The sequence below is a fragment of the Lissotriton vulgaris genome, chromosome 2_1 (genome assembly GCF_964263255.1).
Source record: "Lissotriton vulgaris chromosome 2_1, aLisVul1.2, whole genome shotgun sequence".
Classification (NCBI taxonomy): domain Eukaryota; kingdom Metazoa; phylum Chordata; class Amphibia; order Caudata; family Salamandridae; genus Lissotriton; species Lissotriton vulgaris.
The window spans coordinates 891,724,482-892,012,839 of record NC_141687.1 but is presented as its reverse complement, the minus strand read 5'-3'; the positions used below and the strand labels follow the sequence as shown (position 1 = coordinate 892,012,839).

Sequence of the window (288,358 nt, the reverse complement as noted above, 5' to 3'; positions counted from 1 at the left end):
TTATGGGTTGGTAAGTAAAATCTGCCAAGAAAATGTTAACTGTTCAAATTCATAGAAACCGAGTGCAGAAGAACACCAGCTAGTTTTAGCTGCCTGTATATTACTCTACGAGGTGAGTTAAGCAATTTATTTTTTACACGGTTCCTGAAGATGTGTCCTGATATTAGATTAGTCTTTATTTGACCACCAAATATTGCACTTTGTCTTGGAGCTAGAATTAGAAATGGAGGGCCACATCTACAAGAAAATGACGCGGTGCAGCACTGCAAGCCATTTAGCCGCTCCGTGCTGCGTCATTTTCAAAGCACAGGGATGCATCGTATTAACAACAATATGAAGCATTCCTGTGCTTTCGCCTAGTACTGGCGATAATTGGCTGCCATGTGCCAGTGCAGTCACCCAAGTGTCATTTTGCAAGGGTGCCTGTGCTGCGGGGATAATTGGTTTTGTTCAGGGAGGGAAACCTTCCTGCATAAAAACAATAAGTAATGGCATTTTCCTGGAAAAAACTAGGAGAAATAAAAGTATTTCTCCTCAGTGCGCCATTCCTACGCTGGGGAGGCGTAGGATTCTGACACATTCCCAGTTTTACAAAATGTTGTAAATATGGAAATACATCAAGGTCCATGGACGTTGCTTCGGAACACCCTCAGCAACACCCATGGAGCGCCCCTTTGAGGCAAAGTAATGCATGAAAGGGTCCCATATTTACAAGGTCATGAAAAGTCAAGCAGGGAGGCTTTACGTTACCTTGTAAATATGGGCAGGCACACTGCGCAGCCGAAGCGTCGAACAAAGTGATGTACTGCCTGCGCAATGGCTTGTAAATAAGTCCCTTTATTCTTAGGGCCTGTCCGTGGGAATGTGGCACAGTGGAATGTTGCATTAGACAAACTGAGACTTAACACCCATACAAGTACCTGCTTTGCTGGATGTACTGGGGTAGGAAGAGGTGACGCAGCATGTTGCATTTTCAGAGCGTGACTCCGCCCCTCCAGGCCAGATGAGAATGAAGGCATTGAATATTGAAACCGCGTTTTCAGCGGTGGCACATCATGTCACCAGTCAATAGGCGAGCTATCGAACAACGAACGGGAATCGGACGACGAGGGACACTTCCGAGAACTGCAGATCATGTCTAAGCCCTAGAGCTAATTATGCAACCCGTACGGGGCCGTTAAACAAGTAATACAACAATGCAGGATACCGTATATTGAGAAGTAAAAGGACTCGTTGGAATTGCGATGAGTTATTGGGCTGGCAGGGCTGCATGCATTTTCCAGACAATGCAAGGCTTAGCTAATAATTTACTAAGCCTGGAGATTCAAATTGGGCATACTGCCTTAATAAGGGCATTGTAATAGATAGGATAAAAGAATCCAGAAAAAATGTGAAATATCATATTTTTGAATAGCACTTGCTACAGCTGTATTTGTAGCTTGCCCACCAGCTGCACTATAACAATTTAGAAAACAATACCAGTGTTGCCGTGTGTGCTGTGTATTGTTGTTCACGTGGAGATATGTGATGATAAACATAAATTCGACTTACAGTTTGCATTTTGGCTTAAGCGAAAACCTCGGCCACGTGAACATTTTACTGACGTTAACCCGTGTCTCGCCTGTTTTATTTAAATGGACACACACAGAAGACATGTTCTAATGTGGTATTGCACCAGACTCTAATGAGATGAACTCATGTTCGTGCACCTTCATTGTTCACCAAGAGAACCATGCAAGATAAGCTACCCACCGAGGCTTCACCAGACCAATCAGAACTCTGCTTTGTAGATGAGGCCAAGCGTGTCTTTTTAGGTCTCGCCTTCCGACAGCTTGTTGTCAGACTTATTGTCTCTAATACATTTAAATCTATACATATAGTGAGCTTTGAGACAGCCCCTCGCTCTTGATTGGATAGCTTTCTTGTTTATCCTCTATTCCTGCTTCTTATTTGATGGCTTTCCTCCCTGTTCTTCGTTTGTCCTGCCTCTAGAGCATTTTTTCTTTACTATGTTCTGAGTGGATGGCTTGTGTTCTTGTCCTACTTGCATTAAGGGAATTACTTTTTCTTATAGCCCTCCATAGGCGTGCAAGTGTGGTCATGCACTCTCTCTCTCTTGTGTGTTGCTTCCCCTCAAACCTCCGGCACTATTTGTATTGCCCTTTCCTCCTTCAACAACCAGTCCATTCCGTTCCCGACCCCCCTACGATTATTATTTTTTTTATCCCTCCACTTCTCCACTAGCTGCTGCTGCACCACTGCTTCATCAGTTTGAAATCTAGTGTGAAAGTCCTATCGGCTGCAATTTGCTATCAAGCTGCTTTCTTTTTCATGCTCTTTTGTGGATTAATTCTAGTTTATCAAACCAATCTTTGTAGCTGCCAACTTGGAATAGTAGATTTAAAAATGGCCACCACAACACGACTATTATCTTTTCTCTTTTGGCTGAGGCAAAACAGCATTAGCTAAAAACAAGGCCAAAAGCAATAGGGCTGCATTGGCGAAGCCAAAAGGCAAAACCGATTAGCATTGCCATGCTTGCTTTATTCAGTCTTTTCTGTGCTGGATCTGGTTCTACCTCCAGCGATCTCCCAAGTTCCAGACTTACAACAACGTAACGCAGCGCGGTGCTGCAAGCCATTTGGATGCACTGCGCTGCGTTACTTTCGGAGCAAAGGGATACGTCATTTTTACAATAATATGCCGCATCCCTGAGCTCTCCCTTGCGCTGGCGCACAATTGGATGCCATGCACCAATGCAGGCACCCTTACCCCATGGTGCAAGGGTGCCTGCATTGCGGGTATGATTGTTTTTGTGCAGGGAGGTCTCCTTTCCTGCACAAAAACAATAAGGAGAGGTGTTTTCCTCTTTCTATGTGTGCTTTAGAATGCAGCACACATAGAAATAAGAAAAAAGAGAAATAATAGTATTTCTCCTCTTTGCGCCTCCTTATGCCTCCCCTGGGAGGTGTAGGATTCTAACCTATTCCCAGGTTTACGAAACAAAGTAAAGCTGGGAATGCTGCAGAATCCATGGATGTTGCGTGGGCACATCCACAGCAACATCCATGGAACGTCCCTTTCTCGCAAAGTGCTGCATGAAAAGGGACTGGATTTACAAGCCAGGCAGGGTGGCTTTATGTGTCCTTGTAAATATGGAGCACCACACTGCGCCACCAGTGCATCATTCAAAGTGACTCACTGGTGGCACAAGGGGCTTGTAAATATGCTCCTTAGTTTTTAGTGGCAGCAGAAGTTGCTAGAATAGGAATATATCTAGTAGGATGCTGTTCCAAGAGGTGGCAAATGCATCACATTAAAAAAATACATTGTTTGGTAAACATCTCCCTTAATTTATATATATATTTAGTTTCTGGAATGCCTTGGGCTCTGCTGTAGGCAGGATGGCGGAGTTTTCTACCAGAACCTTTTCAGGGAGTATAGTACAGCCAGCCTAACCCTTTTCACAATTATTTTCCAAGCCAGGGCAATGTTACACACTGGATTTGGATGTTTGGTAGAGTATCAATATCAAAAATATTGTGTGGACAGAATATTGTGTCAAAAATATCAAAGACAAAATATCGAAAATGTAAGTGAAAATAGGTATATATAGATTTACTATTTTTAACTCCACATCTACAAACATTGATGATATATGTATTGTCAAGGTAGATACATGCAGAGTTAAGTATGGTAAAACTTTGCTTTCCCAGAGAAACTTACCTTCACAATATTTTTGTCCTCGATATTCTTGACATGATATTTTGTCCACATAGATTTTTTTCTCTACATTGTGTTCCAACACCCTAGATTTATAGCTTTATAGCCATTAATGGTTGTAGTTTTTAATTGTGTTTGAAGATGTATGGGTAATGCAATGTCCATTTCCAGTGCCGCATGCGGGACTAGGAGTAGTAGGTAAAAGTAATGGGCAAAGTATACCTAAGTGTTTGTCTAATGTACCTCAAGGCCGGGCACCTACAGCCCTCCATTCTTCATAGGTTCTTGTCAATGTCTTCCATTTTATTTTAGGTTGCTTACCGCCTCAAACTAGCTTGGTTAATGTTGATTATATTGCAGCAAAAAAAAGGTTGCATGGGATAAATTGGTGCATTTAGAAATAGGTATAGAAATTTGGGCAGAACTACCATTTTGATCAGTGCAACCTGCTAATCATTGTTAGAGGTAGTTTTATCCAGGGGTCTACTTGTTATGTTAGGGTTGCCATTGCTGTGCCATAGTTCTCTGATAATTGCATCAGTTTCTCGTGAATGGTATTCATAGGTAGAGTAATGATGAGGTCTGCCAATTTAATGGCCATTTAATGTAGCATACTTATGTAGTAGGTGGTGAGGGAACAGTACATATTTATCATAGTTTTTTGTTAGTCCTGAGATTTCACAAAATTTAAAAAGAAATCTAATGATAGAGATAAATTCATATTGGGATCTCCATTAAACTGTCTGCATATTGTGAAGTGAGGATGCATCGTGCCCTTAAGCCACTATGTGAGTGGTGTCAGTGCAGGCATGCCAGCGGTTCCATCCCCATGGCAAAAGTACGTGTTGCATGAGGACTTCCCTGCCTCATATGCTATGATATATTTATTGGTTGAGATTAAGCATGGGCAAATTTTGCGAATCTGGCGTTCGCGAATTTAGCGAATTTGCGAACTCGCAATCCGCAAAATCCGCGAATTCCCGCGAATTTGCGGATTTTTTTTTTTGTGTTCTCGCAAGTGTTTCTGCCAGTTCGCGAGGATTTGGTAGTAGTTCGCAATTGCGAACTTACTTGTCGGCTCGCAACGGTCGCGACTATGTTGTTTCTACGTCTGGTTCATCATCACAGCCTCCCAGCACCCTCTGTTTCACCACTGCCACCCTCTCTTTGACCCATGCCACCCTCTGTTACATCAATGCCACCCTCTGGTTCATGATTCATCACTGTAGAAGATGGGGGGGAAAAGCAAGCACACCTGCCCTGCTTCAACTGACATGAATTAATTTGGGGTTAGTTTATTAACAACACCTGCCCTGCCCCAACTGACAATAATGAATTAGGGGCTAATTAACGTGTCACTGAATTTGAAGTTCCAGCCTGGCACCGGCTTGTCTGCTCCCTTAGCTGTAAATCAGGACCTTTGTGGCATACAGTTAAGGCCAGAGCAGGGTCACACAATAGTTGCAAGCAGGCAACCGAATTCTGGAGGGCCCCCTCAGGAAGCACAACAGGGAATTGTTACAAATCATGAGATTGACCTTTTGCACCTGCTCATTTGTTTTGCTTTTGCAAAAATCGTTTTTCGGTAATTTCGCGCTATTTGCGAGGCTCGGCGTCATGCGAAACCGACCACGGAAGCCGCCAATTCGTGCGAATGAGTTTTATATTTTTTTGCAGCGTGTTATTTCGCGAGTTTTTTTGCAGTATTCGTGAGCCGCTTGCAGCGCAACACGCAAATTTACCCCAAGGTCGAGTACGGGCGCGGCCATTTTGTTTGCGTGACGTATTTCCGTTTCCGCCCGCTATGTATAATCTCGCGAGGTAAGCGCATTGCGAGTACAAGTTCGCACGAGATCGCGAGGAAAACTGCGTGCGAACCTACTTTCGCGCTCGTGAACGGGCGGCCATCTTGTTTTTCATTCATTTCCTGTGTCTGGGCATGGTGTTTATCCTCTTGCTATCTTTGCCATCCTTTGCTTGTTTTGAGTTTTTTTCGAACGATTTTGCTTCTTATCTATCCCTCTCTTTTCCTAGCTGTATATTTTTGTCTTTTCTGCTATTTTTGTTTACTTTTAAACTACTTTTTAAACTCTTTTCTTTTCTTCTTCCCTATCCTATTCCTTCTTAATTTTCTACTTCCCACTTTACCTGCCCAGACCATGGTGAAGCCAGGCGCCGTGAAGCTGCCCAGGCACTTGAGGGATGCAGCGGCGGCGGGGAGGAGGAGTCCTGGACCCCGTGCCAGGACAGCATGCGGGCGATTGAGGGGGGAGCAGGTGACACGACGGGAGATCCTCAGCCCGGAGGAAGTGGGCGCGCTGGTCTACTTCGTCCAGCGCCGCCTGCCCAGGACCATCGCAGGAGGCGGCAGGATCGCGGCCGGCTACAACATCCTGGAGCGCCGGAAGCGGTGGCAGAAGGTGTGCTGGGTTATGTCCCAACTCTCCGGGGTCCAGCGCACCTACAGCCAGGTCACCCACCGCTGGACGGACGTCCTGGACAGGGAGCTCGACCTGCTGGACCAGCTCGGCTTGGAGATCCCCGGGCTTGGTGAGTAGTAGTAGCTATTTCATCACTCACTACTATGTTTTCTCCTGCTCTGTGTTGTTGTATTGCAAATATTTGTTTTTTACATGAAGCAAGCCAATAATGCTGCTGACGATTACATTGTAGTTAAATTATATTTCAAAATCTTCTGTGCATTTCAGGTGCACTGCTCTCCTTCTCAGTGGCGTTGCTACTATGCTTATTTGTTTTCTATTTCGTGGTCTCATTGGCCTGAGTAACAATTATGTATGAGTGTACTTTACAAAACTGCGTAATGCTAGACACTAGGGGGCAGATTACATTTACAAGCCCCTTGCGCCACGTTTACGTTGCCTTGCATGACGCAACAGCGGCGTAAACGTGGTGCATCCCTGCGAGTCATTTACAGCGTGACGCATCTAGGGAGATGCATCACGTTATAAAGCCATGGGCCTGTGCCACAATGGGTGCGTTCCTAGTACGCAGGGTGGGCGGTCCTGCGGCTGTGCGCCTCGCAAAAGTGCCTGCGTGAAATCTACAAGATTTAACGCAGGCACTTCTGCGACGCTGCTACGTCAATATAATTCCTTATGCCTGCTTGAAGCAGGCGTAAGGACTGACACAGCATGTTAAGTATTGGGTGGCCCTGAGCATTACTGGAGTTGCATTGCGTTGGTGACGTGACTCCAGCGATGCGCCGCTCTTACGTGACGAGATGCATCACGCAAGTGCCTACCCTTGCGCCAGGGCGCACCGCATTGTAAATGAGGCGCATCTGCCGTGTCGCAAGGGTAGTTTTGCGTGACGCATTTGATCTGGCGCATCTCTGGAGATGCGCCAGAACCCGTAAGTAAGTATGCCCCTAAGGGGCAGAATTGCAATTACCGTCGCATCCCTGCAAAGTAGCAGGGATGCGCCAGTAATTGTGCGGCCCGCTACCACCACCAAACATGGTGCGCCGTATTTGCAATGCGGCGCACCATGGGCCCAAAACGTCACCGAAGCTTTACTGCTGGAGTTGCGTCGCAACGATGGCGCAGCTCCAGCAATGCTCTTGGGTACCCTATCTCCCCAATGCTGGGTCAAGCCGTACGTCTGCTTCAAGCAGGTGCAGGGTTTGTGTGACGCATCATTGTCCTAAAGGTGACTGATTGAAATTTTGTAGATTTCCCTCAGCCACTTTTAGGATGTGTTCCAGCGCAGGAATGCCCTCCCTTGCGCCGGAACGCCCCCTGATGACGCAGGGCTTTATAACGGGATGCATCTCCCAAATGCGTCACGTTGTTATAATATTATACGCCGCACCATGGCGCCTCTTTTGTTTAGCTGCTGCGTCACAAATGTCACGCAAGAACGGAGCAAAAGAGCCGCAAGGGGCTTAAATCTGCCCCTTCCTTTGTACCCCTGAAAATAAGAAAAATAGTGGCGGTGGATTGATAGTTGGTTGACATTGACAAGCAACAATCATCCATGTTTTCTGTTCTTTCTTTCATGTTGTACGTCAGCTCCCCCCAGGGGCGAGGGGACACAGGTGCAGTAGGCGGCGGATGCTGTTGAACAGGGCCAGGATCGGGCAGGCGAGGGCTCCTTTGCTGGCCCCAGTAAGTTTTCATTTTAGACTAGTACCTATTTTTCCTAGCGTTCCTCATTTGATTTTTTCAAAATCGTCTTTGATCTTCTTGTAGACTGTATCTAAATTCTTATCCTGCCTCTACTATGACTCCCTGTGGTATTACTAGATTATTCTTATTAGTCTGTCTGTGTAGCTAACTAAGATTGCACGGTTGGCGAAACTCCCATTCTAGTCAGCAATAGCTCTATCAACTTAGTGCAGTCCTCTGGGATTGTCCATAATGTCTTTTGAAGTGTTCTATCTGCTTTGAAAATTCCCAACTATAAAATGTGAATGACCACCAAGAAAGAATAAGATACTACCTTTTGGTTTGGATAGGAGGGCAATCCATACCACTACTGTTGAGGGGACAATTCTTCTGCAGAAACAGAACTATGGACAATAAATAGTGCATCGCTTATCAATTATAATAGGCGCTGTTAGAGTTTCCACATACCTCTGTGATAACAGACTTTGAACCCCCAATGTCCTTACTGACTGACTACATAGTGTGGCACAGTCATTTACCTACCGAATTCATCGATGATTGATCCCCAATCATGATTATCCAACGAGCTCAAGAGTACGGACTCGGAGTCAGAGTCAAGAAGTGTCAGAGGCACGGACTCATGCTTGCAAAAATTGCAAAACCTTTCGCTCAGTCACTCTAGTCTGGACCAAAAAACACGGAGTCTATTTAAGTTTAAAAGCTTTATTAAAAGTAAACACATTTATTAAAATGAAGTCATAATAAAAAAACTAAACGTTTAACTGAGAATAGAAAAGTGGTTAGTGCTGACGATTAATTGGAGACATTTCTTGTGGTCGGGCCGAGCTCTCACCTGGTTTCAACTTGATCTTGTTGTTAGAAGTCCATCTTCTGTCTGTGTGGAGAAAAATGGTGCGTGTTAAAAAGCCAGCCTTCATCAGTTGTGCCAAAAAGTGCAGCAAGACAACACCCTTCCCTGGAAAAAGGGACATTTTTTTTTACTTTCGAGTACACAGTCACAAATTACATTGTTTTCACATGTCTTCATTCCTAGACCAAATACTAGTGAGTGGTTTATTCTAACATTCTTAAATGTACTTTGTAGGTGGAACATCTGGTGGCGGGGCCAGCGTGGAGGTGGTGGTGCTCGACACGGTGGCGGAGGGCAATTCTTCAAGGGAGGAGGCGGCGGTTCCAGTGCCGGCTGTGAGAGTTGAGACGGTGGTGGTGGCGGGCAGAGGTAAGCTCTTATATATTCCTTACTTATTGAGATTGAAGACGTGGCTGGGAAGGAAAGAATATGAGATGCATGGCTGGGTGAATGATGAAGCAATGATTGGTGGAAGGACAACAGCCTGGGTGGGTGACACAGAAACTGTATGTGTCCATAATATACCTGGATCATGCTACTATCTGACTCTTAGATAGCATATGTGTATCTAGAGCAGGGGTACTCATAGTACGGCCCGCGGGCCGGTGGCGGCCCGGCAAGCCTTCCTTGGCGGTGCGCAGACCTTGCAGACAATCACTGCTCCCCCGGCCCCCACAGAGCAGAGGCTTTGTTGTATTTCACCTGTTAGCGCCCCTGCATCTCCACTCTGACAATCACTGCTCCCCCGGCCCCCACAGAGCAGAGTGGAGATGCAGGGCCACAAAGAGGTGAAATAGAACAAAGCCTCTGCTCTGTGGGGCCGGGCAAGCAGTGATTGTCAGGGTGGAGATGCAGGGGCGCTACAACAAACAAAGCCTCAATAATATGTTAATGGTCTTTTAAAGACCTGTTAAGTACTTTGGTGTGGCTGTCTGTGTGTGCGCGTTGAGGAAGCTGTCTCAGCCCGGGCTGAAGGCTGACACAGACAGACACACACACAGTGAGATGACAGAGGGGGAGGGAGAGGGAGGGCAGGAGGGAGAGAGAGATGGAGAGGGAGGGCAGGAGGGAGAGCAGGAGGGAGAGAGATGTATGTAAATGCTGGGTCTGGTGGCTCAGTGGATGAAGGCATCTGCTGCAGGGACCTGTGTGCAACCTCATGGTCACAAGTTTTCGTTTTGCTTTAGCCCCACCCCCTCTGACTCCGCCCCCACCAGTGCGGCCCTCGGCCACAAACTACACTGTAAATTTAGCCCCTGAGAGAAAGTTTGTGAGTACCCATGATCTAGAGAGAGTAGACGGTCAGTGGATGAACCAAGTGTAACTTTGAAGAGCATGTAACACTGCACCCGCACGTCCATTCCAGTGTAGGAAAGGCAAGGAAAAGAAGTTGTAATTTTGTCCAAATACTACCATCAATAGTAGCAGTAGTTTGTATTGCAAGCACAGCATAGATCCGGTTATTACGGTGGCCACTCCCTACCTCTCTTAATAAGTTTAGTAGTACTCAGTCATTCATGTGTGGATGTATCACTGGTCACTCAATAAAAAGCAAAGCACCTAAAGTCATCCCATATGTAAGCAAAAACATCCCATGTGAAGTGATAGATAATCAGATTATTTATCTTCTTCATTTTTCCATTTCTAGTACTCATTTGCACTGTAGGGTGAAAGTTAAATTAATTAAGCAGTAGCCCTTGTAACAGAGTATTCTCAGTGCCACCCGTAATAGAAAAGTAAGAGCTTCACCAACTGCATGTACTGGACCGGTACAGTAACGCAAGTCTAGGTCACTCATCATGGCGTGCGTCTCTTTTTCTCGGGTGCAAGTTCACTGCGCTGGCATTATGCCGGCTTGCAGAAGATAACGTACCAATTTTCCTAAACAAGAGACAAGAAGAAGAATAAGACTGGTGTACTTTCATAGTCGACTCCAATGGAAGTCCATAGTGCTCGTAGAATTTGTTCCTTAAACTCCCACTAATGTTAGAGCAAGGATGAAGAAGTGGGAGGTTAGATAGATACTGGCCTCAATAGTTATGTAATGCGCTTGCAAGTTGCTAGTTGTACTGCAACACAAATTTCTGCTGAATGATTGAGTTCATCTTAAAGAGCATTGATTACAGACTATGTCTTTCTTTCTTCATATAGATGCTCCTTCCAAACAAACAAGGAGGAAGGAGCTGGCTAGAGCGGCCCGGCAACGGAGGATTGCTGCCACTGTTGCAGAATATCGGCGGCTGGTGGCCCTGGAGGACGACGAAAGTGTGCAGTCGACCACAACAACAACGTCTGCATCGGCCTCCGTGCCCCCACCGGCTGCCACACAGCACAGTGCTCCAGCCAGACTGAGCCGGGCTGCCAAAGCCAAACGCCAAAGCCGAGCAGCAAGGACAACAGCTGCCTCCCACAGCCATTGTAACTGCAAGGCACGCCTGCGCCCTGAGGGTGTCCCGCCTTCAGCAGGAGCTCCACCACTTTACAAACGTGTCGGAGGGGCTCCGCGTAGAGCACGCCTTGCTCCGCCAGGAGTATGATGCCCTGGCCCAAAAAGTAAACAGCATCCACCCATAGTGTCCCTTGCCCCTTTTTTTAGAGACTTTTGGGGGGTGGGAATCGGGAGTTGGGTTTGGGACTTTTAAAGGACAACCGTTGGGGTTAGGGAGGGTCTTGCGGGAGATTATTTTGTTAGGGATATAAATATACTTTTTCAAACTTTATCTGAGCATACCTGTTTTTTACTGCTTGCCTGGTGGGTGGGGGTTTAACAGTAACTTTGTTTTCCTGAAAGTTTAGTTCCATTTTCTTCCTTTAAGTGTAAATGCCTAAATGTTTTCAACACTAAGTGCCTCTCACAGAGTAAGTGAAGTGAATTCAAGAGTCCTAGGACTTTAGTAGTACTACCGTCAGTCTCTCGTCTCTCCTAATACTCCATTATACTCCCTCCCACCAAACGCTTATCTTACCTGTAATTTGTGTTTGAAAGTAGGGCTAGACCCAGGGCTGGCTCCACGGGAAACAGCGAATAAGGTTGGCAATCCTGGGCGGATAAAATTTCCTCATAGCGGTGGTACTAGTGGTGTGACACAGTGGCAGTTGCATGCCTATGAAAAAAAGAAAATGAAATCTGGTTTGTCCTCCTGAGCAATACAACGGTACAATAGAGAATATAGCAGGTGACAGTACACTAGAACAGTGCCACATTGTAGCCTAACAAATGGTAAAGTATAACTACTAATTCGGTTGAAGTTCTTTGACATTAGCCATGGGTCTTTGTCAAGCAGAGTAAGAATATATCCTCGGATTTCTTCACCAGCCTGTTGCTATCACCTTATCCTCCCCAGCAAGTGTGTGGATTTATTGCTGTAATTTAGTCACACATCAATCAAAACCACACAGCCCGGGGGAAGAGGGTTAGGGTTTGAAAAATTGATGGGTACGGGGATTTTTGGGAAAGGTTTTGGGAGACAAGAAAAAATAGCACAGCATGGACAAACAATTGTGAACATAAACAAATCTTTGGGTACAAACCTATCCATCAATCTTTAAAAGTGCATGCACTACTGCATGCATGTCAGTGAAAAGTAAGTAGTACTTTCGACAACTGTGGAAGAAAGAATGCGACAGTACAGGGCGTGTGTGGAAATATTGATAACTATATTCAACTTAAGGTCTCTGTTGCCAGATACCTGAGAGCCTTGCTGGTCACTATAAATCCATTCACAACACTCAATGGGGTTGGTCTGGAAGGTATAGTAGATAGAAAAGGAGAAATTGTTCTTTTTCTAGGTGTCCCCTCACTCACCAGGGTTGTCCCTTGGTGACATGCTTCATCATTGGGGCCATCCCAGTCCTCTACGGGCTGGGGCGTGCTGCGACTTGTGAATTACGTAGGAGCACTTACAAATGACTATGTGTGGTGCAGATGTGATAGTGGAGTGGACTAAGTGATGTGTTAAGGGATCAATTTAGAAGCAGAGAGAGATCCAAGAAATGCAGTCACAGTCATAGAAAGAAACAATGGATACTGTATCGGTATGTTGTTGTAGTTGTCCTGTTGAAATTGGTAAGTAAGTTGCATGCAGAAAAAAATTCCTCTTATTAGCGGCACTCCTCCATTCCATCTGACGCTTCGTCCATCAATGTTGGTCACCAGAAGACAGACTGTAAAAAAAACACAGCATGTACTAACAATTTTGAACATAAACAAATCTTTGGGTACAAACCTATCCATCAATCTTTGAAAGTGCATGCACTACTGCATGCATGTCAGTGAAAAGTAAGTAGTACTTTCGACAACTGTGGAAGAAAGAATGCGACAGTACAGGGCGTGTGTGGAAATATTGATAACTATATTCAACATAAGGTCTCTGTTGCCAGATACCTGAGAGCCTTGCTGTTCACTATAAATCCATTCACAACACTCAATGGGGTTGGTCTGGAAGGTATAGTAGATAGAAAAGGAGAAATTGCTCTTTTTCTAGGTGTCCCCTCACTCACCAGGGTTGCCCCTTGGTGACATGCTTCATCATTGGGGCCATCCCAGTCCTCTACGGGCTGGGGCGTGCTGCGACTTGCGAATTACGTAGGAGCACTTACAAATGACTATGTGTGGTGCAGATGTGATAGTGGAGTGGACTAAGTGATGTGTTAAGGGATCAATTTAGAAGCAGAGAGAGATCCAAGAAATGCAGTCACAGTCATAGAAAGAAACAATGGATACTGTATCTGTATGTTGTTGTAGTTGTCCTGTTGAAATTGGTAAGTAAGTTGCATGCAGAAAAAAATTCCTCTTATTAGCGGCACTCCTCCATTCCATCTGACGCTTCGTCCATCAATGTTGGTCACCAGAAGACACCCTGTCCACTGCCTGCCTGGCGGATGCTGAATTGCGGCTCGCTAAGGTGAAGCCTGACTCCATCCTTTTTTCCCCATTGCACAGACTGAAACCCGGCCTGTAATTATTCAACGAAAAACAGGAAGTGATATAATATTACAACACCACTGATAAATAAATATAAGGTATGTAGGCTGTGGAGTGCAAAAAGTCACACTTTGATTTTCCTAGTAGACAGTACAATATTTTTGAAAGTGCGTACTCTGTCTGAGTCACCTTTTGAAGGCTAACTAAGTATGGGCAAATTAATGTAGCGGATCTTTCCCCTCAAGCTAGGTGTACTGTAAACTGTGTTTTAGAACAAAATTAGATCTTCCCAGCAGTGCTCCCACCCAGACCCTTACTAAAGCCAGTCGCAAAAATTTAGAAGACCCCCAATCAAATCTCAAAAAACGAGGCCTAGCAGAAAACTGGTGACAAAACGTACTTTGAAAGTAAAAGTAGGCCCAAATACCCCCTTATCCACCGTGGATTGTATTCAAACCACTTGCAAGCAACCAAGCAAAAGTATCCATAGCCAGCATCTCTCCAAGACTCTAAAACCCCCCCACCCAAACACATGCAATAGAAATACTGCTAACCCTAACGAACCCTAAGTTAAGAATAGTGGCAAAGGCTTTCTTTAACTATGCCAAATCCCCCCTTTCCCACCATGGATTTTCTTCAAATGACTTGCAACCAAAATTACACATTCTCACGAGTGCTCTAAGACCCCAGAACTCAGTTGCAAAAATCTAGAACACCCCGAAACACATGCAATCCTGCTGCTAGGGCTAACCCTAAGTTACAAAAAGTGCCAAAAGGCTTTTCCGCGTGGATTTTGTCCCAACCACTTCTATCCGGTATTAGACCTTCCCAGGAATGCCCCAAGACCCGCCAACCCACCCGCCAAAAAGCATAACACCCCCAAACAGGCCAAAAGCAAAATCTCATACTTGCAATATTTCTCGGCCTTCGGTCCAAACGCGCTGTGTAGCTAGGCCATAAGTCCGGTTTACCACCACGGATTTCCTGAAAAGCAAATGCAATCAAGATTAGAGTGTCCCAGCAGTGCTCCCAGACCCCGAAACTCACCCACAAACAGCCGGAACCCCCCCAAAGAGCACCTCAAAGGCAAGCAAGTCAGCAAAAACACCAAACAATTTCCGCCTCGGATTTGGGCCAAACCACTTTTATCCGGTATTAGAGCTTCCCAGCAATGGCCCCAGAGCCGTCAACCCACGAGAAAACGAGTAGAAGACCCCCAAACAGCCAAAGAGCAAAAGCACAAAAATGGGGACTTAGTCATTTTTTGGCAAATTTCCCAAATCACTCAGCGCGCGCTCTGCAGCTAGGCCCTAACTCCCCTCTGCCACCATGGATTTGCTTCAAACCTCTTGCAAAGTAAAGTATCCATAGCCAGCAGTGCTCCCAGACCCCGAAACCCACCCACAAACACCAGGAAGCCCCCCAAGCAGGCCCCCGAAAACGCTACATTGAGCAAAATGTCAGAAATAGCAAAAAAATAATTGGCGTGGATTTTGTCCCAACCACTTCTATCCGGTATTAGACCTTCCCAGGAATGCCTTAAGACCCGCCAACCCACCCGCCAAAAAGCATAACACCCCCAAACAGGCCAAAAGCAAAATCTCATACTTGCAATATTTCTCGGCCTTCGGTCCAAACGCGCTGTGTAGCTAGGCCATAAGTCTGGTTTACCACCACGGATTTCCTGAAAAGCAAATGCAATCAAGATTAGAGTGTCCCAGCAGTGCTCCCAGACCCTGAAACTCACCCACAAACAGCCGGAACCCCCCCAAAGAGCACCTCAAAGGCAAGCAAGTCAGCAAAAACACCAAAAAATTTCCGCCTCGGATTTGGGCCAAACCACTTTTATCCGGTATTAGAGCTTCCCAGCAATGGCCCCAGAGCCGTCAACCCACGAGAAAACGAGTAGAAGACCCCCAAACAGCCAAAGAGCAAAAGTACAAAAATGGGGACTTAGTCATTTTTTGGCAAATTTCCCAAATCACTCCGCGCGCGCTCTGCAGCTAGGCCCTAACTCCCCTATGCCACCATGGATTTGCTTCAAACCTCTTGCAAAGTAAAGTATCCATACCCAGCAGTGCTCCCAGACCCCAAAACCCACCCACAAACACCAGGAAGCCCCCCAAACAGGCCCCCGAAAACGCTACATTGAGCAAAATGTCAGAAATAGCGGAAAAAAAATCGGCGTGGATTTTGTCCCTACCGCTTCTATCCGTTATTAGACCTTCCCAGGAATGCCCCAAGACCCGACAACCCACCCGCCAAAAAGCATAACACCCCCAAACAGGCCAAAAGCAAAATCTCATACTTGCAATATTTCTCTGCCTTCTGTCTAAACGCGCTGTGTAGCTAGGCCATAAGTCCGGTTTACCACCACGGATTTCCTGAAAAGCAAATGCAATCAAGATTAGAGTGTCCCAGCAGTGCTCCCAGACCCTGAAACTCACCCACAAACAGCCGGAACCCCCCCAAAGAGCACCTCAAAGGCAAGCAAGTCAGCAAAAACACCAAAAAATTTCCGCCTCGGATTTGGGCCAAACCACTTTTATCCGGTATTAGAGCTTCCCAGCAATGGCCCCAGAGCCGTCAACCCAGGAGAAAACGAGTAGAAGACCCCCAAACAGCCAAAGAGCAAAAGTAAAAAAATGGGGAGTCATTTTTTGGCAAATTTCCGAAGTCACTCCGCGCGCGCTCTGCAGCTAGGCCCTAACTCCCCTCTGCCACCATGGATTTGCTTCAAACCTTTTGCAAAGTAAAGTATCCATAGCCAGCAGTGCTCCCAGACCCCGAAACCCACCCACAAACACCAGGAAGCCCCCCAAACAGCCCCCCGAAAACGCTACATTGAGCAAAATGTCAGAAATAGCAAAAAAAAATCGGCGTGGATTTTGTCCCAACCACTTCTATCCGGTATTAGACCTTCCCAGGAATGCCCCAAGACCCGCCAACCCACCCGCCAAAAAGCATAACACCCCCAAACAGGTCAAAAGCAAAATCTCATACTTGCAATATTTCTCGGCCTTCGGTCCAAACGCGCTGTGTAGCTAGGCCATAAGTCCGGTTTACCACCACGGATTTCCTGAAAAGCAAATGCAATCAAGATTAGAGTGTCCCAGCAGTGCTCCCAGACCCCGAAACTCACCCACAAACAGCCGGAACCCCCCCAAAGAGCACCTCAAATGCAAGCAAGTCAGCAAAAACACCAAACAATTTCCGCCTCGGATTTGGGCCAAACCACTTTTATCCGGTATTAGAGCTTCCCAGCAATGGCCCCAGAGCCGTCAACCCACGAGTAAACGAGTAGAAGACCCCCAAACAGCCAAAGAGCAAAAGTACAAAAATGGGGACGTAGTCATTTTTTGGCAAATTTCCCAAATCACTCCGCGCGCGCTCTGCAGCTAGGCCCTAACTCCCCTATGCCACCATGGATTTGCTTCAAACCTCTTGCAAAGTAAAGTATCCATACCCAGCAGTGCTCCCAGACCCCGAAACCCACCCACAAACACCAGGAAGCCCCCCAAACAGGCCCCCGAAAACGCTACATTGAGCAAAATGTCAGAAATAGCAACAACAAAAAAATCGGCGTGGATTTTGTCCCTACCACTTCTATCCGGTATTAGACCTTCCCAGGAATGCCCCAAGACCCGCCAACCCACCCGCCAAAAAGCATAACACCCCCAAACAGGCCAAAAGCAAAATCTCATACTTGCAATATTTCTCGGCCTTCTGTCCAAACGCGCTGTGTAGCTAGGCCATAAGTCCGGTTTACCACCACGGATTTCCTGAAAAGCAAATGCAATCAAGATTAGAGTGTCCCAGCAGTGCTCCCAGACCCTGAAACTCACCCACAAACAGCCGGAACCCCCCCAAAGAGCACCTCAAAGGCAAGCAAATCAGCAAAAACACCAAAAAATTTCCGCCTCAGATTTGGGCCAAACCACTTTTGTCCAGTATTAGAGCTTCCCAATAATGGCCCCAGAGCCGTCAACCCAGGAGAAAACGAGTAGAAGACCCCCAAACAGCCAAAGAGCAAAAGTAAAAAAATGGGGAGTCATTTTTTGGCAAATTTCCGAAGTCACTCCGCGCGCGCTCTGCAGCTAGGCCCTAACTCCCCTCTGCCACCATGGATTTGCTTCAAACCTTTTGCAAAGTAAAGTATCCATAGCCAGCAGTGCTCCCAGACCCCGAAACCCACCCACAAACACCAGGAAGCCCCCCAAACAGCCCCCCGAAAACGCTACATTGAGCAAAATGTCAGAAATAGCAAAAAAAAATCGGCGTGGATTTTGTCCCAACCACTTCTATCCGGTATTAGACCTTCCCAGGAATGCCCCAAGACCCGCCAACCCACCCGCCAAAAAGCATAACACCCCCAAACAGGTCAAAAGCAAAATCTCATACTTGCAATATTTCTCGGCCTTCGGTCCAAACGCGCTGTGTAGCTAGGCCATAAGTCCGGTTTACCACCACGGATTTCCTGAAAAGCAAATGCAATCAAGATTAGAGTGTCCCAGCAGTGCTCCCAGACCCCGAAACTCACCCACAAACAGCCGGAACCCCCCCAAAGAGCACCTCAAATGCAAGCAAGTCAGCAAAAACACCAAACAATTTCCGCCTCGGATTTGGGCCAAACCACTTTTATCCGGTATTAGAGCTTCCCAGCAATGGCCCCAGAGCCGTCAACCCACGAGTAAACGAGTAGAAGACCCCCAAACAGCCAAAGAGCAAAAGTACAAAAATGGGGACGTAGTCATTTTTTGGCAAATTTCCCAAATCACTCCGCGCGCGCTCTGCAGCTAGGCCCTAACTCCCCTATGCCACCATGGATTTGCTTCAAACCTCTTGCAAAGTAAAGTATCCATACCCAGCAGTGCTCCCAGACCCCGAAACCCACCCACAAACACCAGGAAGCCCCCCAAACAGGCCCCCGAAAACGCTACATTGAGCAAAATGTCAGAAATAGCAACAACAAAAAAATCGGCGTGGATTTTGTCCCTACCACTTCTATCCGGTATTAGACCTTCCCAGGAATGCCCCAAGACCCGCCAACCCACCCGCCAAAAAGCATAACACCCCCAAACAGGCCAAAAGCAAAATCTCATACTTGCAATTTTTCTCGGCCTTCTGTCCAAACGCGCTGTGTAGCTAGGCCATAAGTCCGGTTTACCACCACGGATTTCCTGAAAAGCAAATGCAATCAAGATTAGAGTGTCCCAGCAGTGCTCCCAGACCCTGAAACTCACCCACAAACAGCCGGAACCCCCCCAAAGAGCACCTCAAAGGCAAGCAAGTCAGCAAAAACACCAAAAAATTTCCGCCTCAGATTTGGGCCAAACCACTTTTGTCCGGTATTAGAGCTTCCCAATAATGGCCCCAGAGCCGTCAACCCAGGAGAAAACGAGTAGAAGACCCCCAAACAGCCAAAGAGCAAAAGTACAAAAATGGGGACTTAGTCATTTTTTGGCAAATTTCCGAAATCACTCCGCGCGCGCTCTGCAGCTAGGCCCTAACTCCCCTCTGCCACCATGGATTTGCTTCAAACCTCTTGCAAAGTAAAGTATCCATAGCCAGCAGTGCTCCCAGACCCCGAAACCCACCCACAAACACCAGGAAGCCCCCCAAACAGCCCCCCGAAAACGCTACATTGAGCAAAATGTCAGAAATAGCAAAAAAAAATCGGCGTGGATTTTGTCCCAACCACTTCTATCCGGTATTAGACCTTCCCAAGAATGCCCCAAGACCCGCCAACCCACCCGCCAAAAAGCATAACACCCCCAAACAGGCCAAAAGCAAAATCTCATACTTGCAATATTTCTCGGCCTTCGGTCGAAACGCGCTGTGTAGCTAGGCCATAAGTCCGGTTTACCACCACGGATTTCCTGAAAAGCAAATGCAATCAAGATTAGAGTGTCCCAGCAGTGCTCCCAGACCACGAAACTCACCCACAAACAGCCGGAACCCCCCCAAAGAGCACCTCAAATGCAAGCAAGTCAGCAAAAACACCAAACAATTTCCGCCTCGGATTTGGGCCAAACCACTTTTATCCGGTATTAGAGCTTCCCAGCAATGGCCCCAGAGCCGTCAACCCACGAGTAAACGAGTAGAAGACCCCCAAACAGCCAAAGAGCAAAAGTACAAAAATGGGGACGTAGTCATTTTTTGGCAAATTTCCCAAATCACTCCGCGCGCGCTCTGCAGCTAGGCCCTAACTCCCCTATGCCACCATGGATTTGCTTCAAACCTCTTGCAAAGTAAAGTATCCATACCCAGCAGTGCTCCCAGACCCCGAAACCCACCCACAAACACCAGGAAGCCCCCCAAACAGGCCCCCGAAAATGCTACATTGAGCAAAATGTCAGAAATAGCAAAAAAAAAATCGGCGTGGATTTTGTCCCTACCACTTCTATCCGGTATTAGACCTTCCCAGGAATGCCCCAAGACCCGCCAACCCACCCGCCAAAAAGCATAACACCCCCAAACAGGCCAAAAGCAAAATCTCATACTTGCAATATTTCTCGGCCTTCTGTCCAAACGCGCTGTGTAGCTAGGCCATAAGTCCGGTTTACCACCACGGATTTCCTGAAAAGCAAATGCAATCAAGATTAGAGTGTCCCAGCAGTGCTCCCAGACCCTGAAACTCACCCACAAACAGCCGGAACCCCCCCAAAGAGCACCTCAAAGGCAAGCAAGTCAGCAAAAACACCAAAAAATTTCCGCCTCGGATTTGGGCCAAACCACTTTTATCCGGTATTAGTGCTTCCCAGCAATGGCCCCAGAGCCGTCAACCCAGGAGAAAACGAGTAGAAGACCCCCAAACAGCCAAAGAGCAAAAGTACAAAAATGGGGACTTAGTCATTTTTTGGCAAATTTCCCAAATCACTCCGCGCGCGCTCTGCAGCTAGGCCCTAACTCCCCTCTGCCACCATGGATTTGCTTCAAACCTCTTGCAAAGTAAAGTATCCATAGCCAGCAGTGCTCCCAGACCCCGAAACCCACCCACAAACACCAGGAAGCCCCCCAAACAGGCCCCCGAAAACGCTACATTGAGCAAAATGTCAGAAATAGCAAATAAAAAATCGGCGTGGATTTTGTCCCAACCACTTCTATCCGGTATTAGACCTTCCCAGGAATGCCCCAAGACCCGCCAACCCACCCGCCAAAAAGCATAACACCCCCAAACAGGCCAAATGCAAAATCTCATACTTGCAATATTTCTCTGCCTTCGGTCCAAACGCGCTGTGTAGCTAGGCCATAAGTCCGGTTTACCACCACGGATTTCCTGAAAAGCAAATGCAATCAAGATTAGAGTGTCCCAGCAGTGCTCCCAGACCCCGAAACTCACCCACAAACAGCCGAAACCCCCGCAAAGAGCACCTCAAAGGCAAGCAAGTCAGCAAAAACACCAAAAAATTTCCGCCTCGGATTTGGGCCAAACCACTTTTATCCGGTATTAGAGCTTCCCAGCAATGGCCCCAGAGCCGTCAACCCAGGAGAAAACGAGTAGAAGACCCCCAAACAGCCAAAGAGCAAAAGTACAAAAATGGGGACGTAGTCATTTTTTGGCAAATTTCCCAAATCACTCCGCGCGCGCTCTGCAGCTAGGCCCTAACTCCCCTATGCCACCATGGATTTGCTTCAAACCTCTTGCAAAGTAATGTATCCATACCCAGCAGTGCTCCCAGACCCCGAAACCCACCCACAAACACCAGGAAGCCCCCCAAACAGGCCCCCGAAAACGCTACATTGAGCAAAATGTCAGAAATAGCAACAACAAAAAATCGGCGTGGATTTTGTCCCTACCACTTCTATCCGGTATTAGACCTTCCCAGGAATGCCCCAAGACCCGCCAACCCACCCGCCAAAAAGCATAACACCCCCAAACAGGCCAAAAGCAAAATCTCATACTTGCAATATTTCTCGGCCTTCTGTCCAAACGCGCTGTGTTGCTAGGCCATAAGTCCGGTTTACCACCACGGATTTCCTGAAAAGCAAATGCAATCAAGATTAGAGTGTCCCAGCAGTGCTCCCAGACCCTGAAACTCACCCACAAACAGCCGGAACCCCCCCAAAGAGCACCTCAAAGGCAAGCAAGTCAGCAAAAACACCAAAAAATTTCCGCCTCGGATTTGGGCCAAACCACTTTTATCCGGTATTAGAGCTTCCCAGCAATGGCCCCAGAGCCGTCAACCCAGGAGAAAACGAGTAGAAGACCCCCAAACAGCCAAAGAGCAAAAGTACAAAAATGGGGAGTCATTTTTTGGCAAATTTCCGAAGTCACTCCGCGCGCGCTCTGCAGCTAGGCCCTAACTCCCCTCTGCCACCATGGATTTGCTTCAAACCTTTTGCAAAGTAAAGTATCCATAGCCAGCAGTGCTCCCAGACCCCGAAACCCACCCACAAACACCAGGAAGCCCCCCAAACAGCCCCCCGAAAACGCTACATTGAGCAAAATGTCAGAAATAGCAAAAAAAAATCGGCGTGGATTTTGTCCCAACCACTTCTATCCGGTATTAGACCTTCCCAGGAATGCCCCAAGACCCGCCAACCCACCCGCCAAAAAGCATAACACCCCCAAACAGGTCAAAAGCAAAATCTCATACTTGGAATATTTCTCTGCCTTCTGTCTAAACGCGCTGTGTAGCTAGGCCATAAGTCCGGTTTACCACCACGGATTTCCTGAAAAGCAAATGCAATCAAGATTAGAGTGTCCCAGCAGTGCTCCCAGACCCTGAAACTCACCCACAAACAGCCGGAACCCCCCCAAAGAGCACCTCAAAGGCAAGCAAGTCAGCAAAAACACCAAAAAATTTCCGCCTCGGATTTGGGCCAAACCACTTTTATCCGGTATTAGAGCTTCCCAGCAATGGCCCCAGAGCTGTCAACCCAGGAGAAAACGAGTAGAAGACCCCCAAACAGCCAAAGAGCAAAAGTAAAAAAATGGGGAGTCATTTTTTGGCAAATTTCCGAAGTCACTCCGCGCGCGCTCTGCAGCTAGGCCCTAACTCCCCTCTGCCACCATGGATTTGCTTCAAACCTTTTGCAAAGTAAAGTATCCATAGCCAGCAGTGCTCCCAGACCCCGAAACCCACCCACAAACACCAGGAAGCCCCCCAAACAGCCCCCCGAAAACGCTACATTGAGCAAAATGTCAGAAATAGCAAAAAAAAATCGGCGTGGATTTTGTCCCAACCACTTCTATCCGGTATTAGACCTTCCCAGGAATGCCCCAAGACCCGCCAACCCACCCGCCAAAAAGCATAACACCCCCAAACAGGTCAAAAGCAAAATCTCATACTTGCAATATTTCTCGGCCTTCGGTCCAAACGCGCTGTGTAGCTAGGCCATAAGTCCGGTTTACCACCACGGATTTCCTGAAAAGCAAATGCAATCAAGATTAGAGTGTCCCAGCAGTGCTCCCAGACCCCGAAACTCACCCACAAACAGCCGGAACCCCCCCAAAGAGCACCTCAAATGCAAGCAAGTCAGCAAAAACACCAAACAATTTCCGCCTCGGATTTGGGCCAAACCACTTTTATCCGGTATTAGAGCTTCCCAGCAATGGCCCCAGAGCCGTCAACCCACGAGTAAACGAGTAGAAGACCCCCAAACAGCCAAAGAGCAAAAGTACAAAAATGGGGACGTAGTCATTTTTTGGCAAATTTCCCAAATCACTCCGCGCGCGCTCTGCAGCTAGGCCCTAACTCCCCTATGCCACCATGGATTTGCTTCAAACCTCTTGCAAAGTAAAGTATCCATACCCAGCAGTGCTCCCAGACCCTGAAACCCACCCACAAACACCAGGAAGCCCCCCAAACAGGCCCCCGAAAACGCTACATTGAGCAAAATGTCAGAAATAGCAACAACAAAAAAATCGGCGTGGATTTTGTCCCTACCACTTCTATCCGGTATTAGACCTTCCCAGGAATGCCCCAAGACCCGCCAACCCACCCGCCAAAAAGCATAACACCCCCAAAGAGGCCAAAAGCAAAATCTCATACTTGCAATATTTCTCGGCCTTCTGTCCAAACGCGCTGTGTAGCTAGGCCATAAGTCCGGTTTACCACCACGGATTTCCTGAAAAGCAAATGCAATCAAGATTAGAGTGTCCCAGCAGTGCTCCCAGACCCTGAAACTCACCCACAAACAGCCGGAACCCCCCCAAAGAGCACCTCAAAGGCAAGCAAGTCAGCAAAAACACCAAAAAATTTCCGCCTCAGATTTGGGCCAAACCACTTTTGTCCGGTATTAGAGCTTCCCAATAATGGCCCCAGAGCCGTCAACCCAGGAGAAAACGAGTAGAAGACCCCCAAACAGCCAAAGAGCAAAAGTAAAAAAATGGGGAGTCATTTTTTGGCAAATTTCCGAAGTCACTCCGCGCGCGCTCTGCAGCTAGGCCCTAACTCCCCTCTGCCACCATGGATTTGCTTCAAACCTTTTGCAAAGTAAAGTATCCATAGCCAGCAGTGCTCCCAGACCCCGAAACCCACCCACAAACACCAGGAAGCCCCCCAAACAGCCCCCCGAAAACGCTACATTGAGCAAAATGTCAGAAATAGCAAAAAAAAATCGGCGTGGATTTTGTCCCAACCACTTCTATCCGGTATTAGACCTTCCCAGGAATGCCCCAAGACCCGCCAACCAACCCGCCAAAAAGCATAACACCCCCAAACAGGTCAAAAGCAAAATCTCATACTTGCAATATTTCTCGGCCTTCGGTCCAAACGCGCTGTGTAGCTAGGCCATAAGTCCGGTTTACCACCACGGATTTCCTGAAAAGCAAATGCAATCAAGATTAGAGTGTCCCAGCAGTGCTCCCAGACCCCGAAACTCACCCACAAACAGCCGGAACCCCCCCAAAGAGCACCTCAAATGCAAGCAAGTCAGCAAAAACACCAAACAATTTCCGCCTCGGATTTGGGCCAAACCACTTTTATCCGGTATTAGAGCTTCCCAGCAATGGCCCCAGAGCCGTCAACCCACGAGTAAACGAGTAGAAGACCCCCAAACAGCCAAAGAGCAAAAGTACAAAAATGGGGACGTAGTCATTTTTTGGCAAATTTCCCAAATCACTCCGCGCGCGCTCTGCAGCTAGGCCCTAACTCCCCTATGCCACCATGGATTTGCTTCAAACCTCTTGCAAAGTAAAGTATCCATACCCAGCAGTGCTCCCAGACCCCGAAACCCACCCACAAACACCAGGAAGCCCCCCAAACAGGCCCCCGAAAATGCTACATTGAGCAAAATGTCAGAAATAGCAAAAAAAAAATCGGCGTGGATTTTGTCCCTACCACTTCTATCCGGTATTAGACCTTCCCAGGAATGCCTCAAGACCCGCCAACCCACCCGCCAAAAAGCATAACACCCCCAAACAGGCCAAAAGCAAAATCTCATACTTGCAATATTTCTCGGCCTTCTGTCCAAACGCGCTGTGTAGCTAGGCCATAAGTCCGGTTTACCACCACGGATTTCCTGAAAAGCAAATGCACTCAAGATTAGAGTGTCCCAGCAGTGCTCCCAGACCCTGAAACTCACCCACAAACAGCCGGAACCCCCCCAAAGAGCACCTCAAAGGCAAGCAAGTCAGCAAAAACACCAAAAAATTTCCGCCTCGGATTTGGGCCAAACCACTTTTATCCGGTATTAGAGCTTCGCAGCAATGGCCCCAGAGCCGTCAACCCAGGAGAAAACGAGTAGAAGACCCCCAAACAGCCAAAGAGCAAAAGTACAAAAATGGGGACTTAGTCATTTTTTGGCAAATTTCCCAAATCACTCCGCGCGCGCTCTGCAGCTAGGCCCTAACTCCCCTCTGCCACCATGGATTTGCTTCAAACCTCTTGCAAAGTAAAGTATCCATAGCCAGCAGTGCTCCCAGACCCCGAAACCCACCCACAAACACCAGGAAGCCCCCCAAACAGGCCCCCGAAAACGCTACATTGAGCAAAATGTCAGAAATAGCAAATAAAAAATCGGCGTGGATTTTGTCCCAACCACTTCTATCCGGTATTAGACCTTCCCAGGAATGCCCCAAGACCCGCCAACCCACCCGCCAAAAAGCATAACACCCCCAAACAGGCCAAATGCAAAATCTCATACTTGCAATATTTCTCTGCCTTCGGTCCAAACGCGCTGTATAGCTAGGCCATAAGTCCGGTTTACCACCACGGATTTCCTGAAAAGCAAATGCAATCAAGATTAGAGTGTCCCAGCAGTGCTCCCAGACCCCGAAACTCACCCACAAACAGCCGAAACCCCCGCAAAGAGCACCTCAAAGGCAAGCAAGTCAGCAAAAACACCAAAAAATTTCCGCCTCGGATTTGGGCCAAACCACTTTTATCCGGTATTAGAGCTTCCCAGCAATGGCCCCAGAGCCGTCAACCCAGGAGAAAACGAGTAGAAGACCCCCAAACAGCCAAAGAGCAAAAGTACAAAAATGGGGACGTAGTCATTTTTTGGCAAATTTCCCAAATCACTCCGCGCGCGCTCTGCAGCTAGGCCCTAACTCCCCTATGCCACCATGGATTTGCTTCAAACCTCTTGCAAAGTAATGTATCCATACCCAGCAGTGCTCCCAGACCCCGAAACCCACCCACAAACACCAGGAAGCCCCCCAAACAGGCCCCCGAAAACGCTACATTGAGCAAAATGTCAGAAATAGCAACAACAAAAAATCGGCGTGGATTTTGTCCCTACCACTTCTATCCGGTATTAGACCTTCCCAGGAATGCCCCAAGACCCGCCAACCCACCCGCCAAAAAGCATAACACCCCCAAACAGGCCAAAAGCAAAATCTCATACTTGCAATATTTCTCGGCCTTCTGTCCAAACGCGCTGTGTAGCTAGGCCATAAGTCCGGTTTACCACCACGGATTTCCTGAAAAGCAAATGCAATCAAGATTAGAGTGTCCCAGCAGTGCTCCCAGACCCTGAAACTCACCCACAAACAGCCGGAACCCCCCCAAAGAGCACCTCAAAGGCAAGCAAGTCAGCAAAAACACCAAAAAATTTCCGCCTCGGATTTGGGCCAAACCACTTTTATCCGGTATTAGAGCTTCCCAGCAATGGCCCCAGAGCCGTCAACCCAGGAGAAAACGAGTAGAAGACCCCCAAACAGCCAAAGAGCAAAAGTACAAAAATGGGGAGTCATTTTTTGGCAAATTTCCGAAGTCACTCCGCGCGCGCTCTGCAGCTAGGCCCTAACTCCCCTCTGCCACCATGGATTTGCTTCAAACCTTTTGCAAAGTAAAGTATCCATAGCCAGCAGTGCTCCCAGACCCCGAAACCCACCCACAAACACCAGGAAGCCCCCCAAACAGCCCCCCGAAAACGCTACATTGAGCAAAATGTCAGAAATAGCAAAAAAAAATCGGCGTGGATTTTGTCCCAACCACTTCTATCCGGTATTAGACCTTCCCAGGAATGCCCCAAGACCCGCCAACCCACCCGCCAAAAAGCATAACACCCCCAAACAGGTCAAAAGCAAAATCTCATACTTGCAATATTTCTCGGCCTTCGGTCCAAACGCGCTGTGTAGCTAGGCCATAAGTCCGGTTTACCACCACGGATTTCCTGAAAAGCAAATGCAATCAAGATTAGAGTGTCCCAGCAGTGCTCCCAGACCCAGAAACTCACCCACAAACAGCCGGAACCCCCCCAAAGAGCACCTCAAACGCAAGCAAGTCAGCAAAAACACCAAACAATTTCCGCCTCGGATTTGGGCCAAACCACTTTTATCCGGTATTAGAGCTTCCCAGCAATGGCCCCAGAGCCGTCAACCCACGAGTAAACGAGTAGAAGACCCCCAAACAGCGAAAGAGCAAAAGTACAAAAATGGGGACGTAGTCATTTTTTGGCAAATTTCCCAAATCACTCCGCGCGCGCTCTGCAGCTAGGCCCTAACTCCCCTATGCCACCATGGATTTGCTTCAAACCTCTTGCAAAGTAAAGTATCCATACCCAGCAGTGCTCCCAGACCCCGAAACCCACCCACAAACACCAGGAAGCCCCCCAAACAGGCCCCCGAAAACGCTACATTGAGCAAAATGTCAGAAATAGCAACAACAAAAAAATCGGCGTGGATTTTGTCCCTACCACTTCTATCCGGTATTAGACCTTCCCAGGAATGCCCCACGACCCGCCAACCCACCCGCCAAAAAGCATAACACCCCCAAACAGGCCAAAAGCAAAATCTCATACTTGCAATATTTCTCGGCCTTCTGTCCAAACGCGCTGTGTAGCTAGGCCATAAGTCCGGTTTACCACCACGGATTTCCTGAAAAGCAAATGCAATCAAGATTAGAGTGTCCCAGCAGTGCTCCCAGACCCTGAAACTCACCCACAAACAGCCGGAACCCCCCCAAAGAGCACCTCAAAGGCAAGCAAGTCAGCAAAAACACCCAAAAATTTCCGCCTCAGATTTGGGCCAAACCAGTTTTGTCCGGTATTAGAGCTTCCCAGCAATGGCCCCAGAGCCGTCAACCCAGGAGAAAACGAGTAGAAGACCCCCAAACAGCCAAAGAGCAAAAGTACAAAAATGGGGACTTAGTCATTTTTTGGCAAATTTCCGAAATCACTCCGCGCGCGCTCTGCAGCTAGGCCCTAACTCCCCTCTGCCACCATGGATTTGCTTCAAACCTCTTGCAAAGTAAAGTATCCATAGCCAGCAGTGCTCCCAGACCCCGAAACCCACCCACAAACACCAGGAAGCCCCCCAAACAGCCCCCCGAAAACGCTACATTGAGCAAAATGTCAGAAATAGCAAAAAAAATCGGCGTGGATTTTGTCCCAACCACTTCTATCCGGTATTAGACCTTCCCAGGAATGCCCCAAAACCCGCCAACCCACCGCCAAAAAGCATAACACCCCCAAACAGGCCAAAAGCAAAATCTCATACTTGCAATATTTCTCGGCCTTCTGTCCAAACGCGCTGTGTAGCTAGGCCATAAGTCCGGTTTACCACCACGGATTTCCTGAAAAGCAAATGCAATCAAGATTAGAGTGTCCCAGCAGTGCTCCCAGACCCTGAAACTCACCCACAAACAGCCGGAACCCCCCCAAAGAGCACCTCAAAGCAAGCAAGTCAGCAAAAACACCAAAAGATTTCCGCCTCGGATTTGGGCCAAACCACTTTTATCCGGTATTAGAGCTTCCCAGCAATGGCCCCAGAGCCGTCAACCCAGGAGAAAACGAGTAGAAGACCCCCAAACAGCCAAAGAGCAAAAGTACAAAAATGGGGACTTAGTCATTTTTTGGCAAATTTCCCAAATCACTCCGCGCGCGCTCTGCAGCTAGGCCCTAACTCCCCTCTGCCACCATGGATTTGCTTCAAACCTCTTGCAAAGTAAAGTATCCATAGCCAGCAGTGCTCCCAGACCCCGAAACCGACCCACAAACACCAGGAAGCCCCCCAAACAGGCCCCCGAAAACGCTACATTGAGCAAAATGTCAGAAATAGCAAATAAAAAATCGGCGTGGATTTTGTCCCAACCACTTCTATCCGGTATTAGACCTTCCCAGGAATGCCCCAAGACCCGCCAACCCACCCGCCAAAAAGCATAACACCCCCAAACAGGCCAAATGCAAAATCTCATACTTGCAATATTTCTCGGCCTTCGGTCCTAACGCGCTGTGTAGCTAGGCCATAAGTCCGGTTTACCACCACGGATTTCCTGAAAAGCAAATGCAATCAAGATTAGAGTGTCCCAGCAGTGCTCCCAGACCCCGAAACTCACCCACAAACAGCCGAAACCCCCCCAAAGAGCACCTCAAAGGCAAGCAAGTCAGCAAAAACACCAAAAAAATTCCGCCTCGGATTTGGGCCAAACCACTTTTATCCGGTATTAGAGCTTCCCAGCAATGGCCCCAGAGCTGTCAACCCAGGAGAAAACGAGTAGAAGACCCCCAAACAGCCAAAGAGCAAAAGTACAAAAATGGGGACGTAGTCATTTTTTGGCAAATTTCCCAAATCACTCCGCGCGCGCTCTGCAGCTAGGCCCTAACTCCCCTATGCCACCATGGATTTGCTTCAAACCTCTTGCAAAGTAAAGTATCCATACCCAGCAGTGCTCCCAGACCCCGAAACCCACCCACAAACACCAGGAAGCCCCCCAAACAGGCCCCCGAAAACGCTACATTGAGCAAAATGTCAGAAATAGCAACAAAAACAATCGGCGTGGATTTTGTCCCTACCACTTCTATCCGGTATTAGACCTTCCCAGGAATGCCCCAAGACCCGCCAACCCACCCGCCAAAAAGCATAACACCCCCAAACAGGCCAAAAGCAAAATCTCATACTTGCAATATTTCTCGGCCTTCTGTCCAAACGCGCTGTGTAGCTAGGCCATAAGTCCGGTTTACCACCACGGATTTCCTGAAAAGCAAATGCAATCAAGATTAGAGTGTCCCAGCAGTGCTCCCAGACCCTGAAACTCACCCACAAACAGCTGGAACCCCCCCAAAGAGCACCTCATAGGCAAGCAAGTCAGCAAAAACACCAAAAAATTTCCGCCTCGGATTTGGGCCAAACCACTTTTATCCGGTATTAGAGCTTCCCAGCAATGGCCCCAGAGCCGTCAACCCAGGAGAAAACGAGTAGAAGACCCCCAAACAGCCAAAGAGCAAAAGTACAAAAATGGGGACTTAGTCATTTTTTGGCAAATTTCCCAAATCACTCCGCGCGCGCTCTGCAGCTAGGCCCTAACTCCCCTCTGCCACCATGGATTTGCTTCAAACCTCTTGCAAAGTAAAGTATCCATAGCCAGCAGTGCTCCCAGACCCCGAAACCCACCCACAAGCACCAGGAAGCCCCCCAAACAGGCCCCCGAAAACGCTACATTTAGCAAAATGTCAGAAATAGCAAATAAAAAATCGGCGTGGATTTTGTCCCAACCACTTCTATCCGGTATTAGACCTTCCCATGAATGCCCCAAGACCCGCCAACCCACCCGCCAAAAAGCATAACACCCCCAAACAGGCCAAATGCAAAATCTCATACTTGCAAAATTTCTCGGCCTTCGGTCCAAATGCGCTGTGTAGCTAGGCCATAAGTCCGGTTTACCACCACGGATTTCCTGAAAAGCAAATGCAATCAAGATTAGAGTGTCCCAGCAGTGCTCCCAGACCCCGAAACTCACCCACAAACAGCCGAAACCCCCCCAAAGAGCACCTCAAAGGCAAGCAAGTCAGCAAAAACACCAAAAAATTTCCGCCTCGGATTTGGGCCAAACCACTTTTATCCGGTATTAGAGCTTCCCAGCAATGGCCCCAGAGCCGTCAACCCACGAGAAAACGAGTAGAAGACCCCCAAACAGCCAAAGAGCAAAAGTACAAAAATGGGGACTTAGTCATTTTTTGGCAAATTTCCCAAATCACTCCGCGCGCGCTCTGCAGCTAGGCCCTAACTCCCCTCTGCCACCATGGATTTGCTTCAAACCTCCTGCAAAGTAAAGTATCCATAGCCAGCAGTGCTCCCAGACCCCGAAACCCACCCACAAACACCAGGAAGCCCCCCAAGCAGGCCCCCGAAAACGCTACATTGAGCAAAATGTCAGAAATAGCAACAAAAAAAATTGGCGTGGATTTTGTCCCAACCACTTCTATCCGGTATTAGACCTTCCCAGGAATGCCCCAAGACCCGCCAACCCACCCGCCAAAAAGCATAACACCCCCAAACAGGCCAAAAGCAAAATCTCATACTTGCAATATTTCTCGGCCTTCGGTCAAAACGCGCTGTGTAGCTAGGCCATAAGTCCGGTTTACCACCACGGATTTCCTGAAAAGCAAATGCAATCAAGATTAGAGTGTCCCAGCAGTGCTCCCAGACCCTGAAACTCACCCACAAACAGCCGGAACCCCCCCCAAAGAGCACCTCAAAGGCAAGCAAGTCAGCAAAAACACCAAAAAATTTCCGCCTCGGATTTGGGCCAAACCACTTTTATCCGGTATTAGAGCTTCCCAGCAATGGCCCCAGAGCCGTCAACCCACGAGAAAACGAGTAGAAGACCCCCAAACAGCCAAAGAGCAAAAGTACAAAAATGGGGACTTAGTCATTTTTTGGCAAATTTCCCAAATCACTCCGCGCGCGCTCTGCAGCTAGGTCCTAACTCCCCTATTCCACCATGGATTTGCTTCAAACCTCTTGCAAAGTAAAGTATCCATACCCAGCAGTGCTCCCAGACCCCAAAACCTACCCACAAACACCAGGAAGCCCCCCAAACAGGCCCCCGAAAACGCTACATTGAGCAAAATGTCAGAAATAGCAACAAAAAAAATCGGCGTGGATTTTGTCCCTACCGCTTCTATCCGGTATTAGACCTTCCCAGGAATGCCCCAAGACCCGACAACCCACCCGCCAAAAAGCATAACACCCCCAAACAGGCCAAAAGCAAAATCTCATACTTGCAATATTTCTCGGCCTTCTGTCTAAACGCGCTGTGTAGCTAGGCCATAAGTCCGGTTTACCACCACGGATTTCCTGAAAAGCAAATGCAATCAAGATTAGAGTGTCCCAGCAGTGCTCCCAGACCCCGAAACTCACCCACAAACAGCCGGAACCCCCCCAAAGAGCACCTCAAAGGCAAGCAAGTCAGCAAAAACACCAAAAAATTTCCGCCTCAGATTTAGGCCAAACCACTTTTATCCGGTATTAGAGCTTCCCAGCAATGGCCCCAGAGCCGTCAACCCAGGAGAAAACGAGTAGAAGACCCCCAAACAGCCAAAGAGCAAAAGTACAAAAATGGGGACTTAGTCATTTTTTGGCAAATTTCCGAAATCACTCCGCGCGCGCTCTGCAGCTAGGCCCTAACTCCCCTCTGCCACCATGGATTTTCTTCAAACCTCTTGCAAAGTAAAGTATCCATAGCCAGCAGTGCTCCCAGACCCCGAAACCCACCCACAAACACCAGGAAGCCCCCCAAACAGCCCCCGAAAACGCTACATTGAGCAAAATGTCAGAAATAGCAAAAAAAAATCGGCGTGGATTTTGTCCCAACCACTTCTATCCGGTATTAGACCTTCCCAGGAATGCCCCAAGACCCGCCAACCCACCCGCCAAAAAGCATAACACCCCCAAACAGGCCAAAAGCAAAATCTCATACTTGCAATATTTCTCGGCCTTCGGTCGAAACGCGCTGTGTAGCTAGGCCATAAGTCCGGTTTACCACCACGGATTTCCTGAAAAGCAAATGCAATCAAGATTAGAGTGTCCCAGCAGTGCTCCCAGACCACGAAACTCACCCACAAACAGCCGGAACCCCCCCAAAGAGCACCTCAAATGCAAGCAAGTCAGCAAAAACACCAAACAATTTCCGCCTCGGATTTGGGCCAAACCACTTTTATCCGGTATTAGAGCTTCCCAGCAATGGCCCCAGAGCCGTCAACCCACGAGTAAACGAGTAGAAGACCCCCAAACAGCCAAAGAGCAAAAGTACAAAAATGGGGACGTAGTCATTTTTTGGCAAATTTCCCAAATCACTCCGCGCACGCTCTGCAGCTAGGCCCTAACTCCCCTATGCCACCATGGATTTGCTTCAAACCTCTTGCAAAGTAAAGTATCCATACCCAGCAGTGCTCCCAGACCCCGAAACCCACCCACAAACACCAGGAAGCCCCCCAAACAGGCCCCCGAAAACGCTACATTGAGCAAAATGTCAGAAATAGCAAAAAAAAATCGGCGTGGATTTTGTCCCTACCACTTCTATCCGGTATTAGACCTTCCCAGGAATGCCCCAAGACCCGCCAACCCACCCGCCAAAAAGCATAACACCCCCAAACAGGCCAAAAGCAAAATCTCATACTTGCAATATTTCTCGGCCTTCTGTCCAAACGCGCTGTGTAGCTAGGCCATAAGTCCGGTTTACCACCACGGATTTCCTGAAAAGCAAATGCAATCAAGATTAGAGTGTCCCAGCAGTGCTCCCAGACCCTGAAACTCACCCACAAACAGCCGGAACCCCGCCAAAGAGCACCTCAAAGGCAAGCAAGTCAGCAAAAACACCAAAAAATTTCCGCCTCGGATTTGGGCCAAACCACTTTTATCCGGTATTAGAGCTTCCCAGCAATGGCCCCAGAGCCGTCAACCCAGGAGAAAACGAGTAGAAGACCCTCAAACAGCCAAAGAGCAAAAGTACAAAAATGGGGACGTAGTCATTTTTTGGCAAATTTCCCAAATCACTCCGCGCGCGCTCTGCAGCTAGGCCCTAACTCCCCTATGCCACCATGGATTTGCTTCAAACCTCTTGCAAAGTAAAGTATCCATACCCAGCAGTGCTCCCAGACCCCGAAACCCACCCACAAACACCAGGAAGCCCCCCAAACAGGCCCCCGAAAACGCTACATTGAGCAAAATGTCAGAAATAGCAACAACAAAAAATCGGCGTGGATTTTGTCCCTACCACTTCTATCCGGTATTAGACCTTCCCAGGAATGCCCCAAGACCCGCCAACCCACCCGCCAAAAAGCATAACACCCCCAAACAGGCCAAAAGCAAAATCTCATACTTGCAATATTTCTCGGCCTTCTGTCCAAACGCGCTGTGTAGCTAGGCCATAAGTCCGGTTTACCACCACGGATTTCCTGAAAAGCAAATGCAATCAAGATTAGAGTGTCCCAGCAGTGCTCCCAGACCCTGAAACTCACCCACAAACAGCCGGAACCCCCCCAAAGAGCACCTCAAAGGCAAGCAAGTCAGCAAAAACACCAAAAAATTTCCGCCTCAGATTTGGGCCAAACCACTTTTGTCCGGTATTAGAGCTTCCCAATAATGGCCCCAGAGCCGTCAACCCAGGAGAAAACGAGTAGAAGACCCCCAAACAGCCAAAGAGCAAAAGTAAAAAAATGGGGAGTCATTTTTTGGCAAATTTCCGAAGTCACTCCGCGCGCGCTCTGCAGCTAGGCCCTAACTCCCCTCTGCCACCATGGATTTGCTTCAAACCTTTTGCAAAGTAAAGTATCCATAGCCAGCAGTGCTCCCAGACCCCGAAACCCACCCACAAACACCAGGAAGCCCCCCAAACAGCCCCCCGAAAACGCTACATTGAGCAAAATGTCAGAAATAGCAAAAAAAAATCGGCGTGGATTTTGTCCCAACCACTTCTATCCGGTATTAGACCTTCCCAGGAATGCCCCAAGACCCGCCAACCAACCCGCCAAAAAGCATAACACCCCCAAACAGGTCAAAAGCAAAATCTCATACTTGCAATATTTCTCGGCCTTCGGTCCAAACGCGCTGTGTAGCTAGGCCATAAGTCCGGTTTACCACCACGGATTTCCTGAAAAGCAAATGCAATCAAGATTAGAGTGTCCCAGCAGTGCTCCCAGACCCCGAAACTCACCCACAAACAGCCGGAACCCCCCCAAAGAGCACCTCAAATGCAAGCAAGTCAGCAAAAACACCAAACAATTTCCGCCTCGGATTTGGGCCAAACCACTTTTATCCGGTATTAGAGCTTCCCAGCAATGGCCCCAGAGCCGTCAACCCACGAGTAAACGAGTAGAAGACCCCCAAACAGCCAAAGAGCAAAAGTACAAAAATGGGGACGTAGTCATTTTTTGGCAAATTTCCCAAATCACTCCGCGCGCGCTCTGCAGCTAGGCCCTAACTCCCCTATGCCACCATGGATTTGCTTCAAACCTCTTGCAAAGTAAAGTATCCATACCCAGCAGTGCTCCCAGACCCCGAAACCCACCCACAAACACCAGGAAGCCCCCCAAACAGGCCCCCGAAAATGCTACATTGAGCAAAATGTCAGAAATAGCAAAAAAAAAATCGGCGTGGATTTTGTCCCTACCACTTCTATCCGGTATTAGACCTTCCCAGGAATGCCTCAAGACCCGCCAACCCACCCGCCAAAAAGCATAACACCCCCAAACAGGCCAAAAGCAAAATCTCATACTTGCAATATTTCTCGGCCTTCTGTCCAAACGCGCTGTGTAGCTAGGCCATAAGTCCGGTTTACCACCACGGATTTCCTGAAAAGCAAATGCACTCAAGATTAGAGTGTCCCAGCAGTGCTCCCAGACCCTGAAACTCACCCACAAACAGCCGGAACCCCCCCAAAGAGCACCTCAAAGGCAAGCAAGTCAGCAAAAACACCAAAAAATTTCCGCCTCGGATTTGGGCCAAACCACTTTTATCCGGTATTAGAGCTTCCCAGCAATGGCCCCAGAGCCGTCAACCCAGGAGAAAACGAGTAGAAGACCCCCAAACAGCCAAAGAGCAAAAGTACAAAAATGGGGACTTAGTCATTTTTTGGCAAATTTCCCAAATCACTCCGCGCGCGCTCTGCAGCTAGGCCCTAACTCCCCTCTGCCACCATGGATTTGCTTCAAACCTCTTGCAAAGTAAAGTATCCATAGCCAGCAGTGCTCCCAGACCCCGAAACCCACCCACAAACACCAGGAAGCCCCCCAAACAGGCCCCCGAAAACGCTACATTGAGCAAAATGTCAGAAATAGCAAATAAAAAATCGGCGTGGATTTTGTCCCAACCACTTCTATCCGGTATTAGACCTTCCCAGGAATGCCCCAAGACCCGCCAACCCACCCGCCAAAAAGCATAACACCCCCAAACAGGCCAAATGCAAAATCTCATACTTGCAATATTTCTCTGCCTTCGGTCCAAACGCGCTGTATAGCTAGGCCATAAGTCCGGTTTACCACCACGGATTTCCTGAAAAGCAAATGCAATCAAGATTAGAGTGTCCCAGCAGTGCTCCCAGACCCCGAAACTCACCCACAAACAGCCGAAACCCCCGCAAAGAGCACCTCAAAGGCAAGCAAGTCAGCAAAAACACCAAAAAATTTCCGCCTCGGATTTGGGCCAAACCACTTTTATCCGGTATTAGAGCTTCCCAGCAATGGCCCCAGAGCCGTCAACCCAGGAGAAAACGAGTAGAAGACCCCCAAACAGCCAAAGAGCAAAAGTACAAAAATGGGGACGTAGTCATTTTTTGGCAAATTTCCCAAATCACTCCGCGCGCGCTCTGCAGCTAGGCCCTAACTCCCCTATGCCACCATGGATTTGCTTCAAACCTCTTGCAAAGTAATGTATCCATACCCAGCAGTGCTCCCAGACCCCGAAACCCACCCACAAACACCAGGAAGCCCCCCAAACAGGCCCCCGAAAACGCTACATTGAGCAAAATGTCAGAAATAGCAACAACAAAAAATCGGCGTGGATTTTGTCCCTACCACTTCTATCCGGTATTAGACCTTCCCAGGAATGCCCCAAGACCCGCCAACCCACCCGCCAAAAAGCATAACACCCCCAAACAGGCCAAAAGCAAAATCTCATACTTGCAATATTTCTCGGCCTTCTGTCCAAACGCGCTGTGTAGCTAGGCCATAAGTCCGGTTTACCACCACGGATTTCCTGAAAAGCAAATGCAATCAAGATTAGAGTGTCCCAGCAGTGCTCCCAGACCCTGAAACTCACCCACAAACAGCCGGAACCCCCCCAAAGAGCACCTCAAAGGCAAGCAAGTCAGCAAAAACACCAAAAAATTTCCGCCTCGGATTTGGGCCAAACCACTTTTATCCGGTATTAGAGCTTCCCAGCAATGGCCCCAGAGCCGTCAACCCAGGAGAAAACGAGTAGAAGACCCCCAAACAGCCAAAGAGCAAAAGTACAAAAATGGGGAGTCATTTTTTGGCAAATTTCCGAAGTCACTCCGCGCGCGCTCTGCAGCTAGGCCCTAACTCCCCTCTGCCACCATGGATTTGCTTCAAACCTTTTGCAAAGTAAAGTATCCATAGCCAGCAGTGCTCCCAGACCCCGAAACCCACCCACAAACACCAGGAAGCCCCCCAAACAGCCCCCCGAAAACGCTACATTGAGCAAAATGTCAGAAATAGCAAAAAAAAATCGGCGTGGATTTTGTCCCAACCACTTCTATCCGGTATTAGACCTTCCCAGGAATGCCCCAAGACCCGCCAACCCACCCGCCAAAAAGCATAACACCCCCAAACAGGTCAAAAGCAAAATCTCATACTTGCAATATTTCTCGGCCTTCGGTCCAAACGCGCTGTGTAGCTAGGCCATAAGTCCGGTTTACCACCACGGATTTCCTGAAAAGCAAATGCAATCAAGATTAGAGTGTCCCAGCAGTGCTCCCAGACCCAGAAACTCACCCACAAACAGCCGGAACCCCCCCAAAGAGCACCTCAAACGCAAGCAAGTCAGCAAAATCACCAAACAATTTCCGCCTCGGATTTGGGCCAAACCACTTTTATCCGGTATTAGAGCTTCCCAGCAATGGCCCCAGAGCCGTCAACCCACGAGTAAACGAGTAGAAGACCCCCAAACAGCGAAAGAGCAAAAGTACAAAAATGGGGACGTAGTCATTTTTTGGCAAATTTCCCAAATCACTCCGCGCGCGCTCTGCAGCTAGGCCCTAACTCCCCTATGCCACCATGGATTTGCTTCAAACCTCTTGCAAAGTAAAGTATCCATACCCAGCAGTGCTCCCAGACCCCGAAACCCACCCACAAACACCAGGAAGCCCCCCAAACAGGCCCCCGAAAACGCTACATTGAGCAAAATGTCAGAAATAGCAACAACAAAAAAATCGGCGTGGATTTTGTCCCTACCACTTCTATCCGGTATTAGACCTTCCCAGGAATGCCCCACGACCCGCCAACCCACCCGCCAAAAAGCATAACACCCCCAAACAGGCCAAAAGCAAAATCTCATACTTGCAATATTTCTCGGCCTTCTGTCCAAACGCGCTGTGTAGCTAGGCCATAAGTCCGGTTTACCACCACGGATTTCCTGAAAAGCAAATGCAATCAAGATTAGAGTGTCCCAGCAGTGCTCCCAGACCCTGAAACTCACCCACAAACAGCCGGAACCCCCCCAAAGAGCACCTCAAAGGCAAGCAAGTCAGCAAAAACACCCAAAAATTTCCGCCTCAGATTTGGGCCAAACCAGTTTTGTCCGGTATTAGAGCTTCCCAGCAATGGCCCCAGAGCCGTCAACCCAGGAGAAAACGAGTAGAAGACCCCCAAACAGCCAAAGAGCAAAAGTACAAAAATGGGGACTTAGTCATTTTTTGGCAAATTTCCGAAATCACTCCGCGCGCGCTCTGCAGCTAGGCCCTAACTCCCCTCTGCCACCATGGATTTGCTTCAAACCTCTTGCAAAGTAAAGTATCCATAGCCAGCAGTGCTCCCAGACCCCGAAACCCACCCACAAACACCAGGAAGCCCCCCAAACAGCCCCCCGAAAACGCTACATTGAGCAAAATGTCAGAAATAGCAAAAAAAATCGGCGTGGATTTTGTCCCAACCACTTCTATCCGGTATTAGACCTTCCCAGGAATGCCCCAAGACCCGCCAACCCACCCGCCAAAAAGCATAACACCCCCAAACAGGCCAAAAGCAAAATCTCATACTTGCAATATTTCTCGGCCTTCGGTCGAAACGCGCTGTGTAGCTAGGCCATAAGTCCGGTTTACCACCACGGATTTCCTGAAAAGGAAATGCAATCAAGATTAGAGTGTCCCAGCAGTGCTCCCAGACCACGAAACTCACCCACAAACAGCCGGAACCCCCCCAAAGAGCACCTCAAATGCAAGCAAGTCAGCAAAAACACCAAACAATTTCCGCCTCGGATTTGGGCCAAACCACTTTTATCCGGTATTAGAGCTTCCCAGCAATGGCCCCAGAGCCATCAACCCACGAGTAAACGAGTAGAAGACCCCTAAACAGCCAAAGAGCAAAAGTACAAAAATGGGGACGTAGTCATTTTTTGGCAAATTTCCCAAATCACTCCGCGCGCGCTCTGCAGCTAGGCCCTAACTCCCCTATGCCACCATGGATTTGCTTCAAACCTCTTGCAAAGTAAAGTATCCATACCCAGCAGTGCTCCCAGACCCCGAAACCCACCCACAAACACCAGGAAGCCCCCCAAACAGGCCCCCGAAAATGCTACATTGAGCAAAATGTCAGAAATAGCAACAAAAAAAATCGGCGTGGATTTTGTCCCAACCACTTCTATCCGGTATTAGACCTTCCCAGGAATGCCCCAAAACCCGCCAACCCACCGCCAAAAAGCATAACACCCCCAAACAGGCCAAAAGCAAAATCTCATACTTGCAATATTTCTCGGCCTTCTGTCCAAACGCGCTGTGTAGCTAGGCCATAAGTCCGGTTTACCACCACGGATTTCCTGAAAAGCAAATGCAATCAAGATTAGAGTGTCCCAGCAGTGCTCCCAGACCCTGAAACTCACCCACAAACAGCCGGAACCCCCCCAAAGAGCACCTCAAAGCAAGCAAGTCAGCAAAAACACCAAAAGATTTCCGCCTCGGATTTGGGCCAAACCACTTTTATCCGGTATTAGAGCTTCCCAGCAATGGCCCCAGAGCCGTCAACCCAGGAGAAAACGAGTAGAAGACCCCCAAACAGCCAAAGAGCAAAAGTACAAAAATGGGGACTTAGTCATTTTTTGGCAAATTTCCCAAATCACTCAGCGCGCGCTCTGCAGCTAGGCCCTAACTCCCCTCTGCCACCATGGATTTGCTTCAAACCTCTTGCAAAGTAAAGTATCCATAGCCAGCAGTGCTCCCAGACCCCGAAACCGACCCACAAACACCAGGAAGCCCCCCAAACAGGCCCCCGAAAACGCTACATTGAGCAAAATGTCAGAAATAGCAAATAAAAAATCGGCGTGGATTTTGTCCCAACCACTTCTATCCGGTATTAGACCTTCCCAGGAATGCCCCAAGACCCGCCAACCCACCCGCCAAAAAGCATAACACCCCCAAACAGGCCAAATGCAAAATCTCATACTTGCAATATTTCTCGGCCTTCGGTCCTAACGCGCTGTGTAGCTAGGCCATAAGTCCGGTTTACCACCACGGATTTCCTGAAAAGCAAATGCAATCAAGATTAGAGTGTCCCAGCAGTGCTCCCAGACCCCGAAACTCACCCACAAACAGCCGAAACCCCCCCAAAGAGCACCTCAAAGGCAAGCAAGTCAGCAAAAACACCAAAAAAATTCCGCCTCGGATTTGGGCCAAACCACTTTTATCCGGTATTAGAGCTTCCCAGCAATGGCCCCAGAGCTGTCAACCCAGGAGAAAACGAGTAGAAGACCCCCAAACAGCCAAAGAGCAAAAGTACAAAAATGGGGACGTAGTCATTTTTTGGCAAATTTCCCAAATCACTCCGCGCGCGCTCTGCAGCTAGGCCCTAACTCCCCTATGCCACCATGGATTTGCTTCAAACCTCTTGCAAAGTAAAGTATCCATACCCAGCAGTGCTCCCAGACCCCGAAACCCACCCACAAACACCAGGAAGCCCCCCAAACAGGCCCCCGAAAACGCTACATTGAGCAAAATGTCAGAAATAGCAACAAAAACAATCGGCGTGGATTTTGTCCCTACCACTTCTATCCGGTATTAGACCTTCCCACAAATGCCCCAAGACCCGCCAACCCACCCGCCAAAAAGCATAACACCCCCAAACAGGCCAAAAGCAAAATCTCATACTTGCAATATTTTTCGGCCTTCTGTCCAAACGCGCTGTGTAGCTAGGCCATAAGTCCGGTTTACCACCACGGATTTCCTGAAAAGCAAATGCAATCAAGATTAGAGTGTCCCAGCAGTGCTCCCAGACCCTGAAACTCACCCACAAACAGCTGGAACCCCCCCAAAGAGCACCTCATAGGCAAGCAAGTCAGCAAAAACACCAAAAAATTTCCGCCTCGGATTTGGGCCAAACCACTTTTATCCGGTATTAGAGCTTCCCAGCAATGGCCCCAGAGCCGTCAACCCAGGAGAAAACGAGTAGAAGACCCCCAAACAGCCAAAGAGCAAAAGTACAAAAATGGGGACTTAGTCATTTTTTGGCAAATTTCCCAAATCACTCCGCGCGCGCTCTGCAGCTAGGCCCTAACTCCCCTCTGCCACCATGGATTTGCTTCAAACCTCTTGCAAAGTAAAGTATCCATAGCCAGCAGTGCTCCCAGACCCCGAAACCCACCCACAAGCACCAGGAAGCCCCCCAAACAGGCCCCCGAAAACGCTACATTTAGCAAAATGTCAGAAATAGCAAATAAAAAATCGGCGTGGATTTTGTCCCAACCACTTCTATCCGGTATTAGACCTTCCCAGGAATGCCCCAAGACCCGCCAACCCACCCGCCAAAAAGCATAACACCCCCAAACAGGCCAAAAGCAAAATCTCATACTTGCAATATTTCTCGGCCTTCGGTCAAAACGCGCTGTGTAGCTAGGCCATAAGTCCGGTTTACCACCACGGATTTCCTGAAAAGCAAATGCAATCAAGATTAGAGTGTCCCAGCAGTGCTCCCAGACCCTGAAACTCACCCACAAACAGCCGGAACCCCCCCCAAAGAGCACCTCAAAGGCAAGCAAGTCAGCAAAAACACCAAAAAATTTCCGCCTCGGATTTGGGCCAAACCACTTTTATCCGGTATTAGAGCTTCCCAGCAATGGCCCCAGAGCCGTCAACCCACGAGAAAACGAGTAGAAGACCCCCAAACAGCCAAAGAGCAAAAGTACAAAAATGGGGACTTAGTCATTTTTTGGCAAATTTCCCAAATCACTCCGCGCGCGCTCTGCAGCTAGGTCCTAACTCCCCTATGCCACCATGGATTTGCTTCAAACCTCTTGCAAAGTAAAGTATCCATACCCAGCAGTGCTCCCAGACCCCAAAACCTACCCACAAACACCAGGAAGCCCCCCAAACAGGCCCCCGAAAACGCTACATTGAGCAAAATGTCAGAAATAGCAAAAAAAAAATCGGCGTGGATTTTGTCCCTACCGCTTCTATCCGGTATTAGACCTTCCCAGGAATGCCCCAAGACCCGACAACCCACCCGCCAAAAAGCATAACACCCCCAAACAGGCCAAAAGCAAAATCTCATACTTGCAATATTTCTCGGCCTTCTGTCTAAACGCGCTGTGTAGCTAGGCCATAAGTCCGGTTTACCACCACGGATTTCCTGAAAAGCAAATGCAATCAAGATTAGAGTGTCCCAGCAGTGCTCCCAGACCCCGAAACTCACCCACAAACAGCCGGAACCCCCCCAAAGAGCACCTCAAAGGCAAGCAAGTCAGCAAAAACACCAAAAAATTTCCGCCTCAGATTTAGGCCAAACCACTTTTATCCGGTATTAGAGCTTCCCAGCAATGGCCCCAGAGCCGTCAACCCAGGAGAAAACGAGTAGAAGACCCCCAAACAGCCAAAGAGCAAAAGTACAAAAATGGGGACTTAGTCATTTTTTGGCAAATTTCCGAAATCACTCCGCGCGCGCTCTGCAGCTAGGCCCTAACTCCCCTCTGCCACCATGGATTTTCTTCAAACCTCTTGCAAAGTAAAGTATCCATAGCCAGCAGTGCTCCCAGACCCCGAAACCCACCCACAAACACCAGGAAGCCCCCCAAACAGCCCCCCGAAAACGCTACATTGAGCAAAATGTCAGAAATAGCAAAATACAATTGGCGTGGATTTTGTCCCAACCACTTCTATCCGGTATTAGACCTTCCCAGGAATGCCCCAAGACCCGCCAACCCACCCGCCAAAAAGCATAACACCCCCAAACAGGCCAAAAGCAAAATCTCATACTTGCAATATTTCTCGGCCTTCGGTCGAAACGCGCTGTGTAGCTAGGCCATAAGTCCGGTTTACCACCACGGATTTCCTGAAAAGCAAATGCAATCAAGATTAGAGTGTCCCAGCAGTGCTCCCAGACCACGAAACTCACCCACAAACAGCCGGAACCCCCCCAAAGAGCACCTCAAATGCAAGCAAGTCAGCAAAAACACCAAACAATTTCCGCCTCGGATTTGGGCCAAACCACTTTTATCCGGTATTAGAGCTTCCCAGCAATGGCCCCAGAGCCGTCAACCCACGAGTAAACGAGTAGAAGACCCCCAAACAGCCAAAGAGCAAAAGTACAAAAATGGGGACGTAGTCATTTTTTGGCAAATTTCCCAAATCACTCCGCGCACGCTCTGCAGCTAGGCCCTAACTCCCCTATGCCACCATGGATTTGCTTCAAACCTCTTGCAAAGTAAAGTATCCATACCCAGCAGTGCTCCCAGACCCCGAAACCCACCCACAAACACCAGGAAGCCCCCCAAACAGGCCCCCGAAAACGCTACATTGAGCAAAATGTCAGAAATAGCAAAAAAAAATCGGCGTGGATTTTGTCCCTACCACTTCTATCCGGTATTAGACCTTCCCAGGAATGCCCCAAGACCCGCCAACCCACCCGCCAAAAAGCATAACACCCCCAAACAGGCCAAAAGCAAAATCTCATACTTGCAATATTTCTCGGCCTTCTGTCCAAACGCGCTGTGTAGCTAGGCCATAAGTCCGGTTTACCACCACGGATTTCCTGAAAAGCAAATGCAATCAAGATTAGAGTGTCCCAGCAGTGCTCCCAGACCCTGAAACTCACCCACAAACAGCCGGAACCCCGCCAAAGAGCACCTCAAAGGCAAGCAAGTCAGCAAAAACACCAAAAAATTTCCGCCTCGGATTTGGGCCAAACCACTTTTATCCGGTATTAGAGCTTCCCAGGAATGGCCCCAGAGCCGTCAACCCAGGAGAAAACGAGTAGAAGACCCTCAAACAGCCAAAGAGCAAAAGTACAAAAATGGGGACGTAGTCATTTTTTGGCAAATTTCCCAAATCACTCCGCGCGCGCTCTGCAGCTAGGCCCTAACTCCCCTATGCCACCATGGATTTGCTTCAAACCTCTTGCAAAGTAAAGTATCCATACCCAGCAGTGCTCCCAGACCCCGAAACCCACCCACAAACACCAGGAAGCCCCCCAAACAGGCCCCCGAAAACGCTACATTGAGCAAAATGTCAGAAATAGCAACAACAAAAAATCGGCGTGGATTTTGTCCCTACCACTTGTATCCGGTATTAGACCTTCCCAGGAATGCCCCAAGACCCGCCAACCCACCCGCCAAAAAGCATAACACCCCCAAACAGGCCAAAAGCAAAATCTCATACTTGCAATATTTCTCGGCCTTCTGTCCAAACGCGCTGTGTAGCTAGGCCATAAGTCCGGTTTACCACCACGGATTTCCTGAAAAGCAAATGCAATCAAGATTAGAGTGTCCCAGCAGTGCTCCCAGACCCTGAAACTCACCCACAAACAGCCGGAACCCGCCCAAAGAGCACCTCAAAGGCAAGCAAGTCAGCAAAAACACCAAAAAATTTCCGCCTCGGATTTGGGCCAAACCACTTTTATCCGGTATTAGAGCTTCCCAGCAATGGCCCCAGAGCCGTCAACCCAGGAGAAAACGAGTAGAAGACCCCCAAACAGCCAAAGAGCAAAAGTACAAAAATGGGGACTTAGTCATTTTTTGGCAAATTTCCCAAATCACTCCGCGCGCGCTCTGCAGCTAGGCCCTAACTCCCCTCTGCCACCATGGATTTGCTTCAAACCTCTTGCAAAGTAAAGTATCCATAGCCAGCAGTGCTCCCAGACCCCAAAACCCACCCACAAGCACCAGGAAGCCCCCCAAACAGGCCCCCGAAAACGCTACATTGAGCAAAATGTCAGAAATAGCAAATAAAAAATCGGCGTGGATTTTGTCCCAACCACTTCTATCCGGTATTAGACCTTCCCAGGAATGCCCCAAGACCCGCCAACCCACCCGCCCAAAAGCATAACACCCCCAAACAGGCCAAATGCAAAATCTCATACTCTGCAATATTTCGCGGCCTTCGGTCCAAACGCGCTGTGTAGCTAGGCCATAAGTCCGGTTTACCACCACGGATTTCCTGAAAAGCAAATGCAATCAAGATTAGAGTGTCCCAGCAGTGCTCCCAGACCCCGAAACTCACCCACAAACAGCCGGAACCCCCCCAAAGAGCACCTCAAAGGCAAGCAAGTCAGCAAAAACACCAAAAAATTTCCGCCTCGGATTTGGGCCAAACCACTTTTATCCGGTATTAGAGCTTTCCAGCAATGGCCCCAGAGCCGTCAACTCACCTGCAAAGAGGTAGAACAACACCCCCACAAGTGCTGAGTCTTTCTTCATTGGGCGTAAACCAGCCCTCTGCTTTGATAGAAATAGGAGTCTGGAGGAGGAGGATAGAGGAGCATGTTCTTCTGAACTCGGTATCACGGTCCATGAATAAGAATAAGGCTTCGTCATCATACTCTGCGAATTCAGGCAGGGTGAGCTCAGTGTCACCTGACAGAGAAGAAATTCCCTCATCTATGTTGCTGTCCACCTCGTCTTCATCCGGCGCACTTTCTCGTACTCTGAAATCTGGTGGTATGAGGTGCTGATTCATTTTGATCATTGTTAACCTCTCCACATTTTTGGGCGAGAGCCGGCTCCGTTTGGAAGTTACAATGCCACCAGCAGCACTGAAAACACGTTCAGAAGACACGCTTGCGAGTGGGCAAGACAAGTAGTTTAAAGCCAGGTTGGAGAGCTGTGGCCACAATTCTTTTTTCCCATGCCAATACGCCAATGGGTCAGCATTAACATAGACCTCTGTTGAGTCATTCAGATAGTCCTTCACCATCGACTCAAGGTTCTCCTCCAAGGTTCCTCCACTTTGCTTAGCTGTTGCTGTGACCTTTTGAGAACCAAACCCAAGCCGAGCTAGCCAATCCTCTTCAGCCTCCAATGTTACTGTTGTGTCTGGTGGTGCAGATGATCCGGTTGCCGGTCTCTTTAACGGCTGAGAGGTCACTTGTGCCGCAGCCACAGGTGCAGAAGTGGATTGTTCTGACTGGGGATGGCCTGCTGATGCTGATGTACTGCCTTTTCCTTCAATTTGCTGCCGTTCTCTTTCAAACCTCTTGGCTGAGGAGGCTAGCCACTGTTTTTACTTTGTAACATCTTCATCAGCAAAAGGAAAGAATGCTTGGCCTGCCAGCGCCTTTTTGTAGCGTGGATCCAGAATAGTAGCACAAATGTAATGCTGGTTTGAGTGGATCATTTTAAGACGTTCATCACCTTGTAGGTGCTCTAATAATTTCTCAGCCAGAACAAAAGGGTCTTGGTTTTCTTCATCTTTTTCAAACACAGAACACACCTCTTTCAGTTGGTGCTCCAGCATGTACAACAATGGGATAGCTTTTCCCAAATTACAGTCCTCCTTGCTGACTGCACGCGTGAAGAACTCAAAAGGACGAAGCATGCGTGTCAGGCTTTTAACTATGTTCCATTGCGCCGCACCCATCCTCAGGTCCTCCTTCTGAGCTGTACCCTGTGTTAAGAAATAGTGATCGAGTACCGTATACTGCTCATAGAGCCGCTCAAGCATGTAGAAGGTTGAGTTCCAACGTGTTACCACCTCCTGGATGAGTGCTTTCACTGGCATTTGACGTTCATATAGCAGGCTCCTCATATGCTTCCGGGCCTTAAAAGAATGGCTGAAATGGTTGCACATTTTTCGGCAGGTGTCCACTACTCTGTACGCTGCACTGTCTTTATCACTCAAGAATTTTTTAACAACCAGGTTTATACAGTGCGCCAAACACGGCACTCTGAATTAGTCACCCAGCTGCATGGCCTTAACTATATTGGCGCCATTGTCCGTGGAAACATAACCAACCTGGCGTTTTTTTGGGGACAGCCAGTCAAGGACCTTTGTGTTAAACACATCCAAAATGTTTTGTGCTGTGTGACGTTTCTCCAAACCAAACATGGCTAGTGTTGCATGTTTCCGAGCAGCTTTAAAAACAATGTCCGGGGCAACACCTGCGTTTAGCTTTGCTTTAACCCCTGAAAAAGAGACCCAGTGTGCAGTGATGCACATGTAATCAGCGCCTGCGCCACTGGTCCACATGTCTGTTGTCGGATGTATAGTGTGAACAGCACTCTTCTGCAAAGCTGCCCCAATCACCTGCAGAACATCTTCATGTAGTGCTGGAACCGCAACTCGGGCAAAATAGAACCGGCTAGGAACCTTCCATTTAGGGCAGAGCGCTGCCACTAATTCTAGAAAACCAACCCCTTCTACAAAAGAAAAAGGGAGAAGGTCCAGAGCTAGCATTTTAGCCAGCTTAGTGTTATACAGACGCGTCAGTGGGTGGTTGCGTTCATATTGCGCTTCTGTAAACAACATCTTTTTAATGTTGCCCTGGACCAAGGATTTACGGGATGATGATGATGATTTCTTCGACCCAGTTACGCTCGCTGATGAACTTTTTCGCATTGGTGTCTCACTCTCTCCCACACTCTTAGTGTGGCTCACATGGGGTGTGCTGCTGACAGGGGTACTGGGTGTAAGTGAAGTGTTTGAATCGTCTTCTTCCTCCTCGTCATCATCAGATGAAAAATCAACGTTTTCATTACGTGCCATTCGGGCTTCCTTGATCGCCTCTAGGTGCGCAAACCATTGGACAGCGTGCGTTCTCCTAAGATGACCTCTCTGGCCTCCGGTACCATAGTTGGTACCAAACTTACCACGACTAACTCGAAGCTTACAAATGCTACAAATGGCTACGTTTTCCTTTTTTGGGCAAACACTAAAGAAGTCCCAAACTGGAGACTTGAAATGTCTTTGGGGGCTTGAGGAGGCGGCGATACTGGTGGTGGTGGTCCTGCTGCTAATGCCAGATGAAGTGGAGGATGTGGATTGCCGAACTTCAGTACGTTTTGCACTTTCACCACCACTAATTGAGGTCGAGGTGGATGGAGGTCCCTTCTTGCGAGGAAGAAATATGGAAGCGGTAGGTGTTGGTGTACTAGTTAACTCCAAATCCAATGATTGTTGTGTTTCCATTGCCTCCTCGTCGACATCATCATCACGCTCAGCAGCTTCTCGGGATAGGGTCAAAATTTCTCTTTGCTGCATGCCAGCTGGGGCTGCAGTGACCTTTATGATGACTGGCTCGTCATCATCGTGAGAGGCTTCATCAGCAGCAGTATCCGTCACTTCTTGTTGAGCCTCATCACACTCCATAGCTATGAGTTTTTCGACGACCTTCCTTTTACGCTTAGGTATCTTTGTCAGATCATAGTGTGCCTCACTCTCAGACTGCCGTGATGATGGTTCCCAATCTTCATCCAGATTAAGATCATCAGAAGGAGGTGGGCTTGAAGAAGATGTAGACACCCCCCTTGATCTTTTCCTTGCTAGGGATGTGTTAGACAATGAATGATCATCAGGAGGAGTGGCTTCCTCAGATGATACCTCGGTTTGATTTTCAATTTCCTGATGTGCCCCTACTTCGGGAGGAACAACTATTGTGGGCACGTGTGACCCTCCATGCACCTCTGCTTGCGCATCTCCTTGCGCTGCCTCTCCTTCCACATGTACTTGGGCTTGTACTTGCACATGGTGTTGTTGTTGCGGCTGTGGTTGTTCAACACTTGTCAGATGAGTTACAACAACCTGTGTTGATTCAGGGACATTGCTGCTACTTTCTTGCGATGAGCCAACATCACTGGTCGATGGTGATTGAAGAAGTACACTGACTGCCTCTGAAGCACTCAAGGGCTTTGACTTAAGTTGGCGTGGTGGTGGAGGCACTGAACCCAATGGAGCGGGGGTGCTGCTCCCAGCTTGGTCCCCAGCAGATCCTGCTGCTGCTGCAGGCGTACTTTTTTTTTTTGCTCCCAAAAAACGCGGCGGCCGGCACACCAACCTCCTTGGTAACTTGCTTCTTCTGCTACTTACTAGCAACTTTCTTGCTAGAGGAGCTACGGAGACCTTTTTTTGGGGCCATCTTCTTCAGAGCAGGTCAGACAGCAGGCCGCAGTTGCACGAATTGTAGAGTTGTCTGAGGCCAGACGTGACGTCGCGTGACGTTATGCTACACACACACACCGCTGCAGGACTTCTTCCTGGCACTGGTGGTTCTCTTGAGTCTTGTGCACCTAAAAGCAATGGAAGACAGAGGAACATCAGTTCAGTTATACACCCCAAAAAAATCGAAAAAAAACAGAAAAATCACCACAATCCCATGCCCTCCATGATGCTTAAATTCAAGACACCCCACAGAAAGACTAGGCTCATGCAACACTCACTAGTCACTACCCCTGGTGAAAAGGCCACAACAACAGGCCAAAAAAACGAAAATCACAGAAAAATCAGCACAATCCCAAGCCATCCAGCCCCTCCATGATGTTTAAATTCAAGACAACCCACAGAAAGACTAGGCACATGCACCACTCACTACCCCTGGGCATAATGGATGAAAGCTAGGCAAAATGGGTGCAGGCCTGAGAACACTGCCTGCATTCAAAATGGCCCCCTCCATCACAGCACATGGCCAAGGCCTGTAGCAGCACTCAAAATGGCCCCCAACCACATGGCCTGTCCACAATAGGCCAAAAAAACGAAAATCACAGAAAAATCAGCACAATCCCATGCCATCCACCCCCTCCATGATGTTTAAAATCAAGACAATCCACAGAAAGACTAGGCACATTCACCACTCACTACCCCTGGGCATAATGGATGAAAGCTAGGCAGAATGGGTGCAGGCCTGAGAACACTGCCTGCATTCAAAATGGCCCCCTCCATCACAGCACATGGCCAGGGCCTGTAGCAACACTCAAAATGGCCCCCAACCACATGGCCTGTCCACAACAGGCCAAAAAAACGAAAATCACAGAAAAATCAGCACAATCCCATGCCATCCAGCCCCTCCATGATGTTTAAATTCAAGACAACCCACAGAAATACTAGGCACATGCACCACTCACTACCCCTGGGCATAATGGATGAAAGCTAAGCAAAATGGGTGCAGGCCTGGGAACACTGCCTGCATTCAAAATGGCCCCCTCCATCACAGCACATGGCCAGGGCCTGTAGCAGCACTCAAAATGGCCCCCAACCACATGGCCTGTCCACAACAGGCCAAAAAAACGAAAATCACAGAAAAATCAGCACAATCCCATGCCATCCAGCCCCTCCATGAAGTTTAAATTCAAGACAACCCACAGAAATACTAGGCACATGCACCACTCACTACCCCTGGGCATAATGGATGAAAGCTAGGCAAAATGGGTGCAGGCCTGAGAACACTGCCTGCATTCAAAATGGCCCCCTCCATCACAGCACATGGCCAGGGCCTGTAGCAGCACTCAAAATGGCCCCCAACCACATGGCCTGTCCACAACAGGCCAAAAAAACGAAAATCACAGAAAAATCAGCACAATCCCATGCCATCCAGCCCCTCCATGATGTTTAAATTCAAGACAACCCACAGAAATACTAGGCACATGCACCACTCACTACCCCTGGGCATAATGGATGAAAGCTAGGCAAAATGGGTGCAGGCCTGAGAACACTGCCTGCATTCAAAATGGCCCCCTCCATCACAGCACATGGCCAGGGCCTGTAGCAGCACTCAAAATGGCCCCCAACCACATGGCCTGTCCACAACAGGCCAAAAAAACGAAAATCACAGAAAAATCAGCACAATCCCATGCCATCCAGCCCCTCCATGATGTTTAAATTCAAGACAACCCACAGAAAGACTAGGCACATGCACCACTCACTACCCCTGGGCAAAATGGATGAAAGCTAGGCAAAATGGGTGCAGGCCTGAGAACACTGCCTGCTTTCAAAATGGCCCCCTCCATCACAGCACATGGCCAGGGGCTGTAGCAGCACTCAAAATGGCCCCCAACCACATGGCCTGTCCACAACAGGCCAAAAAAACGAAAATCACAGAAAAATCAGCACAATCCCATGCCATCCAGGCCCTCCATGATGTTTAAATTCAAGACAACCCACAGAAAGACTAGGCACATGCACCACTCACTACCCCTGGGCATAATGGATGAAAGCTAGGCAAAATGGGTGCAGGCCTGAGAACTTACCGAAAATCCGCAAAATCCGCGAGCGTAACGGATTTTCCGCCCATACTTAGTTGAGATAGTGTGTTATTAATTCTAGGTGAAGAACCGGGTTTAAGAACCCAGCAGCGCCAGGGAAAACGCCCGATGTCTTCGAGTTCCCCTGCCTTTGCAAACAGAGGCACGGGACACTTCTCGGTGACGTCAAAGACCAAATTTATTGGCTGCAACCAGGAACAGAGGTCTACGAAGCACAATACGGGTGGTTCGCTAGAGACTGCACAATTTCATAGAGCGAGACATCATCTTTTATGCCACAAATCACATTCCTGACTAGCATCAATTATTTACAAACGGACCAATCACATGGTGACATTTCAAACGTATCGCATAACGACAAACCCACTTTCGGTTGTCCAGCCCACCAGAAATGACATGGCAAAATCCAACATTCTTGCTCGGACAGGCCGGACAAACCCATAATAAAAGGACCTCAACCCAAACCATAATTAAGCCATAAAAAGGAAGGAACAGAAACAGATGAGAAGCAAGATAGAAGGGTGTGTGCTTGTACCATAAACTCTATATGTACACAACAGTGGTCCCTTGCAGGGAGAGGATTAAAATGAGAATGAATATAGACTCAGTCAGTTCTATATTAGAGAAGATTCTTCACGTTTGGGCGCTAGAAGGAAATATTTATAAACACGCATTTTAGCGTATTTCTGGGGACTGTGATAGAAATCTAATCTTGTATCCCTGCTGGTAGTAGACTTACTTTCTACCAAACGACTCCCTGCTGGAACACCTGAAAGCGACCACATCCGCCGCCCGTATCAGTCAACGTGGTAATGGCGCCGTGTTCAAAATATACGCTTAGGACGTGCAAAGCGTCCGGAGCGCTAGCGTCAGTCACGTGACCCTGTAGGATCGCGTAATTTTTAAAGGAGCCACTTTATTTATATACAAGAAAAAGAGGCGATCTATACAATGAAGGGAACTATGAGGGAGACCTTTTGGGAATCTCGTAATTTAAGTAAAAACCGCTTTGTTAGTCAACAAAAAGCGATTGTTATGTGAAAGATAGCAATTGGACGCCTCCAGAAGCTGGGTAAAAAACGTGTCACTGAGGTACAGTAATACGCCTTCATCCCCATTTGTCTTTCACGTTAGAGGCAAAAAATAAATGTGTCATAATGTTATTGTTTTTGTAGGTGAAACAAAAATCCAAAGGTCTACTGTGTATAACGTGTGAATAGAACTTACATAGTTTAGTTATACTAACTGGGTAGACAAGTACCTTGTATTGACAAAGCTAAAAGGCAGATAAACTGGACTAGAATATTAATTCTAGAGGTGGACCGTTTATCGACGCATTACCGATCCCCAAGGGATGTCGTCATTGAGGCCATGTTTGTTCGTGGACAAACGGTATATCCAGCGCTGTTCCTTTATGAACAGTGTATTCTCATCGGTGTCATTCAGCTGTTCAATTACTACCCACTTGACGTCATTGGCACAGTGGCCCTGCTCCAAAAAATGGGTAGTCATTTTAGTAGTTGTTCTGCCACATCGGATATTACTTCGATGCTCTCCTATTCTTGTTTTAATTCTTCTTGTGGTCATTCCTATATACCTAAGGCTACAGGGACATGTAATCATGTAGATGACGTTACACGAATTACAGTTTGTATGGCTCCTTAGGTGCCAAGTTTTGCCTTCCTCTAGCTGTAATGTTTTTTGACATGATGTTAAATGGCAAACACTACATCCCCCACAGGGGAAGTGGCCAGTTACCGAGGGCAAACCCCAAGCATTCAGAACAGTTGCAGCTTGTTTTGGTTGGGTGGTTCTTGGGCGAGTATGCACCAAGGCATCTTGCAAACTCCTTTCTTTTTTGTAGGAAAATAATGGTTTCTGCCAATTTCTGCCATTACTTGTCAGGATTTGCCAGTGCTTTCCAATGCTCCGACTTACAGCGTTGGAAATGTTGCTGTAAGTGGTTACGCAGGTCAAAGGGACCTCAGATTCACTTTCCCTATTGTTATCCTCCAAGAGCGCTTCCCTGTTGTTATTCCTTGCTCTTTTTCTACTTTTTTGTAGGATTTTTCTTGGGTAACCTCTCTGTTGTAATTTTATTGTGAGATCATCCGCTTGTTTGTTAAAGTCAGCAAGGCTGCTACAATTCCTACGTACACGTAGGTATTGGCCAAAGGGGAGGTTCTCGCGTAAGGATCGAGGGTGGAAACTGGAGAAATGGAGCAGATTATTCTTACTTGTTGGTTTATAGTATGTCTTACTCGTTATTCGATTCCCAGTTTTAGTAAGTGTGACATCAAGAAAGGTGATAGATCTAGAGTCATACTGATGTGTGAATCTTAAATGGGGGTCACAGGTATTGACCCAGTCAAAAAAGGATAGTAGGCTTTCCTCAGTCCCCTTCCAAATTAAAAGCACATCATCAATGTACCTCTGCCACAGGATAACATTGAGAGCATAGGGATTGGTGTTTGCCAGGATGTGCGTTTTTTCGAAGTTGTAGACATACAACCCCGCTATGCTGGGGGCAAAAGTACTGCCCATCGAGGTGCCAGTCTTCTGTAGGTAGAGGGTGTCTCGGTATTGGAAAAAATTCAGTTTTAAAGCCAAGGTGGCACAGTCAATCACAAAAGTCTTGGAGGTGTTATAAGACCAAGTGGTTTGGTCTAGGATGTCTGCCAAAACCTTAAGGGTTGCGTCTTGTGGAATACACGTGTATAAACTTTCTATGTCTAAGGACACTAGATAGCAGGGTTCTTCAGGGAGTTCTACATTTAATAGCATTGAGAGGAGACTTTTCGTATCCTTAATGTAAGTACTTGTTGATTGGATCAGGGGTTTAAAGAAAAAATCACAGTACTTGGAGAGAGGTTCCAACTGGGAACCAATCCTGGACACAATCGGTCTTCCCGGTGGTGGTGTACGGTTTTTGTGTGTTTTGGGAAGGGTATAAAAGTAAGGGATTTTCTCTTCCGAAGTTGTGAGAAAGTCTGCCTCACTTTTAGTAATATACCCGTCTCTTTCTGCAGTAGAGACCAGCTCAAGAATTTCATCTTTCAGGAAGGGTGAAGGATCTAGATGTAGCACGGTGTAGCTGTTAGAATCACCTAAAAGCCTTTCCATTCAGCATCGTAGGCTGTGGCATCCTGGACCACTATACCACCCCCCTTATCGGCGCTTTTAATTACAATTTCCTGATTCTCTTGTAGGGACTTGATGGCCTTGTATTCACCTGCTGTCAGATTTTTAAAAGTAGTAGGTTCAATCAAATTGTCCACCTCCCGTGATACCGCTTGCTCAAAAGTTATAATGTCAGCAGGTACTAAGTGGGTTGGTGGATTGAAATTGGATTTCCTTTTGAAATTAGTGTCACTAGAAGAGGTTTGGGCTGATGTATTTTGTAGTTCAAAGAAAGATTTTAGTCTGAGTTTTCTGAAAAATTCCCCTAGTTCGCATTTCAATTTGAAACGGTCCAACCTGGGGCTGGGTATAAACCCAAGGCCTTTTTCTAACACTGCGATTTCCTCAGCAGATAGATTGGCCTTTGATAAGTTTGTTATCAGACTTGTTGATTGCTCGGTCCCGCTCTCTGCTCCTGGGCCTTGCTCCTTGTATTGTCCCCTACGGTCTCTGTGGGGCCCCAATGTACCTGGTTGCCTGTTCTTCTCTTCCCCCTGCCTCTCCGGCCAAAACCTAAAAAAGGCTGCGGATATATGTTTTGTGGGAATTGTTGTGGTGTGGGGCCTGAGGGTCCTTTTAGCTAGTTCTTTAAACACGTGCACTCTATTTTTCCAACTGACAATAACAAATCTGTCTACTATACCTAGTGGTATATATAACTAATTCTGGCTAGTAGAGTTTACCTCTTGTGGATACTAACACTCTCTTGTTGTTTGAATCATGAATACATAGGGGTATGAGAGTGGTTTTCTTATAACCCTTACTCTCTTGTTGATTATATTATTTTTTTAAATTCAAGACAACCCACAGAAAGACTAGGCACATGCACCACTCACTACCCCTGGGCATAATGGATGAAAGCTAGGCAAAATGGGTGCAGGCCTGAGAACACTGCCTGCATTCAAAATGGCCCCCTCCATCACAGCACATGGCCAGGGCCTGTAGCAGCACTCAAAATGGCCCCCAACCACATGGCCTGTCCACAACAGGCCAAAAAAACGAAAATCACAGAAAAATCAGCACAATCCCATGCCATCCAGCCCCTCCATGATGTTTAAATTCAAGACAACCCACAGAAAGACTAGGCACATGCACCACTCACTACCCCTGGGCATAATGGATGAAAGCTAGGCAAAATGGGTGCAGGCCTGAGAACACTGCCTGGTATCTGAAACCAGGAACTCCACTCGTGCCGACTGATCCGGCAATCCTGGTCCAGGACCCCAGCGCGATACGGCGCTTCCGGCATTATCCGGCATCCAAGGTTCACGCGTAATCGGAATACTCTCCCTCCCCGCCCCTGGACTTTCATAACAAATCAATTCCTGGAAATCCATATGACCGGATTTCTAATTCGCCCCCTACCTAACTTCATGCCTACGCGCTCTTATATGAGCCCCCTCCAATTGCCCCCTGGCTAAAGAGGCTAGTAACAAAAAAGGCAACCATTGTTTTGTCCTGATGATGGACCCCATCATTTAGTAAGGGGGTCCGAAACGTCGTCGACCTACTGTGTACCATATACCTGTGTAATTTTCTATACATAATTATGTAATGGTACCCATGAGTAATTCTCTGCTAACAATTTGGAAATTTACAGAGACTGCTGACTTTGCCTTATAAGCCCTTTTGTGTATGTTTTTGTCTTTTGTATTGTCGTGGGTTGGTACAGGCTTGTGCCCCACGCAAGTGAATTGTTGAAGGTGTTATTGTGTTTTGTAAATCTATATTTAAATATAAATTTTGAGGACCTCTGCCCGGCTGGGCACGTCTTCTCTAATATAGAACTGACTGAGTCTATATTCATTCTCATTTTAATCCTCTCCCTGCAGGGGACCACTGTTGTGTACATATAATTAGGCTCCCCGAGGTCCCTCGCCGATACTTATTGGGGTCCCCTTGTTGTTTAAAATATGTACCATAAACTCAGCAATGTCCTGCTCTTTGATCTCTATCTGACCAGCTGCCTAACAAGGAACTGGCTCAACAAGGTCAGCTTCGGGCAAGGGAGTCAGTTCGTTCAGGTCACACAGAAGTCAGCTAAAGATGTACGTGTCCCAAAGACTCGTTCAGCCGTAGTCATCGGCCTAAGTGAGGGCAACCACAAAATGGCTGCCGTACACAAAATGGAACCCGAAGGTTCGAACGAAATCCCTGAAATACGTAGTGTTTCCATTAATCGATTATGACGAAAACACTTGTACATACCGCTCTCGTCATTTGCGGTCCGCTGATACCAAAATCGTCTAGATACCTTTATTGAACGGGTTCAGAATCACAGAACCTCAGACCCTCCTTTTGCAATTACATAGGCAATAAACCCAAACCCACGTCAGTCTGAATCCAGGTCTATATTCATCAGATCATCAAGATGTTGCTGTAGCATCATCCTAGTACTTAGCAACTCTCTCTGGACAGGTTTCTTTGCACACAAAGTAGCACAAAGGCCACATATAGCAGGAGCACACTGTACACAAAGACAGAACAGGAAAAGGATAGCTAAGATCATTCCAATGACCATCAGAATCTTCCATCCCCACGTGGATAACAATCCCCAAAACCATCCCATTAACGACCAATCTCCTTCGTCCACATGTACAGACTCGGAGATCTTATGTAGCTTGGAAATGGCTTGGAAAACTGTCGGAGCGTTGTCTGGAATGAAAACGCAGCAGCTCGATTGAATCAATTTGCATACCCCTTCTCTATCTGCAAGTATGACATCTAACGCAACTCTGTTCTGAAGAGTCATAAGGCGATCCGACTGGAGCTCAGCAGTGAAGTTACTAAGGGTACCAGCAGTTTCGACTATGGTGGACTCAACCACTCTCGTCAACTGTCGAATGTTCCTGCTGTTAGCCATAGGTCCCCAAAACGGCAAAAACCCCTTCAGAAAATCTCCCAATTCTTGTCCTGCAGTATCTTCCTTACTGAAGACACCTCTAACAACTCTTGTCTTGTGGTAATCTGCCGCAGCGGTATACGTGGGAGGCAACAGGAACGAGACAAAACATGTCCCCGAGAAATCAGGGGGCAACCATGTATACGCTCTATCGTAACAGATGAAATAGGTACCCCTAGCTGCTAGAAACGCTGGAGAAGACTGGGACGCAAAAACATACGTCTCAGTGCAAACACTCTTCCTAAACTGAGCCCTCGGATTCTTGCCATTGCCTTGCAGACAATAATGACCCTGATGGGGCACTATCCAAATCGGAGGGGATCTTTTCGCTCGCTGGTTAACACTCAGACTAACTCCATATCCAGTCACGTTCCATCCAATGTATGCTTGTGTCTCATCTCTTGGGATAGTCTCATAGGAACTAATTCCTCTAATCATGTCGACTATACCCTTGACTAGAGCACTTGTCTTCGGACTATCTTTCACGGAACGTAGGGGATAGACTTCACGAGCATAGATGAACATCGTTCTGTATGCCCATACGGAACCATTGTAGCTAAAAGGCAAAACCAGGTAAGGAATACCTTTATCGGTAGTATGGGGCATAAGGCTCACACCCAACACTTAGTCGTGTTCTCTACTAGCTGGTGTTGGTGCAGAAGCTGAACAAAGGAATTATTAGTGAATTCAATTCTCCTGGCAGATTCATGTTCGGGCAGAGGGTGAAAAGAATGTGAAGAAACAGTAGGAGGAGGCATAGGTTGTGTAGTGGGCATGAACGTCACTTGAAAAGAGAATGTCACGGTATACACCTGTTACAACGCATTTGTTACAACACAATACTGTTACAACGCGACCATTACAACGCATACCATTACAACGCATTGCGCTGGGGGGCGCTCTAGGATAGGGAATAAGTATAATTTACTATCCAACACCTTCCCTAGGGTCCACTGGGACTGGAGTTAGAATAGTAAATTATACTTACCACTATCCAGCACCTCAAAGCGCTATGCGTTGTAATGGTATGCGTTGTAATGGTCGCGTTGTAACAGTAGGTAGTTGTAATGGTATGCGTTGTAACATGGTACATCCGAATGTCACATATCCAATTAAAAACATCATTAAACTAAACAACATAAACAAACACAATATTAAAAAACGTTTTCTGCTCATTACTTTACAGATTTTGCTCTTAAAGCTTATTCTTTCAACAGGTCTCTCCATCTCGAAAAACTCCATCCTCTAATCGTGCTGTTCGCGGCGGTAGGGTGTTCCGTGCTAGGAAATGCGTCAGTCAGTCCAGGGAACGCCCTTAGACCAACCAGAACCGTCGACCTAACGTCTTCGGCTTGCACTCCAAAGACTTGACACCGCGACCCTACAACTGAACCTGGATGGTGGTTCGAAAAACAAAAATCAAAACAGTTCCTCAGAGGAGAGCTTAACCCTAAAAAATCACCAAAGAAAGAATGTATTTCTTTATTTGTCCAGCGACTCTCGGTCGCAAATTATAACGCTCTTTGCCAGGCAATGTCTGTTCTCGAAACAAAAGCTCAGGTTCAGAAGTGTTCAATCGATTCGACGGAGGCACAGCTTCTTGAAGAAGCTTGTCGCTTTCTCGTTCAGTGTTGGTTCCAATCAAACAGGCATCGCTAAAAGGCAGAAAACGAGGCACGGTTTCAATCTCAGAGTCAGGAAGTCCTTTCTGGACCCACCAGTCATACGGCAGAGGCAAAGGGGCCCTCTTACAATGTACGCCGTGGATCCAGTTCTTTTTACAGCGCACTCGCACTGCAGACCGTGTAGATAAGAGCACCAAGTAGGGACCAGTCCAGAGGGGCTGCTCGTTCTTGGTCCGCTGGAAATTCTTGATCAGGACCCAGGAGCCAGGTTCGATAGCATGTCCTGGATCTTCAGATGCTTGTGGCAAGGTATCATGAACCTGTTGATGCAAAACACGCAATTTAGCCGTCAATTCATAAAGGTAATCAAGCAACACAGGGTGCTCTATCTCACTGAATTTTGTCGGCCGCAACACTCCCCATATATTTGCCGGGTGACCAAACACGACCTCATATGGACTAAGTCCCATTCGTGAATGCACAGTCATTCTTGTGGACAGGAGTGCTAACAGCAAGGCATCAGGCCATTGAAGACCAGAGCTCGCTTGAATTTTGGCCAGTTTTAGCTTAAGGGTGCCGTTATAGCATTCTACCAGACCAGCTGATTGGGGGTGATTTGCAGCGTGGAATTTTTGCCTTATTCCTTACCCATCACACACTCTCTTCATCACTTGACCCACAAATTCACTCCCATTGTCACTCCAGACCATTCTCGGCAAACCATACCTAGGGAAAAATTCCCTAATAAGGGCTTTCGCTGTGGACAAGGCAGTGTTATCTTTCAAAGGGTATGCTTCCACCCATCTCGAAAAAGTGCAAACAACCACAAGCACGTACTTCAGGTTGTTGCACCTCTCCATGTGGATGAAATCTAGCTGCAAAGCCGGATACGTTGGAGGAGCAAAATGACCAGCTGGAGTTGGAGTTCCCTTACCAGGATTGTACATCAAACACACCATGCAATTCTTAACCAAATTCTCTGCACACTTAGGAATTCCAGCATTTTGCCATACTGGAGCTAACAACTTACAAATCCCTTTCACACTAATATGAGCCATTCCTTGAGCCATCGTAACCACTGGAAGTACATACGCATCGGGTAACAACCATCGTTGATGCTCTGACAACTCAATCCAACAACCATTCGAATCCAATTTACCCTTGCTTTCTCTCCATTCATTCAACTCTTTCTCTGTAGCTTCAGCTTGGATGGATTTTACGCTCTCAATCGTATCTTCACACATACTTCTATCCAGAACCCATCTCGCCGGACCCGCAACATATATTCGACTCATTACATCTCTCGCAGTTTCTTTCGCAACTTCATCTGCAAACGCATTACCACGACCAACATCATCAGTAACTTTCTTATGCACACTGCATTTCACGATCGCAACTTGCAACGGCAAAGTAAGTGACTCAAGGAGTTCATTCACCAACTGACCATGCTGAATCTTAGTTCCATGCGAAGTCAGGAACCCACTTTCTTTCCACAAACGTCCAAAACAATGAGCCACACCAAACGCGTACTGGCTATCGGTAAACTCACTCGTTTTCCTTTCGACAACACACACGCTCTTGTCAATGCAATCAACTCTGCTGCTTGTGCTGAATTCTGTGGGATACGTGTAGCTTCAACAATCGTATGCAAAGTCGTAACAGCATATGCCGCAGTCGTATCACCATTCGGAAGCTTAAAGCACAAACCATCAACCCATAAGGTACCATCACACTCTGGAAGAGGAGTATCCCTAAGATCTATTCTCCCTTTCGTTTCTTCCTCTGTCCTAAGGAAGCAATCCTCCTGGTCAATAACATCTGTCTCAACTGAAATCGGCAACAACGTAGCTGGATTCAACGTATTGCATCTCTTTATATGCACATGACTCGCTAAGAGTGTCAATTCGTAACCTGACAACCGAGCACTAGTTAAGTGCTGTGTATTGTTGCGATTCAACAAGGTATCCACTGCATGTGGAACCATCACCACCAACGTATTGTCCATCACCAAACCAGCAGACTGTCGAATCGAGCCGCTGCTGCTGTAGCTCTCAAACAACTCGGCAACGCTCTAGCTACGGGATCCAAAGTCGACGAAAAATAAGCACATGGACGCTGCCTATTGCCGAACTGCTGAGTCAAAACTGACAATGCACATCCCTCTCTCTCGTGGACATAGAGTGTAAAAGGCTTACTGTAGTCGGGAGTACCCAACACAGGAGCCGAACACAACGCATCGCGCTATTCTGAAAAGCTCTTCTGACATTCGTCAGTCCAAGGAATAGGTTTTGGAGTATCCTTAACAGTAAGAGCTATCAAAGGCTTCGCAAGCAACGAAAAATTAGGGATACACTGTCTACAGTACGATGTAATACCCAGAAAAGCACGCACTTCTCTCTGTGTCGTAGGCACACTCATTTTCGCAATCGCTTGAATTCTTTCTGGGGTCAATCTTCTTCCCTCCTTCGGTAAGAGGTGACCTAAATAGCTAACTTCTTGTCGACAATATTGTAACTTCGAAAGAGACACCTTATAATGGAAATCAGACAAATGACGTAACAACGACAAAGTAGCCTCTTTACAAATCTCTTCACTGTCAGCCGCAACCAACAGATCGTCAACATACTGAATAAGGGCAGCACCATCAGGTAAAACAATCGAATCAAGTTGTGTCTTGAAAGCCTGACTATAGATCGATGGACTCTCACAATAGCCTTGAGGAGCGCGCTTAAACCGGAAACTTCGGCCTCCTAAAGAGAGGCCAAAAATATCTCTACTTTCCACGGCAATCGGGATGCTGAAGAAAGCATTCTTCAAGTCAATCACCGAAAACCACGTGGCTGAAGCCGGAATCAAAGTCAATAAAGCGGTGATATCAGGTACAACTGGAAATTGCGGAACAACAATCTTATTCACCTCGCAAAGATCGATCACAAACCTATATACAGGAGGCTGTGAAGAATCAGTACGTTTCAGAACAGGCAAAACAGGACTATTGCACACGTTACCTCTCGTTTCTTCAATCACACCTTTCTCAATCAGATCATAGATGATCGCTAAAAGTGCTTTTTCACCATCACTAGAAATTCGATATTGGGGAATACATGGCAATCTAGCATTCACTTTCAGCGTCACAACATATGGCGGAATCTCCAAAAGACCCACATCGCTCGGACCAGTAGCCCAAAGAGAATCAGGGAGAGAAGACTATTCAGCTGGAAGTTTATCTTTAGATAAATACATCGGAGAGATCACTCTCTTACCTAATGTAAGCTGTACTCCTGAAGGAGAACAATGTAGCATTGCATACAATCTGTTCAACAAGTCTAATCCCAACAAGTTCTCACCACAACCTGTCGTCAGAATAAGGGGTGCTTCGAATTCACAAGGTCCAACAGAAATAGACAACGGACTAGAAATCGGATTAGTAACCGGGGCGCCAGAAAAACCTACTGAAACATTCGTTAAGCCAGACAAAGGTGCACCAGGGAGTTTAGAGTGCATAATAGAACTCTTCGCAGCACCAGCATCCAACAGAAAAGGCTCGGACACACCTGATGCAATAACTTTAACATAGAGTCCATTCTGATCTACTGGAACTGAAACAACTCCCTCTCTTTGTCTATGCCTGTCCTAGCAAACATTACCATCCACATTCTCACCTTCGACGTAGTAATCGTCCGCATAGTACTGAGCCGTCCTACCAGACGCACTATTCTGCTGATCAAAGCGATTCATAGAAATCTGTGGAGGCAAGGAACGCGCATTCTGAGGAAACACACCACGTCCTCTACCTCTAGGAGCTTGTTGAAGACCTCGACCTCTCACACCAGAAGCACCATTTGTGCGCTGTAACAGAACAGAACCAGACAACTATTCTTGAAATGACCCTCTTCTTTGCAATACGCACACTGATTAGGACCTATAGGAAAACGCTGTTGAGAAGACTCGAACCTTTGCGAGTTTCTCTGATATTGCTGAGGGCTGCTGATAATCGCGCTGATTATTACGAGGTGGATACGCTTGCTGTAAAAGAACCTTCGTCTTTAATTCTTTAGTCTTCTTGTCGGCTCTATCTTTCTCGTCCTTATCTCTATTCTCGTAGTACTGTGCAGTAGCCAAAATCTGCACTGACAATGAAACAGCCCAAGCACTCTCAGAATCCTTCAACTTATTGCACAACTCTGGAAGCAAATTATGCACAAACTTGTCAACGAACAACCGTTGACCACCTTCCGTACTCATATCCTGACCACTATGGTCGACAAACGTCACTTTGAACCTGGTGAAAAAGTCGGACACACTTTCGTCTTTCTTCTGCTTACATGCAGACAACTTGTCCCAATTAACACTCACGGCGGGCATCAAAGTCTTCATGTAATTAACAATCCTACCAGGGAGTTTTGCAACTAAATCCTCTGGTTTAGCACCACCAACTTGTCTAGCATCTGCGGCACCAATATTAACCCATGTATCACCTAATTCTTGTGCATGATCCGTATGACGAATCATTCCCCATATAGGCTGTGGAACAACATTCCCAAACAACATGTCTATGTCGGCCAGATTCATAATACATGAATCCGCAGTCTGTGATAATTATTATAGTACGCTGCAGGATTTTTACGTGGATCAGGCAAAGACTGCTTAAGGGCCAAAACTTCAACTCGCTTCCATGGAATATGCACCCAAACACGCTGCAAATGGGGCGGAACAGGTGGAACATCATTTGGATTTCCCTCTCTCTAAACTGGGGGAACCTCTCTCATCGGATATTGTTGCGCCTTTCTCCTAACTGAAGAATCAGGCTCAAACAATGGCCTAGAAGGAGACTCACTCCTAAACGACAACAATGTCGCAACTGCTTTCTCAACATCAATACCCACTATAGTTCCCTTTGCAAACTCAGATTGTAGACGGAACAACTCAGGCAGAGCTCGTCCCAATTCACCATCTTCCCATTCTTCACGAAGGAAAGCACACATTGTCCCAAAAACATATCTCTGCGTCGGTGCTTCCCATTGACGGAAAACATCCATAACACACTCAAAACTATACGGCAAAGGGTAGGTAACCCATTTACGCGCTAAATGATCCAATACTGAACGTTCATCAGGACCAGGCAATTGACTACGCAATTGTTTACGCTCTGCAACAGGGGTCATACCTAATGACGCAAAAAGAGGAGAAAAGAGACCAGCAACAGTATCAGTCATTCTCTGTCGAACAGAAGGAGAAGTTGACAGAAGAACAGGAGACAAAGCAGAATGAGAGAAAACCAAGGTCGGAACAGTAGCAGAAGGAGCAGACAATACAGGCGTAGGAGTTGGGGACGAAACAGGTAGCAAAATCAGCGGCCCTTGAGAAGGCTGCGCCAAAGGAGTAGGAGCCAACGGAAGAGGAGCTGGCTGTTGTAGAACCAAAGGAGGCAAAGCAACCGGAGGTTGCGCAGGGAAAGGTTGCGGAGCTGCTGTAGCACTCTGCACATAAGGGGGTGGCAAACTCAACAAATGTGCCATCAAAGGATCTTTCTCAAGGTCTTTCTTTTCATCTTGCTGCTAAAGTGGCAAAGCTGGATAGCACTTATCTATCGCCATTTTACGTTGCCTAAGCAACTGCTCACTTTCTTGCTCTTCTTCGTTATCCCTAAACTGTATAGCAGCCTGGACCATCAAAATACCTCGTTCTCTTTTATTTCTCTTCGCTAACTTCTTTCTGTTTGGCTTCCTTTCGCCAAAGGCGGAAAGAGTCAAACATCGCCGGCCGGGCTTTCTTCTTGAACAGTTTGACTTCTAGATTATCTAAAATCTCAGTTTCAAAGCTACCATATTGGGGCCACTTTAGGACACCATCTTTCCTAGTATACCTAATCCATACTTCATTATACGTGATGGGGCCCACGCCATGTTTTAAATTGAGCTCATAGGTCGGAGTTCCAATCGGAGGCACCGGACACGAGTCCTCCATTCGGGAATCCCTATTACAACCACAACAAAATATCTTTCCAAGTCTGCTAAGACCAGGCATCTTCGCTCACTAGTCTAGCTTCAAACTTCAAGGGAATATTGAATACGATAATCTCGTGAATACACGAGTCCCTCGGCTTTGGTCTTGCAAGTCCCAAATCAAAGATCCCAAGGGGATACCCAAAACAAAGCTAAGGACTGGGAGACGCTCCACTCATACTTAACTGAAATGTCGATGGCGTTGCCAGAAGACCCGTTTATTGTCTCGCACTACAAATCGTCTAATGGCTCCAAGACAGGGCGACAGTCAGGGCAGAAGTCCTTCGTAGCCGTCGGAAAGCGGGGAACCTCGCAGCAAAGACTTTCGGACCACGACGACATACAGGGGTCGATGAAGTGGCAGGCCTTCCTCCAGAATTTTCACACGAAGCTCCTCACGATCTTCAGGCTTGGACCGAACCGCTGAAGTCGCCCCACGCTGGGCGCCAACTGAAGAACCGGGTTTAAGAACCCAGCAGCGCCAGGGAAAACGCCCAATGTCTTCGAGTTCCCCTGCCTTGGCAAACAGAGACACGGGACACTTCTAGGTGACATCAAAGACCAAATCTATTGGCTACAACCAGGAACAGAGGTCTACGAAGCACAACACGGGTGGTTCGCTGGAGATTGCACAATTTCATAGAGCGAGACATCATCTTTTATGCCAAAAATCACATTCCTGACTAGCATCAATTATTTAGAAACGGACCAATCACATGGTGACATTTCAAACGTATCGTATAACGACAAACCCACTTTCGGTTGTCCAGCCCACCAGAAATGACAAGGCAAAATCCAACATTCTTGCTCGGACAGGCCAGACAAACCCATAGTAAAAGGACCTCAACCCAAACCATAATTAAGCCATAAAAAGGAAGGAACAGAAACAGATGAGAAGCAAGATAGAAGGGTGTGTGCATGTACCATAAACTCAGCAATGTCCTGCTCTTTGATCTCTATCTGACCAGCTGCCTAACAAGTAACTTGCTCAACAAGGTCAGCTTCGGGCAAGGGAGTCAGTTCGTTCAGGTCACACAGAAGTCAGCTAAAGGTGTACGTGTCCCAAAGACTTGTTCGGCCGTAGTCATCGGCCTATGTGAGGGCAACCACAAAATGGCTGCCGTACACAAAATGGAACCCGAAGGTTCGAACGAAATCCCTGAAATACGTAGTGTTTCCATTAATCGATTATGACGAAAACACTCGTACATACCACACTCGTCATTTGCGGTCCGCTGATACCAAAATCGCCTAGATACGACGACCTTTATTGAACGGGTTCAGAATCACGGAACCTCATAGGGCGTGCTTTAGATATTGAGTACAGCCAGTTGTATCAATTTCAAGAATTCCCTGCTTAATTCTACTCCCTCTAGGAATCTAGGAATTATGTCAATTCAATAGAGTTGAAGGCCTTGACTGCATCTAGAAAGGTAGTCATGGTATCCTGCTTTGAGTTTAGTTTGTGTAGCATTGCAAATATTGTGCGTATAGTGTGTGCTGTCAACTTACCTAGAATGAATTCCATCTGCTCTGGAAATATTATGCTAGGAATATATGGTGACATGCAATCTGCTAAGTTTTTGGCAGCATTTTATTTGACAATGAATGTTACAAACTGCATTTGAGGGATATTTAATAAGTGTAAGTAGAGTCATTAAAAGTGCTTCATGGATTGTCAGTGGCCATGTGCCCTTGTCCTTTGATTTTTCGTATACCTGAAGTAAGTTAAGGGGGGTATAATGACAGCTAATTCTTTGTAGAATTCTGTGGTAAGTCATAACTTCCTAGAGCTTTGCCAGATTTCATTCCTTGCATTAGCTCCTTAATCTCTTCCGAAGTGATGATATTCCTGTGTAGATCTGCGAGGCACAGCAGGGCAATCTCATTGAGATATTTTTTGTCCCCTCTGTATATGTGTTTATATTTGTTGTGTATAGACCTGAATAATACTATGTGGGTCATAGAAGATTTTTATGGTGTTGTATGTTTTATTCCCTGCTGCTGTGCATATGTCTGTCATGCTGCCAGACGCCTCAGGACAATGTATCATTACTGCAAGCCTTTTCCCCGTCTATCTCTCTATTGTTTCGCAGTCATGCATTTGCGTAAATAGTGTACTTCCATATCTGCTCTCCCTGGTCTTCATATACTTTTATCCAGTCTAGTGTTTGTTTTTTGTGTGCACCCAGATTCTCCCTGCTTTGCTTTGAATTCTCTTAGGGTGTCTTCAATGTTGGACAATCTGATTTTAATAGGTTTGAAAGTGGATGTGTGTTTCACAATGCACATCCCTCTAAAACCACCTCATAAAGTGTTCAAAGACCTCTCATCCTACGCCTGGGGTTGGCCCTGATTCTGTGTTCAACACGAAATGAAGAAATATTCTCTGATTGCATTTCTTACTTCTGGGTTCAGTAGTGCTTCACTATAATCTGGGATGTGTGCTCGGAAATTTAGAGTGAACTGTACATGCACGTGATTTGACAATACATGCGCTAAATGTACAATTGCAGTAGCCCAATTACTAATATCTTTTGATAACTGGGTATTTGCATTTGAATTTCCTTGGGCTTGAGCTACAGTCTCACCATACATCTAACAGTTCATTATTTGTTGCAGCATTTCTGCAGAAGCACGAGCATGCAGGCTTAGATATGTGCAGATCTAGGTGTGGCTCCATAGTCAGATTGAAGTCACCCCCCATATTATAGGACTGAGAGAAGCCAATGATAGTTCTGTAGCAAGTTTTTGGAAAAAAGGTGGAAGTGTCTTTATTGTGGTGATATATGTTTATTAAGATGAGGAGTTTTTACCTTGTAACATGCTGTATTAGCAACGAACGGCCCTCTGTTTTTTTTCTGACTGACATTAGTCAGGATGGCTATGCCCCTCGTATATGTTGAGTACAAGGCAAACATCTGATGGGCACTCCATTTGTATGAACATTTGTGTTCTGTATGTTAAACCTCTTCGCCGAGGCGGATATTTTGCTGCAGTGCTGAAAAGAATTATGCATGCGCCCACTGTGACGTTGGACGGCCGGGCCATCTGACGCATCGAAGAGGTTAGGAAGTTGCGTTTCCTGCAACATTGCTATGTTTATATTATCCATCACACGTAGAACCAAGTGACGAGAGGATAAAGCTTTCCCTAGTCCTCACTATGTCACATATCTAGGGCCAGATGTAGGTAAGTTAATTTTACCGATTCATAAATACCGAATTTTACCGATTCGGTACATATGAATCGGTAAAATTGAAGGGGGGAGATGTAGAAAGAATCGGTAATTGAAATACCGATTCTGTAACAATCGGTATTTACCGAATCGGTAAATACCCATTCGGTAATACCCATTGATTCCTATGGGCATTGAAGGCCATAGGAATCAATGGGCATTACCAAATCGGTATTTACCGATTCTGTAAATACCGAATTTTGCAAGGGTGCAGGGGGTGTCACTTTGACACCCTCTAGCACCCCGAATTAAGGCATGTGTGACATGTGGCACACAGACATGCCCTAAGGGCATGTCCGTCTGTCACATGCCATAGGTGTGCATGCACAAATGTGCATGCACACCTGTAATCGGTATTTTACCACCCAATTGGATTGGGTGGTAAAATACCGATTCGGTAAGGCCTGTGGGACTCAGAAGAGTCCCACCTACATTTCAAAATTACCGATTCGGTAAAAATACCGATTCAATATTTTACCGATTCGGTAAATTTACCGATTCGGTAAATTTACCAACTCGGTAAAATAGGCCACCTACATATGGAATGACCATTTACCGGTCGGTAACGGCCGAAATCAGCCGTTACCGGTCGGTAAATGGCCACCTACATCTGGCCCCCAGTCACAAAAAAGGGGAAGCTTCTATATATTTAGTTTATCGCAGTCTGAGAGTGGGAAACCCTACGGGTTTGTTGATACTGCCCTCAAACACTAGGTAGTGGGATGCTTCATCATTGGGCTGCTACTACTATATCCTGCTGCAGGACAACATACTAGGTGGAGAGCAAAAATATTTTTGGGAAAAAACACTAGGGATTCACTTTTCAGAGGCAGTAATAACATAAAGCTATCAAGGATGGTACCGTCTCTCTTTTTTATTTCTGGGGCCTTCCCGACAGGGCTAAAAAAACAAATTTAGGTGTATTTAGGGAAATAATGTCTAAACTCATATTCCCTCAGGAGGGTGAAGAGAGAACCAAATGGTCGACGATCGTACCTTGCAGTAAGTGTGACTACTGGATGACGTCCCAGTCTCACTCTGAGTTTAGAGCAGGATATATGAAACTCAGGAATTTGCTGGAGTGTTACTACAACGGACTGTTGTGCGTCAATTTAGATACCGTATATAGATTTCCCGATTCATGCCCTTACATAGGTACAATTCACATTGCCCTTATTTAGGCATAGGAATCCAGCCCTTATTTAGGCATTGCTCATGCTAACCAAATACAGGCATGGTCACCTACATTCGATCCTCTTCATCACAACGAGTTCTTGGAAAGCCAGACTCAAGCCTTTAGGACTTCCCCTTGCCTGGATATTGATTTCTCCAAGAATCTAGGTATGTAATGTTATATATGTCATAACTACAGACCATGCTAGTACACAATATTACTGCTAACGCTGTACGCATTATACTTCGCATTCTGTCTTACGTTTGTAGCAGTTCATATCTCTTGCATGAGAAATAAGACTGTTCAATAAACCCTTTTATTGAAACGCCTGTCTCTCTATTTCTGTGCAACTCTGTAGAAACGAAGCATGCATGATTGACTGAGTGAAACTGTAATCTATTGTTTCCACGACTCTGAAGATATTGTTCCGACTCTAAGGGAAACAAAGTTTATGCGGTTGTCAGAAACTAATCCCTTATTGTTGATTCAAGAAAGTTTCTAGCGACCTCTGAGTTAGCTGGCACACACAAGTAATTAAGTTTAATGTACTCAACAGAGACATACTGACCTCAGTCCTGTGTCAAATCTATATTGTATATTATTACAATGCGCAGAGCCTATCAGGGATATAGGAACTACACTACATGGCGCCCAATGGTTTGGTAAGGCATTAATTCAATGCTAGATAATGAAGTAACTCAGTCGTGCTTTGCTCAGAGAACCCTTTACTCGTAATACTCCATAAGACGTCTGGAGTGGGTAAGGGATAATATCCGCCATAGCTGAGTAAGATGAAAAATCCTATGTATTAGCTTTTTGGTTTGTTCAACGTTGAAGGATACAGTGTTCCAAAAATATTGTGCACCTTATCTTTGTTTCCGTGAAACTTGCTCTGCAACTTTCAGTAAACAATGGCCGACTAAGCCAATAACATCGAAACCAGTGGAACTGCAGGCGACAACACTGTACCAGCTTTTAACTTAACATGTTTTGCTGAAACCGATGAGAATGCTATACTCATTCCTCCAAATTTAAGGAGAGTCATCACTCTAAAACTTATAAAACATGGCCTAACATCAAGAGGTGGTAGAGCAGTTTTTGTGATAGAGGCACATGAATATCACCAGACAGATGTATTCTATTCATGGATAATATTCCCAGAATCAAATCCAGTAACACATATGTTTCACTTCTATAAAGAAGATGATCCACCAGAGGAATATATTCCTTTCAAGGATATTGCAATTCCACTCACATACCAGGAGCATGAGCTCTGGTTTAAGGGGCCATAAAACATTTAAATCACATTACCAGGCTCTGTCCACTAGGTAGACGAGGAGACACATGGTCAGCCTTTGCCGGCTACACACCTGACCCTGACATTGAATCAATGTCAGACGAGCAATTACTTTGTACCATACAACAATTTATAGAATTATTCAGTGAAACAACAATTGTCTGAAAGTCGTGAAAAGGTATTTTACTAAAAAACCTGACAGGTATCAAGATGCTGATATACGTTCCTCTTGTACCTTTCAGATATCGTCACAGACATCCAAAAGAAGAGGACGGTCAGACAACAAGGAAGAACACATGAAGTCCAAAGACGATCAACACGTTCAGAAAAGCAAACCAAAACCTCAATACACCAAAAAGAAGGTAGCAGGTCTGAAGATCAGACGTGCGGAGGATCTTGAGGACACAACTCAAAAACAGAGAATGGGCTCAGACAATGTTGGACAGCGCAGCAGAAGTAACAATAGCTCGCCAGAACCTGAAGGGACATTCTGTAGAGAGTGTACACTTGAATGAAGGCATTGAAGTTGAAACAGCAGACACTAGGGTTAGTGCTCCACATAGGTTATATGAAATAACACTCCGTCCGGATGGAGGGAGACATAACAAGAAAAGTGAAATCACTCTTTTGAGAGCGACTTTCAAAAGGTTATGATATTCTTCTAGCTGAACAAGACTGGCAACCAGAGTTTGTCAGGCAGCGCCCACATGGCAAAGACATCATTATGCCAGCCTTCTCCAACCATATTCCAGTACAGTTAAAATATACTTATGCCAGGAAATGGGCAGTGGCCCAAGCCCCAGCAATATACAAAAATCATGGAGGATGGGATGAGGATTCACCTCACCACATAAACCAGTTAAAAAAATCAACCAACTGCACAAAGGCAGTATCCAGCTAAGCAAAAAGTTAAAAAACAGGTACGGGAGATCTTAGATCAACTTAAATATCAAGGGGTGATTGAAACATGCACCTCATCAATGAACAATCCTTTGTTTACTGTCTCCAAACCAGACAATAGATATCGTCTAGTTTTGGATTACAGACATCTAAAGTCTTGTTGCAAAACGTTTTCAGTGCAAAATGCACATAGTACAGCATTAATGAATAACATTTTGCGTAAAAATATAAAACCACATTAGATATTTTCAAATGGTTTCTTTTGTCTAAACATTGCAACTAAGAGTAGGTATTTGACCGCTCTCTCAAAAATAGGGACACAGCGTCACTTCTGTTGTCTCCCTCAAGGATTCAAGAATAGTCCGGAGTTATTCTCAGCAAGGGTAACAGAGTTACTACAAACTCATGATGAGGAGGCATTGTCAGATGTCGATGATATTTATCTGAGAGATGATGACCTGGACATGCACTTGAACAGGGTGAACACCATTATTCTGTGCTTCGCCTCTGAAGGGTACAAATTCAACTTTAAGAAATCAAGAATTGCCCATCTCACCGTCTTTTTTCTAGGATATGAACTATCAAGTGAAGGCAAAAGCCTGGCAGCCAACTTTTTAGAAAAGTGCGCGCTGCTTCAACCTCCAGAAACACTGAAAAACTTACAGTCGATTCTAGGTTTCCTGAATTTTGGAAGAACATACATTCTAAATTACGCAGAAAGGGTTAAACCTCTCTACGAATTACTCAAGTTCTTGGAAAACCAGACTCTTAAGGACTTCCTGTTGCCTGGATATTGATTTCTCCAAAAACTCATTTATTATGCATGAACATCTATTCCTTAGGGGTTCATTCATGACGTTCATATGCTCGACTTGTACGTCAATACTGGCATTCCTAAACACCTTCAAGGTATAAATATACCTTCACTTGCTATGGCAAGGCACGGTGTGGTTCGACTACCTGTTTGCTCGCCACAGCAAGTCCCAAAGGAAGTCAAGTCCCCAAGTGACACACGGACCAGATGATGTCATCCTCCTCGCCGAGAATCCAGCTCCAATGTTTCTGGCTCCCCTTGCGGGGGTGTTAGAGATCGAGTTCTGGGAAAGACATACCAACCTCTCTCATTCTAAGGTATGGAGCTGATTAGAACCTTGAGAAACTTTTGGCAATTCTTGGCACAGCAAAACTAAACTAAACTATAGTTAAAACCGCACCTTCTTCTTCCCTTGTACTACACTTAGGTTATGTACACTGGGGTAGGATTATTTTTGAAGCACCAGTAGAGTATTTTAGCCTGTGTTACTTATGTATGTATTTTTATATATGTCATAGCTGAAGACCATGCTAGTGCAGTATTACTTTATATTACTGCTAACGCTGTACGCATTATACTTCACATTCTGTCTTACGATTGTAGCAGTTCATATCTCTTGCATGAGAAATAAGACTGTTCAATAAACCCTTTTATTGAAAAGCCTGTCTCTCTATTTCTGTGCAGCTCTGTAGAAACTAAGCATGCACGATTGACTGAGTCAAACTGTAATCTAATGTTTCCACAAATCTGAAGATATTATTCTGACTCTAAGGGAAACAAAGTTGTCATGTGTATGCGGTTGTCAGAAACTAATCCCTTCTTGTTCATTTGAGAAAGTTTCTAGTCGCCACTGAGTTAGCTGGCACACACAAGTAATTAAGTTTAATGTACTCGATTGAGACATACTGACCTCAGTCCTATGTTAAATCTATAGTGTATATTATTACAATGCGCAGAGCCTATCAGGGATATAGGAACTACACTACAGGGCAAGTATAGTAAACTAAAAAATCCTCCACCTAGAGAATATTTTGCGGAGGCTAGACAATGGGATCTATATCCTGAGGAATGCCAATGACCCCTAGGTTGCAGATGAATTTGGCTGAAACAGGTCGATCAAAACAGAGAGGGTGATAGGGACGTTAGTTTCCAAAGCACACCCAAAACATCTTTTTAACCCTGTCAGGAAGGTGCCAGGAATAGAAAATAGAGAGGGTACCCTCCTAGATAGTTTCATCTTATTACTGCCTCTGCAAAGCGGATCCCTCGTTTTTTTTCAAATCAATATTTTTGCGCACCATCCTGTATGTTGGCTTGCAGCAGGGTGTAGTAGCGGCCCTATGATGAAGCATGCCACTGTCTAGTGAGTTAGTGCGGTATTAACAAACCCTTAGGGTTTCCCAATCTCCGACTGCGATAAACAAAATATATGGAAGCTTCCCCTTTTTTGTGTGAATATATATTTATATAATGTCTGTCAGAGAAAGCGATTGCATGGCATGCTTCCCATAAGATTATTAGAATCCGTAAAATTCTATGTTTGCATTTTAAGTTGTAGCCTATTACTTTGGATGACTTTACTCATCTGTTACTGTATGTGGTTTTGGTTTATGTGTTTTCCAGGATAGGCTGTTGTATGACATCAGGTCTATTCCCACAATAGATGCTTAATTTAAACACAGATTGATCACATTTTAAGCTTTTTTTGTAACCTTAGTCACCCCCACCAAAATAGATCTGTAATAAATTTGTGAACATTGCTCTCTCTTAGGAAAATCCCTACATTTTGTGTCCACTTCCTTAGTAGACATTTCACTGGCCACATTCTGTTTCACTGCTCCCTTTGGCTTGTCATCAGAGCTTTGGTAAAATGTTTAGGTTCCCATGCTATGATGCTACACATTTGTGTTAATAGTACTTGTAACTGATATTTCCATTCTCATTTATGTTCTGTTCCCTGTAACTTTATAGTGTTCCTAGAATCTACATATTGCCCACCTGCTGTTGCTTTCTTGTACATGCCTGTATCTCACATTGTGTTTTATTTAATAGTCCCTTGGATTTTCCCCTGTTGTGGGTATTACATAGTTGGGATGTGGCATTATACATTGTGACTTCAGTTTCTGCTTGTTGAGAAATGTGTCAGCTCGCTGCTCATCAGCTAATATGCTTGGTTTTATCTTGCAGTGGGATTTTCACATATGCATGGTACAGCATGGCTCAAGGGATAAAATGATGCTGTATGGATTTTTTTTTACTAGGAGCATGGTGGCCTTGTTTCTGTACTGCCAGAGTAAAATCCAGACATAATGAGAAATTCACTGCCTGGTATGTTAGTGCTTGGCTTTCTCTTGCCAGTCGAAGAGCGATACAAAATCTCTATGCCGATTATTCAACAAGTGTGCTATTATGGGTCCTGCCGGTAGCCAAGGCAGGACCCATGGTGTGGGAGGCAGTTTGTGTCATTATCATTGCCGAAAATTGACATTGCCTAAACATTTCAGATAGCAGAGTTCCTACTAATTGCTCCATGTGGCCTGTAGCTGTTGGCTCAGAGATATTCACAATTCTCATGTTATACCTTCTTGATCATACCTCTATGTCTTCACTATTTCCTTTTATATCTTCTATTTCTTTTTCCAGTCTCTGCAGTTTTCCTGTTTTGGCTGTATTAGATGCGATCTGTTGTCATTTTCTGAAATATGGCATTACGATGTGTTGATTCTCGAACACTGTTTTCTAGTATGTCCCTTAGTTGATCAACTATTATTGCTAGGGGATCTTGTTTTGCATCAATAGACTGTAGGCTTTTTTGCACACTGATTAGTAGCGTTTTGATGCTACTTTCACTATTCTGGTCCAATGAGTCTTGGTCTTCCTGCTACTTCATTAATGAATTCATACGTTTAAGATGCTTTCATGTGGCTAAACACCAGGGTTTGGGTTTATTAATCTTTTACACACAGTGCATTAAGGCAACTTGCTGCAGTGTGTTGCATGAAAGAGAGAGAGCAGAAATGCATATCTGCTAAGAAATGCACTCTCATAGTGCTGGCGCAGTTCAGGCAGCCGAGCACCAGTGCGGCACCCTTGCACCATGGTGCATGGATGCCTGAGTTACAAGCAGAATTGTTTTTGTACAGAAAGGGATACCTTCACAAAAAATTCCTCGAGACATTTTCTTATTTCTATGTGGCTATGAAATGTAGCACACATAGAAAGAGGAAATAACGAGGAGAAAAAAAGATGGTTGTCCTCGTTATGCCATCTTCAGGGAAGTGTAGAGACCTCACACAATCCCCGGTTTACAAACCTTTGTAAATCTTGTATTACGTGAAATCCTTAGGTGGATGCATGGGAGAGCCCATGCACAACCCATGGAATGCCTCCCCCAATGAACTGTAACACAATGCCGTGCATAAAGTTGAGTTACTTTATATTTTTTTTACAAAGCGACTCAAGGCGGCGCAAATCGCCGGTTGTGTGGCCTTGTAAATATCTACTAGCATTGCATTGTAGCTGTACCACAAATGTGGTGCAGCCACCACCCAAATGTTACTAAATATGGCCCTTCTTTGGTAGCCTATTATCTGTTTTACCCATAATGGAGTAATCCAGTGCCCAGATGAATGTATTTAGGACCAGGCATGGAATGTAGTGTTTGCCAGCCATGAGATTAAGTTTTGTGTGCTCTTCTGTGGGCCCACAGAACAGGTTCTGAATCTCACCTAACCAAGGACAGATCTAGGCCTTGGCCTTGGCACACATGTTAAATTAGCATGAGGGCAGGGTCAAATAAAAAGTCAAGATACTAGTTTCACAGGTAACCTTACACTCAGTCCAGGGGCACATGGCGGTTCCCCATGCAGGGGACATTCCTGTCCCAACAATATGAAATAAGAACAATGACCCACGTGTAAGCAGCTACTAAACCACAGCAACTTGCTGATCAGCAAAACTAGCAAAATGTGGTTCTTAAACAGACTATAGACATCCATCAAAAAATGTAACAGTTTATTCAGCTTACAAAAAAATATACATTGCATAAGTTTCCGACGATCTCGAATCAGTAAACAAATTGCTACAAAATGCCTAATAAAAAATAAAACACAGTTTGAATCTCACTTCGGAGTTTATGACATATGTGCTTCTAAGATTCATAAGTGCGTGTGTTCTGTAACTCAAGGAATGAAAATAAATGTCCATGGTCTGTTGAGGATGCCGTTGCTCATGAGGCAAGAAGGCTATTTTCTAATCACACAGATGGCTGTTCCAGTGGCGTAACAAAACCTCAGCGTCCCGCTGCAATGTGAAGGTGAGGAGGCCCCCAATACACATCCCCTAACTGCCTTGCTGCTTCTGAGTGTTTTATGTGTTTTTAACTGGCCAGCCCAAGGGGGCCCCCTTTAAGGTGAACGGTGCGGGCCCCCCGGACTCTGGGGCTGTGGGTGCCTGAGTAACGCCCCTGGTAGGGTGACCAGGCGTCCTGGATTTGCCAGGACAGTCCTGGTGTTTCACCAGCTGTCCTGGCAGATTTCAGTTAATTTAGCTCATGTCCTGGTCTTTAAAAAGGGTCGACTGAAAACGGCGGGTTTTACTTTTTTATGTTTTACAAAGTAGGGATAGTTAACAGTTGCTCCAAGAAAGCAATTTAATTAAAAGCAAGCTCCTGGGTTTAAATATTGCATTTTATGTATGTTCTTACTGTCTGTTCTGTAATTCTCTGCCGAGGAGCGCTGTCATTCTGTGCGGTCGCTTGAGGTATAATTGTAGTCCTTCTTCTATTTTTGTGAAATGTCCCGGTTTTTGACTTTCAAATTCTGGTCAACCGAGCCCGGGGGTTGTTCTGGAACTGCGTTTGTAAACATGGTTATTGTTGCTTATGCACATATTTTGTGCTTTTAGGTCTTTTGTTGGTTGTCTGTCCTTTAGGCAGCTGGCGAGAGGAAGATGTTGAAAAATACAGCAAATATGACGCAGACAGTGTACGCCGCTATACAAATCCAGAAACGGGGGTCCCGAATCAAATTCTTGTCAAAGCTGCTAAAGACCACGTAACCGATTGTCATTCCTGCCAGTCCTCCTCCTATGTGAGCCACAAAGGACACCTAGAGGGACGGAAAGTATTAATTAAAACCCATGTAAGCATAATACTGTGCAAGGCAATATTAGAGCAAAAACACATGCAAAATATTTGTTTCTGGCATATTAGGACTGTAGAAAAACAATATGTCCTAACTTTCAGACAGAATGGTTGTACAGTTTGAGTATTTTGTGTCTCCTCCACAGCTTGGGCCGTGAAGTTTGCATTCAGATTTCCCAGCAGCTTGGGTGCATGAGGGGGAGCAAATACAGGAAGGTGAGTGTGTGGTATAGGAAAGAGTTATATTTGAAAGAAGGGTGAGGGATGGAGGTGAGGCTAGAAGATATGTGAAAAGAAGAAGTGATAAAGGAATGTATGAGCTATGATAGTAAGATAACTGTCAGGAGGAATAGTAAATGTGTGTGTGTGTTGCATTGAGAGAGGTGAGGACAATGGAGAGAAAGGACAGGAATAAGTTTGCCAATGAAACATGTGAAGCTTGTGATAGAGGATTGTAAGTGAGATAGAGAAAGTGAGGTACGTGTTAGGGTAATGTGTTTAAGAAGAGGAAGTAAGATGAATGATAAAAAAAAATCAAGAGAGTAGCTGTGAGAAGCAAGGTGGTGTGAGGCACAGGAGAGAGTGAGGATAATATTTGGGGAAGATAATATTAGGAGGATTTCTAGGCTGCCACCAGCATGGGGTGTCAAATTAACAGTGCAAGCAGCAAATGTGGCACCATTGCTAAAGAGGGTGTACAGTGAGGTACTTTGATCTAGGATGTCAACAATCCTTGTGCTGATGGGCAGGGAAGGTAAGAGGACATAGTGAGAGACAGGGGTGAGACTAAGAAAAATGCGAACAGAGTGAGAAAAGGTAGCCATAATAGATTAAACTGGGGTGGGAGAGAAACAGGTGTGAATAACGTTTGAGGGAGTTCAGGGTAAGTTCAGGGTAAGACAAAAGATGAAAAAAACAAATGAAGGTGGAGAGAGGGAAAGAGAGAAAAGGTGGCAGGTAGTGAATGGACAGAGCTACAGACTTTTTAGAGAGAAAGTGAGAGAGAGAAGAATTATGTTACTTACCCTTTAACCCTTTCGATGCTGATGACGAGCTCAGCTCGTCATGATGCACGGTTGAGCTGTGCTGATGACGAGCTGAGCTCGTCATGAACAATGGGAATAAGCATCCTGCAGCACAGGAGGGGAAAACACCTAGCAGCCAAGGTGTTAAGCATCTGTTCGTGGCATGTAGTGCTGTAGATTCACATGCTCTGCATACTCCTGCCATCTAGTGTTGGGTCAGAGTTGTGCAACTTGTTTTTCTTTGAAGAAGTCTTTAGAGTCACGAGGTAGAGTGACTCCTTCTCTCAGTAATAATGCGCATGGGCATCAACTTCTATGTTAAATTGCTTTCCCACAGGAGGGTGAGAGACTAGTGTAAGGAAAGTGACAGAATAACGATGTACATGCTAATAGAAGTGTGTAAAACGTAACTGCCATGGCCACAAGCATCTGGGGAGGAGGGAGGGTACATGTGAATCTAGAGCACTACATGTCACAAACAGATGCTTACAGGGTAATTAACTAAATCCGTTCAATGGCATGTGTGGCTGTAGATACACATGCCTCTGCATAGACTGTAAAGTAGTGCCTCCTTAGAAGCAGTGGCTAGCATTTGGGAGTTGCAATAGTTTGAAAAGGGGTACGTAGCACTGCTTGACCTACATTGGCTTGTTGGCGTGTTAACATTTTAACACAGTAGTGTTTAGTAAATGTATGTGGTGTAGACCATGTAGCTGCTATACAAATTTCAGCTATGCCGATATCTCCTAAAAAGGCTATAGTTGCTCCCTTTTGATGAGTAGGGTGTGCGCTAGGAGCTAAAGGTAAAGGTCTTTTGGCTTTAATGTAGCTAGTTTTAATGCATTTTACTAGCCATCTGGTTATGCCTGCCTTGGATATTGGGTTGCCTTTATGAGGTGGAGAGAAGGCTACAAAGAGTTGCTTTGTACTTCTGAATGTTTTAGGTCTATCTATGTAGAAAATGAGTACTCTTTACGTCTAAGGTTCGGCTAGCTCTTTCTACCACTGAATCATAGTTAAGGAAAAAGACAGGCAGCTCAATGGATTGATTGAGATGAAACTGAAAAACTACCTTTGGTAGGAATTTAGTATTAGTCCGAAGTACCAGTTTGTCATTATGTATTTGAAAGAAGGGTTCTTGTAAGGTTAATGCTTTGAGCTCACTAATTCTCCTGAGTGAGATAATGGCAACCAGAAATGCCACTTTCAATGATAGAAATTGAAGTGGGCACAAGTGTAAAGGCTCAAAAGGTGGACTCATGAGCATTTCATTAATGTTTTAATGACAGGAGTTCAGAAGAGTGATTGATGCTGTCTATTTTGGAGATAGGCAGCTATTGCAGCAAGATGCAATTGAATAGAAGTGTATGCTAAACTGGACTTCTGCAAATAATGCAAGTAGCAAATAAAGTCCTGTACAGTGGCTGTGATAGAACTGATTCGCTTATGTTGGCAGTAGCAAACAAAAGGTTTTTATTTTGCAACATGCTGTGCTCTGGTTGTGGATCTAAGTGCCTGTTTAGGAATATCCATACATTCTGATGACAAGTTTGAATAACCAAACTCTAAGATCTCAGGAGCCAAGTTGCTAAGTTGAGCATCTTGGGGTCTGGGTCTCTTATTTGAGCTTGATCCTCAGTGAGAAGGCCCAGCCTGTTGTGGAGCGTCTCATGTGGGACTACAGAGACATCTAGCAGTGTTGGGAACCACGGCTGGCGTGTCCAGGTAGGAGCTATAAGCTACATGTTGAGTGATGTTTATCTGAGCCTCCGAACCAGAAATGGAATGAGAGGGAAAGGTGGGAAAGCATAGGCAAATATCCCTGACCAACTCATTCATAGAGAATTGCCCTTGGATAGTGGTTGTGGGAACCTGAGTTTGAAGTTTGGGCATTTTGGGCATTTTGCATTTTCAGCTGTGGTGAACAGGTCTACGTGAAAACATCACTTTTGAAAGTTGGGAAGGAGGACTTGTGGGTGGAGTTACCATTCATGAGTGGTTTGGTGTATCCTTCTGAGTAGGTCCACAAAATCGTTGTCTGTCCCCTGCAGATATTCTGCCTACAAATGAATGTGATAGTGAAAAGCCCAGTTCCATATAGTCCGAGAGAGGTGTGACAACTGAGAATACTGCCCCCCCCCCCATGTTTTGTAGATAGTACATGGCTGTCATATTGGCCATCCGGACTAGAATAACCTTGTGAGATAGATAGGGAAGGAATGCTTTAAATGCAAGGAATACTGCTTGAAGTTACAAGTAATTAATGTGTAGAGACTGATGCTTGGCATGCCATAGACTTTGCATTGTGAGGTTTTGTAGCTGTGCACCCCAACCCATCTCTTAAGCGTCTGTCGTTAGAGTGATTTGAGGTACAGAGTCCAAGAAAGACCGCCCTTTCAAAAGATTGTTAGGATTCCACCATTGCAGAGAACAGTGAGTTTGGTGGTCTATCAACACTAGATCCTGGAGCTGGAGCTGACCATTTCCCTGAGACCCCTGATGAGAGAGACATTGCTGAAGTGGACACATGTGTAGTCTTGCGTTGGGAACCATGGCAATACAATATGCCATCATGCTGAGTAGACTCTTAACAATTCGAACTGTGAGAGTTTTGTTTGGCTGGAATTGAGGTCGAAGTGTCTTAAAATTCTGTATCCAAGTGGGATTGGGGTAAGCTAACCCGAACTGTGTATTGAGAATTGCTCCTAAGTATGGTTGAAGTTGAAGAGGTTGAAGGACAGATTTGGGAACATTGATGATGAACCACAACTTGTGGAGCAGGTCTAATGTCAGTTGTATGTGTTGCTGACATTGCTGATGGATGCTGGCTTTGATTAGCCAATCATCCAAGTATGGGAATACATGAACCTTTTGTTGTTGTATATGTACTGCTATTACTGCTAGACACTGTGTGAAGACCTTTGGTGCAGTAGTGACCCTAAATGGGAGAACTTTGAATTGGTAGCGTTTCCCTGCTATGACAAACCTGAGGTATTTTGCGGTGAGCAGGATGATTGGATATATGAAAGTAAGCGTCCTTTAGGTCTAGAGTGTCCATAAAGTCGCACATCTGTAGAAGTGGAATGACATCCAGTAGAGTGACCATATGAAAGTGTTCTGCTAGGATGTAGTAGTTGAGAGGTCTGAGGTCTAGTATTGATCTTAGTGACCCATCCTTCTTTGGATTTAGAAAGTACAGGGAATACAGTCCTGTGCCTGGATGTTCAAGCGGGACAGGTTCTATAGCCCCTTTGAGAAGACGGGCTTGGAACTCACTTTTTAGCAGTATTAGGTGATCCTGTGATAACCTGGGATTGCGTGGTGGGATGCTGGGTGGGGTGGTAATAAGCTTCAGACAGTAGCCATGTTGGAGAATGGCTAGTACCCATTGGTCTGTTGTGATAGATTTCTAGCCTGGGTGAAAAAAACTATAGTCTTCCGCCAACATATGTTATGTGGTCGGGGGAAGGAAAGGCAAGTCACTGTTTGGGAGTGGAGGCTGCACCACCCGTTGAAGTACCCCTGACTCTTCCTTTGTGGTTATTACCCCTAAAGGAGCCTTTGTAAAACACTTACATGTAGATGGATTGGCCCTGCTTCTTCTGAGAAGTGGAGGCATCTGTGGCAATGGATTTGTATTCGCTCTTGTAGCCAGAGTGCCAGAGTGCAAAAGCGGGCACAAAGTGTAGGAGTTTGCAAGGCTCTTATAGCTTTCGCCGTATCAGTATCTTTTTTCCTTTTATCTAAATTGGAGTCAACTTGAGGGCCAAATAAATGTTATTTGTTAAAAAGTATGTTTAAAACTACCTGCTGAACATCGGGTCTAAAGCCTCCGCTGTTAAACCAGGCATGTCTCCTGAGAAATATGCTGGTATTAATGCTCCTAGCGAGCTGTGTCTGCTGCATCTAAGGCACATCTAATGGAATTATTAGTGATGGCCTGACCCTCTGAAAAATGTGTTGACCCCTTTGTTATGTTCCTCTGGTAGATGGTACATCAGTTCTTTAATTTTATCCCAGTGGGCCCTATCATAACATATGAGTAAGGCTTGGGAATTGACAATGCGCCAATGATTTGCTGAATGTGCTGTGACTTGTTCTCCAGCAGCATCAATATGTTTACTCTCCTTTTCAGGAGGTGGTCTCTGTTGCCTGACTATTTGCTCGTTTATGAGCTGTGGTAGCAACAATGGAGTTCTGTGACACCTGAGTAAATATAAAAAGGTGGTCTGGTGGAGCCGCTTTATATTTGTTATCTACCCATGGCATTATTACGTGGGCATGTACTGGCTCTTTAAATATGCCATCTGAGTGATGCAACATGCCATGGAGAATGGGCAGAAACTGTGTGTCTTTTTGAGTGGATGACAGTGTATCAAAGAGAAAGTCCTGTTCTAATGACTCTGTAGGAAGCTCAAATTCATGATAAGTAGCTGCTCTAGTGATCACCGGCTGGTAGCCAGTAGCATTTTCAGGAGGGGAGGGGCAAACTGGGTAAAGATCTGGGTTATTGGGGGTTATGGGGTCTGTGTCACAAGGGTCCCAAGGATCAGGGTCTCCTAATGGTTCTCCTATAACCCCTGTGGGTGAACCTGGAGGTGTATTTTCCAGAGGGTCCTGATGTTGAGAAGAAGGAGGGGATGTGGTGGTGATGCTGAAAGAGGTGGAGGAGGGATTGGTTGTGGCAGGCGATGATGTGTAGGGCTGGTAGCCTTGTCCTTTGTCCTCTTTTTAGAGGTATAGTAATGTCCAATCCCTCCTTAAAAGTTAATTGCCTCTTTGGTGGAGGAGAGACTATAATTCACTATGTGCCTTCTTGAATGTGGATTTTTCTCTCTAATGTCCATTTTTTCAAGTATAGGTTTGACCCGGGAGACTGAAACGGAGGATTGCTTTGAGGGTTTCGGTGCAGTCAATTTCATAATAGAGGCTATCGAAGTTTTTTTTCTGTTACCGAAGGAGATGGGGAGGCTGTTGCCATGATGGTCCAGAAGGCTTAGTGGATACCGTAGAATGTGACCGATCCAAGGAGGCTGAGCCTGAGAACTTAGCCTAGGTTGAAGTTTTCGTTGGTGGCCCGAAGGCGGGGCCTCCAAATTATCTTTTTAGATCTGACCATGGCCAGATGCAATCCGGCGACCTCTAAAAGTTGTAAGGGTGAGTGTTTGGAAGTCTTTTGGTTGGGGCAGGGTCTAGGGCAACAGTACTCACGTGTTTTCTGAGTGGCAGGGGGTATTCCAGTTCCTCCTGAACATCGGAGGCAGAAATCTCTTCGACTGAGAATGTCCCTTCTTCTTCGGCAGCAGGCTCTTCCTGGGTGGGCTCCCCACCAAAGATGTCAGGAGTTTCGTCTTCGCTGTGGAGAGACATCTCCAATCGATGCGCCTGTCAATCACATAGGGGCAGATTTACAATAACTTGCGCATCCCCAGGGATGCGCCAGTTATTGTGCGCCACAGCTCCGCCACCCATGGTGCGCCGCATTTACAATGCGGCGCACCATGGTGTAAGGAAGGGCAGATGCGTGACGCATCTTTTGGCGTACGGGCGGCGCATTGCTGGAGTCACATCGCAAGCTTGCGACGCAACTCCTGCAATGCACAGGGGCCACCCATACATTACATGGTGCGTCACTCCTTACGCCTGCTTCAAGAAGGCGTAAGGAATTGACGTAGCAGCTTTGGGAAAGTGACTCAGTGAAATCTTGTAGATTTCACTGAGTCACTTTCCAGGGGCGTTCCTGCGACGGAACGCCCCCCCCTGCACCGGAACGCCTACATGAAACCTGACGCAGGTTTCATGTGGCCCAGGGCCTTACACTGTGACGCATCTCCATAGATGCGTCACGTTGTAAATGCCTCGTAGGGATGCGCCACGTTTACGCCGCCTTGCGTGACGCAACAGCGACATAAATGTGGCACAAGGGGCTCGTAAATATGCCCCCAAGTCTTCTGGGGGCAGATTTATGTTAACTGGCGCATCCCCAGGGATGCGCCAATTAACGTGCGCCACAGTGCACACAGCTCCGCCACCCATGGTGCGCCGCATTTATAATGCGGCGCACCATGGTGCAAAAACGGCACAGATGCGTGACGCATCTGTGCCGGAAATGTGGCGGATTGCTGGAGTTGCGTCGCAAGCGCGACGCAGCTCCAGCAAGGCTCGAGGATGCCGCATCTACACAATGCTGCATCAAGACCTACGCCTGCTTCAAGCAGGCGCAGGGTTTTGACGCAGCATTGGACTGAAAGTGACTGAGTGAAATCTCATAGATTTCACTCAGCCACTTTCAGGAGGCGTTCCTGCGCTGGAACGCCCCCCCCCTGCGCAGGAACGCCTCCATATGGCGCAGGGCTTTACAACGTGACACATCCCCTAGATGCGTCACGTTGTAAATAGGGTGCATTGTTTGCGCCGCAGTTGAGTCAAATAAAGTGACGCAATTGCGGCGCAAGGGCCTCATAAATCTGCCCCTTAGTTTTTCTGAGCTGAAAGATTTGCAAGCATCGCTGTCGGCCTCGCGGTGATTGGGCGAGATGCGAATGTTACATACCTGGTGCTGATTCGTGTGTGGATATTTGGCTTGAGACTGCGGGCAAAATTGAAAAGTTATTTGTTCCATCAGAAACACATCTTCTGTACCGACGGTGCACGAGGAAGGGTAGGCCTGAGACGGGCGGCACCCAGCAGGGCGATCGGTCGAAGCCAGAACTGACAAAGGTTTTCGAGTGGAGCAGGAATGGAAAACGTGCGCTTGAGGAACAAGTTGCACAACTCCGACCCAACACTAGATGGCAGGAGTCTGCAGTACATGTGTATCTACAGCCACACATGCCATCGAACAATGGGAATTTTTAATAGCAAGATGGGGAACATTGAGGCAAAAGGAGCAATAGAGGTGTAAAACGAAATAAAAACATAGAGGTGTGTATTTTTTGTTTTTACCATTTTCATTTTACATGGTCACACCAGGCATATGCCTCTACCTACATCCTCTTTTTCACCATGAGCAGGGAAGGTCTTGTTTTAGCACAAGCTCAACTTTTGGGATTTAAGTTTCATTGGCAAATATGCCTGCGAATGACAGCAGTAGGATGCACAAGAAGTGACAGCAACAAGCCCTCTAGAGATGACAAGGGTTACAGAAGCAGTGGTGGCTGGCATGTTCCGAGTGTGGGAGGGCACAACAATAAACTTACCTTCCTCTCTTCACCATGCGACGTCCTACTACCTCCGGCGTGTTCTGTATTCCTCGGAAGCAGAAAAATGGCACTACTCAAACCTGATGCTGCTTTCACAGGATGAAAGCAGCACCCAGATTGGATAGAGCCGCCTCTCTCAGTCCTCTTAGGAGCACTGGAGGCATACACTTTCTCAAGTCCAGCTGCTGTATAAGACAGCTGGGTTAGAGAACTTTAAAATGCCATGTCTGGCTGGCCCGCCCTACACGGCTGGCCAAAGAAACATGCACATTTTAAAGTGCATAGCTCTCTGCAGCTGGCACTCAGCAGTGCTGGCCCCACTCCCTCCTGATACTTAGTTCAGGACGGATTGCTGAAAAAGAAAACGGTAATAAATAATATTTCTTACCATTTTTCATTTCTGGGGCTTGTCCGGTGACGGTCCTCCGTTCAAGTGGAGGAGCCGGTATACACCTGTTACAACGCATTTGTTACAACGCACTACTGTTACAACGCGACTTTTACAACGCATACCATTACAACGCATTGCGCTGGGGGGTGCTCTAGGATAGGGAATAAGTATAATTTACTATCCAACACCTTCCCTAGGGTCCACGGGGACTGGAGTTAGAATAGTAAATTATACTTACCACTATCCAGCACCTCAAAGCGCTATGCGTTGTAATGGTATGCGTTGTAATGGTCGCGTTGTAACAGTAGGTAGTTGTAATAGTATGCATTGTAACATGGTACATCCGGAGGAGCCGCACCTGTGCAGCAGTGATGACAGGGTTCTGAGTGACAGCAGAAGATCTTTTCAGGATTCTGATGTAGAGTATCACGTAAGCGGGAATGGTGTCATAACTTGTATATGTACTGATTCATCCACCTATACATTCCTCACAGTATGCTGAGCACCTGCTCCAGAGATATATTTGTAACCTATATGTCACTCACGCCTTAACTGTACATGTTCTGTGAGCAGTGTAAGCTGGTACTACTCTGCCTAGCTTAAACTGTACAGTGATGATTGGAATATTGCATTTGCCTTCTTCTGTGAGAGAGGGAAACTTTTTAGGGTAAGGACATTCAGTAAGAGGTTTGGCTCTTACAAGAGTTTTGTACTTCTTGTATGTTTAAGTCTATGTAGGGAAAGAAAGTACAACAGTAACTTCCCTTCTCTTGTGTCATCTTTAGTGTGTTAGCTACTTGCATTGTACCTGTTCTGTATGTGTTGGAGAACTGTATGATATTGATTTTATTAGTGTTATCTGTCCTTTACTTACACTTTGTGTTAGAGAAGGTTGAGCTGCTGCTGCCCAGTTTGTACCTTTGCTGTGTTATGAAGCTTAGTAGACAGCTTTCCACTATATGAAGGAAACACTTTTTGCATTGCCAATGTTTGTTTTAATGAATGTAATGAATGAAAGTGTAACCCTCACAAAATTGGGAGAAGATTTTACTTTTGGTTTTATGTGTGAAACAAGCATTTTTGTACATAGAAAAGATGAGATCCGAAAGAACTAAACAGCTGACAAGTGACTTCATGACACGTATAACACCTGAAGTTAATTCTGGCATTTTATCCAACAATGCTTTGCATGCTAGGATTTACAGTCCCTAATAGCACTGTTAGAAGCAAAACTACAACCCCGACAATAGAGTATGCTGTTTGATGAAAAGCCGAAGATTGCTGAAGGTATCTTCAATCATAGTGCCACTTGCAGACTTGTGAAATGAAAAAAAATGTCGTTCCTGACTTTCTACCTTTTTAGGTCGAGCTTAATAGACTGAACATGCACTGTCTGTAGCTAGACATATTGTTGCTTACCAATAACACAGATTGGACTTTGAGCCATTGCGTATCATTGGTTAACTTTCCTGTCACTCTCATTTGCCTGCTTCTTCTCCATGTCTCGAATTATTAATACTGTGTTTGCATCTCCCATGGAGCACTACTTCTTTACCATCTCATAGCCCTTTGCATGCTGATGACGGAACCGCTCCGTCATCAGCTGCGGGTGCGCTGTGCTGATGACGGAGCGGTTCCGTCATGGCCCAGCCGCCGCGCCTGCGCGGCGCTGATTTCGCGCCTGCGCGGGCGTTCTAAAGAGCGGGGCGGGTCATGACGGAACCGCTCCGTCACCAGCATAGCTCAACCGCGGCTGGTGACGGAGCGGTTCTGTCACCAGCATGCGGCCGCCGCGCGGCCGCCCCGCCCCTTTAGCGCTGCGGCGGAATAGCCGCCGCAGCAAAGGGGTTAATAGGCTAGCATCTCTGCTTCCTTTTGTAGCACTATTTTTCATTTAATGCTAAGCACTCCATGAGAGCGCATGTGTTTTGGATCTGTATCCCTCGTGTTTTTCTCTCCTCCCCTGCCCTCCGTGATGCTTAGGATCACCAGTGTGCTTCTCCTCACCCCCTTCCTGTTGCGCTTGCCCATGTGCTAAAGTTCGCATGAGGTATAACAATGTGTTCCGCCTTACACATTAAGAGGTATATTTGTAGAGTTCACACAATGCAGTGCACCAAGTGAAGTTGCTGCGCTCCCTTGTATGAACAGAAGAGAGCAGAACTGCACAATTCCTTCAAAGAAATGGGTCCGTTCTGCTTTTTCCATGCGCTAGCGCATGTGTGGCTGACTACTGCCAATGCAGGTACCCTTACGCCATTGTGCAAGCTTTAAGGCTATTTCCTCTTTAAAGCACAAATGCAAAGAGGAAATAACGAGGAGAAATAACAATATTTCTCATTGTTATATCAGCTTCAGGCAGGCGCACCCTTTTGGTGTAAACCCATGTCACCAAGTCTTTGTAGATAAAGGTGTGCGTCAAAATCCATGGGTGGATGCACTGCACATAAAACCCATGCCCCACCCATATAATGCTTACCTGACGCAGAATAACGCAAGGCAGCACAATGCGCTGATAAGTTTTTTTTAACAAGCATTCAAATTACCATTTGTGTTGCTTTGCAACTAACACAAAGGAGTTTGCATCTGGTCTGCATCAAAAAAAGTGATGCAAACCTGACACAATATCTTTGAAAATATGGCCCTGAATGTTATGTTATGTTATGTTATATGTGGTTTTGTAGCGCGCTCCGATAGTCAAGACTGTCCTGGCGCGGGAGTGAAACTGAAACAGAGTGGGAAGTAGGTATGCTAATCATGAGTTTGAAAGAGGTGAGTTTTGAGCAGTTTTTTAAAATTGGTCAGATTGGGAGCGTGTCTAAGAGCGTCTGGCAGGGCGTTCCACATTTGAGCTCCCTTTACCATGAGGGATTGTCCGCCCAGGCGGACTCTTCTAAATCTGGGGATGATCACCTGCTTTTTGGAGGTGGAGCGCAGCTGACGGGATGGGAGGTAGGGTGTGAACCTTTTGGCTAGGTAAGAGGGGCATGGTCCATTGAGGGCTTTGTAAACGATGACCAAAGTTTTAAAGCGCACTCGTTGAGCCACAGGGAGCCAGTGAAGATCCTTCATCTGTTTGCGCACGCTGAGTCTCCTGGGGATGTTAAAAATGAGTCTCACCGTGGCATTATGGACAACCTGTAGCTTCTTGATCATATAGTCAGGAGCCCCTAAATAGAGGGCGTTTGAGTAGTCCAGCCGGGAGAGTACCAGAGCCCTGGCAACCGTTTCTCGAATGTGACAAATATTTATGTAAAGTGAGTTTTGACTTAAAGAGTGGAAAGCAATTTTCAGTTCATGTGCCCAACTAGTTGGGTTTGATTGAAACATCACTAATATGCCTGTTGCTAGGACAAAGGAAGAGGTGATTTATTGGAGATTCGATAAATAGATAAATGTGGGTGTAGGGAGCTCCATCTTAGGGCTACCACTCCCCCTTCAGACAGCCCACCCACACATACCAGTGCACAGAGTAGGTGGCCCACTCACCTTAACATACAACCAAGAATTGTTTTACCACAAAATGGTGACTTCAGTGTCCTCGTGAATCTCTCGGTAACCATTTACACTTGAAATACATTTTATTACAGAATATTAATCACCAACATGTTTCTGAACAGTAAAAGTTAAATGAGCTTACTGGAGGGCCAGTGGCATGAGATATAAATCTTCTGTATAGTGCAAACCCCACATCTGTTCCAACTAAAAAAAAAAAAAGAGATAGCTTTGAGAAAACATCTTAGAGTAAACAAAATCAGTACTCAGTTCTTACAGAAGTAGCAATCAATAGCAACTAGGTTTATACAGGCCTCTTGATTGATAAATACATTCAAAATTATAACATTTTGCAATTGAAAATAGGGTATATTTATAAGAGTTTTTCCACAAAAGGAAAGTTAAGTGTGATTTCTAAGATGCTGAGTAGAAGCTTTCTTCTCCCCTTCCTTCAGCTCCCCAATTTTAGCCTGGGGAAGGAGGAATAACCAACTCTACCTGATTTCAGGGACAATCCAAAGTGGCGAATACTAGCTTGACTACCCCAGGCTGCTGAAACTCCGTTTTGATCAATTTGAAAGATATTTAACAAAAAGCTACAGAGAAAGGGTAAAGGGGACAAGAAAATTGCACAAGACAACAGGTAGGGACTTTAATGCAAAAGCAAAGGGTAGAAACAAGGGTATAGATAGGAGTCAAAGTATCCAGTCATATGTATGGGTAGAGGTACAAGGGCAGAGGTAGTAGATGGTGGAAAATTGGCATAAGCAGTGGTAAAGGTATTAGGATAGCTGTACGAGAATACAGCTAGGCAGAGACGTAGTATGGTGTAGGTTGCAAGGTATATGTAGGGGTAGCGGTACTAGAATTAAAAACAGGGCTGGAGGTGCGAGGGTAGGAATAGAGGTACAGAGGTATAATAAGGTTACAGGCAGTAGGTTATACTTACAGAATAAAGAGGTTAAGGTACATATATGAGTTAAGGGCTCTATTGTAAATGTCTTTTATATATGTAAAGGTAAAAAAGCATAAATAGAGTCTGAAGTACTAGGACAGATGCAGGGGTAGAGGTCCTAGAGTAAAGGAGTAGAGTGTAGTATCGAAAGAAGACACATTTGAGAAGGAAGTGGGGGCATCAGTAGTATAGGAAAAGCATTAAGATGAGGACAAAATGAAAGAGAATGGACATTACCTAACCATTGGTTTAGATGTAAGTTATTAAGGTTACTGATTGGAATCAATCCAAGTTACTCGAATGAAAAACTTAAAACGTTAAAGATAGATTAAGTGGGTAATTGTACTTGTGGCCTGAACACTTTATGCGATAGTTTGCACATTGTTATAGACTATTTAAAATTCTTGCCCCTGCAGAAGAGTATTTTACGCCCTTTGGGCTTCATCTACAAGAAAATGATGCAGCGCGACGCCACAAGCCATTTACCTGCGCCGGGCTGCGTAATTTTCAAAGCAAAGGCATGCGAAGTATTAACACCAATATGACGCATCCTTGTGCTGGCGCACAATTGGCTGCCATGCACTAGTGCAGGCAACCTCGCGTCATTTTGCAAGGGTGCCTGCGATGTGGGGATTATTGTTTTGTGGAGGAAGGGACAGCTTCCTCCACAAAAACTATAATTAATGGCATTTTCCTCTTTCTATGTGTGCAGAATTCTGCAGCACGTAAAAAGAGGAAAAACAAGGAGAAATAAAGGTATTTCTCCTCGCCGCACCATTCCTATGCCTCCCCTGGGGAGGCGTAGGATTCTGACGCATTCTCAGTTTTACAAAATGTTGTAAAACTGGGAATGCGTCAAGTTCCATGGATGTTGCGTGGGAACAACCACAGCAACTTCATGGAATGCTCCTTTTAGCAGAGTAATGCGTGAAAGGGGCCCATATTTACAAGGCCCTTAAAAGTCACGCAGGGTGACTTACGTTACCTTATAAATATAAGCAAGCCCATTGCGCCACTGATGCTTAAAAAAAAGGTGGTGCACCGGCAGCGCAATGGGCTTGTTAATAAGTCCCATTGTTTTTAAACTATGGCATCAGTAATCGTGTGCAGCAGTAGCATTGTTAAATGGCATGCCCTTTTTGGACATAGAATGGGTTATTGGGAAATTCATGTCTGCTATAAAAAAGTTTTTAGGGGATTTTGAGCAGGTCAAGTAGATTGTAAAATATATTGTAAGTCGATTTGTGGTATTAATCTCATAATGCTTTGTCTAAGACCCTCTAGCCCTTGCTGTTTTACATAATTGCAACATGATGTTGAGAATGAAGGTTGGCCTGCTGGCTTCTCGTACCAAAACTTACCATTTCTCTAAATCAGCTGTCCACCATGTACATCTGCAAAGAGAGGTGAGGCGCTCCTTCACCTCTTTCCAAAAGGCGTGCTAGTCAAGTACAGCAAGACCCTGTGTAGCAGGCTTAAAACACTTTCAAAATCCAGAGTCCAGAACCAAGTCATCTGACTCTTTACCGGGTTGACATTTAATGACACATCCCATCAGTAGAGACGTCCCTCCACTGGCTCCCATCAAAAGAAAGACTGCTTTCCAAAACTGCTAAGTTGTTTGTTCCTTAAGTTCCAACGAGAAGTCCAAGGTCTGCCATCCGAAATCTCTCAAAGTTCAGCTGACAAGAGTTATGAAACGTCTAGGCATGCCTCTTTCTGTGCAGGGATCCTCTTTGTGAACACTCTAAAAATACATCCTAAACTAGAAATTGACTTTCCGAATACAGAAGGTGTCAAACCAACCTGGCATATGGTTAGTTTGTATCCCACAGACTAATTCTCAAAATCGGACACCTTTTGCTCAGTTCTTCTGCCTTGCCCTGTAAATGCCTAGGAGCTGCCATTGCCATTACCACTATAGGGCACACCAGGCCTTTCCCTTGTTGGCTTCTTTGACTGAGTACTTTTGCATACATGCAGCCTGCTCCTGCCTGGTATCGTTGCTCAGTGCCGCATTGCTGTGTGATTTGCCTTTGCCATTTAATAATTATTTAACTCACTACTCTGGCTAACGCTGCAGCGCGAGGGATATTTACTGGTTCTGGGAAATTTCTAAAGCCTCTGGGGGACTGCTGACACGGCGCTCACTGTTACACAGAAAGGAAAACTTTGAGGGCATTGTTTGCACGGCGCTCGATTTTCTGAAGCTAATTGACATAGCGCGACCCTACTGCTAGCACAGACAGTCACCTGAGCCCCAGCCTACCTCCAGTTGCGTTTCTCCCCACGCTGCCGCCATCTTACGTGTGTTGTTGTTTGTTGTTGGTGCCTCAGAGCCTGACCCCCACAGCCCGCCCCGCCTCCCTGATGACCCTCCCTCGCCCCTCCCCCTCCTCCAGCCATATATGAAAGATGCATTCTCGCGCAGCGTTCACACGCAGCGGTCGCGCCCCAGTTGCGCCAAAGGTAAGCCCGTCTACGCCCGTCCGCGCCAAGCCCGCGCCCAGCGCCAGACCCCCTGGTTCCCTTATGTCCCAGCCCACCCGCATTACATACGGTTCCTCCTCCCTCCTCGCACTAAACCCCGGCCGACTCCCCAACTGCGCCCAAGCCGCACCTGGACACACCCATGGACCCTTCACATGCAACTCCTGCAAGTTTGACGGCACAAAAACCAATTCCACACCCACTAACACAAAACATAGATCTGTCACCAACCACCTAAAATGCATCCTACTCAACACCTGATCGGTCCACAGCCACGCCATCGACCTCTGGAATCTACTAGACACCATCTCTCCAGACGTCGCCTTCCTAACAGAAACTTGGATGAACGCCTCTTCAGCCCCAGACATCACCATAGCCATCCCGGAAGGCTACAAGATCATCCAAAAAGATCGCACCATCCAAACAGGAGGAGGCATCACCATCGTTCATAAGAAGTCCATCCGCATCTCAACCAGCTCGGACGTCTACCTCTCTAGCGCCGAACACCTTCACTTCCAGATCCACACCGACCCCAAGACCACACTCAGAGACACCCTCCTCTACAGGCCACCAGGACCCCGTGCACAATTCACTGAAGACATCACTGATTTTATCACCCAACACGCCCTCTCCTCCGAGGACTACATCCTATTGGGAGACCTCAATTTTCACCTGGAAAAGAGCAAGGACAACAACACCACCACCCTTCTGGACAATTTCGCCAACCTCGGACTCAAACAACTTGTTAATACCCCCACACACCATGCAGGACACACTCTCGACCCTATCTTCACCTCCAGCAAACATATTTCCTTCAGTCACACCACAGTTCTCCAATGGACGGACCACAGCTGCGTTCACTTCGTTTACAATAAGACCACAACCCACAACCATCCTCAACCTACCCTGCGAAGAAACTGGAACAAAATCACCATCGACCAGATCTCCACATCGCTTCTTCAAAACCCCCCTGCCTACTCATCGAACCCCAACCAAGCAGCCATTAACCTCACTCAATGGCTAAGCAACACTGCCGACAACCTAGCACCTCTGAAAAAACATCAAATCAAGCTAGGCAGCAAAAACGCCCCGTGGTTCAACGAGGATCTTAAGAAATCCAAGAAACTCTGTTGCTCCCTTGAGAAGGCCTGGAAAAAAGACCCAAACACCAACACCAGGGACGCCTTCAAAAACGCCACCCGCATACACCACCAATTGATCCGGACTGCCAGGAAAACCGCATTCAAAGACCGACTAGACTAAAACGCCCACAACAGCAAGGAATTATTCAACATCGTCAAAGAGTTTACCAATCCCACTGCCAATTCCAACAACATCACCCCCTCTCAAACCCTTTGCGACTCACTAGCTTCATTCTTCCACGACAAAATCGCAGACATCCACAACAGCTTCGACAACCAACCCGAAGACCAACCCACCCAACCCCCTGCCGTACCTTCACCCCCCTTGAATATCCTTAATGACTGGAATCCAATCACCACTGAGGACACCATCCGCCTAATGAACTCCATCCACTCAGGATCCCCCACAGACCCATGTCCTCACCACATCTTCAACAAAGCAGACTCCATCATAGCACCACACCTCCGAGACGTCATCAACTGCTCCCTCAACTCCGGCACCTTCCCAGAAAGCTGGAAACACGCCGAACTCAGCGCCCTTCTGAAAAAACCCACAGCTGACCCCACCGAACTCAAAAACTACCGCCCCATCTCGCTCCTTCCATTCCCGGCCAAAGTCATCGAGAAAGCTGTCAACAACCAGCTCGCCGCCTTCCTCGAAGCCAACATTTCCCTCGACTCCTCACAGTCCGGCTTCCGAGCCAAACACAGTACTGAGACCGCACTCATCGCAGCAACAGACGACATCCGAACTCTACTGGACAATGGAGACACAGTCGCCCTCATCCTCCTCGACCTCTCCGCAGCCTTCGACACAGTCTGTCATAACACCCTGTTACAACGACTCAGAAACATCGGAATCCAAGGAAAAGCACTGGAATGGATCACCTCATTCCTTGCCGGAAGAACTCAGAGAGATGGCCTCCCACCATTCAAGTCAGAGGCCACTGAAGTCATTTGTGGCGTGCCACAAGGATCTTCTCTCAGCCCCACCCTCTTCAACGTATACATGAGCCCCCTCGCGACCATCGCACGCCAACACAACCTCAACATCATCTCCTACGCTGATGACACTCAACTGATCCTCTCACTCACCAAAGACCCAAACATCGCCAAAACCAACCTACATGAAGGAATGAAAGAGGTAGCCGAATGGATGAAGCATAGCCGTCTGAAACTGAATTCAGACAAAACAGAAGTCCTTATCTTAGGTACCTCCCCCTCCGCCTGGGACGACACTTGGTGGCCAGAGGCCCTTGGAAAAGCACCCATCCCGACGGATCACGCACGGAATCTAGGCGTCATCCTGGATTCTTCACTCTCGATGACCAGACAAGTCAACGCCGTCTCTTCATCTTGCTTGAACACTCTTCGCATGCTCCAAAACACATTTCGCTGGATCCCCACCGAAACTAGAAAAACGGTCACCCACGCACCGGTTACAAGCCGCCTGGACTACGGAAACACCCTCTACGCCGGTACCACCGCAAAACTTCAGAAAAAACTCCAACGCATCCAGAACGCATCAGCCAGACTCATTTTAGACATCCCGCGTAAAGAACACATTTCTGGTCACCTGAAAAACCTCCACTGGCTCCCCGTCAATAAGAGGATAACTTTCCGCCTCCTCACCCACGCACACAAAGCTCTTTACGAACTTGGACCCGAATGCCTCAATACACGTCTTTCCTTCTACGCCCCCCCCCCCGCCAGCTGCGCTCTTCCAACCAAGCCCTCGCTGCTGTTCCCCGCGTCAACAAAACCACCATGGGAGGAAGATCATTCTCCTACCTAGCGGCCAAAACCTGGAACTCACTTCCCTTGCACCTTCGCCTCACTCAAAACCACCTAGCATTCAGAAAGCAGCTTAAAACCTGGATATTCGAGAAGTAATTCCCCACCCCTCTTCAAGCGCCTTGAGACCCTCTGGGTATGTAGCGCGCTATATAAATATATTGACTTGACTTGACTTGACTACATGACTCCCTATTGCAAAGTGCTCAGGGTTTTACACAAGGAGCTATGCAGTTCTTTAAAAACCTCTCAAGCACACTTTCCTTGCATGGTGCCCACAGGAGCAGAGGGTGTTAACTCATGTTAATGCACTGTGCAGAGAGGGCAGCAATGTCTACCTATATTTGGAAGGTTGAGATGACTTTGCATCTCTAATGGGCCATATAGGGAACTAAATAAAAGAAAAGTATAAAAATAAACAAAATGGGGAAGGGATTGGTGGATTGTAAAGAGATGTGCTTTAGGAAGAACAATGCCGGTAGTAATTGTAAAATAAAATACATATGAATATTGCTGTGGAACAAGACATTTGCATATGCTACACAGATGGTCACCCATCACTGGCAAATGTTGGTGTGGCAGTTTTGTGATTCATAGAGTTTACAATAAACTTACCAACAAGTATAATGGACACCAGTCTGAAAATTCCAAACGCAGGGATCATTTGTCTAAAGTTCTTGCACATGGAAAGAAAATTTGAAAAGACTGTTACAATAAATAACACATTTCTTGTGAAGGACAAGTCATAAGTAGTCTTGAAATTCTGCGGTTCAAGAACACTAACACAGTTTAAATTAAATAGAAAAGTCGAGAGCTCCAGCACTCCACAACTATGTACTCTCCTAGTCCCAATTACCTGCTGCACTATGCAATATTCTTGCCAACTTATGCATTAAAGTAACATACCCTTCCCGTGAGTAGTGAACAAGAAAACATGTCTACCCTCAAAAATGTCTATTCGCCTTAAGTTAATTTCTTTGATGTTTTCTGGGCTGTAAAGCCTGGCTGTATTCACACAGGATTTGTGCAGAATGATCTTATTGGTGATTCAATAAAAAACGTCTGGGGTGCTCTGTTGGAACTGCACATACACAAATGTGCCCCCATGTGAGCATTTACACTAAATAATGGCTGTGAGGGTAATCCGCCCCTATAGGAGCACATTCATTACTCCCAGGTGTTCTTTTGAGCAACCTCTAGGCTTGCACACAACACATTACAAAGCACTGAGAGCCCTCCTTTTCTGTATTAAATGTTGCTCCTTTCACAGTGTCGAAAATAAGTGTCCACAAGTTGGGTTCAGCTGTTAGCATTTGAAGAATGCGCAACCACCCTATGTAAATTGGGTTCGCCATCATTCAATGCATTGAGCACATGTGAATAATGCATGCCTTTTTTGTGCACAATTTATCAACATTTTTTGAACAACATCCGTTGAAAGCAAGGGTGGCTCCTCCACTAAGGCGGAGGAGCATCGCCCCATTGCTCTTCGAGCAGGAAAAATAAAATTATATTGTTGTTATTATTATTTTATTTTTCGTAGGTTCTGGGCTGCGTTAGGGCGGGGAGGGCTGGAGGCACAGGGGGAGGAGTGGTTTGCACACTCGAAATGCACCTGTGTGCTTGGCCCATCTTGGCCCAGTGAAAGTGTCATGTGCACTTTGCTTGTTCCCCACCAGGCAGCATTACACAGCCTGGTGGGGAACATGCCCAGGCACCCTGTCCCCATTTGAGCACCGAACCACAGCACTCAGACCAATCACAACGCTGCATTGCAGAATTGTGATTGGCTATGGGTAGCCTGGTTCTTCTTGGTTCCGGGACTCGCCGGGGGAACTGGAGGATAGACGTCGCCTGCCGAAGAGGTAAGTGGTATTTTTTTTGTCACCCCTTCCCTTCAACCTTGATTCCCAGCCATCTGCTACTGGTAGAAAGGCTTAGTAATGAACTAAGGGAATATTTTGAATCAAACTGACATCCCCCCAAAATTTGAAGGTATAAGCGTAGATGTTCCCAGAACTGCAATTACTCACTCCTCCACCCTACACACATACCATTAGGCTTTCTTTTATCCAGTAATGGACTCTGTATGTTTGGACACCTCTGCTGGTACCAACCCTCATTGATGTGGACATCCCTACTTACCCCCTACAATTCTAGAATAAAGGACTGGAAAGTCACATGACCAAATTTTGCTCATTTTATAGTATTTCATCTTAATCATCAGACAATGTTTAGTCAAGGAGGAAACCTGGGGTGGACATCGGTAAGGGGATTGTGCAGCATTTGGTGAAGGATGATTCCTGAATATCAATAATACTGTGAATGGCCTCATCGACAGGGCACTGACTCACCTGAGCTCCACTGTATGATCTCCCTCCATGGCAGGTAACGGGCATTTTGAAGAGTTAGAATTGCAGGTAGATACCTATGGCTGGCCTCTAACAATCAGACTTCTCCGAGTCTCCTGCACCCTTGCCCGTTTTTGCTCCTTTCCTGACTGACGGGAGTCTTGGTGATCTGCAGCGTGGTAACAAAGATGGCAGTCGCATGCATGCCTTGAACCACAGAGACCTATGAGAGGGTATAGAGCCCCTACACACTGCAGTTGTCACCCCCTATCACCGACAAAGTGGACAGTAGTGAGTACACACCTGAGTTGGCTAAATTGCATCCTGATTAGCACACGAGGTGACTGGCAACAGTCAAGACAAAATGGCATCCCCCAAGAACCATCACTTGCCTAAAAGCTCCAGCATGTGTTTGGGTTGCTCCATCGAGCTGCCTCCTCCTTCGCAAATACCAAGGTCAACTTTCCTCTCCTGAAGGACCTATCAGTGGAGAACCACTGATTCCACAGTACTGGAGAGGGCTGAGGTTGCCAGCAGACAATCTGCAGTAATCTCTGTGGTGCTCTGACCAGACTCACCGCCCCACTCCTGAGCATCGCTGCACTCTGTCAAACTCCACTCTTCACCTGGCGAGTTCCTAGCTCACCTGCTCTTCCACATCTTTGGGATGGCATTTTCAAATAGCGATGTGGCACTTCTCACCATACTTGACTGCTTTAGGAGGTATTTACAACACCTTAAATCAATTTGATCTCCAGACTCACTAATAGCTTTTTGGCATCGTACATTTTAGCCAACAGGGTGTTCACCATGGCTACAGTAAAATGCAAGGCAGGTAAGACTTCCTCACTTAAAGATATGCTACACTCGCAAAATTCAGACAAGCCCCAGACTCATGGCACACCAGCGGAGTCCATTCAGAATGACCCACCGACTGTTTCAAACACCGGTATGCAAACTCAGTGACGGAAGTGGTTCTCGAAGAACTTCAGCAAGAATTCTGCAAAGACATGGTGTTAGCATATGAATAAAGCTATCATAAAGCATGACTGCTCAAAATAAAAAGCTGATACCCTCCTCAACCAGGTTGAAAATGATGTCACCACTATGGCACATGACCAGGATGGCCACGCTTGGTAGTTGGCCACATTGGATACACATCATATGGAAATCACAGACCTGGAGGTCCTGGAAAATCATGTACATTTGCATCAGAGGTGTCCTCAAAAACCTCCAAGTCAAAGATTTTGAGAAATATATGCAAGCCGTATTTCTCGAAAAAATGCAAACCGTATGCCAATCTACCTACATAACACTCATAGGGTCTTCTACATTTCAGCAAAGAAAGAACCAGATGCCAGATGTCCTTAAAGAAGCTATTCTGTCAGTGGCTCTGAGCCATGACCTGATTACCTTCATCAGGGCTGGACTGGGAGCCCAAAGCAGCCCTGGCAATTTGGTAGGACTAGCCCCAGAGGAGGGGGCTGGTGATGGACGTGCGCATGTGTGCACTGCTGCTTTTGTTACTGGGGACCGATATTGCAGCACCGAGCAAAATCGCCCCCAGTAACAAAAGCAGCCCCACCACTAAATAAATGGCCTCTACCCTTCAAGCCTACCGGGGAAACGCCCGATGCCCCTATGGCCAGTCCGGCCCTGACCTTCCGAGACTCTGCCAAGGTTGCCCGGAGGGCCCCGTAGGGGACCCTCCAACAGGACGGCCACCTTAGTGCCACAGGAAGGCACAGAGGTTAGCGGCCCAGGCGCTCTTGGCGATAGCCCACAAGGGTCTGTCGGCCGCGTCACTTCCGGTCCCAATGTGGGCATGGGAGGACGAGGGGTCTTCTCTGGACCTCAGAGTGCAAAAGTTCATCCTGTGGGCCAAGGATGGTGGGAAATCACACCCTTGGATCTTGGGCCATCTGTCGGCCATCAGCCACCACGCAAGGACAGGAAGACCCTACCAAATCCTCTGTAATTAGGGCTGCTCTCAAGGGCGGGGCTAGGAGTGAGCCTCGATCCCTGGACAAAGAGCCCCCATCAGTTACACAATCCTTCAAGGGATGCTGGACAACATGCCCAGGGCCACCCACTCAGCGTATGAGGCAACACTATTCTCCGCTAGTTTCGCGCGGGCATTTTTTGGGGCCCTTAGGATTAGGGAGCTAGTGGCGCGATCTAAACAGGACACCACTGGGGTAGCTTTGAATTTTAAGGACATTACCATCAGCACGTCCTGCCTCACGATAGTGGTTAGACAGTCAAAAACAGATCAGGCAGGGAAAGGCAGAGTGGTCCTGCTACAGGGGCTGGGAGACGTCAGGTATTGTCCTAAGCTATTGGTATAGACTTATTTGGGCCTTTGCCCTGCTACGGCGGGGTTCCTCCTGGTGCACGAGGACAAGTCTCCAGTCACAAAGTTCCAAGTTGAGCACATCATGCAGGCGTGTTTAAAATTGTCCGGACAGACAGGGGTGGGAAAGAGATTCAGCAGTCATTCATTCAGGATTGGGGCAGCAACCACAACCTTCCTATCAGGAATGCCGCCAGAGCGAATAAAGCAGGTGGGGCGCTGGGAGTCACAGTGCTATAAGCGATATATCAGGCCTTGATCAGAAAGGTGTTGCGAGCACATGGGTCCAACAGTCAATTTTGTACATAAGAGAGCACAGTTCTGGCCGGTTGGCCATATAAGGTTGCAGTGATGTGGTGTGTTGTGCAAATGTGGACTTATAGTGTGTATACGTTGCAATAAATATGGTTATCAAAAACAACATCTCTTTATTTACCAGGAACCAAGGTCTGGGTGATAGGCCATTCAAGCATCGTCAGAGTGGCACGGTGGGCAGAGATCAGAGAGTGGCGGCATGGCTTCTCCGCCCCCGAGATAACGTGGCTAGGTTACCCGGGGTTGCGCTGGAACGAGCTGATGAGGAAACTACATCAAAGAGGACAAGGGGAACCCATTTAATTACTCGGGACCATGGGTAGCAAGTATTTATCAAAACAACAAGTGGTCCTGAGCATACAAGAATAAGGAAAAAATGATATATATAGATCACAATGGAATTCTATATAGTCTAAGATTCCTTGACCAGCCGGCCAAGGAATATTTATTGGTTCAATTGTTTATGATGTCAAAGATACAGCAATTAACCCAAGCGGTAAGGGTTAAATTGGGGCACAGTCCTGTGCCATACAGAGAAAAGGAGGGCAAGAGGGTAAAGGTAAGTGAGGAAAGTTATCAGGCAAACAAAGTGAGCTAGCAGGTCACTGGCATTAAGTATACATTAGCAGTGTATCCTGGAGTCATTCATACACACAATAGTATTATATAAGTACATGTATGAATTACTTTAAGGTCGACGTTTCGCTAGGGATCGAAACGTCGACCTTAAAGTAATTCATACCCTCTTGCCCTTTGTGATCTATATATATCATTTTTTCCTTATTCTTGTATGCTCAGGACCACTTGTTGTTTTGATAGATGAGGAAACTACAGCAGGGACTTGGGAGGGGAGTGTGCCACCTCATATTCTGGTCATACACCTGGGAGGGAATTACCTGACTACACTGGGGAGGAGAGGACTGCTGCAAGTGCTGAGGGACACAATGTGTCATTTGAGCACTCAGCTGGGGGCATGCAAACTGTGGTGGTCAGAAATTTTACCTCGCTCAGTTTGGCATGGGGCCCAATCAGGAGACGACACGGAGATCTCGCGTAGAAGAGTGAACAGCGCCATGCGTAAATTCACAGTGCAAAGGGGATTTGGCTTCATCAGACATGGTTTACTTCATGGCAAGTCTACTGGATGCCGGGAGGCGGATGGGGTTCACCTCTCAGGGGTAGGCATGGACTTATTTCTGCTGGACCTTGGGAAGGCCTTGCGAACGACAGGCTGTAGATAGGAATTTCGGCTGGGGTGGGGGGCCCTGGGTGTGACGGTGGCCACCCACAGAGATGTGAAGGTGTTACAGGGCGATCCTGCAAGGTACAGAAGGGTACTATACTGCAGCAGCACAACAAGGGTGCAAAGCCAAGGATACCCAGGGATGTCTTAGCGTGTCCCCAGGAAGAACTACGGTGCCCCGTTAACCCTACGGGCGGTTGTGGGCCTGAGCAACCGGGGGCTGCCTGGAAAGCTCTGCCCACCTTGGGGGGCGTGAGCAAGGGAGTGGACTGGCGGTCCACTGATTGGTAATCACCGCGTGGTGACGGCCTCGGTGCAATTTGGCTCATCAGGCGGCATAGGGGCGGGCCTGCCCCGGGGATCGCAAGTAAGATAACCCACCATGTTGGCATATTGGTTATGCAAATAAACCTGCAGCAAATTTCTCCACTAAAAAGGTGTTGTGTGGTTTATTTATGTATGTTGCCTTACAACAGTCACAGAAGTTTCCCGGCATGAACCATCTGCTCAGAACGCCACAAGAGACCCCTGACATACAACCACGACAAGCTGGTCTCGTAAAGAAAAGAGATGCTTGAAGCGAAAGAAGGACAGTTTAGGTCCTTTTGCTACCTCTGAAGATAATTTGGCGGCAGCAATACTCCACCCTTATCATTGGACGTCCAGAGCTGCTGAGGGGAATGCTGCCTCCTTCTACAGAACCACACCCACACTCGTCAGAGCTCCCCTTAATGTCCTACAATGAAGGTCCCTCATTTTGCGCTGCACCACAGTCAAACTGCATATACAACAGCACCACCATAACTCTCAGTTCGCATCTTCTGACACACCAGCCTGGGCTCCCTCATAACCACCCAGAGCTAGACCCCACAATGATTCAGGATGGACTGTACCCACAATCCGGACAATTGTACCGTGAGAGGATCTGTTCTCTTTTTGCTACGTTATACTTGTTTTGGGTTTATACACTGTTAGTTTTGTTATTGTTGACATTAGTTTACCAAGTATACTCATGTCACTTTATTACCACAATGTCGATCACACCATCCTATTCACTCCCCAGTTTTTGCAACTCATAGTCGTGCCACACAGTAAGCAAAAGAGGAGGAGCATTTTGCTCTCCAACTTTGTTTTGCACAATCTCACTTGCAACCCACCCCACTTGACGATGACAAACATCATAATAGTGGCACTCAAAACCCAAGGCCTCAACTCCCCAGTGGCTTCACCGCAAAGACGTGGACATAGCTCTCCTACAGGAGACCCGCCTGATATCACAGGAAAATTCACAAATTGCAATTTTACTAGTTCCCATCTCAATACCATGCAAACAACACCTTAAAAACGAAGGGCACAGCCATATTACTATTCAGAGGCCTATCCTTTGAACTAGACAAAATTAGGCTGACACGAGAGGCCGCTGGGTGGGAATCAGGAGCACACTAGGTAAACACCTCCTGATGCTGAACTTTATATACGCCCCCACCACAATAAGGAAACGTGGCACATTTCACCAAAGATCATTTAATTATAGCCAGAGACTTCAATGTGACCCTCCACTCCATAGAAGATAGGCATCCCTTCCACCCCACGGGTCACAGGGACACTGGGTCTTTGCGCCACAGCATGATAGACCTCAATGCAGATGTCATATGGAGAACACAACATCCAGGAGAGAGGGACTACACCTGTTACTCAAAGGTGCACAGATCCTACACACATCAACTCCTCTCTCACCTCCAGAGCCTTACAACCACAAATTAACCACACTGATATTCACCAGAAACTCCTAGTCTACTATACCTTGATGTGGCTACACTTAGATATCATAGAACCCTAGTGCCAGACATGCAGCCGTGGCTTATGAGCGAGGTGGCTTTGAGGGACATTGTTAGAGCTGGGGGTCTCTAGCTGGCAGAGGTAGGTACCTTTGTCCAGATAGGGACCCTTGCTTCTAGTTAGGGTAAGAGGGATACACACGTGTGCTCACCCCCTTTGTAGTTTGGCACGAGCAGACAGGCTTATCCCAAAGGCAATGTGTAAAGTATTTGTACCAGCACTCACAGTAACACAGTGAAAACACCACAAATGGACACCACATCAGATTAGAAAAATTAAATATCTTGATCTAAACTAAACAAGACCAAAACAATAAAAATCCAACATACATATACTCAGTAGAATGTCTTTAAAAAGGGTTGTTGCAAAAAGAAACTTGTAAATGGTAAATGTGACACTTTTCTCTCAAAGTACCTTAGATGTGTAACGCAGAACAAGCAAAAGGGTTGCAGAGAAGGCAATGCCTCAACTCTTTCTGCGCTGCGGTTGCGATGCAACAAGATGCCACCTCAATGCTTTGCGACAAGATAAAATGGCAACTCTGATGCGATGCGACAACGTGGATGCGATGCATATACGCCTGACGGGCGTGCAACGAAATCGGTGGTTTCTTGAGCCGCGACAGGCTCTGCAACACACTTTTCCGGTGATGCGATGGCGATCAGCGGCAGCGGCGACACGCTTCCATAGCGATGTGATGGCTCGGCGACATGCTTCTCCGGTGATGAGACAGCGACAGCGGCGACACTCTTCCTTGGCGATGCGACGGCGGCTGCTGAGGCAGTGCCATGCTTCTCCCTCGTTACATTGCGCTTGCAGCTCCCAGCAGCAAGAGATTCACACACATTTACAGGCACCTCAGGGCAGGTCAAAACTTCCAGTAAGGAAGTCAGGGAAGCTGGGGGTGAAGTCCTTTTGTGCCTGGGACTTCAGAAACAAGAGGCCAGCTCTTCTCAGGCTCTTGGAGACTTTTCTTCAGATGGACACAGCACACAGCAAAGTCCTTCTTGAAGCAGGGGACACAGCACACAGCAAAGTCCCTTGATCCTCTCCTCAGCAGAAACAGCAAACTGCAGGCCAGTCCCAGACACACAGCAAGGGCAGTATTTCTCCTCGGTCTCTTCAGCTGTCCTCTTTGGCAACAGGTTCCTCTTGATCAGAAAGTAGTCCAAAATTCAGTTCACAACTTCTTCCTTTGTCAGTGTGGGGCAGGGTCATCAGACGCACCACATGTAAAAGGTGGGAAGCAACCAATAAACAAAGATCCTTAAGTATTGCCCGGCAGTGTCGCCTCTTTAACCCACAAAATATTAATCAATGAAGAGGCAGGCGCTGGAGACTGGAAGGCAGGAAACAAGGGTTTATTCTTCTCCGGAGGAGAACACATCAGTTCGGACAGCAAGTATCGTCACGAGGTGCTCTAACCGCATCTCTGAGGCCTGGCCTCTTATACACAGGTTTATTGCTTTATTATGTCAAACACATCTCTGTCATTACTTTGATGTAAGGAAAGACATCCTCGGAATCCCCGCTTCAGGCCTGTTCCCACACACATTTACAGTTGAAGTCCCCACCCCGGTCACAACAGGTGATGATTATCGCACAGCTGGACATTCCGCCGATTCACGGAATGTATGTGGTCGATCGGATCTCATGGGGTGGGGGTTTTGATCAACTCATGGATCCTTTGATGGGGGAAGCTTCCTACTGTACAGGCGGGGGGGGGGCAATAACAGTATCCACAGGGCCAGGTGGCGGCCTGGGAACGAGTAAGACAAACGGGCACAAAGGAAAGGGGGTTCTATCAAAGGATCCGGGACCATGAAAGGAATTGGAGGGAGGTGTCGCGCTGGGAACAGGATGGGGTTCCGAGGCAGAGCTGCGCTGAAGAGGGGTTTATGACCCAAGGCACGTGAGAGCGGGGGCTGTCAGCGTGTGGGGGATGCTTTGCGAGGTCAGGAGAGAGAGAGAGAGACGCGCTGGCTATCAACGATGGGCAGAGAGGTCATGGTACTCAAAATGGCTGCCGCTTACGCGCATGAATGGGCTCAAAAAGGGCAAGATGGCGCCGATAATGTTGACGTTTGCGGCCTAACTTTTAACAGTCCTCCCTTTTCAACATATCTAGCCAACTTGCCTACTCAATGTCAATCTTCATCAAATTTCTAACCTCGGCATCATATAATGCTCCCATGCGTTCGTTTCCAAAGTCCACAGTCTTAGGGCAAATACAATTTGTACATAATGAACATAGAGGTGGCAGGCATTGAATTCCTAAGCATAGACCACATATTGCTACTACAGGAATCAAGATAATGGTAAACAGTCTCCAGCCCCAGTTCTTAACAGTGCTCCAGAACCATCCACCAAGTGACCATTCTTCCTGCTCCTGGTGGACTTCTGACGAGAGTCTGTGGAGATGCTCGATGGCTTTATATACTGAGGGTGAATTGTCCGGTATGTATGTACAGCAGCTGGACCCAATAATGCGGCATGCTCCACCACGGTCCGCAAGAACCACATCTAGCACAAGGCGGTTCTGGAGTGCCACCAAGCGGACCGCTTGAAGCTCGGCAGTGTTGTTAGCAAGGATACCAGCTGTGATGTTCATTGTTGTCTCAACTGCCTGAGTCAGATGTCGGATGGCACGGCTGTTTGCCATCGGGCCCCAGAGTGGAACAAGTCCCTTCATAGCATTGAGGAACTGTGCTCCTGTTGAGTCGGCTTGTTCAATGTCCTTGGCTCGTTTTTGTCTGTGATGATTCGCTGGAGCCACATACGTCGGAGGAAGGATGAAGGAGATGAAACAAGTGCCCCCCCAGCCTTTGGGGAGCCAGGTGTAAGCCTTTGTGCCACAAACGAAATACATATTTGGAGAGGATACAAAGGAAGGTGGATCGGTGGAGTCCAAAGTTCTGGTGAAACGGCAGGCGCTGCGGCCTACCAGCTGTGTCCCAAGCCCTTCTATGCACATGTGGCCGGTGACGTTGATGACTGACAGGGCCACAGTCAGAGTGGCAGCCGTTCGTTTCCGCAGGTAAGAGAAGGTGGGTCTGGTTGGATTGTTGAACACCTGCATTTCAATTCGTTCTTTAGCAGGGATGTCCATGTGGATTGAGTCGTTGGAGGTCTGTGGGCAGAAGTGTGTCTTTGTTTGGTTTCGCCAGACCCCATGAAAGAAGTGTGTCATGGTTTTGCCGGAGGTGGCATTGTCTTTATAGCTTTCGTGCAGGAGCATCAGCCAAGCAAGGCAGGAGCCGTGAACTGAGAAGGGTGAAGGGATGAAAGGTATCGAGTGTCCAGTGGCGTGGGGTAGCATCCCACAGATCCAACAGTTGGTGGCGTTGGTGGCAAGATTGTGCTGGTGCAGCAACTGCACAAATGAGTTATTCCAAAACTCCTTTCGCCTCTCTCTGAGTTGAGGAGAGAGCGAAATCAGATAATGTTCCTTCATGGTGGTAGGCTGAGCAGTGGTCAGGAATGTTTCATGAGCAGGTCATTTTCTTCCACAATCCAGAGTGTGGTCATGAGGAGAAAGCGGAAAAGGATTGTGACGAAAAGTGCAATTGTCTTTGAGCTGTGGAGTCTGTCTGTTTTTGGGTTTCTGTGGTGGGTATTTCCTGTTGCTTCCATCATCTTCTTATTTGGCGCTTCCATCATCTTCTTATTTGGCGCTTCCATCATCCTCAAGGTGCTCGGTAGCGGGCAGAACCACAGACTTCGTTTAGCTTCTCTCCAGGTGACCCTTGGTGGTGTTTAGGTCACCGTTCTGAGATTTAACTTAGTCCGTGGTCTACTTAGCCGAAGCTCCCTCCTTTCGGCGCAGGAAATACCCTTCTCTGGATGGCACAGTGGGATCAGAGAATTTTGAAAGTTCAAGTGCTTCGGTGTCAGGATAGCAGGTTAGCGACGGTCGGTCCTTGTTCAGGAGCTCTTCTTGGTTGTCGATGCTTTCTGTTATGGCCAAAGTCGAGGAGACCCTCTTGCAGTGGTGTGCGTGCAGCCAGTGCCGTTTCCCCTCCACACGAAGAGCCGTCCGGGTGGTGAGCAATACTTGCCAGGGGCCCGTCCACCGGGGTTCCAGACTCTTCGCCCGCTGAAAATTACGGATCAAAACATATTCCCCCGGTTGGATGTCGTGACCCGGACCCCTGGAAGCATCGGGGATGGCCTGCTGCACCTGCTGATGAATGACAGACAGAGTTTCAGTCAATTTATACAGATAATCAGACATTAGGACGTCTGGGACGTCATGAATGGAAGTCGGTTTTGGTGCAGACCAGACGCTCATGGGTCGGCCGAAAACGACCTCATAAGGTGTCAAGTGGTGCTTGGTGGGGGTGGAACGCATCGATAGCAATGCCAGGGGGAGAGCGTCTGGCCATTTCAGTCCTGTGGTAGCTACTATCTTGGGTAGTTTAAGCTTTAGTGTGGCATTGTGTCGCTCGACAAGTCCAGCAGACTGGGGGTGGAAAACTGCGTGGAACTTCTGCTTGATGCCCAGCCCCTTTATGATGAGCTGGATGACTTCGGCTATGAAGTGGGGGCCATTGTCGCTCCATAAAATTCGACAAAGGCCGTAGCGAGGGAAGAATTCCTTTAATAGTACTTTTGCAGTGTCCATGGCGGTGTTGTCACGGGTTGGGTATGCCTCCACCCACTTGCTAAATGCACACACTACAACAAGTACATATTTCAGGCCTTGGCATCTGTCTAGCTGAATATAGTCCATCTGCAGGACCTCAAACGGGTGATTTGGGACCCCAAACCCTCCCCGGGGTACTACAGTTCCTTTCCCGGGGTTGTGTTGCAGGCATATCAAGCATTGTTGGACCAGACGTTTGGCGGCGTCTGTGATTTTATCATTGTGCCAAACTCTGGAGACAAGTTCAATCATGGGGGCTGATCCTATGTGGGCGGGGGAGTGTGCCATAGTCAGTATGGGCATGTACAGGGGGCACATTGGGATCGTTCTCTGGTAAGGGTAACAGAGTTGCCGGGTTCAGTGTGGTGCATCTTTTCAGGGTGATATGGGGTGCAAGCAAAGTCAGCTCGTATCCAGTCAGTCGTGCACTCGTCAGGTGTTGCGTCTTGGTTTGGTTCAGGAGGGTGTCAACTGCATGGGGTACCAGTACTGTGAGGGGATTCGAGAGTACGATCCCCTCACTCTGTCGGATAGAGATAGCAGCGGCAGCTACAGCTCGAAGGCAGGCAGGCAAGGCTCTGGCTACAGGGTCAAGAGTGGCAGAGAAGTAAGCGCACGGTCGTTGCTTTGGGCCAATGGACTGGGTCAGGACAGATAAAGCGCACCCCTCCCTTTCGTGAGTGTAAAGGGAGAAGGGCTTTGTGTAATCAGGGGTACCTAGGACAGGGGCCGAACAGAGGGCATCCCGTAGTTCCGTGAAGGAGGTTTGGCACTCAGGGGTCCAAGGGAGTGGGAAGGGGACATCTTTAGCTAGCAGAGAAAGCAGCGGTTTCACAATGAGGCTAAAGTTTGGCAACCACTGTCGGCAGAAGGAGGTGAGGCCTAGTAGGGAGCGAACCTGTTTCTGAGTCTTAGGGACAGGGATTTCTAGGATGGTCTGAATCCGATTGGGGGTGAGCTTCCTCCCGTCTTTGGACAGGAGATGGCCTAAGTATGTCACTTGGGGTTGGCAGAATTGCAACTTCTTCTTGGAGACCTTGTGGCCATTTTCTGCAAGGAAGTGTAGGAGTTGAATGGTGGCTGTGACTGCTAGCGGAGTGGTGTCGGCCGCCAAAAGGATATCATCGACGTATTGCACCAACACCACTCCATCGGGTAACTGGACTTGATCCAGTTGTCTCTTGAGGGCCTGACTGTAGATGCTAGGGCTTTCTGTGTAGCCCTGGGGTGCTCGGCAGAACCTATATGAGCGGGCTTTTAGGGTGAAGCCGAAGAGATATCGGCTGTCCGGGTGGATGGGGATGGAAAAGAAGGCGTTTTTGAGGTCAATGACAGTGAAGGTGGTGGCAGTAGAAGGAATCAAAGTCAGGATGGTGGTGATATCTGAGACCACGGGGTACTGGGGTACAACCACTTTGTTGATCTCTCGAAGGTCAATGATAAAGCGGTATGCTTTCTCATCTCCCTCTCCTTGTTTCTTGATGATGGGCAAGATAGGGCTGTTGAAAACGTTGCTAACCACTTCCTCTACCACTCCTGCGTCTATCAGTGACTGAATAATCTTTACCAATGCCTTCTCGCCCTCGGGCGATATCCGATATTGTGGAAGTTTTGGGAGTGTTGCGTCTGGTCGGACAGTAATGTGTACTGGGTCAATCATCATGCGCCCTACATCCGAATCTGTCTTGGCCCACAGATACGGAGGCAGGGTGTCAAGCAGGGATGTGTCAGCGTCAGTGATGGAAAATATGCGTCGGGGAGGGCAATGTCTAAGCAGAACGGGGTTGTCGTAAAGGAAAACTCGAACTCCGTCTTGAGAACATCTAATTGTCGCTCGGAAGTGTTTCAATAAGTCAAGTCCCATAATGGCGTCAGGGCTATTGGAGGAAAGTAAGAACGTGGTGTCAGTGGTGTTGTTTTCTAAGTCGAAGAGGATCGGAGCGGACAAAGGGTTGGTGGAGGGCGTTCCATCGAAACCTGTCGATGTTATAAGTGAGCCAGACAAGGGTGCCCTTGGAATCAGTTGTTTAGATAACGCACTACGTGTCGCCCAGGTGTCCACCAAAAATGGGGATTTCATGCCCAGGACCTTAGCAGTGACGTAAGGACCTTGCTGGTCAACACAAAGCTCGACTGGATCCCTCCCTTGTCCCGGGCTGTCCTATGCGAAGTCGTGGGCGTTCTCGTAATCGGACTGCTGATACTGATTTTGTCGGGGTCGATCAAATGTGTTGGGTCGGCCTGATCTGTCCTGGCTAAGGTCGTTGGTGGGTCCCCGTCTCTGGTCCCTCCCCCTTTGTTTATTCGTCTCGTCTCTAGCTTCTCGGTTTTTGTTCATTTCGTAAAGGACCGGGCACTGTGATTTCCAGTGACCGTATCCTTTACAGAATGCGCATTGGTTTTCATCTAAGTCCCTCCGACCTGCATAGGGCGCAGACGTACGTTCTCTGGAGGGCGTATCTTTAGGAGCTGTCGACTGGTAGTTTCCTTTGGGGGGTTCCTTACTTATCGCTACTCCCTGCAGCTGAGCTATCATGACCCTCTCTTTCAACTCTTTCTTCTTTTTCTCTGTTGCTCTATCGTGTTCATTTTTCTGATGTTCATAATATTGGGCCATCTGGAGGATAGCCGCAGGTTTGGAGGCTGCCCAACTACTCTCGCTGGCCTGCAGTTTCTGGGAGACATCTGGTGTCAAACCCTTAACGTAATTCTGGACAAACAGATGGTGTCCGGTTGCAGTGGTCATGTCCTGCCCGCTGTAATCGGAGAACACCGTTTCAAACCGGGAGAAGTAATCCGATACATCCTCCTGGGGTTTCTGGCGACAGGCCGTTACTATCGACCAGTCCACTTTCTTTTCTGGAATCAGGGTTTTTAATTTCTGTACGATTTTGTCTGGGAGGTCTAAAATGGATTTCAAAGGCTTTTGTCCAGGTTCTCGTTGTTTATCAATGCCATCGAGTTGTGACCAGGTATGTCCAAACAGCTCAAGGTGGTCGACTTTCCGGATTTGCTTCCACACATCAGCCGGTAGACATAACCCGAAGAACAAGTCGATGTCAGCCAGGGTCATAATCGTTGAACCTAGGGCTGTACCTAATTCAGTGTAGAAGGCAGTGGGGTTTTTACGTAGGTCAGGCAGAGATTTCCGGAATGTCAGAATCTCTTGCCGGTCCCACGGCTGGTAGACCCAGTTGTACACTACCCTTCCTTTTGCATCTTTGTGGTTTGCATCATCGTTAGTCCCTTCACCTCGTGGAGGAACCCAGTAAGGGGCAGCTTCTCGTATCGACATCATGGCGTTAGATCGCTCAGTTTGTGGTTCGGTTGCTACGGATGTCGTGGGTTTAGCTCCCGATCCTTGTTCAGTGAGGTGGCGGAAAACCTGAAGCGTTCGCATAAGGAGGTCCGTCACATCACACTCGCCCTCATCCCCGATATCGACCTTCCGATATAGAGTCGTTAGGCTCTCGGGACCTTTGTCTCGATACCGGTCCTCGTATGCGTTCAAGGCATGATAACACAGTCGAACGGTAAAATGTCGTCTGTGACTTCCTGTATACGAGTTAAACATATCCGTGATATACTCTTCATCTTACTTTCTTTCTACCAATGTCCTTGCTATCTTGTCAATCCCTGCTCGCTCATCTTTGCTTAATCTGTTTGTTCTTGCAGAACCAGCCCTTCGGGTCTCATGGTCGCCTAACGTTGTCGTTTGTGTAGTATCTAATACAAGGAGTTCGGCCGGCACAGAGGCCATGGGGGCCGAAGCGGTGGCGCTACTCTCGCTTGTGCCTGGGGATGGTGGGTGCCATGCTAAGGGTTGGGAAGGGGCATATGGAGGGGGCATGTAGATGATCGGAGGACCTAACAACAGATCATCATTGGCTCGCTGTTTCGAGGGTAATTCAGGGTAGAGCGTGGAGGGTGTTCTAACCGGACACTGGTTTGATGTTTCTATCTCTGGTTTCTGATTGGCTTCCTCTCTTTCCTTGATCTCTTCTTCTAGTTTCTTAGCAGCTAGGTGGGCTGCCTTTCGCAGCTCTTTTCCCAACCTACTCTCATTTCTCTTCTTACGTTGTTCGGTTTCTTTGCGCCACATGCCGAAACTATCAAGCATAGTGGGCGTTGTCTTGTTTTTACCAAGGGCTGTTTCTAGTGCGCTCATTTTATCATCATCGAAGGATCCTATCAGTGGCCACTGACTCTGGGGGTCCTTCCTCGTATATTTATGCCATAGTTTGCTGTAAGCTATAGCGACTAATCCATGCTTCATGAACATGTCCTTATTAGGGGTGCCTTCCAGTGGAGCCGGATGGTTCATCTCTAATAAGCGGTCCGGGCTAAACAGGCTACCAATCAGTGGGGAGAAGATAGGCATGACAGATTTCAGCGGGGGACAAAGGTCCGCACTACCTATCCTTCACTATCTGCAAAGACTAGACAGAATATTTCTATTCTGTGTTATTTGCAAATAATGAATGCTTCGAGAGAACTAGATCCGGACAGACGATCAGTGGGGAGAAGACAGGCACGACAGATTACATCGGGGACAAAGGTCCGCGTTACCTATCCTTCACTACCTGCAAAGACTAGACAGAATATTGCTATTCTACGTTGTTTGCAAATAGTGAATATCTCAAAAGCAAAATCTTATTCTAACAATAAAACAGGGAGCTACCCTTACAATCAATCAATCAGTCAATCAGTCAAACAATCAGTGGGGAGAAAAGATAGGCACGACAGATTACATCGGGGACAAAAGTCCGCGTTACCCACCCCTTCACTGTCCACAAAGGAAGATAGAGTATTTCTACTCTTCCTCGTTTGTAAGCAGCGAATATCTCAAAGAGCGACAATCATTTCGCAATTTTGTCGTTTTTACACGACCTTACCCGGACCACATGGGCTGTTTCTCGTCTTCCGCGTCCAGCGCCCGATCGTCCTCCAATCTCTGATATTGCCACGGCACTCCTGATGGTTCCCAGTCAGGACCGTAGATCACTCGAGAGAGGTCGATTCGGAACCAGTGAAGTTCGGATGATCGGCTGCCAGACGAGGGTCTATTGGGCAGGAGCTCTCCCGATCGTTGCAGTCGTTCACTCTGTCGTCGGGACCTCTCCCACTGGATCCACGTGTCGCTGATGGGCCCCACGCTTGGGACGCCAATTGTAAAAGGTGGGAAGCAACCAATAAACAAAGATCCTTAAGTATTGCCCGGCGGTGTCGCCTCTTTAACCCACAAAATATTAATCAATGAAGAGGCAGGCGCTGGAGACTGGAAGGCAGGAAACAAGGGTTTATTCTTCTCCGGAGGAGAACACATCAGTTTGGACAGCAAGTATCGTCACGAGGTGCTCTAACCGCATCTCTGAGGCCTGGCCTCTTATACACAGGTTTATTGCTTTATTACGTCAAACACATCTCTGTCATTACTTTGATGTAAGGAAAGACATCCTCGGAATCCCCGCTTCAGGCCTGTTCCCACACACATTTACAGTTGAAGTCCCCACCCCGGTCACAACAGGTGATGATTATCGCACAGCTGGACATTCCGCCGATTCACGGAATGTATGTGGTCGATCGGATCTCATGGCGTGGGGGCTTTGATCAACTCATGGATCCTTTGATGGGGGAAGCTTCCTACTGTACAGGCGGGGGGGCAATAACAGTATCCGCAGGGCCAGGTGGCGGCCTGGGAACGAGTAAGACAAACGGGCACAAAGGAAAGGGGGTTCTATCAAAGGATCCGGGACCATGAAAGGAATTGGAGGGAGGTGTCGCGCTGGGAACAGGATGGGGTTCCGAGGCAGAGCTGCGCTGAAGAGGGGTTTATGACCCAAGGCACGTGAGAGCGGGGGCTGTCAGCGTGTGGGGGATGCTTTGCGAGGTCAGGAGAGAGAGAGAGAGACGCGCTGGCTATCAACGATGGGCAGAGAGGCCATGGTACTCAAAATGGCTGCCGCTTACGCGCATGAATGGGCTCAAAAAGGGCAAGATGGCGCCGATAATGTTGACGTTTGCGGCCTAACTTTTAACACACAGGAGGTGGAACCAGCATTGTGGAAGGCAGGCACTGCCCTATTCAGGCCCAAGGGCTACTCCTCCCACCACTCTAAATGCAGATCGGCCTATTCAGCCTAGCGCTGACTCACCCGACTCCTGGAGCCACCCCAGCCCCTGTCACTCTCAAACCAGACAGTCAATCCACAAACAGGCAGAGGCATGCAGAAAGGTTGAACAAGAAAATAGCCACTTTCTAAAAGTGCTATTTTCAAACACAGGATTTAAAAACCATCCTTCCAAAAAGATGTGTTATTAAATTTTGAGTTCAGGGATACCAGACTCCAAGTTTCCATCTCGCTCCTATGGGAAGATATGCAGGTAAACATGTTACACAGCATTACCCATTTTGGCCTATGGGCAAGATAGCCTTTCAATAGTGCAAAACGAAATTGGCAGTAGTTCACTATCAGGACAGGTTACACACACTAGTACATGCCCTACCTTTTACATACACTGCACCCTGCCCAGGGGGGAACCTTGGGCCTACCATAGGGGTGAGCTAGGTATAAGAAAAGGGAAGGGTAAGGCCTGGCAAGTGGATACACTGGCCAGGTCAACATGGCAGTTAGCAAACTGCGCACAGGCACTGCGGTGGCAGGCCTGAGACATCTCTTCGGGACCACTCATGTGGATGGCACAATCAGTGCTTCAGGCCCACTAGTAGCATTTGAATTACCAGCCCTGGCACAATCAGTGCACTTTACTAGAGACCTACTGGTAAAACAAATATACCAATCATGGATAACCAATCACAATCACAATTTACACAGAGAGCATATGCACTTTAGCATTGATCAGCAGTTGTAAAGTGCCCAGAGTCCAATAGCCAACAACCACAGGTCAGGAAAAACAAAGGAGGAAGAAGCTAAAGGTTTGGGGACAACCCTGCAAAAAGGACCATTCCCAACAGACATGGTGGTCAAGGAATGTATACGAGAAGCCCTGGACCAATCACTCTTGGAAAAGGATAATGGAGAGGTTAGCCACGGCAAAAAGTGCTGACTTCCCCTTATACATTGTTCAGGGCTTTTGTCAATACTTTTTTCCCTGGTGTGTCCTTTCTTGCAGACTGCTGACAGATTCTTGACAGGAATGCAGTTCATCCACTACAGAGGGGTTAAAAACTGAGCAACTAATGCCAGTTTTTGAGTCTCTCTTGCTACTCCCTTCTACGCACGCCATCTTTTTGGTTACATCTGTAAAAATGCTGCACCTCCTACACAGTCAATGGTCACTTTGATCATACTATGGAAGGTGGAACTTAGGCATCATATATTCAGAATAAAAAAAAACAGTCTGATCACTTCATTTATCGATTTATCCACCAATAGCAAGAGCAGCAAAAAAAAAAAGATTAGACCATATGATCCGCACACACCACCGACTCAACCTCCATCCACCTCGTCTACTTTTGTACATAATCTTAAAGCATTCCCTACTCCAGATACAGTGTACAGCACTATGTTGATTTTAACATGAGATCAAATACATACATTGGACTCTATTTACAAAGCTGTTTTATGAGTAATCATGGCAAACCCTTGACCTACGAGCTACCTTTTCCTGTTATAAAGAACTGAGACTCAACTAGGGTCTGATTCACAAAGAGCCTCTGCATTCGTGATGGACGCCCCGCAGTCATGGGGGGTCTCCATAGATTACAAACCATTCTCCCGTGAATGATCCCATTACTAAGAGTTAGAATCTCTTCTCTGTCAGGGTTCCTAGGGCCAGATGTAGGAGCTCGGCCATTTCCGACCGGTATTAGAGTTTTCAGATGTAGGGGCATGTTATTTTAAGAAGCGGTAATTTTGCCGATTCGGTAAATATACCGATTCTGTAAAATATCGAATCGGTATATTTACCGAATCGGTAAATCCATATGTAGGTGACACTCCTAAGAGTGCCACAGGCCCTTAAGAGTCGATATTTTACCACACAATCCTATTGTGTGGTAAAATACCTAATTACCTGTGCAATGTGACACACAGACATGCCCTTAGGGCATGTCTGTGTGCCACATGGCACACATACCTGTATTTGGGGTGCTAGAGGGTGTCAAAGTGGCACCCTCTGCACCCTTGCTGGAATCGGTATTTACCGAATCGGTAAATACTGATTCGGTAATGCCCATTGATTCGGTATTTACCGTTTCTGTAAGACCTACATCCCCCCCCTCTATTTTACCAATTCTTAAATACCGAATCGGTAAAATTCGGTGTTTAAGAAGTGGTAAAATAAAAATACCTACATCTAGGCCCTAGTCTCTAGAGCATTTTCACTCAAAGAGTAAAATGGCACGGCTCACTGCTGGAGTCCAGAAAGATGATTACATCTTATTTGGGTAGGTATCTGTTTTAAACCAGAAACAAGAAACACTCAAGTAGCGGTGATGTACAAGTGTAACCCCTCAGTCACTCATTTGTCAGTCAAACACCACCCAGCTAAGAGTTAGAGGTGTTGCAGGGATTCTGCTCAGGAACAGAACTATACTTGGGACCATAGAACATCAGTATCTATGCACCAGAGGTGACTAGCTATGATGCCTCACTTGTCCTCCTATCCTTACCAGAGAGACAAGTGATTTGGCACCCCAGAACACAACACTCCTGACCCTCTCAGGGATTGTGGTAAGAGAATACACCCTTTTGTTCTCTCTGTTGTACTTGTCCACAATAAAATAGAAAAGAGACATGAAGGAAGTTTACAATGTTTATTTAAACTATTGTGCTCTAAAATGCAATCATTGTGCCACAGTTAGTAAACAAATACATTTCAATAATGTCATCAGCACAGTTAATAAACCATAAACAATAAAGAGCCCTGTCATTTTAACTGACAGATCTGCCTAAACACTCCCCCACTACTTAAGCTAAGTGGTTATAAAGTATAGATCTCTGGGTTTAGAGGCGGACCCTGTACTTTAGCATACATAGTAGAATGTTCTACATCTCAGCTGACACAGTGCTCTTGTCATAGGATAGGACCTTCGCTCTGTGAGAGTGTGCTTCCAGAACCCCTGTCCTCAGTTATATGACAAGATATGTGTATTCAAAACAGCAGATGCATTCTTTTATTATGTCTAGGTGCGAGTGTCTAACCAGAATTAATAACAAGGGGGAATGTTGTTTGACTTTGCCTATGCTGTTCAGGCTAAATCACAGGAAAATAATAAAATGTGAAATGTGCTGGTTCTGTGTTAAAATACAATGTGGCAAAAAAAACAAGCGTGATATTTAGTAATGTGTGCAAAATAAAAGTGGCCTCCAATATGGATAATTAGGCTAACATAGGGAAAATGAAAATGGGCCATACGAGAAACACATGTCAGAGGAATTACCACATATGCATTCAGCTCACATCCAAGGACTCTTGAGCACAACACCTCAGCTACCAACAATACAATCTAACACATAAAGGAGGTGGCAATGTCTTGTATCAGGGGACCTCTTTAATATAGGGGGGAGTACTCCCCCAACAACGCACTGTATGTGGTTTGATCAATAAAATGAAGGTTTATTACCACTAATACGTTCATGAAGTATCCTCCCATGAGGGCATAGACTCCTCCTGAAGCGCCAACGAGTGCATAGAGGGGATCAAAGATGGAACTGGCCAAGGAACCTAGGAAAAACACACATACATTTTAATGTTAATACAATGTGCCAGACGGAAAAGGGAGTGTTCAGCTTTGCAGGCTCCATGAATATTCATCAACTCCCCCTCTAACGTAAGGCACCCAAGGGTACAAAATAATTAATATTGTGTGTGTATTTCAGTCATGGCCATGTAGTGCTGAGGGACCAAAGAGCCTTTTTGATGGCTGAGAAGCAAATAAAATTGAGAGGAAAGTAACAGTTGTCTGTTTATTATTAGGGGTGGGCGGAACTCGCAGAGTTTCACTCTCTGGAATTCTGCAGAGTTACATGAAAACTTAGTGAGATTCTGCAGAGTTCTACGAATGGATGGAATTAGGCAATTGGCGCGTCTCACTCTGATTTTTAGTGCTGGGAGCTTATTCTGTGCTTAAAAATCAGTGCTGATGGCACCAAGTGGCACGCCAGAGGGTGCTGCTTCTTGAGTAGATTTTGCTGCTGCTCGAGTAGATTTTCTATTTGAGTGGCAGCATTCTAACCACGAACAGTTGCAGCTGTCTGTGACCGCCTGTCTCAGGGAAATCTCACCAGGTGCCCTCCTTGTGACTGAAAATATTTACCATTGGCAAGGCTTGCGTGAGAAAAAAACTCTGCCCCCCGGAGGTTCGTGGAATTTGGGCGGAACTACGCATTACACAAGCTGCCAACTGCACCTGTGGAGCAGAATTTATCACCCACCCTTATTAAGTATAGTCTTTTTTAACCTTAGTTTTCTTAACTATGGTGAAATACCAGGAACCTGGCTAAATAAAAATAAAGATACAATCTAATGCTGCAATCTCAGACTTTTTCTTTGCTGTACCCCATCTGATACACAGCCTACTTATTGAAAACAAAATCTGCATACTTCCTCCTGAGTTCCTCTACCATTTTTTCTCATTTGCTTTCTAGAGTAAACATAAATAGTCCTAGTAACTGTATTAATTTCTGGCCTCTTTATGTTCCCTTACAGTATTTCACTAAATCGGTGACTGTTGAGCCCATGACAGTTGTATGTCACCCTTTCAAGGTCGAAAATACTGATCAAACCACTGGTGAACGGCAACCCTCAACACTGGAGGAGCATCAGATTGACTGAGAGACAAACCCAAGGGGGTCAAAAAGTTCAATAACAAAATAAAAACATACGTACCCGTGTTTCGCTTCCCTTTCTTCTTTCATCTGGCATCAGCGCAATGGCAGGCACCTCAAGGAGCCTCAGGCAACCCCCTTCTGCAAATCCTGATGCTGCACTCATGCCGCAGATGAACAGCCTGAGAGCAGCACCAGGATTGGCTGGAGCGGGCTGCCTTGATTTTTCAGCAGGCACAGTAGGCCTGTGCCTGCTCTCCAACCAGCTATCTGAGACAGCCAGGTGGAAAGGTTTACACTGCACATATCAGGCTGGCCGTCGCAAGACAGCTGGCCAAAGAGACGTGTACAGTGTAAACTGGTGGAGTGAACACTATTCCCCTGCTCCCAGTCAGCAACAATGCCCCACCCCTAAACACTGCTCCGGCTGGGAGCAGTGAAAAATAAAAAGGTAATTCATTTTATTACAGTTTTTTTCTCACTTTTACTGCATTGGCAGCAGGGGGTGACGCTCCTCAGCCCTAATGGGTGTGCTGCTGCTGAACCTACCAGATTATAGCATCAATCAATCAATCAATTAATCAGTCGATTTGTAGAGCGCTACTTGTCACCAGTGAGAGTATCCAGGCACTGGTAGGGTCCAGTTTATTAGCCGAATAGCCAGGTCCTTAGGGACTTTTAGAACTTTGGAAGAGGTGGGGAAATCTGTAAGTGAAAGGGTAGCTCATTCCATGTCTTCGCTGCTAGGTAGGTGAAGGAGCCACCCCGCATCTGCTATGGCGGATGGTGGGGGGGGGTTTAAGGGCTAGAGAAAGGGATGCGGAGCAGAGATGTTCTGGTGGGCTGATGGAAGGTTAGGCGATAGTTCAAGTAGGCGAGTGCCTATTGTGTAGGGCTTTGTATGAATGGGTCTGGAGCTTGAACTGGCATCTTTTCTGTACAGGGAGGCAGTGGAGTTACCTGAAGTAGGAGGTGATGTAGGTTCATATAGGAAGAGCCAGGATGAGTGTGGCTGGGGCGTTTTGTATGGTCTGTGGTAATCAGAGGAGGTGAGCTGTGATCCCTGAGAAGAGAGTGTTGCCGTAGTCCAGTTGGCTGGAGATGAAGGCCTGGGTGATGTTGCCTCTTGAGCTTTGGGGTAGCCATTTGAATATCTTAAGAAGCATGTGGAGGATAAAGAAGCAGGAGGAGTAGCCTGAGCAGACCTGAGCCGTCATCGTTAGCTTGTTGTCCAGAATGATACCTAGGTTCCTTGCTTAAGGGTAGGAATAAGTCTGAGTTCTGGGGGCCACCAGGTAGTGTTCCATGGGGAGCTTTTGTTTTCTGAAAATCAGTACCTCTGTCCTGTCCGTATTGCTCTTCAGGCAATTGTCCTTCATCCAGTTGGCGACGTGTATCATGCAGTTGTGGAAGTTGGTCTTGGTGTTGGTTTGGCTATGCTAGCCAGAGTTGTCATATAAGTATTGAAGAGGAAGGGGCTGAGCGAGGATCCTTGGGGCACTCGACAGATGATTTCCTTGAGTTCCAAGGTGAAGGGGGAAAGATGGACTTTTTGAGTTCTTCCAGTGAGGAAAGGGGTGATCCATCTGAGAGCAGCTCCTTGAATGCCTATCTTGTGCAGCCTTGTTATGAGTTAGTGGTGGGAGAGCATATAGAAGGCTGCCAATAGGTCTAGGAGGATCAGAGCCGCAGTCTCTCCTCTGTCAAGTAGGGCTCAGATGTTGTGCGTAGCAACAATGAGGGCTATCTCGGTGCTGTGATTGGTGGGGAATCCAGATTGGGAGGAGTTGAGTAGGAGGGTTCATTCCAGATGTGAAGAGAGTTGTTGGTTGATGACGTTTTCTAATACTTTGGCCGGAAACTGGAGCTGTGAGATCAGTCAGTAACTTTTGAGTTCAATGGGGTCTGCAATGGTTTCTTTAGTAGGTTGTTGACTTCTGCATGTTTCCATTCTTCTGGAAAGGTGGCCTTGGCAATTGGGGTGTTGAACAAGGTGATGAGTGCATGGCTCATTCTAGCTTTACCTAGGTTGAAGGTGCGGGCTTGGGTCAGTTACGGTCCTTGAGTAGATTGAGTTCATGACGGAGGCGCTGTCCTGTGGGGTGAGCTGGCTCCATTCAATTAGTCGGATGTCTGTGGTGGTAGAAGCTTTGTTGTGTTGTTTGAAGAAGTCAGTAGCCTTGGGCTGGGGTTTGAAGTGTCTGTAGCTGTTGGTGATCTTGTGTCGAAGAAGTTTGCAAGGTTGTTGCAGAGTTGCTGTGTGGGGGTAACATTACTTGTTGTGGCTGAAGGGTTGGAGAATTTGTTGTAAATGAAAGATGTCAGGTAGCCAGTTCACGTAGATTATGAGATATAGATTTATTGTAGAAGTAATATCTTAGTTACAGGTTATATCAATAGCCCCGCCAGGTTCAGGATCCTAGCTGCTCAGCTCACTCTCTCCAACTGACCATCATAACAACCAGGCACTCATCAACATTCCGTTACATCACACTTACACTGGCTGAGCAGCTGGGACCTGGGAACTATGGAGAGGATACATAGCAACAGCTACAGGTTAAAACAGGATTCTTTGGTGATGTTGAATAGTACTTTGCTGTTATTGGAGCTTGATTCGATGTGTGTGGCTAAGGCATTTTTCTTCAATTTCTTACCTGTCTGTGATAGAGGTTGAGGGCTGTCTTAAAGGCTGTCTTAAATGCGGTCTTAGCGGTCATGTCCTTGCTGGTACACCATCTCCTTTCCAGTTGTTTTCAGTATCGTTTAGCGGTTCTGAGGTCTTCAGTGTACCAGCTAGTCTGCTTGGTATACCTGTGGGTGTTGTTGAAAATGGGAGCAACGCTGTCGTTTGAGTTGCTGATCCAATTGTTGAAGTTTCTGATGTTCTGGGCTAGGTAGTTGGAGGAGATGGGGTGGGTAGTGTTGAGAGCATTAATCCATGTGTCCTTGGGGACTTTGCTCTAACTGCACTGGGGGGTGTTAGGCAGACTGGGGCCAGAGGTCCGTGAGCATGGTGATGTTGAAGTGAACAATTGAGTGGTCAGTCCAGGTGACTTCCGTGGTGTGGCTGTAGCTGCAGGGGCGTAACACAGGCCCCCGCATCTACCGCAGTGCGGGGGGGCCCGAGCTGCAGGGTGCCCCCCACAGCACAGAACTCAGGCCCAAGCGCTCCGGAGTAAGTCCGGAGCGGGGCCCTCCCTGTACATTGCAGGGAGGGTCCTTTAAACTTTCGTTCCACCCTGAGATGCCCTAAGCGCCTGCCGTCACAGGATTCAGGCTGAGGACTGACATGGACATGCTGCCTGCTTTGAAGGCCCTTGGGCGCGTTGAGGACTGGACTCGAGGAGTTTGGGCAGGTACATGCGAGTGTGCAGTGCCTTTGGACATTGGAATCAGTGCACAAGGGTCTACAATGCACCTTGTAGCTGAGGCACGGGCGTTCCTGCAACACACGTGTTTTTTAAGGCTAGTGTATCCTGTCTCCCAGTTCATATTGCAGCCGAAAGTGGTGTTCCTTCTGCCCCCATTACAGTTGGGAGCTGGTGTGGGTGAAACATGCTTCCCCAGTACATTGAGTAACTGTCCCTGGATCACTTGAAGCAGGTGCGTCCCAGTGGGATCACTGGATCCCTTGAAGAGGTTTGACAGATGCGCAACTGGATCACGTGAAGCAGGTGCACTACCTCGTTTGGGGTACGAGTCACACACACAAACATCCTTCCTGCATTTGGGGGCTCTACGAGATGGCATTGCACCAATTGCATTTGCGTGTTACAACAGGTAATATTACTTGTTGTAGGTTGTTCCCCACACCTCACTACTGCTGCGTTTAAACAGTGTAGGGAACTCGTCTCGCCAGTGCCACATTTAATCACACCCAACTCGCTGACCTCGGAAGTCAGCAGAACACATTGGCTGGCAGGGATTCAAACTCATGACTTGCAGACCCCCTCATATGTCATCAACGAGTGTTCAACTCACTGAGCCTTCCTACCACTTTACGTGCCTCGATATCCACAATACGCATCTAGAGGCTGCACCACAAATGCCTGTGGCTGTATGCATGGCAACTCGAGAAGACGATTCCTCGTCGCCATTGCAAGGAAAGTAACACTTGCACAGTTGTTAGTTTTCTAAAAATTATTCACATAGCTTGAATGAATCCTTGCTACAGCTGTGATGCCATTGAAGCAATCGACTTAAACAACAGGACCTTCTAGTTTGCCAGTGATATATGTATTTATTTATTTGTAGTAGTTATATAGCGCCGACCTAGCCCTCGGGGCATCCAAGCACTGTACATAAAACTGGAAAAGGAAATGTGAAACTTACATTGTTGAGAGAGTGGAAACGAGGATATAGGAAAACAGTCAGGGGGATAGATTAATATAGTTATAGAGCATCACCTAGCACAAAACAACCGTATGAGTGCAGCCACACAACTTCTCATGACAAGACCACAGTTTGCATGCAGTGAGCCCCAGCAGCATCCCGTGGCGCCCAGAGCCCACATGGCCTTTCAATACTGAATTCTGTGATGGGCACATAAACAGATCCGAGATGTGTGAACGCTGCTTGCTGTGCGGGTGCATTTCGTGGAGCCAAGAAAGCTCGGAAGGGTGTGCTCATTACAATGTGAGATCAATAGTTCATATTAATATGGGGAGCCATTAAAAAATGTTTACTCTGTGGGGGCATTGATGTGGGCTTTAATTCTCTTTACTGAGTGAGATTATTAATGCTACTTACTCTGTGAGACCATTACAGCTCGTTACACCGTGGGCCTATAACGCTAGTTACATAGTGAGGCCTTTAAAAGGTGAGGTATTCATTTTAGTTACTGTGCAAGAACATTAAATTGGGTTATTGAGTGGGTCATTAAATACCATTAGTGAATGGGACAGTTAATGCTAGATCATGTGAGTGAATATTAATGTACACTTTTTGCCTGTGGACACTGATGAATTTGCCATGTGCCATTGAGACATATACAACTTGAGATGAGTGATGCAAGTACAGCCTAGAACATGGTTATCTAGTTAGGTCGTAGAGGGACGGATCCATTCCTAATAATTCTCATAGATTTGCATGATCTAATTCAGTGAAACTTATTTGCCTGAAAAAGAAATTGGCATAGATGAGACCTCCTGGACCTATGTTGTATACACCTGATCAAAGACCACTCATTCACTTGCTGGTTATGAACATGAATGTTACTGCCTTCGCCATTGACGCATGTTGGAATCAGGGGAGAAGACAGTTTAGGAAAATTGATTCCTTATACTACCTGGTGTAACGGATACATGCAGTGTATGCACAGCATCTTTCCTTTTGAGTTCATCTGAGAGTAAGTGTCACAGGCGGGCAATGCTTTGTCTACTGAGATGTAAGGAAGATGCAAGATCATGCTTATACATCCAAAGTGTTTTAGTTGGGTCAATATTTTTTTCAATTGGCTGTTAGACCTGGCATCCTTGGCCTGATTTCCCCTGACTTTTTGCCTCTCCCTTCTGTATTTTTGACTGGCACTGGATTTCAGGTTTGCTGGTTTAGGTACTCTGGGCTCTTTACCACTGCTGATCAGTGCCAAAGTGCAAGTGCTCCCTGTGTAAACTGTAATTCTGATTGGTTATCCATGATTGGCATGTATGATTTACTGGTAAGTCCATAGCAAAGTGCACTGTATGTGCTCAGGGCCTGTAAATCAAATGCTATGAGTGGGCCTGCAGCACCGATTGTATCCCCCCACACCAGTAGACCAGCTCGCATAAGGGCCTCAGCCCCTAGACAGCACAAACGTCATCCATACAGTGGCGGTTGGCATCTACGGGGCGGTGCAATCGGAAAAGTACTTTTAAAAAAACAAGCACTTCCTGAACACGACATCCTCCGCTCCAGGCCTCTTCTTTTGCCCATGGAGGAACTGGATGATGCAATTCCCTTGACTAATCTTTGCATTCTCACATGCTGTTAACCAGCACGTGTGCAGCGCCCTGATTGGAGGGAGTGGCATTACTCGGCGCTCCCCAGTTTGCTGGTGGCCTGCACTTGCTCTCACCCCAGCTGTCTTAAAACAGCTGGGTTTAGAGTTTTTAAGGTGCGCATGTCTGGCTGGCCATCGCAAAACGTCTTGCCAAAGAGAGACGGGCAATTTAAACATTACAAAAGCAGCCCTCTGCCCACCACTCCTCCCTGCTGCCACTCAGCAGGACCCACCCCGTCCTGACACTGGTGGTTCAGGATGAGAATATGAAAAATAATAAATTACCATTTTATTTTTCATCTCTGGGGCCTTGGGGGCATTTAAGTGGGGTAACGCACCTCCACTCCAAGGGAGGACCTCCCCTGCTTCCTTGTATACAATTTCAAAATATAATTGTAATTGCATTTATATAACGCTTAGTACCCATGACAAGGCATTGAAGCGCTTTACGCCGGCTGCATTCCGTGCTAGAAACCAGAGTTAGTGGGTAGTCTAGCCCGTTACACCGGGATCATACCAGAGGAAAGGCTAACACACAGAGTGTAAAAACAGCATACGAAATCTGCAAATACTTGCGAACTGAGAGATTGTTTTGTGAAGTAAATTTCAGATGAATTATAAAGTTAAAGCAGCAACACAAAGGAAATTCTCAGTCTGATATATCACCAGCAGAACAAAACTGCAGCCCGGCCTGAAGCCATCTCTGGACAGTGCTTAATTTGCAAAGGAATGAGTGCCGGTGCCCAAAGCTCTACCCAGAAGCCAGCTCTATTAAATGTCTGCGCAGTCTTCCAGCCCCCTCACCCCTCTTCAATCCACCACCAGACACCCTCTGCTACTTTATCTCACTCTTACAGGTTTCTCCATTCTCTTTTTGTAGCGGTTTTCTGTCTTTCTCTCTCTTGCCTTTGGAAATATTTGATGAGGAAAAATAAGTGCTGGTCCCAAAAATGAGCGTTAGTGGCCCCCACTGCAATCACCGGCTCAAATTAAGCACTGTCTAGGCACAATGTTGGACTAGGGCTACGGGGCAAGAGGAAAGCAGTTCTATGTTATAATTAGCATTTTAACTTTCAAATATATTGTATTTGTGAATGAGATCTCATATAGACAAAGTGATGTACAAACTAATGTCAATCTCCTGACATTGGCAGATTGTTTAACATTAGTTGCTTCGAAAGGGCATTAAGAGCGTTGTGGCAAAGTACGCCTGCTGTCTGAATATCAGCAATAATGAGAACATCTTTAGGCACTGCACACTATATACCACTAGGTGGCACTGTAAGTCCGGAAACTGAAAATTACTTGCACTACCCGTAGAAAAAATAATCCACACTAACTGCAGTGAGCGAATTTAAAGAAATATTTTGCTTAGCCTCATTATTCCTAAACTTCCTTTCATGTTTTGTTCCGAAATGTACACAATTCAGTTCTGTGTATATTGCATCACCAAGTGTCCTCAAAATAACTAAAAGTGTAAAGCCAAGACGCATAGCTGCCAAGGTTTCAGATTGCTTATGTGTGTGTGATATTTTCATAATTTCAGTGAAATTATGAGTGACATTTAACAACTGTAGTGTCCTGCAAGGACACAGTCTAGTTGTTTTCTTGTGACCTTACACTAAACACCCACCCACCACTGATGTCACTGGTCAGGTGACACAGGTCTAATAAAAGAGGCCGAGCGCACGTGCTCTGGGCCAGTTGTACCGAGTAACTGCCTGTGTCTGCGTCAGTCCTTTTAGCAATGAGGGCCCAGGGCCCCCAACACCACATTGGCGACGAGGCGGTAACGCATTGCCACGCGTGCCGCAGCTGAACAATCCCCGGAAAGAAGAAGGGAAGTGCCCATGTGCAGGGCACCCCCTGGGGACGCGGCGCCGGCCGCCGAGAGGCCCGCGGGGCGTGTGCTGTGCCCCGGGCCTGAAGATCCATGGTGAGGTGTCCGGGAGTCCACCCCGCACCTCTGTGCCCAGTGTGAGCCTCCCTGCGCGAGGCGAAAGAAGAGCGGTCCGACCGGAGCCCACCCGCGTCGGCCGCGACTGAGCCCCTGCCTGGGGTAAAGAGAGAGAGCCGTGCAGAGCCCACCTGCATCGGCCGCCACCGCTCGGTGAAACCTCCGCGGAGCCCACCCGCGTAGAGGAGGAAGGCCCGTCGGCCGAAGGTGAGCCTGCAGCACTGACCGATATCGAAAGCGGGGCCCACCCGCAACGGTCAGAACTACGCAATGGCGGCCGCCAGCCGGCGCCGCCGAAAAACACACCACGAAGCGGAGCCTACCCGCTATGAACAGTGACCGTGCCCCAGCAGTGGTAAGCGGCGCCAGCATCGCCCGTAGTTAAGCAGGACTCGCGGAGCCCATCCGCGGCCTGCCTGCAGCGACGCGGCGTCGGCCGCAACTGTCCGTAGTAAAGCGAGGCCAACGGAGCCCACCCGTGGCCTGCCTTTGGTGCCTCCTGTCCCCCGCCGCGAGGGTGAATGAACATGAAGACAGGACCAGCGGAGCCCACCCGCCGCCTGCCTGCAGCGCCCCCTCCCCCGCCGCGTGTGTGAAGTGCGGCGGAGGGGTGAAAGACTGTGCCGAAGAGTGCCCGCAGCGTGAGGGGAGCTGCCAGGCGCTTAATAGCCGAAGCGGAGCCCACCCGCAATTAACTTAGTATTCAGCGGAGCCCACCCGCAGTATAGTGCTGCCACCCCAACCCCGCACCCCGAGTGAAGTGTGGCTGCAGCGGTGGGGTGAGGGAAAGGAGAGACCCAGCGCCGGACAGCAGCCGGGAAAATGAAGCGTCAAGCCCCCCTGTGCGGTAAAACTCCCAAATAGACTCACCGGAAAGGGAAAGTCGTCAACTGTGGCCGCCTGCCTCGCCGCACCGCTGATCCCTGGGTGCGAGACGGAGGCAGAGAACGGCCCGGAGACCAGTGGACATCGACTCCCCTCCCCCGCCGCACCGTGTGAGGAAAGTGAGGCTGCGGCGGTGGGGAGCACAGAGACCGCATCCAGCCTACAGCGTGGCTGACACTGACCCAGAGTGTCCACAGGAGCGGCGCCAGCAACACCCACACGCAGCCTGTGAAAAAGGGAAGAGGCTGAAGGCAGAGAGCAGCCCGGGGAAAAACAGAGCAGACAAGCCACAGAAATAGCGCCTACGTTGTGGCCCCCAGCGCTGCGTGTGGACAAGGAAGCTGCTGTGACTGAGAAAAGCGCTGCAGTGCCTTAGAGTCACTTGCAGCAAAGTGCCGATCGGGAGTGCACTTGCCCACAAAGCACACCAAAGTGTAATGCCCAGCATAAGTCAGCAGTCTAGTGCTGAAGCCTGTAACTACACTGAACACCCACCCACCACTGATGTCACAGGTCATGTGACACAGTACCAATAAAAGAGGCCGAGCCCACGTGCTCTGGGCCAGTTGCACCAGATCTCCAGTGTGTCCTGTGTCAGTGTTTGTGTGCTTGCAGCATGAGGGCCTAGGGCCCACCACAGCCCTTTACAATGGCGACGAGGGTTTAGCTGTGCCCATGCGTGCCAGCTAAATGAAAAACAAGAAGGAAAATGGGAAGAGAATGCTGCTCGCCTGAGAGCACCCCTGCGACGAACAGATCCGGCTGCCGAGAGGCCCGTGGGGCGTGTGTCGAGCCCCGGGCCTGGAGAAGAAGGAGGAGGTGACCGGAGCCCACCCGCTATAATACATGAACACTTGAAGTGCCCCCTGAAATGGGAGCTGTGATGAACATTGGCCCCCGTAATTAAGACAAGGCTCGCGGATCCCACCAGCGGCCTGCCTGCTGCGACGCGGCGTCGGCCGCAATTGCGCCCGATGATAAAGCAAGGCCCGCGGAGCCCACCCACGGCCTGCCTGCAGTGACGCGGCGTCGGCCGCTATTGCCCGTAATTAAGACAAGACCAGCGGAGCCCACCCGCGGCCTGCCTACAGCGACGCAGCGTCAGCCACAACTGCCTCAGTAATGGTGCAAGGCTCGCGGAGCCCACCCGCGGCCTGCCTGCAACTTCCCCTGCAGCGTGTATGAAGAGCAGTGGCGGGGGGATTAACTGAAGAGGAGAGCAACCGCAGCGTGAGGCGAGCTGTCGGGCGCTGTCAGGTCCAGGGGGGCTTGCGGTCTAGGGCCCGCCCCATTCAGCAACTGTGGCTGGAGAGATCTTCGGCCGTGTCCGAAACACCTATGTGGGATGGTACATAGGTCTCCCTCAGTTGGTCATAGGTGGCTGCTTTGTTGTAGGACCTAGACAGGTTAAACACCTAAACTGTGATTTTGCCATTAATTCCCTTTAGTTTCCCTATGATCCGCGAGATGCGTGAGGTTTGGCAGGGTACGTGAGATGCGTGCACTTTGGCAACCGCGTCCGCGAGTTGCGTGCAATTCGGCATGCTGTCGCATCCGCGAGATGCGTAGGGCTTCCCGGTGACGCCGCAAAAGGGAAAATACACGGGTGTGGTTACGTTGATGTACGTGACCACACCCAAGGTTCCAGGCTCACTATTCTTAGGATTTTGAGGGGAGAGGTTGATTCCTGGTAGGCTCTGTATTTTTGGATGCCAATTTAACCCCTTCTGCAGGTCGAGTTGCCCGCGCTGGAGCTGACCTTCAAGAAGAGAGTCCTGAGGTGGCTGCATTATCGGCAGCAGATGAGAAGGTTGTTTTTGGATAGAATTTCGTCGTGAAATTCTTTCTTTGGAGTCCAGAGGTTCATTTCTCCAAAAGCTTGAGAGTAGGTCGTACTCTTAAGGTATGAAGGCCATTGTATTCAAACTTTAAGGTTTTATCTTTTGAATTTAAAGTATTCTTGAGACAAAAAAGAAGATTTTAATTCTGTTTTCAATTTGAGAGTTAACTCAACAATATCTTTGAGTAGAGATTCATTGTTTCAATACAAAAGTAGATCCAAAACTTTATTCATTTTTTTTTAATGAATGCAAATTGTTTGAGATAATGTATAAGAATATGATGCGAGTGTTAAAAAGACAAAATACACACTCACAGTTTTGATTTTGCAAGTAATGCTTATAATTTTTGATGCTATTTAGTAGAGAATAATTTACAGGAGTATAATGTGAATTGTATCTCTTCTGAGTGAGAACTTTCAGAGAAGTAAGGAAAGTTTATTTTCAAAAAGGTTGTCTAGCATTAGCAGTTTAATTAGTGAAGTGCTTCAATAGCAAGAGATTTAATTGCGCAATATTATATTAATGATTGTAGGATTACAAGATTCCATGTTTAAGTTGCTGCTTGAATTCAGAACAGTCTGCTGACTTATAAGTAGCTTAGTATTAGTGTGTGTTTAACTTTTCCTTTACAGATCTCCCTCCCAGCTGTTCCCTTCCTAACTCCCTTTTCCCCCCGCTTGATCACTTCAACATTCTGTGTAGTTATTACAATCAGAATTGAAGGTATCGAGAGGTGGGCCTTTATATCATCACATCAGATTCCGAGGAAGACTTCGTGTGACAGGCGCCCAAACATTCAAAGTGGAGCCCACTCGAGAAGCATAAATTACCATTTTATTTTTCATCTTTGGGGCTTTGGGGGCATTTGAGTGGGGTAACGCACCTCCACTCCAAGGGAGGACCACCCCTGCTTCCTTGTACACAATTTCAAAATATAATTGTAATTGCATTTATATAACGCTTAGTACCCATGACAAGGTATTGAAGCGCTTTACGCCGTCAGCATTCCGTGCTAGAAACCAGAGTTAGTGGGTAGTCTAGCCTGTTACACCGGGATTATACCACAGGAAAGGCTAACACACAGAGTGTAAAAACAGCATCCGAAATCTGCAAATACTTGCGAACTGAGAGATTGTTTTGTGAAGTAAATTTCAGATGAATTATAAAGTTAAACCAGCAACACAAAGGAAATTCTCAGTCTGATATATCACCAGCAGAACAAATCTGCATCCCGGGGTGAAGCCATCTCTGGACAGTGCTTAATTTGCAAAGGAATGAGTGCCGGTGCCCAAAGCTATACCCAGAAGCCAGCTCTATTAAATGTCTGTGCAGTCTTCAAGCCACCTCACCCCTCTTTAATCCACCATCAGACACCCTTTGCTACTTTATCTCACTCTTACAGGTTTCTCCATTCTCTTTTTGTAGCGGTTTTCCGTCTTTCTCTCTCTTGCCTTTGGAAATATTTGATGAGCAAAAATAAGTGCTGGTCCCAAAAATGAGCGTTAGTGGCCCCCACTGCAATCACTGGCTCAAATTAAGCACTGTCTAGGCACAATGTTTGACTAGGGCTATGGGGCAAGAGGTTATGATTTGCATTTTAACTTTCAAATATATTGTATTTGTGAATGAGATCTCATATAGACAAAGTGATGTACAAACTAATGTCAATCTCCTGACATTGGCAGATTGTTTAACATTAGTTGCTTCGAAAGGGCATTAAGAGCGTTGTGGCAAAGTACGCCTGCTGTCTGAATATCAGCAATAATGAGAACATCTTTAGGCACTGCACACTATATACCACTAGGTGGCACTGTAAGTCCGGAAACTGAAAATTACTTGCACTACCCGTAGAAAAAATAATCCACACTAACTGCAGTGAGCGAATTTAAAGAAATATTTTGCTTAGCCTCATTATTCCTAAACTTCCTTTCATGTTTTGTTCCGAAATGTACACAATTCAGTTCTGTGTATATTGCATCACCAAGTGTCCTCAAAATAACTAAAAGTGTAAAGCCAAGACGCATAGCTGCCAAGGTTTCAGATTGCTTATGTGTGTGTGATATTTTCATAATTTCAGTGAAATTATGAGTGACATTTAACAACTGTAGTGTCCTGCAAGGACACAGTCTAGTTGTTTTCTTGTGACCTTACACTAAACACCCACCCACCACTGATGTCACTGGTCAGGTGACACAGGTCTAATAAAAGAGGCCGAGCGCACGTGCTCTGGGCCAGTTGTACCGAGTAACTGCCTGTGTCTGCGTCAGTCCTTTTAGCAATGAGGGCCCAGGGCCCCCAACACCACATTGGCGACGAGGCGGTAACGCATTGCCACGCGTGCCGCAGCTGAACAATCCCCGGAAAGAAGAAGGGAAGTGCCCATGTGCAGGGCACCCCCTGGGGACGCGGCGCCGGCCGCCGAGAGGCCCGCGGGGCGTGTGCTGTGCCCCGGGCCTGAAGATCCATGGTGAGGTGTCCGGGAGTCCACCCCGCACCTCTGTGCCCAGTGTGAGCCTCCCTGCACGAGGCGAAAGAAGAGCGGTCCGACCGGAGCCCACCCGCGTCGGCCGCGACTGAGCCCCTGCCTGGGGTAAAGAGAGAGAGCCGTGCAGAGCCCACCTGCATCGGCCGCCACCGCTCGGTGAAACCTCCGCGGAGCCCACCCGCGTAGAGGAGGAAGGCCCGTCGGCCGAAGGTGAGCCTGCAGCACTGACCGATATCGAAAGCGGAGCCCACCCGCAACGGTCAGAACTACGCAATGGCGGCCGCCAGCCGGCGCCGCCGAAAAACACACCACGAAGCGGAGCCTACCCGCTATGAACAGTGACCGTGCCCCAGCAGTGGTAAGCGGCGCCAGCATCGCCCGTAGTTAAGCAGGACTCGCGGAGCCCATCCGCGGCCTGCCTGCAGCGACGCGGCGTCGGCCGCAACTGTCCGTAGTAAAGCGAGGCCAACGGAGCCCACCCGTGGCCTGCCTTTGGTGCCTCCTGTCCCCCGCCGCGAGGGTGAATGAACATGAAGACAGGACCTGCGGAGCCCACCCGCCGCCTGCCTGCAGCGCCCCCTCCCCCGCCGCGTGTGTGAAGTGCGGCGGAGGGGTGAAAGACTGTGCCGAAGAGCGCCCGCAGCGTGAGGGGAGCTGCCAGGCGCTTAATAGCCGAAGCGGAGCCCACCCGCAATTAACTTAGTATTCAGCGGAGCCCACCCGCAGTATAGTGCTGCCACCCCAACCCCGCACCCCGAGTGAAGTGTGGCTGCAGCGGTGGGGTGAGGGAAAGGAGAGACCCAGCGCCGGACAGCAGCCGGGAAAATGAAGCGTCAAGCCCCCCTGTGCGGTAAAACTCCCAAATAGACTCACCGGAAAGGGAAAGTCGTCAACTGTGGCCGCCTGCCTCGCCGCACCGCTGATCCCTGGGTGCGAGACGGAGGCAGAGAACGGCCCGGAGACCAGTGGACATCGACTCCCCTCCCCCGCCGCACCGTGTGAGGAAAGTGAGGCTGCGGCGGTGGGGAGCACAGAGACCGCATCCAGCCTACAGCGTGGCTGACACTGACCCAGAGTGTCCACAGGAGCGGCGCCAGCAACACCCACACGCAGCCTGTGAAAAAGGGAAGAGGCTGAAGGCAGAGAGCAGCCCGGGGAAAAACAGAGCAGACAAGCCACAGAAATAGCGCCTACGTTGTGGCCCCCAGCGCTGCGTGTGGACAAGGAAGCTGCTGTGACTGAGAAAAGCGCTGCAGTGCCTTAGAGTCACTTGCAGCAAAGTGCCGATCGGGAGTGCACTTGCCCACAAAGCACACCAAAGTGTAATGCCCAGCATAAGTCAGCAGTCTAGTGCTGAAGCCTGTAACTACACTGAACACCCACCCACCACTGATGTCACAGGTCATGTGACACAGTACCAATAAAAGAGGCCGAGCCCACGTGCTCTGGGCCAGTTGCACCAGATCTCCAGTGTGTCCTGTGTCAGTGTTTGTGTGCTTGCAGCATGAGGGCCTAGGGCCCACCACAGCCCTTTACAATGGCGACGAGGGTTTAGCTGTGCCCATGCGTGCCAGCTAAATGAAAAACAAGAAGGAAAATGGGAAGAGAATGCTGCTCGCCTGAGAGCACCCCTGCGACGAACAGATCCGGCTGCCGAGAGGCCCGTGGGGCGTGTGTCGAGCCCCGGGCCTGGAGAAGAAGGAGGAGGTGACCGGAGCCCACCCGCTATAATACATGAACACTTGAAGTGCCCCCTGAAATGGGAGCGGTGATGAACATTGGCCCCCGTAATTAAGACAAGGCTCGCGGATCCCACCAGCGGCCTGCCTGCTGCGACGCGGCGTCGGCCGCAATTGCGCCCGATGATAAAGCAAGGCCCGCGGAGCCCACCCACGGCCTGCCTGCAGTGACGCGGCGTCGGCCGCTATTGCCCGTAATTAAGACAAGACCAGCGGAGCCCACCCGCGGCCTGCCTACAGCGACGCAGCGTCAGCCACAACTGCCTCAGTAATGGTGCAAGGCTCGCGGAGCCCACCCGCGGCCTGCCTGCAACTTCCCCTGCAGCGTGTATGAAGAGCAGTGGCGGGGGGATTAACTGAAGAGGAGAGCAACCGCAGCGTGAGGCGAGCTGTCGGGCGCTGTCAGGTCCAGGGGGGCTTGCGGTCTAGGGCCCGCCCCATTCAGCAACTGTGGCTGGAGAGATCTTCGGCCGTGTCCGAAACACCTATGTGGGATGGTACATAGGTCTCCCTCAGTTGGTCATAGGTGGCTGCTTTGTTGTAGGACCTAGACAGGTTAAACACCTAAACTGTGATTTTGCCATTAATTCCCTTTAGTTTCCCTATGATCCGCGAGATGCGTGAGGTTTGGCAGGGTACGTGAGATGCGTGCACTTTGGCAACCGCGTCCGCGAGTTGCGTGCAATTCGGCATGCTGTCGCATCCGCGAGATGCGTAGGGCTTCCCGGTGACGCCGCAAAAGGGAAAATACACGGGTGTGGTTACGTTGATGTACGTGACCACACCCAAGGTTCCAGGCTCACTATTCTTAGGATTTTGAGGGGAGAGGTTGATTCCTGGTAGGCTCTGTATTTTTGGATGCCAATTTAACCCCTTCTGCAGGTCGAGTTGCCCGCGCTGGAGCTGACCTTCAAGAAGAGAGTCCTGAGGTGGCTGCATTATCGGCAGCAGATGAGAAGGTTGTTTTTGGATAGAATTTCGTCGTGAAATTCTTTCTTTGGAGTCCAGAGGTTCATTTCTCCAAAAGCTTGAGAGTAGGTCGTACTCTTAAGGTATGAAGGCCATTGTATTCAAACTTTAAGGTTTTATCTTTTGAATTTAAAGTATTCTTGAGACAAAAAAGAAGATTTTAATTCTGTTTTCAATTTGAGAGTTAACTCAACAATATCTTTGAGTAGAGATTCATTGTTTCAATACAAAAGTAGATCCAAAACTTTATTCATTTTTTTTTAATGAATGCAAATTGTTTGAGATAATGTATAAGAATATGATGCGAGTGTTAAAAAGACAAAATACACACTCACAGTTTTGATTTTGCAAGTAATGCTTATAATTTTTGATGCTATTTAGTAGAGAATAATTTACAGGAGTATAATGTGAATTGTATCTCTTCTGAGTGAGAACTTTCAGAGAAGTAAGGAAAGTTTATTTTCAAAAAGGTTGTCTAGCATTAGCAGTTTAATTAGTGAAGTGCTTCAATAGCAAGAGATTTAATTGCGCAATATTATATTAATGATTGTAGGATTACAAGATTCCATGTTTAAGTTGCTGCTTGAATTCAGAACAGTCTGCTGACTTATAAGTAGCTTAGTATTAGTGTGTGTTTAACTTTTCCTTTACAGATCTCCCTCCCAGCTGTTCCCTTCCTAACTCCCTTTTCCCCCCGCTTGATCACTTCAACATTCTGTGTAGTTATTACAATCAGAATTGAAGGTATCGAGAGGTGGGCCTTTATATCATCACATCAGATTCCGAGGAAGACTTCGTGTGACAGGCGCCCAAACATTCAAAGTGGAGCCCACTCGAGAAGCATAAATTACCATTTTATTTTTCATCTTTGGGGCTTTGGGGGCATTTGAGTGGGGTAACGCACCTCCACTCCAAGGGAGGACCACCCCTGCTTCCTTGTACACAATTTCAAAATATAATTGTAATTGCATTTATATAACGCTTAGTACCCATGACAAGGTATTGAAGCGCTTTACGCCGTCAGCATTCCGTGCTAGAAACCAGAGTTAGTGGGTAGTCTAGCCTGTTACACCGGGATTATACCACAGGAAAGGCTAACACACAGAGTGTAAAAACAGCATCCGAAATCTGCAAATACTTGCGAACTGAGAGATTGTTTTGTGAAGTAAATTTCAGATGAATTATAAAGTTAAACCAGCAACACAAAGGAAATTCTCAGTCTGATATATCACCAGCAGAACAAATCTGCATCCCGGGGTGAAGCCATCTCTGGACAGTGCTTAATTTGCAAAGGAATGAGTGCCGGTGCCCAAAGCTATACCCAGAAGCCAGCTCTATTAAATGTCTGTGCAGTCTTCAAGCCACCTCACCCCTCTTTAATCCACCATCAGACACCCTTTGCTACTTTATCTCACTCTTACAGGTTTCTCCATTCTCTTTTTGTAGCGGTTTTCCGTCTTTCTCTCTCTTGCCTTTGGAAATATTTGATGAGCAAAAATAAGTGCTGGTCCCAAAAATGAGCGTTAGTGGCCCCCACTGCAATCACTGGCTCAAATTAAGCACTGTCTAGGCACAATGTTTGACTAGGGCTACGGGGCAAGAGGTTATGATTTGCATTTTAACTTTCAAATATATTGTATTTGTGAATGAGATCTCATATAGACAAAGTGATGTACAAACTAATGTCAATCTCCTGACATTGGCAGATTGTTTAAAATTAGTTGCTGCGAAAGGGCATTAAGAGCGTTGTGGCAAAGTACGCCTGCTGTATGTATATCAGCAATAATGAGAAAATCTTTAGACACTGCACACTATATACCACTAGGTGGCACTGCAAGTCCGGAAACTGAAAATTACTTTCAGTACCCGTAGAAAAGATAATCCATTCTAACTGCAGTGAGCGAATTTAAAGAAATATTTTGCTTAGCCTCATTTTTCCTAAGCTTCCTCTCATATTTTGTTCCGAAATGTACACAATTCAGTTCTGTGAATATTGCATCACCAAGTGTCCTCAAAATAACTGAAAGTGTAAAGCCAAGACGCATAGCTGCCAAGGTTTCAGATTGCTTATGTGTGTGTGATATTTTCATAATTTCAGTGAAATTATGAGTGACATTTAACGACTATGAGTGACACTTTCTCCCGAGCAAAATCAGGCAATTAAGACGAGGGACACGTATAAATATCAGAAATTACCGGACTGAGAACCAAAACCGGCCCTGGCAAAGTGCTCGGCCGGCCCCCTGGGGGTGCGACCGAGCTCTTTGCCAGGGCCGGTTTTCGGCCGATTTTGTTACAGGGCCGATTAAAAACGACCCTGTAACAAAAACCGGCCCCCACCCTTGCGGCGCACCGGGGGATTGCCTGGTGCCCGCAACGGCCAGTCCGGCATTTGAGCAACAAGAAACTCTAGGGGCCTCATTTATGAAAAGTAACGCATCGCTGCGTGAAAACAGCGATGCGTCACTTTTCACTGCGCACTCCTTGCGACATTCCTGATGCGTCATATTTAATGTATGACGCATCATGTCGCAAGGAGTTACAGATACGTCAGTGTGGTATTGGGCCCTAGGCCCACATGGTAGAAGGAATCATGACACCGGACAACAGTTAGGGGATAGCAGATCTGGCCTCGAGCACGTGCGCTCAGGGTCTTTTATTAACAGCGTCACCTGACCCAGTGACGTCTGTGGTGGGTGGGTGTTTAGTGTAAGGTTACACTGCAAACAACGAGACTGTGTCCTAGCAGGACACTACATTCCTCCCCAACTTTAATGAAAGGAAAAAGCGAAAGTCCAACCTGCAAGAAAACAGAACAATGACATTTGATAGCCCCAACAGATCTTCTTCAGGCGATCAGCTGGGAGAATGTTGAAAGTTCCAAAACTATAAAATCAGTCAGATGAGCTTCACCTCGGCGGTGTACTTCAGATCATCTGTGTCTTGCTGTGTTGACGCTTATATACCATGTTCATCACTTGGAGCATTGGGAGCAGGATGGGTGTGACCCTAGAGGGGTCTCGCAGGTGTTCCTAGTCCAGTGGATGACAACGCTTGTTGGTTGTAGGAGACGACTATGTCACGAGGGGTCTTTCTTTGGATTTGCTGATCTTGATGCCTTCACATCTCCGTCCGGCCAAGTAACTTCCGACTTGCCTTCCTTGCCAGACTCCTCTCTCACTGGAGCCTCGAAGACTGGCCTCTCCTGCTTGGACTCTTCTCTCACTAGAGACGCTGGGAGGACCCTCTTGCCGGACACGATGGGACCGGGTGGACCGTGCGGGCTTCGCATGAGCCGCGCAAAGGCGTCGCTGCCGAACTGCCAACGGACTCACCGCCAAGTCTCTCATGATGTCCTCGGGGGCATTGATGTCATCCGCCAGGATGGTCTTGCCGTTAGGACATGGGTTCAGTGTCTTCAACAGACCGTTTCTCGGTGCCAGGTGATTACCTGGGGCCTTCATGCTTCCTGTTGCCTGTCGTGGAGCTGCCGCTGCTGCACCTCTCCCATCCGGATTCCTCTCTCACAGGATATGCGGCCGAGGCCCTTGTCCCCTGGACCGCCACTTGATCGCGTGGGCTGTACGGGTCGCTGCCGAACTTCGGACATGGCCACAGTCGAGTCTTGTGTAGTCCACAAGGGTGGATTGTCTAGTGCTCGGGTATGCTCTGCTTCGGCAAGCTTCAGGTTCACGGGGCACCCATGCAGTTCTTCAGTGGTTGGTCTCCTCGAATGCAGGTTGTAGGGATTACTGGGATCCACACGGATGTTGCGATGCTCCTTGGACAGCACCGATGTTCCTGTGTGCTGTGGTTCTCTCTCCTCCTCTGTGGAGTGATGTTGTGTTACTCTATTCTTCCTCTCCGTTCACTTTCTCGACGCGGTCCAGTCTTCTTTCTTGCTTTCTCATGCTAACCAGGATTCTCCATGTAGCGGGCCCTCTACATGTCGTCCCCGTGGTCTTGTCCATGTGGTAGGACACTGTCTTCACTTGGCTTGGAGACTAGACCTGTCGTCGTATCTTCTCTGTTGCTGCTTTTCTTTCCTTGGTGACCAGACTGGGTGGTCGGTTTTCATCTTGGGCATGAGTTGTCATGCTGTGCTATTTTCTTTGTGGTCGCTATTCACCGTCACGGTGTTTTGGCGTTGGCGCGCTTTGTCTGCGCGGAGGGTTGCGTCACCGCTCCTGGTGCAACTCTGGTGCATGCTGCCATGCATACTGATGGTGGCGCTCCGGTTGCTGCGAGACATCGCTGTCTCTGTTGGGGACCTTTGTGTGCTGTCCCGTGACGTTGGCGTGTCGCTGTGCAGCGTCACTTTGGTGCTCCTGATTCCTGGCACGTTCCGGCGCAGTGCTGCGCAGTCCTGTCGTGCGGGTGTGGAATTCTTGGACGCCTGTTGCGAGTCGTTGGGTACTTGCTGCTTTGGCTGTTGTCAGGGACTTGCTGCTTTGGACCGTTGGCGGGAGTGGTTGATGCAGCGGTGAACACCTGTGGCCACAAGGTGTCGCTGCTCTCTCCGTCGTTTGATCTCGGCGCTCGTTTTCCCTGGACGTTCTTCTAGTGCTTGGCAGGCGTTTCCTCCAGACGTTCTGTCAGTGCTTGGATGCTTGGTGAGGCGTTCGTGCCTTTGTCCCACGTCGCGCTGGAAGTGGCATTTGCAGACCCTTTGCCGGTGTGTGTGGGTGTCTTCTGCGTGGTTGCGCACTTACTTGCTGCGTGAGATTGGATGCGTTCCTTGGGGCGTTACTCAGTCTGTTGCCCCTTACTGCTGCTGATTGATCTTGTGTTGTGCAGTGCTTGTTTTTTTCTTCTCCTTATTGATGCAGGTGTGCTCCTGCTTTTGGCCACTGGGTGGCAGTGTTGCTGGATTGATCGGTTAGCAGTCCACCTCTGTGTGCTTTTATGGAGCTTTCCTTGGTGCTCTTAAATGGAGCTGTGCTGGGCTCCGTGGGTGCAGGTGGTGCTGTAGCCACTCCGGCTTCCTTGGTATGCTGGAGGACAGTGGACGATCTGCGGGAGGTGCAGGCTTCGTGGATGGCAGGTAGGTGCTTTTATTATTTTGCCGGGGCTTTGTGTGGGTGAGGAGGAGGGGGGGGAAACGCTTGTTCCCTTCGTGCCCCTCGCAGCTGGCCTCAGTCATCACGGGCTGCGCAGGAGTGGTTCTGGTGCCGCGGTCTCTCCCTCAGTTCCTGTGGTGCCAGGGCAAAGTCTTTGCAACCGGTTTACCGCGTGGGAGGGTTTCTGCGTTGTGCATCGACGCCCGGCAGCTTACCCCACGCTGCGGGCGCTTCTTCGTGGCTTTACATTTCACCCCGCCGCCGCAGTTTACTTCCTTCCCCGAGGGCGGGGGAGGGTCGCGCTACTCCCGAGGCTGCCAGCCTTCGTTCGGGACACACTTGCTGTTCCTCCCTGGGGCGGGTGAGACGCACGGTAGTGTCTCCTGGCAACTGCGGGTGGGCTCCGCTGTCAGTGTGTGTTCCCGCCCACTGTAGTGCACAGCGCCCGGCAGCTCTTTCATGCGCTGCGGGCGCTTCACTACCAAGTCTCTTCCGACGCTGGTGGCAGGCCGCGGGTGGGCTCCGCTGGCCCTGCTTTAGGTTTAACGCTGCGGGGCTATGACTGCATTATAGCGGGTAGGCTCCGCTTTCGGTTATTAAGCGCCTGGCAGCTCCCCTCACGCTGCGGGCGCTCTTAGGCACAGTCTTCCACCCCTCCGCCGCACTTCACACACGCGGCGGGGGAGGGGGCGCTGCAGGCAGGCCGCGGGTGGGCTCCGTGAGTCTTTCCGTATTTTGAGGTTATTTTCGGCCGCGTTGCACGCAGGCCATGCGGGTGGGCACCGCAGTTGTGCAGTATAAGAGGGGGTCGCTCCTGGCATTCGTGGCCCCCTTCGCTCACCTTCGGCCGGCGGGCCTGATGCTCTGTCGCGGTCGTGGCGGGTGGGCTCCGCCCGGCCGGTACACCTCTCCCGTGGGGTCACTGCTTCGCGGCCGTCGCAGGTGGGCACTGGGCGGTCCGCTCGGCACCGGTGGTGTTGGATGGTGGCGGCCGACGCGGGTAGGCTCCGGTCGGCTCGTCCTTGAAGGCTGGTGCGGTGGGCCTCACGGTCGCTGCAGGCTGTGGGGCTCCGACGTGCCCACCGGCTTTCCGGCGCTTTGCGCCCTGCTACAGGGGGTGCCCTGCAGGCGGGCAGCTCTCTCCCCCTTTTACCAGGATGTATGGCAGTGGCACGCGTGGCTTCACTACCGGCCTCGTCGCCAATGTGGTATTGGGCCCTAGGCCCACATGGTAGAAGGAATCATGACACCGGACACCAGTTAGGGGATAGCAGATCTGGCCTCGAGCACGTGCGCTCAGGGTCTTTTATTAACAGCGTCACCTGACCCAGTGACGTCTGTGGTGGGTGGGTGTTTAGTGTAAGGTTACACTGCAAACAACGAGACTGTGTCCTAGCAGGACACTACAGTCAGTATTTCTGACGTAACTGTAAGCGCAAAAGTGACGCATTGCTGGAGTGTGTCACAAAAGTGACGCAACTCCAGCAATGCGTCCTTTCACATGGGGAAAGCCCCATGTGAAAGGGCTTGCGTCAATCTTATGCCTGCTGTGAGGCAGGCGCAAGATTTTGACGCAACAGCGTCCTAAAAGTGACGCAGTGAAATCTCATAGATTTCACTGCGTCACTATTACGAGGCTTTTTGCGGGGGATACCTGACGCAGGTATAATGTGGCGCAGGGGTTTAAAAAGTGACGCATCTACCTAGATGCGTCACTTTTTAAATATGGCGCAACAGGGCGCATTTTTTACACCGCTGGTGCGTCACAAAAAGTGACGCACCGGCGGCGCAAAACTGACGCAAGGCCTTCATAAATAAGGCCCTAGGAACTTAAAACTGCTGCAAAGCGCCAGTGCATAACACAGTTTTCTGGAAGTTTGTGGTTCTTATTTATGCAACAGCACACATTCCTTTCTGAGGCACTGCACAATGTGCAGTCTGTTCATTTCTTATGCACGCAGTCTGTCATAGCTGCCACATTTTGAGATTGCTCACGTGTAACCTTTCAATGGTTTCAATGTACTTATGAGTCACATTCAGCTGATAAATGTGTGACACTTACGGTGGCTCTTTCTGCATTTATAAAAATCATAGAATGAAGTGCATCAGAAGAAATAAATATCAGAAAATGACTATATATTGAACGAGAAGCTCTAAACATATCTTGAATACGAAAAAACCTGAAATGAAGGGTCACTAACCTACAACCTCTTTCCAATAAGACCACATTGTAAAACAATTGCGGCAAAGCCTTTCACGGCAAAGAAGACACACTAGAAGGAAGTTTGCAGGGACTGTGGGACACTTGCTTAGCTTGACAAGACCTCACTCGTGGATCAACACTGTGCAATGGTGGAACAGTGGGTTAATGTAGGTTGAAGAGCTGCAGAAGGTCTAGTCCTGAGCTGTCAGAGCTCACTTGTGTCTGCCAGCCAGACATGAAAAGAAACACCCCCCACTCCAGGGCAGGACTGGGACAGAAAATAAACTCGGGCAGCAGACAATAAGTGCCCCTCATTTAGCTAATCAGACAATAAAAATTGGCCCACATTTCAAATGAGAACAGTTTTGAACTTGTCAAGGCACACCCTAAATGTTTTGCAATGTATATAAGACTGCATGCATCTAGGCTTGCTGAAGTTAATCTTGGTTATATTATCAGATACATTAACAATAAAACCTGGGACACTACTTAAAAAAACAGCCAAAAGTAATCAACCCACACACTATTGACTATTCACATGATGATCTAACCTTCGTGGCTGGCGAATGGAGCCTTGGGCAAGGTTTGGTAATTATATGAGGGAAATGGGGGCTGAGCTTGCTCGCGACCAAGATGGCCGCTTGAGCCCCGAGCTCCGTCCCGTCGTGCGACATCCTGTAATTATCCTGCTTCATTGGCTAGAATATTGCCTCAGGAGACATCGCCCCCGCTGTCGGGGGAGCTGAGCAGCGTGCGGGGACAACTCCGGTCCGCGTTGGTGGTGGGTGCCCGGAGAAATCAGGGTGAGAAGTGGATGCAGCTGCCCGGGCTGATAAGCAGCGGCCTGTTGTGAGTGGCCCGTCAGGACGTGCGGCACTTCCCCCAGCGCAAAGGTGTGGTGGGAGCAGGCGATCAACCCCCCCCCCTCTTTCCACCCCAATGGGCGAGGAACTGCATTGGAGCCTAGAAGAGACGCCCGCGATGGGGGGCGCGACGTGTGGCGGGGGACTCGGTTTGCGAGGCCCCACAGGATAACAGTGCACAGCTGCGGAATGCCCCCCCAACAAGTGAAGGCGGCGGTGGGGGAATGAGCAGCCCGCATGGTGGTCGGGCCCCAAACCCCCAGATTGGCATTGGGGAACTGAGCAACCACTGCACAGAGCTTGGCTGGTCTTTGATTACTGCAGGCCTGAGGGGTGTGTAGCCCGCGGGGGGAGCGAGGAGAACATAGGGGCACAGGAGCCGTGGAAGAGCAAAGCCACTAGATAGACCTAGCTGCCTAACATTCACGGAGCACGTGTGAGGGGCATGTGGCCAACATGGTGCTCTTCCTGTGTCTGCGGTGCCCTACAGACACGGCGAAGCCCCTATACCAGTCCGGGGGTTGCAGCCCATTCTACAACAAGGCAGCAAGAGCGCAAGGATGGCGTTGGGGGCGCTCCCCTCCCGCGTGCACGCCTTGAAAGCTCCCCCTTCGGCGGGCCCACACTGGCACCAGAGTCTGGGCTGAAGTTTTTGGGGTAGTCCGTGCGGGATCCGCTGGGCTGAACCTGCAGCGTGTCGGGTGAGGGGGAAGGATCCTGCCACCTGAGAGCCTGAGAGGAGGAGTGGAGGATTAGTTTCCCTCCCCTGCTTGCTGGGGACCACGGCCTGCGGAGATCAGGAGGGACCTTGGGGAGCGGCTAAGCAACAACACAGGAATAACTGCAGCGAGTGGGGGCGGCCGGGCGGGGCAGACTGGAGGATTTGGTTCTGACTGAGCCTGGCCGACGTCAGCTAATCGTGGGCCTCAGAGTTCTGCCGGTGAGGTCTCCGGGTTGGTGTTCCCCTCCCCCCCTCCTGGAATGGTGTAACCTGTCTGCACCCAAGGTTGTATCTGGATCTGCGGGTGCGGCCCCCTTCGCCCCCCCCCTCCACAAGGTGCCATGGGACAAGGAGACAAGACCCAGTCTAAGCTGCCGTTCAAGCAGAAACTTTCAAAAAAACCAACGACGCTGGCGAAGCTTCATCCGTGAGGTTGCCGGTAATTGAGAGTGAGCACGAGGGTACAGATATCCGGTGCTTACTCTTATCGAAGTGGGATAACGACGTTAGGTACGAAAATGGATGCATTGACTTACAGGATGGATAGAATGGCGGAAAACATGCTGAGAGACTGGACATGTCGGAGAGGAGGATCACAGAGGTGGAAGAAGCAAAGACCACTCTCGACACTGACCACAGAAAACTGGGGAAACTCATGCAGAACCTGCAGGACAAGACTGAGGACCTGGTGGCCCGCTCACAATGCAGCAACCTCAGAATCACGGGCCAGCCGGAGACCACCCCTACAGGAAATATGAAGCTGTTCATAGAGAAGCTGCTGCTCAAGCTGCTAAGGGAAGGAGTTTTCTCAACAGAGTTTGTAGTGGAATGAGCGCACCGCTCCCTTGGCCCCCGACCCAGGCCTGGTGCCCCCCCATGCCCCAGAATCCCAAAGTTGCTTAACTACAGAGTGAGAGATGCGGCGCTAGGAGCAATAGCTGAGGTTTGAGGGTTCGGATATTTCAATATTTCCTGACTTTACAGCACAGGTGCAGGAGGCACGTAAACACTTTGTTCCGCTAAAGAAACAACTGCGTGGACTGGGCATAGATTATGCCATGCTGTACCCTGCTAAACTTCGTGTAAACCATCAGGGGTGATCCCATATATTCACAGACCCAAAAGCATTTCAGCAGGCTTTAAAGGGATGGTCGAAGGAACATCGCGGAAGTCCGGAGAGTCAGTTACTGGACGAAGCAACTGGTGGCCCGATGGAGAAACAGGACTTATAAAGATGGACATTTGCAACAAATAAAAGTAAGGTGGGGGAGGGGCTGCGATACTGGGTAGTATAACTCTAGGAAGGAAACCGGATGTCGTTCGGAGCAGACAGTGCATTGCAACTGGTGGGACGAGGGGGAGTTTTAGCAAGGGGGCACACACAAGGCCTACATGCATGGTTTTAGAACTGTGCGATGCATAAGGCTTGACAAGGCGGGGCAAGAAGTGGGGCATCTAGTGTAGTAAGTTGCAGCTACACTCAGAGTGACCTCTGCCCACGCCTGTTGAGCACCATAGGACTCGTTATTGGGGTTTGTTAGGAGGGTGTTTTAAGGGGTGGACAGGGCGGGGCCCAGGGTACTGAGTGACCATGTTGGGGGCGGTCAACTGTGGGAGGGGGGAGGGGGGCATTGTGCTGATGTTTGATAGTTTGGGAGAATTGTTTTCGTTTCTGCATGCAAAGTACAGAGCGCGTACACACAGCAGATTAGGGTACACTATGCGCAGCGAATACACTGATGGCGGGACAGGCTACAGCTGATAACCCTGGGCGGGCTGACAGTATTAGAGCATTGTCGTGGAATGTCAGGGGCCTCAATGATCATAGGAAGTTACGTAGGGTTCTAAGCTACCTGCACCGACAGAATATCGATGTTGCCCTACTACAAGAGATCCACCTACCATTGACGAGCGCGATGCTGAGATGCAGGGGTCTCATTGGCAATATTACTGCGGCAGGATGCACCACACACACAAGGGGGGTTCTGACATGGGTGAATCCCAAATCTGAATGCAGGTTGGAACTATTGAGGGCGGACTCGGAGGGGCGCTTTGTAATATCCTGGTGTAGGGGTCGGGGAATTGATCTGGTAATAGTGAACGTGTACGGACCTAACTATGACTACCCAGAGTTTTTCACATCGTTGGCCACGACCACACGTAGATTTCACAATGCGCAGTTTTTGTGGGGAGGGGACTTTAACTTAGTAAGAGACCCAGTCCTGGACAGATCGGCGGGTCCCACCCGGAGACCTGCTGCGGCCGTGGTAGCACTGGGCAGCGTGATGGTTAATATGGATCTCAATGACATATGGCGGACGCGCAATCTGGGACAGGGAGGGTACAATCACTACTCAGCTTTTCACAATTTACATACTTGTATAGATTACTGGCTGGCCTCCACGTCACTATTAGGCCAAATCCGGGCATTTCAGGTCCTGCCGTGCACACTCTCAGACCATTCTCCCTTGCTTTTGGTCATGACTGCCCCTAAGAACACTATACAACCTTTTACATGGCGCTTCCCGCCCTACTCACTACTGGACCCCCTCTTCAAGGGGGAGCTAGCGGAGGCGATTGAAACGTATTTTGAGGCAAATATAGGAACAGTGGATAGCTTTCGAACAATATGGGAGGTGTTTAAGGTTTATATTAGGGGCATAGCGATGACTGAACACTCGGGGCTCCTTAAATCCATAAGACAGAGACTGCGGGATTTGGAATCGAAATTGAGGCAATAAGAGGAGCGACTAGTGTCAGGCAATGATAAAGACCTGGAGGAAGAGATTAAGGTATTGCTAAGCGAATATCATGAGGAGGCACACAGGGAGGTTAAACACATGGGGAAGTATGCATCGGCACGAAAGTACAGGGAGGGAGACCGGCCAGGATCAGTACTTGCTAGGGTAATGAGCGCAAAAAGGGGGAAGACGCAAATTCTGACAATAAGGTCGGCGGATGGAGAACTTTTAACTGATGAGGCGGATATAGCAGTGCGGTTCTGCCAATATTACGTAGATTTATACACGACAAAAGCAGGGGACCTGGATGGGGCGATACAGGACTACCTGGACCACTTTGAACTTCCATTTCTCACTAACACGCACAGGGAATTCCTAGCGCTCCCCATAGAAAAGGATGAGATTGTGGAGGCCGTGGTGAGCATGAAGACCGGAGGTGCCCCGGGGGCGGATGGCCTCACAGTGGGTTTTTATAAAGCTTTTTTGGACCTTCTACTACCATACCTGACAACACTCTTTGCCGATATGTGCGAGTCGAGTAGTATGCCTCCGTCGATGAGGGAGGCAATTTTTGTGGCAATTCCCAAACCGGGAAAGCCACTGGAGGAGTGCAGTTCGTATCGCCCGCTTTCACTCTTAAATGTGGACGCCAAGATATATGCGAAGATCTTGGCCAATTGTTTGGTGCTCCTGGCCCCACAATTGGTAGCCCCGGAACAGGCGGAATTCATTCCGAGCAGGAATCTGACATATATTATCCGCACCGTATTTGGAACAATGCAACATGTAAAGCAGGACACAAAGGCAGTGGCAGTATTCTTAGACATGAAGAAGGCTTTTGACTCCGTGGAGTGGCCCTTCATGAGGCAAGTTCTGAAGAAAATGGGATTAGGACAAGTGTTCCTGCAGATGATAGGTACCTTGTATAATAGCCCCATGGCAAGGATTCGTCTGGGAAATTTGGTCACGGACACCTTTGCCACCTCTAGGGGGACCAGACAGGGTTGCCCGCTATCTCCCTCATTATACGGCCTGGTTGCCGAACCGTTGGCATGTGCGCTCAGAGAATATCATGGAAACAAGGGCATTGGCTTCCCGATGTACAAGATTGTAGTCTCCACTTATGCGGACGATATGCTATTATACGTCCGCGATCCTGAGAATAACTTGTCCTCGGTGCTTAAAGAGGTGGTACACTTTGGTGCGCTCTCTGGCCTGAAAGTGAATTGGGCTAAGTCCATAGCTTTCCCCCTCACCCCATCCACGATGGAATTTGAGCTGGAGTTTCCGCTGCAGTGGACTACAGACTCTGTCAGGTACTTAGGGATCCAGTTACATACGGATTCGGAGATAGTATTCTGAGAAAATTATGGGGTGGCCTTCAGTAAATTGGAGGACGATGTAGAGGCCTGGTGCCGCCTCCCACTCTCACTTATGGGACGCATCTCCATCATGAAGATGGTGGTATTGCCTAGGCTGTTGTTTCTGTTCGCAAATATCCCATTGGTGCTACTGCGGGTGTTTTTTCAGAGACTGCAACAAACTATGATAAAGCTTGCATGGGCGGGTAAACAGGCCCGGGTCCGGTGACAAGTCCTTATGCTGCCATACAGTATGGGAGGCCTGGGTGCTCCAGATTTTGAGGTATATTATAGAGCCGCGCAGGGAGCCCACATGTATACCTGGATTCACGGCGACTCGAATATCCCATTTGTAAAGAAGGAAAACTCGTTCACAGACCCTCTCCCCTTATCGGCGATGATATTCAAGCCAGTTGACAGCCGAACCGGAATACTAGATTTAATTACTGCTACTAATCCTGCATGGTACTGCTTACTGCGGAATCAGGGGGGAGCACTTTTGTACTCGCCTAATATGCCGGTGGAATGGGCCCTCTGGTTGGCTCCCTGCAGAGACAAGGGGGTGGTAAGAGCACTGCACCAACTGAAGGTTCAGACGGCGGGGGACTTGTTTCTGGACATGAAAGTTATGACCTGGGACCAGGTGTCTGAGGTTGCGGGAGTTAGTACAGTACTACAGCGGTTCCAAGTCTACAGGGTGCACAGGGCCTTGCAGGAGCAGTTGGGAGACAACCTGGACGAGCCACCGGAGGTTCCTAAACTTACCCATGTGATTAAGGCTGAATCTCCGCGTAAGGTAGTCACGAATATCTATAGAACAGCAATTTCCCACAGGGAGAATAGGTACATTGCTGCGAGGCTGGCATGGCAAAGGGACTTGCAAATAACAATAGATGATGATATGTGGCGTTACTGTTGCACGAACACTAGAAGAGTCTCGCTACATGGTAAACACCGGCTTATTCACTTTAAATATATTAATAGGGTATATTACACACCAGAACGTTTGTGCCGCTATGGGCTGAGGGAGGAAGTGGCTTGCGAGAGGTGCCATGCACCGTCAGCTGGTTTCTTACATTTGGCATGGCTATGCCTGGGAATATATGAATATTGGGTAGACATCTTTGGTGAACTGAGTATCAGAAGTGTCGCTGGATCCAGACCCTGTGGTGGCCCTCCTGGGATACACCAAAAAGTGGCCTAGGGCGAAGCGTAGATTAGTGGATATTGGCATGCTTATACCATAACGGGTGGTGGCCTTGTGCTGGATGAGGGGGCCGACACCCACGGTGAGACGGTGGATGCATGATGTGCTGCACTGCTGTACACAATCAGAAAATTATAACAAGCTACTCCCACCACGTAGCAGACCTAATAATTTCTGGGGGTTATGCCTGACACAGTTGTCATGTGAGAGCGAGGAAATAGTGCCGGAGGGGCTGTCTACGCAGGAGGAGACCGCAGTGCAATAGGGCGTAGTTCACACTTTTTGACTGGGCTCACCTCTGAGGCGGAAAGCCGGAGGCTAGCGTGCCTTTTAAAAAGTGTGCATTTGTAATCTTGTTTTTGGCATTTTCATTTTAATTTTGGAAAGTTTTAATATTAGCAGCCTCATTGCAGCCTCATTGCCGATTACATCCCTTCTCCCAGCGCAGCAGACTACGTGCTGACGCTTAGGAGAGAGTGCTGACAGCCGCCATACTGGGCAGAGGAAAGGGCTGCGGTCCAGTTGCTGGCCGCATCCCGCCCTCCCAAGGTATTTAAATCTCATCTTAGCGCGAGCGCGCTGATTTTGACTGGGCTCACCTCTGAGGTGGAAAGCCGGAGGCTAGCGTGCCTTTTAAAAAGTGTGCATTTGTAATCTTGTTTTTGGCATTTTCATTAGAAATTTGGGAACGTTTTAATATTAGCAGCCTCATTGCAGCCTCATTGCCGATTACATCCCTTCTCCCAGCGCAGCAGACTACGTGCTGACGCTTAGGAGAGAGTGCTGACAGCCACCATACTGGGCGGAGTAAAGGGCTGCGGTCCAGTTGTTGGCCGCATCCCACCCTCCACAACATTGGATATAAGGATGGCATCATCTCGTCCGCGCAGCGGGCGGGCGCACCGGCGGCGCGCCGAAGGCACGCCAAAGGCAAGCCAGTCTGTGCCTGTCCGCGCCAAGGAAGTGCCCAGCGCCAGTTACGCTGCCTGTTTTGGCCCCTTAGAGACTGATCAACAGCTATCCGGCCCCCCTTACTCAAGAGAGATGCTCATACAGATTGGTAAGCTCCACGCAGACAAAGGAACATTCAGACTGTTGCACACGGCTTACCCACGAGCAGACTTTCTTGATGATAGTCTGTTGAAATGTGGGCTTCTGAATGTGAGGACCCTGCCAAAGCATAGTGTAGAGATCCAGTTGATGATTGAGACACACGAGTTGGATGTCCTGTTTATGACGGAAACGTAAACTCACTCTGACTGTCTGGTTGATCCTGGCTGCGCTTGCCCTCCTGGGTTTACATTTTTACATCTCCCTGGGCCTAATGGGAGGGGTGGGGGGGTAAGAGTTATCTTTAAAGCAACTTGCAGAATTAATATCATTGATCTGGACCCGGCTGTTGGAACGGAGCTGTTGGGTCTATCTATCCGACCCACTCCGGGATTATTTTAACTGGTGTGCTATGTTATAGACCACCAGGGGCTTTTAGCATTCAGCAGCAACAAGCGCTACTAGCTACCCTGACTAACATTGCAGCTTCACACCACAAGCTGGTTATTTTGGGGGATTTCAACCTTTGGCGCAATGGCTCCCTTGACTTGGGTCTTCTTAACCTACTTCAGTCTTGTGAAAGCTTTGGCCTTTCTCAGCAGGTCATGGGAGCTACCCATAAGGCGGGAAACCTCCTAGATTTGGTGTTCGTGGCCCCCGACCTGTTGGCTATGGGGGAAACCCTGCCCATGGATTGGACAGACCACTCCCTCGTCAAATTTTTTATAAATATTAAGGGTGCTCACACCAGGGCTCCACTGACAACCAAGGAATTTCTGTGCAGAGACTGGAGGGCTCTTGCACGCTCGAAATCCTCTGATGGGGTGTTTAATGTGAGAAAGTCCTTTGGCTTGGATAAGCAAGTTGAGGAAAATTATGCCTCACTCAGCTCGGGGATCACGGCTGTGTTGGATGCTCATGCTCCCCTAAAAACACGCAGTTGCAAAGGGAGTGTTTCTGCCCCCTGGTCTAATGACACGTTGAAACACATGAAGCAGGACTGTAAACAGGCAGAAAGAAGATGGAGGCGGGAATATGAGGAAGCATCTAGGGCGGTATGGAAAAGCAAAGTCTTGGAATATAAGAGTCTGATTAGGAAATCTAAGGCAGACTATTATTCATCCCTGATTTGTAATGCTACTAATAGCTCCAGGAGTATTTTTAATATATTAAATAGCCTTACTAATCCTGAATGTTCCAAGAACGCCATTGTCCCGTCTCAAGAACTTTGTGAGAAACTTGCCAAATTCTTTAAAGAGAAAATTGAGCAAATTATTGAGGATTTGGAGGTTTCCCCTGAGACCGGCTTCCTTCATGATACCAGACCTGGGTCGCCGGTGGACAGGACTGACGAGTCAGCCTGGGCGCCGGGGGAACCTTTATTTGAGTTCCCACGTCTCACGGAAGACGCATTTAGTGGGCTGGCTAGGGGGATCTCCTCCGGGTCTCCTTTGGACCCCGTGCCACACAAAATTTGGAAGGAGTATGAGGAGGAACTATTTCCTACACTCCGCCTAATTTGCAACCAATCCCTTGCTACTGGTACTGTCCCAGCCCAGTGGAAACAGGCGGTGATATCTCCCCTGTTGAAAAAGCCCTCTTTAGACCCGGATTGCTCCAAAAATTATAGACCCATTTCCCTGCTGCCTTTCCCAGCCAAAGTTGTAGAGCATCTGGTCAGTGCTACCCTCTCTAAACATCTGGAACAGCATAATTTACAAGAGGATGATCAATTTGGCTTCCGGCCAGCTCACGGGACCAAAACGGCCTTGGTCACCGCCGGGGACGAGCTTCCGAGGCGTGCAGACAGGGGACAGGCAGCGTTTCTGATCCTGCTAGACATGTCTGCCGCCTTTGACACGGTAAACCATAAGATCTTGTTGAACCGGTTATCTGAGGCTGGGGTGAGAGGTAGCGTTTTGATGTGGTTTCGATCGTTTTTGAAGGATAGGTAGCAGGCTGTGTCCTTGCCCCCTTTCCAATCTGCTTTTACTCAGGTGCTTCATGGGGTCCTACAGGGCTCAGCAATCAGTCCCATACTCTTTCATCTGTATCTAAGACCTTTGATCTAGCTTATTAAAACTTATAACATCAAGACTGTAAACTATGCTGACGATACGCAGATGATTCTCTCCTTTGAGGGAGAGGAATCGACATCTGTGGAGGTCTTCCACAACTGTCTGCGGGATACGTTAAACTGAACTCCCTTCAGTTTAATGATGGTAAGACGGAGGTGCTCTTTAGCGCCGGGAATAAGATCTCCCGCCCGTTTCCAGAAAACCTTTGGCCTCCTGAAACAGCGACTAAAGTTCGGCCTGTGGATTCAGTCCGGAATTTAGGGGTCATGCTTGATCAAAAGCTCAGTATGGAGACTCATGTCAAAAAAACGACCGCCTGCTGCTTTGCCATCCTACGGTCCCTGAGGAAAGTCTTGCCACTTTTGCCATCTCAGGCACGTGCCCAAGTGGCAAGGTGCACAATCCTCAGTAGGCAAGATTATTGTAATGCCCTTCTGCTGGGGTCCCCTGAGTTTCTGTTGGATAGGCTCCAAATGGTGCAATCAGCGGCTGATAGGTTGGCCCTGGGGCTTCCTAGAAGATCACATGGGCCGACTGCCCTTGCTAAACTGCACTGGCTACCTATGCGACAGAGGATACAATACAAGGCCCTCTGCCTGGTTTTCATGCTCTCCATGGAATCGTGCCTGTGTCACTGCAATCGAAATTTGCTTTGTACACTCCAACCAGGCTGCTTCGATCTTCGACGGCTAGGTTGGTGAAGGTATCTAGATTTAGGAAGGCTAGAGCAGGGGGCAGAAACTTTGAGGTGGCTGCTGCTAAATTATGGAATCTGCTCCTGTTCGAGATTAGGCAAATCACAGAACTTCTCCCGTTTAGGAGAAAGATCAAAACCTGGCTGTTTCCCAAGTAACTTTCTGATAGGTCACGCCCTGCCCGACACTTGTCCGCCCTTTTTGAGCCAGTCAGCGCCAGGATGCCTGCAAGGTGACAGTGCACTTTATAAGTTAAATAAATAAATAATAAATAATATCCATGTTCACCAGATAGAGCCAATGCTGAGTGCAGGACTTGGGAACGGCTCAATATATACCGTGTTAAGGCAGTAAACGGGAGCACATGAAACGTTCTTGGATGGAAAGAGCGAGCATGAGTGGGAACCTTGACGATGGAGATGTAGGTGTAGGGGGCTAGATTAAGGATGTCCTGATATTTCAACAGATAGAGAGTGACAGGGACATTGCTGGGGTCTGTGCAGCAATACCCAAGGAGGACCCCCCCCTACTTGCGCTAATGGTTGAGGTCTGACTAAAATGCACTGCCTGCCCCACACTAGGTTGTTGGCATTATGGCTGTGTATTCTGTTTGCAGGGGATTCGTTACCTACAACTCTCAGGTGTCCTGCTCTGTATGACTGTATGCCTTTTACGTTGATATGTAACAAAACTTTAATATAAAAAAACCTGAAACACCCAAAGAAAAGACCTGTGACAGTGTCATCCATACTTTGGGAAAGCACTGCACTTGCAACAGGCACCGCAAAAAACCTACACTATAAAATCTTCCTAACAGAGAAAATCTCTCCTCCCCTCTTTTAGTCGTGTGTGGACTTGTGAGCATATGTGAATCAGTGTACTGGTTATAGACTGAAGGCCATATGTAGGTAAAAACTATTTACTGATTCTAAAATACCGAATTTTGCCAATTCGGTATTTCAGAATCGGTAAATGGTATGTACCTAAAAATTTGGTAAATATTACCGATTCGGTAATATTCGGTAATACTGAATCGGTATTTACCGATTCTGTGGAGGCCCATAGAAATGAATTGGAAGCCACTCACTATTACCGATTCGCTAAATACCGAATCGGTAATAGGGGGATCACATTTAAGGGTGGCAGGGTGTCACATTGACACCCTGTTACACCCCTGAATCGTGCATGTGTGCACATGTGGCACACATACATGCCCTAAGGGAATGTATGTCTGCCACATGGCACTGTTGAAAAAGCACAAAATTGCTTTTTCAAAGGTTTTTGATATTTACCACTAACTTGTAGTTGGTGGTAAATAACGAATTCTTAAAGCACATAAGCACTCTTAAATGTGCTTCCTACATACCCGAATCATCACCTACATTGGAAATGGCTCAATACCGGTCGGTAAGCCTGAAGTTTACCGAATTTCGGGTTTACCGACCGGTAATGAGCCACCTACATCGGGCCCTTAGTTCTGTGCACCCAACAGCCTGCCAGTTAGTCTGAATCCCTTTTGAAAATGTGTGCTATATACATTTACACAAATCTCAATCTCGGCTGCACAGAGAGTGTTATTATTGGTGCAGAAAAGAATGATGCTTCATTTTAACCACGCTATTTTAAAGCACAGACTGTTATTTCCTCTGCAAACTACGTAATAATTCCCTGCCCGTCAATTGTTATGTTATGTTATGTTAAAAAAGATTTGTAAAGCGCACGTACACCGGGTTGGATTCATGGCGCTGGTTTAGGGTTAGCCGTGTCCAGTGGAGAGATTGTTATGCGTAGGCCTGAACAAACAGCCAAGTTGTGAGGGTCTTCCTGAAGCTCAGTAGGTCAGTGCATTACCGGATCTCCAAGGGGAAGGAATTCCAAAGTCTTGGAGCAAGAGAGGCAAATCTGCAACCTCCCTGACGTTTTCGCTTGAAAGTGGGGGTAGTCAGTAGCAGAAGGTGAGCTGAGCGTAGGTTGCGTGATGGAGTGTGCCTTAGTAGCAGATCGTCTATAAACTTGGGGCTACGATGGTGAAGGGATTTGAAAATCAGGCACCCGGTTTTAAATGTGCAGCGTTGAGGAATGGGGAGCCAATGTAGTTTCCTTAAGAGAAGGGAGGCAGCTTGCCACCTAGGTTTCCGGAGGATCAGTCTGGCAGCTTGGTTCTGGACTATCTGCAGCAGCTCAGTGAGGAAGAGTGGCATGCCAAGGTAGACTGAGTTCACATAGTCCAAGTGCGACAACACCAGGGCTATTACGACCTGTGTCAGAGATTCCTGCGTGAGTTATCGGCTGATCTTCCTGATCTTTCGCAGCGGAAATAAGCATGTCCAGATCACCGATCCGACTTGTGTTCTTAGTGAGAGATCATTGTTTAAGGTGACACCAAGGGTTTTGGAAGAGGAGGAGGGGATGGGAGGAGGTCCAAGCTCTGTCGGCCAGTTGTGTGGGTCCCAGAACTTGTGGCTAACCCTGTCAAGACTACCTCTGTCTTGCTTGGATTGAGCTTTAAGTGATTACAGTCCATCCAGTGGCGGATGTGCAACATGGTGGCCTGAAATTCGATGACTGATTTTGGTTAATTGTCAACGGTAAACATCAGTTGTAGGTCGTCAGCGTAATTAAAAATCCTTTAGGGACTGAATCAAGGGGAGAAGGTAAAGGTTGAACAAATGGGGGGAAGTGAGGATCCTTGCGGAACCTCACAAGTTGTTCTGCGCCTAGGAGCCATGAACTGGGCTGAGCGGACTGCCTGGGAGCGATATTCAAGGAAGGAGCTGAGCCAGCTAAAGGCTGTGCCCTGGATGCCAGCCACCTGGCACAGTATACCAGTATATCATCGTTGACCGTGTCAAAGGCGGCAGAGAGATCCAATAGCACAAGGGCCAGAGGGGAGCTTCTGTCAGCTTTATCTGGTAGAGTATCCAAGATCGCTAATATCACTGTTTCCGTAGAGTGCGCGGGCGAAATCCCGCTTGATGGAAGTCAAGGTAATTAGATTCCTCCATGAAGTTGGGCAGGCACCTCGCCACATGGGCCTCCAGTACTTTATCCAGGTATGGGAGCAGGGAGATGGGACGGTAGTTTGACAGGCTTATAGGATCTGCCCCAGATTTTTTCAAGAAGGGCAAGTGCTGGGCTCAGGAAAGGAGGGAGGGTGTCTTTTAGGACATGTGGTGGGCAGCAGTCCGTGGGGGATCCGGATTTAACTTTGGACAAGAGGACCTGGAAGGCCTGAGTGCTAATGGCCGGAAAACAGTTGAGCGTACAGTTGTTGCAGTGCGTGACCAAAGGAGTCACATTGGGGAAGTGTTTAGGAATGCTGGCATTAATGGTGGAAATCTTTTCAATGAAGTAATCGTTCAAGGTGTCGCACAGTGCTTGAGTTGGCATGGCCTTGAGTAGAATTCTATCAGGTTTAGACCATTCATCGATGATTTAGAGGATTTCTTTAGAACTCTTTTTGGAGTTAAGGATAATGCCCCTAACATGTCAGGGGTGGAATCAAGTGTCAGCCAGGTTTCTGCCACTAGAATGATATCTGGTTTATCGGTCGCTAGGAGGAGAAAGATGTCAAGCTGGTGCTTGACTAAAGAGCGGGTGTTTAGGTAGTATATTAGTAGTGCAGGGGGAATATGTTTGTTAAGTCCCTGCAGTAGGTGATTGAGAGGGATAGATATCCAGACTTTGGGGAAAGATCTCCGCTTTTGGAGAATTTTCATGTGGCTCAGTTTTGCGTGTCGGGTGCCAGGGCATATTTTGCCGAGTGGTGTTGTCTAAGTGTCTCAGAGGACTATGTGATAAAACGAGCATGGTGGCTGGCCCCTGGGCCCAGATGGGCGTGGATGGGCGCAGACGGGCTTGCCTTTGACGCGCCTGCTGCGCGCGTCCGCTGTGCTCCCGTGCTGCAGCTGGCATATATGTCCGGTCCCCACCCACTGCTCCTCCCTCTCTCAGCGTGATTGGCAGATTCAGAGGGGTGTGATCGGATGCAGCTGGGGAGCTAATGCCGCCACCTAACGCGCAATGCAATCGTATTTTAAAAAGCACAGTAAACTTCATACAATACTGACAGGTTCCTTCTTGCTGTATCGGGGCGCTGGCCTGGTTGTCACCACATTCACCCATTCTGCTTTGACGGGTGTCTGTAACGCCACCTCCATATGGATCGCTGTGGATTTGGACAACTCATTGGTGCGCCCCAGTGTCAATATGACCATCAGCAATTTGCCCGACTCCTCAAGGATCCATTTTCTGAGCTTCCCCGACGCACAGCCCTGGAATATTTGCCCTCTGATCTCCTCTGTTTCATCACGGAACCCACATGTGCTCCCAAGGTTCTTGAGCTGGGCATGGAAAGTGTCGAGAGATTCGTCGGGTAGCTGTCACGCCTGACGAAAAACAAAGCGCTCATAGTCTTGGGTCGTCATTGGCTCGAAGTATCCTGTGAGGGCATTGATGAGTGTGTGGTATATCTTGGGTGTTGCCTCTGCCAGAGACTTGGTGATTCTAAGGATGTCCTTCCCCCCCAAATGTAGAAGCAGGGCCCTCTTCTGGTATTTGTGGACTTTTGTGGCCACGAAAAATATTAACAGGCGTTCCACCCATTCTTTCCATTTGGGTGCCTGTGCTGAAGGGGGTTCCTCCACCACGAATGGTTCGATAGGGGGAATGGAAGACATGACAGGCATATGGTGTGCTGCGCTCAGGGGCGGGAGCCAGACAGTTCGCTAATCCCCACCGGCAGGTCAGTCCACTGCACACGACAGGCCAGAAGAGCCGTCCGCCTCTTCCGGTCCCAGGAGGGAAGGGGGCACCAGGCAGCACGGACCGCTGAGAGGCTGGATTTGTGCCCGGAGCGACAGAGGCCTGACGCCCATCTGTGTTACTGCGGGCCTTGTGCTGATCCACAGGGTGCTGCACTGAGAAAGCCAGAAAAGGTCTCACCGTGTATGCTGGGAATGCTAGTCCCAAGGTCCCAGGCCAAACTGCCGCCACTGTTCTCCCACGTCACCGATAGTGCAGAGTGCACTGCTTGCATCTGTGGCACGAGCGTGGCGCAGATAGGGTGTCCAACCGTCCGTAAATTTCACGGACAGTCCGTAATTTCAGCCGTCTGTCCGTTGTCCGTGAAGGAATCTTTAACGGACGCCATTTGTCCGTCATTTTAACAGGGCACCGGTTGCTCCACCCTAAAGCCGGCACAGCTTGCACCCACCTCTTTTCCTCACTCCGATGCTGCACCAAAGCTCCTCAGATGCCCCGCAGCATTGGAGAGGCACAGCGGGATGGCTACCCTCACACCTCCAGCCCTTGATGACCTGTTAAGAGGTGCTTCGAAGGTGACTGAGAGGGAGGGGATGCCGGTTCAGGAGCAGCGACATCTATTCACATGCAAACAGCCCGGAATGTGTCATGTCTCTGCTATTTAGAGGGGGGCTCACACATTCCATTTCTACCCAGGGCCCCAAACATCCGAGACTCAGCCAGATTACACCCCTGATTACACCGAGGCAGCACCTGGTTCTCTTCACAGAGCTTAATTACTGTCACTAAATTGTAAGCAAACCTCGGTTCTTCAAACATGCAGTCTATAATGTAAGAAAATAAAGAAATGGCACAATCGCACCCACACTGATTAACAAAGTATGGAGGACAATCAGTTCAATCAGTTCTCTTAGAGTATCTCCTGTAAGTACTGTACATCACAGTGGGGGGTGGCATTTTGGACAGAGAGCCTGTCTTCTCGTTGTCTTGTTCAGGAGAGGAGCCCAAGATGATACTAGAATACTGCATGCCCACCCCTGTGTTCCCTCTCCTGTGATGGCTCCTGCCCTCCCCTCAGTGATGGCACCTGTCCCCCCATGTGGTGGCTCCAGTCCACCCCACGCCTGGGATGACTCCTGTCCCCCCATGTTGTGGCTCCAGTCCACCCCCACCTGTGGTGGCTCTTGTCCCCCCCCCCCCCTCCCCCCCCCTGTGGTGGATCCTGTCTCCTCCCTGGCTGGCTTCTGTCCCAGTCCTGGAACGGCCCCTGCAGCGAGGGTGAAGTTCTTGATGGGCCTCTTCTCAAAAGGGCTCAGCTCAAAATTATTATGGAAAGGTCGGCGAGTAAGTAAGTGAAGGGATGGGTGAATGGCTGGATGAATTAGTGAAAGGGTGAATGGATGAATGAAAGATTGAATAAATGGCTAATGAGAGAGGATGGATGGGTTGATGAGTGAGGGGAAGGATGGAGAGAAAATGTAAATAGCTGGATGTATGGGTGGAAGGGTAGCTGGATGATGGATGAGGGGAAAGATGGATGAGGGGAAGGATGATGGATGAGGAGAAGGATGGATGGATGGAGGGGAAGGATGGATGGATGGAGTGGAAGGATGGATGGATGAGCGGAAGGATGGATGGATGGATGGATGGAGTGGATGGATGGAGGGGAAGGATGGATGATCAGGAGATGGATGGATGGATGGATGGATGGATGGATGGATGGATGGATGGATGAGGGGAAGGATAAATGGATGGGTGAGGGGAAGGATGGATGATGGTAGAAAGGAAGGATGGATGAGAGGAAGGATGGATGGATGAGGGGAAGGATGGATGGATGAGGGGATGGATGGATGAGGGGAAGGATGGATGGGTGAGGGGATGGATGGATGAGGGGATGGGTGAGGGGATGGATGGAAGGATGAGGGGATGGATGGATGAGGGGATGGATGGATGGATGAGGGGATGGATAGAGGGGAAGGATGGATGGATGGGTGGGTGAAAGGATGGATGGATAGATGATGAGGGGAAGGATGGATGATGAGGGGAAGGATGGATGGATGGATGGATGATGAGGGGATGGATGGATGGATGATGAGGGGGTGGGTGAAAGGATGGATGAGGGGAAGGGTGGATGGATGGATGATGAGGGGGTGCGTGAAAGGATGGATGGATGGATGATTAGGGAATGGATGGATGATAAGGGGGTGGGTAAAAGGATGGATGGATGATGAGGAGAAGGATGGATGGATGATGAGGGGAAGGATGGATGGATGATGAGTGGGTGGGTAGAAGGATGGATGGATGGATGATGAGGGAAAAGGATGGATGGATGGATGATGAGGGAAAAGGATGGATGGATAATGAGGGGAAGGATGGATGATGAGGGGAAGGACGGATGGATGGATGGATGGATGGATGATGGGTGGGTGAAAGGATGGATGGATGGAGAGTTGGTGAGTGAAAGGATGGATGGATGATGAGTGGGTGGGTGAAAGGATGGATGGATGATGGGTGGGTGAAAGGATGGATGGATGATGAGTGGGTGGGTGAAAGGATGGATGGATGGGTGAGTGAGTGGGTGGGTGAAAGGATGGATGGATGAGTGGGTGGGTGAAAGGATGGATCAGTGGATTGGATGGTGGGTGGGTGAAAGGATGGATGAGTAGGTGGATGGTGGGTGGGTGGATGGTTGGGTGGATGATGGGTAGGTAGGTGGATGAGTGAAATGATGGATGAATTGATGGATTGATAAGTGCAAGGGTGAATGAATGGGCGTATGAGTGAAAGGGTGGATGTAAGGATGGATGAGTGAGTGAAAGGGAGGGTAGATGGACAAAAAGATGAATAGATGTGTGAAGGAGTGAAATGATAGATGGATGAGTGATAGGATCAATGGATGGATTCATGAGTGGATGAGTAGATGGATGGATGGATGGATGGATGAATGGGTGGGTGGATGGGTGGATGGAAGGAAGGATGGCTAAGTGAAAGGGTCGATGGAGAGAGAAAGGGAGGATGGATGGATGACTAAAATAGTGTCTGGGTGGAAGGATTAGTAAGTGAAAGGATGGCTGGATTGGTGAAAGGGTAAATGGCTGAATGGATGAGTGAATGGATGGATGGGATAAAGAGTGGATGGATAAGTGTACAGATGGATAGGGTGAAATGGTGGATGGATGGATGGATGGATAGATGGATGGATGGATGGATGGATGGATGGATGGATAATGGAGATGAGTGAAAGGATGGATGAGGGGATGGATGAAGGGATGGATGAGTGAAATGATAGATGGAAGGATACATGATGGATAGGTTTGCAAACGGTTGAATATGTTTGGAAATGGCTGGGCTTACTTATATACTATTGCGCGACCTCTGATGTGTCTGTAAAACGTACCTATTGTCCTGAAGTTTTGTCCTGAATTTTGACCTCCTGTCCTGAATTTGTGTCCTGAATTTTGACCCTTTGTCCTGAATTATTACACTCACCGTCCTGAATTTGCACCAATGCCAGTTGGTCACCCTAGGCGCAGAGCCCATGATCGCGGCCGCCACACAGGTGGAGAGGGGGGCACACCCACCCTCGCCGCCAGTTGTGTCATCTGCCTCGGCACCTGGACCCACGACCCCACTGCAGGGAAACCCCAGAGGCCAGTAATTAAATAAAGACACAGATGCTTCTTTACTTGCTTACTGCTCCAGCGTTCGCGCGCCTACTGACGTCACGTCCACGGAAGCCGGTTTATTAAATCCAGATCAGATGACCCGAGGCAATACTATCTGGCCGCCGGCCTGAGGGGGGAAACTAGAAACACCCCTCTCTCGTAGCCATTGTCATCACGCCTTGCTGGGCGCACCCTTTACCCCATGGGTGCGACATTACACAATGTTAGGTGGGGAACATGCAAGAGGCAATGCACGGAGCACAAATAAGACATGACATGACACTCTGTATCAAAATGTAGCTGTCCAATGAGCTGCCATATCACCTTGCAAGCACTTGGAAGAAAGTAATGGTAGTGGAGCTATTTCCAGGATCGGGTCCCAAATATAAAACATAAATTTGACCACTTGTAAAAACAAAAATATAGTAAAAGAAAACAGGCAGCTGACTGTGCGAGAAGCACATACTCTGCCATCTCACCTCCCACTTAAAATCATTTCCATCAGAGCACGTCAACACATATGAAGCATGGCAGTGGAAAATTGTAACAAACCTGCAATGACTCCAAGAAGATACACCAGTCCGACACGATGCCCCTTGTGAACCATCTCCAGTGGAATTCCAAAAACAAGCTGCAGAATTAAATTTCCCAATATATGCTGAATTCTGCAAAGAAAAACATATTTTAGAACAGAGAAGCAGATCCAATGGTACTTTGGAATACACATTACCAACATTCAGAGCTGCTGGAGAAAAATATTTCAAAAACTATTAAATACAAGCACTTGAATTCACGAAGAGTGAGTTCAATCTTGTGTTACTAACTTGTTCACGTAGGTGTAAAACGTTACCACGCCCTACAATGCTCCGCCTCCATGCACCCCGCCATGAAATACTTTAATGGAAGACCAACCACAATCCTTAGAGGGTTACTGTAAACTCAACACTTCTTACTGAGACAGTTAACTCCTTTTTGTGTGCTTGTTATCACCTTTTTACACTTTGTACCACCTTCTTTTTCCTACGTGATTTAAAATGATTTATAAAATGACTGTTCTAGCCGCTTATTCGTATAACTTAATTTCATCTGTTATTTAGAATATAAATCTGGCATGAAGTTCAGTGTCCAATAAACCTATTCGAGTCCCAAAAACCCACTGTTGCTTGTATTGAGAGGTACGTTCTGCACAGGTTGTAGGTAATGCACGTGTCATAGAAGAACCTCAATTACGAGATTAATTGCCTTTTTACCTATATTTGATTCCAGCTGAGGGTTGTTGTTGCATTTTGCCAAATTAGGTGTTTCAATTAAAACATAGGCCAATATATGAAAGATGACTGCTACAGGGGAAAAGTATTCTTTTCCTTTTAACGCAACCACAATGTGACATGTACAAGTGTGCTAATGTTTCAATGATGTGCTGTTTGCACAAAAACTAAAAACAGGCCTCCACACCTGATTAACACAACTCATCACATATTAAAAGTTTCTATAGTGTGACTAGTCGATAACAACCTTCAGCCGTGCAGTTTATTGGACATAGCATTATCCACGGATACAACGCGTCACTCGTGTTTTCAAAAACATGCTAGTTACAATGGGGCAGATTTACAAGAAACTGACGCATCTGTAGAGATGCGTCAGTTTCCCTGCGCCAGCATGCGATACCCTTGCACGACCATGGATGCGCCGTAGCACCAAAGCGTAAGGATTGACAGATGCGTCAGAAATTCTGATACATCTGTTGGCCCAAAAGTCAAGCATTGCTGGAGTCTTGTTGCAAGTACGACGCAACTCCAGCAATGCATTGTGAGGCCTATTTTCATTATACTGTGTCAATCCTTACGCCTGCTTGAAGCAGGTGTAAGGTTTTGATGCAGTGGCATCCTAGAAGTGGCGCAATTTCACTGTGTGACTTTTACGAGGCTTTCCTGCATGGGAACGCACACCCTGCATACATTATACCTGATGCCGGTGTAATGTGACACAGGGCTTTACAACGTGATGCATCTCCCGAGATGCTTCACGTTGTAAATTGGCCGCATTTTGTATGTCGCCGCTGCGTCACAAAAGTGATGCTGCCTCAGAGCAAAAGTGTCTCAAAGGGCTTGTAAATCTGCCCCAGTATATCTTACATGTAGGTGTTATATTTTGGCAATACTCAATACATTTAGGTGAAGTTGTACGTCTAGAAAATGAATCAGAGCTGTTGGTCTCTGGCACGTCCACAAATGCCAGGTGTTGGACCCGGCCCTTTGAGCAGGTTCACCCCTAGACTTTTTGCTTTTTCCTAGCCTGTTTCTGGAACTTGGTGTTGGTGATTCTAGGCCTCTGCGCACTTTTTCACTGTGATACAGTGTAAAGTGCTGGAGCTCTCTGTATGAAGAGTGAGTGATCAGCCCTCCCATAGGAATGACTGGGGAATATGTATGCCCATGGTAGTTCCTGTTGTGTGGGGAGTGCAGGGGCGAGTTTGGCATGTCTGCACTCGTGAGAATGAATGCTGCAAAATTAGATAAGCGGCATGACTGTGTCTAGTCTAGAAGTACTACTTTTGGAAGTTGGCATAATTGTGTAAGTTGGTGCTAGCGTGTGATTGGCTGGTGAGTCTGCCCAGGAGTGCCTGGGCCTGCTGGTGGATGGACTGTCCGGTTTGAGTAGGACAGGGTCTGCAAGGCCCCGGAGGAGGGGGTCTGAGTCAAGCCGTAGATGAACGGCCCCTCTGCTGTCAGGGATGGGAGGAAAGAGCGTCTGGTGGTGCCGGGCCGTGCCTGCCGCCCACCTTGCTGGCTCTCCATCCTGACGGCCCACTGTCACCTCTGGCCCTGAAGCTGTCAGGAAGACAAAACCCAGAAACATTCCAGTACTCAGGGTCCCTTGCACGAAGTACTTCAAAGGCATTTCTGTGTATAAGAAGGGGCTGTGTCTCCTTCCAAGTTGTTCTTGTTCTTGCTCTTGTGGCTGACTTGAATCTACCAGGGGTGGGCGCTGCCCAGCCCCTGGATTCCTGGACTCCTGGGGGACTCCTCTGCCCTGACTGGGCTGAAGGGGGGACTTGGCTTTGCCCCTGGGGAAGTTCTGGGACCATGGCAGCACGGAGAAGCTGCCTTTTCCTGTGGAGAGCGCTGGAGTTGGTTTCTAGCGCCTGGAGGCGCTGTGCTTCGCCTTGAGTGCCTGGGAGCGCTCTGCCTGCTGTCTAGCGCTTTGGAGCGCTTCATTTCCCCCAAGCGCTTGAGAGCGCTGTCGCTGGACTTTCTAGTGCTTAGGAGCGCTTTTGTGCTCGCTTATAGCGCTGGAGGCGCTGAGGATTCCTGGCCGTATTTACTTAATCATTTACGAGTGCCCACCTCGATCTGCCGCAGAGAAAAACAAACCACGAAGGGGCCGCGACCGGATTGGCCGAGACCCAAGGAGAGCCGTGCTCTGATTGGTCCTCGGACGGGGGCCTGGTCCAGGAGCTGCGCTGTGGTTGGCTGACTCCTGGAAGCTGCATGCATGACGTGGTGGGGAGCCGAAGAGGAGGAAGGACGCATGGTGGCCGGGAGAGGGCTGTTCCCGCTTCCCCCTGCCTGGGGGAAGCTCTGGATTGTCGTTGCCGGTCTCCCGTGTGCGGAGGGAGACCGGAGATTCCCCCGCCGCCAGTGGAAGCCGCCACATTGAAGCCGGCGGGAGGAGCCGCCGTCTGGAGGAGCGGGCGGGGCTCCGGCGGCAGGAGCAGAGAGCCCCCGCGTGCAGCCGCCGCCCCAGGAGACCGGTGAGTGGGGTTCGGGCGTTTGACCGGCCGTGAGACGCTGGTGAATGTAGGGCGGCCCCAGATGGCAGTGGGCCGCCCCAACGTCGGGCAGAGCCTGTAGAGGCTCCCACAACCCGGGGGCAGTATTTGTGACAGAGTCCCCCGTGAGGGACTCCAACGGAGCGAGGCGGCTTTGGGCGGCTCCGCTGGGCAGAGGGCCGCCCCAACGATCGCGGGGCATATTACTTGGAGCCCTGTGAGAGGCCCGTGCCCGCATGTTGTTTGGTGAGCCTGTTGAGGCTCAGAAGGGCGTTTTCGTGACTCGAGTCCCCCCGTGAGGGACTCCAACTGCCTAAGTCGTGTTCAGAGCCTGTTGAGGCTCTTGGGGGCCATGTTAGTTAAGCGGGGGGCATCGGGGCATATTGTCGGTGCTCGTCCCCTCCTGCCTGGAGAAGCTAGTGTCCAGAGTCCGGCGAGGCTCATGGGGGCACCATTGTTTTAAGAGCCTCTGTGGCTCCAACGTCTGGGGCATGTGCTATGCCCAGAGCCTGTGTGGCTCCAGCAGTGGCGCAGTTGGCGCCTAAGGCCCAGTGAGGGCCCTGGCGCAGTTTTGTTCTTCTCCAGGTGTCCAGCACTTTGTGGGCACTTGCCACGTTTAGGCTTTTTGTACTTTGAGACTGGCACCCTGACATTGAGACTCAGGGCGTCTGAGCCCCAACAAGGCCATTGGCCTAGGGACTGCCACAGGTGGTGGCTTATGTGAGTTTGCGCAATGGTATGGTTATTGCACCTCTGAATGTGATCTTTTGCATCATGTGTTATTCCTGCACCTCTGAAGGTTTTTAGGCCTCATGTGATATTTGCGCTATGGCTTTACTCTTGACACCTCTGAATGTTTTATGCATTATGTGTCTTTCCTTTCATGCACTGCACCTCTGAATGTTTAGTCATCATGTGTCTTCTTGCGCTGCACCCCTGAATGTATTTTATTGCATCATGTGCTCTGTTCTTAAACACCGCTGAATGTGTAGGTTTATGCGTCAGGTGTTTCCCTTTACTACTCCTCTGAATGTATATTCATGCATCATGGGTAATGTGTTCTGATTTATGCCCCTAAGTGGATTTTATCCTTAGGTGGTTGTTCTTTCTAATACAGGGGGTCCTAGTGAGGTCCTGGTTCCCTGCGTGACATGCTCCTAAGGGGTTTGGGGTTGCGTAGTGTGTACTTACCTGTTCCCAGTAGTTACTGGATGTGATTCATAACTGTTACTTTGTGCTACAGTGATTTTATATTCTTTTATTCTAATTTCTGACAAGTATTTCTAATTCGGAAAGTGTTGATTATGACAGTGGCCCATGTGGCCCTGTCTTGTAAATAATCCCAAGTGAATATTACCCGTTCCAGTTGGCACCATGTATATGTGTGATTTTATCTGATGTGTTTTTACAATACAAAAGTTATTTTTATAATAACCTTGTGTGGAGTCTCTTTTGTGGTGTGCCTAGTATGTTGTTGCTATTGTGCGCTGACGCAAATGCTTTACACATTGCCTCCGAGTTTAGCCTAGACTGCTCGTGCCAAGCTACCAAGGGGGTGAGCAGGGGTTATCTTGGCGTGTGACTTCCTTGCCCTGACTAGAGGGGTGGTTTCTGCCTGGCTTTGGCGTCAGCCTTAGCCTACCAGAAATAGCCAGTTCTAACATTGGTGGGTCAGCGGTGCGGATTTGGACTGGTGTTTGCGCAGTGCCATAGCGACAATTGGCTACATTACAAAACTCTGCAATTGTTTTTTCAGATAGTCACATGTTTGGGATTATTGTTTTTGATTTTTTTTCCTCGAGTGTCATTTTCAAATGTGGTTCTGCGCTTTATGTTTAGTGGCAGATGAGAGAAAGTGACAGGGCGGGACGCCAGTAGAGGGGGAGGTTCCCATAGATTAGGAATCCCTTGCTGGGTCCAGTGTCCAATCCCAAATCCTATCCCCATGTGTGTGTGTGGGTAGATAGGAGAGAGAAGGAGTGTGAGGAGAAAAGACTAGCTCGGGGGGGTAGTTGTTCCCTGGGTGTAGTGTGTGTGTCTGGATTCCCCAGTGTGGTAGGGTCCAGTGGTGGCAGCTTTAATGTGTCCAGTGTGTTAACTCCCATTCCCCGCTCCCAGAGTTTGGTACCTGTGTCACGTGTGGTCAGGTTGAGTGATCAGGGGTGGTAAAAACTGCCTTACCAGTCCGAGGGGGGGGAGTGTGCGAATGAGTGATGTGCTGAACTGGAGGAGTTGGTGTGAGTTTTCTTTTTGTTAATGAGCTTGCCTGAGAGGTGTACCTCTGGTGGTGTGCAGGAGGTCCTGCAGAGGAACTGGACAAGAAGGTGGACGTCTGGCGGTGTGCTAGATGTCTTGCAGTGGCATTAGGGAGTGATTCTAAAAGCAGTGGCTTGTGTATCTGATGATCCTGTGTAGGTGAAGAGGTTCATGTGTAGCCCAGCTAGATCCCAGTAGGATGGTAGGGGTGTAGGGGCTCACGCCCTGTCTCAGTGGAGGCGGAGTGAGTGTGGGACGGTGTGTCCCACGTTGGCCTGAAACCCTATCTCAGGGCCCGGAGGGTTCCCTAAGGGAGCGCCAGGTCAGGGGCCTAGGCTGTACATACAGGTCACTTGAGGAGGATCTTCCTGTGTCTAGAGGACGGGGAGTGTCTGTAACCAGAACTCCGGCGGTCCTAGTGTTGGGCGGTACCGCTCCTAAGTGGAGGGTGCAGAAGTCCTGGCTCGCTGAGCATTTGACCGGCTAGAGTGCTTGACCAGTTGTGGGGCCTCTGGAGGTCGTTCCCCGAGGAGGGGGGAAAGCCGGGTTGGGGTTGTGGCCTGACCTGGAAGGAGTACTGAAGGAAAGTGTGTCACTGATACGCCGCTGGCGTGTGCTCTGTCTAGCCTTGGACATACTGAGAATCACCCTGTGATAGGGAGTACTGGAGGAAAGTGTGTCACTGATACGCCGCTGGCGTGTGCTCTGTCTAGCCTGGGACATACTGAGAATTACCCTGTGATAGGGAGTACTGGAGGAGGGTGTGTCGCTGATGCGCCGCTGGCGTGTGCTCTGTCTAGCCTGAGACATACTGGGCCTGTAGTCATGGAACTGGAAGGGGGTGCAGAGGGACGGTGTCCTTACTTCTGACCCCGGTGCAACCTGAGGGTTTAGATCTTAGGTTGGGAGATTAGGAAACTTCTAGGTCAAGAGGAATCTCTACCAAAGTGGATCAGCTGAAGAGACTGAGGGGGCTGCCCTTGCTGTGTGTTCTGGGGCTCACCTGCAGTTTGTTGTTTCCACCAAGGTAGAGGAAAGGGGGCTTTGCTGTGTGCTGTGTCCCCCCCACCTGCTTGAAGAGGGACTGTGCTGTGTGCTTTGTACCTCAGAAGTAGAATAGTTTCCAGGTGGTAGACCAGTGATGGAGTGAGGTCCTTATCTGGTAGGAGAATTGTGTTCTGGTGAAGTGCTTTTCTGTGAGGGTGCGGAAACCCAGAAGTAGAGGTAGGGTGGGGCATTCTTGCCCGAGACCTCTGGTCAGCTTGGGGGTGTGGACCCTAGGTTGTTGGATCAGTGGTAGTTGTAGCTACACTGAGAGAGAGAGTGGAGAATGGCTATTGTGTGCCAGGGGTTATTGCCCCAGCTCTGTGGATTGATTAGGACCTGTGATTTGGATGGTCTTGGCTGTGGATGACTAGGGAGTACCAGTGGGGTGTCCTAGTTGTGTCAGAGAGTTATTGTTTAGAGGTAACCAGGTAGGTTCAGAGTGGCGAAAAACCGGAGGTTGTCCCTGCCGTGCAGGTCCGGGTCCGTGTTTTTTGTCGCCCAAAGCAGTGAAGCCCATCAGTGGAGTGATTGGTCTACCCTGCGTTTTGGCTGGAAGGGGGCTGTGTTGGACCCGGCCCTTTGGGCAGGTTCACCCCTAGACTTTTTGCTTTTTTCTAGCCTGTTTCTTGAACCTGGTGTTGGTGATTCTAGGCCTCTGCGCACTTTTTCACTGTGGTACAGTGAAAAGTGCTGGAGCTCTCTGTATGAAGTGTGAGTGACCTGCCCTCCCATAGGAATGAATGGGGAATATGTATGCCCATGGTAGTTCCTGTTGTGTGGGGAGTGCAGGGGCGAGTTTGGTATGTCTGCACTCGTGAGAATGAATGCTGCAAAATTAGATATGCAGCATGACTGTGTCTAGTCTAGAAGTACTACTTTCGGAAGTTGGCATAATTGTGTAAGTTGGTGCTAGCGTGTGATTGGCTGGTGAGTCTGCCCAGGAGTGCCTGGGCCTGCTGGTGGATGGACTGTCCGGTTTGAGTAGGACAGGGTCTGCAGGGTCTGCAAGGCCCCGGAGGAGGGGGTCTGAGTTAAGCCGTAGATGAACGGCCCCTCTGCTGTCAGGGATGGGAGGAAAGAGTGTCTGGTGGTGCCGGGCCGTGCCTGCCGCCCACCCTGCTGGCTCTCCATCCTGACGGCCCACTGTCACCTCTGGCCCTGAAGCTGTCAGGAAGACGAAACCCAGAAACATTCCAGTACTCAGGGTCCCTTGCACGAAGTACTTCAAAGGCATTTCTGTGTATAAGAAGGGGCTGTGTCTCCTTCCAAGTTGTTCTTGTTCTTGTTCTTGCTCTTGTGGCTGACTTGAATCTACCAGGGGTGGGCGCTGCCCAGCCCCTGGATTCCTGGACTCCTGGGGGACCCCTCTGCCCTGCCTGGGCTGAAGGGGGGACTTGGCTTTGCCCCTGGGGAAGTTCTGGGACCATGGCAGCATTGAGAAGCTGCCTTTTCCTGTGGAGAGCGCTGGAGTTGGTTTCTAGCGCCTGGAGGCGCTGTGCTTCACCTTGAGCGCCTGGGAGCGCTCTGCCTGCTGTCTAGCGCTTTGGAGCGCTTCATTTCCCCCAAGCGCTTGAGAGCGCTGTCGCTGGACTTTCTAGTGCTTAGGAGCACTTTTGTGCTCGCTTATAGCGCTGGAGGCGCTGAGGATTCCTGGCCGTATTTACTTAATCATTTACGAGTGCCCACCTCGATCTGCCGCGGAGAAAAACAAACCACGAAGGGGCCGCGACCGGATTGGCCGAGACCCGAGGAGAGCCGTGCTCTGATTGGTCCTCGGACGGGGGCCTGGTCCAGGAGCTGCGCTGTGGTTGGCTGACTCCTGGAAGCTGCATGCATGACATGGTGGGGAGCCGAAGAGGAGGAAGGACGCATGGTGGCCGGGAGAGGGCTGTTCCCGCTTCCCCCTGCCTGGGGGAAGCTCTGGATTGTCGTTGTCGGTCTCCCGTGTGCGGAGGGAGACTGGAGATTCCCCCGCCGCCAGTGGAAGCCGCCACATTGAAGCCGGCAGGAGGAGCCGCCGTCTGGAGGAGCGGGCGGGGCTCCGGCGGCAGGAGCAGAGAGCCCCCGCGTGCAGCCGCCGCCCCAGGAGACCGGTGAGTGGGGTTCGGGCGTTTGACCGGCCGTGAGACGCTGGTAAATGTAGGGCGGCCCCAGATGGCAGTGGGCCGCCCCAACGTCGCGCAGAGCCTGTAGAGGCTCCCACAACCCGGGGGCAGTATTTGTGACAGAGTCCCCCGTGAGGGACTCCAACGGAGCGAGGAGGCTTTGGGCGGCCCCGCTGGGCAGAGGGCCGCCCCGACGATTGCGGGGCATATTACTTGGAGCCCTGTGAGAGGCTCGTGCCCGCATGTTGTTTGGTGAGCCTGTTGAGGCTCAGAAGGGCGTTTTCGTGACTCGAGTCCCCCCGTGAGGGACTCCAACTGCCTAAGTCGTGTTCAGAGCCTGTTGAGGCTCTTGGGGGCCATGTTAGTTAAGCGGGGGCGTCGGGGCATATTGTCGGTGCTCGTCCCCTCCTGCCTGGGAGAAGCTCGTGTCCAGAGTCCGGCGAGGCTCATGGGGGCACCATTGTTTTAAGAGCCTCTGTGGCTCCAACGTCTGGGGCATGTGCTATGCCCAGAGCCTGTGTGGCTCCAGCAGTGGCGCAGTTGGCGCCTAAGGGCCAGTGAGGGCCCTGGCGCAGTTTTGTTCTTCTCCAGGTGTCCAGCACTTTGTGGGCACCTGCCACGTTTAGGCTTTTTGTACTTTGAGACTGGCACCCTGACATTGAGACTCAGGGCGTCTAAGCCCCAAAAAGGCCATTTGCCTAGGGACTGCCACAGGTGGTGGCTTATGTGAGTTTGCGCAATGGTATGGTTATTGCACCTCTGAATGTGATCTTTTGCATCATGTGTTATTCCTGCACCTCTGAAGGTTTTTAGGCCTCATGTGATATTTGCGCTATGGCTTTACTCTTGACACCTCTGAATGTTTTATGCATTATGTGTCTTTCCTTTCATGCGCTGCACCTCTGAATGTTTAGTCATCATGTGTCTTCTTGCGCTGCACCCCTGAATGTATTTTATTGCATCGTGTGCTCTGTTCTTAAACACCGCTGAATGTGTAGGTTTATGCGTCAGGTGTTTCCCTTTACTACTCCTCTGAATGTATATTCATGCATCATGGGTAATGTGTTCTGATTTATACCCCTAAGTGGATTTTATCCTTAGGTGGTTGTTCTTTCTAATACAGGGGGTCCTAGTGAGGTCCTGGTTCCCTGCGTGACATGCTCCTAAGGGGTTTGGGGTTGCGTAGTGTGTACTTACCTGTTCCCAGTAGTTACTGGATGTGATTCATAACTGTTACTTTGTGCTACAGTGATTTTATATTCTTTTATTCTAATTTCTGACAAGTATTTCTAATTCGGAAAGTGTTGATTATGACAGTGGCCCATGTGGCCCTGTCTTGTAAATAATCCCAAGTGAATATTACCAGTGCCAGTTGGCACCATGTATATGTGTGATTTTATCTGATGTGTTTTTACAATACAAAAGTTATTTTTATAATAACCTTGTGTGGAGTCTCTTTTGTGGTGTGCCTAGTATGTTGTTGCTATTGTGCGCTGACGCAAATGCTTTACACATTGCCTCCGAGTTTAGCCTAGACTGCTTGTGCCAAGCTACCAAGGGGGTGAGCAGGGGTTATCTTGGCGTGTGACTTCCTTGCCCTGACTAGAGGGGTGGTTTCTGCCTGGCTTTGGCGTCAGCCTTAGCCTACCAGAAATAGCCAGTTCTAACACCAGGTATTTTTCAATCAGGATTAAATTACTTCCTGGTGAGGCAGGGTGAGTGCAACCCTCTGTCTACTGCATAAAATACACTGCTGGCACATTGTGATTAAGAATCAAAGAAGCAGTGGGGTTCTGCCCCTCCTGTGGCATCCTCTGAAGTGTGGACAGGGAACCCTCCCAGAAGCCACCCTGGATACACAGGGAGCTGGGCATGGCTTGGTAGACCAGGAAGCAACTCAAATGTGATTTCTGGAAGTCCACCGCACTATAAATGGTGGTTTGTTCCACCACTTAAGAAGTCCAGAAATGCTCAATTTAGATCTCTTTACATATTGGAAAGCTGTAAAGAGAGACATTTTAAAGCATTAACAAAGTGGGCAATATCCAGCCCCACAAAACTTCCTAGCATTCTGTTCCTGCTACAGGCTGCATTACCAGTAGAAAAATAACGCTCTATATAGTTGCCCCAGCATTCACACCATTGGCTTTGGGGAATGACCGGTGACATTATAATCCACACAGCATTTCATCGCGCCTCAGCCTTGCCTACCTCCAATTTATGAACGGAAATTGGGGCGAGCGAGCTCTGTGGGACGAGCTGCCTGCGGTGGCATGTGCGCTATAAAACTGATTTGAGAGCGCATGGCGGTGGTTATGGTTCCTACAGTGTGTTTTGATCTGAGACGGAGCGTGCTCTGGCCCTATTTCTCAACCTGTACCGCCTGTCTGAAGTTCCTTCATTTTTAAAGACGGCTTAAAGATGTCTCTGTGTTCCATCGACTAAGTACCCTCTGCGTGAAGCAGTCCTCTGAACCCTTAGCATTATCGCGCCTTGGCTTCGCCACACTCCAATGAATCCCAGCAAGAATAGGTGTGGTGTCCTTTGTGCTTACTGGCAAAGTGTGTGTATGGGTGAATGTGTAATAGGCATTTCTACACAGCTATAAAAGTAGCAAATGATATGTTTTATGTTTCAATATAACTGCATTGTAAGTGTGTGCGACATTTTGCATGTATGATTTTGTAATGGAGCACTGTGTTTGAGTAAGAATGACAGTGAGGGAGAGTGTGCGTGACCGATTGCATGATACATCAGTGTACAGTCCATAGTTTATCAGACAGCAGACGTGTATGTGATAAGAGAGCCTTGTGCCGGACTGCCCTCGCAACTTGCTGTCCGTGATACTTCTGTACCTATGCCCAAGTGCCTGGAAGAAACTGTATATTGGATTGTGTGAGTTGCAGCTTTTACCATGGTGGGAACATTTTCGAGCAGTCTGAATCTGTAGCCTTTTTTTGTACGTTTGAGAGAAAATTGTGTATTGCCATACGTGCTGCAAAGTATGGCAGAATGTGCCTGGAAAGAAAAAATGTTTTAATGGTTGGGGTTCAGAACAGTATGTCTGTCTCTGAAATGGCAAATCTGTGAGGTTGTGTCTCCGAAACAGCACTTTGTATGCTTTGAATCTGTGTCACTAAAAGCACACATACCATGAATGATTCAATGCGATTAGTTTAGTGTTGCTGTAAAAAAATATTTTACAGCATCGCTGTTTTCATTCAACCTGAACAGGTCTTGCTCAATCTTGTTGTCAACATGTGAGAGGCCATATGCCTAGCTGATGGCTGGTGTGGTCATGTGATTTATGTCTCCTTTTGGTCATGTGCGGTATACATGTTTGAGACGAAGCCTTGTCTGTCACATACCTGACCATCAAGAAAGCTCAGTGGGCCTCACAAGAGGTAAGACCTACTCAGATAGCAGAAAAACACAATGCATCTATCCTGGACTGCAACGTGGCATTAACCCAATGTACATAAAGTTTTCTAACTTGCCATTAGGCTCAGCAGCAAGCACTGTTGCTTGTAGTACCTGGCTTGGCACTCCCAGCTCTGTCACTACAACCTCATGAAGTGTGTCTACAAAGGCTGCCAGGAAGTGCTCAACCTGAAGGAAACAGAATGGGCACATGCATCAGAACCGTGTGCAGAGATCGCTAGCATCCTAAATGTATGTGTTAGCCCTGGGCATCTGTGTCCTAGGTTTAGCAACACCAGAAACACCAGAAAGAGCTGAAGCTACCTCATAACCCCGCTCAATCTACAGTACTTTTTTACTCTCACCACATCACCTTTTTATTAAGTGACCTCAAAACACAGTTTCTTCTCTAGAATAGACAAGGCCCCTGAATAACGTAAAATATGGCATCAAGCTTGTCCTCCATTTTCTTGCCTTCCCCCTACTCCTAGCTGAATGTAACTCCCAAGTCTGTCAGAAATCCATCTCACCAAACCTGTGAACTCCATTCTGTCCATCCTTAATGTTTGCCTTTTGGTCTCTGCCACTGTTCTAAAGAGGTGTGCATTAGAGGTCATGTAGCCCTGCCACTTCCGTGTTCAATGACTTGCAGAGTACACCTAAAACCTACCCATTTATCAGTCCCCTGCTTTACTTGTTTCAGTTTTCCTGCACCTAGCCTTTACTTCTGCACTGAGATCTCCCTCTCTTGCTTTTCTACAGACTCTAAAGGGGACACTCCTCTGTGAGTTTCTGTCCAAGTAGATAGATGGAATCAGTGATGGCTTTGGTACTTAATGAGTTGCTTCATTAATATTGTTCTAGACAATGTGGCTTAGCGAGGCTGATCCTACTAGCTCGTGAATGTGACACAATCGTCCACTGTATCATCAATAAAAGGTTTGCTGATGTGGATCTCTATAGACCCCCATCAATCTGATTTAGATTTTTGTTTTCCGGCCATTTTTTGTTTTTTCCTCTGTTTCATTTTAGTTGCCAGGTCATCTGTTGTGGAGCCTCACAAAATTTTTCTCCCCCCATGAGTTTCTTTTTTTTATTTAAGCTCTTTGTCTTATTCGATTTTTTATTTATTGATTTAATACTTGTGCTCAATCATGTAAGAAGATGGTGATGAAGTAAATAGTTTGCCCCCCCTCCCCCGGAAAAATTTCTGCAGACGCCCCAGCCCACCTCTGCCTATTTCTGTGCTTCAACCTCACCCACTCTCCAGTGCCAACTGAAAGATCTTAACTACTTTTATGTGATCCTGTTTATGAACGTTTAACGTGTGGTTTAATATTTAGGGCCATTGTATGGGTTTCAATTTTGCACAAAGTGGGTAACACTATTTTAAATTGTCCCAAAATATCTCTTGCTCAAGGCTCCACAAATTCTTAAGATGGCACTGGTTCTGAAGCATTATTTTGAACAGGCAAGGTTTGGGCATAGGGAACAGACCCACAGCATTACACTTGCTCAGTTTGACTCGCTACCAAAGGGCCATTTTCCCAAGTGAGGTGTCCTGTTGGCTTGTCAATTCTTTCAGAGCCCAAAAATAACCAGGCACGAAGACAGAGCGCATATTCTGAGTTGAAAAAATAGACAGATTGAGCTGGTTCTGCTTCAAACCATGTGCTGAAGAAGTAGCTTCCAATCATTTTCACTTTCTTCACAGCAGCATGGATCCTAGCCTTTTAAAGACCCCATCAAAGGAGGGAGTGCTGCTACATGCTTTTAACTGTGAGGGGTATGCAGGATGTCTTGCATTCTTTTGGGGCAGTAACAATGGTGTTTTACTTCCTGGGGTGAACTAGTTAACTGGCACAACAATGGGGCTTGGCCTGCATGCAAAAAGTGGATCCTAATAGCAATGGCAGGTCTAAAATGCTTCACAATGGGGGGCGGGGAAAGGAATTACCAGCCCAGAAAGGGTGCTACAGATTTTAAGAAAATGAGGATTATTGGCATGGCAAATGGTGCTTTACGTGCTGGGTCCCAGGGACAGTGCAGATGGCTGCGATGGCAATTATGCGGTAAATGTGGCAGTGGTGGATTGCTGGCACTGCAATTACGCTTTACCTGGGAGTCAGTGAGTTGCGGATATAGACACTGCCCGTTCTGCTTTGCAGGCTGGTTTGTAGCTGTTGAAATTGAGTTTTATAAGGGATATTATAAGTTGGGGGTAATGGGAATGCTGTCCTGGAAGGGGCGGTTTGCATAGCCGTCCCGAGGAATGCAGAAACTGGAAAGACAAAGGGTGCATTAAGTATTCGGGACATGAGGGATTTGGCTTCACAGCAGTTTCCTTAACATGTACAATTCTACTATTTCAGCCCTGCACCTCCAAAAGCTGCCACTTAATGTCACTGGGACCCTGTATGTTCCGTTAGTGTGTCAGCTATGTAAATAAACGAAAAGGTTGTGGTGTGGCATAACCTTTTTTAATCTTCCATTTTCCCTTGCTCACACATCAGATCTCATAACAAATTTCCAAGTGGGCACATTTTAGGAACTTTGATTCTGAGGAGGTAGGACATTAGCATAGGCAGAGAACATCTCTGATACGTCACCACATAGAAGAAGAGAAAAAAGACGATGCCAAAAAGTTAGCTCAGTGAGTTGAATTATGAAAGATCGCATTTGCCCTGGTATATAGGTCACAAGTCTGAATTCTGCCATCACCAACTTAGCCTTCCATCCTTCCAATATAGGTTCACAGAGTTCCATCAAAACATTTCTTTTTTGCAGCACATAGAAATACCATAATGTGGTATGAAGCGCTATGCTAAAAAATAAAGTATTGTTATCATCATTATTGTTGTAGTTATGATTGTGAGTCGTTATTTCAAAGCGCAAACAGGTTGATATTTCGGAATAAGGGTGCCAGGATTCATTCATTTCTCTGGAAGGGTGGCGGTTAAAACCAAGACAAGACTCCCCACTTCTAGTGGCCCCCTTTGGTGGCTGGCTCTGGGAAGCAAAATGAGGGCAATGTTAGTTCATCATAGAAACCTGAGTAGTATTCTTGCACTTAAAATCTGTGTCACTGTTCAAAGAGAAAAAAATCCATTCTTTGGAGAAGAGGTGACTGGTGGAATAACATAAAGAGCAAATGGAGAGATTTTAGAACTTGAAAACGGTGTGGGGAAAATCTTGCAGAATACTAGGTGCCCAGCAAATGCCTCTTCAGGGTAAGGTTATGCACATCCTCTGGTTGCCGCTATAAAGCCTAGAGAGATGGAATTTCATTACATTGAAATAATAGGTGGCCCACACCAGTCCCAGCACCATGAGCGAAATCCCTTGCATGGTGAGCAGCCCTTGGTGCAGGGAAATGTCCAGATCCGCTTCAGCATCAGTGACTCTCCTGACACACTGGGATTCTGAGCACAAAACCGTCTTATATCATAGAATACTTGATGAACACCATCACTGGCTACACCCTAGAATATTTGAGCAACACTAATATATTCATAGTAGAACTCCCATGGTGTTCTATATATTTTCTGCATATACGTTTTGATGAACAATTAGCCCCTTAACTGCTGGGCCTTCCCCTCCCCCCAACTGGGGAGTCCTTTTTGGGCTATTTGAAGTAGTTTGTGCATAGGCCTCCCTAACTTTTTAAACACATATGGTATACATACCAAATTTGTATCATTTTTGGCAACATCCTGGGGATTCTAAAGGTATCCAGGGTTTATGGATTCCCCTCGAGGAGACCAAAAAATAGCAAAAATATAGCTACATTTTCAGTTTTAAGGGAAAATCAGGAAAAAGTGCTCTGGATAACAGTGTCTGCTTTTTTTCTAAAACTGTCATCAATGAACATTTTCCTGTGCTAAAGTCACCATCTTTCCAGCTTTCAGGAACTTGCAGATCTTAATCAAAAATCCTCATTTTTTTACTACAGTTTTGGCATTTTTCAAAGAGGTAGCCCAATTTTAGGTCTCGCCTATTCTATCCCTCAGGCATAAATAGGCGAGATTATAGTAAGCAGAAAAGAAAAGTCTACCTAGCTGCGGATCGCGTACAGTTCATGTGAGCTATGCGCATGCACATCATCGCCAGCCACATCACACACCACCATTTGTCTGTGCCTCGGCATCAGACTTCAAAGGCTGCTGCTCCCCCGCCCCCGCATCAGACTTGAAAGGAACGCACTCCCCCGCCCCTACCACAGCAATGCCGGTAGCTTTTTTTTTTTTCTACATGGCTTGTTATTTATCTCCTGTCTTTCTCTGGTTCACATTTTACTTTCTTCTCTGACTCGTGCTTTTTTCGTCGGAATGTGCCTTTCTTTCCCCACTCTTTCGTCTGCTTGTGCTTTTTTTCCCCCACTCTTGTCGGCTCAAGCTTTTTTCCCCCCACTCTTTCGTCAGCTCGAGTATCCCCTCCCCCACTCTTTCGTCTGCTTCTGCTCCCCCCACTCTTTCTCAGTGCATTTTTTCCCCACGCCTCATACTGCTGCACGCCTCACACTGTTGCACACCTCACACAGCTGCGCGCCTCACACTGCTGCACGCCTAACACTGCTGCACGCCTCACACAGCTGCGCGCCTCACACTGCTGCACGCCACCCACTGCTGCACGCCTTACGATGCTGCACGCCTCACACTGCTGCATGCTGCACACTGCTGCACAACACACTGCTGCATGCGACACACTGCTGCACGCCACACGCTACTGCATGCCACACTCTACAGCAAGCCTCACACTGCTCCAAGCTGCACACTGATGCACGTTGCACACTGCTGCATTATTCACACTGCTGCATGCTGCACACTGCCACATGCCTCACACTGCTGCATGCCTCACACTGCTGCACGCCTCACACTGCTGCACACCTCACACTGCTGCACGCCTCGCACTGCGGCACGCCTCACACTGCTGCACGACACACTGCTGTACGCCACACACTGCCGCACGCCTCACACTGCTGCATGCCTCACACTGCTGCACGCCTCACACTGCTGTATGCTGCACACTGCTGCACGACACACTGCTGCATGCCACATACTGCTGCACGCCACACACTGCTGAACGCCTCACACTGCTGTATGCTGCACACTGCTGCACGACACACTGCTGCACGCCACACACTGCTGCACACCACACACTGCTGCACGCCTCACACTGCTGCACGCCTCACACTGCTGCATGCCTCACACTGCTGCATGCCTCACACTGCTGTATGCTACACACTGCTGCACGACACACTGCTGCATGCCACACACTGCTGCACGCCACACACTGCTGCACGCCTCGCACTGCTGTATGCTGCACACTGCCGCACGACACACTGCTGCACGACACACACTGCTGCACGCCTCACACTGCTGCATGCCTCACACTGCTGCACGCATCACACTGCTGCATGCTGCACACTGCTGCATTACTCACACTGCTGCATGCCGCACACTGCTGCATGTCTCTGACTGCTGCACACCTCAGACTGCTGCACACTGCTGCATTACTCAATTTCAATTTCAATTTCAATCTTTATTTCGTTGCATTTGCAACATAAAAGATAACATAGAATATACAATTCATAATAAAATATACACAATATCAATTCATACATTATAATGGGCATCCTAATATATAAACTACATTGCATCTACATTTCATCATAATTGGACGCATTAAATTACATTTCTTCATGTTTGGACACATAATTTTACAGTTTCGGGTTTGGCACAGAGTCAATTAAATATTAAAATATTTAAAAACAGTAGAAAAGTTAAAAAAAACATTAAATTGATTTATAACAGCCAAAGATTAAAAGGTACAATGCCTAGGCAATATTCATGGTTAAGCAAAGCCCAATTGAACAGTTTTTCATGATTAAAATGAAAGAGATGATTTCCTTCTGCTAAAATAAACTGACAATAAAAATTTACTAATCCCGAACACAATTACTTGGCTAGTATCCGTGCTTAAGATCCTGCCAGCTTCCCTATGGGAAGTAGAGCCAAGGTTACGGAACAAGGGGACTATCCATCTTTTCCTTGCCTTGCCGTAACTAGGGCAAAAAAACAATATGTGGAAGATATCCTCCCTTTGATAGTTGGTGCACAAGCTACAATGCTCTTTATCTGTCTTTCCCCATCTTTTCTCAGTTACCTTTATCCTCAGCGTTCCATACCTAAATTTTAGGTATAGGGATTTGGACAATGGAGGCTGGATTTCATCAAGAAATTGTTCAAAAGATGCCTCATTTTTTACCAGAAGAAATTTTTCTGTGAGTGGACCGTGTGTTCTTATATACACGGAATCATGACTCACATATGACCAAAAAGTTAATTTAACAATTTTCTTGGAAGCTGAGTTTAGAGAACCAGGCTCAATCCAAAAGTGTGTCAATCCGAGCTTGATTAGCCAATTTTTTACATGCTTAAACCAAAAAATCTTGTTGTCTCTATCAAGCTCTAGTACTTCCTTCAACCAATTTTTATAGTCAGATAATTCCAAAGTTGTCCATAATCTGACCCACAACAGCAATGGTCTCAATATAGCGTGCTGATCTGTGTGTTTAATATTTAGGTCCAGGAATAAGGGTATCAATGGAGTATTGGTTGGAACTTTTAGTAGTCCCCTGATGAATTTATTCTCCAGTACTTCAAAAGTTTTTTTGCGTCCCGGCCCCCAAATTTCCGCCCCATACAAAGAGGCAGATTGAACCTTATATCTAAAAAGCTCTATTGCTGGAGTGACTGCCTTATTCACACTTTTATTGTACCTCTGGGTTATTGGAAAAGAGTTTTGTTTGAACACCAATTTTGATTTTTCCAATTGTGGGCCCCATCCCATTACAGAGTCTAACAAGACCCCCAGATAGGTAAAACTGTGCTCGTAGTCTAATTTTTGCCCATTTAACATCAAATTCCTTTTAAAAGTTTTGTGCGGGTTTAGTGCCATGTATTTTGTTTTTTTTATGTTAATTTCTAATCCTTTGTGGATGCAGTACTTTTGGAACCTGTCTAGTAGGATCTGTAGACCCCGTGGCGTTTGTGAAATTAAAATTGTGTCGTCCGCGAAGAGGAGGGACGCAACACGTTCCCCTCCCAGTCGGGGCGAATCATTGTCACAATTTTCCATGTAGGTTGCAATATCATTTACGTACAGGGAGAAAAGAGTAGGGGCAAAACGCAACCCTGACGCACTCCCCTTTTTATGGGGATCGGGTCTGTGGGTTCCCCATTTGGGCCCCACCTGACCTTAGCGTAGTTCTCCTGATGCAACCCCATCACAAGTTTTAATAATTCGCCTGGGAGTCCTTGCCTATTCAGAGTTTCCCAAAGTAGATCGCGTGCAATTAGGTCAAATGCTGCTCGGAGGTCTACAAAGGTCACATACAAGTGACCTTTGCGGATGATGACATATTTCCAATACAAGCAGCATAGCCTAAATACTTGGTCAATAGTACTTGTTTTATTCCTAAATCCCGCCTGATATTTAGATAAAATTGACTCCTCCTCCAACCATGAATTTATTCGATTTAGAATGTGCCTGGCATATATCTTCTGCGTAATATCTAAAAGGCTAATGGGGCGGTAGTTGGCTGGGTCGCCACGGTCCCCTTTTTTAAAAATGGTGATGATTTCTGCGCCATTCCATGTGTCCGGAATATGGTCGCTAGCCGCAACTATATTAAATAGATGGTTTAAATAGGGTGCCCAAACATCTATATTGTACAGATACAGGTCACCAGGAATTCTATCAAGCCCTGGCGCCTTTCCTTTCTTTACTGTAGTAATTGCTGCCTCTGTTTCTTGTATAGTAAAGACTACCGGGTGGGTGTTAGCTGGTATTATGACCGAGGGTACGTCTATTGTAGCGTCAATTGGAATTTTTGCTGCATACAATGACGTGAAGTGCTTAACCCAAGTATCCTCATCTAAATAAACCTCCCTGGAGCCTTTCTCCCGTTTATTTTCCTTAGCTGCCAGTTCCCAAAATTGTCTCTGGTCCTTGTTTTTAGCGGCTGTTAACATACTGAGCCATATTTCCTCATCCCATGAGGATTTCGCTCTTAGTATTGTTTTATTATAAGCCTTCCTTTTGTCTCTAATTTCTAACGGACCTTCCCCTTTAACAGCATTAATCAGTGCAGTTTTGGCAAGACGGCATTCCTTGTTGTACCAAGGTTTGCCTGTGGATTTTGCATTAGTCCTGCCAGCACCTTTTTTAGGTTTTTTTGTAAGGATTTCTAATAATTTGCTGAAAAGGGACTTATGTAACTCAATAAATTCTTTAGGGTCGCAGCTATAGGGACAATATGAGTCTAGGGTATCTGCAAAAATGCTGTAAATATTGGCCAATAGGTCCTCTTTTTCTAATACGAAGGCCCATTTAACCGCCCTACGGTTGTTACTAAGAACAATATTGTCAGTTATGGATGAGGATGCTAGGCTATGGTCTCCCTCCGGGATATCAAACCCCTTTAACATGCTTAGTAAGAAGTTCATTTCAAGAGGGCGATGGTCACTTTCGTATCTCTCTTTGACCTTCAGGTCTACTGTAAAGGGCCAAAGGTCACAGGAGACGATAACATAATCTAAGTTACTTCCATAATCACGTCTCTTGAAAGTAGGGGCTTTCGGGCTGTCGGAAGGCATACGGCCGTTACATGCTCTCAGGCCGTGTGAAGTCAAGAACCTCGTAATCTGCACAGCCAATGTAGTACCGGCCACCATACTATTCTCGTTCAGGGCAGGTAATCCATTGGCCGTATCCTTCTCTTCAAACAATTGAGCTATCCCTGTGATTGGTTCGAAATTACAATTCAAATCTCCACATAGGATAACACTTGCCTCTGTTTTTAGTGTATCCATAAATGAGTCTAACTTCCCTATGCATGAGGATTCCTTGTGGGAAGACTGAGGACTGTTATATACATTAAGAAGATAGAACACCCTGTTATCCACTGTCGTTACTTCCAGACAAAGAATGTCTGGAGAGTCAGTGTTAATCATTTTAATACCTAATTTAATGGAAACATTGACCCATACTAATAGGCCTCCAGATGCACGACCTCTTCAGGATGGCACAGCCTCTATTTGGTAGATTTTGTAACCAACCCTGTGCATTTGTACTGTAGCCCATGTTTCCTGCAATACACAGATGTCAAAGGTGTTCATGTATATATTCCAGTCAGGGTCGCTTAGTTTCACACGTACCCCTGCAATATTCCATGATACAAGATTAAACAAGGGAGGTCCCTCATTCAAATCGTGGGGCACAACGGGTAAAACAACTGGCAAGCCCCTATTGACTTCATCAGCACCTATGAAAACGGGGCATAAGTCCACCTTAGGACAGCTATTATCTTTTCTTTCATGATGATATTCCGAGGTACATGGCACATTTTCATTCCCCCCCGAATCTCTACTTTTTTGACATGAGGCAAGTGATAACAAAAATGAACCCTCGTTTGCCCCAGGAGACGCTACAGGTAGAGCAACAGGCAAGCTACTATATGTTTCATCACATGTTACAACAGTGCGTGAACCTAGCTTCGGACTAATAGATCCTTTTTCCTCAGTACATCCCAAAATACGTGAAACAATTTCAATACCCCTATTATCTTCCATACTCTTTGAACATCAATCGCACTCCTCCAGTCCACTGAATGCCTCAAACCTGTTTGATAGTTCTAAGGGAGTAAATGGGAAGAGATGGGACATTTTTCCATTCCCTCCTAAATTATGGCTAGTTGGTATAGTGTTCTACCCATGCATCACAGGAGGTGGAACTAATTGATGCAGATAGGCGGGGTTCTTAGCTATTTCCATATTTGAAATGTGGACATTAAAGGGGATATTGTTGTTTAAGTGTTGGGGGGGAAATACAGTGGATCTTGGGTAGAAATAAGTCAGTGGGCGTGGCACTATACAGTTGTTTTCATTGCCATAGGGCCAGCTCAAAATGTATTGGACCGCCTTTCTGTCCCTGAAGTTTACAACTACAATGTCACCCCCTATATCTTTTGTTCTTCCACCCAGCCAAGACAGACGGCGAACGTGGACTATTTCGCCATTTACATAATTAGCTTTGGGTCTGTACAATGACAACCAGTGCATTATCTTATTTTTTAGTTGGAAGTAACCTTCCCGCTTACCACTTGTCAGCTCAGGGACCCCAGTGAGTACCACCACATACGGTAAAGCTTCTGGCGGAAGTTCCGTAGGTGGTCTCCTTCCCTGTCCCCCTCTTACTTGGCTGGTCTCATTCTCTTCAGCTATTAAGAGTCTATTCGGGGGGATACTTGGTTCCCTGGCCTAGGTGTTAGCTAGAGTATCAGTACAATTGGATGTTATAGTTGATCTACTCATGGGTGTTTTGAGTTGCTTTGATTTAGGGTTATTGGAAGGTTTACTACCAGATGGGACACCTGTGGTTGGATGGTTAGGAGCAGCTGAAATGGCCACTACTTGCTTATTATCAATAGTGGGGTTAGTGGGTTTTGCAGCTGCTCCATCAATTAGGGGGGTGTACAATGGGGTTAAAGCTTTTTGGGGCTGTAACGCATTCTGGGACCTTAAAGGCCTATCCAATTGCCCAAGAGCTGCCAGGTCCAGCTCATTTTTCCCCAACCTTAGTTCTACTCCCTTAAGTCTTTCAGATAAGGCTAGTGTGTAAGTTCGCACAATGATTTCTATATTGTCCAAAAGCGTTTTCGGAGAAGCTGGCTGCGATCCTTCTTCCATTGGAATGTGGATAACGTCAGGCACTGTAGCTAATGGGGAGGTTGGTATCACGAGTGTTGGAGGGGTTGAAGCAGTTGCTGTGGCTAATTTGCTAACAGGCTTTCCCAAGGTCATAGTGGTGACAGGGTTAGACTTCTTCCCAAAATCAGTATGGCTTAACTTAGGCTTGCTTGTGTCCATTTTCTTCCGTCTCCTTTTGGAAGGTGGGGGCCCATGTACTTTGTGTGGCAGTGGCCTCTGGTTTTTTCCTCTTACTATCTTTCCCGGCCTGATTGTGGGGGAAATCAAAATTTTAACGCAGTTAGGTGTACTGGGAGGATCATGTGCCTCAATTTGCGACTCTGGCTGGGTTTGCGTAGGTGAAATAGCGGGAGCTAGGCATTCCTTGAGCAATAGGGGCACACTGGCATTTGGAGATAAATTGTCTGTCAGAATGCTATTCGTTTCGTTGTCCAGGGTAACAGAATAAATGGGCTCAGACAATGTCCTATTTTTAATGCGTTCAATTGAGCGGCGCCGATCCGCCCGCCTCTCAGCAAGTAGTAATTCTTTATTGCCCTCAGGAGCTGCCTTAGAAAAATAGTCATCCAAAGTTCTATTTAATATGCTCCCAGTTTTATCCGAGCCGACAATGGCAGAGCTAACAGCGGCAGTAGCCATCGTACAGTTTCACAATAAGTGGTATAATAGATAGTTTGCTACTTACTCAGGGAATTGATCAGGACCTCGGGCCCAGCCCAGCCTCTTTTGGCCTCTGAGGGCCTAAGAGGGCCCGCCCTTTGCCCGGGCTTCGCCCCGGGCGTCCCGCTCGCGTCCCGCGTTGCGGTCGGAGCCCCGCTTTGTAGCGCCGCCTGGCGCTGGGTGGTGACGCGCTCCAATGCGCGGTCGCAGTGCCCCCTGGGAAGGTGAGTTCCTTCGACCTGCATCGCTGTTCTTCTTGGCGTCCTAGCAGGGAGGAACCGGCGGTGGAAAGTGGCCAGACACGGGGGTCGTCGCGGACTGCAGGCGAGTCTCAATTCACTCAAGGGTAGCGTCCACACACCCGTCTTACATTAACAGCATTACACACCTCTGGTCGGTCGGAGCCCCGCTTTGTAGCGCCGCCTGGCGCTGGGTGGTGACCCGCTCCAATGTGCGGTCGCAGTGCCCCCTGGGAAGGCGAGTTCCTTCGACCTGCGTCGCTGTTCTTCTTGGCGTCCTAGCAGGGAGGAACCGGCGGTGGAAAGTGGCCAGACACGGGGGTCGTCGCGGACTGCAGGTGAGTCTCAATTCACTCAAGGGTAGCGTCCACACACCCGTCTTACATTAACAGCATTACTCACACTGCTGCATGCTGCACACTGCTGCACACCACACACTGCTGCGCGCCTCACACTGCTGCACGCCTCACACTGCTGCACGCCTCACACTGCTGCATGCCACACACTGCTGCACACCACACACTGCTGCACACTGCTGCATTACTCACACTGCTGCATGCTGCACACTGCTGAACGACACAATGCTGCACGCCTCACACTGCTGCACGCCTCACACTGCTGCACGCCTCACACTGCTGCACACCTCACACTGCTGCACACTGCTGTATTACTCACACTGCTGCATGCTGCACACTGCCGCACGCCTCACACTGCTGCACGCCTCACACTGCTGCATGCCTCACACTGCTTCATGTCTCACACTGCTGCACGCCTCACACTGCTGCACGCCACACACTGCTGCACGCCACACACTGCTGCACATTGCTGCATTACTCACGATGCTGCACGCCTCACACTGCCGCACGCCTCACACTGCTGCACGCCTCACACTTCTGAATGCTGCACACTGCTGCACGACACACTGCTGCACGCCACACACTGCTGCACGCCACACACTGTTGCATGCCTTACACTGCTGCATGCCTCACACTGCTGCTCGCTGCACACTGCTGCACGCCTCACACTGCTGCACGCTGCACACTGCTGCATTACTCATACTGCTGCATGCTGTACACTGCTGCACAACACACTGCTGCACGCCACACACTGCTGCACGCCTCACTCTGCTGCATGCCTCATACTGCTGCACGCCTCACACTGCTGCACGCTGCACACTGCTGCATTACTCACACTGCTGCATGCTGCACACTGCACCATGTCTCACACTGCTGTACGCCTCACACTGCTGCACACCTCACACTGCTGCACACTGCTGCATTACTCATACTGCTGCACGCCTCACACTGCTGCACGCCTCACACTGCTGCACACCATGCACTGCTGCACGCCACACACTGCTGCACGCCACACACTGCTGCACACTGCTGCATTACTCACACTGCTGCATGCTGCACACTGCTGAATGACACACTGCTGCACGCCTCACACGGCTGCATGCCTCACACTGCTGAATGACACACAACACCACCACGTCACTCAGGGACACCACCACATCCCTCTAGGACACCACCACATCCCTCTAGGACACCACCACATCACTCAGGGACACCACCACATCACTCAGGGACACCACCACATCACTCAGGGGCACCACCACATCACTCAGGGGCACCACTCAGGGGCACCACAACATCACTCAGGGGCACCACCACATCACTCAGGGACACCACCACATCACTCTGGGACACCACCACATCACTCTAATACACCACCACATCACTCAGCCCAACCACATGATCACTCAGCACCACAACAGCATCACTCAGCACCACAACAGCACTGTCCTTGCTTGCTAACAACAAGCATTGCCATAGCCAATAGGACTCGCATTAGGAAAGTGTAAGCTATTAGCTTTGTGAATAACAATGATATTAATTTATATATTTTCAAAGCCAAGACATATTTAAAAAAATTGTAATTTACAATACCCATAGCTCACACTTTCCTAATGCGAGACCTATTGCATTGCAAATGCTTGTTTCCATGTGCTTTCAACCTACTTCCAGTTTGTGGTGGAAACCAGTGTGAACCCCATAGGTGATCCAGGAAAGCTATATATTTATAAAAAGTAAACATAATTTCAAATTTAGCAAGCGGTCATGTGTGTAGGTTTATCCAAAGAAATTAACTGTTAAAATAAAGAAATATTGAAAATGAGTAGAAAAAGAACAGCCATTTGTTACAATGTTTTTGAGTATCAAGTACACCTATGTATTTCTGAAATGGGCCCAAGATATGGAGTTTAGGAGCAGTGGCTATTTGTACATTCCTGAATTTGTGGGTACTCGTTTAAGCATTTTATTTAGAGGGTATTTTTCAAAATGTCTTCTTTTATACACACTGGCTTACATTTAGATGGTACAAATACAGCAAAATCCAATTGGTAGTAACAAATATTCTACTATTCTATGCTCCCACATGCCTTGCAATAAATATGGCACATCATTTATGTGGGTATGCCCAGTGCCTGTGACAAGAAACAACCCATGCAACATGGACACATTACATTTTCCACTGAAATTTGACCCTTTTTTTAAAAATGGGTAGCTGTGGATTTTGGGCCCTAGCTGAGCCAGAACCTAGGTAAAACCTAGTAAACCTGCATATTGCACATAGCTCTATGTGTGGTCTCCCCCATCTTTGGAAGTGGTTTAGTAGTACTTCCTGCTTTATCTCCCATTCGTGCATACTGTTTGCTTTTCTGCTTAGTCTGCCCACTTCTGTATTTAGCTCTCCTGATAGATGTATAATCACTAATGTGTTTTGTTTCCTATTGCCCTTTTCTTTATTTCTTGGTCTAACTTTGATAGGGTGTGCAATTTTGTCCCACCCCCCATTAGTAGAGGTAGAACATGGTCGTTGTGTTGTCCATATGTATTAGTACTATCCCTACCCCAGGTGCTTCTAGAAGGCATTCAGTAATAGAAAGATTGTCTTTACTTCCAACATATTGATTTGCTGTGCCACTTCTTTGGGACTCCCTATGCCCCTGAGATTTAGGTTGAGCATGTGAGGCCTCCATCGTGTGTGGGATGAGGCCATTGTGAGTCATTGAGGGAGGTTGTGGCTTAAAGGTTTTCCAATTGTTCTGTGGGTTGTATTTCCTTCAGTGCTTCGCCTGCAACAACCTCTAGATTGTCCCAACTCCATGTCAATTGTGGCCATTGTTGCTGTAGCCAGTCCTGTAGGGGTCTCCTGTCTAGCCTTGCATTCGGTATTAGGGGGATACATTGGACCATCATGCCCATCATTCTCCCCACCATCCTCATTGTCAGATGTTGACATTTCTGGTAGCCGCGATCAGGATCTAGTAATGCCGTGATTAATTTTTCCTCTGGGAATGCCTTGTCCGTCTGTGAATTGAAAATTGTGTCCAGAAAGATGTTCTATATTTGCGGTGTAGTTGAAGATTTCTATGTGGGTGATGGAAACCCCTAGTTAGGCATTGCCTTTGTGACCTTGTTGTTGCTGTCCTTTCATTGTTTGATTGTGCTCGCTTTTACTAACCAGTCATATTGATATAACTCAATTCCTTTTCTTCTGAGGTGTGCCGCCAATTCAGTTAGACATATTATAAATACTTGGAGAGTTTACTTTAATCCAAATAGTAATACCTTGAATTGGTAGTGTGGCTTGCCCACTACACATCTTAGGAACTCTATGTGCAATCTGTTCTTTGATGTGTGTAGGTAAGGCTCCTTCAGGTTTTATGGTTGCCATGCAGACTCTTTGACCTATAAGGGGAATGACCTCTTGCAAGGCTGTCATTTTGAATTTTTGTGTTTTCATTGATTTGTTGAGTGTCCTTTGATTCAGAACTGGTCTTAGCGTTGTCCGGCTTATGTACCATGAATTAAGTGGAGTAAACCCCTACTGAGGTTGAGGCTGGTGAGGCTGGTTGTGAGGGTTTGCCTACCTTGTGTGCTTTTTTTGGACCTGTGTGGCTCTTTCAGCCTTCTCTTGCCCTTTGGTGTAGGAGTTTGAGACGTCATTGCCTGATTTGCATGCTTCAAATTGGAGCTCTTCAGCTCAGTCGCTGCACCCCCTTGTCATGTTATCTTGGGTCTTGTGTCTCAGTCTCTCAGCGTCTTCTTGTGCCTTTTATCGGCAGGCTCTTGACTACCTCTTCAATTTCTTGTTGGGACTCCTCTATGTCTTCAAGTGTGTCCTCTTCTTCACTCGACAAACTCAGCTCCCTTGAAGACTCCGGTTTTCCCAGAGAGTAGGCCATGGTGTTGTATGACCACCTTTACTTCTGTCTTGCCTAAATTGTCTTCGGCAAAAACTTTGCACACGCTGTTCCAAGCCTCCGAGCTGTGGCTTTCGGGAGACAAAGGATGCACACCTCGTGGTTACTCTTTTCTGCATATTTGTGATGGCACCTGATATAAAATCTAAATGGGGTGTTGTTAAAACTGGGATTCCTGATTGGCTGAGGTATGCACGCAGACAAGGCAGGAACCCCCAATCTAGTAAGGGTAAGTTAGATACACACTAAAAGATAACCAGTGCGCACCCTTGGGTGCAGTCAGGCTTATCTAATGAGACAAAGTGTAAAGTATTTGTGCAACACACACATAGTAACACAATGAATACACCACAAAAAGATGTCAGAACAGGGAGAATTGAAAAAGGATCAAATTGGTCTAAGTATAGCGTTAGTAGTTACTATTTGGTATTGCACAAACACAAAACCTATCCTCAATGCTGATCACCAATGTTAGAACTGGGATTCCTGGTTAGGTATGCACCCAGGACAGGCAGGAAGCACCAGTCTAGTCAGGGTAAGCTAGATACACACTAAAAGATAACCTGTGCACCACTCTCTGGTAGCTTTGCACAGAGCAGTCAGGCTCATCTAAAGAGGCAATCTGTAAGGTATTTGTGTAACACACACTCAGGAACATAATGAATACACCACAGAAAGACTCCACACTGGTTTAGAAAAAAAGATTATTATATTCTGAACAAAACAAGACCAAAACGACAAACATTCAATGTGTAGACGTTGAGATATTGAATTTCAAAGGAATAATGTTGAGATATTGAATTTTAAAGAGATAAATGCATTAAAGCTCCTAGAAGTAAGTAGGACTAAAAAAGTTACTTTAGGTTGCCCTGGACTGGGTCAAGGTTTGGGTCAAACTTGTGGAAGTGCAGACCGGCTAGAGCACCCATGCAAGCCCCAGTAAACAAAGTATCTTCTGGGTCACAAGCAATGAAATGCGCCAATCTTTTCTACGTAATGAAAGCAATGCGTTGGTTCCAATTCACCCAGGTGGGTCAATGCGTCACAGTCGAGCCTCCTAGTTGGGGCCTTGGATTGGTGCTGCGTCATCATCGAACCTCGCAGTCATGGTGATGTGTCGAAGTAGAGCCTTGAAGTCAGGACCTCAGAACGGTGCTGCGTCGTTGTCGAATCCTCGCTTTCAGGTCCCAAGTTGCTGTTGACCCGCACAGGGCTGCCTCAGGACCGGCACTACGTCGGCGTTGAAGGGCACAGTGTTACTTCCAATTGACAAAGTGGTGAGGATGCGTCGATTTTGTAGCAAAACAGCTACAGCACTCACTTCTGGGGCCTAGAACATGGAGAGGGCACCTAGGCAAGGGTAGAACTCACAGAGGGCAGAGTCCAGAAGCACCAGCAGAATTGCAGGTAGTCGTTTGTACCCCTGAGACTTCAGAAAAAGGCGGCAAGCTAGCAAGCCCTTTGAGATCACTTGGAGGAAAGGCAGAGTCCAGCTCTCCTTCAGCAGAGTCAGGGAGCAGCAGGTAGCAGGGCAACAAGCAGAAAAGCAGTACTTCCAGAAAAGCAGTCCGTTTGAGTCCTTTAAGCAGCACAGCAGTCCTTCTAACAGAGGTTCAGTTCAAGATCCAGAAATGTCTGATTTTAGGGGGTCAGAGACTCAGCAAGTATACCCAAAAGTGCCTTTGATGTAAGGGATGTAGGGGTGACTTCAATGCAGATCGCTCTCTGAAGTGAAAAGGTTCCCTTTCAACCCAGTGATGTCTGCCAGGCTATCTGCGGAGAGTAAATCTGTGATTTGTATGTGGACATGACACTAACTATTGAATTGTGCCAGCCCCTCCCATTCTGCCCTGCTCAGGAAGACCCATCAGAATCCAGAAGAGGGCCCAGAATGCAGATGAGCCTTGCCTTACTGTGTTTGTGGCTGTCTAGCTGGAATGCACAAAGTGTAGATGTCACCCACCCCAGACGGGTATTGGAGACGGGCTCCTATCTGATCAGGAATTACAGTTTAACAGTGTATCAAGGAATCACCAATGCTAACATATGAGAGGAGTAGAACTCACAGTAGTGAAAAACAAAATAGGCTGTTTGTTACTACTAGGACATGTAAAACATAAATGTACACGTCCTACCTTTTACTTACATAGCACCCTGCACTTAGGGTTACTAAGGGCCTACCTCATGGGTGAATTATATGTAATAAAATGGGCGTTTAACGCTTGGCAAGTAGTTTTAAATACCAAGTTGACGTGGCAGTAAACTGCACACACAGGCACTGCAGTGGCAGGCCTCGGACAGGTTTGAAAGGCTACTTCTTTGTGTGGCACAATCAATGCTGAAGCCCACAAGTAGCTTTTGAAGTACAGGCCCAGGGTACATGGTATACCACTTTTCAAGTAAAATACCAGTACAACAAAATATGCCAATCAGGTATAAACCAATGTCATCATGTTTGGGGAGAAACACGTGCACTTTAGCACTGGTTAACATTGGCAAAGTGCTCAGTGTCCTAAGGCCAAAAAAAAAAGAGTCAGTAAAACGTGGAGACAAAAAGTCCAGGGGAACACCACCCTAAGGATGTCAAGTCCAACAGATGTGCTTCACACAGCTTTCGCATTCTCTAACTCATGTGATGCCGCTGTGTGGTGGACTTCCCCTTTTCGGTGTTCTTCTATAGATTTCCTGTGTACTCTATTCCTTCATGTCCTTTCGAATGTGTTTATCAGTTTATCAGTTTCATTCAGCGAAAACCAAATTTGTGTGGTGCCGCTTTTTTTCTCTTGATTCTGGAGCTCTATACCTTGTTTCAAGACCTAATGGCAGAAAAAGAATCTGAAAAATGCGAATACATCAAAGGGTTTCTGGGGTATCCGTGAGACGTCACACGGGGGGGGACAAAGCACCAAATATTCAGAGTCAACAATGCCCACCTAAAAATATATTATTTTTTTTAATAGAAGGGACTACAAAAGACAATTCCAGACCCAACCACAAGAAGGCAGAATAATGCACAGTATGTGAATGCAGAAAAGTTTCAAACTGCAAAACTTTGAGATGGCTCTTAAAGGCATCATCATGAAATTAAATTAAATTTTAATTTATTACGCACACTACTACCCGACGGTGTCTAGGCGCTAGTGCTATGCCTTAGGAGGAAGAAAACAGAAGAAGCTGAGGATGGGGACAGAGCAGTGGTCAAGGAATCTTAGTTATTAAATAGCCACGTTTTTAGGGATTTACGGAAAGAGAAAAGATCAGACTTGCTTATGAGCAAGTGGCAAGGAATTCTGAGCCAGCTACAAAATGTCTTTTCCCTCTCCCCTTGCCCCCCTCAAGGCTGTTTTGGCTTTGGGAATCACCAGATTAAATGCTGATGAGGATCGCAGATGTCTGATAGGAACATACCGAAGAAATCTATGTTTAAAATATTCAGGTCTGAAACCATGCAATGCCTCGAAGGCAATGCATAGGGACTTGAATTCAGTACATTTTTATTACTGGAAGCTAGTGCAACAATGGCAAGGCATGAGATACAGACTGATATATATTGGGATGGCAAGCAGCAGACGTGCAGCTGCATTCTGGAAAACCAGCAATTTGCTTAGAAATCTCATCTAAATATTAAAAGAGTGCACTGCACTTCTAGTGGAGAAGTGTGGCTCACTGGTTAGAGGAGGCATACCCTGAAGCTGAGGTCAGACCCGGGACCAGGGTTCGATTCCTGACACGGCAGGGTCCTGAACCCAATTGTCCACGGACTCGATAATTCTCGCTTTGGTGCCCACTCTAAGCACGAGTTCACACTATGCAGCTCCGGGCAACAAGCTTGTTTAATCTCCACAACGGCCCCCTGCGGCGGGATGCCTGGCTTTCACCTTGGGGATGCCCAGCACAGGTGATCTCACAGGGAAAAAACCAGGACGGGTTCCCAAGGCAAGTGCCGAGATGCCCAAGGGTAAAATCGAGTGCTATATAAGAACACACATACATACTGCAACTGTAAAGTATAAGGGTGGAAATGACCACTTTCCGCAGGTCAAGAGGAATAAAAGGAAGGACTTTCTTGAGAGTTTTTAACATGAAAAAACGCAAAGAAGTTATGTAATTTACTTGACCTTCGAAGGAAAGTTTGTCATCGAAATAAACTCCTGGATTTTTTACCTTGGTAACTGGGGAGGGGAGCTCTGCCATTTTCCTGTGGCCACCAATTAGGCAACCAGAAAGCAGTGTTCCTCCCAAACAGTAGGACCTCTGTCTTTCCAGAGTTCAACTTGAGACAGTCATTAGACCTCCAGTTTTCAATTTCACGCATACAGTTATTGAATCAGGAGTCAGTGTCCTCTGGATTGCTGGCCAGTGATGCCACAATTTGTGTGTCGTCGGCGTCTGAAACCACTGTGAAGCCAAATGACTTTATAAGGTAGGCCAAAGCGGTTACATATACATTAAAAAGTGTCTGGCTCAGAGAAGAACCCTGTGGAACTCCGCAATGAAGAGAAAATGAATTAGACCTGAAGTCATTTAGCTCCACAAACTGCTCTCTATCTGAGAGAAAAGATTTAAGAAGTTTAAGCACCTTGCCCATAATGCCCAGGGTGAAGAAACGGTCGATAAGAAAACTGTGATTGACCGAGTCGAATGCTTTGGAGAGGTCTAGCAGGATCAAAGCAACCTTCCCACCCTTATCCAGAGTTTGCCTGATTTCCTCAGAGATGGTAATCAGAGCCAACTCAGTGGTGTGCTGGCTTCTGAAACCCTGCTCTGTAGCATCTAGGAGATCATTGTTCTTAATAAACAATCAGAGTTCGGAGTTGATAGCTTTCTCTACAGTTTTTGCAGGAAGAGGGAGCCGAGAGATTGGTCTATAATTATTGGGGTCCTTGCAGTCCAAGTTGGTTTTCTTAAGCAAGGGAAGAAGAAAGCCTGCTTCCATTCTTTAGGGAAATATCCTTCAGAAAACATCTTGTTAAAGAAGCTCCTCAAATAATCAGCTGTGATGTCAGGCACTAGGTGGAGAAACTTTGGGGGATAGGGATCCAAAGGAAACCCTGACCTTGTTTGACAGAGAAAGGTTTGAACTATGTATTCTGAAAGGGGTTTAAAACTTCAAAGATGGTGTTATTGTCCGATGAGGCATCTGCAGAGGTGTCCCCACTAAAATGTGAGTGGTTGTATCCTCCTCAGACGTCCCTTCAGCAGAATGGCTGGAAACAAATGTATTATAAAACGCTTTGAATTTATTATGAAAGAAATCTGCTAATGAGTTGTACAATTCTTGATTAACTGCAGTGTTTTTAGGCTTCGGTAACTTACTCAACTTGTTCACTGTGGCCAAGATTTATTTTGGGACGTTAAGAAAGGTCTTAATTTTGGCCGTAATGTAGCTAGATTTGGCTTTGGAGATCATACCTTTATAGGGAGGAATAGCCTTTTAGTAGGAGATTTTATCATCTGGCCGTAATGAATTCACCATTTCCTTTCGAGCCTACAACAAGCTTGTTTTTGGAGTCAAGGATTGTCATTGAACCAAGGCTCAGACAGGGAGGTCCTTTTATTATTGACAGTTTTGAGGGAAGCAAGCAGGTTAAGATTGGAAGCAATCCATTTATGATAATTATTAGTAGCCTCGTCTAGGTCTGCGGAAATCTCAGGTTTGGAATGAGCTAGATGGGCATTAAACGCTTCCGGAGTAATTTTATGCCAGGGCCGTCCTAACGTTTTGGGCGGTTGAGAATGGACAGTAGAACCTTCAACTTCTACAGTGAGGTGAAACATGACCGCATAGTGGTCAGACCAAGCAAGGGGGTGAGTGGATGATACTTTGAGGTGGGTGTTGTTGGGAAAAATGCCATCTAGTAAATGTCAGGCAACATGTGTGGGTCCTGTTACTAGCTGAGCAAGAACCTCGCTTCTCAGAAGGTCAGTTAAAAGAATGGTGCCTTTGTAAAAAGGATTTTCCAGATGAATAATAAAATCCCCATAGATGGTAAAGTCAGAAAAATTGACTTTAATGTCCATCGCCTGACTGCTGTTATTCAGAAAGGCTTCTCTGCGACCAGGAGGCCTATAAATTAGAGACCCATTAAAGGAGTAGTGGTTAGTCAAAATTATTTTGTAGGCTATAGCTTCACAGTCTGAAATAGCCAGAAATGGCCCATAGGATTCTTTGAAATGATCCCTATAGATAAACGCTATTGCCCATTTTCCCCAAACGATCTAACCTGGGAAAAGGCCATGATGAGATCAGGGGCCGAGGCAGCATCTGCCCAGGTCTTGTCGTCAAATACTATGTTGAGCGAATGGGTCTCTAGAAAATCGGCAAAAGCAAATACACTTTTAATGAGCGATCTGGCATTTATGAGTGTGACTTTGAAAATGCTAGGTGCCGTAGTTGAGTTGGAGGTAAAGGACATGGTGGGTTTTAGACACCGTATCTTAGTGTTGGTCAGAGTTAGCTGCCACTCTGGGCATGTTATGGGGTTTGTAGGATTACGTGGTAGCAATCTGGGTCCTAGGCACTGCTTACTATTATACTTCAAGGAGAGCAATCAATCTTGTGAATAAGAAAGAGGAGTTAACTGTTGCAGGGTAAAACCAGCAGGGGGGTTGGCACTGAGCGCAGTCCGAGCATGAATTGGCGCAGACGGACTTGCTTTTGGCGCGCTTGCTGCATGCATCAGCTGTGCAGATGCGCTCTCAGTGCATTTAAATAGCCCTCCATTCTGGTGTGACAAAATGAGGGTGTGTGTCCAAGTTCTGACGCTGCTGGTCTGTAGCCAGAAAACATTTGGGCAAAAGAAGACACAACCCGGGGTCAAGCAACCCACTTTACCATAACCAGGCTCCTCTGTCACGGTAAGTTTCCGGTAAATTAAAACAAATTAAAGAAAATGTGAGTAAAGAAAAACATGCAACCAATAAAAAGGGTATTGTGACTCACTAAAAGATGGCGCCCAGGACTACAGAAGCCGGACACCTCCTGAAAAGGGCACAAAGGTGCCTACAAGGAAATAAATATGGGCGATTCACAACGTGACATTTGAGAAAGAGAAAAGCAATACCTCCTAGTCGGATCTGGCACTTTAATCTGTGTACTTACCCAGCGTGCACTAACATGTAAGAAAGGAACCGCCATGCTTCTTCTCTCTTGTCAGGTCGGTAAATATAAGGGCTCTTCCACACACCACTATCAAGAGTGATCCACTGTTTATGGGGCATCCAAACTGCGTAATAAATAAATATCGCCAGCTAAAATAGATAGAATATCATACACCTGTTAGTGTCATTCATCTGTCTTTCTTTGACAATGTTATGGCTTTGTGTATGTAATTTCTAAGCCTTTAGAGTGATTATGACTTTGACATATATAGACATATATAAAACAACTACTCAATATACGATTTAAAAGTGTGTTGGTGCCCTTGATGATGGAGCTGCCATATCCTTTATAGTACGATCTTGCAGGGAGTGGGCTTCTGTTCACTAGAAGTGCCTACACTTTACCCCTATTTACAGGCTTCCTTTTCATTCCTTTGTACTAAGTGAAAACCTCTCTTACGTCAAGTACGTAAAACAATGTCGCGTAGGTCGTCTACTTCTTTTTAAAAAAAATATCTCTTTATTGATTTTACAATGTTATAATTACACAAGCACACATCTCAGGCCCCACAACAGAAGTACAGGTCGTCTACTTGATCTCCTGAGGAGAGTGCTAACATCATCTAAAGATGATGAGGATCTTCAACAGCTTATGCACTGTATCACCTTAGCAAAAAATTAATTTCATTTGTGGTTTTCATTTTAAGCGCCACAACTTGAATTGACTTTGTGGACTTTTCCTGTAGTGACTCCAGATGGAACTAAAGCAAATGTTGAAATATATATATATATATATATATATATATATATATATATATATATATATATATATATATATATATATATATATATATATATATATATATATATATATATATATATATATATATACATACATATATCCATATAAATTCATATGTAGGCACTACAAAAATATCATGCTTAGATATCGCACACTAACATGAGTCCCGGAGCTCCAAAGGTCTTTCTATCCGACCTTGCCTGGACAAGCTTCAATAGCTATTCTGAACCATCTTAAAGGTCACTTTGTTTGTCCTGACTTCATGATGGTTTCCATATCTGGTTGTGCAATTTGCTTACACAGGGCAGAGCCAGCCTTTTCTTGGTCTGCCCATATCTAGCTGTTTATAATTGGCATGGTGCAAATCTTTTACATCCCTGTTAGCCATATTTGGCTTGGTGCCTTATTCTAGTTTTGCTGGCATGGCATTACTAAAATGCATTTAACACCAAGAACCAGTCACTCTGGGACACAGCAGTCTGAGAGCCCCTAAGGCGGGAGACCTGACTTCTTCCTTGCTGATCAGCAATGATGCATGCATTTGGTACCAATAAGTTAATGTTACTCTGTTTTTGAGCAACCTGCTGTGTCTGGTGAGTTTCATTCATTTGCTCTTGGGAGGGTGCCTGTATTTACCTAACAGAATGGCATCAGGAGTGCGATACCTTGCCTTTCAAATGCGTATTGAACACATATTAGAACACTGGAATGTGGAAGACAATGGAGTGCTCCGAGCTTCTACGGGCCTGCAAAGTCCGGCAAAGTAACTTTCCAATTTTGTTTTCACAAAGGCCTCTCGGAGCCCGAGGGGATTTAAACTCCCTCGGGCTCCGAGAGGCCTTTGTTTTATTTGTTAGAATACTCTGCCCTCTAGTGGCAGAATGTTCTAATAACATTATAGCCCTTCGTAGTCCTGCTTCCTTGTTAAAGGCCGTCGACTTCGGCTCGGGCCTTTAACGCTGAAGCAGGCCTTTAATAGCCGGTGCAGCCCATTACGGCGTGCTATAGGGCTATCGTATTAATAAAAAAGGGCATTAACAGGCATTTAAATTAAACGGGGGACTGTAGAGAATGTTTTTTAACATTTTCTCTGTATCTATAGTGATTGATATGTGGCAGAGGTTTACGGAATCTCTTAACTTCCACTGCAGGAGAGCCTGAGCTAAAGAATCATTTATGACTCCAAACATGGTTAGTAGTGAAATATTGAATTGAGGTGTACCTACACATATAAGAAATAGTGAAACAGGGGACTGATAAGTAAGTAAGTTATGACAAGTGGCAGGCCCTTCGGGGGCTTATAAGGTCCACTGCAGAAGAGCCTGTGCCAGGATGGGGTATTGATTTTCTCCAGAAAAAGAAACCCTCCCAGAATATAGTGAGTGGAGCTTCTGATTAGGTGCTTTTTCAGCCACGGCTTCTTCAGCCCACATCTCCCTTTTTATGCTGCAGTGATCTGCCACGGTTGCGCGACTGCACCGACTCAAAAGGCTAGGGGAATTGGTTGATGTCCCTGCTCCCATATTAGAGGTCCATTAGCGACCACTGAAGATCGGCAGTTTTTAGACAAGGGATGTTGTACGTACCTCAGCAATACTTATGGAAATAATGAAGATAGGGGGAGGTATACAGTTCGCTCTCTCCAAATAGGTCTCTCGAGCTTCTTCGGGCAGCATCCATTTTGAGATATATTTGTGGATCCTGTCACAACAGGAGCACGCTTGGCATTTTCCTTCTTCTTCTTCTTCTTTGTCAGCATTGTTGTCTTCTTCATCATCAATCTCTGTACTAACCATTTCATGTGTCATTATCGTAGAGGGTAGGAGTGCATCCGCAGGTAAGACCTATTAAAAAAAAAAAAATTATGTAAGTAAGTATACATGCGACTAAGATATTATACATGTAAATTTCATGTTAGGAGGACATGGTGTGAAGTTGTACATTGGCCAACAGAATCTGAAAGCCCTACAGAAAAATCAAGCGAATTAAGAACAGGCCTCTAATGGGCCAGTAATAGGGCAAGGGACAGTCACATGACAGGCAGGCAAGAGACTGGCTCTTTGCCAGCACTAACAGCCTCTAAGAGGCACCAACTCTTCATGAAATGTCTTTAATTCCACAGAGACACTCAAGCAATCTTATTCAATGAATGTTCGTATACTCAGTCTCTGGTTTCTTACGCCATGATTCAATGCTGAAAACATGTATTTTACGTTTACAACTACAGTTTTAAAAAGATTAGGAGTATGAAAGTGCACCATATAAAAAACAAATTTACAGACAAGGTACAAAAAAAGCTAAACTCTGTTGTTTAACATCATAGACAATCGGTCTAGTGGAAATGTGCAATTTGCACAATGGCAGAGTTTACCAAATTCTCAAACATATGCAGTTCACGTAAGTGTAAACTTAAATTGTGCACGGCTTGGTAGATGAAGGGCTGGTACTGTTGTATTATTACAACTGGATATGAAAAATTATGAGTGGTCTAAGTAAGACAATTCAAGTGAAAAGCAAAGTAATTGATACAAATAGAATGACAATTTAATTTCCCCCATTTTACGAAGTAACGACCTGCTACAGCCCCAAAATGAATCAATCCATTCATTTCCGGGGCAAATGTGTCGTACTCCAATGCAAACGCAAATGAACTGATGTCAGCCCAGTGGGTCATACCAAACAACAAGTGAGAGAGGGATTCATGTGTTTATAAAAAAGTCAGAAATCAAATTTAAAAGCGAGAAATTCACATCAGTTTCATCTCTGGGGAAACTGATCATAAGCACTTATATGATGTGCATCATTCAGTGTTATTTTTTTTGTCTGTCAAAAATGTGGTGACATGCGCTTCTACCAATTGCAAATTGCACAGAGAGGTGTGTACAGCTGGTACTGCTGATGACATAAAGTGTGCATGGTGTTGTACGTGAATCACACAAAAATAAAAATAAATGTTCGCCACCTCACCTTTGTAATCATAATTCTACATGTGTAGAGAAAGTTAAAGTGCAGTCCACCACTAGCGCCTCCCAGCATTTTTCCCACCCATTCGCAGTATGAACAAGGAGAAGACACATACAGATAAGACACATACATGCGGTGCAAGCCCCTGAATGTTCAATACAACAAGTATTTGCAATGCAATAGGTCTTGCATTCCCTAGAGTATAGGGTATTGGCATTGTAAATGTCAATGCCTTTTATTTATCTGCTTTGATAATACACACATAAATAAAAGGCATTGTCATTTACAGTGCCAATAGCTGAAACTCTGGTAAATGCGAGACCTATTTCACTTCATAGAAGTGGCCGCCCTTGTCCGGGCTATGTGGAAAGTGAAAGCGCGCATGGTGCGCTGAATGTAGCAGGAAAGCATGTTGCGCCTGCAGTAGGAGAAACTCATTAAAGAAAATAGTGCTTACAGACTAAGACCTACCGCGTAACAACAGAAGTAAAAGCACCAGTCCTCATAGGAAGTTACAAATAAAGACAAAGCTGTACTAAGGAGGGAATAACAAGCCTATTAACTAATCAGAAGCCAGCATTTACAAAGGACAATGACACAATCCAATGAAAAATATGGGCGGAGGGGCGGAGCTTCAACTCCACACTTGAATACAGCATGCCTCCCAGCGCATGCGCTGCCCAGGCTCGACCTAAAAAATAAATGTTTGCTTTGGTAGTTCACACATTTTTCACAAATGCAAATGTTATACTTTTATGGACACAAAAAATCTTCTGTATCGTTGTGGGTTGAATGGATTCGAGAGGGGTATGTGTACAGTTTGCATGCATACTATTTAACAGCACATTCTACCCTGTGTGAAATTTGTACTCCAAATTTTTGTGAATGTGCAGCAATTTATAAATTGGCTAATTTTCATGAAAATGACAACATTTTATTATTTGGACTCACCACATATATACAGTGACTTTTGACTCTTCATTATAAACAAGAACATCTACTAAAGTGCAATGTTTAGAAACTAATACTGCCAAGCGTTATAAACATTCTGCCCCAGTATATCCATCACCTTATAAGATTGAAAATACATCAATTGGCAGAATGTGCAACAATCTGCAATAATTATGCAACTACACACACACAAAACAATTTTGTATAATTATATTATAATAATAGTATCATTATAAGGTAGGCAGCGACTGCCTGCAATGCAAACACTTTAAATTGACTCATCATATTAGTGATCATTTAAAGTTAAGTATGCCTTTAGTTTTTGCTGGTTTTAGCAGGTGGTTGCTTGTTTCTGCCACCAGTCACTACTTTTGGCATTCTGCCCTTTGAACTAAAAAATCCCGGAAAACAAGTGTTGGTCATCCAAGTCCAATTTGGTCCTACGTCACTTCCTTTGTTGTCTTTGAGGCTAAATTGCATGCAGCGTGATTCCCATTGCTCCTGGGATTTAAACGTAATTAAATTACTGGCAGTGTTTCGCAAAATAAAAAGTAATGTAAATTATCCTAATTACATTTGCACCATTAAACTGAAGTTAATGCTCTCACAATAATATCAGCTCAGTTGATGCACCAGCAATCCAGTTTCAATCGATAAGGTTCAGAAGTGTAGCATAGTTCTTTACTCTACATCACTAATCAGATGGCTGCGCCTGGTTGTTTGGAAAATTTTATTCCATGCAGGCCCCATCCTTAAAACCCTTATGAATGACAAGCACACTTTGCTGATCCAGATTCTCTGAATCAAGATATGTGGCCCCTTACAGTCAAAGCTGGAAAGCTGGTTCTCAAATTTACCTAAGAATCAGTAGGTATCAGAATTGTATGAGGTCATCAGTCTTTGAAAGCGGGGGGGGGGGGGAGGGGGAGGGGGGATCTCAGTGTACAGAAGGAGGGCCTGGGTAGATGCCACTAGTTTGCAGGTATTCAGTGACATCCTATTTGCATTTTCTTTCCCAAAACGTACTCCAAAAAAGTTTCCTTTTTTGTCTGAAGACAACAACAACAAAGTGATGGGTAAAATGCTTGAATTAATCTCAGCAACTTCAGTCGCTCAGGCAGCATTCCAGTCCATCGTTTTTCACCCACCATGCCACTCTAGAAAAAGACTTGCCTAATTCAAAATCAGTACCAACCATGCTACTTATGGGAGTAGTTAGCCCCGAAGTGTCAGGCGATGCCCTTTCTTTGAGAGACCACATGCAACCCCAGACCGGTTTCGATCTACTTAGGTCTCATCAGTGAGGGCTAGCCTGAGTCCGATGGCAGAGTAAGCATGGGTCGACGTCTGGGTATTCCCGACGCACTTAAGACGAAATACTCAACAAAACCAAGGAATGTTGGATACTCATCTGGGCTGTAAAGTACAGCCCAGCAAGTTAATCCCATTTAGGTAAATGTATTTCTTAGTCTTTTCTTCATACATTTTTTAAACATTTCTTTTGTATTACATTTCAAACAAGTATAGCTTTCAAGATTCTAATTAACAACTCAGGATTACTACAAAGTACATCAGAGTAAATCAATACCCTACACGTTTGAACTCCTCACCCATTCCCACATAATTCCCAACAGACAGAACAGTCCAAAAAGCTTAATTTGCTGGTTTAATTGGTGCCAATCCATATTTAGGTTGCTTTTCTGTTGCCCCCCATTCATTATATGCAAATAGGTACATAACCTATAATCTTGGGTGAGTGGAGCCTTTTCGAATGCCCATTAAAAGATATGTGAGTGATGTACTCCACATCACCGCAAATTCAATATATTCACAGTGCAATAAGTGCTCCACGGCCAGTAAGTTCCAAAGGCGAGGTGTCGCTGTGTTATGTGGGGAAGAGCTTTCTTTTTCTATTGTGGGATAAGGGCTATCTTCACTCCTTCCAGACAGATCTCCATTATAGTTGTATCTGCTTTAGACCACTATTCGAAATCGGGAGAGCCACTGCCCAAAAATTACCAAGAAAACGTCATTTGGAATTAGCTAGCTCAGAATTTCCCTAATAGCCAGAACGATTTTCTTCTTAAAGGGTTTATTCCCGTCAAATATATTGGAAGTCCCTTGGCATCCACATCCACTCAAGAACAGGGGACTGGGCAAAAATGGGGTCTGTGGAATTTCGCTGGGTTGAGAGATCATTTGAACATTACCTTATAGTGAACCTCTCTCCCGTAAATGCCAGATGATCAATATACTGGGTCTCGCCAAAGAGGTTCTCATGGTTTCTCAATGACATTGCTACTCAATACCTAGCTCCAGCTTTCGATATGTGCGCACTGCTACCCTAGGGTGGCCTCAATCAATATTTTGTGACTATTAGAGATCAAGCACTTTGAACCAGTGGCTAATGCTATTAATATCTCAAATAGTAATCTCCTGTAGCTGCTGCTTTAACTTCTGAATGTGTCATCCAGTTCCTGAGTTGCACATAGTGGATTGTTTTAGTTCTTCCAAGCTGCAAGCTTGTTTACATCTTTCAAACGATTTGAATGTGCCCACTTAGAAGAGTTCTGCAGTTATAGTGTAACCTCCCACCTTCCATTTATCAAAAAACTCAGGGGTCCAGGAAGATGAAAAACAGATGTTGGAAGCATAATGTTATAGGTATGTGGTAAGTTTGTTTAAATGACAAATTGTGGCCCAGATATTGAGGGTTGTATTTACGGTGTGCTTAAAAAAACATTAGTAGGACCATCTTCTTTTGGCTTCTATGCCAAGTCCAAGAGCAGGATTCGCTCCCTGTACAGCAATACTCTGTTGGTTGCTCCACTAGGATTCCTAGGAGAGTAGATATAAAGTGTCCAATAAAATTTAGAAGACCACATTCCTTTTTATCTCTCAAACGACTTAGTAAATTATGGGCTATGCACAGGCGACCTCATCTCAAATACATCAGAGTATCAATTGTTTCAGATCTTCAAGAAGTCTTCCTCGATCAAAAGTAAATAAAGGGCTCTGGGCAATATGTTCACCTTGATTGCAGAATCCTGCCCAGCCAAGATAGGTAGATGCGGGAGCACCTAAAGGGAATGGCCTTTCTAAAGGGAAATGTATGCAAGATAGTTCTTTACTATACCTTTTTTTGTCCTGCACATCTAACCTGGGCTTCTATTGGAATTCTATAACGTATATTGGCAAGCCCATTATCGCCGTTTTAGCGGCAGTTTCCTGCTGGTAAAACGGTGATAATTTTAACGAGGTTTTTGCTACTATGCCCCCCTGTGTGCTCGGTTCTGTGAGGTCTGGGAATCTAACAGTTCAGGACAATGCCCCCACTCTAGAGTGAAAAATAATTTTCCCCTTTTTATTTCTCGCTTTATTTGTCTCTGTTCTACCTTTTCTTCTTGAATTTTTCCTCTCCTTTCTTTTTGACTAATTCTCTCTTCATTTCAATTTCCTCCCGTTCGTTCTCCCTGCTTTACCTGCTTTTACTCCTATGTCTTCCTCTCGCTACTTATTTCTTCATTCATTTCTTTCATATGTTCTTTCTAATGCCTTATTTTTCGTTTTCTTTCTTTTTTCATCCTCTCCATCTTTATCTGACTTTCTTTATCTTTTGCTGTATTTTCTACTCTTGTTGCTTTGTTCCTTTTTTTCCATTTCTGTACCTCTCTTCCTTTTCTCCTTTATCACACTTTATATTTCTTTCTTGGTTTTCTTTCTGTACTTTTCTTTATTTTGTACTTTTCTCTTGTTTGCTGTTCTTCTCTTTTTGTGTCCTTTCTTCCATTCTCCATAACTTGCTTTGCTTCTTTCTTATTGTCCTTTCTTTTACTCATGTCTTACTTTCTATTGCTCTCTTCCTTTTCTTTCTTCTGTCACCTTCTTTCTGCTTCTTTTCTTACTTCCATTCTCACCTTTCTTCCCTTGTTTTTCTTTCTTGGCGCCTTTCTTCTATTCTTTTTTGCCTTCTTTCTCTTTTTTTCCTCTTTTCCATTCTATCTTCATTAATTTCCAAAGCTCTTTTCTGATCCCTGCTTGAATCCCTGTTGGTGCAGGGATCAGAACTCGAGTTGTGTGAAATTTACTGCACTCTAATGCACCGCGGTAATTACAAAAACCTCAACCTTTGTTCAATTTCATCAGGGCAAACCTGTCTGACGTTAAAAGGGGAAATTATTATGGTATTTATTGCAATGTGGATTTTGATGAAGTACCAAAATCTGAATGTCATTCTCCAAAATCTTGGAATAGGTGCAACTTATCGCACCTGAAAAATTCCATAACCCACGGAGTTGGAATTTATCAGGTGAGAAAAATTGCTCTTTCCCTAGGATTTACTAATTTCCTGCCTTTGTTTCTTCCTAGGCTTATGAAGAAGTTTCTCAGCCAATGTAATGTGTGGTAAATGTAGTGTCTGGAAACCGGGAGTGTCACCCACCCTTCGCAGATAACCCAACAAGAAAAGCAATAAGTAGAATCTTATTACAATTGTTGCCATCAAAACCTACATTTGTCATTCCACTAAAAGTGAATAAATACATGGTTATAAATGATCTGCTTAATGTCCTGAGGTTGATCCACTATTAGAACCCGAGCACAGCACAGCCAACTCACTTTTGGTATGGATTAACAATAGAGGTTGAGGCGTGTTGTGGGACACAAATCAGACCACACAAATCAATTTACATCCTTGTGCCTCTCAGCTCATCTTCTAGCTTTTTGTCTCTGTTGTGCTCTGCCTTTTTTCCAACATATTAAAGTGACTCCATCTTATGGTGCTCTATGTTCAGAATGCTTTGCATTCGAAAGCGATACTAAACAGGAATGTCCATCAGTATTAATCTTAATGTTTCTCATTTTATCAATAAATGGACAAGATATGTTTGCAAAACTGCAAAGTGACAGGAGTCCTATCCTGAAATAAAGAGCAGTCACAGTTTTGGATTGACACAAAAGTTGGAGATCCAGTAGAATGCGGGAACCCTTCCTTCAACCTGAAACTTTGCAATTTGGTGAAGAAGTCCATAGGGCCTAAAAGAGAGCTAACTCCCCCTTTGATGAACTTTCTCCAACTTGTCTTCTGGGTGTTCACTACCAAGGAGGGAGGAGAAGGAGCCCATTGTAAGAAATTGGGCTATTGGTTGACAGGGATTAAAGCCCCACTAATGAAACAAGCACAAACTTTGCGAGGGCAAACCACAAAAGTCACTAACTTAACCTATGCTTAGCCATCTGGTAGCCCAGCACAGAAGAAGTTGTGGGTGGCCGTGGTTGTAGAGCAAAAATCCGGTCATCGCTGGAGTTTCACATTGGTGGATTGGCACATACACTCGCTATCAACATAAAGTGAAGGTCTTGCATTGCCGGTAATCACAGATGGGTTAGTTTGGGCGCAAACGGGCCTGTTTGCAGTTTTCAACAGCCCAAACCTCAGGATTTTCACCTTTTTCATCAGGAAGATAACTCACTGATGCAAGTCAAGAGCCCAGGACCTAGGGGCACCTCTTGGGGTATCAGGACTCTCCAGCAGAGGCCAGCAGCAGGGCTCAGGCAGGTGCAGTTGATACTGGTCAGCTGGGCAATTGCATGGAAGCCTCTGGTAGCTTGTTGTGTCCCTGTTGCTCACACAGGAGGTCAGATCTTTTGAGACTGGGATCAAAGCAAGCAGAGACAATCTTCCTTCTTCAGACAGCAAGACAGTCCTTCCGGCAGCAAGGGAGTCCTTCTAGCAATAGGGCAGTCCTTCTTCTGAATCTTCCATAGGTTCAGGAGTAGTCTGATGAGTGTTGTTTTTGAAGGTCCTATTTTTATATCCTGGTGCCAGCCATTGTGTGGGGGCATTGCTTGGCCCACCCTTAAAACTGGTTCTGGTCAGTCCTACCCGTTCCCCTGGTTCTGGTTCTAAACTGTCTAGGGTGACAACAGACAGGACAGAACTGATCGTAAACCAAATGTAATCCACAATCCACTATTTTCGGTTATTAAGAATGCTGTATACTGGTAGCACAGATCGTTACTTTAAAAGTAATAAGTAACAAGCATTTACAATGCTACGGTTTCACCTTTGGAAAAGTTAAAGCTATTGGCATTGTAAATGACAACATTTTTATTTATGTGTTGGCTTTGAAAACCTAAATAAATGGCATTGTCATTTACAAAGCCAATAGCCTAATCTCTCGCAAATGCGACACCTATTGCATTTGCACCCACACACACACACAAAACTGGATCACAAGAAGGGAACAGAGGCACACACTAAACCGAGGGGGCAGGGAAGCAGCTCTACTTGATAAGAATAAATCAGAGATCTGGCAACGATGGGCGTGATCATGGAGGGAATACCCAATTCACAAACAGGAGAGTAAGAGGCACTGCAACCAAATCTGCAAAGGAAGGAAAACATCAGAACCCATAAAATAAATGACAGGCTGACATTGTTTATGTAACCGCAGACTAAATGCAGAAGTGTTTAAGTAAAATGTTTAATTAGTTAATACACAGGCCACATTATAATATTATGATCGAGGCCAATATCTGGTGAGCAGTGCAAACCAGCCAGACAGCTGGGGTATTGGAAGTATGTGGTTAGTAGTGGGCTAGATTTCAATGTACTGAAACCATAAATATACACCAAATATTGAGTCCGGAAATGGAAAACCCTTGTTAAGAAATAAAGTATTGTATGCCATTAAAGGCTTGTGCTTAGAATAATAAGTGCTGAGCAGAAATGTTATGTTGACTCTTGCCTTCTTCAATGTACGTCATCATATACACACACTAGTACCACATACATCACCAAATACATAATTCACAGTCAGGAGCCACATACTCAATTACATACAATTAAACGCATACTTTAAAATGCACTTGACCAAGATGTACATCATTATATGCACAAGTCACGGCAGAACATAGCATAACCCATACAAAATATTGCCACAAATGTCATCACAAACACGTCACACTGGCACGTAACTACCACATGCATAAGTCACCACCATGACCATATCACAGACACACATCACCATAATAAGTAAAGAAAAGACATTGCACTGCAGTAACCCAAACAAAGTAAACTGCAGCATTTTATGGGTTTTCGAGAGGAGAAAGTGGGAAGGATAGGATAGAAAGGAAGAGCGAGCACAGGCAAACACACACACACAGATGCACACACATACACAGGCACACACACATAGGCACGCACACATACACAGATGTGCACACACAGAGATGCATTCACATGCACAGACAACCACACGCAGGCATGCACACATACACAGATGCACACAAGCCCAGGCACGCAAACACAGACACATACATGTTTCTGTCTGCGAGGCTGGGAGAAAGAGTTAATTCCAAACTCCCCGAGTGTTCACATTTAAGACAAGAGCATAAGGTTCTACAACAAAACTCGCCAATCAGAGGCTCTGGCAGGAAGTAGTGTCAGAGCTCCAAGGGGCTGAAAACATAATTTCTCAGCAGCAGCAAAGTCTTAACGGAAAGAGAGGCCCAGTGTTTGTTGCAGTCTGACTACCGCAAAAGGGACACCAAAAATAACATTCCTTTTCAGTTACTAATGACAGCAGTCCCTACTATTTCAGATTCCTTCCAAACTCCCCTCATGCTCTTGCATGTGACACCACAGTGCTACCTGAATGAGGAGAGCAGTGTACTTCAGCGGAAATATCTGAATTAGAGGCGCATCTGGGGAGCCAGCAGAGCTTTACATGAAATGAAACAACTGGGACAGATGCAAATAGGGGCGTGGCTTAAAAATATACGCGCATAGAGCCCCCCCCCACTCCCCCGCTGGTATTTTGCTGCTTCCGTCATTGCCTCCAGATATAGAATGCAATAAACAACATTACACCTACAACAAGCCAGGACTATTGGCTTTGTCATTGATTGTAAGTTGTGTAAGATAAATAAGAAATAACTTTGTCTTCATTGTATAGAACATTGAACATGCTTCAGTTTTGAAATGATGAGACTGTGAGAGAACCACAGCGAGTCTCTTTGACGGTATATCATACACAGTGAAGGGCGGCACTGCTGCAGTTAACATTTATTGTTTTCACCCCGAGGGTGAGGGCAAAAACGGAGAGCCCGATAGGAACTCGTCTCAGCAGGTGCTTTTTAGATCTGCCGGTGCTGAGTACCAGCAGGACCCGGCCCACTTAAAACACTGGGTTCATGGTAAAAGAAACAAAAGCTCGGACATGTTTACCCAAGTCTTACCGTCCATATTTGTCAACAGACCTCATTCAGGCGGGAAACTCCAGATTTCTAAAGCAGAAAAGTGACTAATTGTGACTGTCTCCTGCCAGAAATTGCCTCTGCTTTAACAGAAGTCAGTAGACTGATGCATTCTCACGATTCTGTTTTTTGTTTTTTATCTTCCCCTTACCTCCTCTGAAATGTTGGCATGTGTGCCCATTGGTTCCCTGTTTTCGGCCATGCTCTTAAGTGAAAGCTACTCCCTGGAACCTCTGACGCAGAGGGGTGGAAGGACTGCTGGACTCCGCATCTCACTAGGATGTAGGACTGGTGCAAGGACTGTCGGACTCCGCATCTCACCAGAGCAGGGGACTGGTGCAAGGACTGCCGGACTACGCATCTCACCAGGGCGGGGGACGGGTGCAAGGACTGCCGGTCTCCACATAACAGAAGTCAGTAGACTGATGCATTCTCACGATTCTGTTTTTTGTTTTTTATCTTCCCCTTACCTCCTCTGAAATGTTGGCATGTGTGCCCATTGGTTCCCTGTTTTCGGCCATGCTCTTAATTGAAAGCTGCTCCCTGGAACCTCTGACGCAGACGGGTGGAAGGACTGCCGGACTCTGCATCTCACCAGGACGTAGGACTGGTGCAAGGACTGCCGGACTCCGCATCTCACCAGAGTAGGGGACTGGTGCAAGGACTGCCGGACTACGCATCTCACCAGGGCGGGGGACGGGTGCAAGGACTACCGGTCTCCGCATCTCACCACGGCGGGGGACGGGTGCAAGGACTGCCGGTCTCCGCATCTCACCACGGCGGAGGACGGGTGCAAGGACTGCCGGACTCAGCTTCTCACCAGGGCGGTGGACGGGTGCAAGGACTGCAGATGGGGCAGACGGGCTTTCAGCAGATGTCCCGTTGCCTTCCCCCTCTCGGAGGCTGACCTGTGCTGGAGTGTTCTCGACTTTCAGTTGAAAATACAAACAGAAAGGTGAATGAAGTATTCTTATACATTCTGGCCCTTTAGAGTGAGTCTCGAGGGCTCGAGTCGGGGTACCACACCGGTCCTGGCCGCAGGAAAAACATGAAGCACACGGACAGGGGGGCGGGGGGGTGGGGGGGTGGGAACGGACAGCGGGAGGGGGGTCGGGAATGCTTCCTCCGCTGGCGGTCGGCCGCGGAATGGCCAAAACAAACCTGGACAACAACAAAAAATAAACCCCGCCCACGGCCGCGATGACGATGCGGAGGGAAGAAATCGCGGGAACGACCACGAATCTGGTCCGGCCATGACGGACAGATCTCTGTTCCAATGGCTAGCCTTAATTTATGGAGCTAGCCAATGGAACAGAGGGGCGTATTCCCAAGCCACTCTACTGTTCTCATTAGGTTTTCACCTGCGTGAAAAGCTGCTTGCACAGCTTTCACCTAGGCGAAACCTAAAAATGACACAACTCGTTAAACCGTTTCAGTAACTTAGGTTGATGGCGTTTTTATACACTTACAGAGGGAAAAGGCTGGTTACGGGAGGGATAATATGGTATGGAATGGGGCGCTGTAAACAAACTGATGATTTATATTGACATGTGGTTACAAGCTTAATATGTTAATGGCAATATATCTGATTTTAACCTTGCAGATATGAACCCCTGACGAAGGGCCATAACGGCTTGAAATGCATTGGGTTGAGCATTCGCATGTATTTTTGAAACAAGGGATTTTACATGATGTATTAAAGGCGATTGGGCATTATACACGCCCTTGAAAATTGAAATCACCTTGTTTTGAACAACTCAACAAACGAACAATAAAAACTAAAAACATGAACCGAAAATGGTGGATTGTGGATTAAATTTGGTTTACGATGAAGCTCATCATACAACACGGTGTGATGCATTATGGGGCTGATAGTACTTCGTATATTAGTGTTTTGTTTGAAGCTAATTTGCTTTGCCATGTACCCATGGACTCTTCAGTTGCTTTTCATTTACGTACCCATAATTAGAGCACATTCATTTAAAAACATTGTGCTATATGCACAAGGCCCTGAACGGTTGTGGTCCCACTTACTTAGTGAGTTGGTTAATTGTTTTCTTCCTAGATGCACTCGTAGCTCGAGGTGTCAACTCCTGCCTAACATACCTCGCTTCAAACTAGCAAGGCATGGTAGTAGGAATTTTGCCTTTCCCACCCTATCAATTTCTCTCCCCTAAAAATTTGGGCTTGTACCTTCTTCTTGGAGTTTTGTAAACTATTGTCACTTCCCTATTAGTAGCACTTGGAAACCCTGTTGAGGTAGTCATGCGCTCTACAAATGTGTAAATTAAATTAAGTGATCAGGGTGCAATTGTAGCAAATTTGTTCTGAATGTGATTAAGGAGTTGTCTGATTCTGAGGGAGTGCGAAACTATAGAAATACAATCTTTTCTCAATTGCAATTCCAAATGTTGCATATATGTGATCATGTGAGTGTAGCTTACAATATGTACTATCCATGACGAGGAAGCTTAAAGAGAGATTTAGAGAGCATTTGAGAGCCATTAAGTATAAGGATAAGAGGTATTATATAGATTCACATTTATGTGAGAAACATTGGTCACATACTGACATACTTGTCAATTTGTGGAGGATTGAACATGTGATGTTAGGGAAAGGAGGAGGAGACCAAGAAATAAAATGTATATCTGAGCAAACCTTTTGTATTGACAGATTACGGACAGTAAAGAACGGCTTGAATGTCAAAAGGCATTTATATACTTTACTGTAAAATATAGTGGGGTAGTAATATAAAATAGATAAAAATCTTCCTTGTATATATCTGGCAGAAGAATATTTGATAGTGTTCTCTTATAATATCAGATTGATATACAACCTGTTACTGATATGAATTGTGGCTACGAGTAGATGTTGATTCAGAAAAGGGGGTGGTGATGAACAGAGTGTCTGAATTAAGCAGACCACTCTTACCCAGTCCAAAGATCAGGGCTTTATCCATCACCGTTTTTAGCTCACTGCACCATCCCAGCTCAGAACTTGGCTATATGCAAATTAGTCCGACCCTGGCCCAGTGCATCATGGGAACAGGGCAGACCAAACTACCAAGCCAATTCTTATACTGGGAAGGAAACAAGCTACCGGGGACCGGTTTCTGGCATTTCAGCCGTCTTCGGCCCGGCTTGCTTGAATCCTGATGGTGCAATGAGCTAGGGACTCACATCTGAGTATACCCTTCCACGCTTATGGTGGACAAAAATGATTCAGAAAAGGGGGTGGCGATGAACAGAGTGTCTGAATTAAGCAGACCACTCTTACCCAGTCCAAAGATCAGGGCTTTATCCATCACCGTTTTTTAGCTCACTGCACCATCCCAGCTCAGAACTTGGCTGTATGCAAATGAGTCCGACCCTGGCCCAGTGCATCATGGGAACAGGGCAGACCAAACTACCAAGCCAATTCTTATACTGGGAAGGAAACAAGCTACCGGGGACCGGTTTCTGGCATTTCAGCCGTCTTCGGCCCGGCTTGCTTGAATCCTGATGGTGCAATGAGCTAGGGACTCACATCTGAGTATACCCTTCCACGCTTATGGTGGACAAAAATGATTCAGAAAAGGGGGTGGTGATGAACAGAGTGTCTGAATTAAGCAGACCACTCTTACCCAGTCCAAAGATCAGGGCTTTATCCATCACCGTTTTTTAGCTCACTGCACCATCCCAGCTCAGAACTTGGCTATATGCAAATTAGTCCGACCCTGGCCCAGTGCATCATGGGAACAGGGCAGACCAAACTACCAAGCCAATTCTTATACTGGGAAGGAAACAAGCTACCGGGGACCGGTTTCTGGCATTTCAGCCGTCTTCGGCCCGGCTTGCTTGAATCCTGATGGTGCAATGAGCTAGGGACTCACATCTGAGTATACCCTTCCACGCTTATGGTGGACAAAAATGATTCAGAAAAGGGGGTGGTGATGAACAGAGTGTCTGAATTAAGCAGACCACTCTTACCCAGTCTAAAGATCAGGGCTTTATCCATCACCGTTTTTTAGCTCACTGCACCATCCCAGCTCAGAACTTGGCTATATGCAAATTAGTCCGACCCTGGCCCAGTGCATCATGGGAACAGGGCAGATCAAACTACCAAGCCAATTCTTATACTGGGAAGGAAACAAGCTACTGGGGACCGGTTTCTGGCATTTCAGCCGTCTTCGGCCCGGCTTGCTTGAATCCTGATGGTGCAATGAGCTAGGGACTCACATCTGAGTATACCCTTCCACGCTTATGGTGGACAAAAATGATTCAGAAAAGGGGGTGGTGATGAACAGAGTGTCTGAATTAAGCAGACCACTCTTACCCAGTCCAAAGATCAGGGCTTTATCCATCACCGTTTTTTAGCTCACTGCACCATCCCAGCTCAGAACTTGGCTATATGCAAATTAGTCCGACCCTGGCCCAGTGCATCATGGGAACAGGGCAGACCAAACTACCAAGCCAATTCTTTTACTGGGAAGGAAACAAGCTACCGGGGACCGGTTTCTGGCATTTCAGCCGTCTTCGGCCTGGCTTGCTTGAATCCTGATGGTGCAATGAGCTAGGGACTCACATCTGAGTATACCCTTCCACGCTTATGGTGGACAAAAATGATTCAGAAAAGGGGGTGGTGATGAACAGAGTGTCTGAATTAAGCAGACCACTCTTACCCAGTCCAAAGATCAGGGCTTTATCCATCACCGTTTTTTAGCTCACTGCACCATCCCAGCTCAGAACTTGGCTATATGCAAATTAGTCCGACCCTGGCCCAGTGCATCATGGGAACAGGGCAGACCAAACTACCAAGCCAATTCTTTTACTGGGAAGGAAACAAGCTACCGGGGACCGGTTTCTGGCATTTCAGCCGTCTTCGGCCCGGCTTGCTTGAATCCTGATGGTGCAATGAGCTAGGGACTCACATCTGAGTATACCCTTCCACGCTTATGGTGGACAAAAATGATTCAGAAAAGGGGGTGGTGATGAACAGAGTGTCTGAATTAAGCAGACCACTCTTACCCAGTCCAAAGATCAGGGCTTTATCCATCACCGTTTTTTAGCTCACTGCACCATCCCAGCTCAGAACTTGGCTATATGCAAATTAGTCCGACCCTGGCCCAGTGCATCATGGGAACAGGGCAGACCAAACTACCAAGCCAATTCTTATACTGGGAAGGAAACAAGCTACCGGGGACCGGTTTCTGGCATTTCAGCCGTCTTCGGCCCGGCTTGCTTGAATCCTGATGGTGCAATGAGCTAGGGACTCACATCTGAGTATACCCTTCCACGCTTATGGTGGACAAAAATGATTCAGAAAAGGGGGTGGCGATGAACAGAGTGTCTGAATTAAGCAGACCACTCTTACCCAGTCCAAAGATCAGGGCTTTATCCATCACCGTTTTTTAGCTCACTGCACCATCCCAGCTCAGAACTTGGCTGTATGCAAATGAGTCCGACCCTGGCCCAGTGCATCATGGGAACAGGGCAGACCAAACTACCAAGCCAATTCTTATACTGGGAAGGAAACAAGCTACCACCCCCTTTTCTGAATCGTTTTTGGCCACTATAGGTGTGGCAGGGTATACTCAGACATGAGTCCCTTTCTCACTGCACCATCAGGATTCAAGCAAGCCGGGCCGAAGAAGGCTGAAATGCCAGAAACCGGTCCCCGGTAGCTTGTCTCCTTTCTGGTGAAGAATTGGCTTGGTAGTTTAGTCTGCCCTGTTCCCATGATGCACTGGGCCAGGGACAGACTGATTTGCATATAGCCAGGTTCTGAGCTGGGATGGTGCAGTGAGATAAATAACGGTGATGGGTCAAGCCCTGATCTTTGGACTGGGTAAGAGTGGTCTGCTTAATTCAGACACTCTGTTCATCATCACCCCCTTTTCTGAATCGTTTTTGGCCACTATAGGTGTGGCAGGGTATACTCAGACATGAGTCCCTTTCTCACTGCACCCTCAGGATTCAAGCAAGCCGGGCCGAAGAAGGCTGAAATGCCAGAAACCGGTCCCCGGTAGCTTGTCTCCTTTCTGGTGAAGAATTGGCTTGGTAGTTTAGTCTGCCCTGTTCCCATGATGCACTGGGCCAGGGACAGACTGATTTGCATATAGCCAGGTTCTGAGCTGGGATGGTGCAGTGAGATAAATAACGGTGATGGATCAAGCCCTGATCTTTGGACTGGGTAAGAGTGGTCTGCTTAATTCAGACACTCTGTTCATTACCACCCCCTTTTCTGAATCGTTTTTGGCCACTATAGGTGTGGCAGGGTATACTCAGACATGAGTCCCTTTCTCACTGCACCATCAGGATTCAAGCAAGCCGGGCCTAAGAAGGCTGAAATGTCAGAAACCGGTCCCCGGTAGCTTGTCTCCTTTCTGGTGAAGAATTGGCTTGGTAGTTTAGTCTGCCCTGTTCCCATGATGCACTGGGCCAGGGACAGACTGATTTGCATATAGCCAGGTTCTGAGCTGGGATGGTGCAGTGAGATAAATAACGGTGATGGATCAAGCCCTGATCTTTGGACTGGGTAAGAGTGGTCTGCTTAATTCAGACACTCTGTTCATCACCACCCCCTTTTCTGAATCGTTTTTGGCCACTATAGGTGTGGCAGGGTATACTCAGACATGAGTCTCTTTCTCACTGCACCATCAGGATTCAAGCAAGCCGGGCCGAAGAAGGCTGAAATGCCAGAAACCGGTCCCCGGTAGCTTGTCTCCTTTCTGGTGAAGAATTGGCTTGGTAGTTTAGTCTGCCCTGTTCCCATGATGCACTGGGCCAGGGACAGACTGATTTGCATATAGCCAGGTTCTGAGCTGGGATGGTGCAGTGAGATAAATAACGGTGATGGATCAAGCCCTGATCTTTGGACTGGGTAAGAGTGGTCTGCTTAATTCAGACACTCTGTTCATCACCACCCCCTTTTCTGAATCGTTTTTGGCCACTATAGGTGTGGCAGGGTATACTCAGACATGAGTCCCTTTCTCACTGCACCATCAGGATTCAAGCAAGCCGGGCCGAAGAAGGCTGAAATGCCAGAAACCGGTCCCCGGTAGCTTGTCTCCTTTCTGGTGAAGAATTGGCTTGGTAGTTTAGTCTGCCCTGTTCCCATGATGCACTGGGCCAGGGACAGACTGATTTGCATATAGCCAGGTTCTGAGCTGGGATGGTGCAGTGAGATAAATAACGGTGATGGATCAAGCCCTGATCTTTGGTCTGGGTAAGAGTGGTCTGCTTAATTCAGACACTCTGTTCATCACCACCCCCTTTTCTGAATCGTTTTTGGCCACTATAGGTGTGGCAGGGTATACTCAGACATGAGTCCCTTTCTCACTGCACCATCAGGATTCAAGCAAGCCGGGCCGAAGAAGGCTGAAATGCCAGAAACCGGTCCCCGGTAGCTTGTCTCCTTCCTGGTGAAGAACTGGCTTGGTAGTTTAGTCTGCCCTGTTCCCATGATGCACTGGGCCAGGGACAGACTGATTTGCATATAGCCAGGTTCTGAGCTGGGATGGTGCAGTGAGATAAATAACGGTGATGGATCAAGCCCTGATCTTTGGACTGGGTAAGAGTGGTCTGCTTAATTCAGACACTCTGTTCATCACCACCCCCTTTTCTGAATCGTTTTTGGCCACTATAGGTGTGGCAGGGTATACTCAGACATGAGTCTCTTTCTCACTGCACCATCAGGATTCAAGCAAGCCGGGCCGAAGAAGGCTGAAATGCCAGAAACCGGTCCCCGGTAGCTTGTCTCCTTTCTGGTGAAGAATTGGCTTGGTAGTTTAGTCTGCCCTGTTCCCATGATGCACTGGGCCAGGGACAGACTGATTTGCATATAGCCAGGTTCTGAGCTGGGATGGTGCAGTGAGATAAATAACGGTGATGGATCAAGCCCTGATCTTTGGACTGGGTAAGAGTGGTCTGCTTAATTCAGACACTCTGTTCATCACCACCCCCTTTTCTGAATCGTTTTTGGCCACTATAGGTGTGGCAGGGTATACTCAGACATGAGTCCCTTTCTCACTGCACCATCAGGATTCAAGCAAGCCGGGCCGAAGAAGGCTGAAATGCCAGAAACCGGTCCCCGGTAGCTTGTCTCCTTTCTGGTGAAGAATTGGCTTGGTAGTTTAGTCTGCCCTGTTCCCATGATGCACTGGGCCAGGGACAGACTGATTTGCATATAGCCAGGTTCTGAGCTGGGATGGTGCAGTGAGATAAATAACGGTGATGGATCAAGCCCTGATCTTTGGTCTGGGTAAGAGTGGTCTGCTTAATTCAGACACTCTGTTCATCACCACCCCCTTTTCTGAATCGTTTTTGGCCACTATAGGTGTGGCAGGGTATACTCAGACATGAGTCCCTTTCTCACTGCACCATCAGGATTCAAGCAAGCCGGGCCGAAGAAGGCTGAAATGCCAGAAACCGGTCCCCGGTAGCTTGTCTCCTTTCTGGTGAAGAACTGGCTTGGTAGTTTAGTCTGCCCTGTTTCCATGATGCACTGGGCCAGAGACAGACTGATTTGCATATAGCCTGGTTCTGAGCTGGGATGGTGCAGTGAGATAAATAACGGTGATGGATCAAGCCCTGATCTTTGGACTGGGTAAGAGTGGTCTGCTTAATTCAGACACTCTGTTCATCACCACCCCCTTTTCTGAATCGTTTTTGGCCACTATAGGTGTGGCAGGGTATACTCAGACATGAGTCCCTTTCTCACTGCACCATCAGGATTCAAGCAAGCCGGGCCGAAGAAGGCTGAAATGCCAGAAACCGGTCCCCGGTAGCTTGTCTCCTTTCTGGTGAAGAATTGGCTTGGTAGTTTAGTCTGCCCTGTTCCCATGATGCACTGGGCCAGGGACAGACTGATTTGCATATAGCCAGGTTCTGAGCTGGGATGGTGCAGTGAGATAAATAACGGTGATGGATCAAGCCCTGATCTTTGGACTGGGTAAGAGTGGTCTGCTTAATTCAGACACTCTGTTCATCACCACCCCCTTTTTCTGAATCGTACGAGTAGATGTTTTCACCATTTACGAAATTCAGTTGGTGGAATGGACCAATTCTTGTGGTGACAGTCTGGAGTGGTGTGGGTCTAGACTTTGACATGTGGTATGGTTAAGGTTCAGGCTGAAATGAGGTGATTGCTGTCTCCTCGATGCTGGCATTTTTGTTTATAAGGACTAAAAGACAAAAAATAATATGACGGAGTAATGCCTCTCGAGATCAGTGTTTTTGCCACAACATATCTATGAGAATTAGCAAATTAAAATTTAGCATAATGGATTTGGTCATTTTGTGCAGCTGATGAGAAACAGGGTTTGAAAACTGTGGACTGCTGAGAGGAAATTTAAAGATGGGCCCTCACAAACCGATCCATTATTAACATTATTTTTCCTGGTTGTCTCTTTAGAATTGTTTGTTTATTTGTGCTTTTATTGGTGGATTGTTTTAATACATTAGGAAAGTAAACCTGGAACAGGGATAAAAATGAAGTTTCCGGCGATTAGTATTCAAATTTCACTTCATCTTTTTTAATTGAAATGCTTGATTGGAAATTAGATTGTTTGTCTTTCCATGTAGCATATCAGGATTGGATGTCCGGCATGATGAAATACAAACAGGATTCAAGTATTAGAGATAATTGGGAGGCATCTCTCCTAGTCTCTTTTTCTTTAAATCCTTAGAAATGCCGGCTCTTTACTGATAAGAATTTACGGGATTAAACCATGTAGCATCTTTTGATGGGCTCTGTGGAGGTAGTATATATAGGAGCCTTACAAACGAGGCTGATTCCTTTATGTACAAGTGTCCGCACTGAGGTGTGAAGGAGAAACACTGAAATGCTGGTGAGTCAAGGATTTTGCTATTTAAGATATTAACACCGTTTAGCTTGTGGTTTGATGTTAGTGTTTGGCCCCTTATTCCATCTATTAATTAGTAGATAGCACTAAGTATGGGGGACTTTATTGCTAACGGGTTGATCATTTTTTGCTGAAGAAAAGTTGGAAGGATAGATTACAAGAAAAACATTTTGGGTGAGTTGCTCAGCAATCTAACTTTGTGGCTCCCATATGTTAGTTGGTGTTTATAGTTGCTTCTTTATCCGTTTTTAGGCATTGGAACTGTGGGGATAATGGAACTCCAAAACTTTAGGAAGAAAGTACTTGCACGAGTTAATGGAGTAAATATTCACACAGTCTAGAAGAACTTGATATAGGGTGAGTGCTGATTTAATTGAATTTTCGATAGTTTGTGGCCCTGGATGCTTGAGTTGGGTGGATACATGATGATATTTTGAATTAAGACTAAATGCCTGTTTTCATTTAGATTTATAAAGAATTCTTATTATGGGGATTTTTTAGAAGATCGGTTCAAGAGATGTGTGTAGGGCTAGGGATTCTGTTTAATAATCATTTCTATGAAAGGGATTGAATACACTGTGAACATATTAATGGTGATTACTTCCCTTATATGTGTGGAGAATTTCCATTGATGTTGAATATCGGGAAAGGATGGTTTATGACTTATAGCGAAAGAGAAGTGTTCATATTTGGATATTTTCTTGTCATGGGCAGGATTAGCTTAGGGAAATGTAAAATGTGCTCATTCATACTGTTTTTAGGTATATTATTTTCTGAGCGTATGTTTTTATTTAATTATATCCTTAATGAAGGGGTGGTCAATGAAACAGGTGTTTGCTGGCTATACCTGTTGAGGATTTGTGGATGCAATTAAGTGCACATATGAAGGAGAATTTATATGCAAAATAATAAAATAAAAAGACCAAATAATTTGGACTAAGAATAGAGTATGTTTGGATATATGAACTCTGGAAAATCATTACCTTACCCCCTGTAGAACATTTATGTATATGACTGCCCCGTTGGGTTCTGGCACTGGAGGCTAAGGCGCCAGATAACCAATTGCTTTAGATGCCGGATTTTTGGCTTGTAGCCATTTTGAGCCCATATAAGGCAGCGACTAGAAAAACAAAATATGTTGCAACATATTCACTGCCAGGTATTTTATTATGTTCATCACCCATTGCTATTGATTTATGTCCCTGATCTTTTCCTCATTCAAATTGGATCATTCTATGTGGATTCTCCTTGGTTCTCTCTTGGATTTGCCCATTCTTATCTCCTTCTTGGTGTCAGGTGGAGTTTCCTGCCTTGCTGTTATGACCAACACTATCTTCATCTTCAATCACGATTTACAAAGATTGATGAGGTTGTTTGCTTTGTGTGGGTTCTTCCTACAAGGTGTGATCATCTACAGGAGACATTTGGATATCTTTTACATATAATACTCTGTGCAGGGTGGCCTTGACAAATGTCGCGCTCACAGAGCATGGATCTCAACAACATGAATGAGTTGATTCACTATTGCAATCATGCTGGTGGCTCCCTCGTTGAGCTCGTTTTCCAAATCACCTGATGCTCTACACACTTCCTGTTGCAGTCTTTCTACTATATTTGTCTACCTTCAGAACCAATATCCCACTATTCTTTTCTAAACATGCATGTATGATTTCATATAAAACACAACAGGTAACATTCCTCTTTTTATTACAAAGGATTCAATGTTTTAAGGAATTCTATCCATCATTTTCCTCTTGTAAAGTAGAGAGTGATATTTCTACCATATATGTTTTTGTTAACAGCTACACAGATTTGGAACTGTACAAGTGCTCAGGTATGGCTCCTTGCTACAAAATACCTAGTCCTACTAGATTTCAAATCCCAATACACAACTGTGAGTGTTTTATTATCCTAGTTTTTATTTTCTTCGATATTTAACCAATGTAACATTTCCTGCATTTCCTGTTTCACAGGCGATATAATTCTTCAGTCTTATGACATTTCCTATTTGTGCATTTTTCTAAATGATCCTTAGCTGACCAGATGCAACTACTGCATATTAAGCACAGGTGTGTCCCAGCCCTTAATGAGTCTAATCTTTCCATTCTCAGTGTCTATATGTCAGCTTGAAGTAGCATGCTGTCCTACATTTTTCTGTTCAGGACCACCAGCGAAAGCCTGGTGGTACCTAACTTCTTCTTCAAACCTCGGCACAAGAGTCCATGATGTGCTTCTCTCAAGCTAATGACCAGATGACTTTAAACTAAAGGGCAACTAGATCAGAACAACATAAAGCAAAACTGCAGGATTTAAACATCTACACTAACACACGTATTTGATGGACATAATTAGATACAAAGCACTGCTAAGGACTTTGATGTAAATATTTTTGTTAGTCTCAATTTTATATACATACTTTTCAGTTAAACCCACTGGTACCTACACTGTGTACACATTTAGCACTAATTCTCAATTATATCTAAATACTTTTCAGTGAGACCCACAAATAACTAAATCGTGTACACTTTTCACAGTTATTTACAATGCTAAACGTGTATCCTATTAAAACCCAAATGCAACCAGAAATGTCTGAACACCATACACGTTCCTCACTGCCATTTCTGCTGCATGGTTTATTATGGAAATGTTTTACAATTTAGCTCTCTCAGTAAGTTCTCCTCCCTGTCCTAGCAGATGTTTCTACTTTTGAAGTCTCTTATTTCTTTCAACATACAATTACTCTTTGATGTCAGCCCGCCCTTAATGAGCGTCATGAGTTCTGTGGCAGGGAAGTACATGCCGGCGAGACTGTACTGCACTTGTTTAAATATGAAATGTTGATCCACATCTTAGAGCAGTCACGGTGTGAGAACATTTGTTGGGTGAAGTTGTGGTTGAACATGCAAACACACACTGCTAACTTTATAAAGAGTAAAAGGTGCATGGAGAAAAGAGAATGTGTGGTTAAAACAAGGGTTAGTGTAATATTCAGTTAAACAGTAAGCCTCATTCACAGTGCTTTCTCAAGCACTGTCAAATTTGGACGCATGAATAGATATGGTTAAATCAATTTGAAAATCATTTTATTATTTATATTTCTCTCAAAGGAGTCAACATGAATTTTAGATTTACACTGTAGGTTAAAAAGTATAGCTTTCCGACAAAGAGGTAAAGATTGGGTACAAGTGATTTTACATTAAAATTGAATAATAATGTGTACACAATAACACCTGCTTCATTTGAGCAGGTGGTAGGGGCCTACTGGCACTCTTTTTTGGGGACTGGTATTTATTGTTCCCAACAAACTTTGATCCAGCGCAAGAGAGACAAAAACACGAAAGGGGGAAAGAAGGAGGAAGAGAAACACAGAAAAACAGTGACAAAGATAGAAGGCAGGGATGAAAACGAATCTACAAGAGTAAGTCAAAGATGCAAAGCGTGTTTGATGGTGGATGTAGGAGGCAAGAGGTGGGTGGAATAAAGACTACACAGCATTGGTATTCTGGGCCCCGGCACTGATTTTTTTTTTTACAAATTAAGCACTAACAAGAACAAAGCATACACATTTAACTTAAACAACTTTGTAGTATCCTGACTGGACCAAACTGGCAACACTTAAAAGAACAGCATTTTTCATTCATTTTCCATCACAAGTAAATAAATTACATAGCCACAAAAACATCCAACAGTTTCTGGTCCTGAGTAGTTCAACACTGAAGAAATAACACTCGGAGCCGATATGCCTGTAATCTTCAGTCTCACTCATACAGTAAACTTGCTACACCTTCCAGCTTTCCTACAATCTAGTTGGCAATGCCAGGGCTTCCAAATGCTCTTCATGCACAGAAGAGATGTTGAGCTTTGGTGTGTCAAATAAGATTTCAATGCTTTTACCCAATGAAAATCAGCATTCCAACTAGCCAAATAAGTACCCCTTTGAAAAATAGGAGAATGGATCCTAAAGATGGAGTAAGGCACAATCCTTAAGCCTAGCTTTCAGGGGACGCTTTTATCCTTGCATGTTTGAACAAGCCTAAAATGCTCCTAGTTTGAGCAGAAGAAAAGGAGCCAACAATTAAATCAAGCACAGACACATGATATAAACACCAAAGCCATCCAGTCATGAGCAAGGCGCTGAGCCAAAGCCCAATTTAGAAATATTCTATATAAGAAATATATAAAACAGGTCTGTGTTATGGTTACTATCCCTTTAATGGAATTCTGCCTTCCTGACATAATTGTTGGAATGTTATGTTTCCTATCTGTGAATCAGTTGCTGTTATCTGCTGTTGATGGTTGTACTAATAAAGCTCCTTCTTCAACTTATCCTGTTTAAGAGCTTTTATCACTGGCGACGAGGGTCAAGGCTTGATTGGGGACAAGCATTCACAACCATCAATTCCCCTACAATTGGATTTCAATTTGGACTTGGTTTGGACAAGCTTGGATTTTTAATGCTGAAAATTGGACACTGGATTGCTCTTTGGACTCTGCTTATTGTGTTTTGGATACCCTACAGAGATACCTTGCAGACGCTTTTATTTTAATTTGACTTGGATTGCTTTCTAACTCCACTTCCTTGGATTATTGATATTGGACATTTAAACAAATCAGCTGACCGTTCATTTATCATCTTGTACATATCCATGATTATTGGATTACTTTGGAAAGCATTGATACTGCCGTTATTTTAAAAAAAGCAGCAATTTCGCAAGTTTGGAAAACTGGTATTTGGATTGGCTTGGTTCACCTGTACTGCAGCCGTTGCACCTTGTTTTTCTTCGAACATATGAGGCATTGCGTGTAACCAAGGCAGCGTGTGCCATCGCGTGTCTGGCATTGTAGCTGGCTTGCGCACTTGTCTTCCTGCTGACATCAGCTTGCGCACTCTTCCGCGATACTCCAGAACTTTGACCTCGACGTACGCAACGTGCAGCGTCATCACGTCGCGACGTCATAACTGCGGCCATTTTGGACATTGGACTCTTCGCGCCGATGCGCACGGCGATACCTTTGGTTACTATAGTATGGCCGATGCGCACGGCAGCGCATTTTAACTAACATTACAACGCTGATACACACGGCAGTGTATCTTTGGACACCATTGTAACGCCGATGCGCACGGCAGCGCATTTTAACGAACATATCAACGCTGATACACACAGCAGTGTATCTTTGGATTACCACTTTAAAACGTCGATGTGCACGACAGCACATTGATTCTCCCTTCATTTTGTTGGATGTGAGTTTAAAAAAAAAGACTTTTCTTCTTTTAATTTTGTTTTATTATTTTGAACATGACTTCTGCTTCCAGCATGTCACACAACCCCCATCATTTCTTTCTGAGGAGGGTGAACCTATACTTCCTTGGAAAAGGTGGCGGAATCTTTTTGATTCCTATTTAGTGGCAATTGGTGGGGAAAAGTTTTCGGCTGCCAGAAAACAGGCAATTTTGTTACATAATTTAGGGGTTGAAGGTAGGCATACTTATGACAGTATGGACACAATACCAGTAGGTGGGGCTGATGGTGAACCTTCTGATATTTTTGAAATGTCTATGTCTATGTTAGAAAGTTACTTTGGGCCAAGAATTAATGTTGTTTTAGAACGCCATAGATTCTTTACTCGTGTACAAGGTCCTGTTGAACGTGTAGGTACCTATGTAGCTGTTTTGAAAACTCTCGCACGCACTTGTGATTTCGGAGATTTATCTGAATCTCTTGTAAGAGATCAGCTTGTAAGATGTACTAATAGCACAAGAGTTCAAGAAAAATTATTATCCAAGAACCCTACCCTGAAAGAGGCTATGGCTATTGTAGAGGGCATGGAAAATACTTCTACTTGGGTTAAAGAAATTAGGAAAAATAAAGAAGAGACAAATCACACTTCGATTGAAGTCAAAAAGAAAAGTCATGATGTTGTACATAGACTAGAAGAAGATGAATTTTTAGAAGAATCTCCTGATTCTATTGCTAAAGTTTCAACTAATGTAAGGAACAAATTGCCTCAAAAGAACTTGTCATCTCAGAAGGGTTCTCAAGAGAGTCGTCCTTTGTTTAATAGAGAGACTTCTTTATCCAAAGAACGTGTTTTTCGACAACAACGCTCATTTTCTAATCAAAGATTGCGTTGTTTCAGATGTGGTAGTTTTTCTCACACTTCTAATTATCCAAATTGTTTTGCAAAAGATAGTATTTGTAACAATTGTGGGGGTAAAGGTCACTATGCTCGTGTTTGTAAGTCCAACAAAAAGAAAGAATCTAATGAAAATGTATCTGACATTGTACGCACTGTAGTTGTTTCAAATGTAAAAGATATTGGAGCGAGTGTTGATTCTGAAAAGATTATTATGCCTTTTTGTGATATAGGTATTGACAAGTATATATTCAAGCTTATGGCAGATTCAGGATCTCCTTTTACTTTAATAGGTAACAAAATTCGGGATGAGGTTGTTTGTCTAGAAAATGTTCCACTGTTGCCTCCAGATATTGCTCCCTTAAGTTATGGTCGTTCAAAGATAGACATCTTGGGATATACAGTAGCAAAGATTTCTTTCAGAGGTAAAGAAATCACTGGCAAAGTTTATGTGGCTGTGAGAAGTGACAATCTTCTTGGGTGGAAACATCAACATGATTTTGGTATAATCCTTAATCCTTGTGCTAAAAATCCTTATGATCAAGTCATCTTTATGGAGGACTTAATTTCCTCTTCTCTTCCTCAAGGAGTTAGCACTGTGTCTGATTCTAACAAAATTTTTTCTGAATTTCCTAAAGTGTTCTCAGATACATTGGGATGTTTAAAGGGATTTGAACACAAGATTGTTCTTAAGAAATCTGCTAAACCGTGTGTGCATAAGGTTCGAAAAGTCTCTAATATGATGGTTGAGCCTTTGAGATTGGAGATTGAGAAACTTTTGAAATTAGGAGTGATTGAAGAAATTGAGTCTTCAGAATGGTTAAGTCCAATAGTTTTGGCACCCAAGGATGGTGGAAAAGCGGTAAGAATGTGTGTGGATTTGCGTGGACTGAATGAATGTATTTGGGTTGATCGACAACCTTTACCAAATATTTCTGAATCTATTCGTACTTTGAAGGGAGCGAACATGTTTAGTGTTCTAGATCTCTCTTCTGCGTACCACCAAATTGTCTTACATCAGGAGTCTAGACATTTAACATCCTTTGTTATACCCCTTGGTGCTTATCGGTTCTTGAGAATGCCCTTCGGGTTAGCCTCGGCTGCTGCTTGTTTTCAAAGGGTGATGAAAATGGTTCTTGGAGATCTACATAAGTTATGTTCTTCCAGGATGATATTTTGATGTAAGGAGTGGATGCCAGAGAGCATGATGCTGTCTAAAGATCAGTGTTAAATAGACTATCTGACTAGGGAATGACAGTTAAGAAAGAGAAGTGCAAAATTAGTTTGGACTCAGTTACCTATCTTGGGCATGTGATCTTTGGGAAGGGGATACACCCGAAGTTAGAATTGGCTGAGAGTATTGTTAAAGCACCAGCTCCAGAGGATAAAGACCAGGCCAAGTCTTTCTTGGGCATGGCGGGATTTTATTCCAAATTTGTTAAAGGTTTTGCTAGCATTGTTGAGCCTATAAGATCTCTTTTAAAAAAGGGTGTACGTTTCACTTGGTCTAGTGATTGTGAGGAAGCATTTTGTTTGATAAAGAGTGAAATTGGCAAAATGCCCACTTTGGGTCATTTTGATGCTAAACTAAAAACCATTGTCACTACCGATGCCAGTCTTAAAGGTCTTGGCGCTGCACTTTCGCAAATTGTGAATGGAGGGGAGGTTGTGGTAGCTTTTGCTTCAAGAGCTTTGAAGGATGCAGAATTGAATTACTCTTGCATTGAAAGAGAGGCATTGGCTGTTTTTGGTCAATATATCATTTTAAGTTCTTTTTATGGGGCATTCCGTTTATTGTGAGATCGGATCATCGTCCTCTTGTTCAGATATTTTCTTGTCATCAGAGTGACCATATGACGCCTAGATTAAAGAGATGGAGCGAAGGTCTACAGGAGTTTAATTTTACTGTACAGTATATTGCTGGTCAGAACAACAAGCCCGCAGACTGTTTATCCAGGCTGCCAATTGAAGGGGATTGTTTTTCAGAAATTTGGAGTGTGTAAATTGGGTACTGGAATCTTCTTTGTCTAAGGATGATTGGTCAAGACGTGTTGCTAATGATGTTATTTTTCAATCTTTGAGAGATATCATCAGAAAAGGGTGGCCTAGGATCAACTGGATGGTGAATTAAAGCCTTATTGGACGGTCAGAAATGACTTGACATTTTGCCAAGGTAACTTGTTAAGAGGGGACAGACTAGTACCTCCAAATGATTTGCGTGAGAAAGTTGTCAATTTGGCTCATGAGGGGCATCTTGGGAGGAATCTCACTAAGGCTCGCATCTGAGAGAGATACTGGTGGCCTAGTATGGATCGGATGGTGGAGGGTGTTGTAAAGGATTGCCATTTATGTGCTGCTAATAACAAATCACAAACCACGAGTCATTCTCCCCTCTCTCCAGTGGAAGTTCCTGCTATGGTTTGGACAAAGGTAGGGCTAGACATAGCGGGTCCTTTTGAGCTCATGCCTTCACATGAGAGGTTTGTAGTATTACTGGTGAATTACACCTCTAAGTGGGTGATTTCTATATGCATGGGCATGGTGAATTCCAGAGCCATTATTGAGTTTCTGAAGGCTGAATTTGTATCGGAGGCTGTGCCTAAGTATGTACTTACGGACAATGGTGTACAATTTACCTCCAATGAGATGGATTGTTTCCTCAAAGATCTTGGGATTGTTCACCAGAAGACAGCTCTTTATTCGCCTCAGGCGAACGGTCTTACTGAACGAAAGAATAGAGTTGTTAAGAGTTGTGCGCAGGGGGCTTTGCAGTCAAAGGTTTCTTTCAGTAGTGTGTTGAGGGAGACCTGGTGGGCACATCGCACAGTTCCAAATGCTATCATGCAAAAGTCTCCTTTTCAAGCATTGAGGGGAATATTGGCTAATTCCAAGCTCAATCCTGTTTGGCTTCCGGAGAGAGTTTGTGATGATAGTGTTGAGTGTGAGTTGAGAACAAGAGATGCGCTGGCTGAATATCAACGGAAGTATAAACAACGTTATGATGATAGGATGGCTGTCAAATTTAGGAAATGGAATGTTGGGGATAGTGTTCTTGTGAAGAAGCCAAAATATGGACACAAGGGTACTTCAAATTTCAGTGGTCCTTTCATCATTACTGCTATTAGGAAGAATGTTGTGACTCTAAACAATGGATGTACTTGGAACATGTCTAGATTGGCAAAGTACACAGAGTTTAAAGATCTTTCTAATAGTGCTTCTGTGTCTGATGATAATTCCAGTCATGCGTCCACTTCTTCTGATCCTGGCCGAGGTAATGTTCTTGGCAATTCAAGACTTGTACCTAGGACAAGACAAGCTCCTAGGAAGTTTACGGACTATGTTCTGCTTTAACTTATTTTTACTTTGTTCTTCTGATATGTTTTGTCTTTACATTCTTTTCTTTTTATTTTGGTATGGGGATGTGTTATGGTTACTATCCCTTTAATGGAACTCTGCCTTCCTGACATCATTGTTGGAATGTTATGTTTCCTATCTGTCAATCAGTTGCTGTTTTCTGCTGTTGATGGTTGTAATAATAAAGCTCCTTCTTCAACTTATCCTGTTTAAGAGCTTTTATCAGTCTGTCTGTAGCTGAGACCTGAACAAAAAAAAGAACTGTGCAAAGTTTTTTTCTGCGAAAAAATGTTGTTAAAGGTTCTGAGTTGTGTCTTGAGCGAGTTTTGAGAAGGCGTGCCATTAATTTATTTACTTAGGCTTTTTGTAGGGTGCTTATTTTCACGTGTTGGTTACTTAAGGGTTCTGACAAGGAAGAAAACCTTTCTATGTACAAAGTGTTTCTAGACATTGCACGATACATTTTACAAACAATAATACCATGTTTGCTGTAATCAAACCCAGCAAACCTGGAAAATGTAGCCATTTTCTCTGCAAGTTTATCTTTTGCTGAGATTTTCGATGCATAATTGCAAATGTTATCTACATTTTCCTCCCAAAGTTTACGTTTTGTAGAGCTTGTCGATGCACAATGGCAGTGTGGAGCAGTAGACCAATAACGTTTCTTCCATAATAAATATCGTTTATATGTATAATAATTTTGTTAGTGTTCAAAAATTTAGGCAATATAAACTGTAGCATATGTCACAATTTTCAACCAAATGTGCAAAGCAAAAAAAAAAACATTTTGAAAGTTATTTACAAAACTTGGTGTAGGCTGCACAATACACAAAAAACAGGCCTCCCAGCACATTCTTAGATACACTTAGTAACATGAGATATGCTAAGATCCCCGATGGAAACACAGCCACCAACTAAGCTTCCAATGTGAGACATTACATGGGCAATGCTCGCATTATTTATGTGATTTAGGTTATCAAAGAGATATCGGCATTGCTCGTTTTGGAATGTACAAGATTGCAAGCGGACACCTTTTTAACCAAGACTCCAAATAGGGTGTTTACTGACAGACACCTAAGAAGTGAAGTGCGCAGGGACTGATAGATTTGACGTCTTCCCAGAGACTCACTTCAAAAACAATTTATGTCTAACGCGATTGTGTTAGCCTGCAGGCCGTGACATTTAATAACTGGTTGAAGCAATCAAAGGAATGTTGGCAACAAACTAGAATCTGATCTAGGAGTGTCTTGTCAGACAAGATTAAACTCACCATGCAACAGAGGAAAGGCTAGGTTAATTTTCAGGTGTAAAATGAGGCCTCCTATACGTTGTTAGAGGAGCCTTCAAACATGGATCTTAGCGCGTTAATTGTCATTATTTTCTGTATTAGACAGTCATATATTATATTTGTAATGGCAGTCCTAGTACGGTAATTAGGCTGCACCACCCACTTTAGAACCATCAAATAATTCAACAATCACTAGAGGCTGTAATTAAACCTAAACCTTTCCGTCTCACTCGGGGTGACAAATGCAAAAAGAACAAATGATGGACAGATCGCTGCACAATGGCAAACTTCACCCAGGACAGAGATCTGGCGCAAAATCCATCATGTTTTTGCTCGCCATGCCATTCCAGTTCAGACACAGCCATATGCAAATCTGTTCCCCGGGAACATTGCAGCCAGAACTGCCAGGCAAGGGCCTCCCTGGACTGGAAATAAGCATCCTAGGACCACTTTCAGGGCATCACCCTTCATTAGCCAGGCTAGCTTGCATCCAGTGGCAACCTAAAACATCAAACACACCAAACAGGCAGTACCTTTGTTATGAGTTCTTATTTGGTTACGTAGACCCCCAACGACACACTTCTAGGGGCTTATTTACAAGCCCCTTGCACCACCCTTATGTAACTTTTCCCATGTTTAAAATGACGCAAAAGTGGTGTAAGGGGCTTGTAAATCTGCCCCCTACTGCTTAAATCATTAGCCCTAGCTCCAATCTCCACATATATCCCAGTTCAATATATGACCAGGTATAATTGCAACTCTATTGTGTTATGATATTCGATAAACAATGGTTAATCTGCACTCAAACATCATGAGCCGTCGCTGAAGATATTCTAACCTGGCAGTTAATCAGAACATTGCTGAAATAAATAAATGTGTTTTCTGAGCAGAACAGAAAGCTATATGTTTCAGCATACAAGGTTCAGACCACATCTAGTGGCCATCTTGGTTGAGGATAAACGATCATCAGTTGTGGCACGTGCTACCATTAAAAAAACAATCCAGCTCAAATGGAGTCTGTGGGCACGAGGTTATTTGCAGGACTTCACGGAACTACCTCTGTCTACACTAAAAATATTCTTTCTAATTGATGTGATGTTATGACCTCACAGATCGCGCACCCTTTGTTAGAAGATAAAACATATTCTCTCAGTTAACATAAAGTCTTGTGATGAGCCATTTCTATTGTGGGGAAAGTGAAGGAGCAGTGGCATAGCTAAATGTTTTGCCTCCCAGCGACAGGTAAGGGGGGGGGGGTAAGGGGGGGGGGGTTCTGGCGATCGCTGAGTTTATCACCCTGTGACTGGCGCAGGTAAGAGCAGGGGGGGGCATCGCCCCCAAAACTCGAACAGCACCCCTTTGCTATGCCATCCCAAAGGAAGTTCTGTAACCAAATTGAGCTCAAGTTAAATGAAAGGGTAGGTCTTCTTAGATGTTGGTTACATTCCATTGCTCTCCCTAACATTGTAGTTGCATTTCAGTGACTATTATTTTTTGATCCATGACTTTATCAAAGAGAATTTGGTTAACAATCTCAGCACTTGTAAATGTACATATCTAACAACCATACAGTTTACAAAGAGCAAATTGCCTCTTCTGACATCCCGCCGTCTCTAATATCTTTTTATGACAGGATTTGTCATACAGAGATCTAACCTACAAAGGGATGTTGCTTCATCCAAGTGAGAGTAATTTGATTAACAAGGACAAGCAAAGCAGATCGGTCTGCCTTAACCAGAGCTATTTTCTTTGTCCATGTTTTGTAGCCACATTTTATAGCCAATGTTTGTTACATCAGCAATATTCTCCAGTTCTTTCTCAGAGGTGCCTTTAATCTACTGCACGCAACCATCGTACAATTTAGGACTAACTCATCTTCATAGATGCATGCCAGTCACATCCATGGCAGTCTCTTGGAGTAACAACATATTGGAGGCCAGCTATCGTCATGTTACTCCTCCAGAAATACAAGCAGCTTCACTGCATACTTTAAAAGCTCAACAAAAGAGTACTCTAGTGCGCTGAAGAGATTGACCTGGCTTCACAAATCCTTAGAAACAGGAGCACAAATAAATAATGTGTGACACTTTCTCCTTGCTATGTGTGTTTTGTTCTCAGTAATTATGCACAGGGGAGAGACAGAGCTTTCAGTTTTGTGCATTATGGCTTAATTATGCTCTTTAACAATCACTCTCAAGAAGCAGAGAACAGACAAGAGTTACAGATGACTTGCCCAAAGGCTACGGAACAATCCTTGGATTTTGGCTCTGCTCCTAGAAATGGTTTGGTGCATGTGACCTGACACTCATCAGCCGTGACTGGATCAACGGGTCCATGATTTGGGCCTGGCCGTGAAAGTCATTTAGGAGCACACTCCGAGTCAAGGGGGATCTTTTATTTTTAGGGCAGGCACTCAAAGAGGATTGAGGTTTGACAAATCCAGGGCCAGAGTAGCGGGCATGTAGTTAAAGATAAAGAATTAAAATATTTTTGTGCTAGCTCAAACAGCGAATGTATTTCTGGCATGCTATTCTAGTGCTGCAACGCAGATCATTTTCTTGCTCTTCATGCTGCAGGGAATCCCTCACTTACCCCTGCCATGGGCCATGGAAGGGCAATGGGGCAATAGCCTTAAATGTATGTACAAGTGCCTATGGTACTAGACTATTGGGGAAACGAAAGCATACGTTGCCTGAGGAAGGTATAAAAACTCCCCTGCCCCTGCTCTTTTAGCATAGTTTGCCCAGGGACCCTCATTTGCACCAAAGCCACCATCTTCCCAGATGACAGAGACCACAAATGAGGTAATATCAGTCTGCAAAAATCCAGTTGCAACCAGCAGTTTTGATTGATGCACAAACAAAACAAAAATGACACATAGAGAGCATGTGAGAAGTTCCTCTGTAGTAAAACAGGACCCAGTCAAACTGACTCCAAATCGCTTCTGAGGAGTAGATACTGGAGGAAGGGCCAGCCAGGTATTTTGTCAGTAAGGCTATACACATTGTGTCTTTAATACCAAGCACTGGTAAATGCATTAGGTTTCTCCTATGTGATTAAGAATACGCTGTTTTTGTAGGGGAACCTAAAAACAAAGATATCAGACTTGATATCCGAGTTGACTACTGGCACTGGGTTCAGTACCTGAGCAACATAAAACCTCTAGAGAAAATGTAAGCAAGTGTAATTTCTATATAAATAACCAGTAGATAGCAGTGTTGTCCAGTTCTTACAATATGAAAGAGAGTGACGTAAGAGCTTCACAATGGCTCATACAGGCTCACTACTATAACTGCCCAAAGTCCTAACATTGAGTTTAAGAGCTTAAGCCCACATAAACTGTAGAGTGAGATCAAATGAATACTCCTCGTGGTGTCACGATGACAGATCAGGAATATCACACAGCTGTTTCAATGCATGTAGCCAGGGAAAGTACACAGCAACAAAAAAGTTCCACTAGAAAGCGGATGGGCACAGTAATTTGGCTATGGAAACTAATAAGAGCCTCCTTTTAAAATATATTAAATACAAGAGATTTGACAAGTACAGCGCTGGTGCTGTGCAGTCGAAACCTGAAAACCGACACTATCCTCTCAGCCTGGGAACCACAATGTTGTTCCTGTTTAAATTTACTCTCGCATTCCCAGAATGGTGTGTTTCTGTAGTTTTTCATGCAACATACTATTCAAATACAGTGCTTACTGTGAAAATAATTAATTATAGTTACCTTTGTGAGGTCAGATTGTGGGTGGGTGTTTATAATGGACCTCAATTAAGAAATGCGGTGTTTAAGTTAAAGGCAGAGTGAATCATTCACAGTGGCTGCATGTGGATCATAACAGGATTCAAAATATATGCTCATCCAAATTCTGGCCTCTCTGTAGAGGGCACAGCACAATGGTCAGCTGTGCCAATTGGCATTATATGCAAAAGTGTGTGAAGGAGGAACACAATTGTCAAAATATTGAAAGTTTTAAAAAATGCAGTGCGCATTGTTTATGTGGTAGGGTGGAAATGAGAGGTGCTGAAGAGGAAAGAGAAGAGTTGTGATATATGCAGATTGGATGTTTATGAAAGATATGAGGAGAAAAAGATTGTAAATACCTAAAAACAAGACTGCAGAAGAGAGTGTTGTGAAGAGAACGGGAGCGATTAAGACACTTCAATGACCTTCCCCTTCCACAGACCACATTAATGATCAATTCACAGTCTGCGTAAAAAGTGACAGTACTTTATATAAATGTTTAAATAAAAGAAAACACGTACCAAAGATACAGTGGAAATTTCTGACTGTAGAAAAAGAGACTGAGAAACAACACGTATATGCCTTAGCATTATCATGCCTGCCAACACTTTCTTACATGCCTGTGCTAACCATAGCTTTGTAAACTTTGCAGCCTGTAACATATTTAGTCTCTCAATTGTGCTTGGCAGCACACACAAGAATTCAGAAGTTGCCAGCTCAGAGTTTTGAAGTTTAAATGTTTTGCTTTTTTTTTAAAAGTTTTTTTGCGCCCTCCTCAAGAGAACATTTTCCACCTTCAGTGAGCTTACTGTTTGAGATTCTGCCATGTGTTCTCCATTGGTGCCAATGTGTAAAAGTTGATACAAACTTTGGGGCAGATTTACGAGCCCCTTGCGCCTCTTTTACGCTGCCGTTGCGTCACTTTTGTGACGCAGTGGCGGCGCAAATCCTGCGCCATGGTGCGGGGTACTTGGGAGATGCGTCATGTTGTAAAGCCCTGCGCCACATGTAGGTGTTCCTGTGCAGGGGGGGGAGGCGTTCCGGCGCAGGAACGCCTCCTAAAAGTGGCTGAGTGAAATCTACAAGATTTCATTCAGTCACTTTTAAACCCATGCTGCGTCAAAACCCTGCGCCTGCTTGAAGCGGGCGCAAGGATTGACGCAGCATTAACAGCATAGGGCACCCCCAAGCCTTGCTGGAACTGCGTCACGCTTGCGACGCAACTCCAGCAATGCGCCGCCTTTACGGGAGCAGATGCGTCACACATCTGTCCAATTTTGCCCCGTGGTGCGCCGCATTGTAAATGCGGCGCATCCATAGTGGCGGAGCCGTGTCGCACAATAACTGGCGCTTTCCTGCTGATATGCAGGGATGCGCCAGTTGTTGTAAATCTGCCCCTTCATGTTTTTTGGGGGGAGCGGGTTTTGTCACTTTATCTTGAGATATCCTTCTTTGCTTACTTTTGTGCTTGATAAACATTCTCAGATATCCCTCCCCCCAAAAAAATTTAAGAAAAGAAAACAGATGCGCATAATCTTCATGATCGCCCGTTGCACAGCTTTTTGTGGCTTGGTCTCTCCTTGATACTGGTTTGGTAAGTTGCTACATTGGAAAGCCATCTGAATGAAGAGGGCAACAAAAATAAGGAAACAGCAGCTGCTTGAGTGTGAGGCAGCTCATCCTGTTCGGGAAGCCGAGCAAACCAGTTCCCCCACTGGGTGCTGCATGAGACAGCGAACCCTGCCCACTTTAACTGGAAGGAAACGCTCAGCTTTAACACCAGTTCTTGCACCCCGAAGTGAAAATAAAAGTAGTGACTGCTTTTTATAAAAGTAAGTGCAGGTGACTCACAGCAAGAAACACCTCAAGTCTGCCGCACTGTTAAAGACTACTAGAATTCTAGGTATGTCCCAAGATTGAGGTGTGGAGTGGTGTTGTAGTGACTAATAGTAGGAGAGGGTCACTGACCTTCCTGTTCTGCTTGAGTAGCTGAGGAAGGAGGACAGCACATAAAACATCGAGCAAGTGCCAGGCTGAGAGCGCGCCAGGTGCTCAGCATCCAAGAAGTGCCAGTGGGTAGACATGGCGACGCGCCCTTGACCTGTGCAAGCACAGCATTGAACAGGACGCTGGCGTGCCTCTGCCAGCAGAGGTTACATAGGGTGGGCAGGACGGGTGTGCTTCGTGAAGCACATACCCAGACTCACCCTGACAGGCTGCCTGGAAATTCACCACTGCTGCTCCTCTGCATGCTGCCTCAGGACCATAAAGTTAGCTTTGAATCGAAAACAGGTCTTGATCCCCACGTTTTAGCACTTTAAACAACATTACAAACCAGTTGTTACTAGTCACTAGAGTGTAGTTGAAAGTGGGTGCTGTTTATCTAAATAGGAACAATGAATACATTATTTTTCAATATGATGGATAAAGTATTTTAAAGAAATGGAGACGTGCTATTGAATACAAGCATTGGTAATGCATCGATTTCACCTATGTGATGGATAATAAGCTATTTTTATCAATCACCGTCCAGGACGAAGGAAAGAGCTCCCTAACAAATTTTACAGGTGTGGACAGCATGCGGCGCAGTGGCCAGAGCTGCGAACCCGAGAGCTAGGGATCCCGGTTACAGTCTCTGCAGCGCAACATTCTGTGATTCTGGGCAAATCACTTAATCTCTCCGGGGGATAAGTTGTGTTATATAAATCTGCTGAAAAACAAAAGAGCAGAAAGAGGCAAAACTTTATGAATTAATTGTTCCACCAAAGCAGATGTTAACAGTATTTTGGCGACGGGAGACTAATACGAGAAGCAGGCGAGGAAGAAGCATTGACAAATGCAGGAAAATATGTTACAGCCAACAGAATTGGAGGAAAAGTAAGTGGTAAGCACAGGAACCAATCAAAAGCCAGGAAAGTGAGGGGCGGGATGTAAGCCCCTTTTAAGATTCATATTAAAAACAATATGTTTCACAAGGTGAAACGTAAAAACAACTCAGCTCCTGGCATGCAATCTGAATTCTCTGAATTTTCTAAACATCTCCTTGTATCCTGAGAAAAACGAGGAAATAAAAGCATTAGCAAAGCCAAAAGGTCTCGGGCATCTGAGCTACAGCCTTTGTCAATGTTTTTGGTCATGTTGCCCTGTAGCAATAGGCATTGCTGCAGGGCCCACATTTTTCCATCTCTTCCATTTACCTCCCTCCCCAACAAGTGCAGGTATACAATTGATTGCAGAGAAAAATCTGGTCGATCCCTATGGTTTCAGGTCATTCTTCACATTATGTGAGCCTTCTTCAAGACCCACACCTATTTTAGTACCACATCTACTGACCTATTCTTTTGATGTTGTGGTTAGGTCGATGTAATTGATACAATATTATTTTCATGCACTATAGCATATGTGATTATTGGTGGGCTGGTCTTCTTGTGGCAGGAATGGAGAATTATGAAACTCATAGAGTAGTGCTAGAAATGGGATTCCTGGTTGGCTGAGGTATGCACCCAGGCAGGCAGGAACCACCACTCTAGTTCGGGTAAGCTAGATAAACAATAAGATAACCTGTGCTCACCCTCTGGTAGCTTGGCACAGAGTAGTCAGGCTAATCTACAAAGGTAATGTGTAAAGTATTTGTGCAAAAGACACACAAAGTAACACAATGAACGCACCACAAAAAAGACTCCACAAATGTTTAGAAAATTAGAGAATATATTTGAATAAAATATGACCAAAGTGACAAAAATCCAATCAGTAGAAGTCGAGATATGAATTTTTAAAAATTAAATCAAAAATAGTGCTTAGAAGTCACTAGGGGTTAATAGGTTACTTTAGGTCATGATGGACCGGTGCAAATCCAAAGTGCACGCTGACCGCGAAGGACTGTAGCCTGGCTTCAGAACCCAGAAGAACCTTGGATGGAGCTTTCGTCGACGTTAAAAGTCTACTGTGTTGTCGTTGAGCTATGCAAAGGGGTTCCCGTGTGAGGTTCCGTGACGATTTGAACCCGTGTTTTCAATATTGTCGGAAATACATAATTTTGGTATCAATGAACCGCAAGTGATCCATTTAGCATATCCTGGTGTTTTCACTATGCTACGAGCAAGAGTACTCCTGTTACAAACACATTTCCGATCTACCCATGGCATCCATCTTAGATCATGGCAGCCATTTTGTGTTTCTTGCCCTCACATACGCAATAACCTCTGATTACTTCATCTCGATTAAGGACACGTAGGCTTAGCCGGCGATTCACCTTTCCAGTGACACGTGCACCTTAGAACAGAACACGCTGTAGCTGCATGACTCGACAAAGGCTACCTCCTCTGCCCGAGGCCAGTCCTGCTATACTGGTTCTTGTGTTCGTTGTCCTGATCATGATTAGGCGGCCAAAGCCGGTAGCCTTGCCCATTTACAACCCACAAACATCTCTTATCCTGCTTTTCTATCTTCTGCACCTGGCTCTGCTCCTTTCCTTCTGGGCCTTTATTAGGGGGAGGTAACGAAATTTACGATGAGGCGGTCCGGGTCTTGAATGAAAAGTTGACATGAGATTATGATGGAAAAGTGGGAACCCCTCGTTCGTAATGTTTTGACATCAGATATTGTCGACGATTCCTGTGCAACGCCAAATATTTATTGTTTAGGACACAAAGGTTTGGGAATGTATTACATGTAAAGAATTTGCCTCAAGCTCAAATTTTAGTATATAAGGAGCAAACCTTTTTGTACAAATCGAACAGGCTCCTAGATTCTGCTCTGTGTAGTTTCTGTGACTTCTGTGTCCCTGCAGTAATAAACCTTTGGTCTTTGACGCCACCATCGAGAAGCCCGTGTTTCTGTTTATTTGTGCACCGAGACAGGTGGAACTCCGGGGTCTTCGGGTGTTATCCCTGACACCTCTGGACGGAACCAAAAAAGTCCAGAACTCCAATTGGCGCCCAACGTGGGGCGACGTCATTCGGTACCGGTCCAAAAGCCTGAAGAGTTCGAGAAGCTTCGTGTGAAGATTCCTGAGGGAGGCGCCCCACTTCATCGATCCCGGCATATCGCAAAAGTGGCCCGACGTTCTCTTCCACGAGGGTTCCCGTTCAGGACGGCTGCAGTGGTCCGTTGCCTTGACCGTCGCCCTGTCTTGGACCCGAGGTGCAGTCCTTAGTACGGCGAAACGTGACGGGTTTCTCCTTGGTGACGTCTTCAGTGCCTCAGTTAAGTATTTAGTGGTTGACTTCGTAAGGGTTGGTAAAATCCTTTTAGTTCTTGGTTTGGTTTGGTTTCGTAAGATTATCACTGGTTGTTCTGGTTACGATAATCTATTGGTTTAGTTTGGGTATCGATACATTTGTTCGCTTTTGGTAGGCCTAAGTTCTTGGTTCGAGTGCACATTCCTGTTTGTGTTTGTTTGTTCTGTGTTCCGGATTATAAAATGGTAAGTCGGAAAAATTGTATGTTGTCGTGCTTTGGTTGCAACAGTGATTCCCGGTTGGAGGACTCATGTCTGGTTCCTCCGATCGGAACTCCCCTATATGATCTTTATTGTAAGTTTGGAGTGGGTCCTATATCTTATAATGAGGGGTGGGTCCGATACACTGAAAAAGATGGTGTCCTTAATTGGCCACTACATGGTAGTTTTGAACCTGAAGTTCTTGACAATTTAGAAGTAAAATTGTTTAAGAAGAAAGCCCGGCCGGCAATGCTTGATTCTTTCCGTTACTGGCGAAAAGAATCTAAACAGAGAGAAATTAAAAGGTTGAAAAAAGAACAGAAAGAGGAAGAGTTAACTTTAGAACAAGCGGCTAAGCAGCTGCAAGACAACGAGTCTGAGAAAGCAATGGAGATAGCTACTAGAGAACGTAACTTAGCGATAGATAAGTGCTATCCTGCCTTGCCATCGAGTACAACTAAGATAGTAGAGGACCCCGAAAATGATCCTCTGTTGTCTTACTTGTTACGGTCACCCCCACCGTATGCACAGGGTGCTACGGCTCCACCTGTACCGAATGTTCAATTGCCGGTTGCTGGACAACCTGGTATTCCTGCTCCTGCCCCTCAGAATCAAGCTCCTGTACCTCCTGTGGTTAATGTAAATGTTCCTACGGCACCTCCTCTTCCTGGGTTGCCGACTTCTTTGCCTATACCTATATTGCTTACACCTACTGCTTCACAAGCTACCTTACTTGATACCCCTACTGTCCCTGTATTATCTGTTCCAACTGCTACTGTGTTTTCTACATCTGCTAGTATTATGACTCCGCTTTCTGTTCGTCGAAGAATCACTGATTCTGTCTCTAACATTCTGTCTCCTTTCTATAAATCTTTAATTAAGACTCCTACTTCTGAGTCTGTGCAGAGACGTAGTCAGCTCCCAAGTACTGAGGAACGGGGAATATTAGATTCCACGGCTCTCCGATGGATTTCGAAGAGTAGGAGATATAGTACGAGAGATGTACTAGATACATTTATGCAGTGGAACGAACCAACACAACGATATGTATTCGACGAGATGTGCTCTCTTTTGCGTGAGGAACTAGAAGAAGATGACTCCGAATCAAATTTAGAAGACTTAATTAAGGTTCAGAAAGAGTTTGCTGCAGGTATGATAGTAGGTCAAAATATAAAAGAAGCGATGGAACTGATTTTAAGTTATAGGAATGATCCATCACTTCGCTCACCGAGGGACTTAGAGAAAAGTAGTACGAAGCAGAATCGCCAATATCCAATGAGAGAGGTTCCTCCAATTTGGCGTGAAGCTGTGCAAGCTAATGTAAACCTTGGTATTGCAGCTGCTCCGGCACAATTCCAGAGAGTGTGGATACATATTCCGTGGAAGCGAGCTGAGGTATTGGCAGTGAAACAGGCCTTGCCAGATCCGCGTAAAAACCCTGCCGGATATTATAAGGAGTTAGCACAAACAGTTGAGGCTTGTGTAATGAATCTAGCGGACATTGACATGTTATTTGGGAATGTAGTTCTGCAACCAATTTGGGCCAAAATTCGTAAAGAGAATCACCCAGTTGCTCTAGGTGGTGATTGGGCGGCTATCATTGCAGCAGATGGTTAGCAAATAGGTGGTTCCAAACCCGAACCTCTAATTGCTAATCTTCCAGGTAGAATAATCGACTTAATGAAGACTCTGATGCCAGCATTGCGTGTTAACTGGGACAAGTTGTCTGCATGCAGGCAAAAGAAAGACGAAAGTGTCTCCGACTTTTTCACGAGGTTCGAAGAGACTTTTGTAGATCACAGTGGTCAGGATATGAGCACAGAAGGAGGACAGAGATTGTTTGTCGATAAATTTGTACACAATTTGCTACCCGAGCTATGCAATAAATTAAAAGATTCCGAGAGTGCGTGGGCTGTCTCTACAACTGCGCAAATACTTGCAACTGCACAGTATTATGAAAATAGAGATAAAGAGGAAAAAGAGAAATCAGATAAGAAAACGAAAGACTTAAAAACTAAAGTTCTTCTGCAACAAGCATATCCGCCTCGCATGAATCAGACCAATATACAGCAAGGGTCGTATCAAAGGACAGATTATGGTTCTCAGAGACCACACTACCAGTGGAATCAGTGTGCGTATTGTAAGAAAGAGGGTCATTATAAGAATGAGTGTCCAGTCTTAGCGCAAAATAACGCAGCAGCAGCTCAGAGAGGTCGTGGTGGTTTTGTGCAAAATTCTAGAGGTCGAGGACCAGGTGCTATGCCTCCACAAACAAATGATCGCCCTTCCAATCACTTTGATCAGCGAAATGGACAGTCTGCTCAACAGAATAGGTCGCAACAGTATCATGTCGAAGACTATTGTGAAAATGATGAGGGATTTCAACAAACTGAGTACTAGGACAGCCATGGACAGAGAGAGGGAGTAGTATCAGTTCCAGTGGATCAGAGTGGGCCTTATGTCGCAGTAGCAACATCAGGTGTAGTCGAACCGTTTCTGTTGGATACTGGTGCCGCAAAAAGTTCTATCATTCATGCGAAACTCCCTGGTGCACCTTTGTCCGGCTTAACAAATGTTTCTGTAGGTTTTTCAGGCGCCCCTGTTTACAACCCTGTATCTGGTCCTTTGTCTATTTCTGTTGGACCGTGTCAATTGAAAGCACCCCTGATTTTGACGACAGGTTGTAATGAAAATCTGCTTGGTTTAGACTTGTTAAAACGCCTACATGCGACATTGTACTGTTCTCCGGAAGGAGTACAGCTAACGTTGGGTAAAAGAATCACCTCTCCGATGTACTTGTCAATGGATGCACTTCCACCAGAGCTGCATTCTCTCCCTGATACTCTTTGGGCGACTGGTCCTAACGATGTAGGCCTTTTGGAAATACCACCATATTTAGTCACTTTGAAAGCAAATGTCAAATTTCCACGAATTCCTCAATACAAGATTTCTAGTGAAGGTGAACGTGCACTTTTACTAATTGTACAAGATTTGATTAAGAAAGGTGTGGTAGAAGAGACTAGAGGAAATGTCTGTAACAGTCCTGTATTACCGATTTTGAAACGTACTGATCCTTCAAAACCTCCAGTATATAGATTTGTTATCGATCTCAGAGAGGTTAATAAGATTGTGGTTCCGCAGTTTCCTGTGGTTCCAGACATTACTGCCTTGTTAACATTGATTCCTGCTACAGCTACATGGTTTTCAGTCATCGACTTGAAGAATGCCTTTTTCAGCATTCCGATAGCCGAGGAAAGCAGAGATATTTTCGGCTTCTGTCTAGGAGGTCGAAGCTTCAGGTTTAAACGCGCTCCACAAGGCTATTGTGAGAGCCCATCCATGTACAGTCAGGCATTAAAAAGTCAGTTAGATTCCTTTGTACTTCCTCCAGGTTCTGCTCTAGTGCAGTATGTAGATGGCCTTCTAGTGGCTGCCGATGACAAGGAAACTTGCAAAGCAGCTACGATTTTGTTATTGCATCATTTGTCTAATTTGAATCACAAGGTGTCACCTTCGAAAATGCAATACTGCTGCCAAGAAGTGACCTACCTAGGTCATCTCTTGTCAAAGGAGGGAAGGAAGTTGACCCCAGAGAGAATAAAAGCAATTACGCAGATGAGTGTTCCTCGCACACAGAGAGAAGTACGTGCCTTTCTAGGTATTACCTCGTACTGTAGGCAGTGGATCCCAAATTTTTCTCTTTTAGCAAAACCGTTGGTAGCTTTGACTGGGAAAAATGTTCCGAGTCCGGTGCCATGGTCTGCTGAATGTCAGGAGAGTTTTTCTGAGTTACGAAATGCACTGTGTTCAGCTCCAGTGTTGGGTACACCCGATTACAGTAAGCCATTCACGCTCTATGTTCACGAGAGAGAAGGTTGCGCGTTGAGTGTTCTGACACAGAGATTCGGTGATAAACAACGCCCTTGTGCGTACTTTTCATCAACATTAGATCCGGTAGCTAGAGCGTTGCCTAGTTGTTTGAGAGCTACAGCAGCAGCTGCGGCTTCCATTCGACAATCTGCTGGTTTAGTGATGAATAACATGCTAGTGGTCATGGTTCCTCATGCTGTGGACACACTCATGAACCAAACCAAGACACAGCATCTTACCAGTGCTAGATTATCTGGCTACGAGCTGACACTGCTAGCGAGTCATATTCAGATCAAAAGATGCAATGTATTGAATCCAGCAACACTGTTGCCGGCTAATCAAGAGTCGAGTGATTCCGAGCCCCATGATTGCTGTTTCAGAACCGAAGAGGAGACAAAAGGACGAATTGATTTAAAAGACACCCCATTGTCAGATCCAGATGGCACGTTGTATGTTGATGGGTCATGCTTTAAATTGGAGAATGGTGATGTGACTGCTGCCTATGCAGTAACGACTTTGAGTACGATTGTGGAGACTGCAAGAGTGAGTCAGAATTCTGCCCAAGCTGCAGAATTAATCGCTCTAACAAGAGCGTGTGTTTTAGCTAAGGGAAAGAGAGTGAATGTGTTCACAGATAGTCAGGACGCGTTCGGCGTGGCCCATAATTTTGGCCGTTTGTGGAAAGAAAGAGGTTTCATTACGTCCCATGGGACTAAGATTCAACATGGTCAGCTAGTTAACGACTTGTTGGAATCTCTAACCTTGCCGACTGAAGTTGCGATGGTGAAATGCAGTGCTCATAAAGCAATCACGGATGATGTTGGTTGTGGGAATGCTTTTGCTGATGAGACCGCTAAACAGACAGCTAGAGATATGATGAGTAGAATGTATGTTGCAACGTCTGCAAGATGGATTTCTGAGTCTGGAATGTGTGAGGATACAGTGGAAAGTGTGAAAAAGATTTAGAAAGAGGCGACTGAGGAGGAAAAGCGTGCATGGAAAGAAAGTACGGGCAAGTTGGATTCGAGTGGGTGTTGGATTGACTTGTCGGAACAACAGCGTTGGATGTTGCCTGATGCGTATGTGCTTGCAGTGGTGACAATGGCACATGGAGTAGCGCATATAAGTTCTAAGGGGATCTGTAAGATGTTGGCTCCAGTCTGGAAGAATGATGGGATTAGTAAATGTGCAGATAGAGTGGTGAAAAATTGTATGGTATGCCTGATGCATAATCCTGGCAAGGGAATCCCTACTCCTGCTGGTCACTTCGCTCCTCCCTCTTGCCCTTTTGAAGTGATTCAGTTAGACTTCATTCACATGGATCGGTGCAATAACTTAAAGTACGTCCTGGTGGTAGTTTGTGCTTTCTCCAGATGGATCGAAGCATATCCACTAAAGGACAACACTGCCTTATCAACTGCCAAAATTCTTCTCAAAGAATATTTCCCTAGGTACGGAATGCCACGGATTGTATGGTCAGATAACAGAAGTGAGTTTGTAGGGAAAGTTATGCAGAGTGTGTGTGTCGGTTTAGGAATAAAGCAAAAGTTTCACAGTGCAAACCATCCCCAGTCTGCTGGTTTAGTTGAGGGTTACAATGGCACCCTCAAACTAAAACTCGCTAAAATACAGGCATCCACGGGTTTATCCTGGCCAGATGCACTACCCTTGGCTTTATTATCAACGAGAGCGACTGTACATTCTAGAGTAGGGCTTAGTCCCTACGAGATAGTTTTCAGTCGTCCCGCTAACATTTGGGGAGTGCCTAGGCCAAAGGAATTTTGTTCTCTGGAATATCCAATGTTGATTGATTACCTTTACGACTTGACTGCTAAATTGAGTCTTATTTATCAACAGGTTTTCGATGCATTGCCAAAGCCACCGGAGAGTCCAGGTCATCAGCTGAAACCAGGTGACCACGTTGTGGTGCGGAACTTCGCCAGGACCAAGAACCTTCAGCCCAGATTTGTTGGCCCCTATCAAGTACTACTAGCAATAAGAACTGCTGTTCGTGTGGCCGGACGCAAGCAATGGATCCATGCGACACATGTCAAACGTGTGCCCCTGCCACTACCTTATGACGACTGGGTTAAGAAGGGAATTGGTGCCTCTGAGTCCGAGCGAACACCCAAGTTTGTCCCTTTCAGCGATGCCGAATTGATAACTGACACATCGAACTCTGACTCTCCTCCTGAAACTACTCCTTTGAACTCTGAACATTTGTCCTCTGCATCTGAAGAAACTCTGCCATCTGCGAACCTGAACATTGCAACACCCACTAATGATACACTGTTTCCGGATCAAACAGTTCCTGCAAAACTAAGATACAATTTACGGTCTCGTAATATGGACAAATAAAGCAGGAAACTGCCTATTATGATATTTGAATTTTAACATTTTGCCTTCAGCCAGGAAGTTTGTTATTGATTTATTGTTTTTAAAATTGCCTTGCCGTCTGGGTAGCCGTAGGGTCGTGGCTGTGTGCCTAGTTGAATCTGCAGGGATCAGACACAAGGTCGATCTTTCTGTTGGTTCTGGGAACTCCCAGGGCTGATAGAGGCATTTTCATCTACGTACACATCATCAGTGGTCGCGAGCGGATTGTAGAAGATGGAGCTTCCTGCGCTGCAACGAGAAAATGTGATTTATGTTCGCAGAAACAGACTTTACAGAATTCTCCACAGCAAATGTTTTCTGATGCAATGTGCTATTACATTTTTAATTGTTTTAATAACGTTGGTGGGTGAAATTGTCTTCGGTGTGAATTTGATTTTTATACCAGTAACTACAGTACCTCCCCTTGATCCTGCTACTTCTACTGTTTCTTCTATGCACTCTTTTCACTCATTTCCTGAACATGAGCAAGCTCGACGCTCAGAATTCATCAATAACACTTTCGTACAACTCTTGCACCAACACCAACTGGTAGTTAACACTACAGACTGCTGGGTGTGTGGCTTGATACCCCACACTATGGATAAAGGCATTCCCTATCTGGTATTGCCTTTTAGCTATAATGGATCATTTCAGGCCCTTCAGACCATTTTTGCTTACGCCCTTGAAACCTATCCTCCGCGTCCACCACGTTCCACTAAATATAACTCTGCCAACAAAGCGTTAGTCCAGGGAATTATTGACTTGATCAAGGATGTCAATAATACTCCATCTTACCCTAGAGATGAATTACGAGTATATTTGAGTTGGAATTCTTCAGAGTATCGCCTTAGTTTGGGAGAAAGCAAGCGTAAAAGCTCAACTCCAATCTGGGTCGTGCCTCACCGAGGTCAGGTCTGTTTGCAAGGAAATGGGAGAAATCCGAGAGCTCAGCTAGGGAGGAGTGAGTGCGTTGAGACTTACGTGTTTCCGTCTAACTCTTCCCCTGCTTTTCTTACTGCTAGGGGTACCTACTTCATCTGTCAAGACAGAGCGTATACATGGTTGCCCGCTGACTTTTCAGGTTCATGCTATATTGCTCGATTGTTGCCTCCGACATACACTGCTTCATCTGATTATCACAAGACCAGTGTAGCAAGAGGTGTCTTCAGCAAGGAAGATACCGCTGGTCAGGAAGCTGGAGACTTCTTCAAAGGTTTCCTTCCGTTCTGGGGGCCTATGGCCAATAGTAGAAACATACGTCAGCTAACACGGGTAGTTGAATCTACTATTACCGAAACTGCTGGTGCCCTTAGCAACTTGACAGCTGAGCTTCAGGCGGATAGACTCATGACGTTGCAGAACCGTATGGTTCTAGACGTAATACTTGCAGATCGAGGTGGGGTATGCAGAATGATCCAATCGAGCTGCTGTGTTTTTATTCCCAATAATGCTCCAACTGTCTATGAGGCGATCTCTAAGCTACACAAGATTTCCGACTCTATACGTGTAGACAAGGGAAACTGGTCCTTCATGGAGTGGTTTTTGACTCTGATATCAGCGTGGGGATGGAAGGTTCTGATGGTCATTGGTGTCATCTTAGTATTTCTGTTCTTGTGTTGCCTGATTATCCAGTGTGGTCCAGCTCTGTGTAGTCTGTGTGCTGCAACCTGTTTTAGAAAACCACCTGCGTTTGGAGAAAAGGCACGAGAAAGGATGATGATACAACAGCATGTCACTGACCTGATGAGCATAGAGTTAGACTCTGACATAGACTGAGTAATTGCCTATGTAAGGGCAAAAGGAGGGTCTGAGGTTCCGTGACGATTTGAACCTGTGTTTTCAATATTGTCGGAAATACATAATTTTGGTATCAATGAACCGCAAATGATCCATTTAGCATATCCTGGTGTTTTCACTATGCTACGAGCAAGAGTACTCCTGTTACAAACACATTTCCGATCTACCCATGGCATCCATCTTAGATCATGGCAGCCATTTTGTGTTTCTTGCCCTCACATACGCAATAACCTCTGATTACTTCATCTCGATTAAGGACACGTAGGCTTACCCGGCGATTCACCTTTCCAGTGACACGTGCACCTTAGAACAGAACACGCTGTAGCTGCATGACTCGACAAAGGCTACCTCCTCTGCCCGAGGCCAGTCCTGCTATACTGGTTCTTGTGTTCGTTGGCCTGATCATGATTAGGCGGCCGAAGCCGGTAGCCTTGCCCATTTACAACCCACAAACATCTCTTATCCTGCTTTTCTATCTTCTGCACCTGGCTCTGCTCCTTTCCTTCTGGGCCTTTATTAGGGGGAGGTAACGAAATTTACGATGAGGCGGTCCGGGTCTTGAATGAAAAGTTGACATGAGATTATGATGGAAAAGTGGGAACCCCTCGTTCGTAATGTTTTGACATCAGATATTGTCGACGATTCCTGTGCAACGCCAAATATTTATTGTTTAGGACACAAAGGTTTGGGAATGTATTACATGTAAAGAATTTGCCTCAAGCTCAAATTTTAGTATATAAGGAGCAAACCTTTTTGTACAAATCGAACAGGCTCCTAGATTCTGCTCTGTGTAGTTTCTGTGACTTCTGTGTCCCTGCAGTAATAAACCTTTGGTCTTTGACGCCACCATCGAGAAGCCCGTGTTTCTGTTTATTTGTGCACCGAGACAGGTGGAACTCCGGGGTCTTCGGGTGTTATCCCTGACACCTCTGGACGGAACCAAAAAAGTCCAGAACTCCACGTGTCGTTGTGGAGCTCCATTAAAGTGAATTCCAAATGCATAGTCGCTGAACCATTCTGAGCGTAATCGCCGAGCCGCGTAGGCTATGGATCTGCTGTCATCAAGCAGTCTCTGCGTCGGTATCGAAGGGCAATGCAACAGAATTACTCACACATTCAATGTAATGCATTGGTTTTTGATTTAAACAGCTGCAGAACCTATATCTGAGGCCAAGAGCTTGAAGAGGGGACCTCAGGCATGAGTAGGACTCACATAAGGCAGAGCCCAGCAGCACCAGCAGAATTGTAAGAATGATGTTCTGTCCTTGAGACTCAAGAAAACAGAAGGCAAGCCAGAAAGCCCTTGGTGATCACTTGGAACTAAGGCAGAGTCCTTCCTGCAGAGTCAGGGAGCAGCAGGCAGCAGGGCAACAATCAGAAAACCAGTCCTTCCAGAAAATTGGTCCAGTGTAGTCCTTTAAGCAGCACAGCATTTCTTCTGACAGAGGTCCAGTCCAAGATCAGAGGAGTCTGATTTTAGGGAGCCAGAGACACAAAACGTATACCCAAAAGCGTATTTGATGTTGGGGGTGACTTCAAAGGAACACTTTGAAGTGCAAAAGGATCCTTTTCAACCCAGCCCAGTCTGCCAGGCTAACACCGGGGGGTAAATCAGTGTTTTTTGTGTGGACAGGACACTATCTATTGAAGTTTAAGTGTCAGCACCTCCGATTCTTCCCTGCCCAGGAAGACCCATCAGAATGCAGATGAATTCAGATGAGTGCTCAGAGTGCAGGTGAGCCTCACCTTCCTGTGCTTGTGGCTGTCTAAAGGAAATGCACAAAATGTAGCTGTAACCCAAACCAGATGTGTATTGGAGGCAGGCTGCCAGGCACAAAGAACACCATGTACAGAGAAATGTCCACTTTGTAAAAGTGGCATTTCTAAAACAGTAATGTTAAATCCAACTACACCAGTAAGGAAGATGTATTATTACCATTCCAAACACATGAAACATGAAAAAGCTACTCCTCTCTGATCCGGAATTATAGCTTAAAAGTGTATTAAGGAATTCTCACTGCTGACCTGTGAGAGGGGTAGGCCTCACTGTAGTGAAAAAAACGAAGTAGGCTGTTTGTCACTAACCGGACATGCAAAGCATACAAGTACATGTCTTACATTTTACTTACATGGCACCCTGCCCTTAGGGTTAATTCGGGTGTACCTTAGGTGTGACTTATAAGTAATTAAAGGGGAGGTGAAGGCTTGGCAAGTAGCTTTAAATGCCAAGTTGAAGTGGCAGTAAACAGCACACACAATCACTGCAGTGGCAGGCCTGAGACAGGTTTGAAAGGCTACTTCTGTGGGTGGCACAGTCAGTCCTGCAGTCCACTAGTGGCAATTACAGTGCAGGCCGTGGGTATACGGTATACCACTTTACAAGGGAATTACCAGTAAAGCAAATATGTAAATCAGGTATATACCAAATGTCATCATGTTCAGGGGAGAAGCACATGCTCTTTCTCACTAGTTAGCAGTGGTAAAGTGCTCAGAGTCCTAAGGCCTACAAAAGGGGTTCAGCAAAAAGAGGAGGAGGAAGGGAAAAGGTTTGGGGTGACCCTTCAGTGAGGTCCATTTTCAAACAATTAGCAATTGTTTTTGGGGGGACATGGTCAAGATGGCGGCCACATCGGACTTAGAAGCTTAGAAGATCCGTGCCCAGCCTGATCAACATCCGTGATCCATATGCGGAGTTAGCCTTCTGATGTGCCAACTCATTGTCGGCCGAGCTCCAAGCAAACACTTGGGCACACAATATGCAGCCCCAGGCTCATTCGAAGCCCTGAGACGGTGAGAACCAGTGGGCTCTGCTGGGGGATACCTGCATCACGTGTGTGCTCCAGGCTTGCTGGACGGTGCTGCAGCAGGACAGCGGCCAGTGGAGGAGAATCTGGGACTTTGCCTGCTGTCCATGTGAGCAAAATACTCCAACTACTTGGTCCACTATCTGCGGGGTGCATGTGGGGGCTATCACAAAAGGAGCGGCCCTGCATCCTGCACCACACCCCGACTTGCCAGAGCGATGCCAATTGGAGAACGGCCCAGTCCCGACTGGCTGATTTGGACCTCTGCCATTGCTAAACCTCTGGACCCTGAGAGGTAGGACATTTGGGCAGTACCTTGGCTGTGGAACGCTGTGATTTTCTGACTGGTAGTCACTGCGGGCTGGTGAGCACTGGGGAAGCCATACGGAGACATGAAATGCCATCTACTGGACCTTGCAAATTGGACCTCTCGCAGCATGCCTGATCGTTCCTACCTCCCCCCTAGGCTGACAGAGATCTGGTGGAGGCTGCCATGGATTTGGTGAGCCCACAAAGATGCAGTTGTTTTGGGAACGCCTAGTTGCTGCCCAGCTGTGTAAAATGTGTTGTCTGCATGGGGGAGAAGCTGCCCTGCAACCACTAACCATCCTAGTGGCCTGAATACAGTGGTGCCTGCCCTGCTGATTCACTGCGGGGTGCCGAGGGAGAGCAACGTTGGCGGCGAGCTGCTGGAGCTCCACCGAGGCCTAGACTGGGGGTCGCGTCGAGACAGTGTGGGGCTTTGGGGTTGCCTGTTTGCTTTGGGGCCAATTAGTCATTTTTGAGGAGGCCTCCCCAACACGAGGTTGCATACTGTCATGAGTGGGCTTCCGCAGTGAACCTTCTGCCCTCATTGCACCCTCCAGTGGCTGTGGACCCTGTGTGCCCCGAAGTCTGTACCATGTGCAGCAAAAGTAGTTTGCTAAGGAGCCATAGATCTCACCTGAAGCTTGTTTATGGTACTTTCTCTGTGGCGCAGGGTGGCAGGGACCCAGTGCGACATGGATCTCTGACTATCAGGAAATTACGTGTAGCTGGTTGCTTCCCCGCACGCCTAACCAACCGATGTTGGCACCCTCCTGCTCCCTTGGCTGCATCTTCCTACCACATGGGGATTGAGATGGTCTTTCCCTCTGCCACCTTGGGAACTCTGCTCATATCCCTGTAAAAGGCAAAAACTGTGACTCTCCACTGCACCACACCATGATGGGGAAAAGTTGATCCAATAGGGCATTACCAAGCACAGCAGGCCCTTCTTCATCCCCCCTGGCCCCAAACATGGGCGCTCTGCAGCATCTTGAATCCACGGTCAATAAAGACTCAGAATAATTTGAGAAGGTCCTGAATGCGATCCTGGACATGAAGACCTTTTGGAAGCAAAAATCCATGCGTTGCCCCTCAATGTGGGATTACTGAGAGCAGACCAGCGTAAACTGGTTGATACGGTCGACGAGTCAGAATCTGCGCTAAATAAACTGACCACATCGCTGTGTGATCTGCAGGCCAGACTTGATGCAATGCAGGAGGAAGTGCATCCCTACACGAAGGGCGGGGATGCAGGGAGCACTTCCAGCACAATAACATCGGCTTCATTGGGTCCCTGTAATTCTCTAAACTGTGCAGCGCCGAACTCTTTCTCGAGGAGTGGCTCATGGGGACTATGCTAAGGACAGCATCCCAAACACTGTTCTCTGTGGAAAGAGCGTACCGTGTCCCAGGGCGTCCACCTCTACTTACATTAAAGGAGAATAGATGGATTTGGACCGGGAAAACAGTGGAATGTGGTCTGAACCAATGTGTTGAGTGGCATAATTTGGCAACCCTGTAAGGATGTAAGGTTGATTACCTGTACACACATTCAGCAATCTGTAGTAATTCTGTGATTTTAGCGAGTTGTAGGTGTTCTTTGACTGGTCCTGGTCGTGATATTCACTAGTGTAACTTTTCTATAATTTATTTGTATTTTTTATTCTTTATTTGTTAAATCTTGTCCTTCACTTGTTGACACTGTATATGTGGACTTTTAGCTATAAATCCTTCTCATGCGAGTGCATATTCCGCACAATATAGGAAGAACTATCTCTCTAACACAGGCTCTGTAGTATACTATACCCCACGTTAAGATGGCCGCTGTGAATAATGTCATGAGCGCTGCTCAGTGCGCATGCGCCGAAACGCGACAGTCTGTATAGTCGCTGTTGATTTTTTCAGACGCCGACGGAGACTGGAATCACACAGCCACGTTTGTGCAGCTCACCAAGTAGGTCCCCCGCCCAATTTCCAGGAGGGATTAAATAACTGGTCTGTTAGTCGTGGATGGTGTTAGTAATCGCCATTTTCCCCACAGTTTGTTTGGTAGGCTGACTTTGAAAAAACCCGAGGTATGACCCGGTGCCCATGATTTATATAGAGCGACCTTCGAATGACAAGTTGAATTACGTCGGAGGTAAGCCCCAGTACGGTTTTTACCGCATTTGACTATATGAAGGGAAGGATTGTATTCTGAACCTATATATTGTCTACCTAGGAGTGGTCTCTAGTACCCTTAAAGTGATAGCGGATTGAGGCTTAGGAAGACAACCTGCCTAGTGAGTATAAAGGATCTTGGCATGAGGTGTTAAGGTATATAAGGTTGTATATATGTACATAAGATGTATGGACACTGTGGGTGTGGTGCTGGTACTTTAATGTAAGCAGACGATCAAATATTGGACATAGGTAGCTGGTTTGGTTATACTGACTGTATATATTGTATATGTTTTTGTAGATTCCATGTGCAACGCTTAGTCCTGAGGATGGTCTCGGTGAAATACATACTATAGAGACCGAAACGTCGACGCACATACACCGTTTGGTTTATACCTGTCCAAACAAGGATTTGTATATAGTGTATAAATGGATTAGCTGACTACATGTATAGGAGCACTCTATGTATATATTTGTATATTACATATTGTACCAACGGTGTACTACACTACAGAAAATGCTTAGAAAATTGTAGTGTTATCTGTGTTGCCTATATTTTGAATTTTTGAGAATCGTGTGCAAAAAAACAAAGGGATCATTGTCTAAATAATATAAAGATTTTGAAAGATACCATGCTTCTTTTGTTCTTGTCTTGAGTAAAGTTCTTGTATAAGACTTATTAAAAATTATTTAGATACTGTAAATAATTCCTCAAGGAGCCTTCTTCTATTTAATTCACCTCTGGTTGAGGCACCACCTCGTCCCCTCACTGCAAGTTTTCTCAACCTTCGCAACTTTGTCTTTCAACAACTTATCCACTGCAGCCTACCCTGACTTTAACCTAGAGGTCCAGGACAAGCGCGGTTATAATATAAAAGTCAAACAAAGCTTAAAGGAATTGCAGCTTTGCTATGTGCTCTTGTTTTCGGCGAGACTCAACGTCATAGATGGCGACTCCTCTCACGTCTTTTCTACACCTAAATATGTCTGGACCTGGCTCTACGTAAAGGATCTTGTGTGCACCACTGATACAGAGCAAGAGGAAGAGACTTGGGTAACACCTAAATCGAGATGCTGGTTTAGCAGGGCACAGCGACCACGCCCAGACCAAGACAAAGTAACCGCGGAACAGGTACGCATGGTAGAAAGGGACACACTTCATAATGACAATCCATTTGCTGCCCTCCCAGAAAAGCCACCTGAGGAATTTGGCTCAGTTACCTATGCCTCAGATGCCTCCTCTGCCTCCAGTACAATGGTTCCCAATGTCACCCAAAGATCTGCAGATGGCCTAATTTGACTCGCTCATTCTGGCTGTTGACTCATTTTTTCATCTCCCTAGTGGAACTGGGCCCCATCATACCCACTGTGTCTCATTGGCTACTTCCACTTATTTTCTGCAAGCACCTGTGCACCGGAATATGCCCATTTGCTATTATTCCACATGCCACCAATATTCCCCTGCGGACTAGTGTTATTGTTTACTTACTCTTATTTTCTTTCTGTTTCAGAGGTGGGGATTTATGGGCAAGCCCTTTTAGTGTTACTGCCCTGAAGGGAGACAGCCGCACTGGCTGGTTATTGTTATTGTTCACAAGTTTTGCTTGAGTTTGCTTACCACGGAATCTGTCATTTCTGCACACACCCCACCTGGATATCTGTAGAAGCTTAGGAGGGCTTGTATGGGTGGGGACCGGCCCTATTGAAGGGGGTGAGGTGTATTCACACACACCTTGTACTTCTCTGCATCTCTAAAGCTCATGTCTGGCCCTACTCCTGATTGTCATGTCCTGTGATTCCAAATTCTTACATGGAATGTGCATGGCATGGCCACTCCCGCCAAGCAATATCGTGTTTATGCATACTTCAAATGCCGGCATGCCCACATTGTCATGCTCCAAGTGACCCACCTCACTATGCCCAAACTCGGCATGGTGCGAACTCAATGGAGGGGACAGGTAAATGGGACCATCATGTTGGCTTATGCGAGAGGTGTGCTCATCTGAATCGGCCCGGGGTCCCTTTTGCCCTGGGCACTCAACGGGTGGACACGGACTGGTGGTATGTGATACTGGAGGAGCACCTAGATGGGGCTCCCATCGCGTTGGTACCACTCTACACCCGAAACACCAATCAAGTAGGGTTTTGGATGTTCTTACCCTGGTACTCTTTCAAGACCCGCTAAGCCCTGGGCTCTGGGGCAAGTGACTTCATTGTGTGCCTGATTTACACCTTGACCGTTCCACTACCCTCCTGCATGCAGCTACTAGCACTCGCATCACACATCACTTTGACCAATAGGGCATACGCTTATACGATACATGGCATCTGGGGCACCCACACAGACATAAATACTCCTTTTATTACCTGGTGCATGATGTACACACCAGGATAGATCTTTTCCTGTCACTGTCCATCTTGGATCCCTAATTACACAGTCAGAATACCTGGAGCGCTCCTTTGTTAGAACATTTTCCTCTGCTGCTCACCTTGCATTGGTACATACAATGGCCCACCATACGCACTTGGCGGTTGCAGGTTTAGGCTCTCTCCAGTCTCCCCTTTTGAGAGGACACGGCACAATGTCTCACTCAATACTAATGAGGCAAACAATGGTTCTGCCTCGTCCTGAGCACGGGAGTGGGATACTCACTAAGTCATGGTCCACGGCCACTGCCTGGCCCCCTCCTGGGGTATACCCAGATGCTTGATCGATGGCCTCACCACTATTGAGCTGTATAATCGCTCGCTAGTTGAACTGCTTTGAGCAGCGTCACCCGGACTGCTTCAGCGCATGCGCAACCAGCACAATGAGGCATAGGCATCCTCGGCGAGACATAACTATAGGAAGAGGATGGCCCTGCAGCATGACCAGAGTGATTGAGCCATGGGAAACTGTTGAGAAGGCTTGTTTGAGAGGAAAAACATTGTGCACCCATTGGGGTGCCTCGTCTACCCAGCAGGGAGCTCATTACCTCCCGGATGGCCATCAATGCAGCCTTCCAAGAGTACTACCAGCGGATGTACAAAGCACCCAGCTCCCCATTCCTGGACAGCATATCTGGGGTTTTTTAACGGAAAATCCCTACCTCAATAGAACCCGCTGCAGCGAGCTGAACTCAAGGAGCTGCTGCAGATGGGCGAGATATGTGCAGCCATTTCCCAGAACAAGACCTTGGGCACTGATAGGCTAAAAATCTAGTATTTAGCCAGCTTCTCTGCACAGACCACCCAGGACATGCTGGCCATGCTTAATGAGTCCACGGACCAGGAAGGTCTTCCTGGCTCTCACCGGAAGGCCTTGATCGTGCTCCTTCCTAAACCAAGCTGTGACCCGCTGGATGTTAGGTCATATTGCCCACTCTCATTGTTGAACTTAGACTGCAAGATATTGGACAAAGTTCTGGTGAATCATTTGTTCTTCATCATTTACTCACTTGTACATACATGAAAATCAATCCAGTTTTATACAGGGGCGCTAGTGACATTATAATCAATCATGAGGCAAAGCTGTTGTGAATGCCACGAAAACACGAGAACATATCAATTGTTGAGTATTTTTCAAAATACGTTTTTGAAACAAGTAAATGGACATTGAAAACTGTACTACATAATAACACTGAATGTGGTAATACTCCATTCTCCTTTCCAATTTTCTCAATCAATTGGTTCAAACAGTAATTCAGGGGGGACAGAGTGGACATAAAGTAATGCTCGCAAATACTGGAAATACAACATCCATTGGTATGATATAGCCTCCGTTCACCATCGTCCAAGCACTGCTAGTGCTGACTCTGCCCCCGGCCCAGGGAGGAGGGGGCCGCAACGTGCCTGGTAGGTGCTGGAACGCTACAAAAGCATGGAACTGGGAGGCCTCCCGGGAGTGTGCCCGGGCCAAGACCGGGCCAAGACGGGCCCGTCAGAGACCGGAGGGGCTGGGCCATCTTCCTTAGCGTTGCATCTGCAGCGACCTACTGTCATAACCACATTCAGCAAGGGCCTTGATCACCCACCTGGTCTTTCTCCCTCAACATCCTCTTCTCTCCAGGCGGTCCCCAAGCTAGGACGGAAGAGCTTTTTTTTCTTTCTCTCTCTCTTCCTTCCCCTTATCGGCTTATCCCATTCATTTGCACTCTTTGAGGACCTCCGCCAACAGCGTTGTTGCCATACCACTGCTGCATGAGTTGGGTGCCCACATTCTGTCTAGTCAGAAATTAAAATAGGGAAGACAGCCATCAAAAACAAGCAACTAGTGTCACCACAGTCAATACCCCCTCCACTGCCGCAAACCTGCATCGATCAGATGCATCAGAGGGCCATAGGGTTTAGTGTCTATGGAGATAGAGTGAACTGAAAGTCGGTTGAGTTCACCCCTGTCCATCGCCACAACCCGTCAGATCAGACACAACCTTCAACTAGCTGAGTCCTGAACAGCCCCTAAGTGTCATCTTTACAACCAGCAGTTTCTTCCACTGAAACTGTTTCTAAACCTGTTTCATGGAAGGGGGTGTGACCAAGGGCCCAGACAAGAACAACAAATCGAAGGAATCAGTACGGGTGCGGGTGAAGCAGAACAAATCCAATGAAGGGTCATCTGCAAGGATGGATATACAGAGCGTCCAAGTTTTGGACAATGGCCAAGCCCTAGGTGCACTACTAGATATTCCATTACCGCCAAGTGTGGCAAATCTGCTGGAGGAGTTACAAGGTCAAGTCAGAAGTATTGTGAGAGACCTTCTTGCCCCTCTGGTGGCCCGACTTTTCAAGCTGACCAGCTTGTGTAGTATCAGTGGAGCGAATCCACCTGTTTTACCAACGTTGGTGAGAGTCAGCGCATCCAACCCTGTCTGCCTTATCGACTCGGGGTCACAGTTTAGGTGGAAAGGCCCAAAGTACAAACGAAGGTGGACTCTATCATCCCAGATCAAGGGGGTGGTAGTATAGGCCATGGACCCAAGCAGGGGGAGCAGGTGGTTCTTAGTAAGAATATTCAAAAGAATAGCTTGGGTAGACCGGGGCTCCTGAGTGAGGGGTGTCGGCTAGGCGATGGTCTCCCCATAATCAACCTTCCACCTGCCTCATCACCATATGTTATTATTTTGTCTGGAGTACCAGAAACGAAAACTGGCCAGAGGGAATCTCAGTCGGAACTCAAAAATAAATGCCTCCACTGGCTTGCAAGGTACTGCCAATTCACCTACACATATGCAGGCGAAATATACATGATCCGTAGTGTTAGATGGGTGGGGCAACAGACCCAAAGATTTACGTGGAGACTGTATTGTAATTAACTTTAAGAACGCAAGGATGGTCCAGTACCTTTTACAACGGAATCCTACTGTCCAGGACTCTGGCACAACAATCCAGCTCTCCCACTCACGCACGTTTATATTATAACCCCAATGCCCCCAGTAAGGGAGAACCAACATACTACCCAGATAGAGCTGTATCAAACCCAACCATCACTGGGACAAGGATTCCAACATCTAGACCATTCATTTTCAATGTGCCTGTGGTGAATGGGTTTGGGATCTTGGAGGACGTTGATTGACTCGTATCAAACTATAGCCCCGTCCCAGTGTCCATCTGCTAAAGGGCTCTTCGAGAGAGGGACCCATGAGACTTATGGTCTAGCTCCCCATGCGAGTCGGCTGGCCTATATAGGTCAGAGTGGGTAAAAAGGAATGAGCGAATGAGCCTGATCTCAGGGGGCAGAGTCAATGGTGGAAAGAATGAGGAGTCCGGACCCCCAATCCCAAGTCGCAGTGATCTTCCTGTGTATATTCATCCCAGCCCTGTTAACACACAAATACTGGCCAATACATCAGCACCACCAGACAATCTGACGACTAGCGTGAAGGTTGTCTCCCAAGAAAATCCCCATGCTAACTCTTTAGGTTCCCCTGGCCTGAGTAACACCCTTGAAGTACCAGCACTTCCAAGCCTCGAAATCCTCAGGATGAATCAGGTAGCTCCCTTTAGACTAGTGAGCACTTGTCATACTGCCCTGACCGGAATGGCCCAACTCTTGGAGCATGTCACCATGGGAGGCACTCTAGCCAGACGACATGACCCAAACATAACGTGGATAGTCTCTTGGAATGTCGCAGGCCTTAAGAGCAAACTAAGTAATCCAGACTGGGGGGATTTTGTTGGAGAGTTTGATATATGTATGTTCCAGGAAATGTGGTTAAAGGAGGAGACCTTGCGCATGGGGTGTGCATCTCTCAACACTGTTGCCACCTCAAATGGAGGGGGTAGACCCTCTAGTGGCCTCTGCATTAGGGTGGGTTCACAGTCACCCAACTTAAGTCCACTTCAGATGACATCTTGTGCGTCATCCTTACTTTCTGACCCAATCATAAAATGGTCCTGGTCAATGTCTATTCAAGACCTGTGAGGACTGACCATGAATTCCAGACCCTAGACCATTTAGCCTGTCTAATTCCCACCTCACTAAAATGCTGTGGTAGTCATAGGGGTGATTTTAATAGCCAATTCGAGCCATCAAAAGATCTTTAGGATTCACCACCTACTGAGGAGGATGAGCTTTGGGCTAGTCCAGATCCCAACATTTCCCCAATCCGTGCATGGACACCGCTAGCCCTACAGATCAAGTCACTTACCCTAAACCATTCCCTACAAGCCTGTAATGGCCGAACTAGATCTAATTCCCCCAGAAAACACACCTTTAATAGAGTTTGTCATTCTTCCATATAAGATTATATCTTGATTGAATCGAGGACATGGGACAGGGTTGTTGACTTCACTGTCTTACCACGGCATGACAGTGATCACAACGCTCTAACACTGGAACTGCAGATGCTACTATCTGTAAAGCACACCAACCCCTCAAATACGACAGATGATAGAATAACACTTACCAATATTAGGCGTAAAGTTAGATGGGCCTGGCTTGAACAATTGCCCGAAAGAATGGCCACCCTGTATGAATCCATACAGAACTAGGAAAGTGTTCATTTACAGAGGGTACCGTTGATTCTTTAATGGAAGTTGGCAAGCTGCACAAATTAATGAGCTCTATATTGGTGGATACATTCTGGCCAGTGGCCACCGGGGGGAGGGGGTTTCAAGGTCAAGCTCACCTGGTTCAACTCCAGCTGCCGGGAACCAAAGAGGGCTCTGATAGAGGCCATAAAATCTTAAAATCTACTAGCAAATGTCAAATTAGAACTGCAAGAGCAGTCTACAAAGACACTCTTGCCCCTGCAAAAAATCATGGCACCTGGACCAATGGGCCTCTCTTAAGCAGTCCTTAGAGGACAAGGATATGAAAGCCTTTTGGAATCTTGTAAGCACAGGTAGCAGAACTGGAAAGGTGGCCCAGGAACCTAATATTGCACCTGTTATCTGGAATGAACATTTCAAAGCCCCATACGCCTTGTTTCTAGACTGGGGAAAATCTGGGGTCCCTTCTTGTGGGGGCTCTTTAACTCTATACTACAAGAGATGGCACTTCCTGCAACCTGGTCTGGAGCTGAAATACTCGCAATATACAAAAATGGGTCCCCACTATTGAACAACAATTGCAGGCCAATCAGTCTGTTAGACGTAACCCAGAAAATCTTTGCAAGGATCCTTTTTGGCCGCCTGCACGCTCGGTTGGAGGAATTTAAAATCATGATCCCCCTACAAGCAGGTTTCGAGGATAAAAACTCCAATGTAGACCAGATATTTAGGCTCCAACTCCTTTATTGAAAAACGGTGCAAATTTAAAGTGGCAGCCTATATATCTGTTCTTTGTAGATCTTAAAAGTGCTTTTGACCTAATGCCCAGAGATGCACTTTGGGTGGTGCTAAGTGATCTTAGGATTCTCCACTATCTCTTTAATATGGTAAGGAGATTGCATGGCGGTAACTATGCACACATTAGATATGGAAAGCGTGGAGAACTAACCCAGCCCATCCCAATAAATAGAGAGGTTAGGCAGGGTTGTGTGCTGGCGCCCACCCTGTTGTGTATTTATATTAATGGATTGGTCGACAAATTAAGCGGGTTGAAGGACATAGATGTCCAAAGCTAGATCACAAACAAATACCAGCACTGATGTTCGCCGATGATACCGTCTTATTGTCCAAATCACCGATGGGTATCCAGAGAACATTAGATGGCTCTGCTGAGTTCTGTGGAACCATGGGGCTGGAGATCAACATACAGAAAACAAAACAAATGGTCTTCAACCCCGTCCACACAAAGTGCCCAAACCTGCACATGAATGGTATTGAACTTGAGCAGGTATCCGTCTTTGAGTATCTCGGACTCACCCTATCAGAAAAAATTGATTGGGGGCCCCATATGGTCAAATCCAGTCACAAGCTAACCCAGACCATAGGCGGGCTGGGCAAGCTTTACAGAAATTCCTCGTACAAGCCAGTAGGACCTGCTCTAGAGCTATATAAAACATAAATTAAGGAGTTCTGTCATGTATGGGGCAGAAACATGGTGGCACTGCCCCCGAAGAATATGATCAAAACCGAAAAAAAAAAATTCAGACACTTGTTTGGTCTACCAGCAAGCTTACCACTTATACCACTGCGTCTTGGTTTAGGGGTAAGACCCATTACAGAGGAAATTGGCTGCAGACCCCTACTATTTTGGCGACGACTCTGGGAGGCCCCTGAATTTACCGAATATAGGGCAGAGCTCCAAGAACTTTTGGGTCTCCCGGTCATTACCAAATTGGCCTGGTTTGCGCACATCATAAAAGGTTTCCACTCCCTAGGTAGAGCCAGCCTCTGGAGCAGTCAGGAGGTAGCCTGCAGTGCAACCTTGTGGACATAATTGGTTAGAAGCTATAGGGAGGGCAAACTTGCCCAATATCATGAAAATCTCGCCATTGGTTCCCTTCCTGCCAAACTTCAGATCGTTAAGGATAACTATAATTTGGAGTCATGCCTAGACGAAATACAATGGCCCTCGCCAGGAAGCTCTATGTCCAGTTCAGGCACGGGTCTCTCCCACTACGAGCATTCTCCAATAAATGGTCCACCAGCATTGCTCTGGGGTGTCCGGCATGCAGCTTGGTGGAGGAGACCAAACTCCATTATTATTTTTTCTGCCCAGGATACAAAATAATTAGACAAAGATGGCTGGTACAACTATGTAGGAATTTGGGCACAAGTCAATGTGAAGACACTTTTAGACTCCTGAAGTATAATACCTATCCACCAATTGTATATGCTGTATCTTGCTTTTTATCCTCTATGTGGTGGACACGTAAGGTCTTCATAGAAACCAGTAATGGCCTAAACGCTGAGTGATATTCCTTTTAAAAGTCTGTGTACACATTTTATTATGATCTTAATACTTTTTAATTCGTTTTTATTCTGTTTATCTATGTAATGTCTTTTATGGTCCCAGACCGAAATAAATACATTTTGGATTCGATAGGATTCCTTTGAAATGCAGATTTTTTAAAGTAAGGAAATATTAAACCCATAGATATGATATCATTTCTTTGAAACACAAGCTTTGAAACTATTCCTGGCATCCTTGGTATGGCTTTCCCTCTAACATTTTGCCTTCAACCCTCCTGTTTTGCTGACTTTGTTTTTGCTGGCTTTAGGAGTCTGTGCACTTTACCACTGCTAACCAGTGCGAAAGTGCTTGTGCTCTCTCCTTAACACATGGTAGTATAGGCTTGCACCCAATTGGCATATTTATTTCACTTGTAAGTCCCTAGTAAAGGGGCACTACCTGTACCCAGGGTCTGTAAATTAAAGGCTACACTTGGGCCTGCAGCACTGATTGTGCCAACTACTTAAGTACCACTTTAAACATGTCTCTGGTCTGCCATTGCAACCTGTGTATGCAGTTTCTAAACTGCCATATTGGCCGGGCAAAATAAACACTTTGCTAGGCACTTATCTTCCTTCTTAATACATAGAAGTCAACCCTAGGGTAAGACCTGGACAGCCCGAGGATGGATTGTGTGGCAACTGTGGCAAATCCATAATTATGTGAAAAATGCTGCTGTCATCTAAATACATAATTCCAGTAGCCCTGTCTATGATATTCTAGTTCTTGAATTTATAAATAAAAATAAGTTACAAAAAGTGAATGTCTGGCTTCAGTACATCTTTCAATGCTGGTGCCTTCTCTGTTTCTGAAAGTGGCCTATTCTCATAATATACTAGAAATGAAGTCCAGTAAATTAGCACAATTGCACAGTATCTCACAATGAGTGATATTTACGGAAACTGGGTTATGAACTTCGGTTTCTCTGCCCAATATGATCAAATATGAATATGGTAAGAACGTGCTAGCATATTATTTTGGGGATTTTTGCTCACTTTTGGGGTTCACAAAAAACACAAGGCAAACAGTTGTGTGGTGACGCGTTTGTGCCCCCTGCTATTTTTTTTATTGTTTTGCTTTGAATTAGCAAAGATTTTTTTTTTGCATTTTTTTTTTTGCATTTTCCAGATGCAGAACAGCATCGGTAACAAGCGTGGCATGTCAAAAGGTCGGGTAATGTTTCTGAAAGGCGGGGCACATTGGCTTTGCCAATTCTTGTTTTAAAAGACGCTAAAGCCTCTGCCCTTTGTCAAGAAAGAAGAGTGAAACGTCAGTTAGATCCCCGGGCTCTAAGGCATGCAGAGTGTAATATGATCTGACGCTTGACTATAGAGGAGTGAAAACCACCAAGGAGGCAACAGACAGGCATTCATTCCCTTCATCCCTCGTCTGACATCACGGACGTGGAAAAAATGAAGAAAACAATATTCCAATAGAAAATCGTCAAAAATAAGGTTTTGTGAGTGACAATTAAGTTTTCGGAGGCACACGTGGGCACATTGATTGATGTATTTAAGTGTTTTGTACAGTGCCGAATCTCAGTCCACGGACTGAACCTGGCGGTTCCGCGGCGCCATTTGTTGATGTTATTGAGTTTGACGAGTCCGGGCAGGAGTTGGCAGGCCCTGCTGGAGGATAAGTTGTACAGCTGCTTGGTCTGGTGTCGAGGGTGTGAAGTGATGTGCCGCCACGGAGCAGTGGTAGGGGTGGTAGGCAGGGTCGGATTGGCATCAGAATTCGGCCCGGGCACTGACGAAAAAAGTGGCCCACATTCAAGAGGCGGGGCCCATATTTAAGGTGCGTGGCCCACATTCAAGGGGCGTGCCCTTTCATGAAACACCATTTGCACAGACAAGGAATGAAAGTGGGAGGATACTGTTCTTGCACACGACACAGGGCAAAGGTGACAATGGCCTACATGCTGAGCAACTAAAAAAAAATAGCAAGGCCCCTTTTTGTCACAAAATTATTCCAGCCCTCCAGCACAGGAGCACCTGAAAATCAGCAAACGCCCCTGCTATTACTAACCTACTCAGCCCTCCCCAGACCTTCAGCTCAGGAGCACATGAACAGAGATAAGGCCCCTGCAATTAGTAAATTAATAAACCCTCCAGGCCTTGGGAAAATGTCCTGGCAGGGGAGCACAAAATACAGCTTTCTGGGTCATCCTAGGTAGCCAGGTAGCCAGGGGGGAGGCTGAGGTGAAGCTGGTGCATGGGAAGTGCCTTCCCAGTGTGTTCTGGCAGTTTGAGTGTTTACCATTTACTGTAGTATTACCCTTGTACCTGTGTATGGTACCCTTTTGTAACTTGCACAAGTCACTTTTCTCTTGTAACACACTGTTTGCTACCGCTCACTTTTGTTTGCTTTAGATACTTGCACAAGTGCCACCATTGCCTACGTAACGTTTGTTCTTGTGCTGGAGTGTCTGCCATTAATTGCAGTATTATACCTCTACTTGTATTTTGTACGCTTTTGTAACCTGCACACATATCTCTTTTTCCTCCTGTAATGTATCGTTTGCTCCTCTTGTATTTTGGTTGCTCACTATTGTCACTTTTGATTCATGTAACTTAACGTTTGCTTTTGTAATTAGTCCACTTATAATTTTCTCCTCATGTATTATTGCTGTTCCTAGTGTGAAGCGCTCTGACACCTTTGGGTAAAGTCTGCGCTATATAAAATCGCACAAATAAATAAATAAAACAAAAAAAATCCAAACATCACCAGGCCCCCACAGCAAGACCCATTCTTCCTCGCCCACTATGCCCTGAATGTGAAGGGCTGTGGGCGAGGTGTTAAGACTAACACCATTTCTGGGCTGCGTGGGCGCCAGGGGGCCGGGGTGCAAATGGCTCAAAGGCCTGAGAAACACCTGGCCCCCAGGGAGGCCGATTAATGCAAACAATCACCCCTGCCCAGCCCAGCCTGAGCTTGATTGCTTGGCAGGGTAGGGGTGAAGTAGAGCCCACAGCTGACAATTGCTGCCTGGCCGCACAGCGAGGCTGCTTTCATTTTCTAAGTCTCTGTCTCCGTGCACTCTGTGGGCCGTTTTTTTTCCTCCCCTTTCCTAGTACACTCTCTGTGGACTGGGACAGGCAGGGCCGAAACGGCCCACAGAGGGCACTGAGGCACCGGCCCTTCGGCCCATTCCCGAATGCCCGCCTTGCCAATCCGCCCCTGGTGGTAGGGTGATCACGGGTCCCGGTGTAGCCAGTGCAGCCCCGGTTTTCAGCCATCTGTCGCGGGAGATTTCAGTACGTTAAGCGCTTGTCTTGGTTTTGATAGAGGCAGATTAGAGTCAAATTTCGTGGGGGGGGGGGGTGGGTGGGACGGGGGAGGTGGTAATTCTTCCAGCAATGGACAGAGTGAAGATGCAGGGGCTCTAAGAAGGGGGGAAAGAACAACAAAGCCTCATTAACAAGTAAATGGTATTTTAAAGACCTGTGAAGTACTGTGTGTGGCTGCAATAAGAAGGACACCAGACCAGCCAGCCAGCCTACAGCAGCTCACAAACTGTGTGTGTGCCCGGGAAGCTGTCTCAGCCCGGCCTGACACACACGGCAGTGGGATGGAAGTGGGGGGGGGGGAGGGGGTCTGAAGCCCTTTGAGCCCAGTGATCGTTGCGCGCCACCATAGTGGGTCGATAACCCAGAGGACGGCGAGTTCTCATGTGTTCCAGACCAGAACTTCTTCGAAGCCCTATCAGAAAACAATTTCGCTGACACCGATGACACTCTGTGTAAATGTTGCACTGTGAGCAAAGGCCAGCACTGGTCTCCAGTTCGACCAGGGGAGATGATTTAAGGCATGGGCAAAGTGGGATCTGGCCCAGGGCCCCAGCCTTTCAAGAACTCCCACTCCCTCCAACCTCAACCCCCCAGACCTAGCTCTCTTCTGCAGTCTTGCCCTGATGATAGTGGATCATTCTTAAACAGATTGTCTTAAATACCGTTTTCCTTTGATTTCTTTTTAATGTGGGTGATTTGTGAGTCCATACAGGCACAGAGAAATTTTGTGTTTATGTTCCATACAGCATCCATAAAAACAGGAGCTCATTTATGAGAAATGGGAGGGTGTCACGGAGATTATTGCAGTAATAATATTGAGCTGCTGCTGTTTTACAATACTGGAAACATGTCAGTAAGCCTGAATATTCAATGTAAACACATTTAGAATTTGGAAGAGTGTGCTTATGCACTGTCAGTGACCCGGCCAAAGTGTACACGATGGAGCCCAAACTGGATCATAAATACAAAGCTGTTCCGAACAAGGGCCCCCAAAATACATTTGGCCCACGGACCCCAAAATCCTTAAGATGTCCCTGTATATGGGGTGACCTTTGAGTTAAACTACCACGGAGAGAGGGACCCACCGGCAGCCCAGGGGCTTCAGTGGTGTGCATTTCTCCGTTATGGGTTTAATTCCTGGTCCCTTGTTCAGGTGTGGCTTGACAGTGCAGATTTAGGAAGACCTATTATTACCACATCTTTAGAATAAACAAATAGTGGGGTTTGACTCCGCCCAGAAGAAAATGTTACTGTCATCTGATGCTATCGTCTGTTTGATACAAATCTTCTTTTGATCTCCACTGCCACCAGTCACACACGGAAACATTGTCTGGTCCACTGGAAAAGAATTGAGCTGAGGTATTTCATTTGCTTCCCAGGTAACAGGTTTGTTATAAAATCCCAGAATTTCCCAATGGAACAGTCCACCTCCTCCCCAATTCTTTGATTTCCAAAGTATTTTATTGATGATTACATAGATATATACAGTGCAGTAGTAGTGGTGCGTGAGGGTGGGTACAGACGCCTTTGGGGTTACATTAGGCATAGTGGCTCGTATGGCTTTGCTTAAATCAACAAGTCGCGAATTTCTGGCTGGCGTAAATTGTTCTTGGTCACCCGCAAGACCTCCTTTGGAACATCTTCACATTGCAATGCCCCCATTCCTTCCTAGTACCTCCTACCGCCCCATGATATGTACCTTGCTGGGGGTAATAACGTCACACCCATCGCAGCCTGCCCTTACTATTCGAAATAATTTACACAAAAATGAAATTAAAAAATAGTGGCCAAGTCGTCCCCTCAGATGTAGTGGCACCGCAATAAGGCCCTACTGTTACCCAACAACCACACGTCCCCAAGACATTTCTGCAGCAGATGAGAAACCTTCCTGTATAATCAACACCTGCAGCAGTAATCTACTCACCGTCCAGGTGACTTATTCTCAAAAAACCCATCGCCCGCTGCCCTGAACACATGGAGCTCACCCCACCAACACTGTACCTCACCCTGTTCCAAACAAAAGTGGGTTGGTACTTTAAGGTAAAGGGCATGAATCTGTAACAGAGTCCTGGACTGACCAATAAAGCTTTGATGGGATCATTTGCATATCCATATCAGTTTGAGCAGCCTGCATTGGCAGCCATTTCCTGGGAAATGGTACCAATACCTTTCTACTTAACTTTAGCTCGCCCTGGAGCCCGTGCGACCATCTTCGTACTTCAGGAAAGCGTTACTCAAATGTAATTATTTGGGAGGGGGAATCCCTGCCTCCACACACCTTCTGTGGACAGAAAGACCCCATTGAACACTGTTCTTAAGAAATGCCCTGTCCATTTACAAACCTAAGTTCAAACTAGGATGGTAAATGCAGTGACACACATACATTGACTTACTTGCACATATTATGCAAGGACGGTGTAATATTAAGCTGTAGTAATTCTGCTCCGAGTGGCAGGGAGAGGGTGTTTCAAGGTTCCGAGGCCATGCAAAGTTCAAGAACATCCTCAAACGTTTTCTTGGCTTATCTCCAACTCGGATACGGTTGGAGATTTGCAACTGTATGTGTGGGAGCAAGTAAACACAGAAGGTAGGCATGGGGAGGGAACACCTCAATAACAAGGGGGGCTAGTGACAGGATTCAGCAAGAGCAAATGCACTTTTGCCGAGCACCAACACATTGTTTAATTGCGCACTGTGTGCAATTACACATATGTAAATACTTGCACACGTAGGTTCTCCTGGAAAGGTATGACAGTCAAAGCTTCGTAGGAGTTATATAGCATTTTCTTTTCTTTTAATAAATGCATATGTCTACTCCAAGAGCGGGAACTGATGGGAGTAGATTTATGAACGTTTTCAACAACTTTGCCATACACCATACTCTTGATGCTCTTATTCAGGATCATTGACATAATATCGAGGGACATAATATCGACTATCAAAAATATCGTTGACAAAATATCGACAGACAGAATATCGAGTTTGTATCTACAAACAGGTAAGTACAAAAACATCGAGTAAAAAATATCGTTTACAAACATATAGTTTATAAAAATATCGACTTTATTAAAAACAATGTTAAATTAAATTAATATAAAAAATTAATTACTAAAATATACTTAAAAATACTTAAAATAACTTATAATAATTAAATAATTAATGAAAGTTATAAAAAAATGTTTTACATCATATTTGTTAAAACATATATATCTAGTAACATAATATAATTAAATAATATCCAATATTATTACTGTACAATAGCGGAAGTGTAAAAATTACTATTCCCACTCCAGAGAGTGCAACAGTAGGGAAAGCGTTGGATAGCGTAAGGGTAAAAATTACTATTCCCACTCCAGTGGGTGCAATCGTAGGGAAAGCGTTGGATAGCGTAGGGGTAAAAATTACTATTCCCACTCCAAAGAGTGCAACAGTAGGGAAAGCGTTGGATAGCGTAGAGGTAAAAATTACTATTCCCACTCCAGTGGATGCAACAGTAGGTAAAGCGTTGGATAGCGTAGGGGTGAAAATTACTATTCCCACTCCAGTGATTACAACAGTAGGGAAAGCGTTGGATAGCGTAGGGGTAAAAATTACTATTCCCACTCCAAAGAGTGCAACAGTAGGGAAAGCGTTGGATAGCGTAGGGGTAAAAATTACTATTCCCACTCCAAAGAGTGCAACAGTAGGGAAAGCGTTGGATAGCGTAGGGGTCAAAATTACTATTCCCACTCCAAAGAGTGCAACAGTAGGGAAAGCGTTGGATAGCGTAGGGGTTGAAATTACTATTCCCACTCCAGAGAGTACAACAGTAGGGAAAGTAAATACTTCATATATTAATTAAACAAATATAAATTAATATCTATAACAAAATAATTAAAAGTAATTACCAATTTTATATAATATAATAATGAATCTATTAAAATTACTAATTAACATTAATTATTACAATTAGTTACCTATTAATACAAATTAATTACAAATTATCAATTAATTATTTAACAATTAAAAATGTATTAGCAATTAATTCAAATTAAATACAAATAAATACATTTTATTATTTAATTAATTATAAATAAATGACTTCCCATCCTATTCCCCTATAAACCCACAACCCGCTACAGAAAATAAATTAGTAAAATTAACATAATTAGCAATTAATCAATTAATAAAAATTAATTGCCAATTAAAATATAATTATTTACCAAATATAAATGAATTAACAATTAATTAAAAATGAATACCAATAAATATATTTACATATTTAATTAATTATAATTAAATTACTTCCCACCCTATTCCCCTATAAACCCACAACCCGCTACAGAATTAAATTAGGCAAAAATTAAAAAAACAAAATTCATTAATTAAAATTAATTATAACATAAATACACACTTTTCACACATATAATAACATAAAAAACACAATAAAAAATTCCATCTTATTAAAAATTAGATCATTTTAATAACCTATATTATATACTTTGATATTTTAACTTTCTATATTTTTAACATTCGATATTACATTACTTACCTTAAAAACGATATTTTTGATGTCTATATTCTGTCCATTCGATATTTTGTCCATTCTATATTTTAAACTCAATATTATGTCCACTCGATATTTTGTACTCAATATTTTGACTGTTTACCTCTTATTCACTATCCCGGATATTCTATGGCATATTTCAGACTTCAACATTTTATCTGCCCTGCAATTCTTACCAGAAAATGCACAAATACATTAATATTGATCCTTTTTGTTCTTTAAACCTTTTTAATTTTCAATGTTTGCACCTGAGCCGACCTGATGCACCTCTACTTACCTCTCTGTACCTTTTATACTGAAATCCTCTGTAAACTCCTAACCAATGATAACACCTTTTCTTTATGTCTCCAGTCAATAAAAGCTTGGCCACTGTCTGGGTTTCTTACACCCTCTTAATGTACAACGCTCCGACACTTTGTTGGATGAAGTTCGCACTCCATAAATTAAATAAAGAGACAGTAAATAAAATCTTCCCAGGAGTTTAATAACTTTGATGTGGTAGGTAGAAAATACCTTTATTGTATAGTTACTGGGGTGGTAATCGCACCCACTGTAGAAATGTGAGCTTAACCTGCAGACCTAGGGTTTGACTTCGGATCATGTCTGGCCCACTCAACTTTGACCCTTTCACGCCTCAGGTTTGACTTTCGATCATGGTTACGCCATTTTAGCTTTGACCCCTGCACACATCAGGCTGGACTTTGAATCAGGGCTGGCCAACTCAACGCTGACCCTCTCATATCTCAGGTTTAAGTTTAGATCATGGCAGGCCCAGTTGATCTTTGACCCTTGCACACCTCGGGCATGACTTTGAATCACGGCTGGCCAACTCAACCTTTGACCCTGTAGAGGGCCGATAAACTCAGTACCGCTGAGTTGGGTGGTAGCAACGGCTTTTTATTGCACCCCCAACCTTTATAAACCGGTGCCAACATCTACACTAAAACCACATATTTCGTTTTTTACTGATTTCTTAAAACCCTCATTCGTTACCATAAAGTCTCCTGCCCCGTGGCAAGAATAGATACGTGGTAGTCAAGCTGCGAATGCCCATCAACTGGCAAGTGCTTTGGCACCTTTGGTACCTTTGATACCTAAGTGTAAAGCGCTATTCAAAACACATGTATACACATAGTGGAAGAAATGTAGCAAAGCTAACTATAAACGTATCATGAATGATGTAAACGTGCAAGGAAGCCCCGACAGCGAGCTCCTTCATGTGATCGTCTTTTGTAAAGAAGAAAATTCTTACATTATGTTCAGTTTCTGAAAATGTAGCAAAATCTTACTCATACAATTACTGCAGTCGGAGTTAGCTAGGAGCTGTTTGAATGGCCCAGTGGTAAGAGCTAAACACAAACAGGAAATAACATGTGGCTACGTTTAGTTTTACTTCAGTAAGAATGATAAAACCCTGCGTGTTGAAGGCGTGCATATTCCTACCACAGTCTCAAAACTTACACAAGTACTAATTTTTATTGTAGGACCAATAAATAAAGGGCCGCGTTTATGTCCTTTCATATAAATACAACAATTTATGAAAACATTTGCAGTGAATTTACTGTGGCTATTTGCCTTATGCATGGAAGCCGCGAACTATTTTTACATTTCCTGTTCTCAATTACTCAGTAGGAAAAAGAGCAAGTTTAAAGATTCCCAGCTGGCAACAGAATAGTAGAGCTTTCTTAGAGCTGCTTACGAAAGCTTTCCCTGGTCCGCCATTTAGCCACAAAGACACAGAAATAGGCACGTCTGTCTACAGTAAAAGAAACCAACAGGAAGTTTCCATTCCAGCACATCCCAAAAAAACAAAAACAAAATCTGAGTCATGAAGTCAGTGTGGCTGCAGCATGTAGCAGGGGCGTACTCCTGTCCCCTGCAATTTGTGGGCCTTTTCCTTCAATTTGTTTTTTACTCAATATGCCAAGTCCAAGGATTTTTTTTCTTTCTTTTTATTTAATTGTGTAAAAAGGTCTTATTTAACTTTTTTTGTGAGTATAAGAGCAATCCTACACAGACATGCACAACCCTTGAACTTGCTAAGTCCATAGCGATGCCAATGGACATTTTAGTTAGAATTTGGAGAATTTCCATAAGACTTTTATATGGGCATGAGGGTGGGTTATAAAGACAAAAAAGGTATAAGGAGGGTACCTGCTGACAGTGAAGAAAACTTAGAAGCACATATTTCTGACAAAACTTTGTATGCCAACAAGTTACAAGCAATGAACCAAAAGGTATAATTTGCATTGGTTAATTCAGTTACCCTGTTCAGTATTTAGACAGAACTGCTTACCTATTTTAAGCAGCCACCTGAAATATGTTTTCAAAACCACTAGAGGCTTCAATGTATCTCTCAGAAATGGTTGAACTTCGGGACAGGTCAACTTTCACGCTGCTCTGCACCAAAAATGACAAACTTTTTTAAGAGAGGCAAGGTGCCAACAATAAATGTTAAAAATACGTATAGATATCCTAATATTTCCTCAAGAATGGAGAATTTCAAGGAATCTACATGGCAATAACACCATGGCGTGTAGGCTCAATGATAAAGGATCTGCGTTTGTTCCAAATGATAAAAAGTACTATGATTGGACCCTCGAAAAATAATAACTATCACAAACAAAGAGATCAAGGTTTCTTTTCTGTCACTCAGACAGAATCTCAGAGCAAAATCGGAACTGAGCAAACCACTGTGGTTTTATATAATTGTTACATGCTAGAAGAGGAAGCTAATGGTTATCTGTTGCACATGACCCATGCACAGCATCGATTTGTTTTACTGAGGCTGAGCTGTGGTATTTTACATTATTGTGTTGCTTTCCCAAAAATGAAGACCCGCCCTTTAGATGCAATACCTTACCCGTGTGACAAGAAGTGTAAACAAAGCACGCTGCACTTGTTATTGTTCTGTAAATTTTATTGTAATATTAGATATTTTTATCTGAAGCCCCTGTTTGTTAATCATGGAATAAGGTCTTATAAAATTGCAATGAAATTTCTTGTAAGTTTAGAGGACCCATTGTCGTTTTATAATACTGCCCTGTTCATTTTAAAATCAATTACCGCAAGGGAAAGCATTGTGGTATAAACTAGAAACGAACTACATCAATGTTTGTACTTCATAATATGAGTTAAAACTTTTATTGTATTATACTGCGTGTTCTTTTATGGTTGTTTTTTAATAGCTGAATCAAGATTTTGATGATGATGATAAAACGTATTATGTATCAGACATTAGTTAAAATCTACATTGAATCTCTTGAATCGGATCCAATTGTTCAATATATAAAACAATGACTGATTGGCTGATGTTGCATTGGTAGAAGAATGGAAAATTAAAGTGTACATTAATTTTTAACAGGGTTCCATCCAATAACACCTACTCATCACAACATTCAGGAAATATACAGGAACAATACCCAGCACCAGGCAGTAAATAAATGTGAGAGGAAATGAAATGTTACTTTTTAAAATCAGTAGTCCAACAACATAACCCTTGCAGATGGGAACACAGACATTTCATAGTTGATTTAATAATACCCATTAGCAATTTGATTCTAGTTACCTTCAATATACAGATACTGTGCTCTAACACACAAAATATTGCGGTGTATTGTTATCAGATAAAGATTATCTAGGTCTGAAGTTGTTTTAGTACATAATAAATTTGTAGTGACCCACAAAAATTGGTAATGAAAAATAGGATACTTTTATTAATTTTCAGAACAATTCCTTTAGAAAACGTCAATAAACAAAGACAGTGATACATCTGAATAAGGCCTTGACTAAGCCAACCTGTACATGGAGCATTATGAACAAGACATGCTTTTGAATTAACTAGAGTAGTATAATCACATAAAATTCTTGTTTTGCTACATTAATGTTGTAATTTTTGTTTAGCGTGGGATTGCTATCAAAGTTCAGGAAGGTAGATTTGATTTTGCTGGACAGAATAAGTATAAAGATTGAAAGCAATATACTACTGGTAATAAACTGTCACCAGCAATACGCTGTGCAATAGCTTCCTTACAGTCAACTCTTCAGATCATGATGGATAATCATCTTGAAAGAGATACTTCAAATATGCGCACAGTAAGTGACTAGACATTTTTCTAACAGGTGCTATTGAGCATAAACTGAGAATAATGTGATGAGGGAGATCTGCTCTATGCGAGTTGCTTAAGCAATATACAGATTTGTTCTATGTATACACATTTTCTTTTCCTAGTCTGTCTAAAACCACCTTCTTTTTCTAAGAAAAGGCTTAAGATCTAACTTTTCTGCCTGAAGGTGCTAAGTATCTAATGTCAGAGCACACTTGGGATAACCATTTGCTCTAAAATCTCAAATCATCATCAATCATCATCACCATCGAAGTCAAAAGTTAAAACATATTAGTTGGAGATTATTTGGGAATGATGAATGTGGGTCATCACTATTGACTATTTATTTTTTACTGATTTCTTGCAAACCAACTAGGTAAAATTGTAAGGATCTGTTGGTTAAAGTCAACTTGTTAAAATCTTTATTCTCAATGATGCCTGTTGACTAAGTAAACTGGCACCATTGCATACATCACGTGCGCATGCTGAAGTAACACCTTTCAAAGGGAGGAAGTAAAACACCACAAGTCTGGTAAAACCAATCCACTAAAACACTCTAGGTCCTATAATAGTGACTTTGAAGTGAGCCCCAGTGAACTGTGCCAGGTGTGAGGTGTACCTAGGCAAAATTTCAAAACATGGATAAGGAAACATAGGTCAACGTATAATGCTGGCAACATCAAGCCTGCAGTGCTGAATCACTTTATTTCTCATCAGTGTAATGTTCCTAAATGACCCTTGAAGTTCTTTGACATCATGTAATTGCACCCCTGGGCGGAAACCACAACTTTAAATCAAAATAAAGAAAAATGCATTGGTTTCATGTGGTTTCAAACTTTTTGCGAGTGGCCTAAATGAATAGATAGATCGAATATAATTTTAAGGACAATCGACAGAGACATTTTGCCCTGATCCAGTCCGAGCTCGACATCATTAACACAGTTGATTGCTTTGCGATCAGGTGCAGAGTGTAATATGATTGATTCGATCTTACTTCCTCGATCGGTTGTAACTAGTGAAGGAACAACTGTAAAGCCTTTAAACAGGTTTAATATGACCTAACTGGTTTGATGCATGGTGCAGAGGTTAGCATTCGACTTTTGATAAAGCAAAAGAGTTGGGAATAGAGTTTTTACGCTATCCTCAAATAGTGTATGTTAAGGTGTCTGCATTTGTGAATCCTAGAATGTATGTGGTTCTGTTTCTGTTCTTTTCACTGAGCAGAAAACTTTCAGTCGCAAAACTAAGATCTGAAACATCTGCATTAAACATTTCTGCACCTGGTACATAAAACTACTAATGTCCTACCGGCAGCAACAGCCGCATGTTTCCATATGCACACCAATGACATGCAGATATTGTTTCCACTTACTGAGGGTATGGAAAAGGATATGCAGGACTTGAGTGAGTTCCTGACAGAGGTTAGCACTGTGTTATACTGTTGAATGCATATAACACTTTATACCCATTAAGTGGCTCTGAAGTGCCTTAGCGGATGGGAAATGTTGGTTCTTAGAGTTTTGAAAGCAAGGTTGGCCTTTCTAGAAAGCTTTTTAGAGCTGTGTGGAAGTGACCAAGGTGATGCTGATATAGTGTCTTAGATGGCTGTGCTGTGGCATGTACTGTTAGGAAACGGTGTCAGAGAGAGCAAGTGTTTTGCATTAAGTAATTGTTGACTTCCTGGTTGCACCTGGCTATCCACCCTTGGACAGGAGTAGAGCTGTCCATGGTATACTCTGGAGAGAGGCAGTATTCGTGGAAGGTCTATTTTATGCCTTACGGGCTGAGGACACTGACCCTTTAAGTCTAAGGTATGATGCAATCAGTCATGGTGGATGACTTCAGGAATTCTGAAACCAGCTATGGATACAGGCGTTCCCGGTACAGGTCTATATTCCGCCAGTGGGACAGGATTGGCGGATGTATATAAGCTAGCTGGCACAGAATATAGAAATACTCTACCTTATGGGTAAAAGAAAATGGGTGTATTGTGAAGAGAGGTTGCAGTAGTGTGTCTAGGTACTTTCAAGTGAGTGTGTCCAAAAACTAAGAGTGCAGTTAGACTTGCCTCGGTCTGCTTTATAACCTTCCCTGCTATCAAAGTGCGCGTGGAGTTAGAATGGTAATTACACACTTCATTGCGGTCTATTGTCGGTCCTCGTAATAATATGTATGTTATATGATGGGTGTGGGTGTATATGTGTGTGTAAAATCGATTGTTCCTGTGGAATCTTCTGTAAACAATCAGTAAGCTGAAGATATGAGAATCAAAACATCTGTACCCAGAGGTTGTGAGAAGAGTTAAGATCGCATCATACATTATTTTGATGAAACAATGAAGAAAACATTCTGGACAATGACATGCATATTAATATTTGTTTATCTCAAATTAGTTTTAAACAAACATACACAAATGTTTTTTTTTTCAATTCAAATAACTATCCGACAGATGAGTCATAAAAGCACAATATACATACAAACATACAGGTTAAAAAGCATAAATAATCCAGACCTAAAAACATTTAAAGAAAATATTAAACATTCGATAACTGTCGAATAAAGAGAATCAATGACAATATATTAATAATTATTTAACCCCTTCGATGCTCATGACGAGCTCAGCTCATCATGAAGCACAGTGGAGCTGTGCTTATGACGAGCTGAGCTCGTCATGAATCATGGACTATTGGAGCTTCCAGCACAGGAGGGGAAAACCCTTAGCAGCCAAGGTTTTAAAAACTAATTCAATAGAAACACAACATAGGCCGTTCACATTTCATAACTCCAGTTCATTACTAATCGTTCGGGGTGACATTAATCGTCAACATTACGAGGGGCCTGGGAGGATGCCCTAGATCGAATACACCAGGCCCAACCCAAAAACTTGGCCATAGCTACTGACAATAATAGCGTTGGATCGGTTGAGAGAACTTGCAAGGCCTCCTCATGCCTTCTAAAACCTAACAGCTTACAAGTAGGTATAATCCACTTTGCACAAGGTTTCTTATATAGTGGGCAAAAAAACAACATGTGACTGATCGTCTCTCGCCTATCTTGACACCCTGGGCATACAGTCTCGGCAAGCCCTGCCCATTTACTAGTAAATTCCCTAACAGGAAAGGTGCCAACCCTCAGCTGAAAATACAGCTTCCTATCAAATGGTTTCTCAATGGCATCCCAGTACTGCTCTAGGGCCGGCATTGACTTAAATTCTAGAAACCGGCCAGTCAGGTGCTTTACTGAGCCACTAGAACATATAGAAACCCGTATCATTTCCCAATACAACTCCTCCAGGATCTTCTTTGAAGGGAAAATAGCATTGAGGGGGTCATTCCATAATTCACTCAGTCCAAGGTTCTCTAACAGCAATCTGATCTCTCTTAGCCATTTCACCTTGTGGAAACGGTCACTATCCATTACATCTTTAAGACCCATGGCATAGTGAGATAATTCAGCCGTACTCCACAATCGCCGCCAATATAAAAGGGGGCGTAGTTTCACCAGGTCCGATACGGCTTTCCTCCCCAGATCAAGCAGTAGCGGGCACATAGGTGTACTTTTAGGGACGCTTGTGACCTTACGTAGGAATGAGTTTTCCGCTGCAATTAAAGTAGAGACATTCGTGAACCCCCATAGCTCAGCTCCATACAGACGGGAGCTTATAATCTTCATGCTATAGATCTCTAACAAGGGACTAATTGGTTTGGAGAGGGAAGTCTTAAATTTGGCTGCCAGGATCCCAGCCTGTTGTTTGTGCTTTAACGTGGCCACGTCAATTTGATTTGATCACTTCATATCAGCCTGTAGGCTGACCCCAGATACGTAAAAGCATCAACTTTTTCGAGAGGCGCTTTATCCATATATAACTTCTCCCGAAATGTTCTATGTTCATTAAAAGACATGAACTTTGCCTTTGCCATGTTGATTATTAGGCCCCGATTTGAACAGAATTCCTCAAACCTGCTCAAGGCTTTCTGCAGACCACTAGGTGTTTTTGGTATAATTAAAGTGTTGTCCGCAAACATGAGGATGGGTATGTGTACACTGGTCAACAGTGGGGCATCGGAGGGTGCCTCGGAGAGGAAATCGGCCACACCGTTTACGAAGAGCGAGAACAGGGTTGGTGCAAGCACGCAACCCTGTCGCACTCCCCTGTTCACAGCAAATGACTCAGTAACCTCCCCCCTGGCCCCCCACCGAACCTGTGCATGGTTGCCCTCATGTAGGCGGACGATCAGGGAGAGCAATTCTGAGGACAGCCCCATCTCCCTTAAAACACACCACAGCCTGCAACGTGGCACCAAGTCGAAGGCTGCCTTCAAATCCACGAATACCGCATATAATGCCCCCTTCCCCAAAGTGACGGTCTTCCAATAAATATTAATAAAACGGAAGACCTGGTCAATAGTACTTGTGAGGGGTCTGAAGCCTGCCTGCAGTGGGGTAAGGATATTCCCATCGTCCATCCAAAACTGAAGTTTTTGTAAGATCAGTCTCCCCATAATCTTTTGGATGGAGTCTATAAGGCTGATTTGCCTATAGTTTGCTGCTACAGCTTTGTCACCCTTCTTAAAAACTGGAATTATCTCCGTCCCCTTCCAGGATGCCAGAATTGGGGCACCACAAGCAATTGCGTTTGCTAGATGTCTAATATACAAACGCCAGGAAGACTTGTAACTTATAAAGACATCCGCAGGGATGCTATCGGCTCCTGGAGCACGACCTGGTGTGATGGTGTCTAGTGCCCTATCCACATCTGCAAGTGTAAATATCCCACTAGTATAAAATGAATGACCATACGGGAGGATGTTCTGCTCGTCAACCAATGAAGCATACTGGGGTTTGAAATATTCGACCCACAGATGATGGGCAACATGATTTTGCGGAGGATGTTTTTTTTCATAAAAAATAATGTGCAGAAAAATTGACAGACTTTGGAGTGTGAAATTTTCCAACCATCCAACTAAAGCCTTCTTGTGGTACCCGACTTTAACAGGGGCACAACGTCAGCTCAGAAGGACGAGGTTAAAGAAGCATGCTTTCAAAGGTAATGTAGGACAGTCTTTAAAACAATTAATTGAGACAGCTCTGGGTTGTTTTAACACCTGCATATCTGGTACAATTACTACGGTTTAACTTACTATATGAACGCTGTGGCCCTAACACTGATGGGTGCCATCTTTTTAATTTGATAACTGCTTGAGGGGTTACTCTGTTACCTTGAATAACTTCTCGCCAGCCCGTGGTTAAAGGCAAAGTTAACTGTTATTCTTATAAATGATTAAAGAAGAGCTTTTATTTGGAAATTATAAATCAGTTACTGAAAATTCTCAGTATATCTGGATGTCCTTCTATGCATTAATACAACATGTCACACTCTCCCTGGGGCGCAATGGACAACATTATAACGTGGAAGATGGGCCAATAATAAAAGTAATGGCGGTGGTCGCTCAAATTGTGACACGGGATGACCTCTTTCCACAGGGACATGTAAATGTCCCTTTCCCTAAGAAAGACATAAGATGCCACACTTCCACGGGCAGGTTACAGACGCACGGTGAATATTTCAGGTTGAACGCCACTGTCACATGGTGGTGAAACTTTCGTCTGAAACTGGCACAGTTAGTTGGATGACTAACGCAAAAAAAAACCTTCCAGTTCTAGCCAAGCAAAATAAACAGACACAACACCTTCACAAAAATGTGTTATACTTTAGGTGTCTGCTTACACACAGTTCGAAACACAATAGGCTGCCCATATTAGACATATCTAAGAGACGCTTGTTCTTGTTTACTTCATAATGCTGCCTTTCCACTTTTTTTCCCATTCAACTCTTCTATATCAATCCCGCTTCTGACAAAATCCCCCCATAGGAGTTCCCATGTGCTGTCACATATCGAGACCAATTCCAAACAAAGGTTGTTGGGGCATTTCTTTTTTTAGAAAACCGTTCTAGAATGAATGACAAGGCTCTGCTTACCTGGTTGCTGCGTCTTCGCGGAGTCTGTCCGAGAGCGCCGTGCCAGCACTTCCTCGTCCGGCGCACTTCCCGTCCAGTGAGTTTGTAGCGAGCGCGGTGCCACCTCCCGGGGCTCAGACACCTCCTACTTTTTAGGGCTGGGGTTTCCCGTTGCACCCAGCCCAGCTAGCCCCGGGAGGAGGAGTCCGGGACGGACTTAAGTGCAGGCACCCCCCAGGAGTCCGGGAGGAGGGGTCTGCCGCCCACGCCAGGAGTCGGACTTGCTCTTCTGTCCTCACCCCCTCGACAGCATCCCAGAAGAAGAAGGAGCCACTCCCTTTCACTCTTCCAGGCTGACTTACCTGCTCCTCGGATTTCCGCGAACCCGCGTCAGACCGCTGCTTCCTTCCCCTGCATCTCCCAGTGAAAGTTCCGCCGCCGGCTTCGGTCTGTAAGAGCTTCCGATGAGGGGATTCCTACCCTGGGTTTCTTCTGCCCTTTCTGCCGCTCAACAAATGCAGCCGAACAGAATGTGGGATAACTTCGCGGTTTCGGCTTCAGCTTGTTATCATGGTGCCTGAAAAGACACATGAAACCTGCAACCTTGCAAATGGGCGGGCCCGGGAGGAAATAGAACATTCTCTGCATTTTTTAATGCACGTGTACGTATGTGTTTGTGCGTGCGTGCGTGTATATGTTTTCATTCGAGTCGATATTAAAATATAGACGAGAGTGCACCTCTGGGCCCTGGTCCTGGAGCCACTGTGCTCATTGCACAAAAAGGTGTGCTCCTTCTTATGGGTCTCAACGTTCCTCCTTTACTTTTACCTATTAGCATAATTGTTTCCTGTCATATTCATCCCCTTCTTTCCTCTCTCTTCTCTTCCTTTCTTCCCTTCTTTTGTCTCTCCCTCCTTATTCCCTTCTTCCTCTCTGACATCCTCTTTCCTTGCCTCGTTTGTTCGTCCTTATGTTCTTTCTCTCATCATTATCCCTTTCTCAAATCTTATCATTTCCTCTGCTTTTCTTTCACCCTTTTCCTCTCCTCCCTCACTCATTTTCATCTACCCCCACGGTACTCTACCCAAACTCCCCAAAGAGTAAACCGACAGGCTCTGTGCTTACCAGTTTCTGAGTGGCTTCTAAAATTACTGCAGTAGGTACCGGGCAGCTGCACAGTTGATAAATAAGCTACTATTCACAAAATAATATGTAAAGCTTCGAAAATTTACAGAGTTTAGGGACTGGCACAAATTCCTTAGATTATTGAGGGAAAGTTACTAAATATAGAGTTGCATGCTATGCTTATCCATTGCTAGAAATGGAAAAAGTTTGATTGTGGCAGATAGGAGAGTGGAGTTATGATGGGTGGAGTCGAATAAATGGAACCACGGACAGTCTATATATTATTTTCATAAATTAACTATGTCCCCTAAAGAAGCATGCAACAAGGACATTTTGTTCCGATTTATTTATTTGGTCTCAAACAAATTATATTTTAAGGGAATTGGAGGTGAGTAAACAGTGCATTTAATGACCTGAAAAAGAGGGGAGGGGATGTCTAAAGTGGTAATGACTTAAGAAGAGTAACTATCAATTGTTTAGAAGAGGTGTGGGCCTCTGTCACTAAAATGACACCTTCATACATGCGGCCTAGGATAGCATTGGCCACCTCCAACCTTTTCCTCCTAGTCATCCTCTTTTTTATCTTCGTTCTCCACCCTGGTTGTTTCACTCCACCACCTCATCATCTTCAGGACATCCTCTGCCTTCTAGTCCTTTTCCTTCTTCTTCTCATCATCACCCTCCCACCTCCTTCTAATCTTCCTCCTACCCTGGTTCCTCATTCTTTTAGTCCTCCTCTACGTCTTAACTGTCCTTGTGGCTCATCTTCCGGTACTAGCATTATTCCTTGTGTTGGACCTGTGGTGTAATTCCTAATAATGAAAGGCATGCAGAGACTCCCTGCGGGGGCCCGTTGCGGGCCCCCTGGGAGTCTGTGACTTGGGGGGTGCTCATGGGGGGTACCTATGGTACCCCCCCGCATTTCAAGGTGCAACATGGCAGGCACCGCGCGGTGCCTGTCATGTTGCGCTTTGAAATGTAAAAGGTGCATTTTTACCATTGCGGCGGGCTGAGATTTCAGCTCCGCCCGCCGCAATGATAAATATACAGAATGCGCCCGCCTGTGTTGCGGGCGCATCCTAATCCTCAATTCGGGACCCCCGCCCTTTAGGCGGGCGGTCCCGTTTAACAATAGGGTGGCGAGCGAGCAAAGCCCGCCGGCCATCCTAATGTGCCTCTTAGTCTCAGAGAGATACACAGAGTGAACGATGGGGACATTTTCAATAAGCATTTATTGAACCAGCGTCATTCTAGTATAAAACATGTTTGCTGCAACAATCATTAGACAGAAACAAATGTATCAGAATACAAGCATTAATAGAGTAAATAAAAGGTAGAATTCTATCATGGTGCTAAAACAGTGAATAGATGCAGGCATATCAACACATGGCAGTAATCAAGAGCACTCCTACTATGCGGACCCTATCTAAGTGTACCCTCCTGGTCTGTCTCCTTGTCCTCCCTGTTCCTTAAGTACTCCTTCTGGTCATTCTCCTTCTTCTGGCTTTCCTCCCTGTGCTCCTCTCCTGGTCATAGTTATCTTTGAAGTTTGCATCCTTCATATCCTAGTCTTGGCCCTCCTCATACTACTGGTCCTCCTCTGGTCCGGGCCCTTTTCCTTCTGTTCCCAATCCTCCTCCTCCTTGCCTACTCCTTATTGCGAGAAAGTGGACTGTTAGTTGAAGTGGGTGTTAGACCCCTCCAAGTAATAATGGCACTATTTCTGACTAGGTCCAGTGAGCTCTAAATAATCTAAACTTGAGCTCAGCATAGAGTACATAGGCTTAACTTAGGAGAAATGTGTAAATCATTTATTAGTGCCAAAACATTTAAAAAGTAGAAAATAGAGTAAAAATCCTATTTCAGTTTATAGAAACGGAAAACATTTGCATGAGCTATTGACATCAAAATGACACAAATTGGATGTAGAAAACTGGAGATATGCAAGGTTTTGGGTGTTTCTAGTGCAAAAAAACACAAAGTGCCAACCATAGGTATCTGGTTGTGCTAGACCATGTCAAATTCAAAAGTTAAGGTTGACCGCAATGGAGGGCAGTGTCATGATGTTCTATTCACAACAGTATCCTGCCCTGTATAAATCCCCATGAGGGCAGCGATATCCTCATCGCACACTGTATGCCTGAAGGGTCACTCACCTCTGCCTAGACTTTAATATGGCAGAACAGCAGGAACCATGCTACCATTAAACTCACCAGAAGGGATTGCGGGTATGGTGCTGTTTCTAGCACTTTCATACCCGGGTGGTCATCTTGGATATTTGGTTATTGAAGAGTGTTCCCGGCAAGCAACTGTGCTTGTTATTCTGTTTCTGTCCTGCAGATCACAGTGTTCTAGCTCTTTGTGAAGGCAGAGTTTGTCAGCCTGGCCCACAACCCCATGAGGCTGCTTTCCAGACATGGCTGGAGCAAGGGAGTTGCTGCTCTCTGAGTCCCTTTAGCCGGACCCACTGAGGACTGTAGCTGCATCACCTGAGCACTGCCTGGGAGTTCTGAAACCCCCTCCGAGTCTATGTGCTGCCGCTTGGTGTGGATAGCTCTTGCCACAGGGCCACCTTTAAAGAGGCATGGACTACCTACAACTTCCAACTAAGAGTACTGGCAATGTGTTTACTGTGTACTAATCCTGTTTGTTTCCAGTGACATCATTTGTGCCACTGCTTCATTATTTCCATGGTTAAGCCCGTTTGTGGTATCTCCCGTTGACTCATGAAGTATCAAGGTGGGGCAAACTAAAAGCAAAGAATCATTGCACACTTATGGAAGGCAATGAGAAAGATCATTGTTATTTAATGCTATGATATTGGAGCGACGATTATTTAACTCCTTCTTGACCCTGCATTTCTGATAACAAGACTCTACTGTGCATGTGAGTGATTCCTTATACATGAATACTTGCATATGTGAGTGGCCAGGGGAACACTTAGTTAATGTGCCTTCTCTCTCTCTGTTCACTACAGGTCTCAGATGTATGGTCATGACTCCTAGCAGACGCTGTCCCTAGGAAAGAACCCTGACGAAACAGCAAGGGAGGTCCCATCCAGTGGCAGAGGATACCAGTCTTTTGTTTATTATTTTATCCACTCCCCCATTCCCTTGGGTACCTGTTTTGGGGATCTGTTCTATGTGGCCTCCCATTGTTCTTACATTACTAACTAGTACAACAGATGTGACACAAAGGTTGGGTACAGGGACCAGGTTCAGTCCAGTGTAAAGCTTACCTTCTGACTTAGTCTTTTTGTTGAAGAAAATCCTCATCTTCGAAGCCACCGGCGAGTTGAGGTGCCAGCTGGATCTGAAAAAAGCTTGTTGCCGACGGTCACCCAGAGTAAAGGGCTTTCACTTTGGCAGGAAGTTTGAGGTTCACGGCATTGGCGATTGGAAAGTTAAGAGCAGGTGAAGCTGTAGAATCCTACTCAAATAAATACAAACTCTGTCAGCACATATGATGAAAGAGAAAATCTAGTTATGTGTGACACAGGGGCAGACAGCTAGCATCCGAGTGTCCAACAAGTGGAAGTCCACACAAGCTGTTATTGTTCTAAACCACAAACAAAGGGAATTATCATTTATGCAGTACATGTCCAGTAAAAGTACAAGATTAAGACAGTTTCTCAGACATAAAACACAGGGGCGTCTCCTGCCCATCACTAGCCTTGGCAGGTTACACAATTATAGAACACCAGACCAACCAGAAAAGGTCAACACTGCGTGATACCCGTGTGGTGAGAGGTGTTAGGGCTGTTGCTACCCACGTGTCCTTTGCTTGTGACAGTTGATATTTTCCAAGCTAATGCAATGTACCAGTAACAGTAAATATTTCAGAAAGATTTGTAATATTTGTCCAATCAGGGACACATATGCTTTGCCACTTCTAAGTATGGTGTGGCCAAGTGCCTATTGCTAAGCTAGCATAATGGGCTGTTTGAATGAAGTTCTTGGGCATTGGGCAAGCCTTGCATTGTCATGGCAGCTCAGTTACCGTAAATGCAGATTGGTTGATCCAAGTCTTTTCTGTTCACGTTCTACAGGCCTTTGGTAGTCATTTAGTATCATAAAGCTGTGCAGCCCCCCTATGTTAGAGAAAAGTTATAAATGGCTTCCACATTCCCGCCATTTGATACCAAATCACTACACCCAAAACAGATTCTGTCTTCACCATCGTTCCTGTACCTTCATACTCATCAGTCGGTAGAATGTGTTTGTGAGTTAACATATACCTGGGAATGCAGTGCATACAACTGGATGTGACTGCTGACACGCATGCTGGGCAAACCTGGATCAATATGGAGAGGGTGACCAACACTGCTATCGCTATTATAATCACTTCCAATATCCATGAACCACAGCCCCTGAACTATGTCCAGACTTGTTCCCTCATTCCCCCTGTATGTATGCCACGTGCTTCATCCTTTACTTTATTTATCTTATTGATCATGCTATTTATGTTGCTGCTGTTATTTTGGATATAAAAGCAGTAAGTTTGGTGGATGACCTGGCACACTCCTCCTTTCTTGGCAATAAAGATGCCTAACACAATGCGATTTTGAATAAATACATCCCTCATGGCGGTAAGCTCCTGGGTAATATACCTAAAGCTGCTGCTGTTAAACCTGCTAAATCCTCAATCATCCTTGCCAACTGGTGTATTCTATATGTTGTGTATACCATTCCTGCACCGCCATTACCCCAATGCCTGTTATCACATTGTCTTCCCACTTTGCCGTCCTTTTGCTCTTTGCTGGGCTGTGACCCTGGCTTTGTATTTGTAATAGGTCTGTAAAATGGGTCATCCGTGGCAGGATGGAGGCAAGGATGGAGAAACTGCCGTACCATCCAGGTGGCAAATAGAAGCATGCCCACTGACCCCAGACAGAAAACAATCCCTTATATCCCACTAAACCTGGTGATGAGTGCTGTTGACTTGTTCTTACTCTTTCCATTCATATAATGGGTGAGCACGTGCTTTCACTCACATAAACAGCTGGCCTGTCTGTCTATGTTCCTATTTCTAGTGCCTCGTTGTTTCTTTTCTCACACACCTTCTGTCCCGCCTGGCCCCTTGCCAGCTCCTTCATTGTACACCCAAACATGCATTTCTTGCATTCTTCCTTACCCCCTACTAATTGCTGTAATGTGCCTGGGGTCTTTATGAGACCAGGAGTGCCTGGTGTTTCCTGTGGGCCTTCTTTGGCATTTTGTATGCAGGGCAGGGCAGTGATTTGCTGTTCTACCCTGAACTCTTGGTTCCTCTCCTTTCTGCTTCCCTGAATGGTTCCATCCTGCCCTGTTCTCCAACTCCTCCTCCTCTTCTCTGGGGTTTTGCTGAAAGCATCTAGCATCATGTGGTCTTTTCTTGTTGGCTGCATGTTCATGCAGGGTAATTTCTTTGGCCAAGGGGCTGTTGTTGTTTCCTCTGCAGAAACCATGCTATCTTTCCTGGTATGCCCTACTGCTATTGATATGTTGTGCTGCCTGATAAGCATGTCTCTTTCTAGAGCACATCCTGCATATTTTGAAAGTGGTATGACCTTGTAACTCATCTTATCCTCTGTACCCGATGGCAGATGTGTGCAGACATAACATGCTTTATCACAGAGACGTGGCTCTATTCTCTGGCACTTCCCTGCATTCCCATTGCGCTCCATGACAATTATAAATTGGTCAGAATGGACAGAGAAGTAAGGTCGGGTGGGGGAATAGCTATTGATTCATGGGGCACTCTTAAAGTGCAAATACTAGATGCACTACTTATCGATTGGGGAGAGATAGCGTTATTTAAAGTAGAACCCCTCCATGGCGACATATGGAAAGGAGCTGTAGTTTATTGCCCCCTAGCCTTAAATGAATAAATCGAATAGCTCCTCATGTGCCATCTATGCAGAATTTTCTTCTAATCTGGGACTTCAGCCATCATGTGGACATTTCAAAAAACCCAGATGTCTCTCCCTTGTTGTCCAATCTTGAAATACTAGATTTCCATCTGATAAAAACAGGCCCCACACACTTGACTAGTCACACCTTAGAACTCATATTCTCGAAAACTCAGCTTTTGCATGTTGACTTGCCTGGACAGACCATTTCTTAATTAAATGTACAATCCCCATTGATTTGATCTCTACCAAACCTAAAACTCGCAATGAAATGCTTCCATCAAGATGATGGAAGCATTTCACAGTAGAAAGTTTTCAATCTTCCTTCAGGGCTCCTGATTTGGATATTAATTCCGCCTGGGCCATGT

The 288,358-nt window shown here is 46.3% G+C and overlaps 1 protein-coding gene across 1 annotated transcript; it reads right to left on the bottom strand.

Moving 5' to 3' along the window:
• Positions 1–76,572: 76,572 nt before the first annotated feature.
• RHBDL2 (rhomboid like 2) lies at positions 76,573–281,075 on the bottom strand. Its single transcript, XM_086956430.1, has 8 exons — positions 280,997–281,075; positions 200,049–200,306; positions 197,662–197,810; positions 162,571–162,683; positions 118,548–118,648; positions 96,828–96,888; positions 89,977–90,038; positions 76,573–77,683 (listed from the first exon to the last, which is right to left on the bottom strand). Exons 2-8 carry the CDS (start codon positions 200,268–200,270, stop codon positions 77,504–77,506), a joined length of 888 nt encoding a protein of 295 aa, XP_086812556.1. The 5' UTR covers positions 200,271–200,306; positions 280,997–281,075; the 3' UTR covers positions 76,573–77,503.
• Positions 281,076–288,358: the final 7,283 nt, after the last annotated feature.

What these genes read in the sequence shown, in the direction of transcription:
- RHBDL2 (XM_086956430.1), bottom strand. Translation starts at nt 200,270, where the DNA reads ATGACACATGAAATGGTTAGTACAGAGATTGATGATGAAGAAGACAAC. An exon ending in TTTCCATAAGTATTGCTGAG is followed by an intron (nt 197,811 to 200,048) that starts GTACGTACAACA and finishes TATCTATTTTAG; the next exon opens with CTGGCGATATTTATTTATTA. An exon ending in TCTTCTTGGAGTCATTGCAG is followed by an intron (nt 118,649 to 162,570) that starts GTTTGTTACAAT and finishes TGTTTTTCCTAG; the next exon opens with GTTCCTTGGCCAGTTCCATC.